A 235,244-nucleotide genomic window follows, 5' to 3' on the forward strand; every position below is an offset into this window, starting at 1 on the left:
TATAAGGCTTACCCTTTTTTGCGAAAGATATAATCTGCGAATATCCGTTTATTCATCGCGTAAATTGAGCTCTGCACGTGCATCAGCAGGGGGAGGGGAAAATGCGCCGTACAACTTTTCATGGAAGAAAAATGACTGAATTAACCTGCACCGCCAATAACAGCATATATAGGCTTACTTTTTTTTTTTTTTTTTTTGCGAAAGCTAATCTGTATGATTGTATAAGTTGGACCCCTTGCTACGGCTACAACTGCCATCTAGCCTTTCCCGCGCCGAAACAACCTTGCTGTGCCGCTTGTGGCTGGGAGTGGCGTTCACGAACGCTTACTCATATCGTATGAGAATGGCCGAGAGCCCGATGTTCGACGCCTGTATGTGCGAGGAAACCACCGAGCACCTATTGTGTACCTGTCCTCGCTACGACGCACAACGCCTCCCTCTCAGGACACCTTCAAACCGACTGGACTCGAGACTGTTCTCGGACCGTGACTACACCCGTCACTGGCACAAAAAGCGATGCCGGCACTAGTACACTACTTGAAGTGCACCTTTTTAAGAGACCGCTTATGTGTCCCTGCGCATAGTCCCACGTGTACTCAGTACTCTCTCTCTCCCTCTTTTCCACTTTCTATTCTCCCTTTCTCTTACCCAGGGTAGCAAACCGGACGCTTGTCTGGTTTAAAGCTCATCCACACGCGTTTTCGCTGACCCGTTTAAGTACCGCCAACCCCTCCTCCTCCACGCTCCTCCCTCGCTCACCCCCAACAGTTTCCGGCGTCAAGCGGAACTTACGTAGTCCCAGCTTCCGTTTTTAACGGAAGCTGGGACGAGGAACCGGAAATCCCGGAAGTAGAAAAACAGGAAACGGAAACCCCGGAAGCGGAAACTGCGGAAGCGGAACTGGTTTGAGCGGCGAATCAGGGAACAGCGGCGCACATGAAAGGTTGGCTCTACTAGGTCACTCTAGCGCTACTTAGCAAAAGCGGCGGTGGCGCGTGGATGGAGGGGTTTTAGTCTGGTTGACCTCCCTGCCTTTCCTCTCCTTGCTCTCTCTCGCTAATCTGCGCATATTCGTTCATACATCGCATGAATTGGCATCAGCGTGCATCAGAGGAGTGAAGAATGCACCGTACTAGAGCTTTTCAGAGAATTGATTGAATACGTGTGAGCCGCCATATTAATAGGCTATAGGCTTAACTTTTTTTTTTTTTTGCGAAAGCTAATCTGCGGTTATCCGCTTATACATATCGCAAAAATGCGCCGTACAAGCGCTTTTCAGAGAAGATAAATAATTAAATCCACCTGCACCGCCTTGAACAGCATATAGGCTTACTTTATTTTTTTTTTATTTTTTTTTTGCGAGAGCACTCTAAATATCCGTTCATAGCATAAATTGGGATAAGTACGTGCATCAGCAGGGGAAGTGAAGAATGCGCCGTACGCTACAGCCTTTCATAGAAGAGAATGATTGAATCCACCTGTACCGCCATTTTACCAGGCTTACCTTTTAAGTATGAAATGCTTTTAGCTGCCGTTGTCGGCGACCTTAAAGAGACCTTGAGCGAACGGCTCGGAATTTTCGCTCAAGGTCTCTTGAAGGTCCCGGCACTTAAGACGAGAATGGGCGCGACAACGAAATGGGAACCTGCAAGAACATCCGGGCATCGTTGCGAGAGCAAAGCGGATCGTCCAGGCAACCAGTCAAAATTTAAGAAAATGCGGTCTCCGGCCCCCAACCCCTTGTACAGGACCGCATTACATACGTTAGTTACTGCCAAAACAAGTTACAAAAAATATTGTTTCCGATTTCTTCCTAATGTTTGTACAATACTGCCAAAAGAAGTTACAAAAAAATATTACTTCCGATTTCTTCCTAATGTTTGTACAATATTGCTCAAGCTGTAACTTCTTATGTGCTAAACTTTAATTTGTCATTTCCAATAGCGACGTTCAAAAAGCAGATACAGAGCACCATACACTTGTCATCTTTTGGCGCTGACACAGGGCTGCCTGCAGTAGCGCACCTAAGATCTGTGCCAGGGGGGAGCAAGCAATTTGCATAATATGCAATTTCCTTCATTTAGCTAGATGAATCCAACAGCAAATGAAATGCCTAATAATTATAATAATTTAATGAAACCAAGGATGATGACGATGTTTATTTGTTCAGCATTTTACTCAAAGTAATTTAATAGTGAATGAATGAATACAAGACAGTGATAGAGTGTTTTTGTTAATCAGGGAAAATTAGACCTCAAGCCACCTCCTGAATTGTAATGACAATGTGAAAAGAGCACTGAAGGTACACGTTTAAGTGGTGGGGCTGGACGCGTCGGGGGGGTTACAACACACGAACCCCCTCGCCCGTCGGCGCGCCATTGGCTGCCTGTGCTCTTTCCAAAGCCAGCGATCCGTGAGTTCCGCAACGCGGGTTTTGTGCCGCCTCCTTCGAGAGATGGCGCCAGGCCGGCAGCGTCTGGCGCGGCGCGGATGGTTGTTAAGCCGAGACGAGACTTACAAGGTTCAGTTCAAAACAGCTTCATTTCGGCTCAGTAAGCTTTCAGGCCTGCGTCGCGGCACCAATCTGCTTTTCCGGTTGCAATTTCATGCTTACATCTACTCTCGATTACGGGAGAGCCAACATTTCTTTTTTTTCCCGGTAGCTACTCTGCGCATATCCACTTATACATCGCGTAAATTGGCCTCAGCACGTGCATCAGAAGTGGGAACGCAAGCGCCAATGGCGGGCGGATGCTGCTAACCACGACGCCGAGCTAACTCGAAATATCGAACGCATGCGACAACGGCGAGCCGAGGAGCCGGCGTTGCGGGCAGAGCAGGTACGACGCAGAGAACGACGTCACTAACGGAGCTGCCAATGACGCACGCGCTTGGGTGCGGCGTAGAGAACGACGTAACTGACGGCGCAGCCAATGGAGACGTCTAGCGATAAATGGGACGAACGGTTTTTCGTTTCGCCTAGCCAGTATACAGCTTTCGCTGTAAAACACGGCACCGAACGGCAAGAAGCTTAAATTAGTGAACGTCGAAGCAGCTAGGCCTAGCGTCGCCGCGGTAGTGGCTACGGCTGCCAGCAAATCTGCGTGCGAGAGTGCCGCGGTTCGAGGGAGGCATTGTTCGAGGCGGCGAGATAATAAAAATGGTGGCGGTGTTGGCCTTGATTAATGGCATTTCGGACCTGCGGTCACCGCAAAACGTTCGGAAAATCTGGTGGGGAAGGGTTCTTGCGTCCGAAATTTCAGGGATCGAATCGCGGCCGCGGCGGCCGCATTTCGATGGCGGCGAAATGCAAAAACGCCCGTATGCTTGCGTTGTAGTGCACGTTAAAGAACCCCAGGAGGTCAAAATTAATCCGGAGCCCAACACTACGGCGTGCCTCATATTCAGAACTGGTTTTGGCACGTAAAACCCCAGAAAGAAGAAGACAGATGTTCTTATACATTGACTCTATAGGGTACGTGGTGGTGGTGGCTCGAAGCCATCCGAATTATCGGGCATGTCCGGTAAATCGGGCTTTCGGAAAATCAGTGTTCTCCAATCTCTTTACATGACAGCTCTGTCGTGCTTTCTTCAGGCCCCTTCGACCCATAGACAAATATTGTTGCAGCTCATATTGAACGTGACTGCCCATACAAGGTGAGAAAATGTGAAAATGAACATACCTAATAAAAAAATTACATTTCTCAGCACACGAGAGCCGATGTTAGCAATAAAGGCCTCAAGACTGTTGCTGTAATCCTTGCATAACTGTTAGGTGCTCGGTTTCGTATTGGAGTCCGCTGCACATTGTAGATACAGACACCTTTGACGAGGTTAAGCCGTGCCATGCAGACTTGACCATTGCCAGTCCATTGCCAATAAAGACAAGAAATCTTGCTTTCCATCTCTTTTTATTGTTGTACTGTGTAAAACAAAATAGCATCTCACTTCCAACATTCCTGCCAGAGAAAGAACAGAACAGGAAAAAAAAAAAAAGGATGTGAAAAAAAAAAAGCAAACCTCTTTCAAAACATGGTATGTGTGCACAGTATGTGTGCACACAGCGGCATGTGCAGAGCTGGGAAGCCCTATTGTGCAGTTCAGTTGCAGTCCCTGTGTAGAATCCACAAACAAACAGAAACAGCTGGCTACGAAAACAAAACCACATGCCAAGAGGCTCAACAACCAAGTTCCAACCGACCCATCCCTCGGTTAAAAAAAAACGTCACAGAAAGGTCAAACATACAACTATTCGCACAACATCTCCCATCAACATGCTTTCCCACAGGTACTGCTTCAGTCCTGATGTCAAGGTTTAGGAGTCAGTGAAGAAAGCAGCACAGAGGGTGGCCACCTGTTTCGGTGAAGAGCAGAGATTGACTAAAACGAAGTACTGTCAGGACTTGGTTACGAACGGCAATTCATGGCACTCGGGACAGCACTAGTAGAGCAGACATGAAAAAAAAATATATATGATAAAAATAAAGCAAGATGACAGTAACTTCTCGCATTTCTGACTCACACAGCGCCTATGATCATCACTCAGTAAAACCTTGGTAACAAATACTAAGACATGCACCTGTGAAAAAAAGCAACATGTCCCTACCAGCTGCACTCAAACTTTATGAAAACAAGAATGAACTTAGCTGAGTGAAGAGGCACTGAGATTAGTTTCAAAGATTGATTTGACAATTCTGTTTCAAAGATGTGGAATCTGAGCTGGCTCAAACTGTGGAACTTGCTGATAGCGTTGCAACTGCATCATCATTTCAAGGTGTGAAATAATATGAGGTGGCATGACCCCTCATGGAGATGAGCGGGCAACAGGGTAGTCTGCGGTCACAGTTGTGTTAACTGATATCACCTCTGACACCTCTGTCCTAATGTCCCATACCTACAAAAGATGTTACAGTTTAATCCTTGCCATCACAAACCAACGCTAAATTTTAGGGTAGAAATCATATGAGGCCACCGGTGCATACTATTATGTTTACTGCTCTGCCTAATGACAGTGAATTCATTATTCAATAAAAAGTAAAGCAGACATCAAGGCGTCAAAACTTCGCATTACCGCCACTTTAAAGGCATCACTAAGTCATTTTCAACAAAGCTTTTAGCAAGGCAGAAACCTTGTCAGAAATTGAGATTCAAGTTTAAGCAGCAACCACAGTGAATGCATTTCAATGCTTTTTTTTGCGCCACATTCCAAACATCAGTGTGTCCATTTTATGCTGCGTGATAACAGTGCTGTTTTCAAGCCATAATATGTATCACGGGGCATTTATTTTCACCGGTAGCAGCATGTAACACAATTCAGCAGAAATTACACTATGTTCACTGCACAGTGTAACATGGAAGCACCAACACCGAAAAAGTGGATGTGGTGAAAACATGGCTGCCACTCAAGTGAACCAACACTGAATGCCAGTGAAACATGTGCACATTGGTGCTTATGTCCAACATGTGACTCCAAATAAGAAAGCCAATACTGAAAAGTGAGAGCAGTAGTTCTTCTCTGATGTAGCTGTGAAAAGTATGACTTAAAAGATTTGTGGCCAGTGGTGTTTTACTAAGCCTGCTCACTGTGCAGCATGCTGTGTGGATTATATCCCCACAGCAAATTTAGGATGAAACTATTCATTCAAAACTGATCACACCACTGATGTACTAAGAAGACTACCTTCGACTCAAGTCATTTAGTAGCAACACTCATTTTCAATTACATTAGCCTAAAGACAATTCAATCTTAATTAAGTACCACAATTTGAAAAATGATGAGCTTCACAGTATCTTTGCTTAAGAGTTTGGTGTAATTAGATATAAATGAGCAACGTAATGCAAAAATAGCTAAGCACTAAAGTGACAAAACTTTCAGAAAATGGTGCAACGTGGGATAGCAGCAACATTTTTTTAACTGTGTGTGGGGCGACTCTAGACTCTCTCGAACACCTTGATGTTCGTCTTCCCCACAAGCCTCTCACGTGTCCTGGTTGTTCGGCTTCCTCGCATGACACAAACGACTCGTTACTCAGCTACAATAAGATATGGTGCGAGCCTTACACCCTCTAAGGTGCAGCCTTAACGTAGTGGACCACCAGGATGGCATTTCAGCAACAAAATGAATTTGATAGCATCAAAAACACAGCTGTGCGTATTACTTTGGTATCCCAATGCCATCACTCTATTCGTAGCCTGAAGCTGAACCCTTTACCTCCTGATAATGAGCTGCACTTATCCTTGCAATTTGCACCAATAATGCCACAGATAAGGACTACTTGTCAATGCCGCAGTCACAGTGGCCTTATTTTGCTGGCTAGAAATAAACTGCACTTTTATTTTGGAGTAAGGCGAAAGTGAACTATATTTGAGACAAAATATTGAGCGCCAGCATATTCGTGAAAAAATTTGGTGCAAGATAAAAGCAGGAAATTTCATACATTTTTGGGAACTGTACGATTCAATTGGTTTTTTGGATGCATTTCACCAACTGTAAAGCCGGTATGAAACGTTTATGAAGTGTGGGTTTTCCAAAAGAAAGCTTTATCACCATGTAGTTTTCACTTGCAGCCAGTGAAAAAGCACATAACTCCATCAACCCTATGTGCTAGTCATGACTGCAAACCTAATTTCCGCATTGTTTGTTCCCACCGTACAAATATTCAGCTTCTTCCAAGCTATCATGCCCCGTCAATATCAGATGCCAAATGCATCTCCGTAAGCAATATATCTGATAAGGAACACCCCAATTTTCATTCAACAGCTAACAGTGATTCAACAACTGAGTCGAACATATATAAGTTCTACGAGACAAAATGTCCAAATGTAAAAGCTATTTGGTATATGTTTACACATCATGTTTGAATATCCTATATTGTGAGCAATTGCTGATTCAAAACGATTTCATTGTTCCCTCTCATATTGATCATGGCTGCAAAGCCCTAAAGCACAAATCAAATGTTTACTTGCTCTCAACTACTTTTCTTTGCACATGCAAAATCAAGTTACTTTTATCCCAAGCAGCCGGTGGTGTTCTCATTGAGAATATGCTGCAATTTAGAGAAATTTCAAGGGCAATTTAGAAAGGCTGCAACACCACATTTAAAAAATCCGCATACTGGCAGAGCTCAAGTACAACTTATGGCTGCCCCTCTCTGTCACACTCTTCAGCAAGCCTCCGACACAAAAAGCAGGGGGAATCAACCACCTTAAGATTAGTATACTTCTGCACGAAAAGCTAAACCAAAAACAAGCAAAATCCAGCACTGAGCATCACTCTGACCACCTTCAACACATCATTCAATCTCACAGCAGGAAAAATGTAAAATGTAAAAACAATTTTTAGGACCAACTGTCCTCAACAGGCAGGAAGTTTATGTAGGGGGGGGGGGGGGGTTGAAACAGGGAAAGTGGGTGTCCTGCGACAAAAAAAAAAAAAAAGGTTAAAAAGAATGACCGAACAAACGACGAACAGCAAACGTCAACAGCAACGCTGTCATATATAATATATATATAATATTTATAATATTTATATATTTATATGTATATATATATATTTATATAGCTTCTGTATAAAAAGATCTCCACTCTTCATAGTTTTCTCTTACTCCTTCTCTATATTCATCAACTTGTCGTTCTCTCAAAATCTCTACTGTACAGATGTGTAGCAAGCTCAACCTTTTCTCTACAAGCTACATATTGAAAGCAACGGGATGTGGGATTGGAGGGGAGAGGGAGGGGAATGAACACAGAGTCTTCAATAATGTCTTGGGGAGAACCTGGAGCTATGACTGGCTGATAATGCACCAGCTATAAAATATTTTTCTTTTTACACCAGAATTCAAATGTAGTTGAAACACAGCAGCTTGCAACAATGACTAAAATGAAACAAAAATCCAACGTTGATAAAGGGAATAAATTAAGACAATATTAAGCAGGGCTGGCACTTCATAAAGTGATGCTTATACAGTTTAAACTCACTACTAGCCCACAGCTTTCTTTAATAAAAATAAATAAATAGGAAAACATTTTTCAGTGTTTCTCATAGGCACATCACAAAAATTGAGTAAGACTTCCATGTTCAGCAAGAGCACTGAAACAATTTGTCTGACGGCCTGGTAGATGTGCTCAAAAGTCACCATAAAAAGAAGTTATGGTAGAACACTCCAACATTTTGCTGGCTGATGCATCTACATAAAAGTTTGCACAAGAAATCCCCAGTGTAGTCAACCTCGAACATCTTACAGGAGTGACACCCCTACGCACCCTTTCTTATGATTTAACTCTTGCTGGAGGCATTACTACAGTCCCCGACAGATTTTTCAGACATGCTCAAGCATTCAGACATCCCTGAGGCAGCATAACTTTTGCCACAGAACCAAAGCATAAAGGAGAGTGAAATTTTGAATGCGGCTCGGTGTGTTGCTAAATTTTTTGGTCATGATCTGTGCACATATTGTCGCAAACATGTCAAACGTGGTTGAAGTTGTTGCCATTCGGGTTGCTGCCCATACTTTCACTTTTGTTGGCAAGCTGATTTGCCAGCTTTCCCAATTCCAAACAGCTGCTGCAAAGATAGTTTCGTTGATTTGGCAGGAAACAGTAACCTTGCTCATCGACTCTTGTGACAACCGAAGTTTATTATTAATATTTGCACAAAGCAGAACACCGAGCAAAATTCTGTAAATAAATTTGCCAAACTTTGTGTTGTATAAATCAAGAAAATTATTTTACACTTGAAATCCTGCTTTTTTGGACTGCCCCATTACTCGGACATTTTCGCAGACCCCTTCATATCCAAAAAATCACTCGGTAACTGCATTTGCTTTATCACATACGCCACACAAGCAACTCAGGTGACCGACAGGGCCTCAACTCATTTTGCCATAACTTATAGTCACGATGAATGAGTGCCTGCCCCTGCTTCCTTAGCATCATGCAACACTAGACGCTCTAGGGTAGAAAATAGTTCAATCAATATATCTAGATGTTCTGATGCAATGTCATCAGCCTCGAAGCACTACAGTTCCTCTCCCAAGACATTAGTGAATACTCCTTGAGGCAGACAACAAATGCAGTTAAGCTGGTGGGGGAACAATGAATGGCTCGGAGCTAAACAGCTAAAACAAGAGGCAATTACACTTCTGGGGAACGAAGCTGCACAAGTATGTGTGTGAACCATCACACTCAGCATGAGCTTTAATGCCACGAGCACGGGCCAGAAAGCATGCTTCCTGATTGGACAGTGGCACCAAACGGCACATTGCATGCATGTGTTAAAGTGAGAAGGACAAGAGTTCCGACATTCTGATATCACTCCTCACTTTCTTTGATCTTGCTGTCTTACTTACTCTCTTTCTTGATTCTAACAGTGTATGAATTTTGACATCTTGCTCTTACCTATGCTATTGTCTCAGTATGTGCAGTTACCAAAACGTACTGCCAAGCTCCGTCACATTTTTCTTGCGGCCAGATCTTGAGGTTTTTCAAGCAGCAAGCAACACGGGGAGGTGACAGGAAAGCTTGCAGTTGCACAGCTAGCACAGATAGGTATGCATCAAGTCATGACTGTCCTTTTGATATTGATCTGTCCATAACATCGAGTTGATATCAGTCAGTTATAATGAGCATCAAATACATCAGGGGTAGAACAACCAGACCCAAGTACAAAGGTGGCTTTTAGTGCTAATAGAATAACGAAAGAATCCTTACAACTCAGCAAGAAAGCCATCTGGTGCCACTGTACAATCGCCAAGCAGGACCTAGCACATGCTAGGGCACAGCAGCTCATTTTGAGTGCAGTACATGAAAGGTGATGACAGCAGCAGTAAAAAGTGGAGGTGTGATGGTCAGGGAAGCACGGTGCCAGTCTGTCGGTCCAGTTCCATCATGGCCTCCTGAATGGCATTTTCCAGGTTGCCATTCAGCTTGCGACCCCTGGGCAAAAGGTGGCGAAAATGCTGTTTCATAATAAATCAAGAACTGTGAGGAAAAAAAAGGAAAGACCCAGCAAGTTAGTAGAGTGGGCACTACAACTACAATGCCACATTGGAATGGTCACATAGGGTTACACAGAGAGGAAAAAAAAAAAAAAAACACTAAGAAACTTCATAACTTTTTCTTGTGAGGACATACTGTCTTTGATGGTATACTTTCGAACCACTCAATTGTCTGATATTATGACTTTCGTGTTTCGTGTTCTTAAACATTTCCCGGCTAAAAAGAGCTATCACACTGTTTGCATCTTGCGCTCTCGGGCGTGCAACTACTATTCTTGTGTGCAGATCTACTGCCATTAGGAATGGCTGTGTTTTTATTTCTGTAGCCCTGTTCCCCTGCTGCTTCGTCGTATTCTTTGTGTCCGCGCCTAACTTAATCTTTAGGATGACTACATACATACTTGTTTTTTGTTTTTTTACCAATATGCATAGCTGCTATAAGTTTGGATTAATCAAACATAGTTAGGCTTTTCCACACACACGCACCTGCGGTGCTTCTTGCGTGCCCGGTGATGAGCCTCAAGCCCCTCAGACAAGGTCTTCAGCTTCTCCGGCTCCACTTGGGTGAAGGTGTGGTCACCAAACCATTGCACCCAGAGCTGTCCCCACGTACATGTTAAAGAAAGAAATATTACATGCAGATACAATATGCTTGAACGCATGATGACTGGTTCGACCAGTACAAAGTTACACAAAGATGACCGAAAATAAACAATAATATCACTTCTTTTTTTTTTCTGTTTTCTTTCTGTCATCCTTGTGTAACGTTATGCTGGCCAAACCAGTCAACATGCGCAACTGGCCCAGCAACATACCGTGTTAACATTATAAATTTAACCACTACACCATATTTCTCATTTCACAGTTTAACATACTCACAGACAGCAACTATGATTCGGACCCATTGCTAGGCATTACATTACATGGAACAGTGAAAGAAAAAGAAACAATAAGCAAGCACAGGACAGTGAAGAGTCTCAGCCAATATTGTTATGGCAAGATTCGTTTTGGGGCTTTTTCTTATCACATTGTGTGAAGAAAGTCGGCTGCAACTATACTGGTGGTTTTCGGGTGAATTGCAATACATCTGTTCCAAAGCCACTACACACGATAAAGAATTGATTACAGTGAAATTTATTCGCTGTCCAGCTGACGTTGTTAATATAAATCAACAATGGTGCAACAATAGCTGTCTTAGGCTGGAGGCTCCATGCTGAGACACCTTTTCTGTGACCACTGTTCTCAGTTCAAATCTCCTTTTCCCTTTGAACCTCCACTTCATTTGGATTTGTTGTAATAAAGGTTTACGGTACAGTGCACTGAATGAAAAAATGAAAGTGTGCTTCAGAAAAGCACAGAAGGCAACAACTTTAACTACATTGCTGCTTAAGGCCTTTCCATTACACTCAATGAAAATGACAGACACACATAGACACAGGTAAACAAAACGCAAGGTGCCAACCTTGCCATCTTCAGAGATGATGTGGTGGCCCCGCACTTGGTCTGGTCGCACCAGTTTGCCCGGCCATGAGGGAAAGCCCTTGCTCTGGCCCCACACCAGGTCCCCAATGTCAAATGTGCGTGGTTGTGGAGGCAGTGGAGGAGATTCTCGCTCATCCTCTGCTTGAAAAGTGAAACCAGGCAGAGATTCCAGCAACAGAAACACCAGGAAAGAGTGCAAGCAAGAAACATGTGAGGTTGCACGCTTTTCTTGTACGAATCAGAGCAGTTACCTTTTTCCCAGTGGCAATGTGGGCATTTGTTAAGCATCATGAAATAAGATCAGCCATAACGCAGCCGCAGTGATTAGCCCCTCGCCTCGACATAGACTGCCATAAAGGGCAGCTGAAGCACTTAAAAAAAAAAATCGAGTTTTCAACTAATTATTATGGTTTTTCACCCCCTGAATACAAAAATCATAGTTTAACAAGGCCAGAAGTCACCCCTAGTTGCTTTAATTTAGCAAAAACAGGCCGCAGCATCTGCAGGAGATGCCGCGGGTCGTTTAATGGGCTCTGATGGAAAAGATGATCGTGACGTCATCTCTGGTATCGGCGAGAAGCGTGATTCAAATAGAGCGTTCACATGACCCCTGTATTCACGTCATCCTCGTGCCTGGTCTTTCACCGCTACGCTCGGCATGCAAAGGAGGCGGAATTTACAACAAAAATTTAAACGGCGATGGCGGTGCTGCTACGCGCATGAATGGATGGTAATAACTTTATTGAGTTGTCCTGCAGTTTTGACGACCCGGGCTAAGGTCTCCCACGACGGGACGTCGAGATCTTGTCTCAGCGCCGCCTCGCGGGCCTGCTGGACAGCCCAGAGTTGGTCGCTGAGGTCGGAGCTGCGCAGAGCGGCGGCCCACCTCAGTGATAGAGTCTCGGAGTTTAATTCGTTTTTGTCTTGAGCGTTACATTCCCATAGCATGTGTTTGAGTGTAGACATTTCCTGTTTGCATATCTTGCATGTGTCTTCTTTGTGTACTGCGGGGAATATCCGTTTGAGGTGAAATGGGTTCGGGAAGGTTTTTGTTTGCAGTTGACGTAGTGCCACTGCTTGTGCCCTGTTTAGGTCTTTGTGTGGTGGTGGGATTGCTCTTCTGGCTGGTTGGTACACCTTTGTAATGCCGTTGTATATGGTCAGTCTGTCTCGTTCGGTTCGGGGGTCTTCCCGAGAGGCCGGCCGTGCGCGGTCCGTCAGCTCTCGCGCTCTGCGGTGGGCTACCTCGTTGAGGTTCGGGGGTGCCTGGTCGCCCATATTGACGTGGGCGGGGAACCATACGATGCGACTCGGGTGGTCCTTGGGGGTGCGTATTCTCTTAAGAATGTTGATGCTTTAGGGGAAATGCATAATCGAGAAAATAACTGCAGGAGTTTAATTACACTATGTCAGACTTCCAAACCTCCACAAATCTTCCAATTCTAAAACCTTTTCAGCTTCCCTTTAAGCTTCATGTTCATAGACTCACTGAGTGAGTACCATTATCGGGTCAAAACAACTGAAATACACCTCAATCACCAATTTGAGCCAGTAAGTGCAGTACACATCATTTTTGGGAATAAAGTGTCTATTCTGCACCTTATTCAGTTCTTTATGGGTAATCTTTAGGGCCACTCAAATTATAACAACCTTCTGATATAGCAAACACATTCTGTGCAACAAAGGTGCTAGTTGTATCCACTACACTCTGTATGTGGAGAAGAACTCTTGAAGATCCAGAAAATACTAAGAAAGCTAATATATTCGACTTACGTTAATTCAACCCTGACGAGATCAACAAAAGTGATTGAATTATCTGGTGGTTTGAATTAAACAAGATGGAGAAAAAACGCCACGACACACTGCCCATTCATTTGGAAGTACTTGGCTAATACTAACACGCTCCTGAATCAAACACGCACCCACTTTCTGTGTGTCCAAAGTAGCAAAGTAATGTTATAGCTCTTAAATAAAGTATAAATCTAATGTGCACCCAATTTTTCAGCAAGGAAAATGGGCAAGGGTCTAATTATGTGATGCACAATGGCAGCCGGTTTCCTAAAGTCAGCTTCGCCGCAACACGTGATAAAGCATAATACAAACGCCATTAAACCAGTTTCAGTTTTGTATCTGATTTTACCGCACTGCCCATTTTTGACCAAATTTTCTTTAAAAAAAAAGAAAGAAAGCACACATTAGAATCGCACAAGCACTGTGATCAGACATTGTGAGCCACGGTTATTGCTTGAGACATTTCTTGGGCAGGCCGAAAAAAAGGCATTTTCTGCGGGAGATGACGTGTGTTCAACACATTCACTGTCCCTGAAGCTCCACCAAGAGAGACACTGCCACTAAAGAGGTCGCTATTGGGGTCACCATAGAAGTCGGGAGCATGCATTCTGACTAGTCAAGTTCTAATTATCTGGCGAAGGGCAATTTTAGGATTGAAATAACGCAACTTTGGGCTTATATAAATGCATGGGACCTTCGGGTGGAATCAAGTAATAAAAAAAATCAACTGGAGTCGAATTGACGGAAGTCTACTGTATTACAACCGCACAATGTGAATAAACAATGTGGAATACATCCATATTCGTCGGCTTAGAAAACAGTTTGTAAGCACAGTGCGTAAATAGAACATTTACTATAATTATCTGTATCTGTGCAGGTGAACTAGTACCTACAATAGAGGCTGAAACCACAGGGCTGCTGCAACTAAAATTTCTGCACATATCAACTAATTTTTGAAATTATTATAACAGAGTTAAATATAGTTTTATGCATAAGGGAGCAAGCTGTGTCATTGAGCAGAAGCGCTAGAGCTGGAGGTTGTTGGTAATGCATTATAAATATTCCAACAGCACACACACACGCACAAAAAAAGGATGAAGATGAGAACCATGCAAACAAAGAACCATTTCTTTAAAGGGACACTAAAGCAAAACAATAAAACAATAAATCAACTTAGACTGATAAAGTATTATTCAAGAACTCTGCTGTCGTTGATTACACTGCTAGGTCAATTATTAGGAGAGAAAATGAACCTCAAAGTTAATTTTTTTTAATTTCGCGGGGTAACCCCGATGTCAGCCCTTCAGTGTGACGTCACAACTTTTAAAGTAATTTTTTTGTATTTGGGCCACATTGGCTCAGTAAAAGTTCGCGAAACTTGCTATATTCAGTTGTGGGCTCCTTTAGAATTCAATGTAGTCAATCTTTACCGCTAAAGAATTAACAGAGACCTAGAAGACACTGTCAAAATCCATGACGTCACGGTGAGCTGGTGAGGGCACTTCAAGGTGGCATCGCCACGCGCCTCCGCATTTTTTGTTTCTTTCTGGCTTACCAAGCTGCTTCTCACATTAAGAATGGTGTTTTCGGTATTGTGGAAAGGTAATCTACTGATACAGAAGAAATAATTTTTCCCTTTAGTTTCCCTTTAAACATGAAGTTAATTGAAACTACTAGTATCTTGCAATGATATAATGCCCAACTCAAGTGGGAGTCACAACAGAAACGAGAGAGAGAGAGAGAGAGAGAGAGTTCACATGGGTTCACCATGTGTTAGTAGAGCATCAGTGAGCGATGTTACTCCATGGCGAGTCAAGGTTCCTCAAAATACATGTTAGTTTTTGAATACCTTGCAATATTTTTGAACAGGTTTCTTTTTCCTTATATTTTAGTTTTCTTTTGTAAAAAGATATATAGCAGGAAAAAAAAATGGAAGGTCAGCACTTCATTTCTCCCACCTCAATTTTTTTTTTTTGCACTGTTAATAAAACCATAGCCCTTCATTCTACATGAAAATTACATTGCATGTGGAGATGGAGTGAATTTACTGCATTACTAAAAGGGAAGAGAAACCCTTTGTAATCTCCTTAAGTGATGCTTTGAAATTGGTAAAACAGAAAACTACATGTGCGGTCTAACCGCATGAAGAGGAATTTTGATCACTAGAGGCGTTACAGAAATGTACATTGTGCAGTCATCGACACCACTTGTCAACTTACCAGCCGAGTCATCTCTAAACTCATCCTGGGTAAGGAAAAGCAGTTCCCGCCTTCTACGCTTGGGGTCCTTCTTGGCCTTCTGCTTAGCAACACTACTGACATCACTCTCTAATGACTGCACACAGGTCATGTTTGTCCGCTGCAACTCATGACTGGACTCTACTCCCGAATCCCCACTACTGCTCGTCCCTCCCATGGAAGGCTGCCCTTCCCCCACCAGGGTCTCTTCACTGGAACACTCATGCTGCCTCGGCTGCAGCTGGCTCAAGTCCACTGAAGCAGCACAGCCAGGGTCGTCGCTTGTCCCTGTGCTGGACGATATGTGGCCTTCCTGTTCAGTTCCATAAGCAGCCCACTCAAAACGTGCACGACTCACTTCATGGGTCGGTCCTGCCTGGATGGGAACGGTGGATGACACCGACGGGCTGCTTTCACCTGCTTCCACGGAGAGGCTCTGTACCCCAACACTGTGCACATGTGTACAGTCATTTTCTGAAGACACTGGCACATCTGCATTTGCAAATGCTGGCACATCCATGTCCATGTGCGTTGGAAAGCCCCGACTGCCAGGCCTTGGCAGCTGTTCATCTGCCTCTTCTTCGCTGGCCGATAGGTTGGCCTCAGCTGTTGTTGCTGTTGTAAATGCCACTTCGTCGTTTAAGAACCCCGTCTTGCACTCCTCCGCTGACAGTTCTCTTTCAGCCTCGAAACACATTACTGGAGCATCAAGCTCTGCATCTGAGCTGTCTTCAGCACTTGTGCCACTATGCTGCATTACCAGTGATTCTTGCGAAGGTTCTATGGGTGTCACAGGTGTAATGAGCTTGTGCTGGTCTGATGCCATCTGTCGTGGTGATGGTAGCGGTGGAGATGGTTGTGATGTTAACTGTGAATCAACCTGTGGATGCAACTGCGGTTGCAGCGGGGGCTGGGTAATCGGCTGTGGCTGTAAATGGGGCTGTGACTGTGGCTGAGGCTGGAGTTGAAACTGTGACTGCACTTGGGGCTGTAGTTGGAACTGAGGCTGTAGCTGAGGCTGTGGCTGCAGCTGAGGTTGCGGCTGCAGTTGAGGCTGTGGCTGTAGTTGAGGTTGTGGCTGTAGTTGACGCTGCGCCTGCAGTGAAGGCTGTGGCTGCAGTTGAGGCTGTGGCTGCAGTTGAGGTTGTGGCTGCAGTTGAGGCTGTGGCTGCAGTTGAGGCTGTGGCTGCAGTTGAGGCTGCAGCTGCTGCTGGGTTTGTTGTATGGTTTGACATCGTTCTTGCAGCACAGTGATGGGCTGTGGTTGGGCTGTGACAACATTGTGCATGGGCATGCCCAGCAGACCCAGGGATGGCATCATGCCCATGACCAGCTGTGGGGGGCTCACTGAGGGCAGGGTTCCATAGTTGAGCAGGGGCGCCGACTGGACGACGGGGGCTTGCCCAGCCGGGAACACTGTCACTGTGGGTAGGCCTGCCTGTTGCAGACTCGAGACCGTCAGACTCAGCATGTTCACTGGTCCCCGGCCCACTTCTGCCACTCCACACTTGGCCTTGGAAGTGCCATCATCCTGAAGACAAGACAGACGCAATCGCTAGTGAGTGTGTGAGTTAGTCACAACTTGTAGATCATTAAAAGCAAATTAAGATGCAAGGTACAGCAGCAACCACACATTATATTGCAAGAAAACAATATATGCAGATCCCATGCACTGTTGGAATCTATGTAAGCGAGCTTTCTGCGCTATTTGTATTCATTGATGGTATTTGGCGGTGGTGTTGATGTCACACAACAGTCGTGATGCGATTTTAAATCTTCTTCTTTCTGGGGTTTTACGTGCCAAAACCAGTTCTGATTATGAGGCACGCCGTAGTGGAGGACTCCGGATTAATTTTGACCACCTGGGGTTCTTTAATGTGCACTACAACGCAAGCACACGGGCGTTTTTGCATTTCGCCTCCATCGAAATGCGGCCGCGGCGGCCGGGATTCAATCCCGCGATCTCGTGCTCAGCAGCTCGAGATTAAATGTTACCTGTCCTGCACCACTTGTGTTTGCCCACGTAGTACACAGAACACAAAGAAACGTGTCATTCATTCCCTCATTCCTTTAATAACAGAGCCCACATGAGCAATGCTTTCTGATGATGCATTTTCTTTCTCCCGTGTCATGTTAGGTGAACTGTCCCAAGCACAGAAGGGTGAGGTTAATCACCCGTCTCCTGACTGCCTCAGTATGGGACCCGATTGTACCCATTCCCTGCCTCCTCTCTCTCTACTCCCCTCTCTAACATTCTCCCTACCTCCTCTCTGGACTGTTGTCACTGCTGCACGTGAGCATGGAGACAAGCGTGGCAGCTTCTGCAATGTTTTTGCAGGGGGGTCACGCCTAATTACTGCATACAAAGGGCATGGTTTGGTCCCCCAAGGTGCGTCAGGGGACATTGTGGCCCCACTCTACGGAAACGTTGTTGACGTCACCTATCTCGTCTCCTACACCCCTCTCAACCACCCCCCAATGCGGTGTGCAAGGCAGCAGCAGTGGAAAAGTTGAAGAAGCAAAGAAATCTTCGCTTTAAGAAGGAGTTATAGATATATACAACCAGGTGACAGCCTCACAGTGCCTGGAAGTAACCTTGCATAAGATACATGTCATAAGAACACAATTGTCCATTTAATACATTATCTTCATGAACACCACGGGTACGTGCACATCAGTCTTGGTGCGCTATGTCCTTACAATGAGTAAAGTGCAGCGGAAAACAAACTGACATGTTTACCCTCCCTCAAGTGGTAAGTTGCTGTGTCAATCAAAGTGTTGACCATTAATTACAAGAGCAAAGATTGCTGCCATGAGCAAAATAACCATAAGGAAAAGGTGTCTTTACATGAATTATCACTGCTATTGAATCCATGTGACACTTAATCCCGCCACATCGGTGAGAATGTTAATTTATCTGAGTACAACTCATCGAAAGCACTGTTGAAATGTGGTATCAGTATAAATTGAAATGTAAGCAGGCCGAACACTGATCAGAACTCCAGTTATGCATAATTACATGGAAGTGCGACTTGCAGTCACTCTGTAGACAGCTTCTAAGCATGGTGTAGTCACAAATATATGTCCTGGAGCTTGAAATAAGCCACGACTACAAGTCCAGGCAAACACAAAAACACAACAGTGCACTATGGTTGTTTTCGACTTGTTCACATCTGAATTTACACTAACAGTACATGGCTGCAACAGGAAAAAATGCTTTAAAATCACACACACTATAAATTTCATGCCTACTGTCTGATCCCAGTTATAAATTCCCACATTTCCATCTAAGGCAACAAAAGTGCCATGTGTGGTACATAAAAAGTAAAACAAAATATGAAATGGCATTTCAAACCATCTGCTGAGTGTGAGAGACGGCACATGCGTGAAGAGCCAGAATAAGGACATGCAAATCAGTCTTAAAGGGGTCATGAAACACTTTTCTAATTATAGAATAACATCACTATTAAATTATGTCACTTCATGAATGTCCTGCTACAAAAATTTTTCAAATCCTTTAAGCACAAGCGAAGTTAGACATGGTTATCAGACCGTTGAGCGGCTTTCTTTCTTGTGTCATTTCCACTAGTGTACTTTAAGCTACACAGGGGCAAGGGGACGCAAGGGAGCAATGACCCACTGGCCCCTCCCAAAGGTTGGACATCTCGGCGGCAAGACGGCTCGTAGAGGCCACAGTATCTACGGTAGGCTTTTCATCTCGAAGGCCACGCAGAACTGACATAGCAACATGCAACAGTTGTGTCTACACCAACAGTGCAAAGATAAAATGGTTCTTCTGTTGTTTTGAGATTGCAGACATATATTTTTCATTTATTTACCTCAAATGAGCAATAATTGTATTACTAAGAATGTTCTCCCAATCACGACATCAGCCAATAGATGTTGTGGGTCCATCTGCTTGCAATAATGCTGCATGATGACATAGCGGAAGCAAGAGCAGGCAATTTTTCACTGCTTTTGATCCGAGATTGTAAATTCCCTGCTGCATGCAGTGCAATATTATTTGGTTCACAGGTTCGCAGAAGCATTGTTAAAAGATGGCCAATGTTTTCTTACTATTGTAATGATGTTTAACTAAAGGTGAGAAGCAGGAGATAAACAGCAGCCTAGCAGCAGCGAACAGCCTGAGCTCTCTTGCAAATCACAGCACGGGCCGTCATCATCGTTGTCTCTGAGCTGCTGTCGGAAACACGAGGTGCGTCCCGCTTCATTACATTGGCCCCGGGTGTGAAACGAAGCCATCCTGGCGACTCGGGGAGTAGACAAGATGAGGGGGTCGAAATAAGGCTTCAGCCGGCTAACATGCGCTGTCTCGCGACCTCGACAATGAAGGTCCGGCGATGGTGTGATGTGCTTAACGATATAGTTCACAGGAGAGGAGGCGTCGATGATCCGGTATGGACCATGGTACCGCACAAGTAGTTTAGAAGAACGACCGGGGATGTGAGGCGGTATCCATAGCTCAGGTATTTTCTGAGCATCAAGGAACTATGAGGGAAGTGTGCCGTTTGTGTAACATGGCCTAGCCTACATTTCAAAATACCTCAACGCTTTTACGAGGAATGATGAACATGCCATCAGATGTGAAGCCTTTTAGAAGGAAACGTTCCTCAGGATAAAGTGGAAAGATGGCAGCACAGGGCTAACTCTAAACAACAAATAAGACTGAATATCTCAACCAACAAAATTATAGTAAGCTTTCAAAATAACAATTCCTTGATTGGGAGCACTACTGCATGGTCAATTTTGCAATTACTAATTGACAGTGAATTTTTTTTACAAACTTATTTTACAAACTTATAAAAAACTTATTGGAGCCTGCTTTCCATTGCGACCCAGTGTAAAAAAAAAAAATTAATAGAGACTACTATCCATCAGTCTGAACAATCACTCTGAAACATGAACACGGAGCACTTTTCTTCAATAACAGAAGGATGTGAGGAATTCCAAAATGAGTCTTTCCCTATAATGACAGAATGGATACAACTAAAAACTGCATCAACAGATTTCCAAGCCAGCCATCTCTAGCACATGTTTTTATGTAAATTAATGTAGCAACCAAGGAGTCACAAATGCATGATTACAATTTTCCCTTTTACCAGCAGCAAATGCATGCTAAATGCCATTTTGATTAGATGCAAACAGTAAGTGCAACTCAGAAACCTAGCATTAGCACTTTAGTATATTTTTAGCGAGCGCCACATAATGTTGTGTCGTGCGCCAGCCCTGTCACAGTGCTCAAAACTGGGCCTTTCAACAGATGTGCTTGGAGCCCTGCAAGTTTCATTCTCTGCAGAAGCTCCCGTCATTAACAACCACCATCTGTTCACAGCTTCCTCAAATAACATTTCATAATTGTGTATTTTCTTGTGATCAATTTGTGCTCATTTACTTTTTTTAGTCTGGCAGCTTAGCTGAAGGAATGTTAAATAAATATTAGGCACTCACTACAATGAGGGAGCCCATCACAATAGTATATACACTATTTTGACGGGCCCCCACTACTGGGGGCCCGTTTTTATTCCATCGCATGTTATGTGCACATAGTTTGGTAGTCAGTGAATGGGGGAGAGGGGTGCTGTCTCGCTGGGGTGCACAGTAACAAAGTAACAATGTGTCATTATTCATTAGTCTGCAGCCGCTAGAGCGGCATCTACCTAAGGCCCCCACCCCCTGGGCTACGCAACGGATTGCATCACTCCCCTTGCCGGGAGCCCTCCGTGTCAGGCGTGGTGGTGAAGCATAGGACAAAAGAACAAGTACAGCAGAAGTCAAACGAGAAAAAAAAAATACAGCAACCTTAAAGAAAGTTTCCCATGAGAATTGACCTAGGACCCATCCATCACGAGCCCGACGCTTTTCCGCGGCGCCATGAAACCAGATGGAAAAGTTTGCTATTACACAAGTTCTACAAAGTAACACTAGATGGCACGAGATATCTGTGCAAGGTAGGGTGCCTCGATAGTAGGGTGCCTCGATAGTAGGGTGCCTCGATAGTACCGCTTTTCGGCATTTATGGCGGGGATATGTTTGCTACTGTGGTAAACCCAAGGTACACCCGCCGAATAGCCGAGCTGAAGCGGGAATTGGAAGCGGTTGGAATAACCTCTACTTGACCCTTGAAAGTGTGCCATGCTAGCTATACGTCGGTCATAGTTCACCTGCTTTTGCCCTATGAAATTAAATTCTAGGCTTATTGAAAAACGAGAACTTGTTGCTCCGGGGCTAAAATATATCTCCGGTAGATTAATGATATCGTGATCTCCTATAATATTTGCCAAGATGTTCAAGTTTTATCCTAAAACCAGTGACACAAAGAGACACGTTGAGCAGTATTTCGATCGCCATTGTGGTGGTACAGAGCGGTGTGGGGCTGCTGAAAGGGTGTCACCACTTTGAACGGCAGCACTGCTATCAAGCGTAAGGCAAGCAATTGTGTGAGACGACAGCAAGATTATGGCAAAAATAATGCCTTGACGACGATGGTACGATGGTGATGACAACAGCATAATGATGAGTGTGATGGCGATAACGATTGCACGATGACATGCCACCTAATTTATTATACGCTGGCATCACATCCTGGATTGATCCCAAAGGCAATGTACCGGGTAAACTGGGCCCATCCCAAATGTAGTGTCATGTCTCATTCACATACCATCTCAAAGCTCTAGCTGCCATAAAGAAAGGATAGAAGAAACTGGCGTGTTCTTTCAACAAGCAGGTTGTTGCTATGCGACATGACACATGTGCCAATCATCTGAAAGCATTAGCGGCATGAGGGAAAGAGTGGCAAGGTTCACTAGATTCATGCATCCGCTTGTGACTTAATGGATAGAGCATCAAGCTATTACACTGGAGGATTCTGGTTCAAATCCCACAATAGGACACCACACTTTTTTTTAATGAAGGCCCAAAAAAAGCAAGACAGGAACCTACTACAAGGTGCTTACATGAGGCAAAGAATGTAATAAGATGGGAATGTAGCTACACCGATGTCAGATAGCAGGATTATGATACACTAGCTAATATAAGGGCATGAAAGCCTGCTACTCTACCAGGTAAAGTGCATACCACATGACAAAAGCATCCTGGCTTTCCAATGTGTGACATGTGACTTTCAGCTAGAGGACAGAGGCTTTGCACACACAACACGAACACTTTGAGCATGCACTACACAGCCAGCAGTGCTTTTTTCCATGCCCATGCTGTAGATGGTGGCCTGGCACTCGTTGGTGTTGGGAGTTGACATCGATAAATCTATATTGGTTGTGCTGACAATCCTTCCAGTTTTAAATTGTCCGCGTGAATGAAGGAACTATGGAGGGAAATTTCTTTACTGCTTACTTCATAATTCTCTGATAGCAGGGCCTCCCTACAGCTATAACACTGCTAATTTTGTATTAGCAGTGTTGCATAACTATGCACAAAGCAGATTTGACGTCCTGAAAAGATACTGCACAAAATTGTTCAGTACCTGAATAGATGACATTCAAGTACCCCACGAAATAGCCCCCACCCTGAAGAGAACAGAATACAGTGTCTGTCAGATGTTACCGACCCACTGCACATGCGACTGAACCTACCACCAACCTGTGAATTGGGGCCCCTGAAAAGCGGGAGACAGATGATTTGTGCAGAAAGGTGGCTGCTATTAAAAAAAAAATTATGGGGCTTTATGTGCCAAAACCACAATTTGATTATGAGGCACATCATAGTGAGGGGCTCCCGAATAATTTGGACCACCTGGGGTTCTTTAACGTGCACCTAAATCTAAGTACATGGTTGTTTTCACATTTTGCCCCCATCGAAATGCAGCCGCCGTGGCCAGGAAAAGGTGGCTGGTATGCCTATTGGAACATGGAAACTAAATGAACACGCTTGCTGGTACAGCTAGTCATTTGTTGGACCACATGCATCATTGTGCAGTGTGTCCTTAACTTTTGTCACTTCGAAGCCTCAAGAGACTGAATGGAGCAGCAGCTCTTGATCATTTAAGCTCTGGAGTACAAGGCTTGCTACAGGAGCCTTGCCACAAGGCCTGACAATGGATTTCGTCAATTGGCAAAGTGGCTTAGATACTTTTGCCAAGAACTGTGCAACATGAAAACTCTGGCACATGCGTTAAATCGCAACAGACATGTACTATCGCACTCAATATGAGTTGCCCCAACGCGGGCATACACCCGCCAGTTATTTCAATCATAAAATTGACAAGCGCAAATTTTCTTGTAAGCAGGGTGCTACCACTAATCAGAACGGGATTCAGCAATATTGAGCCCAACAGCACCTCTTTAGGAATGCCGTTGTACTATGCTTTGGCATTATACACATTTTCTGGTACATGAAATGTTAACAATCCAGTTTTCAACTTTTTTCAACATTGTCTTTTAGAAAGTGCAGCGAGCTATGTCCTGTTTCTTATGGACTCAAAAAAGATAATTTGCTGCAGAATACATTAAGGAACCTTAATACAGATAAATAATGGATGTGTAACTTGAAGAGCAGCTTCTGCTGTGGTACCACTGGCTTACCCCAGTGATAGCAAAGTATTGGCAAGGTTACCTATAGCCTTGGCATTATGTAATGCAACGTTTATGAAATAAAATAAAATAAATAATGCCTTCTCAGAAGTTTCAAGAGTCAAGCAATCCCTGAAATCGGAAGCTATGGTATGTCTCACCAGGATGGAATACCCTAATAAATTCAGCCTTGTCTTCCTAGGAAGTGCATGAATTGCATATTACCGTTGCACAGTACTTTGCAACCAACACTTGGCCATACTAACACAACTAAGGCATTCACTAAATGTCTCACTTTAAATACATGGTTCCCCCAAATAGCAGTATGTAATTCTTGTCGGTATTATTCCGCTTAACAAACCTAACCAAGTAGCAAGCACACTTCTAAAAAAAATATTTGTTACTCTTGACATTTGGCACTACTGTACAAGCCTGCTTCAAAAGGCCTCTACCCGCTCATTATACAGGGTCTTCCAGCAACAACTGTATTCAATTATTTAAAATATAGGATTACAACCAATATGGTAATCAATCCTTGTTGCCCAAAATTCCTAGAAGTGAAGGAACTCAAAAGTTGCGCGATTATAGCGCAATTTTCATTGTCTACCAAAGCTATGAATCCTGACTGGAAAAAAAAAGAAAAAGCTTCATCTCGTGTCCCCTATTTTAAATCCGAGGAAGTTTCCATTGAGACACCCTCCGTTCGTTCCTAAACTATAGTAGCCAGAACATTAATTGTTGCTTATGCCACATAAACACAATGAAATAAGATGATGTGATGTGCTTTCTACATGATGAAGCATGCCAAGACATGCTACAGAGAAAAAAATGTGCACACACATAGTCCACCATGTCTTGAGCATGCATCAGGACAGAGAAAAAAAATCCAAAATGCAGTGGTGACAATTTTATTTTAGCTTGGGACAACAGAGCAGCAAAAAAGCAGCAACTTCTAAAGTTCTCTTGCAGGGGTGACATGGTTTGATTTAGGCAGCAGGACATCATGAAGGCCCTGCCCAACTTGCATGTCTGACAGCACTCCTTTCAAACACAGAGTTGCATGCTAACATTACCAGAGAGAAACCTGGTGCTGCAATAATTGTGGGAATCAAAGGCAGTACATGCATTTTTCTACACTGAAATGGCGTTGTCAGGAAAACATTGTGGCTTATTTAATTGTCCCTTGAAGCTCGAATGCACTGTGTGCTCACCCCAAACATTTAATTCGAGCAGTTAATTGCTTTGCACAAACAGGCTACTCTTTCTTTTTTTTTTTGTCATGTAATTAAAGCGAGTGAACAAATCCAGCATAAGCATAACAAAAAGGCCACAAGAATACTCCGCTAGACTCCCAAACTAGAAAATTTTGCATACTGCCCATTATTCCCACACTGGCTTTACCACCACACCGGCACTTATCAGAGGCCCAAGCACCAGATGGTGATTTCAGAGTGAAACCCTATAATATAAACTAACAGATCCAAAATACAGTGCTCACAATGAAGATCTAGGCTGTGCAAGTGTAAAATGTTCACACTTTGTAGTTTAAGAATGTTTAGCAGTTTGCGCAGGCAACATCATGCATTTGTATTGTTACAGTAACTTTAGCACACCACAGAAACATTTGTTCTTGCGAAAGACAAATTCAACCAGAGCAGGGAGCTTTGTTCAAATTGGGTCTCACAAATTTGACCTTATAGCAGCGCATTATACAATACATTGTTACAACTGAAATCACTTTATTAGAAGTATCGAGTTCAAAGTTTTTCATAGTCCCAACTGCTGTGAATGCATTTTAGAACCAAGTTAATCAAAGTGGAGCGGTGTCAGCATCCACTTAGTAAAGAGCTGCAAATCTGAGTGAGACCAACTGGTGTAGAATATACAGTAACCATTTCTTTTTGTCTATCATGTTGGGGTGGCCAAAGAATTCTGTGAAAGTCACTTTGGCACATTGTGGCAGCTCCTCAGGACAGACTATCTTCATGCAAGGATAACATATGAGGCAGCTGACCACATATATCAGCAAAGTTTTATGAATATCATGTCCCTACCACTGAGCGTGGCTTTGATTCAATATAGGTGATGCGAGCTCCTGCACCATTGGAGTGTACATCCCATGTTACCATGGCTCTTTTGGGGCCTCTCTGCGTTTAACAAAATTCTGCTTATTATTAAGTAAATTTCCTGTCCTTCACTGTGACAAATGGTTACTGTGTTACGGGCCACACTTTAAAACAAGCTTTATACCACTACATAAGATAAAACATTTTATAAACAACAGTACTCAAGCTTTAATGAACTGATGAAAGCCCCACGAATAAGAAAAATAACAACAAAGGACCACAATTACATTTCTCCCTTTTTATGCAATTCAAGATATCTTCCGAAATGCTACGTCTTTTCTGTATTTTTCCTAAATTGTCCATAAAGCTGTGCTAGTGCAGTACAAGTTACTTTGGCAGTGTACCAAGGAGTGAGATTTCTGACAAACAAATGTCTATTCGTTGTAGAGCGAGACCGAGTCTTGGGGCACTGCAATATCACAGAGATATGCCTCAAAGCATCGTGTGCGTGTACGTGTGCTCACAGATATAGAAGAGTATTATACAAACTTCTGGGATTGGAATCTACACCCTGTGTTATAGAGAAATCGTAAAGGACATGCCCAAACCTTGCTCTGGGCCACTATTTTGTAGCGATGCTTTTCCCCCATGCTAATGCCTTTCATCGCTTTTCGCAATTGTGAGTGGTCAAAATATTGCTCCACCCCGGGCGAAGCATAGCTTTGATCACTCACTAACACGAAAAGCGCCGAAAGGCATTAATATTGGGAAAAAGCACCGCTACAAAAAAGTGGCCCTGTTCTTGCCTTATCCTGATGAGCGCAAGCACCTTTTTTTTTTTTAACATGTGAAGCATTAACAATGAAAAATAGCTGACTGCTGCACTAAACTGTAGGATGCTGACAAAATAGGCCTCCAAAGTCAATCAAGGGCATGGAGTACTAGCACAATGGTGAAGCCTAAAAGCCAAACTATGCCCACGCATGCCGGCACGCGAAATCTCACGCCCCCGCACCTCACTCATGTGCAGATGGTGCAGGACAGATCGTACGCGCCGAAGTGCGGCGCAAGCACAGATATGTGCACGCTAAGAAATAGCCTCGTCCAACATGGCTGCACCCATGGCTCCCGCTTTAGCATGAATTCTCTTGATCGCTGCGTTCTCACTCACGTTGATCGCCAGTAACTATTGAAATGAGCTTTTGCTTTCTCTAAACTCACCTGAAATGTTAGTTATGAGCGCATAGCGTGTCCAATTTATGAAATGGTTTTGCGATTCCGGCGCCCATAGGCCTAACGAGACGTGTCCGCATAGCAACAGGAAGGTTGTTATTATATTGTGTAGGCTTGGGTGCATTTGGCACGAGGCACCAGACAGCGCCCTGCCTTCTAGCATCTTCCTTGCGTTTGCGTTTCCGTACTTTAAACTGAAGTCTTGAAGGGATGTACACCGAAACGTTTCGCAAAGGTGCTTGCATTTAACATACGTAAGGAGACAAAGCCTATTCTAAAGCTGTCTATCTTCTCCAGACAAATGTTGGTGCTCTGGCTGCCTCACAAAAATACGAAACGATGTCTACCAAGGCGAAAATGTGCGGCAAGAGTCTTGTAGGTTCAAACCACCATTCCTCGCAAGGCACGACAAATGCAAGGTGTGCGGGTGCGGGCGTTTGCGCGCCAGCAAGCGTACAAAACTTTGGCCTTCACACTGCATCACACTTTTCTACAAATGTCATTGTAAGCGTTCTCCAAGCAACTTCATTTCATCAATGTGTTTGACTGTCCCAGATTGCTGTATTTGACTGTTACATCAGGACACGAAGAAAATGTTTACCTAAACATACATATACAAGTTGATCTTATTTATGACCGAGTCAATGTGAAGTCTGAACAGCATAGCAGGTTGAAATGGCAAATGGTGCCGACTGAATGGTTTAACTAATAATTAAATCAATTCCTGAGGTATAAATTGTGCATGAACGATGGTTCTCTAATGCCTGCAACAATAAAAGTAAGAATTAATAAATGCAGTTTACAGTGCCATGCTAGTCTACATATTTCATGTTAAATGTTTCTTGGAAAGTGCAACAAAGTATGAAATATGGCATCAGCAGCAAACTCTAATAAGGATATGCTGATGATGCCCTGACCAGTTAGCAAAGCAATGAAATGCGTCCATCATGTCAGTACTTGAAAATTATATTAAGTCCAGTTCTAGAGCTCAGCTCTTTGGAATGCTGCAATGATAATGATAAGTCCAAATCAACCTTTGTCCAGAACCATAATATCTTTTCCATACTACAAAGCTGTGACATGCCACTTCTCTCAAGTTACCCTTTTTGGTACTGCCTTCTCAAATGCATAACGAGATAACATTCTCACTGCCTTGTGAAAGTATTTACCCATTAGCTGTGCACATCATACACGCATGATGTATGACCACTAAGCACTATTGCCAGTCTAACGATCAAAGCCCATCAGCACCCTTAGATAGCACCTTGTGCTTGCAGCATGTGCATCAAACCTCTTGCAAAAATCACTGTGTCAATGAGCAAGTTCCGAGAACCAGTTGTGATGCTGGCCAAAATGATCTTGAGATGTTCCATGAAGAGAGCATTCAATAATTTTTGTAAAGAAGTGTGACAAGATTAAAGTGCTGTTTTATGTAGAAATACACAAAATTGATGCTCACAAGTATCCTAGGTGAGCCAGAAGTAACACAATAAATAAAAGTATAATAATTCCCAAAGTAAAGACTGCATACTCGTATGGACTCCAGTATGGACTGCATACTGTTGGACTGCATACAGTATGGACTGCATACTGTTGTCATCGAGACTTGTCAACGCGATTTTTTAAAAACATTTTTGTTCATTTCTGTGAAAATTGCATCTTGCTATGGTTTGCAATCTTCAAATGTTAAATATTTACTTTCTCTGTTACCTTCTGGGTCACCCTGTACATGTGGATGCATTGTAAGGCTTCAATACTGTGACTTTTTTTTTTTTATTCCAACAAATATTCTGCACTTGAGCAGCCTTTTTCTTTGAGAATCTCCCCACTAAACAGACAACAAATTCTAGCAATCATTGCTGGAATCGAAGCACATGCCAAAATCACAGTACTACCACTAATGTGCAGCCAAAATTTCAAGCACAAAAACCAGAAAGTAAGAAAACAGCATGGGAGGCACAGGTGATGCATGCTCAAAACATGTGGGACAAACATTATAGATGGTGCACAAGATCTACACATGACATCACTCACACTTACACAACGAAAACAAATTTGTGTCAGTCAAGCATCTGTTCAGATTTGGGCATTGTAGGAAGCCTACAGAAAACAACTATGAAAATCAGGCAGTTCACAACCTTTCAGGCATTTATCCTTACATTACTTTGTGCCTCTTTCATTAGTAAAGGAAAAGAAAGTACAAATACGACTGGTGGACAATACACAACACTAACCATGACAAGCACACATGAGTAACAGTAATAAAATGTACATGACCAAAGTGAAGTGCAGTAAGTGTATACTTATTTTTGTATATATATTAATGTACACATATACGTCAGTGCTTAATTAAGCTAAATAATAAATGGCCTTGAGCTTCAAAAAACAATGCTGCATAATGCAACAGTGACAAGAAGTTCACTTGTCCAAGTGAATTATACACAGACGAACCACGGCCGCATTTTTTATGGAGAATCCTCAGCCTGGGTGTTATCAATAGTTTAATTTCCAGGTTTTCAAGCCTACCTTGCATCACAAATATTACAATAATATTAACTAACTATCGTTTTTATCTGTGTTTGTATATATTTATTGCATAATCTGCTGACATTGTACCAAACCATACTGGAACAGGCATATCATCATACTGCTATCGTAGCAACCTTTACCTCCCACCCTTACATCCTTGTTTCTATCCTGCTAGATTTCGTCATGTTCTGTGGGAACAATGTATTCTGTAGAAACAGTAAAAAGAAAATACTTATTTAATGTATGTAAACTAGGCTTTTTAACACCAGTTAACCTAGAAACATTTTCACACTGTAGCCACTTGCTGACAGGCTCAAAATGCCTACAGCTCAATACTGTCGCTCTGCACAGAGGCACTTTTTCTGTTGGAACAAACGCAGTGAAGTGACAACGTTCTCTATGAAACTATCAAAAGCTATCAAAGCATTCAGCTTGATTTAAATCCAATTTTGTATGCCCTGCATCTGCAAAACTTTCGTCACGACTGACCAGAACATACTTCCTGAGCCATTAACCTGAATGTGGCCAGCAAGAAAGAACCACCACAATCCAGTTGAAATAAAATTTGAAGGTAAATCAAACCCCCAGTGACATTCACAATGAATATCGCTGCAGGCTAACAATCTGTACCATGCGATGCTACCACGTTGTCTTGATGACAACAGTGCAAAATATGTGGAGCTTGCTATTTTCTCAGAACAAGCACTCGTGGCCTGTTTTGAGCAATCTTGACTAAATGATGAAAGAAAAGAATAAAGAACATGTAAAACACACACATCATCTGCCATTATTAGTATAAATGTTTATGGTATGTAACATTATCAGGACTGTACATGCAATTTTCAGGATTGCAAACATAGAAGGCAGCAAAACAACACCTTGTATAACTAAGAAAAAGAAAACAAAACCACTCCAATGTCGACTTTTCTGGTAAAAAGGGTACGAGTGATACTAGTAAATAAATTGACAGTGCACAGTAGTGTAATTCTGTAATTCTTGAACGAACAGTGCACACCACAAGACTCGCCCTAGCGCTTAGTATGTTTTATCCTGTAGCTAGCTGGCTCAAAACGTGGTCACCTTTGGAGTTTGTACAAATAACATAGCTAGCCTGGTTCTGGGTAGCATGCATTACTTACAGCAACCAAGGATCAATCTGGCTTACAGCTAATTTACACTGCTCACAGCAGAGCGCTATCAAATGGATTAAGAAAACTTCATTTTGTGTGAATTGAACTGAATTGAATATAATACAAACTGAATCGGATTGAATACGAGATTAGGTTAGAAAACGTTCTCTGTATTATGCCCCTCGCAATAATGCCAATGGCGCTGCGAGTTTAAAGAATAAAGAATAAAACGTTCAAGAACAACCTTGAAATATTGAATCAAGACCCAACATTTTCTCATTTCTAAACAAGGTAAATAAGGAGTTCATTTGGCAAAAATTTCTTTTTCATTACCTGATACATGTAAAGCAGTTAACAACAGGCCTGAACAGCTTGTAAATGAAGAATGACTGAGAGGTGGTCATATCTGGTGAACGATGACAATGACAGTAACAAAATGCAGGAACAGCACCACCAGGTTCAGAGTGTTGTATTCATTGAAGGAGCTAACCGTTTGCTACAACACCACACAATTGCTTAAAGGGATGCAAATGTGGGGAGAGAAAAGCTCTTTATTGGAAGGCAGTGATTTTTGTCAGCATGCATATGACTGTGGACATGCTACTCAGCATGTGGCAAGATTGACCAAATCAGATGGTTTGCTTAACTTGCTACAACAAACCTACAGGCTACCTAAAGGCAAGGCATCCTTAATCATCATCATCATCAGCCTGTATTTATGTCCACTGCAGTTAAGGCATCCTTAACAATTGAATGAAAATTACTGTGCATAGCTTCACTGCAAGTTCTTACAGTGAGTTAATAAAATTTCCAAGGACACTTGTTTTACACATAATTATGAACTAGGCAGCAAAGTCGATGCACTAAGCTCCTTTATTAACACCGAAAAGAGCAGTGATTAACACTTTCATCATCGCAGTACTACATGTGTTTGTCCTGCACTAAATACTAATCAAGTGTTTCATTATCTTATTGCTATGTTATAATATATATATTTTTTTCCTTTGCATAACTTCTGAACATGTGACTTCTGCAAGCCCCAAGAAAAAAACCTCCAACAGCAGCTTTACCTCTGAAGTTCTTGAGTTAGAAGTGAGTAAGTACCAATACAATCTGTTATAAAAATCTGGACATACATGTAGCTGAAAATCTGAACTAGCAAAAATTGGTGCTTTTGAAAGAATTTTTCTCTGCATAACTTGAGAGTTATAGGTTCCGACAACAATAAATTATGCAACCTTTTGTGTTCGTGTTCTTCATGTAATGCCACACATGGCCCGAGAATATCAATAAACAGATTAATAAAGTAAGTTGAAAATATCCCAGCCAATCCCTAGTGCACTTAGCTAACCAGATGCAGCGCCTACCAAAAGGCATGGAACTGGAGATTACCGCAAATGAGGACTGCAGTTCTTGATGAGTGCAGTAAATGCTTTAACCGCAGTACAACAGCACAAGTTACCATAGCTACATAACCATGTAAGCTCTGACAATGGCAGAAATGGTGCTTTTATCATTTATTTTTTCTGATTCACATTAGCTATCTACCATAGATTTCATATGATGATGACATTTGCAGGCATGCACCACTACGACGCTCATGCACAAGGTTGCTCCTCACATTCCACTTCAATATGCACTAAGCACTACTTCTTAGCAAAGACAAGCCCTTTGAACAAAACACAGCTTCAACAGAAACCAATGAGTTGTGCAACAACAATAAAAACATGCTCTGCATTCTTCCTCAAAGTCCAAAGTCGATATTCGCTGGAGAAAAGAGTACACTAAGGAAAGAGCACTAAACACTGGCAAAAAAAAAAAAAAGCGTGTCTATACAAGCTCTCTAAGGTGTACACTCATCCCATCCACACACACACACACACACACGTGCAACCACGCACACACACACATTACAAGCGCTCAAAATCCAATCCCCCCGGCACCACCACAACCAGAAAAAAAGTCAGCTCGTGCGGTTAGCAGCAGCAGCAACCACTCCCCGCTCTCCTTCCTCAGCAAGCAGGTCCCCAGAGGGCCATGGCACTCACCCCATTGGCCAGGCCCAGACGACAGGAGGCACTGTCGCACACAGACTCAGTCACTGGAGCCGGTCCACAGGACATGCAAGGCGCACCAGCCAGAGCAGCACCGCCGCTGTGATGGACCGCACCGGTCTGCACCATGCCACTGACTGCATCCGTTGTGTAGAAGGACTGCTGCTGCGGTGGATGAGGGGTGGCCGACAGGGCATGCATGGTACCGGGTGTGAAACTGGCTGTCACCAACGTCCGAGGCGCAGCTACCGTCGTGTCGCGTGACCGCACCTGTCCCGCCGAATCGACGTAGGAGGACGGCTGCAGTGTGGCATGACCCAGCAGGGACGAACTGGGGGATGTTTCTGAACCCACTGGCGAGCCAAGAACCGGGATCGGTGAAGATGACAGGAACGTGCTGCCGGGACTGAAGAGCCCTGCGGGCGCTCCGAACGTGGGCAGGGTGTCCAGCCGCAGGGTTGGAAGCTGCGGGATGAGCAGCGCATTCTGCACCGGGTTCAGGGGTAGAGGGTTGATGAGCTGCACCACTGTGGGCATCATCTGTGCCACAGAGGTTGTCACCGTCGTTACACTGGGAACTGACAGGGAAGGGTTTGAATGCGGTAGCACAATGCTGGAGCTCGGGTTGCCACTGAGCAGAACCTGGGGAGCAGACAGCGAGGATGTGCACAGGGTTGTGGAGGTCACCGGGCATTCCGCGCAACTGCGAGGCACTTCTGAAAACCTCTGCTGGGGTGAAAAGTGACTGGGAGTATGGTGTGTTTGCCCCAGAATCCCCTGACTAAGCTGGGAGATAAAAGGCCCGCTGGAGACAATCGTTGGTGAAGATTCCATGATCAAGGGTTGCGCAGAGAGGCCTCCAGCACCAGGAGGAAGAACTACGCTGCTCATGTGTTGAAGCACCTGGCTACCCTTGGCAGCCTCGTTTGGCGAGTAGTTGGCCATTTTCTGGCTGTAGACCTGCTGCACCATGATGGTGCTCCTTCCCTGATTCATGACACCGCCACTGGGCGCACTTGTGAAGACAAAAGGAGCAGTTGTCATGGCAGTGCTGCAAGGAATTGACGCCATGGACAGACCTCCATTCAGGACTGGCAGCCCCCCCACCTGTGGCACCTGCATAGGAATTTCTTTTGATGCGGTCCTACAGGTGGTGAGCTGGCCAGTACTACCCATGTGCACAGTGGTACACTGGCCAATCGAAGGCCCAACCATTGCATTTGGCGTGGAAGCAGGGGAAGAAGCATCGTGGGTGGAGCAGTTGTGCTGACGAGCCCCGTGACATGTGTTCGTTGTTGAGTGACCAGGAGCTGCCACCATCTGGCCAACATCCACATTTGGACACACTGCACGGCTGGATATGATGGCACTCAGCTTCGGCATTCTAGTGCGGGGCAGTTTCTTCTGTCCTCTCGAACGACCAGAGGAGGCGGAAGTGCCAGAAGGCTTTGTTGGGCAACAGGGGAAGTTTGCACACTGGTAATTTGTACCGGTACTTGTTTGCAGTGCCGAAGGGGCAGGTGAACAGATCGCCTGAGCAACTATTCTCCTCATCCCGCCGGACACTGGAGGGAAGCTGCTACTTCCCTGCACATTTGTATTGCTGCATTGGATGGTCACAGTGTCCTGGCGAGGCTGGTAGTATCCAGTAGCCTGCCAGGGCACGGCACCGGTGATAGTGTTGCTGCTTGTGTAATGCACCGGGGTGTTTGTGTTTGCAGGAACGCAACTGCTGACAACCTGCTTCCGTAGGGCATTCTGGTCACGCTGTGCCAACAACTGAGACACCAGGACGCCGTCAAAAGGGCCACGCTGTTTCGCACGAGAGCTCCGCTTGCGGACAGGTTCTGTGAAAGGCAGATACATAGACATAATGAAGGTGATCTGATCTGTGGCTCAACATGGATAGTTTTGGGCTACTTTTGTAAATTTCATGGCTGCTTTGTATTTAAAATGTATGGTGAAATCAAGCAAGCACCTCAATTTTCAAACGTTCACTTGCACTCTCATGATTCACCGGCGCCGCACTTTTGTCAGTGGTCGTCTGCGGGAGTGCCAATTTAACAGCGCCTACTCGGTGCCTGGGTTTCAAACCAAGTGAGGTGCAGAACTATGTGGGCATAAATATACAGTAGTTCAAGCGTTGTACCTGCAGACTGCCTCATTGATAGCAGTCTCTAGTGCAGTCAGTGAGGCATTGTTTTCTTTTGGTAGAATCGACCATGTTACTGAATGTAGGCTCTCAGCAGCCTTCTGAATCATCTTCCATTGACATGGAGGTTAGGAGAGTCGCTATGGAGGTTAGGAGAGTCACTGATAGATAGGCAGCAATGCAGCTGCTAGGTGCTTTCCAGCCTGTACTTTTGTTGTATGATGTCTCACTTTTGCAGCTAGGTGTCTGTGCCAGCCCAAGTGGCCTAGTGAGCAGAGCTCATGATGAGGTTCTCTTTATGAAGGGGTGGTATGATAGGTATTGTTACGAGAAATCATGGCATTACAATAATAGAGTCGGCACACGATGTGCTAAGTCGCGGGTACAAGGTGCCGATGTGCGAAATGTCTGGTCGCGGGTCCGAGGAACAGACGCTCGACGAGCTTCGTCGCGCAGTCCGAGGTGCCGAAGCGCGAAATGCCTGGTCGCGGGTGAAAAGAATAAACGCTCGAGCTGTCGACACTCGATGAGCGATGTGCCGACGCGCGAAATGCTTAGCCGCGGGCTCGAGGAGTCGACGCTCGAGGTTCCAACGCACGAAGTGCCTAGCGGCGCGTCCGAGGAGTCGACATTCGATGAGCGATGTGTCGACGTGCGAAATGCCTAGCCGCGGGCTTGAGGAGTCGACGCTCGATTAGCTTAGTCGCACATTCCAAGGTGCCGACGCGCGAAATGCCTAGCTGCGGGCTCGAGGAGTCGACGCTCGCAGTGCCGACGCGCGAAGTGCCTAGCCGCGGGTCCGAGGAGTCGACACTCGCTGAGCGATGTGCCGACGCGCGAAATGTGTAGCCGCGGGCTCGAGGAGTCGACGCTCGATGTGCTTAGTCGCGCAGTCAGAGGTGCCGATGCACGAAATGCTTAAGCAAGGATCCCAGAAGCCCGCGCGCGATGTGCTTGATCGCCGAGTCGGAGACGCCTACGCGCGAAAGGCTTAGCCGCGTGTCCGAGGATTCCGTGCCCGAAGCTTGGTCGAGAAGTCTGCGTCGCCGATGCTCGGAATGCTTAGCCGCAGGTCTGAGACGTCCACAAAAAGCGGGATCGGCCACGCTACTGCGATGTCCGCGTAGCGCCCGTTCTAATACTCGTCGAGATTACGGAAACTGTTCAGAGCCCGCGAGGAGACAGCAACAAGCGGTGCAGATGACGCCATCGTGAAGCGAGCACCGGACCAATGACGAACCGCGCTGGAGTCACGTGGCGGGTGTAGCCAATCGGTGGCTCCGGCACGACCTTCAATCATTTGCTTTTTGTGTGCTTGTTTCTGTATGGAGGAGATAGCTAAAGCGGCAAATTCGAAGACAGAGAAATGCACTTCCCAATGAGGCCAAGATGGCGGCGCTCGGCTGCGCCGTTTTGGAGATATCGTGGCTTGAAAAACACTATTCTTTCGCGATTTCCGTGAAATTTTTCGGCACCTTGGCTGATACAACAATTTTTTTGGAGCACTTCTACTTGGTTTTCAGAGATGATATTTCGGAATCAGATAGAATAAAAGTTACAGAAACTGAAAATCTGATTTTCAAAAAATCGATTTTTTAGCCATTTTTTGCGATGCAAAAGCCGCATCCCCCCTTAAAGGGAAACTGAAGAGGTTTTAGAATTTGAAGATTTACAGCGGTTTGGAAGACTGACGCAATATAATTCAACTCCTGCAGTTAATTTCTCAACTATGCGCGTAGCAGCGCCGCAATCGCACTTTAAATTTTCATTGAAGCTCTGCCTCCTTCGCATGCCAAGCGCAGCGGCGAAAGACCGGGCGCGAGGTTGACGTCAATACAGGGGTCACGTGTGCGCTCTCTTCAAATCACGCTCCTCGCGGATACCTAAGATGACGTCACGATCGTGTTCGCCATCAGAGCCCGTTAAACGACGCGCGGCGTCTCCCGCCGACGCTGCGGCTTGTTTTTGCTAAATTAAAGCAACTTGCGGTGACTTCTGGCCTCTTAAACTATCATTTTCGTATTCAGGGGTGAAAAACTAAAATAATTAATTCAAAGCTCACTTTTTTCGAAAAGTGATTCAGTTTCCCTTTAAAGGGTCTTATTTTGTCATTGTAAAGCTTGTATTGTATTGTAAATATTCTTCTGGAAGTTAAAAAAGAAGCCGCCATTTTTTCACTCAACTGAGCAGCAGTGCACTGCCAGTCAATGTGGCTGCACTGAAGCAGCAGTGTTTTACTGCCGTCGGCGCGGTGCTGCGTTTTTCCTCCAGTGTAGCTGGGGCTTAACACGCTGTTTTTGGGTCGTTGGAACATATTGTCCCAAAAAACATATATAATTCAGAATTGTACCAATGAGATTCCACTCCTAGGCTATCGTGCCCGACAGTTCTCAGGTAAATGTATGCAGCAGCCATGAAGACGCGTCATTTATGCTATGAGAATGACTTTAAGCGGAAAGTAATTCTACAAGTGGAAGAAAGCGGAAACAGCTGCAACGCATGATTTCAGCGTATTGGAGAATTGTGTTCACGACTGGCAAAAAAACTAAAGAAAGGCTGGCACAGACACATGGCTACAGAAGTGAGGCATCATATAAAAGTGCAAGCTGGAAAGCACCTAGAAGCCGCATTGCTGCTTATCTATCAGTGGCTCTTTGATCCTAAGCTCCACAGCCATTGTCATTGGCAAATAACTCAGAAGGCTGCTGAGAGCCTTCATTCAGTAGCATGGTCGATTCTATCAAAAGAAAATAATGCCTCACTGAATTGCACTGAAGACTGCCATCAATGAGACAGTCTGCGGGTACAACATTGGAACTACAGTGGAATCTCGATGATATGATCACGGCTAATACAAATTTCCGGATGATACAAATTTTTCTCTGGTCCCAGCCAAGCCCCATTACTTTGCAACGTGCTAGAGTACGGTTGTAAAGAATCGATTTTCGACCCGCGTCGGTTGATACGAATAAACGCCGCCCCACCGACGGCCGAGAAAGAGAACAGCGCGCAGTCACGCGCTTTCTCCCTTTCTCTTTTGGTGCGGAGGCGCGGACGCGGCGCCGGACAGCGCGGAGGCCGCGAAGAATTTGAAGCGGTGGCGCTTTTCTTGCTTTCGTGCTTTTCCTCCTTTTCGGCGGCCGCCCGTCGGATGGAGTGGCTGCTGTGCTTCGGGCCGCGTTCTTTGTGTTTGCGCCATTTTGCCTAGTCACAGCGAGCTATGTCTACCGAGATACGATCTCGGCTGATTCGCGCGGCCGTACGCCGAGGCGCGGGAGCCTCCGTTGGCGCGTCTTCCATCGACTGCGTTATCGGTGCCGATCGCACAGGGCGATTGTCGGTTTCGCTGCCGGAGTCACACGGTGCAAGATAGCGCGGCACGTTCAGTCGGGTGCTCCTCCGCTTCTCCCGCTAATCGCCGTATTTTTCTTGCCGTAGGAGGCTTGCGCGTCCGTATTACGAAGGTGTGCTTCGTCCAAAATTTTTTTTCTCCAACGAGCGACGATCCATCACTAACCTGGGAGCTCTCAGTAATCCGAATTCTGCGTGTCAAATGAAGACGCCGGCGTGGTTTGCGAAGCAGACAACTGCGGTTGCCACCTTGCACCTGCTACAGCAGCAACCAATGGAGAGACGCCTTTCAGCACGGCAGCCAATCGGAGGCCGCTTTCATCGGAGGGTCCGTGTGACTACCCATCGCAGACCCGCGCTTCTTTTGAGTTTGCGAGTTTGTTACAAGATCGCGACGACGGACGAATTGAGAAGCGGAACGGCAAAACTTTGAGCTTTCGAACGATACGAAGATGGCAGCGCTCGGTGGCGGGAAATACGAGATATGCCACTGTGAATTGCGGTGACTTTGCGCGATTTAAAGCTGTTTTTTCACCCTGCGCACTGATGAATAAATCTTTTTCGGCCACTTCTAGCGCGTTTTCAGCCAAACCATTTTGATACAGTGTAGATTAGGTGTTGCAGATACTGAAACGCGTGGTTTTCAAAAATAAATTTTTCTCGCGATTTTCACGATCTCATGCTCGCATCCCCCCATAATTTAGCTAGTTTTAATTGTGTTTCGATGATACGAATTTCGGCTAATACGAATATTTTTCGTGACCCCGTGAGATTCGTATCATCGAGATTCCACTGTATATTCATGCCCACACAGAGTTCTGCACCTAACTTGGTTTGAAACATAGGCACCATGCTCTTTGTAGAGCAGCAGTAAAGAATGCCATACAGAAAAAAGAAAAAAGATTAGTTCACCCCAAAAGTGTGCTTGATGCGAAGGTAACATGAAAAATGACACTCCAATAAATTTGTGTTGCGAAAAAAAACAAAGCAAGACTGCCACGACCTTCAGCACACATTTAGCTATGCAGTCAATACTCAACGAGCCTTCCATCGTGCTTTTTAAGCTCCCCAGGACGTCTAGAAAGTTCAAGAGAGAAACATTCTGCTCAATAAAATGTTCTCAAGGTATCACTCTCAACCTTTTATGGAAGTATCAGGGACACATTCTAAACATTTCTGCCAATTTTCATCGAACTCCATGAAGAAATAAGGAAGTTGATTTTCAAAACCATGTCCTCCCTTAATTCGGAAAATCGGATAATTCGGACTCGTCCTCTGGTCCCGGCTGGTGTACGCATTATTTCATGCAATCAAACACTCGTAAATTCATACGTATTTGGCCGCAAATCGGTTAATTTGGTGACCTTTCGAAACTCGGTGAGTGAGGAGCGCAGCAAATGTGCGACGCAAGAGAGCGAAAACGGCGCTAGCGTCCAACTGAAACGAAGTGGCAGGGTCCGCATCACCATAGACGTCAGCGGAAATTATACATGAATGACAGCAACGCCGCAACGCTTCTTGTCTATTTGTGCCTTTAAAGTCTTTATTCTTGTGTTTACCGCTGCGCAGAACACAGCATTGGCCGTGGGCTTTCATAATTGCATAGTCGCTATTCAAGGTCACGCCGATAGTGGCCACGTTTTCTTCCGCAGCGGTTGGGGAAAAAAGTAGTTCCATTTTTACTCGGTACACACGTCGGCCGTGGGCCTAAAAAACTGCGTAGTCGCCGTCCACAATCGCATTGGTAGCAACCACGGTTTCAACCACAGTTGTTGCAGCGAACGGTAGTTTCGTTCTGATTCGGTGCGTACGTCTGCCGCGTGCCTTCAGCACCACAATGTCGCCATTCGTAATCGCATTGATAGCACCTGTGGTTTTCTCCGCAGCGGTTGCAGCATATAGTTGCTTCGTTTTCACTAGGTGAAAAGCTGTTGAGGATTAAGAGCACTGGCTACATCTCGATAGACGGACTGTTGGCGGTCAGCACTGGCAAAAACATAATCGGGATGTGCGCGCAGTAGTGCAAAGCGCGTCGCAAATGAAGGCACGTGGCGCAGCCGTGCTATGAAGGAAGTCGCGAGGTGCTGATCACCGTTGCGAGAGCCAATGAGTCCCGAGATGACGAGAATTTCAACTTCCGCTCTGCTTTTGTGCAAAATAGCGACAGGATTTGCTCATTCATTCACTAAATAAAAGTGTGTTGGCGTAGTAAGAATTTGCTTATTGTTTTCTGGATACCCTTGATAATTCTACATTCAGTTAATTCGGACATTTTTTTTTTCGGTCCCGTGAAATTCAAATTAACGAGGTTTTACTGTACTAGCCTTTGCATAGGATTTCCAAGTGGATGTTACGACTGTTCGACAAAGACCTTAATTTGATATGTCAGGGTTTTATACATCTGAGATCGACCACATGTGTCAGTACTCCTCTTAGGTCCACAGGACCACATACTGAGAAACAATGCCCAAGCCTGTAGTTTGGGAAATCTCGAAAAGTGGACTAAAGCACCTTTTCTCGCAGGCCTGGCCAATGGAGATGCCACCGTGGCTGTTGCCGTTGGCAAAGGGGACCTGAACGTGGGCAAACTTGGGCATGTAGCACTGCTTGTGCTGGTGGTGCTGGTGGTGGTGGTGAGGGTGGCAACCGCTGACACAGCTCTGCCATGGAGAGGCACCCTGCAGCCACTGCTGCTGGCAGTGGGCGACCAGGGTCGGGACAGAGCCGCTGCATCAAAGCTGAACGTCTTCTCAAGGTTGAGAGGGCAGTCCAGGCCACACTTGCACACGCCATCCGTCTGCAGGTACCTGGCCACCTCGTCCAGGCTCCGCAGCTGGTGGTTGCTGGGGCTGCTCGGGCAAGAAGACACATGGCATGACCCAAAAGCACTGACCCTCCTCATGCTCAAGAAAAACTACACCACCTTATCTATTCTGATGAAAACAGATATATTAAACAGTTTAAAAGAGTACTGAAATGACAATTTCTTCTCACTTTTTTCAGAAGTTGAGAAGCCCAACTGCTGCCTAGCTTGTCTGCAAGATTTTCTAGCAGCCACATTGTAACTGCTATTTAGTCTCACATGGCCACTTGATAAGCAGCCTGCATACACAGAAAACCCTGGATAGCTGGAACTATAATATTTCAAAATAACGGTTACGCAGAAATTTTTTTCCTACCCCCCCGTGGTATGCCGTGGAATGCCCCTTATCTCGAAAACTTAACATGCCAGAATCCAGGTATCTTGAAATCTGGACTGTGAAAATACCACCTCAAGCCAGCACTTATCGGGCAACTAACCTGCCCACTTTCACTCAGAGTTGAGCATACCTCTGCACTTTGCACCTTGTACTTGCTTTTCGCAAGCACCAAGCAACAGCAAGTACTGGCCAAGCCACACATCACGCATGCCGCTTCCCCCTTCTTTCGGTCTACCATCGCTCGTGTGCCCTTGCTCGCCTGCTTGCTGCCACTTTGTTGCAGCCTCGTGCAAGAGCGACGAACTGGGAGTAGAGTCCTTTTTTTTTCCCCACTCTTATTTAGGACGCCGATATGCAGTTACACATCAATATAATTACAGCTTATTAATCGTGACCTTGAACAAGACGATTGGCAATCAGTACACACGTGTTGCGCTCAAACAAGGCGAGCAGGTGGGCATGCAAGCCCACAGTGTATAGTTTGAACTTACATTTTTGCATAAAAATATTTGATTAACGGTGCACTGAAAGTAAGCCGATTAGAGAGTTGAAGATGGTTCCTTTTTTTTGCAAGAACCAACTTTTATAAAATATATTTGTCAATAACTGGCACTTCTGTCAAGGTTATTGTGCAAATCCTACAACTATTAGAACTACAGTAGAATGTCGTTGATACAATTCTGCATAATACGTTTTTCCGGATAATAAGTTTCTTTTCCCGATAATATGATTTGGTTTAATAATGCGTTGGATGATAATATTGTCGGTTGATACAGTTTATTTTCTGGTTCCCGTGAAGATCAAATCAACGAGATTCCACTGTGTTCACTTTGAAATTATTTTACACCATAATTACTATTCGTTTCAACTTCGCTTTGAGTAAAGTAAAATTTATATTCGCAAAAACCTAGATATTACGTCTTTCCTGGCTTATTTGCAATACGAGTGGCTTCTTCGGTATTGCAGAAGGGTAAATTAACAATATAGCCCAACTTATTCTTTTCTCTAATGTGCCTTTAAAGTGGCACTATACTTACCTATAGTAGACAATTTTGCCTTCGACAAGACAGCGACGCCAGCCAGGGGGCACATGTACAGCAGTGGGGATATAACCGGGTTTCCCACTGCCCTGAGCGCCTGCTTCCATTGTAGCAGCACTGCCACCAAAGCTTGCACCCGTTTCATCCTTCGAGCGCTGCAGCAGCTCTGGTGCTGGATCACGTGTTGGGCCTGCAACAGCAAACAGTGACAAGCTTGCTTCAGTTGAGGCCACCGTTTTGCAAAAGCAAGAGATTGAATGCCATGCGGTACAGTTGGCGTCAAAAGGTTATGGGCCATAGTTTCCACAAGAAAGCATTGAATTTCCAAGCAATTTGTGACTGCAGCCAGTATAACCATACAAAACTATGTTGTTCGCATAAACAGTTTCAACTTCGCTTTGAGTAACACCTCTAGAACGAACGCCTCTACAACGGAATGACCAGCATAACGAAGAATACTGTTGGTCCTGGCCGAATACATATCTTTTGTATGTATGTAACACCTCTATAACAAAGACTGCTACAAGAAGTTAGCCTGTACAACGAAGGCTAATGTTAATTATGGGGTTTTACATGCCAAAACCACGATCTGATTATGAGGCATGCCGTAGTGGGGGACTCCGGAATAAATTTGACTACCTGGGGTTCCTTAACGTGCACCTAAATCTAAGTACACGGATGTTTTCGCATTTTGTCTTCATCGAAATGCAGCCGCCGTGGCCGGGATTCGATCCTGCGACCTCGTGCTCAGCAGCCCAACACCATAGCCACTGAGCAACCACGGTGGGTTGTACAACGAAGGAATTCAGGCAACTCTGACAACTGATTTGTGGTTTTACTACTAACACACAATGCGTCGGGGGTTCGTTAGTGAAGTTATACGTGACACGTGCACATGTGTCGTCTCCTGTCACAGCACGAGCATCGAGACATCTGATAACTTCAGCCATTCAGAGCTCTTTCTGATGTTGTTGTGACGATTTGTGGCCTTCTTCACTGTTACATTTTTTTCTGTGGTCCCTTGAAAAACGTGCCAACAGGGCTCTACTGTACCGGGCTGTGTGCCCAGGCTGTACAAATATTCAGGTTTTTATCAGATCCCGTAGTCTGTGAACTTTTCATGCCGACTGTACCCAAGGTAGCCGGCAGGCCACAAGCCCTTTTCAAACAGTCTAATTCATATTGAAAATGGCAGGGGAACGCAAACAGAGACAAGAAAAAACCCCGAACAGATGCTAAGCCTCAAATGTACTCTGCAATGCAAGAACATGTCAAATTACATTGAGCATGCAGCTAGGAAGACATTGCCACACTCTACTGGCGGTAGAGGACAAGGAAGAAATTCGCACAGGCCCGCTGGCAAGCTCTGCAACAGAAATGTCAGCAACAGCAAGACCAACCAAGAACATTCAAACTGCTTCAGTATTGTGGATTGTCAATGTGCCTTGCATGCTTAAAGAATTCCATGGCAATTTTTTCGAGGATGTCGAAGACTGTTGAGACCATTTCACTCCGTCAGCACCTTTAAAGACCGGGATGACCATTGCAAGCTCAAAAACGCTTATTTGTACCTCAAAGATTTTGCATTAGTTTTGGTACGGGAACCATAAAAGGTGAATGACATGAGAAAAGAAACATGAATGACAAAAATGACTTCCACTAACGACATGCCCACTGCAGAAATGCAAGTAACCTTCCTATTCCTGAATTTTTTTCTCTCCGGAATATAATCAGAATCCCGGACAGAGCATGCATACATATTGCAGAAACAAACATTATTCTGTTTCATGAGAAATAGGGGGTTCTTAAAAGAAAGAAGAATATTCTTTTTTTCAATGAACAGGATATAAGCATTGTAGAATCATCTTGACTCTGAATACACCAGTTCAATTTGGTCTTTTTCAAGCGGTATCCCATACTTACTATCGGAGCTTACCAGTGATATGTGGCAAAACTGCAACAGGCTAAAGGAAGTTTTTGCTCACAGATAAATAAACTGTAACTCGTTGATCTGCCACATAGTACACATCACAGCCAATGCTGCCCGGTGACACTAACCCTGCAGTCATTTGCTAACGTTGGAACAGCGCTTCCTAGATGTTTGTTACGCAACAAGCAGGCCAAGGGTACCGATATATATACTGAATGTTTCTTAAACCGGACCATCAGGTGTACAGGATTCTTCCAGCTATATACCACTGGCTTGTTCAGACTAATTTTGCACAGAGGCAACATTTCCTAGTGGATCTAGTGTAACATTTTCCATATGGCAGGAATTGATGAAAGTTATACCTATGCTTATAGAGAATTGTGGCGTGTTGGCAGTCATATTCCCAATTCAGGGGTTCAAGCATAAAGAGAAAAAAGCTACACATGACGACGGTCTGTGACTAACCCCTTTATAATCACAAACAAGCGCTGCCACCTAATGTAGAATACTGCAACTAGAGAGAAGCTGACAGATATAGTCATCATTGGCCCACACAGCAAGCTATTTTCCCTAATGATGACTATACTACTCAGTGGCAAAGTAAGGGGTAATGCCACATTTGCGGGCATTACTTGCCTGTTTGGTATACCTTAAGTTCAAAATGCATGTCATCTACCAACACCACCACTGAAAAAACATCAATTTCACTGTAACAAATGGTGGTGCCATCTCTCACTGCTACGGTGAATGCCGTGTTTTGTCATAGAGGTGACAAGTGACACCACCATTGCGTGACAGCTAATCAACATTTTGGGTTGCAACTGCAAAAATTGCGCACTTGGTATTCCTCGTTGATGCAACAGCCAAGCAACACCCCCAAACGTGGTACTAAACTAAACCTACTGGCAAATGCTATCTCTGTATGAACAAATCTAGCCAAAAGAGTCAAGTACACCTGGCACTCTTATTTGTGCACTTTGCAAGGGGCATGCCTGTACACACACCTGTAGTGGTGTTGCTGTGACCAGCTGCTGCTGCATGACTACGGTGCTGCTGCTGCTGTGGCCAGACGGCAGCGTCCTCCTCCGTGGCGCTGGGGGTTCCCTCCTCGAGGGGGCAGGGGGGCAGAGATGCCGCTCTCAACTGGGGGGGGCCGTCTGCCGCCATCGAGGGGGCCACTGGGCCATGCTGCCTGCTCGGGGCCTCGTTAGCCCCCACGAGCTCTCGTGCCCCACAGGGGCATTACCCCCGGCCAACTCTCCACCTGCGCATACCGGCACAAGGCAACACCATGTGAGCTTGCGCACTCAATGATGAACATGGCTTACAGTCTGCCAACTTCCTTGCTATACTATAGATTCAACTCACTATCCCCAAAAGTTTAACTTTCTTCTGCTCAATGATATCACATTTAGCTATCGAAGTCATTTGGAGAGATCAGTCCTGGACAAAGGTGAAAACGTGCTACGACTTCATTTCCTTCATTTCCAGAACAGTGTTCCGCTGCTGGCATGAACACTGTGTGCAAGCACATTAGCGCTCCTGCTGAGCAGCTGTGTGCAAACAATGGACAGTCAACATCAGGCTAAACCTAGTACTTTGTGTGCCAAGACTAACCATTGTCATGTAAGCAGACAACTGATGAGAAAAATCTTGCACAAATGCAACTGCGCAGAGCTATATGTCCTGCACAAAATTTCTAATAATAGCTCTCATGCAGACAGAATACTTGTAATTAGACTGATACTGTTACAGCCCCGTTAGCAAAATAACATTTCCGTCGTCACAGTTGGCTTGGATCATAAGTACCGAGCCAAGACAATTATGATGTCTTCCAATCATTCCTGTGCTGTTATTGTCACTGCTGCAGAAGCTTTATACATAGACAACAGCATCATATTTTCCCCCTAGGCACTGAGGACCACGCATAACTGACAGTATTAATGATGGAGGCACTTGGTGGTGAGCGGATATGATGTACACCTCCAGACCATGACTACCAAAATTTTCCGTTTGATGCGAGCACCACTCAATCTCGAACTCATACCCACTCACTGCGCTAATTCTCAACGTTTCGGGTTCTGCGTGATTTCCAGCAAGTAGTAAAGGTGACACACTGTCTCATATTTTAAATAAAAGCTTTTACATGAAGATCCCCTCCCCCCCCCCACCCCTGCTCCATATCTCCACTGTCTGAAACTAAACATTTCACATGCTCAAAAATGTTGTTCATAATTATTTTATAATCCACCATAAAGCCTGTCAATAACTTTTTGACCCATAAATTCCTTTGAAAGTTATGTTATACTTCAAGGTATTCACCCCCACAAGTTAGAATCAAATTATTTCATGAAAATGATTACTAAAATATAAGTCCGCTCACATAAGCACAAGTCCATGTGTACGTGGCTCGGCTTTACATAGCTAGCAGTGTATGGGCTCATCATGTTGGCTCTAACAAATACACACACAAAAAAAGAAACGCTTCACATTTAACAAATACAAAAATTAAAACTAACCGATCTAAACGAATACATGAAAACAAGAGTGCATATATACATTAAACATGCATGCAATAAGCACTCAAAAGGTGCAGATTTCAATAATAATCAAAGAAAAAAAAAAAGCATAGTCATGTTTATGTATGGATTAACAGTTCTTTGACTCAGGACAATGTATACATCATAATCCCATTAGAAGATAACATAGGGCCTTTTTTTTTACTTATTGAAATAAAAATGAATATGAAAGCATGCAGTACTGATGGACAGTGACTGTACACACACACATGCACGCGTGCATGCACACACACCATAAATAATCATGGAAGTAGACAGGCAGAAACTGCTGCTACAGTTCAAACTGATAAGGCCCAACATATAATTGGAGGCTATGGATTTGACCTCACGAGAGGCATGCTTGAATTTCTTGTACTTTCACTTCTTTTCGAAGCTTGGCAGAAACGAAATTGATGCCTTTGTACAACTGGGAGGATTGGAGATGTGCCTTCCTCAATTCTATAGAACAATTATATTTTCCTGGCACCATATCCACTAAAGGAAATAAGCTATACATTTACCCTTTCATCTTTCTCACACTGCTCTATTAATCTGAACTTTGACAAAAAAACGAAAATGCAACTAACCTGACAGGAGCTAGCCATTACCAACTTCATCCACACTTTGTGAAAAACGAATGAGATTACATGCCGCTTGCTTTTGCTGTACTAAAAGCAACATGGACTGTTAATACTAGTATAGCAGAAAGGAAGGGGCAGCAATTTATACAATCAACCTGGTCATTGTAGGGAATGCATGCAAAACACTTTTCAGTAGTGTGTGACATGATGCTATTGAGCTCAGCTGTTAAGATTGGTTACTGGTTAATGCGGTTCTAAAGAAACATCAAGAAAAATTATTTGAGCTTTACTAGTAAATTAGCCTTCTACAATACCAAAAAAGGCCACTTTTACCATGAAAAGAGGCTTGGTGAGCCAGAAAAGACACAAACAGAAAACACGAGTGGCGACGCTGCGTTAACTGCACTAGCTCGCCGCGACGTCATGAACTTTGAGAATATTTGCTTGGGCCTAGTTAGGTTTGTGTCAGAAAAGATACATCGAAATCACTTATAAAACAGCCAGACTTGGCAAGGTTCGGGAACCTTTATTGAGCCACAAGCACCCAAATGCGAAAAAATACTTCGATCACATCGATGTAACAGCACTGGGGTTCTGGCGTGAAATTAAGAAATGTAACTTACTTTCAATTTCTCTTTTAATAATCAATTTATTAACAGAAAACTAACCAAAATAAAGTTTTCAACGAATACTTCATCAGTCTAAAGTGGTTTCATGTTTCTCTTTGGTGTCCCTTTAACATTTAAAAGCAATAGAGAGGCTATGAGAGATGCTGTAGTGAAGGTCCTCGGACCTCACGTTCTGCGACAGATTATGGTCAGACTTCTCATGCATAAATGGGGTCCACATAAGCTAGCACTGACATTTAGCTGCAAAAATCTATCATGCTTGGTCAAGTTCACCAAAAATCAAGTTGGGCCCTGTTTTTTCAGCTAATGCAGTCTATCAGACTGAAATAGGTGCTTCACCTAATCCCTTCACGTTTCACATGCTGAAGCATTGCAGAGAACTGCGCTGGTTTCCCAATACTGATAAGTGTTTGTCTCATAGACACAAGCAACACTTGATCAAATTGGCTACATATAGACAACGAAGGCTTATTTAAATATGTGCACCATCGCATTTCACTCCATTCGCTCAGCAGCAAAGTGAGGGTTGCATTCCATTTTCTGCTGTCAGAATAAGCATTGGGCGCATGCGCACTAGTATACCTGTTGCGCATATGTGTGCAACTTGTTAGGATGCACTCAGCTGAGCCGAGTGGATTATAAATGCTGAGCTAAAACTGTCCTATGCCTTGACGCTACAAGCAAAAACAGTACAATGTCTTGATGGTAGTCAAGTGGAAGACCAGTTTCCAGAGGCATCAGTTTCTATGCTAGTTCAGGGTGAAGAATTTATGAATAACAACATTCACTGTTGCCACAAGAACATTATTACTATCACATTACGCCAGAGGACTTGTGTGTCGCAATGGATTTTGCCAGTGATACTATGCCAGATAAACAACCTAGTTCGAAGAAAATGCTTAGGAAGATCAAGACAGCACTCAATGCTCACGAGATGAGAACAGAAGGATGGTGCAATTATTGTTCAAATTATGTTAACCTGCTTAATGACCTAGACCGTGCCACAGCCAAAGTGAGCGAATATTCTTACACAAAGATCCAATGGCTAAGATGCGAGGTTCAGTTTAAAAGAAATTCTTCACAAACATTGTGTTGCACCTACTATATGTCTTTGAGCACTTAATACACCTCTGGTACTATATATCAGATTTAGCATGCTGCTGCATATGCAAAACATGTGCAGTGCAGATGAAACTTAACATGCACGCACATGTAGAGATATGACTTCAATGCAGTAAAACAATGCTATGAATGTCGACTTGCAACTGTGCATTCTTACAGCTCATGAATGTAATGCAAAACACATACATTTTAAATGCTGTGGTATACATGCACAATAACTACACGTATTTTAGGCTTACTGCAGCTGCATGTGCTAGCACCGTACGCTACTGCCATCTTGACCAGCTTTATCAGCCAGCTTGCAGGCTTTAGATAGGAAAAGGCCTAAATCATGGCTCAGGGTTTCAGAAGAATAAAAGAAAAATGTTCCCACCTTGTCTGCAATAAGATGGAAGCATCTGCAGATTGACAATAGAATGGCGCAAAATATAAGAAGCAGCAAATGCAGCTGTTTCGCTGTGTTGCTTTTGCACAGTGTACTGTAGACATTGCTACACATGTACAAGCATTTCCAAGATAACTATGATGCATCCTTAAAACCTTTCACTTTTCATCTATTGCCACAACACCATGGCTCCAATTATTTTAGTGAACCGAAAACATCCACAAAAATAAGGAATGGTGTCTTCAGTGCTCAAAAGCATTTTTTATTAGGTTTGTATTTTTGGTGCAACAAAATTGTGCTTATAGCCAGTAGCACCTTTGGGCTTTCAAGGACTAGTGTTGTCAAATGCACCTAAAATGTCCATTTATATATAACAAAATTAATTAAACACCATACTTTCAGACAAAGCATGCACAAAACTTCATATAAGTTTTCCCTACATTTATTCTGGCCAAAATAAATGGAATATGTAGCCTTTGTCAGAGCTTCTTATATTTTAAAGCTGGCTTTCCCACCAGGCTGCTAGCCAAACTACCTATTTCGTACATAGCAGTCAACACTATGAAGGATAGAGAGATTTCTATCATTGCTCGCATTCACAATTAAAAAATAGTTTGGCATATTTAAATGATGTAGGGAAGCATCATGTAATTCGATGTAACACTCAGTCTCATACTTTTGTGCCGCAAAATATGCATAATTATTACATGGATGGTACAGCAGGTCTAAACCATTACCACCAAATGGGCAGAGTGAGATGTTTCTGTGGCCTAGCAGCTGCAGTAAACTCTGCTTGCACTCGCGACCAAAACTAATATGCTGCATGCCTGAAGCACAAAGTTCAGTAAATATTATTATGTGGTCAGACGTTTCTATTCCTATGCATTTCTTTTTCAAACTTAGTCAGCGCTCCACCCAGGTTGTCACAAGAATTGCCCAGCCATGAAAGATGGGTGATAAGACAGGAATAGAACTGAGCAAAAGGAATCCATATATTATACCGTTCCTTATGCCCGCAAATTGTAGTTGTAATATGTGAAGTACATATTCTGTTCAAAGTCGCAAAGATCAATAAACAACTGCACTACAAAATGTGCAGAGTGAGACTTCTACAACTGCACTGCCTGCATAGATTCAGCAGTGTTGCCTGCTATGTATGAAATGGAATACAATGGAGGCATTAGCCAATTTTTAAATCTGAACTTCATGTTATATATGCAAGCATGGCTCCTGCATGAAAACAGCTTGTTGGAGCAAAGAATTACTTGTTTTGAATGATAACTGGTGATCACTGGTGGAGTTTAAGCTGCCAAATAGGTACAGTTGTGGAAGGTTCTGCTTGCCACTCGTCTGTGCTTGAATTTTTCTTTCTTGTTGTCACTAAGCAATCACTTATTATTGTGCCACAGTGGCCAACTTCAGTGGTGTTTTACGTGCCAAAACCAGGATATGATTACGTGGCACACAGTAGTGCGGGACTCCGGATTGAGTTTGACCACCTGGGATTCTTTAACGTGCACCCAATGTATGGTACACGGACGTTTTTGCATTTCGCCCCTATTGAAATGTCGCCGCCACCACCACCAGGATTCGAACCCATGCCCTCGGGCTTAGCAGCACAACACCAAGGCCACCACAGCACCACACCAGGTGTTAATTTCTGTTCAGGTGAGGTTGTCTCTTTTGTTGCTCAGTAAGCTTTGCTATGGTTTGTTGCACATAGACAAGTAAAGACTCAATGGCTCTCTATAGGTCCTTACTCAATCAGGTGCCATTCCTTGGGATTCAGAAATTTTCAGGCATAATCCTAGGATTATTCTTATTGCAGTACAGGGATAATGAGAGATCCCTGAAAGAGGCTTTCATCATGCAGTGAACTCAAAATAGGCTGATGATCTGTTATTGAATGTTCAAAGAGTAATAATTAAAGAAACCAACAACTTATACTTATGGTACCTACCTATCTTTCCTTTAGAGCAACTGGGAGTTTACCGTGTGGAGTGCCCAACCCTGTAACAATTGAACGAAAAAATATAGTGGAACACTCTATATGAGAATTTCTCAACCTGTCGTCACAATGGCGTTTATGTAGTTCTATGTAAAGCCTTTCCATAAACATTTTTTCTGACCAGGTTTAGTACCGCTGACCCACCCTCCTCCTCCGCCACTTTCTGCTCCCATGTATTGGTAACTCTCAGGTCCTGAAGTCACTAGGAACTTTCATCATCTTCTGGTTCTGAATGGAGGCAACGCCATAATTTCTAATATGTTCAAGATTGTTCTTTACTGCATGGTGGTGCAGACGGCAGGCAAAGAGTGCAGGCTCAGCATATGCAGGCAAAGAAAGCGTCGAAAGAAAAGCGTCGTGTTGCTAGGTTAAGGCGCTTAAAACGAAAAGGCGACCCCCTTAAAGTTGCCCAGTTTAATGTCGCCAAGGAGGAACTTCGCCTCAAAATTAATTCATTAAAAGACTTCTACTTCGGCGTTACATTGCATCATTTAATGAAGAGTAACCCTCGGAAATTTTGGGCTTCAATTCTACCCAGGTCAGCCTCCACAAATACAGTTGTTATAAATAATGTACCTTCCAGTGACCCTTTAATTATCGCCACCGCATTCAACGAATATTTTCAATCAGTATTCACAACTGATAACTTCGACATACCTGCATTCATTCATGACTCGCATCATTCAATTGGCGATATTACCGTGTCTCTCGAAGGTGTTTTGAATCTAATTCTGCACTTAGAAGATAAAAAATCTTGTGGCCCTGATGGCATTAACAACGCTTTTCTTGTTAGATATTGTGCTTGGACTAGCCGGTATTTGACTAATTTTCCAAAAGTCTTTATCTACCTTGACAGTTCCTTTGGCTTGGAAATTGGTAAAAATTCTTCCAATGCATAAATCCGGCAACAAACAGTCACCATTAAACTATCGTCCGATCTCATTAACGTCTCAATCATGTAAACTTCTTGAACATATAATCTTTAGGCATATTATGGAGTTTCTTGAAAATAATAAAATTTTGAGTGATGCCCAGCATGGTTTTCGTCGCGGACTTAGTACTATAACTCAGCTCGTAGAATTTTCGCATGACATTTCTTACGCTCTGGACAGTGGAAATCAAATTGATGCCATTTTCATAGATTTTTCCAAGGCATTCGACTCTGTTACACATTCAAAACTTCTCCATAAACTTCGCGCTATACTTAATAATTCATCCTTAGTTGACTGGATCGCTAGCTTTTTACATAACCGTTCCCAGTATGTCTCGTTTAATTCCTCAAACTCGTCTATAGTAAATGTGTCATCCGGCGTTCCCCAGGGCTCTGTCCTGGGGCCACTTTTGTTCTTATTGTATATAAATGATTTGCCAAACTGTGTATCCGCAAAAATACGCCTTTATGCTGACGACTGCGTGCTTTATAACGTAATTCATACGAATGCTGATCACATATCACTTAACGATTCATTTGCCCAATTTTGCATGTGGTGCGACAAATGGCAAATGAATATAAACTTTTTAAAAACAGTCACTTTATCTTTCAGTAAGCGCACCTCTACTTCTTTGTTTAATTATTCATTTAATGGCTCTTGCCTTGCACAGGTGTCCGAATATAAGTACCTTGGCCTCATCTTCACACCTAACATGTCGTGGTCAAGGCATACTGAATACATATGCAGTAAAGCATCAAAGAAAATAGGCTATTTAAATCGCACATTGCGAAAAGCTCCACGTGAAACAAAGCTGCTAACATATAAATCGCTCATCCGACCCATTCTCGAATATGGCTGCCCCATCTGGAACCCTTATAAGGTATCTGACATTAACACTCTCGAATCAGTTCAAAAGAAAGCAATCCGTTTCATATACCGCCGTTATGACTGGAACTTCTCACCCTCATCTCACCTTGTTGCACTAGGTCTACAACCTCTGTCCGAGCGGCGCGATTGTGAATCTCTTAAATTGTTGCATGTTCTCATTAACACCCCACGCTACTCATCAACGAACAACTATCTGTCTCCTGGTAAATTGAAACCTACAAGGAATAGCCACTCAACCTTGCACAATTTCAACCGCGCACTAACTTATTTAAGTACAGTTTCTTTCCTCGTACGATTGAAAAATGGAACTTAGTGCCAGGTGAGACTAGGTCGTTACCTTTAGAGGAATTTTTATATCAATTAGGTTGATTCATGCTGTGTTTATGTTTCATTTTGTAACAATGCTGATTTTCAAGCTGTTGAAGTTGAGTTGTGCAGACGAATGTTCTGATGTTTTATCTAATGTACACTCCCACTCCTGCGATAGCCCAATTGGGCTGCAGTATGTATAAATAAATAAATAAATAAATAAATAAATAAATAAATAAAAGAAATACGCAGATGTTCATAGATAATGCTTTGTGGGCAGCATTGCCACCTGATACTGCTGTGTAGAGGTGCAACAGTGCGAGAGGAAGCAAACAGCTAAAGCAGAAATTTGGGAAGTGGAAATCTTGAAAGCAGAACTGATAAGTAAAGAATGAAGGAACAGCAGCACAGTTGAATGACTGGTGCTACTTAGCAATAGCGGCAGCACCACTTGGATGGGGGGTTTAGCTCTATGCTGGAGACTGAAAAGCGAGCTTGATGGCAAATGTATACCAGCATGAGAGACAAATCTACAATAAGGGCGGCCCTGGTTATAATCAAAACGACCCTCATGAGACAGGTGTTCTGCTTTTGGAAGTGTTGATGATAAAGCATATGCATTTTTGCCTTTTCCTGTCAAAGTGCTTTTTATGCTCTGCTCATTGCCAAGCCAAGTTTAGCTGATAATATTCGTAGGAATATGATGCAATGGCAGCCAACGGGACATGCAGTCTTCCCTTCATTTATTTGTGAAAATGGAGAGCGGATCAGCAGCTGCGGTGACCAGCTTGGTCCAGATCGAGAGTGCATTCTAATGCTCATGTCTCGAGCTCCACGAGATGTGCAGTGCAATGATGGCTGATGACGATGCATGACGAAGAGATGCTGCGACAGATTATCCCTCTCCTCCCTACACACCTGACAGCTGCACAAATGGTTTAGCTGTTCGCTTGGCATGTCACTGCAGCCGGCTTGTGTTCTGTGTGCAGGATTTCCTGCCGCACTTTCGCAATTGCGAAGGGATCATTTTAAATGGGACTTGCAACCACCTAAAAACAGCCAGTGTTGTACGCCATAGCCATCTGTGGTGACCAAAGTGGTCGTGAAGTTGCACCGGAAAATTTCCGTATGGCCAAGTGTAAAGATGAAATGTACAGGGCAGTGTGGGGAATGCGGAAGGAGTCGGAGGGAATAAACCTACGAATTCGTAGGGGCGGCCTCTTGCCTCCTCCTCTCGTAACACATGGAACAGGTTTGAACTTCACAGTAGTACATCAGATGAGCTGAGTGCATCGGTTAGATAAGGTACGTCATGCTACATGGCCGAAATTTCCCAATGGGAAGATATGCATCCTACTTTACTGCGAAATACCTCAAAATCTCTATGCCTCGTGTAGGTGCCCCCTCCCTTTTTTTCTGTGAATCTCACATTTCCGTACACTGCCAATTAAGTGCCCTCCCTTTTCCCGCTGCCGGTTCAGAAAAATGAAGCCAAGCGTCAAAAGACACAATTCAGGAATGCAACACTGACACCGAGTACGTGATAGCTGGATGCACCAGCCTTCAAACTGCCGACATCTACTGGAACAAGCCGTTAAAAGCCAGTCTTCAGAGGCCCTGGATTGCCTTTATGCGGAACCGCAAGAAAACACCGAAAGGAAACCTAATGATGCCATCACGGCAAGACATGCTAGACTTTATGGCTGCGGCATGGGCTCTGGTCCCAGAAGAAACCACAGCATACTTGTTCAAGGATTATGGCATCAAGAACATGCTCAATGGGACGGCAAACTACACTATCGGCTTGCCGACATCGGTGCTGTGGTCCCGAAAGACCGCGATGAGCTGAGGAACAAATGCGCTGACCTCGTTTTTGGGTCGGATTTAGAGGAATTCTTCAATGGTTTTGACAGTGAAAGAAAGATTAGCAACGAAGCAGTGTTCAGAAATCAGTTCTGCTAAAACAGTGCAGACTGGATTGCAGACTTCTAGTGTCCTCCATTATATTTAGCCACCATCTTGAATATTCGTGTGTAATTGCGGAAGGGCCCCCTCATATTTTGGTTGAGTTATCTTTTGAGTAGGGGTAGGGAGCTTAGGGCATTTTACAGTAGTAGACACTGTCCCCTACTTACTGTCATGGGCATTAAAGCATCTAGGAAGTGCCATTTTTCCACAACTGATTTGCAATATCTAATCACAGCATAAACATGTACAAATTCATACCATTGTGTCGTCACACATCTCAACAAAGTTATAACATTGTGTCCTTGTAAACGCTAACATTGACATGTTCGTTGCAACATGCTTAAATACGAGAAAGATATCCAGATAGCCAACATACACAATAATGTGTTGGAGATGTTCATGCGCCTTTCACTCCCACAAATGTCTCATTACCACATATTTCATGTCACAAGCACATGACAGGCACCGAGTGCAATATTCAAGCACCCACACAAAAAGGAAAAATACAAGTTATCTACCAGCAACGCACACCTACAGTTACGCTACCACAGGCCATCTCTATGGAACTAATTAGGCATGCATCTGCAACGTTCAAAACAACATATTGCAGAGCTACTAAGGAAATGCCGACTGCTACTCTCTAGCAAAACGCTTTTTTCTAAAGATCATGCCTCACCAAAAAGGTCAACAAATTGTTGAAAAGAAAAAGCAACGTTGACGTCAGCCCAGCGCAAGGGCGGTGCGCACAGTATCCTCCCTTTGCAATTGTATTCGCGTCGCCACAGCTCACAAACCAAACTTAAAATGCGATCTGCCAACACAGCTGTACGGCAGCAAAAAACACGCTTCCACCGCTGACAGCCTTCACAACACGGTTAAAAAATGCGCACATATAAAACTTTAAACAGACAATTCAAGGGCAGAAAATACAAAATATATGAGTGGCTATTACGCACCGTCCAGTCGCCGCTGGTGCACCGAAGGTAAAAATAAAAACAAGGACGCACGCGCGCGATGGCGCGACGAAACCAAAACCGCTGAAGCGAAAATGCGTTCGGTTCGGACAGCGTCGCGAGCACCACATGTCGGCACGAGTGTGACCGTCCAAGCGGCAAACCAGCTCCAGGCTGCCCGCGAATGAGTCAGGCCACGGAGTGGTAATGTCAAAACGGTCGCAGTTGGCAGCCGCCAAACAAGCGCGCACCCCCACCACCCCCCTTCCTCTCCTCTCGATAAGGTTACTATGTGCTACCGTCGTTCGCGTCGCGCGCACTACCAACACCATCGCGCACGGTCTCTAACCCTCCGACTTTATTGCCACCACAGCAATCAATAAACGCACCGAGAACGAGCTCGGCGCCGACAGCCCAGTCCGCGCTGATACTGCGATGCACTTAAGCGATTACGCGTTCGCGCTTTTACATTACGCCAAATCACTGTTTACGTTTCAGTGGACCCCCCAAACACAACGCAGACATCCCACGCAACGCGCTCAAAACGAAGCCTAGGTGCTGTCACTGCTACTCGGCTCGACGAAATATGAGAAGCAGGTTGCGGAGGTAATCTCCATTAATACGTAATATAGGCCTACTTATAAATGCTTGGCTTAAACAGCTTAAGCCTATTCATACGTAGACGTAGAAATGAAGCAAGGTTTGACTTGAGTCTCGTACCTCGGACATCGTTGGGCTTCTGGTCTCATCGGATGCACGTCGGAGTTCAGCCCAGGCGTCCGGATGAGCAGCGAATCGCGCACTTCACATGAAGGTGAAATTAATCGGTGTCAAATTAACACACAACACCTGGGCCTAAAGTGATACTACTACGAGGTCAAAATCTGCGGATCAAAAGCAAAAGTGCGACCGCCGAGCACAGCACGTAGCAGGCCACACATGGCGTAGAAAATTCCTCTCGATGGTGTCCGGACGACTTGTTTGACACTCGTCACAGATCCCACCGAACTGTCTTCACACGGGAAAACAAATGGTTTAACCAGAATCTTGTTTGCTACTCTTTCGCGTACATCACATTCAACCGCAAAAACATGGCTCGTTTACCCACAATGCCCTGCGGTTTTACTCACGAACGAAGGGTTCTTTTTGGTCTCCCATAATGCATTGCATTGGCGGAAACCAGCGCGAAGCTGGTGACGAGAGTAGGTAACTCGTGGCACCAACGCAACAAACCGTGCAGGATCCTGTGGCAAGTTTAGCGAGCCCTTTCCAGCGCAGTACTTGGTGACGGTGCAGTTGACGTTGCTTGTCGTCCTGTGCAGATTGACTTGAGGTCCGCGGAGCGCTCACATACAAAGGTAAAAGGCTTCCAGAGTTGTTTCATGGTTTGAATTGTTGCAAAAGAGCCGAAACTTTCCTTGACGAGTAGTTTTTGTGACAATTTTGTGATTAACTCGCCTTTCAAGGGAAAGATGAAAAGGTCACCCACATTCGTTGGCCGACTGGCTTCCAAGACTGCGGTTCCTTGCGTTATACTTGTGTTTCGTCATTGGTTACCTTCTTAGTTTTCTCATCATCACTCGCTCAACACTGGTCCATTTCTCATGCAGAAAGTCATGGATCAGGTTATGGCATTCGTCGACCCGTTCAAGCAACTGTCAAAGGACTCCATCAGGCTCATCAAGCGCTGCACGAAGCCGGACCGCAAAGGTAAATCACGCTTTTTACAATCTTGGATCTACCCGGTAACTTAGAATGATGTGATGGTGTGGGGCATTGGAAATTGGAATCTTTTTATTGAACGTGTTTTGTAAAGAGGAAAATCCTGAATTCCCTGTAGCTGCAGAGAACAGTCCTTGAGATATAACGATGACCCTCATGTAGATCGTGGTAAAATTCACTACAGGTGACAGCTGGTGGCAACTATGACATAATTATCCACGTTGTCGGGGCTCTTGCTCTAGATAAGCCTCACTTGTTCGATTGAGGTCCGGTTCCAGGAAGTGCCGCGGTGGCCCAGTGGCTATGACTTTTTGTTGCTGAGCACGAAATCGCGGGTTTGTTTCCCGACCGTGGCCACCACATTATCTCAGAAATATGCATTAGATGAAGCAATTTTGCCTGTCTTATTGTTTTATGCATCAATTAACTCGCATAACTTTTCTTCTTCTCCACGACAGAGTTCCAAAAAATTGCCATGGCTACTGCCATTGGCTTTGCCATCATGGGATTTATTGGATTTTTCGTCAAGCTAATACACATCCCCATCAACAACATCATCGTGTAAGTAACACTCATTATCATATGCATAGTTAGTGTATAGGGCTGATTTCACAAAACTCTCATTGTGGCCTTTATAAGTGCATACTAAAGATCGGAAGGTTCCCATATCTGCGTACTGTGCGTACTGATCAATGGTGAGGGCATGCTATGCACATCTGTAGGGTTTCAGGCAGAAGCATTGACCACACAGCTATGGTGGCTAGATGGGGAGGTGTCAGCATCGGGGCACTGAACAGGCAACATTTGTTCAGGATGATGTTGCTGGCTCGACTCCCCCACGCGGATATCTCTCCGGCGTGAGGTGCTTTTTCACTCTGTGACTTCTTGCGGCGCCCAATATGTGTTTCCTGAAATAATTTTCAAGGCTAGGCTAATTTAGCACATGCAGATGGACTTCTGTACCACTGAATTTGGTTATTCTATCACTGTGCTGTAGCTTCGCATGCAATTCAGCTCTCATGAAACACAGAAGTGCACTGAACAGAGGGAGCTTCTGCAGTAGGCGGCCATTTGCATGGTTTCCATGCCATTTATACATGAAATGGACCCCTTGAGTAAACTAGGATTATTTCATTATGTTTAAATTTTTTATTTTTTATTTATGCGATCAAGGGATAATTGCAGGCAACCAATGGTCGAAACAGAGCATGAATTTGGAGTGCGCAGGGATATTTCGTTTTCAATATTGGATATGCAAAGCGGTTCGTGTGAGTGGCACCGTTCTGAGGCGTCCTCGAAAAATATATATATTCGTTGTCAATAAAATTACGCACAGAGGTATATACAAGGTTAATAACGCTGAAGCAAACAATACTGCACAAATACAGTGCAAGTGCGGCACTGTCTGAACAATAGTAATTTGTCAAGCGGGAAGTTCTGTGATGTAGAGCACACACCCAAGGAATACGAGACAAGAAATGCAGAAATCGGTAACATGTTGTATGCATGAAGAGATACACTATATGCAGTTGGATTAATCGTGTTTCATTCGCACTAGCAGAAATTTCTATAACATCAGTGGGAACACATTGCAATACGCTGTCACCAGTTCCCGTTTTATATATATATAAAAAAAAGAACTGTGTTGGCCGTGCCAACCTAATAGCAGTCAATGTTGTGCGCCTCAAGTTGAAGTGCTTCATGTTCTCTTTTCCCTCTGAGCACTGACATTGCCGGATAGGTTAGCGTTTCGAGGGGTAAACCCTTGCAGGTCTGTCACGTAGACGCAAAAGCCAGGTCGGCGAAGCATAGGCCGCTAACAACAGACTGGTTGCAGCAACGTGTGCTCGCAAGCTGGCGTGCAGAAACGGGTAACAATTTCCAGATTCGCACTCGAACTGCAGAATAATCATATCTGGATGAGCCTCCAGAGCCTAGCATGCAGAAGAGCAACACCCCCAGGCAAGCGAGATGCAGGTCACGGACACAACTATGCAACTATGTTTGGTGCTCGCATGTGGAGCATGACGGTGTGTCACAGCTGTCCCCGATTCGTCGTCGGCGCGAAGTCGATCGACGGGGTAGACAAGCTGGTTGGTCATTCCGTACTCAAGCGAACATAGTGAAAAGAGTCAGAGTCGGGAGTAAACAAAAAAAACAAGATATTTATCGGCTGATAAATATACGCAAATAAAAAAAGACACACTAGACAAACTGACACACCTGAACTTAATATCACACAATGATGAAGACAAATAAATACGAGCAATTAACAGTAGATATACAAATGAAACAGTGCGAGGCAGTGGCGCACCGACGGGGGGGGGGGGATTCGGGGGTTGTAATCCCCCCCTGAGGCCGACTTACCCCCCCCCCCCTTTTGTTTAACCCCTTTTCTTTCCTTACGCATTTGAGTACTGCAACCAAAATGTAAGACGCGCAATCGTCTGCACACTCGCAAAAAGCTCGTTTTTTTGACAATTTCCCGTGAAGAAATCGAAATTAGTGCTGTTTAGGTGGTATTGGTGGTATTGGCAAACTGTCAACCCCCCCTGGCAGAGATCCTGGGTGCGCTACTGGTGCGAGGATCAAATACACAAGAATACACTTAACAGCATTTCACTAAAGCAAAGTTCAAAAGAAAACAAATGGTGTCATACGCATGGCCGGGCAGCAGCAGCAAGTCCATAAACCGTGAAGTCGTGCCGCGGACGGCGTACTTCCCAGTATTCTAATACAATTGACTCATGTTAATTCTAACGTAACCAGATTCCTCGGGCATCAAAGCTGCAATGCGGGGGAGTGCAGCCCACCCGAAAGAAACAATATTCAACATTTACTCCAGGTTTCTTTACATGAATGGGAAGCTGTTTTCCAAGTTCTTCAGTCAATTTCCCTCTTGCGTTTCGGCATTATTCCATGTGCTTCCAAGAACACATGTGACAAGCAAAACGGTGTGGTCAAATTGCTTTGGCTTGACGGCGGCTGGTTAGCCAACTCATTGAGAAGTTCATTTTCCCTAAATAATGAAAACTTGGGAGTCGTATGTGGCCCTCCGTGCAATCTTATAACAATTCGGAAAGTGAGCCGTTTGCTTGACCTCGAGCGATTGGTCAGAATGACTCTTTTGCCAATGAAAGCACTATTCTTATCAATAACATGAGGTCAAGTGAACGGTTCGCTTTCCGAACTGCTATAAGATCGTACCATAGGTGCTGCTGCCTCACTTCAGGCAGTGTTTCGCTTTGCTGCCTGCCTCTCAAGTCTCCTTGCAAGTGGTGCCACCATACCCAAGAACACGTACAGACAATTTAGCACCACAGCTAAGCAGGCATTTTGGGACAGCCCAGGGACTGAAGAGGCCAAAGCGGGACATGTCTCATTCAAATTAGGACGTCTGGTCACATTAGTTTATGCGACCCTTGCGGGCCCACAAGTTTTGGTCCAGTTAACAAATGATTGCAAAAGACTATTTCCATACAATACAGTGGAATCTTGATACGAATCTCACGGGGTCACGAAAAAAATTCGTATTAGCCGAATTTCGTATCATCGAAACACAATTAAAACTAGCTAAATTAAAGAGTCGAGAGGTGAACTCACTCAGGCACACGTACGTAAAAAGCATTTACAGTATAGACCACTTATAACGTAACCGTTTATAGTGCAGAACTGGCTACAACGCGGCCTTTTCCGACTCCCGTTTACCTTCCCATAGAACTCCGTGTATACGCATACCGCTTACAATGCAGCCGCATGAGACGAAATTGCTGCTTCCGCGGGAAAATCTCACTGACAAGGGCGGTAGCGAGCACGAGGTGCGCCCACTGATGGGAGAGGAGATCAACGAGGGCGATGCGGAGGAGGAGCATGAGACGTGAAGCACGAGTCCAAGGGCGATAAAGTCGTCACCGCGCGCCGTATGTGCGAGTGAAAGTGCGCGGGAAACGCGCGCCTTCACGGACAGCGAACGCACAGCAGAGAGCAAACGCGACTTCCGTTGCGCGAAAGGCCGTGGGGGTATGGGAGAGAGGGCGACGCTGTGCTGCGGCGCCAAATGCGTATCTTGCAACCTTGACGCTGCGCCGTGCTCCCTATTGGGCAGCAGAAATCAGCGTCATTTTCTTCAATAAAATCACTACTACTATCTTGCAACCGAGCGCAAGGGTAACTGGCGACGCAATCTCCCCACGCAAAAGGAGCAAAGCGGGAAGGTAGCGCGGGAGGGTGGGGGGGGGGGGGGCAGCGCCTGTGCCAGCTGTCGGTGTTGTCGCGCGCACCGTATCTTAAAAGCTATCTCCACACAGCTTTGACATTTGTATGCGCTGTGCTTACGCCGCTCAGTTTCCGTTGAAGCGATAGACCGCACGAACCTTCGCTTGCTGCGGCGGCCGCGCGTGGGGAAGCACGGCCGCAGCGAGCGAAGAGACAAAAAGAAAAGCACAAAAGCGCCACCGCTTCAAGCTCCTCGCGCCCAGTCGCGGCTTCCGCGCTGTCCGGCGCCGCATCCACGCCTCCGCACCAAAAGAGAAAAGGAAAACGCGCGTGACTGCGCGCTGTTCTCTTTCGCGGCCGTAGGTGGGGCGGCGTTTATTCGTATCAACCGACGCGGGTCGAAAATCGATTCGTAACAACCGTTCTCTAGCACGTTGCAAAGTAATGGGGCTCGGCCGGGACCTCAGAAAAATTCGTATTAGCCGTGATCGTATCACCGAGATTCCACTGTATTATAACACTGTATTCCACTATATATGTAATTATTGGATGCCAAGGTGTTTATAGATGAGCTGTCAACTACTGGCCTGGCAATGGTGATGAAGTGGTGCCTTTTCCTTTAAAGCGGATGGTAGTGACTATGGTGCCCTGGCAATAAAAATAAGTGCAATTGACATTTATTGCAGTGCCATCTGTGATAGTTTGTATGCTGAGGTGTCCAACAGCATAGTTTTTTTTTTTTTGTCCTTGACATTGCAGATTTGTTTCAATGTAAATACGGAAACTTAGTTTCTTGTTTTGTCAACGAAGTGAATTCTGTCAAGATTAATTAGCTTGGTGTCCATTATGGCTGGATTAATTTGTAATTCAACCCAATTCATGATAGTAGCATTGCTGGACTTTCAGCATGGATTATTCACATGAAGGTCCTTATTTGACGTCTGAAACCATTTGTTTTTTTTTTTTCAGGGGTTCCTAAGAAGTTGGAAAAGCTGCAGCGTACCTCTACCCCTTGTATAAAAGTGTCCCACAGTGCTCTTCTAATAAATGAGAATGAATTTTTCGTTTTAGTTTGTTGTATGAAAGCAGTGCTTTTACTGCTGGCTATGGTGGTTGCATTCTGATGAGACCAGTATGCAGAAACTTAGCGAGGTAAGTGTTTGGGCTAGTTGGTGGGTCATCCTAAATGTGCTGACAGCACAAGACTAAATGTAGACAGAGTCTGTGTTGTTTCTTGTCACTGTCTGATTAGCCTTTCGTTTTAAGCATATTTAGGAGGCAAAAATGCTTCTGTACTACTGCCGTATTATTACCAGAAAAAATAAAGGCCACCCGCCGAAGTGGCTATGGCGTTAAGATGCTGAGCACGCTTTTGTAGGTTTGATTCCCGGCTACATTTTGATGCGAATGAAATGCAAAAATTATTGCGTGTTTAGATCCAGGTGCACCTTCAAGAACCCCCAGGCAGTCGAAATTAATACAAAGCCCTTTACTACTGCGTCTTCTGATAGCCTTTGTGTTGCTTTTGGACTTAAGACCCCGTCATGTAGATTTTGAAAGGAAGACCAAACTTGGCAGTAAAGATTTCGTGCCCCAACTGCAATGACGTTACGCAACCTACTAATCCTTATCTACTCATAAACACATAATTAGCTCTGGACACTACTAAAAGTTCATGACATAAGGAACTGGTGCGGGTATTTGAAGGCAGCATTACGACACGTCTTTCGTTTGGGTCCTATCTAGCTTGCTTATCCACTGCTCATGATATAGTTGACTTGTTTGGTATTATAGAAGTTTGCCACTCTGACATGCTCCTTTAGTATCCCCATTAGGAACCTGTCAATTATCACCAGTACATTGCAGCTTTTTGTCATTAATATTAGTCTTATTAGGCTTTCATTGCAGTGAATTTTTCCAGAATAGAAATGTGCAACAATAAGTATTTGAAGCTAGAACTGTTCATACAACAAACAACAGTTATGAAATAACACAGCTGAATGGTGCCTGACGAGACATTGAAGAGTAACACTACATAAATGTATTATGCATTAAGTGCCCTGACAACAGGTTATACGTAGGGTGGATTGTTGCACATCATATATGATGTTATCAATGACTGTCATGGAATGAGGCAGACTGAAGGCATCATGTTGGCGAGAAGGCCATTCCAGTCTTGTGATGTCTGTACAAGAAAAGACTGCCAGGGTTTTATGTAATGCAGGTGCTCAAAGTACATACCGAGGGTGGGTAGGTCACTTTAGGATGGCCGATGCGCAATGTCAAGCGTCGGTTTGACGATGGAGTAATTGTGCCGAGAACGATTTAACTGATGACAGATGCATAGTTGGCCAAATTCTAGTGGCCTGCATAGGTTAGATTGAAAAGGATTCCATTCTATGAACACACATTCTAATTTTATCCTAGCTGGTGTCATATATGCTAATTGTTTAACAGATGGAGGTGCCAGTTGCAAGTTTCATCTAAGGTAGGTGTTGATATTGTTGTCAGTAATGTTACATGTGTTAGTGGTCCAGGCAAGATCATTGCATAAAGTGGCACTGAGGGTAAGTGAAGTTACAGGGGAAATTTCAGAGCTCTCTATTGTACATTTGATGTGCACTGTTTAAGCAGTGCATCAAAGCTCTATTTTCATTTATTTCTGTTGAAAAAGGTTATTGCTGAAAAAAATTCAGCTTTCCCCGTTGTGTTGTAGAGACGGCTGTGGATATTTTAGTCTCAGTAGGCAAAACCAAGGCACCACAACACAAATGTGCCAACATACCTCTGCCAGTGAGCTATGGGTATCCACTCATCCAGTACTTCTGGCATTCGAGTTTACAAACCTTTGACGATCGGTGAATGTGAGTGGTGGTGAACCTTTTTCCCATGCTTGTGAAGTTAAGGCTGCATAGTCGTAATTTGTGCATACTACGAGGTAAAAGGTGTTTTCGTAGTTTTTTGCCTTTGCCACGGATGTGGTACGTCTCATCTGCTTGTCGGCCTGCGAGTGTCTTGGCATTGTCACATGGCAATACTTTTTTTGCCGTGGTGTTGACCGAAGTTTCGGAGACCATAACAATGCCTCTTTCTCAAGCATTTTGTTTTAGTCATCAGGTCCAGACTCGTGACACACGGCTTCGACCTCGGTAGATAGTCTGCTTTTTGCACGCATATCAGTCACAGCAGGATGCACTCCATATTATCACAATGGCTGCTGAAATGTGCCACAAGTCTCATCCTTGAAGTTTCAATAGTGTATAATTTCTGTAGCATGGGCACAAAGCAGGACTTGACTATATGAAAGAAATAGTGCCTAGTAGTTTATTGCAAATGTGAAGGGAAAAATAATGAAAATGCCATGGGCATCGTAACTGCCTCATTTTTCAGTGGACACCTGAACTATCTCACAAACAGTGAAAAGATGCAACATAACAAGAGCAATAGAAGGCATATGAAAGTTGCAACAAAGGTTGGTATAGCGCAACAAAAGGAGATCGGAAGTAACAATGTAGTGACATAACTACATATAAGAATGCATAAAAAATTAATGGGCTAAGATAATGGGAAAATAACTCATGGTGGTCAGGAATGGAGTTTTGGTCGATGTAGCAATACCATATTAAAGGTCCCTCACCAGGTCTGGCCATTTTGAGGTGACAAACGCAGTGCATACAATGCGCGCTCACGATCATGTCTGCTAAAAATTGCATCATTATGTGCCGCGGAGATAACTGAAATTTAAAACTAAATGCCGTTTGCCCTTCACGCGGGTGCCGCGCTCCAAGACGAGGGGCGACGTACATCAGCAAGTGCGCCTACGTACATGTATATGCTGTCACGTCGCTCATAGTGACACTTCGAGAATATTCAAGGCAACATCTGTTATTTGTGTAATCTGTTGCTTCAATAGACGAAATATAGTTTAGAGAAATAATAAAACACAAAAACCAAATGTCCGCGTGTTACTGTTTTACTTTGCATCGCAGCAAGAGAGATGTACTTCCGTTTCGTCTGCTTGTTCCCACAACGAAACTATTTATTTTCTCATTTTCTACCGTGTTCGAGCATGCGATCATGCTCTGTGATCCGCTTGTGTCTGCCTCAGTGTTCGTGTAGCACAATTATACCACTAGTCAGGTGTTCTCATCCACAGCGCACAAAGTCGTGCGCTGCGCGAAACCAGACAAACGCAACTAAAGTCTACTACTAAGTGGTTAGTTTTGAGAAAGCAAAGGTTGGCGCTATCTTCTACAGCCCTTGAGGAGCAACAAAAATCCCTCTCCTCCGCTGTCTCCTCTCCTAATTGTTTTTTCTTCTTTACTTTTTGCTTGCGAAAGCAAGTCGACGGTGACTCCCCTTGAAAGCCCCTGTTGAAGCTTCCAGGCCGGGCGTGCACTGCCACCGCCACCGGCGATGGAGGCGTGGTGACAAGGATCGTGATTTGTATCATAGATGGAGCCGAAGTTATCTACTTAAAAGGGTAAAATTGTAATCCACCTGGAAAGTAGCACAAAGCTTGTCTTCCCTGCTGACAAAGATGTCTTGTTGTCGAGGGTCGATGAAGACTGGTCCCCTTGTTAATAACGTTGGTTCCAGCCAAAACCTCCTCTTTGTCAACTCTTCATCACTTCATGTAGATTTGTGTAATTCTGGTTCTTTATATTCTCATAATTTATAGCAAAAAGTCGTACTATTTGGCTATTTTACAGATATTGCCAAGCTTTTCTCCATTTTTATTTTAGATCAAGATTTCTTTGTTAAAGTTAACTACTCTACCTTCACAAAGTGGAGCTAATGTGTCAGCTTGCATAGCCTTAGGTACACAGCACCAATTACAGCTATGTTGACAGCTGGGCACAGCTAGTAAAGCTGGCTTTGTTGCTTTTGTGCTAGGAAGATGACCTTTTGCACCTCCTGCGGCAGTGGTATGGGATTACAAAATGTTGACGTAATCACTTCTTTTTGGGGGTGGATTTGTAGTTGTAACATGGGGCTGCGGTCATTGCAAAGGTCTGTACAGTACGTTGTGATATACTGTTGTTGTTACGGAAAATCCTAACCCCAGTTTGTGGGCTGGAACATGCGCAGTAGCAAGAGAAGAGGAAATGAGACGAACTCAGCCACGTCTGTCCTAAATAATATGCAGTCGTTTCCTTTAATACACTAATCATGTACAGCAGGATATGTACGGATGTACGTATACACACATGTGCAACAAGTGTCGTCAAAGGTGTGCGTGATCCTTTGATTCCTTTTTTTTATTTTCTGGTTTTGTTTTTGTGCAAGGACAATGTTGAAATTACGGAAACTATACATTACAGCAACAGTCACAAAACATGGCACGGGAACCGACTAAGCACTACTCAACAACTTTGCACCACAAACCGGGACAGATGCAGAATGACACCATTAGGGTAGCTTTCTTGTTTTTCTTTTCGCTAATTAATCATGTTTGAACTGTCACGAACGACATGGCCAAAATTCATATTGGTGAAGGGGAATGACTTGAACATAGTACTCGGCCGTTCTGAATGTTTTGCCTCCGTGCATCAACACCTTGAACAACAAACACAATCAACGCATGAAAATATACGTGTCTTATTTACATACCGGAGACAGAACATTTACGCACACGACCGAGCTGTGAGAGCAAACGCATGAGTCCTGTGGGGTTGAAATAGCATTGCACGCTATAGAGTGAGCAGTCTTTCATAGAGATTTCGTGCAACATCCCAAAGCAGGAACATCTATTAAGGTTCAAGTAATGTGACCTAGTTTCTTCAATATATTGTCACGAGCAATGGCAAAGACAAAGACATTGTAGTGGGGCTGAGAAAGGACCACGGTTGCCGGCGCCGCGGGCTGCGATGACTGCGTACTGTCTTCGGCCATGGAGGCGGGAGAAACGTGGCGTCCACTCCGAAGATCCAGGGCCGGGTGGAATAGAGCCTGCAACCTCCACCAAAAAGATGTTACGGGGAGTATTTAATTAACCGTGAACGGCTAGCGCTTGCCTAGTCAAGACTGCACAGAGCGCACAGGTTCCAGCAGGTTCCCCACTACAATGTCTTTGTCTTTGCCATTGCTCGTGACAATATCTTACCACCTTTCTTTTGACGCGGTGGAAGCTACACTGGACAGTGACGAAAAGAATATCGGACCAACTAGTGAAGTCGCTCTTGAATCTCCTGCTTTCGGAGCCTATTTGCTACTTGTGGTCTGGTTGTGCTGCGTTCATCTACTATATGGGATAAAAATTGGCATTCGCCACAGTAAACTTAATTTGAAGCTCAACTGGTTGAGATGCTTTGGCGAAAGTAGATTTTTTTTTTCTGTCTTCGACATAATTTGCCACGAGGAAGGTGTCGCCTTCTGTGCTCTTGATTAGGCATATTGTTGAAATGTTGAGCATATGCGGCCATGCCTGAATGGCTAACGTGAATAAAAATCATTGTTGCTCACTGCTGTAATAACTGCAGGAGCTTGCTTCTTTGACGCAAGAAGTGCTTCGAAGGCTGGGCCGGCCAATCCTAAAAAAGTGCTATACATTGTTAATGTAGCCTTTGTGTCGTACTCTGTGAACTTGCAGGGCTTGAAAGTGAAAAATAATTATGATTGCCCTGCCCGCACCATTAACATTGGAATGTCAAACACCCTACGCTTTGATTTCACCAACCCCGCACAATTCAGCAGGTGGTTGGAGCAGATAACGGTTTTGATAAGTTATTGGCATGGCCGCATCATTATGCGTTCTCTGAAGAGCGCGATGTAGTCATACTTTCAGGAGCAGTGCAAAGAAGCAGAGACTAGAGGGGTGCACAGTGTCATTTAAAAGGTATGCCTAATCTGCTGATGAGGTGTCACCTAAAGATCCGTATGCCTCTGGTATACTTGCGACTTCAAATGCTATCTGAGCATTAACATCACTTCTGGGTATCGTTTTTATTTTTTCCCAGATCACTGTCTGCAGGGTCAGTGCCTTTTAAGAACAGCCAACTCTTGAAAGCGAAATGTGGCATATGCTCGTAAATGCGTGGGAACAGACAGGAGAAGGGAAGGACAAAGGGTCGCTCGGCAGTATAGCAAGAATATTTGAAGCACAGTGTATCCGTATACGTTCAAACTGGGTAGGAGGACAGCATTTCAACAACTTTGATATTCAACAGCATTTGTAATAACATTACAGCTCATATTGCCATACTCAGACCTAGCTGTTGCTGTCGCGAACTTCGGCAACAGCTTGTACTGAGGAGAGGATTCGAACGGTTGGGACAACAGCTGGAGGATGAGTTCCATCAAGCAGCCCACCCGACAGGGTGTATTCAGCGGGAACTGTTAGAAAACTTAGCTGGAAGGAAAGTTGTCATTGCTCGGATTTTTAGTTCCTAGGTAGCGTCACTCTTAAAGGAAACGCCATCTTTGTTGGCGATTCAATGTACGCCAGAGCATTCCAGATTATCTCAGCTATAGATCTTAAGGTGTTGCAGAAGGATCGCCAACAGAGCGACTTGTCAAGGTGTCACAGGGAAAAAGAGTGTGAACGGGACAAAGGACATAAAGCAAAGGACGAAGGAAGCATTTGTGTCGTCGTCCTTTATTTTGTCCCTGTCACATTCGTGCTCTTTTACGTTAAGACGTTAAGGTATGCTGAAGACCGGTAGATACAAGGCGTCCCTAGGCGCTCGAGGCCGGGCTTGTGATGTAAAAGGACACACGGCGAGGTCACGTGTCTTCGCGTGAACACGCACCTGATTGGCTGACGCCAGCTGTGACTTTCCCTCTATATGTCACATTTCTGTGGAACAGGGTGTAGGCAACTGAAGTGAGAGTTTTAAGGGTAAGTTAATTGAGGTAAACAGTGTGTCAAGTGGTTCTCGGCTGGGCGGGACGTGACTCACGCACTCGTATACGTCGCTATGATATGTAACTTCCTTCGAGGATATGTGGTCTTATTTGACATCGTCACATTTCTGAAGGGTCTTGTGGCTACCCACTAAACGTATTATTTGCCTAGCAGTACTTTTTCTTTCACCAATACCTTAATTCAGCACTGTGTTAATATATTGGCAGCCCAATATAAGTGGAAATCTTAACCCAACACGCGTCCTTTTTGTGTGTGTGTGTCTTGAAAAATGGCCCAAGTTTGTGCAGTAACGTCTCTCAGATCTGTTACCAAGGTGGTGTAAGCGTGCAAGCATCACTAAACAGCAGGACATGACACCTTTCTTTAGTGCATCTAGAGTCGCGTTCATAATGAGCACTTCTCAAAGAGAAATATATCTCAACACGCATTCGGCTACTGCCACTTGTATCTACGGTACGAGCAATGAGGGCATGCGCCAACACCTGCCTGTAGAATCTTGTCGTCATCGGCGGACTTGTATTATGCGAGCAAACATAGCACTAGCGGACAGCACGCCATATTCAGCGCAATCATCGTAACCTCTTATCGCGACCGCAGTTCCACCCTTGATCACTGCTATAGTCTCGCGCCTGTAAACACCTTCTCTGTCATGAACGTGAGCATGATGAGAAGACAGCAAGAATAGGCCGCCATTCGCGCGCCATAATTCACACTCTTTCCGTACGAGTCCTTCGTGCGTTATGCGTAACGAAAAAGTGCCTCACAGCGCCGAACCCGGTTCCTCTTTGAGAGTCTGAGAATTAATGTGCACAAGGCGGCCAGTGTGCACAACATTCGCGCACCCAAGAAACAGCGTCGGTGGTATACTGTTCGCACACAAAACTCAACCTCGGCCATAAAAGAAGAAAATGACCTCGGTTCCCTTGTACGCAAATCCGAGTGATTCCGTGAAGTCTGCAATTCATAAACCTTCCTATTGTCACGAAAGACACACAATTAATGCACAAATGAGCGCTACAAAATTCAGACAATTCTCTTAACCGTGCACCTAATATAAGTACTAGATGCATGCACCAGTGCCGTGCGCTACATGTGGCGTCATGCGTCCATTAGAAATCACCCTGCGATCGTCAAGTGTCATACGGCGGTGCGGTTTAGACTCGAAGAGCAGCTGCTAATATAGTCTGATGTCAGCCTAGAAGACAAAGAAGTACGTAATGGTTTGCGCTGTCGCTACCGCAACGAGATCAAAGCGGCTTCTGGTCGTGTTCCAGTAGCACTGGGACACAATCAACCCTCCACGTCCAGCTGACTAGCACTGCGATTTACATTTTGCGCTGGAGAAAAGCTATCATCTCGGTGCAAGGATGTGCCTTCCCGAGGATCACAGATTGAATCGCGCGAATCTGCGCTTCATCACAACGCACAGCCGATCGCTGCGGTCTGTACAACCACGTGGCGTTCAGCATACACACCGGACCACTTCTTCAGCCGTTCATGCTATGCACCTGGACTTCTGCCAACGGAGATTCCGGTGTGGTCGGGAAATGTTCATTTGCTATTTCCTTCTCTCGACGTCGGGTAGGTCTATAGTCCGAGAGCAAACCGGAACGACGTAGTAGGCAAGTTCACGTGCAGATAAGGTCACGGAAATAAATAATGGTACGAAAGAAAGCTAACTGAATGTGCGTTTTTTCAGTACGCTTTGTCACCGCCGGGGGCGCTGTCCTTGCGAGCACCGCGTCGCCTCAGGTTTCTCGGCTATGCCGCACGAACCTCCACTCCTGGACAGATCGTAGGCCAGGTTCATGTGTCGTTTGCAAGGTCGTTAGTGGACGTGGCTTGGCTACTGCATGACCTCGTCCTCTTGCACGAACGGGGAGGAAGGCGCTGCGGGCATTTACTTTGACTTCTCATCGTCGTGGGCGGGGGCCCGGCACGGTCTCGAAGGTGCATCAGGGCGCTCACATGAGCACGTCCCTGGTCTCGGGCAAGCGCAACGATGCCAGGCAACCGACCAGCAGCACTGCTGCGGTGGTCAGGATGGGCACTGAGCGGTTCATGCTGATGAAGTGGCCGAAGGTCAGGCTGCCCAGGAGCGCCGCCAGGCGGCTGGCCGCACTCAGGAAGCCGTACGCCGTACTTCTGCAAATGGGCAGCAGGACAGATACCAGTGAATTAGGCAGAAAGTATATCGCGAGATTTTAGCGCAAGCTCTTTAGCGACATCCGACAAACAAGTCGAGAATCATCTATGATTGAATGGAATCAAGACGTGGTAGCTTTCTGCGTTATGGCGGCCCTTGCGGTGTGCGTTTCAACGGGGCTTCGTGAGACTTGAAGAAACTTTCCAATAATTGTAAGAAGGTGAAATATGACAAGATGTTGATGGAGGGATATTCATTGCGTATAAAACAAAATTAAGCAAACATGAGGCTAGAAAAATGGCACCAAGTAATTGTCAGTGTGGTGGTACGGGTGTGGGTGAGGAACAGGTGGAGGATGGCTGCGGTGAGCTAATGTCGAAGAAAATCAGCAAACGCTTCTATCATAATCAGTTTACATTCCTCACAAACGGTGGACAAGATAGTCCCAAAGGAAATACTTTAGACGGGCAACATGTGTAAGAAGTCAAACAAAAAGCCGTATGATTCATTTCCGAAGCGGAAAGCAGCAAATGTACTCTTTTGCTATGTAGGAAAGCGGGACGTGTTCGCACGTCTAATAGTATTCAAGTGCTTCGGCCAGTCTGTATTCTTACCTGAGTGTCGCTGGATAGGATTCCGTGGTTGCAACGTCTACGGCGTTCCACGCGGAAATGGAAACGAAGTTGAAGATGGCTTGGAATGTGATCACAGAGGACCGCGCCACTGACAGCCACACGAGCAGAATGCTCACACTTGAGAGAAAGAGAGAGATTCCTACAGGAGGAGAGAGGATAACAGAGAAAGAGAGAGGGAATTAGATGACAGGGCTACAATTATTTGAAGGAAAAAGTACCTTAACAGCGAAACAAAGACGGGCAAAAACTAGCTGTTGTTCTAGCGAAAAAAAGTTTTTCTTTATTGCTTCAGAATTCAAAACTATCAGTAGAAATATCTAAGAGCTGGCACATTTTTCTGGATTCTTCTGTAATGTGTAGTCATTGGAGGCCCGTGCAGTTGCAAAAGGCATGCGACTAAACTTTAAACATGACGAAATACGTGGTTCTTCGAACCGCGAAGGCCTCATGAGATACATTTTTCACAGGCTTCTAACTAAAATATTACTGTGGCTTTCTTTACTTGCGATAGCGTAATGTCGAGCATCATTTCGCTAGAACTACAAACGATTTTTTTTAGAAATCTGTAATCTTTCGGCCCACATTTCCATGCTAGTGCGTCCGAAAACTGCACTGTAGTGTAAAACGAACCCGAACAAAAATTAACAAGAAAGGGAGGGGTGGGGGGCGGATATAGAGAGAGACATGAGGCGCCTTGCATTTCCACGTGTGCCTGTGAACTATTTTACTCCAAAAGGGTGACGGTGACGGCCGATGGTCCACGAGTGAGAGAAAAAAGAAAAGGAAAACCAAAGCCAGACTTCAATACAAGGCGCCAACGAGCATTTGCATGCCAACAAAAACGCATAATTTGGGCTTGTCAGGATGTGACCTTTTCTCTCAGTCCTTCATCTCACGCACGTGTGAGGCGTACCCCTTTCAGGACAATAGTGGCGCTTAAGTTGTTAACTCTGAATTGCTAGGTGCCACGTGTAGCACGTGGTGAAAGGGTATTCTGTCACATGGTGGGCTTCAAAACAGATGATAGTCATGCGTCACGACTTCTATGGGCTGCTGCTGTGTTGCGGTCAAGTGAATTAGTTATACGGTCCGCGGGACCTGCATCGAATACCAAATTATCCAAGAGGGGCTCAACCTATTAAACAGCAAGAGCAGAAGTCTACAGAAAACGGGTGTTTTGTAAAGCATACTTCACCGTACACACATATGCCACAGGAGAAGCCGCACAGCAACGAAGTTTGTACATCTACGATTGCACAGCCTATCACAGATAGCTCAAGGCCTGTCAACCGTTGTCGGTAATGGGCGTCTGGCCTTTACTTTTTTTGCGACATGGTTTGCAGTCAACAGCAAACGTTAACGGACCGCAAGATCTGAGAAAAAGAGCTAAATATCTCCGCAGCCTAGGAACTCAACCTGGTATTCGGATTTCCAGCCTGTACTAGTACATGCGAACGGCGTTGTGTTGCACATTTTTAATGGCTACGGTGAAAAAAAAAAAAAACTACTCGGAAAATTTGCGGTCGAGTGAGTCTACGTGTATATCCCCTTCAGGAAGAGAGCCAAGCTTTGCATCTAAAAACGTGTTTGCGATACGCGACATTTTCTTCCTCCTACAATGTACACAGTGCGACTGGTAAATGCTACGCCAAAACACAAGACGTTTTCCTTGCCGTGCCATTGAAAATTAAAAACACGAAAAGGGTGGTGTACATTGTTTCGGACGTTGGTGTGTGTGCGTGTATGTATGTATGTATGTATGTAGTATGTATGTATGTATGTATGTATGTATGTATGTATGTATGTATGTATGTATGTATGTATGTATGTATGTATGTATGTGCGTGCGTGTGTGCGTGCGTGCGTGCGTGCGTCGCGGGATCGAATCCCGGCCACGACAGTCGCATTTCGACGGGGGCGAAGTGCGAAAGCACCCGTGTATTTAGATTTAGGTGCACGTTAAAGAACCCCAGGTTGTCCAAATTTTCCGGAGTCCCCCACTACGGCGTGCCTCATTATCAGATTGTGATTTTGGCACGTAAAACACCATAATCTAATCTGCGTTGCGTGCGCGTGTGTGTTTGTGCGTGCGTGTGTGCGTGCGTGTGTGCGTGCGTGTTGCGTGCGTGTGTGCTCACGTGCTTATTTGCATGCGAATCATATTCATTTCGCGGTTTAAGTTGCACTGGCTAACTACTCTCACCACCAGGACGAACTTTCGAATTTAAAAAAAAATTCCTATTATCTTCTGTTACTGATCGAAGCAACCAATGCAGGCACAGTTTCATATAATACGACATTCACGGTCGTGGTTGGCAGGTTTTAGAGAGGGCGTGGTGTACCATACCTAAGGTTCGTACGCGACCGATCCTGTCGATGACGCAGGAGGATATGATGTTTCCCGGGATGATGGCCAGCTGCACGAACAGGTTCTCGACGAACACGTCCGACAGGCGGAAGTTGACGTCGAAGTCGATGGGGCAGCCCGTGCGCCGGTTCAGGAACGTGGTGCTGTTGTGGAAGGCGCAGTCGCGGAACCGGAAGTCGTAGAAGTCCGTGTCCACGAAGCGCACGCGCCGAAAGTCGCACTGCTCGAAGAAGCTACGGCTCGAACGCACGTCGCTAAACGTGCTGCGAGCATAAAAATAAACAAAAATGCATCTTAGAAAAAGGGCTTAATATCGTTCTATGCGATGCTGGTAATGACATTTAAATGTAATATATTGATTTGTGCGGGTAGTCTTTAGCAGAAATAAGATGACATGAACAGAGAAAGGCAGGTAATTTGACCGGAAAAGCGCCTGCTTCTCTACCATACAGAGGGAAACGGGTAGGAGTGAATATAAAGATGAGGGAGAGAGAAAGAGAGAGAGAGCAACAGGCGGGTTTAGCCTGGCGATCGAGGCCGGCAAATTCTCCGCCTGTGACTGCGGTATGTCACCGCACGTCTAGCGAACCAATCTCTCTTAGTAATGCAAGAAGAAGACGAAGCTTGATCGCAGGCTTTAAATGACCCTTTTTGATACACAAGGTGTTGCAGTCATGTATGCGTAAGGTAAAGGCAAGTGCTGCACATCTCTCAAGGCTATTACTCCATACGAGTGTGGCCTCTGAATAGGCAGCACACGTGTAGAGTATAATCTACCCTGAGAAATGCAGTCTTTGACATGTACAAAAATGTTCACGAGCGTCTTCAGCAAAATTGTTGCGAGTGGGCACCGCGTGTGTATAGTGTGGTTCTCGCTGCTCTCCTCCTCCGTTACGCACTACGGGGTCTATATTAATGACACACCAGCTGGCGCGAGCGGCAACCTTAGTCAAATGCCGAAGGCCTCTAATTTTGTAGGTTCCAAGAAGAGTGTCTCCTCGATGACGGTATCTTGGGCGCGATCGAACGCGGGAAATGTTCCATGCCTCCTGTCTCGTCGCATGAAGTACAGTTTAGAGAACTGGTACGCCCCGTCATAAATAAGAGTGCTGATGTACGGACAGATCCTGTTCCTACCGATGCAGTAGCGAAGCTTTCCCTCGACGCAACCGCTTGGTCACGCATGGTGCATCTGACGGGACATAAAGTGACCGAAAGTGAGCGTAGATGTCTGATTTCGTCACTCGTTGAGGCATTGAATTGAGAGAGTTGTGACAGCGCTGCATATGCAAGAGCATCAGCTTCTTCATTGCCAAGTAATATCGACGTCGAAGAGAATCTACTGAACTTCAGCGTCAAACCGTTGTTGTTGAGGTCTTACAGGAGCGCTAGTGATTTGTGCGGGAACTTGCAGGACCGTAGACCGTGACTTAGTTGTCGCAACGCAGGCTTGGAGTTCGTAAGAAGTCCTTAGCTTTAGGCAAAGGCAAAACTTTAGTTTGCGTATAGCACAAAGCAATGTTCTATGCCGACCATAGCTTGATCTCAGCTGAAACAAACGCACCCTGAAAGTAATGAAACATAAAATTACGACACCACACAGCAGATTATTTTACAATTGCAATTTAGAACCTGTCAGGCGTTCGTGTCTCCCATTTTAATTGCTGAGCAGGTTCATATACTCCCGAATTAAGCGACAAAATAGTTCAACACACGAGCAATGGCACCACTATGTGTATCTATGAACAATTTGGTGTGTCTGATGTGGTCATACCCTTATCTGCTTTGTAGATGTAGCCTGCAAAAAAAAAAAAAAAAAAAAAAAAACATTCGTACTTACTAACATTCCTAAACAAGAAAATAAGAAAGTGAAAGCAAACAGCCTTTCAATGAGTCACCGAGTCATTTGCAACCTGTACCAGCAGTTTTCATGTGAATATAGATTGATTAATTGAAGTGATGATTACCGAAAGAACGCGTGCTTTGCTTAATCACTATAGCGAAATGAACGAATTAATGTGCAACAGAAGTGTGTGAAATATTTTTTTTGCATTGTTTTTGGGTACGCCCACACAGGACAAGGGAAATATTTCCCAAGGAAGAGCGTCGAACAGCTTCAGAATACTTGCCAGAGATTACATAACACGTTCCTTACATGGCTGCACACGGCACATGGTAAACGGGAAAATGCTAAAGAAAGCGGCGAGATTATTGTGAAATAATTGCGGACGTTAGTCTGCGCGCAAGTAATTCCAGACGTACGTCGTTATGAAATCGACTCAGCCGTATGCTTTGCGTAACACATCTGACAAGCTATATTCTTTAGGGGAACTTCATCGCCGATGACGCGAACAATTTTCGCAATACTGCATTACGGCTTTCGTGTTGCTAATTTTACGGTAGAAGTGGGTTCCTTTGACAGTTTTTTTTTTTTTTTTTTGGTTAAAACGGCATCGCTGTTTGAAGGTTTGAATATGTTGGCCACGCGGAGCGATTCTGGTTCAAAAACCATTTCGCATGGTGGCTTTCACTTTGCGCCTTTATATTATGCAAATTAAAGTTATTTCGCAATAAAATATGAGATACACGCTTTGTAGACTGTCATGCGCTGAGGAGCTTATACGTTCGCGTTCAAGTAAAAAGAAATTATTGCGAGCAGCTTGTACATGCCTCCGATTCTTGGATACGGTTAGAGAACACTACACGATCGTAGGATAACGCGGGATGTGTTGACAAGCACAGCTTTGGCGTTTGCTAGAAGATAGAAGGGGAAGCGCAAGCTTTCGCTACGGGGTAATTCATGGTAATTCTCAATCGCCAAGTGGCTGGCGTCTATGGGCTGTCGCGCCGGCTATGACGTCAATGACGGCTGGCAAAAGAGAGTGGACCCCGAATGCAGCAAGAAAAAGCAAGGGATTTTATTATGAGATATTGTGGGCTGCCCACTGCACGCTGCGTAATTATATCTTGCTCGCATGTTCGCCAGCAGCATTCCCACTGAAGAAATTTCCGTGCTTAAGGGTGTTTTATTGCGTCTCAAACTGATCCCCTTACACCCATAAAAAAGGTGTTTTTAGTGGACTACTACCTACTACCAACACTATCTTACTAAAGGTTGTGTTGGTGTACAGCCTTTTCCCTAATGGTGCCGGAATAGCATGCTATGTTTATCTACAGTGATACGTCTTATGCTCTACAGAATAAATAATTGTTGGGCTAGTTGGTCTTGCATTGCTGACTGGGTGAATTAGCACTATACATTTTGTTACCATTTCCTGTGTGCTTTGTCTTTTTGTCACGCTTATTTTCTTCATCAGCACTCTTATGCTATCGCTCCACTAGGTCATCCGGAACTCCGTGCCTACATATGAAGCAGAAGGATGACTTCCGTAGCCTGCGACTTTACGGCGTCCTCAAGCGATGACTTGGCGCAAAGAGCTGGGAAATAGGCTCGTGCGGCTTTTCACTTGCTTCAAAAGTTGAAGTGCCAGAGCAGCCTTAAACTCCGAAAGGTTTGCCTTTCGCACATAGCTTCCTTCTTGCACCTCGAAATAATGCGTAAGTGCACTAAGGGTGCAGTAAGGGTATTTTGATAACCAACACAGCCACAAGGGTGCAATTGTTTTAGCGTGTTGTCTACAGATCGCGAGCGTTGTTACCGTGCTGAAAAAAAGTGTGCCAGTGTCCCTTTAAGGCACATTTATGAAACACTTGTTACGCTGTAAGCCACATGCTACTTAGGATTGTTTAGGTGCATTGACAATGAGCTAGGACATGCAAGCGGACACACACAAGCGCTTGTGTGTGTGTCCACTTGCTTCTCCCCGTTGTCAATACGCGTAAACATCCTAAGCATGCCTTACCAACAAGGCCGAACGTCAACGCTTATCCAGTTGGACCCCGATTTCACGAAAACCGATTTTACGAATTTCTCGATTTTACGAAGAAATCCGAGTTCCCCAAATGTTTTCGATCAGGTATAATGTATTTACCAATTCAATATTAAGAAGGAAAATTAACCATCGCGGCTCCCAATTTTACGAAGCCGGCCCAAAGAAAAGAGACGGGAAAACAGCCAAATATGCCTCAAGGAGATCTGCGCGCGTAAGGCAATAAGAAACGATAATGATGTGGCCGCAGCCTGGAGTTCGTGACACAAAGCAATATATAATCATCAACTGCTTCAGGCATACCGGTTTCTGAATGGTCTACGAGGAAGCTGGGTACCCCGACGCCAGCCCTGAGCAGCAGGTCGAACAGTCGGCTTCCAGTTCCTGGGAACAGCTCAACCTGCTAGACGCTATACCGCCAGACGTGGACTTCGTCGACTACGAAAGCATGGACGCAATAGAAAATTTGTATGACGAGGACCCTGCGAAGCTTGTTGCCGACGCACAAGAAGCGTCAGAGGATGGCGACACAGACGCAAACTTAGACCGTGTGCCGACAGCTAGCGAAGCCATGAACGCCGTCGACCACCTCAGGCGATTTTGTGGGTCTCAAGAAGGAGGGGAACAGGCTCTTATCGCTCTCGCAAGCTACGAGAGCTGCTTGAGGCCCTTAATGAAAAACCGCCGGCAAGCCAAAATAACCAACGTTTTCGCTAGAAATAAACTGGTCGTTTAATCTCGGCGTTCTCGTATTTTCCGATTTCATTAAGTTCCCGATTTTACGAAGGTTTGACCATTCCCTGTCGATTTCGGGAAATCGGTTTTCAGCTGTACAAGCTACTGTTAAAAACCTACCTAGACACCACAGCAAGCGTGTCTATACCTGTTTATGAAGGAGCAGTTCGTGAAGAGCACGTGGTTGAGCACGATGCCCGTGAAGCGGACGTTGTGAAAGACGCATCCTTCGAAGTTGGTGTTGTCGAGCGAGTAGTTGAAGATGTAGTCGCGGATGAAGTGGTTCGCCTCGATGGTCGCCTCGGAGCTGTAGCTATCCGACTGGAGCTTGCGCAGGTACTCCGGAAACCAGATGCTCACGCCGTAGAACCTGCGATCGAAAACATAAGCGCCGCCATCGATAAAGATCTATCATCCTTGACAATACGTGTTGTTTCGTAGGTTTAGATCATTATAATTGAGAAATTAAAGAGCGCGAAGAGAGAGAGAGAGAGAGAGAGAGAGAGAGAGAGAGAGAGAGAGAGAGAGAAAGAGATTGACAAGACAGGCAGCAACACTTGCGCTTAATTACGAAGTGATTTAACTAGGGAGGAAGTTGAAGAAAACAAAACATTCACATGCCTGCAGATGCGCGGAAAAGCGCCGGTTAAGAAAAAACTGAGCAGGCTCTTGATAAGATGTAACTCACTACATAAACCTTTCGAGCAGCCCATCCTCACACATCCTCAAGTTGACAGACGTGTCGTGTCACTCACGCAGCATGACAGGCGCATGAACAACGCGCCGTGGCTGTCGCCTGTCCTGTCAGTGTAATTTTTTGCCCTCCTTTAATTTTTAAGTACATTTCATCATAAGGCACATCATGATCAAATCTAAGCATGCTCTACGAGAAATGCCTTGACAGGGGTTCAGTTCGGTAAAGTCGAATTCCGGCATATTGTCAGGATCTCCACATTGTCAAGTTAACCATCTTGTCAGCTCTGAGAGGCTCTGAGGGCTGCTACACCTCTCTCTCATTGGCTAAAAAGCAGGAGTGGGCGAATAATGGAAGTTTTGAATCCAAATAGATTATTACACACTAACTATTCATATTCGTGCTCGAAAAGTAAATATCGGTATTTTCGAATATTTGAAACTAATCAAAAATTTCGCAGCAACCAACCGTTAAAGTCTTGTTACTGTTCTTCGTCTGCTAAGCAAAGTATCGCAAATTATCAGAAATAAGAGAACTACAAAAGTATTCTAAAAAATGCAGAAACTAAATGGATAACGCAAGCTTTATTTTTCGTTTTGTGGTGGAAACCTATTTGTCAACTTCTAATTTTTGCTTGTAGTCTACCATTTAGTGTTTTTGGCAGTTTAGTTGAGGGGGAGTTGATCTATTACGCTGCAGCCAGTGATTTTTTCCTTCTAACGAATTCCATTCGTCTACGGCACACAAATCCTTTAGCAGCATTTCGTTCTCCCCCCCTCCAACTTCTGTTTTGTTTTCGACAACGATTTATTTTGCCTTTTGGAAAAGGTAGTCATACAACAGGCATTAATTCTTGAAAAAAGTCACACTGACGTTTCACTTCGTGAATGCGGGCGACTCACAAGCGTATGGGTGCTATAGCGAACATGAAGCTATCGACCCTCGGGGCGCCTGGACGCCTAGACTCTGTCCGCATTGTAGATCGCTTTCAAGGTAGGGCTCGCGCGGCAGCCGCCGGAGTAGAACGCATACCCCCCCCCCGGTGGGAAGACGGCGAGCTTCCTTCCCGCTTGCCTCCCTTGCGCGCGCGATATTGAGCCGCCATAGTCGGTTAACCATCGCACGCTTTCACTAGCACATACAGCGTACGGCGCGCGGGGACGATGTTATCACGAGACGAACCCGGTACCTCCATTCCGCACAAAGCACCCATAACAATTGCCAGAGAAGGTAAACCCAGCGCGCCTCCGCCTACCCTCCTCCTCCGCAAAGCTTCGCCTCTCTTCTCCTTCCCCACTTCGCTCAACACCACCTAGACTTTCCTCTAGGTGACTTTGCTTGGCCGCGCGCTCCTTCGTACTTTCCCCGGCACGCGATTCTCTTCTTCACCTCCAGACGCCATCCTCCGCCGGCGCTCGCTCCCTTCCCGGCTTCAAACTACCGCCGGTTTCACTAGCGGGCCACTTACGCTTGCGCGTAAAAAATCGCTCGCAACTAGGCTCTAAAGACGTTGAGAGGCTATTAGTACAGTTATTTTATTAACAATTAGTTATTTTGTATTTAAAACTGGTCCTTTGTCCCTGATAGTTTGTTGTCCTCCTCGAACTAGTCTGTACAGACGTGGTACCAAATTATACCGAACCGAAGTAAATATTCCTGTTGTAAATATATGCGTCTGCATTTCACTGTTCGATATTTGATTCGGTACTTATCATTCGTATTCGATTTGTATTTAAAAAAAAGGTGACGTTCGCCCACCTCTACTAAAAAGGCAAACATAGCACGAATTCGACAGCGTTCACGATAGCACCCCAGGATATTTCTAATTACCCTTGTGCTTCGTCAAACGAACGAACCCTGCATATGCCAATGAATTCATACTCTCACCACTGCACATGAATTTCCTGTCCCTCTTGACCATGCCTCCAAGGCTACAAAAACGCGCAAGCAGGCAGATCTAATTTATTCGGGCAGCCAGAGCGTCTTAGTACAAATACGAGCCGAGGGACATCGCAGGTGGCTGAAATTAATCTGCAGCGTACCTTCTCTTTACTGTCAAGATGTAGCGTACGTACGGACTAATTTGTACCTCGAGCTTCGAAATTCGTGCTTGGTATATTCATTTGTTCTTGCGTTCAATGAGGTGTTTTTCCTTGCGGAAGTAAATGTTCTGTGCCTGTCGTCAAATATAACTCCACTACCCCCCATTCCCCTTCGGGCAATGTTCCCGGGCTTCATTAACTTGCTGTCAGAAAACGCTAATGCGTTCAATATTCGGCAGTTCTTGCATAGGTCTTTCTCTTCTTTAATCATTATTAATGTGCCGAGGTGCCTCTGCATTCGTAATTCACACGCTTTCAGTCACGCCAGGAGTGCCTTTATGTTCACCCGTAATGAACTTGCAAACAAATAGAAACCAAACCTTAGGTATACTAAAAAAAAAAAGAAAAATAAAGCGGTGTAGAAGAGAATGTGCAGAAAGAATACGATAATTTCATCTGAAATTGTCAAGGCGTATTTCCTTTTATCTCTATAACACCATCAGACTTGGTTTGTTTCGTGTGAAACAAAAAAACAAACCTATCAAACTGTCCCAGGACAGTATAGAAAGAATGATGCTGCTGATGGAACAACGATGGCATCGACGAAGTCGCCAAAGGCGCGCTCAAACTTTGTATGCGCCGCGGCTGATTCTGTTTCTTTTTAGTACACCTTGTGAATAATTATCCGTGACAATAATAAATCCGTAGCAATAGTTTCCAGCATACAGCGTTAAGAAAAGATTATCGAAGTTCTCCTTTTACCTCGTTCGTGGTCATGCCAATGTGAATGAAGCGCTCCAGCAAAAATTGCGAATGTGCACAGTTTCGTCTTGCATCCAAATGCAGTAAGTAGCAAGTAGCGGAGAACAAAAACGGGCGCGTTGATCGGCGAATCTGGATCAACCACACACTGAACAATCAGCATGTGGTTGATTGCGACGTCGTGCGGGTTATCGTGATTGGAAACAGCCGGATATCTGCGTTAAGTACTCACCCAAATGACGTTGTGAGCCAGATAACAAGAAGAACCAGAGTGACCTTGGTGAATGGGGTGCAGATCATCTGAAAAAACGAACTCCAAAACTGAAAAACAAAAGAGAATGGTAAGGGAAAACACGCATTAGTGATCTACTGATACTCAACGGAATAACATTTCATGCCGTCGTGTCGTGGTATGCTTCATTAAAAGCACAAACTTTAGCACAAGCAACAGAAACAGGCACCCGTGCATTTGCACGTGTCGGTCCAGTGCGACAATGAATATTAAAAAAAAAGAGGGAAAAGGGCTGCCTGCATGCGCTCAGTGTTTTGAAGCTGTCTGCACCAGAGTATCCAATACAAAACATACATTACCGCTTAAGCTTGCTGGAGATTTGCCGACATCAATGCATTGGCTTATGCGTATTCAATGAATGTGTCCGTGTTGTGTTTATGAAACAAAACATTCTAACTGGAATGAATGACCGAAACGGTAGGTTTCAGGGCGACCGGTTTCCTAAGTAGGTTTGGAGGATATTTTGGCAGTACAGCATAATCGATATGAGGAGGCTGGTTTTGGCTGCAGGTGACGATCGATGTATTGTCCTTCTGTGGCATTTGAATCGAGCGTAGGATAACGTTTTCTCCCGTTTTGTACGTAACAATTTATAGGCAAATTTGATACATCTGAAATTTGCTGCAGCCGAGTTATGTGGCGACATGCCGAGCTTGCAGGTTTACTGGATCTTCGCTGCCCACTTACATTCGTAAGCGAAAACACAACGTTCCCATTTAGCTCCACGTACAGAGGCTGGTTATAAGCATAGGGTATTCGCGAGAAACGAAATAGAATAAATAGTTCTCTATTAAATAAGAAATAACTACGCTTACAGCCAATGGCGCGAAAGGAGGCGGACGTAGCGTGTGTAAAATTCACTCAGTAACGAATATCAGTTCTCGCGGTTAAATCTGCATCATCAGTGCGGTATCACTCGGCAACTGTGCGGTCAACTAGGGCTGCAAGCACTTACGCTTTCCAAGGAGAAACAGAGGTCGGACAGCATGGTTCTGTTGACAGCAGGGGGGAATTCCGTGAAACGCTCGGCGTCCTGGCAATTCCAGCTCGGAGAGCTGAAATGGCGAGTACGAAATATCGAAAAGTCATTTTTTTTAAAGTTTAGACAAGCGCCACCTCGCGCTTTTCCAAGACACCCCCTTTTCCGCTCACATGAGAGCACCACTTCCACGGACTTAAACCTTTAGAGGTTTGCCTGGCGGCACGCCTATCGCACGATATTCGGAATGAATGCGATTAAGTGGAAATGATACACACAGGGCACACGACACTTGACCCACACATAACACTGCATATACATAGCTAAAGTATCTTGTAGAGACCACCCCTCAGCACTAGTTTAATGCGCTCCTTTGTGGTACGGGTTATCCCTTAGAGGGTACCGTCTAACCTCTCTGATTTTGATTAACCGTAAATGTCTCTCATCGTCCTCTAAAAATTACCGACGAACGTATCTCAGTGACGTGTTTGTTGCTCATAATTTTACGTTAATTCTTTCCGTAATACTGACTAAAGCCCATGATCTGCCTCATTAAATCGCCTCTTACATTGTTAGTTTAGAGTGTTGACCCCTTACGACCCAAATTATTGTAGGAATAATAATGATTTGCAACAAGCATTGGACACGGAGAAAGAACAAACACCAAAGCTAATCTCAGAAATCTGAGCATCAGCAGCTTTAATTACAGAATTTGCCGTACTTGGTGCCGCAGATAAAATTATTTTCCCCGGATATTTCGCAAATGGCCACGCGTCACATCACGCCGAGGATTGGTCTCTGTACGGTATGACTGCAGCTTGCTGCCTACGGCATAACACTTGTCTCGGGTGGAGCATAAGTGGTGTTCAAATAATTCGTGGCCACACTTCACATTATTATGATTGTGACTGAATAGGTCCGAAGAACTATACGCTGCCTTCAACCAGTTGAGTTACTGGCAGCACTCCAGGAAATATTTCGATATGTTGCCAGAAGCTCCACCTGGAGTTTTTTTTTCTTGTTTTATGTTTGCCTGTCTTTTGCCATTCAGCAGCACTGGAATTATAAATTTGCCACTTCCGTGACGAAATACGGGTTAAATATTAGACCTGATAACACCTTATACGCTGCCAGCGTGGTCGCCTTGACTAACTAGACCCCGTTAACCTGCCTGGGCCTTAGGCAACTTTCACCTACTTGCTCCATCTCTCTAGAAGGCGACAATTAGATTCCCAGGAACCTTTGCACGTTCTGGCACGTTGCATGAGCTGATTTTGAGATCCTTGAAAACACTACATGTATGGACATGTTCGCGCGGTGAGAAAATTATGGTTTTAATGAATTAATGAATTAATGAATGGTGATAAAAATGGTTTTAATGAATTACAGCTGTGTGTCCTCGCTGAAAATACGGGAACCAGTGAAGGCGAAGTGAGTCACAAAATTATTGGCCATTTCTACTAATGAATGAGTCACGGAAGGCTGTGCGCCACCACCGACTGCTGAAATGTTATAAAACTGATTCTACAAGTGTATTCAAACACGCGGTATATACCGTATAGTCGGCATTTGATGTCTGGATATTAGTTTTTCTAGCCTGATTCCTAGGCTATAGCTTTCCTCAGAAATGTACTTTTGATTTCCCCTCTGATCGTTTAAGTGCTGTTTCCCGCTTGCCGCAGTTGATACTTGCATTTATGTTTATCTTTCTGTCTCCCCTTATCGCTTCCCCAGTGCAGGGTAGCAAACTGAATATCTACCTTCTGGTTAACCTCCCTGCCTTTCGCATTTCATATATATATCTTTTTGTCGGGTTATATGTTTTCTTTTGTACAGTATGTGATTATTTGCTTCGCCGTATAAGACAACAATCCACACACCTTGTCTTTATAAGCTCCAACACATGGCATTCAAACGGAAGAGAATCACCAACAGAATACTAAATGCGTTTTTTGAAGCAAGCCCATGATTCACTTAGAAATATGTCGATCAATCAATCAATTTTAGCATCACTGACACTTGGTGGGTACAGAGAAAACACCATCTATCAGGCTTGGCAGGGTCTGCACCCCCCAAATATTGGCAAGCAGGGCGCGTGATAATACAATAGATGAGCAAAATAAACTGAAGAGCATGCAGAAATCAGATGTATTAATTGAAAGGAACACAAATCAAATAACAATTTCTGAAATTAGAGTAAAATAGGAAAAAAAGTCGCAGTTTCGCCCGAAAGGCGAAGCATCAATTGCGATGGCAAATTAGTAGAGAGCTATTCGGAGTAGGGATAGTAGTTTTATCGGCTGCATAAACTTGGACACATCCGCTTACTAACTGAATTAACAAGCATGGTGCCAGCGCGCACAAGCAAACATGAGTAGATCACACTGAATGACCGCAAACAACGACTGTCAAAACGCCGGCAGCAATCGCAGCCGCCGCAGCGGGCAAGGTTCGTGTGGTCTATCACTTCAAAGGAAACTGAGCGGCGGATGCACAGCGCATACAAAGGTCAGAGCCATGTGGAGATAAGAGACCGTGCGGGCGACGGCCACAGCCGGGCAAAGTACGAACGGAGTTGTTGGCAGAGTAGAAGCTGCGCCCCCCCCCCCCTCCCTGCCGCGCTGCCTTCCCGCTTTCTTGCTTTCGCGTGGGAGATTGAGTGGCAAGTTCCCCTTACGCCCGATTGCAAGACACGCCTTTGGTGCCGGAGCACAGCGTTGCCCCGCCTCCCTCCCTCCTATACCCCCACGGCCTTTCGCGCGACGGTCGCGTTTGCTTTCGGCCGTGCGTTCGCTCTCCGTGATAGCGCGCGCGTCCCCCGCGCGCTTTCACTCGCGCATACGGCGCGCGGTGACGATTTTATCGCCCTTGGAATCTATACGGAACCTCACGGCGACGGCGACGACGACGCCGACGGCAGAAATCCGGTTGAAGTGTCCATATAATTGCTATCGCAATAAAAGGGAGCATAAAATGAAACGCTTGCACATTGAAACAAGTTCATTGAGTACGTGTGTCAATATTGAATTGCACGTCATTTCGAGATGCAAACAATAATAATAATAATAATAATAATAATAATAATAATAATAATAATAATAATAATAATAATAATAATAATAATAATAATAATAATAATAATAATAATAATAATAATAATAATAATAATAATAACACAGCGTTATATTTACCGGGGAAAGATTATGAGGCTGTAACGTACCTGATATTCCACTCCGGGCTTGTTGCTGTGGTTCATTTTAAATATTTGCTGGTAAACACACATGGCCTCCACGTCACGGCCCATCTGCGAAACGGCAAGGTAACGCTTAACCCTGTAATGCCCAAACAGTTACACATCAAGGAAAATTGGAACAAATTGTTCACATTTATTTCTGCCCACGGAGAAGACGTAATTACAGCACTGATTAATTAATTAGCCAATGAATTGTTGCACTATTCACAGCTGAAAGTTCACTCCAGCATATCAAAAACGCAACTACGAGCTTTGGATTAGGTTTCGCGCACTTCAATCAGCATTTTGAGGCCTCAAACTCAGCGTAGCATATATGATACGTTGAGTTGTAATGCCACGGCCGCTGGATAAAAAAAAAAAAAGGTGCCTTTTTTTTTATCCAGCGGCTGTGGCATTACAATAATGCCACGGCCAATAATGCTACTGCAATGCCTCGTGAATCAACACTAAAGCTTCTACCCTGTCGTTTGATCTGAAGATATAAAAAAAAAGAAAAAGAAAGCAATCAGGTTGTCGGCGTGGTCGTGGGTGTACTAGATGACTCCCAGACTGATACAGAAATGGGTGGATTTACCTGCCCACGACTCGCATTACATATATAGTTTCTCCAGAATTCATATCCAGTTTGCCATTTTCGTACCGTAATATCACTTCCCCCTCCTCCCCTCAAGTAATATATTTGGCATTGATGGTAATATATACGTAGCCGAAACTAAACGATTAAAAACAAAACACGAGCTGACTTCTGCACTTCCCAGACTTTCGAGGTAGAATAAATCGACGTCGGTTTGGAGTGGGTGCTCGCGGAGAGAGTTGCTGCGGTCTGTTATTAGGGACTCGGCAAACTCAAACGCTATTCAACGTGAAGGTCTAGTCATCGTAAAGCTTTTGGAGCACTTTTCAAAATTTTGAAACTCATCGTTTGCGAAACGGGTATCGTCTTTAAATGACAGGGTTTCGTGACGCCGTCACCGGGTCATTTGCTTTTAGGATCCAGAGATTCCAGACTGCAGAGCTCGTAACTGTTCTTTTTTTTTTCGACGGCGCAGACAAATCTTTCTGGAACTCAGCAAATCGAAGCTGATGAAATTCTTGCAGTGACTATAATACACTGCACCAGCTTATATGTGGTACGCAAAAAGCACTTTCAGTGCTATGTGCCGCTAACATAGAAAAAGTTCAGTGAGAGATTAAAAATAGCATCAACGTTTTCTTATGTCTCCTAGTAGAGGTATAACATTCCTCTGTAATGCAGCATGACCCTTACACCAACGACTTTTCTGCCTCGCACCAAGAACAAGGTAAAAAACTTCTGCGCTCTTTTTCTTCGTTCGGTTAAAATTCGGATTTGGCTCACAATCCCACTATCCAATAATTTAGGAGTATTGGAGGGCAACTTAGGTTTTGTTCTTCAACTTGCGATTTTTTAAACGTGATCACCCGCATTTCACGTAGATTTCAAAGTGAGAATGCTCGCGCTAAAATACAGCCGCGTTATCAGTTTGACCAAAAGAGAGACATAACGTTTGGTCGTGGGCCCACTCGGCACGAAGTAAAGAAAAGTGTGTACGAGTGCTTAACTATTCATGATCTATGATTTAAGTGCCCTTAAGCTTACTAAGCATAAAACGAGTCTCCAATAAAAAGAAAAATGAGCATGAACTAAGGCGCGAGCAATTAACTGTACGACTTAGAGAAGTTGAACGAGGAACTGTAGCAATGAAGCAAACTGCGGAACTGAAGTTAGGCTTTAACAGCGAGAAAAATTACACAGTTCTTCGCAATTACCGAAAATCAAACATGTTATTATGTGTAACAAAGATACGAGGGCTATAAAAAATGGATAAGGCTTATACGCCTCACATATCCCATATCCAATGCCCTAGTATACTCGCATGCTTCTGCGGGATGTATATCACTCGAGTGATCGTATCGATTTATTGTTTCCGACAGGAGCATCGGCGTGTTAGTGAAGGTGACGTTCTGGGATTGTAGCTTCACTCATTTTTAACCAAGGAATACACTGCAGACTCCGTGCTTTATGTAGTACACACACGGGATCGGTCTGAACTCGTGCTACTTTTCTCGTCCCCTCTTGCCACCCCATTACCCTCTCCACATCTAGGGTAGCCAACCGAGAAAAATCTAGTCCATCTCCCCGCCTCTCCTTCACTCCTCTTTTGCATAACTGAATACGGGCGACTTTAGGTATGCTAACTTTGTTTTTCGAATTGGAGGAGGTTAAGTAACTCCCACCAATTTCTGGGGCCGAATTCCCAAAGTTTTTTTTTTCTTTCGTCAGTGCTTTTTGCTATTAGCTGGTGACCTTCGCTAATAATAACATCACGATTGGATGCCGTCTACAGTCTTACGAATGATTCGTTCTGTTCCGTTATAAATCTTGCTGCGGAAAGGTAGATGTATTCAGGTAGAAAGTAACTCAACTACTTTGTTCATCTCTATTCTATGTGCTACACCAATGCCGGTTGCACTTTGGAATATTTAACACCATTGGTGGAGGAGTCCTCCATGTACTGACATGTATGGTAGTTCCAAGCTCTCACCTCAGTTCAAGGTCAGTCCACATTACTGAACCGTTAGTTAAATTGGGCTCATTGGCGCAAAAGCGACTTAGGCTACGCTGCGCCAGCCACAAGGTGTTAGAAAATCAAATGCAGAAGCAGCAAAAGCTGCATTGCTCTACAATTTACTTAAAATGACTGTCTCATCTAAAAAGCTGAGCAAGTCAGTCAATGACACCAGTGCATAGTCTCCTAAAATTAAAGCGGGGTGCCAATGTATTTGTAGTTTACATAATTTGTGCAAACATTATCATCTCTGTGCTGTACATGTGGTTAAAATGTACATCACTGTTACCAGTTCATGGCACTTCTCGCGCATGCCAATTGTTCTTCCTAAGTAAAAAAAAAAAAAAATGTGTGTGAGGTGCGTGCGCCCAATTCGAAGTCGACATAAGATTACTTCAATGAACCTTTATTGGTGGTGACACGACTTCCACTTGTTAAGCACTGTTTTAATTAGAGGTAGCTTGTTACTCGTGCAACAGTTCCATTCGTGTTGCCATTTTGACGCCAATGATTTCCGTATCGCTCAGGTGCTATCTTTAAATGGTATTATTGTATTCGTTGTGTCTCTCTGTACTGCCATGGATGTAGTACATTTATCTGCAGTTTCAATCCCTGGTATCACTACATGGCTTGGGACCCAGCAGAAGCGGATGGATCTCCCATGTTTGTTAAAAACCAGCATGTCTAACATAATCACCTAGCAGGGGTTCACACCCGGATTTTATATTTAGAGCCTTTAGGGAACTCAACGAATCAATATATATGACTGCGTTGCTGTGCTTATCGGCAATATTTTTTTTTCACTGCCGTCCATATGGCATAAACTTCAGCTGTGAAGACAGAAGCAAAATGAGACAATCGAATACTTAACACCGATTTCGCGTCACGGCCCCTACGCCCAGGTGTTCTGCCTTCGAGCAATCCTTGTAAAGTTCTCTGTAATTTTTATATTTCTCCTGAAGAGCGCGGAAACTCCTGTATGATGTGCTCTTGTGGGGTTTCCTTTTTAAAATATGTTATTAGATATATGGTATTTTAGCAACAAAGCACAAGTGTGCCACTTCGTACATAATTACATAAAGCGCCACTTCTTTCAGTCGTGAAACAGGGAAAGCAAAAAAGCGAGCCAGCGAAGACAGAAACTGCACAAAAAGCGCGCAATATGTAGAGCACGTGTAAGACAGCGAACAAACAAAGAAACAGCAAGCAAGCAAGCCGACCAAAGACGATAGAGAAAGACAATTACGGCCGACCGACCTCTAGGAGGAAGCGCGGGCTCTCGGGCAGGAAGGCGAGTCCCAGCACGGACACGATGGCCGGGAACGAGCAGATCAACAGAAAGACCCGCCAGCTGCTGAAGTGAAGCCTGCCCAGCCCGAGCAGGTTAGCCCCTGCAATGGTGCGCGCGGATATAGACGCGTCTCCACGCAAGTCCATCGGCACGAACACGGGATACATTATGCAATGGGGCTGCGCGAGAGACACGAGCTGGGAAATCAATGAAACTCGCGTGGCCTTCGTCGGGCCAAGGGGATCGCGGCGTCCCCGTGGCATGACGTCTGGGCTGGCAAAACCATCGGAGAAGGTTTCTCGTGTGTTTCCTTTTGTAACGGGCTTATCTGATTAGGATAAGGTCGAGGAGGAGACGAGCTCTTGCGAGACAGGCGAAGGCGGCTTTCGGTGAAAGCGACAAGACTGGTGCTGGTGGGCGTCTAAAGGGTATGCTGGCAGGCTGGTTGGTTTGACATGTTATTCTCATCCTCCGTTTGTTGCGAGTGCGCGCTGACGTAATGCTGACGTAATGCTGACGATGGTGTGACTAACAAAGATGGTAGATAGACGAAATGCGTTATCGTCGCTGTATTTGTTGGGTAATCGCAGCAATCGCATTTCGTATTGCACGTGAAGGGAATGCCGAAAGATGCCGAATATTACCTTGTTCTGTACTGACCCGCTCCTGCAACATCCCAGTGTACTAGGACAGCAGTGCGAGGAAATGATACATAAAGATTTTTTATATTTAATTCCTTTTTTATGGATTTTAGAGCTTCTCTTGCATCTGCGTTTGTGCTATTCATGTAGAAAAATAAATCTGAAGAGAAAGGCTTGATGTCTGAAAGTTTGCGGGAAATTGGCTGATAGACAGACGAAACAGTCCTCAAAGCGTACTAAGTCGTCACTGGTGCACGCCTATTTTTGCACACTATATCCCCGTATCCGCTCATCATACTGCGCACATTTACAATTAGAAACCAACCCGCAGGGACAGCATCCATTTCTACTGTTAGAATAGCTGAAAACTACACAAGTGTCAGTATACGGTATGCAAAAGTGAAAAAACAAACAAACATTGCAGATCTTAGGCGCATGTTGAAATCCACGTGAAGCGCTAATGCTATAAAACATAAGTACAGCGCGTACAATATTTTAAAAATACTTTCATTCTTGCGACGTCTAACCTCACACATTTTTTTATGTTGATGCATCCCACTGGCCACAACTTTATTATCATTCAATGCTTATCTTTATGCACTGCAGCTAAAAACATTATGGAGTTTTACGTGCCAAAACCGACGCTCTGATTATGAGGCACGCCGTGGGGGACTCCGGAAATTTGAACCACCTGGGGTTTTTTAACGTGCACTTAAATTTATGCACACGGGTGTTTTCGCATTTCGCCCCCATCGAAATGCGGCCGCCGTGGCCGGGATTCGATCCCGCGACCTCGTGCTCGGCAGCCCAACACCATAGCCACTGAGCAACCACGGCGGGTTGCACAGCAGCTTTCACAAGCAGTGCCGAAATGGAAACACCAATCTAAACGAATGTACATTGTGAGACGTCGAGATAGCGATGTCATGGTTTATCGTGGCCTGATATCTGCGGAAAAGCGCTAAAGGAGTTTTCCCGGCGTTTTCTTTCGAGATAACGGGTTTATATGATTAAGATATGGTAAAGTAGGGGACGAGCTCTTTTGGACATGCACTAGCTGCTTTCAATAGAAACCAGAAGAATGATGATGGTGATGATGATCGAATGTAGCGGACGTAGCGATATACCTGTTCTGGGTATGAGTCCCCAGGCCATCACGGACGCGAAGACGCCACCGATGGCCCAGAAGAGAAGCAGCCAGCAGAGGTTGCGGCCACGATGCTTCTTCAGCAGGAACTCGGCGTAGTACGTAAATACGATGGGAATGGAACCACCCACGCTATGGTACAAAAAAAGAAGCGTAGGGTGGGGGGGTGGGGGGGTGGTAAGAAGATAGTAGGAGACAAGAACAAAGAGAGTCAGGTCGATCATGATCGATATCGCCGAAACTTAATCACATACGAATGAGCAAAGTTGTACCGCAAACTACATGTTCACGGGGAATTTGGCTTTCTTTCGTGTTATACATTATAACAAACTATCATTAAAGCAAGATATATTTCTTTTTTAGCCATTGTGCGTATGAAACAGCGCTTATCACCAAGTTTAAGCACATCTTACATTTAATAGTTTAAATTATTCTGGCCATTTATTCCGTTCAGGTTAATGCCTGTATTCGTTACATGATCCACTGTCTTATGTAATGTCTTACGAGATCAATAAATAGCAAACAAGCAAAGAAACGAACGAAGAGAGAAACTAACGAAGAAACAAATGAATAAACAAGCAAACAAGCAAGAAACGAACAATGCTCCATACTCCCAAATGGCTAAGCGCATTCTCATTTTACAGCCTGCCATTCCATACACGCAGATTGGGTAACATTGTAGAGGAGTAGCGCTGTATTAAAACAACCTACTGTTCAGAGCAGGTCTCCGTTTTGCGTTCAGTTTCTGAGTTTCGTAACAAATATAGACGGCAATTAAACGTCAGGAACATCTTGTGTATACAAACCACTTTCAAACTACTTCAATTTTAGAGAGCCAATTCTTTCAAGTTTACCGTAGAGCTTGCGCGTACCGCGAGCAATGCCAAACCACAACAACGACGCTGACACAGCGCACACAAGCGTCCTGTGTGTGTTGTGTCAGCATAGCTGTTGTGTCTAGGTATCGTTTGCGCTACGCTTAGACTTGGTAGTATGACGTACGAACAGGCCCAATGAGCAGCACTAGTCGACTTCTATGCATTGAGTCACTAAATCACATATTTTCTCTTGTGGTATAGAATTGAACAAATATTTTCCCTGGTCATAATAAGGAACTGAATGACCTCATCTGAGTTTTGCACAGCAAAGGAATCGGCAGGTTTTAAACGATTTAGTCGCGCCTGCAAATATCTGGATGCCCAGCCCTTGCAAGAGCCCTTCTCAGTAACTAGCCCTAAAGTGGATCTCGTAGTAAGCTTGCGGAAGGATGCGGGGACTCACCCGATGCCCGAGCAAAGCCTGGTGACGGTGAAGAGTCCGTAGGTGGGCATAAAGGTGGTGATGACCGAGAACAACGCGTTGGTGAGCAGCGCCGATAGCAACGTGCGCCGGCGGCCCATCTTGTCGGCCAAATTGCCCCACAGCAAGCCGCCGATCATCATGCCTATGAAGGACACGCCTCCTGCAAAGGGAAGTCGATTTAACGCATGGCTTCAGTTGACTGATTTTGAGCAACTTTTGAGTCAGCCGCCTTGCTGACGGATCGATTGATTTTATTGGTTGATCGATCGGCTGTCTCATTCTGAAAGAGAGAAATAGGAAGGTAAAGGCAGGGAGGTTAACCAGGCGCACCTGCGGTTTGCGACCCTGCACTGGGGGAAGGGGATAATGGGGTGAAAAAAGGGAGAAAGAAGGAGCATAGAGGGCGCCCCTATATAGTTAAACGCGCACGTGAAAGCGCCCACGTGAAGGGGCACACCGAGTCCATAGACGGCCACGGTGACCTGTCGACTACAGAAACTGCAGTAATATTCTTATTTCTTCCTGCGCTAGTGATGTGCACGACGATTAATTATTTAATTCATCAAACGTTAGAATTTTACGTGTCAGAACCACGATCTCATTATGGGGCACACTGTAGTGGGGGACTCCGGATTAATTTTGACCCCCTGGAGTTCTTTGAGGTGCACCCAATGCACTGCACACGGGCGTTTTCGCATTTCGCCCCCATCTAAATGCGGCCGCCGTAGCCGGGATTTGATCCAGCGACTTCGTGCTTAGCAGCGCATCGCCATAGTTGCTAAGCCAGGTGGGTGCGCACAGGCCATGGTCCAAGGCCCTTCTGAAAACGGTCTTGAGTCCAGCCGCTGTAATCCCGTCCGGATTAAGCGGCACTGGGTGTAGGGACGAGAACAATGGCACGGAAGGTAATCAATAGTCTCTTCGATACCGCCAGCGTTAAATGTAGGCGCGTCACATATTCCAATGGGGAATGATTGATCTTTTTCAAATTCCACCCCGAGCCAAAGACGATATAACAATGGCGCATCAGAGCGAGAAATGCGTGATGGCAGTTGTAGCTTCGAGAAAGGATTCAGTGTGCGCAGAAGACGCTTTGAGAAATTAGGTGAAGACCAATAAGTATATGCCATGGTTCGAGCCGGCAAATGATGTTCCCTTGCAAAGCGTTGGTTCTGGATAGAGGCATCGGAATTGTTCGGGTTCCTTCATGGGCAAACCGGGCAGCCTCTTCAGCCAAGTCATCAAGAGGAATGCCGATGTGTTGAGGTAGTCAGCGAAATATATGTCATGCCGTTTATTGAGAGCTTGACGGTAGTTTTCTCACATGACCTGTTTAATATATCCATTCTAACTTCCCCTGCCTCCCTCCCTAAAACAAAAGAAAGGAAAAAGAATTGTGAGGTGCTTCATATGGATCTTTACCTTCAAACGTTCTTCCTTAAAATGCACATTAACTAATGCACAAAGCATGCGCATAAATTGAGAATACATTACGCCCACTCGGGCCCTAACTACTCGATGCTTCAATGAAAAATAAGTTAGCTAATTAGTCGCTCTCAGTACTCGGTAACTATTGGATACGAAAAATGAAATAATAATCACTCGATTCGCGACAAGGGCAAACAATTTCGTGCCATCTCTATATAGCCTCTCTAACATATTCACGGAAGTCTTCGTTCTGGTGTCTCACTCTCAGGCAGGCAGTCAGACGAAAAAAACTTTTATAAGGGTTTCAGGCCAAAGCGCTCTGATTAAAACGCCCTCACCTCAAAAGAGGAGGCAGCATCCCTTTACACACAGTGGCTCAACTTGCTTTTCCGGCCATTCATCTTCTGCCTTTAGCGCATTCTGCAAAGTTATCAGGCCTGACATATTCGCACAGCAAATTTTTCGTCGCGTCAGTGGCTTCAATACACATAGCGGCCGTGGCTTACGAAAAAGGCAAACCAAGAATCAAGGGCATGTTAGCTCTGGCGTCGCCTTCCTTGCTCGCCTTTCATCTAGTTCAGACGTCCGCGAAATTAAAGGGGGCTACGAAACTTGTTTCCGCTTGGTTGGCACACCGACACGTTGAGAGGTTGAAAGAAAGCAAGACACGTTGAAAGAAAGCAATGGTCAAGTCTTAGCGCTGCTAGACAATTTAATTCGTTCTTTTGTTACCGTGATACGTAGAATGAAGACAAAATATATATCGTTCCCAAGCGGACCTTGTCGAAGACACTGCGCAAACAACGCTAACTTTTTGTTCTATGTGCCGGCTTGTTCACCCGTATGGAGTGCCGCTATTTTTCTGCCTAACTTGAGGTCCTCCTTTATGCTTCGTGCTCTTCTGAACATGGTCAAAGGTTTTTTTACGAGCACACTTTACCCGGAAACGAAAGTTTAATTAGGAAACGCGCCATCTTCGCGCACGGTTCCTCGATAAAGCAAAACATCGCAAAAGGCGGTGGAGTGCGCAGAACAGAGGACAAGAATGACGACGCCCGCAACAACAGTGTGTAAGAATGACTGCGCATTCACAAGGAGGAGGTGGAGGAAAAGAGGGAAGGAAAGGCAGGGAGGTTAACCAGACGCACGTCCGGTTTGCTACCCTACACGGGAGAAGGGCTTTAAAGGGATGAAAAGAAAGAAAGGAGATACATAGTTTTCGTAAAAACTACCGGGCAACGCTTTAAGAGAGAAAAGGGTTTAACTAAGGAAGACGTCATTCTTTTTCACACTGTGCGCCGCGATAAAGCAAGCTGCGTGGGGGGATGTTACAGCACATGAATCAAGGGGCTGCATCACGGTCCTCCAAGCAGGCTGATTCTGCATTATAGACCTGCTCTTGTGTTCGTGCGTGCGTGTGTGCGTGCAAGCGAGTGAGTGAGTGAGTGAGTGAGTGAGTGAGTGAGTGAGTGAGTGAGTGAGTGAGTGAGTGAGTGAGTGAGTGAGTGAGTGAGTGAGTGAGTGAGGCAACAAATTGAATAAGGTGTAACGACAAAACGACTACGCTGGTCTGTATGTATTTATATCCTTTTTGAATCACTACCTCAAAAGACCTGAAGTACAGAGTGTATTGCTAGAGAGAGAAATGAGATGTGAAGGGCGGGCAGGTCACCAGAAAGACGAACATCCCGTTTGCTACCCTGCACTCGGAAAAAGGTATATAAGAACACGGGGAATGTCAGAGTCGTTCAACTATAGGTCGCGTCAGCGGAGAAGCTTCACTAGCGCCTTCGTTGCCTTCTGGTGCGAGGACAGTAGAAGAAAATATATTATCGTATGACTCTCGTATGATTCTCCTGCGCAGTTATTTATTGAGAGTAAACAAAAGCGTTGTTATACTATCATTATAAATTCGTTTATACTAACACGTTATCTGGGACCCGAAGCATCACCGAAAGGAGTAAGTTTGCGGACGTGTCTATCTCAACTTTTAAACTTTTTTTGTTTTTTAATGAAAATACGCAGACCAAAGTGTACCAACAGTTGCTTTAGGAATTAAAGAGCATTGGTACGGTACTATTATGTGTCTGTGAGTGCCTTTTTACTCTGTTCAGTGCCTTCTTTTACTTGTGCATGTAACTTCGCAAATATTAGTGATTTTTTACTGTCTCCAGTGTTTTTCGGCGTTTATCGATGACACTTTAGCTTTGCCTGCACTCGAACAGTAGTAGCCGGCGCCCATAAAGACGCCGACCCCTCCTTTAAATTCATTAAAGAAATATTGTACGCTGATTATCGGCTCGGGACAGCAAGAACGATTATGTAAAATACACCTGAAGAATGATATACAAACGAGGACATATTTGTGGCCTGAAGCTAGTTCAGGTAAAGCAAGATTTAGCTCTATCAATGTTACGCTATAGTAACATAAGGAATTCAGGATGAAGGCTTTTGTGCTTTCTGAGAGGGTCTGGTTTGTACGAGCGCCTTTGACTCAGTAGTACGATCCGTGCCACGTCTCTATACCCCCTATCTCTTCCTTCCTTATCTTCTCCCTTCCCCCAGTGTAGCGTAGCCAACCGGACTCTTGACTGGTTAATATCCCTGCCTTCCTTATATCCCGCCCCGCTCTCTTTCTCTCTCTAGGATAAAGCCAGCTGCTAAGTTCTCAGTTGATTCGGGTACATCTGTCATTTGACCTCTGAGCGACTTTCAAATTAAGCACGCACTGCTTAAGTTTAGGCCTAGTTTAAACTTTAAATCGTTATCAAAATATGTCACATATTTCGAAAGAACATAAAACTTTATGGAAATGAAAAGTTCTCCCTCTCTCATGATAATAGATAAGAGGGGCTGCTGCATTATTGTATCGATAAATGTGTTTGAACAACATTTGTTCTTTCTGGGGTTTTACGTGCCAAAACCAGTTCTGATTATGAGGCACGCCGTAGTGAATGGCTCGGGATATATTTTGACCACCTGGGGTTCTTTAAAGGGCAACTGAATCACTTTTTAGAACAAGTGAGCTTTCAAAGAATTAATATAGTTTTCACCGCCTGAATACGAAGATCATAGTTTGACAGGCCAGAAGTCACCACTAGTTGCTTTAATTTACCAAAACCAAGCCGCAGCATCTGCTGGAGACGTCGCGGGTTGTTTCACACACTCTTATGGCGAAGACGATCGTGACGTCATCTTTGGTATCGACGAGGAGCGTGATTAGAAGGGAGCGCTCACGTGACCCCTGTATTGACGTCATCGTCACGCCCGGTCTTTCGCAGCTACGCTTGGCGCGCGAAGGGGGCGGAACTTCAACAAAAATTTAAACCGCGATTGCGGCACTGCTACGCGCATAATCGAGAAAATAACTGCAGGAGTTTAATTATACTGTATGAGCCTTCCAAACTACTGTAAATCATCCAATTCTAAATCCTCTTCAGCTTGCCCTTTACCGTACACTACAACGCAAGCACACGGGCATGTTTGCATTTCGCCTCCATCGAAATGCGGCCGCCGCGGCCGGGATTCGACCCCGCGAATGTGTTTGAAAAACAACGTTTCATCAAAGGCAGATATTGTCATCCAGCCGACTGCTGCACGAAGCTACAAAGGAAACAACAAAGGGTCTCCTTTGTAGCTACGTGCCATAGAGTCGGGGGCATGACAACGTTTCCCTTTCAAGAACCTTCCTGCACCCTGCGGGCTTCCCGGAGCAGGACCAATTTTTATTCAACTGCCAAGCTTTCTCTCTGAGCAATCCGTGTGGGTTACCTTTGTAGCTTCATGTTATAAGTCGGGCGGATGTCAGTGTTTACATTTCAAGAAGCTTTTGTAGCGAGCTCCAATTATCCCCGACCTAGCTCTCTTCCGATTACCCATTTGCCAAAGTAGGCCTCCAGCTATCACTCAAATATAACATTCTCTCTCTCTTCTCAGATGAAGGATTGGTTCCATCAGTAGAAACTTTACAATCTTCTTTTGAAGTTAGTCTTACGAGAAGAAGACCTTAAGTGCAGCCAAGCATCGTGCTAGAGGCAAAATCCCGACATTTGGCGCGTGACAATGTCGCAGCGGTAAAATTTGCTCAAAAAAGCTCCGCAAAGTAAAAAAAGAAAAGAAAAAAAAAGAATAAAAACAAATAAATAAACAAAAAATTGTCAGCCCTTCTACTGGGGTGGAGATGGAAGACCAGCGAAGCTGTACTATGGTGGGAATTATGTATTTCCAATTATGACTATTAATATGTGATGGTGCAATTGGTTATTTGAACTATTAAAGAATGAGAAATATATATGACCTGGACCTGGTGGTTTTCATTTATTTAGTGACCGCTGGGACCATGGCCTTATGATCGCTACGGTACACCGCCATAGGGTGTACGGCAAAGGTGGGCACGTTCTTCATAAACACGTCACCAACGCCGCGCGCGTTCAGTGCGAACGCGGGCAAAACGCCGCCGCCTTCGACAACAGTTGTTCGCGTTGTTTGTGTGACCGCACACAACCGCTGTCAAAACGCTGGCTACGTGACGAACGGCTAAACGCCATTGTCGACACTCTTTGTGGAGAGGCGGGCGAGAGCCCAGATAGAGTCGGCGGCAGAGGCCGGCAGGGCTAGACAGCCTACATACAACGCTGTTTTAAAACAGCGTTGCAGGTAGGCTCCCTAGACAGGGCTGCGCGCATGCGCCGCAGTGGGAGAGCGGGCACGCACACGCACAGTCTAGGGTGCCTCGATGCCCCTTCTCACCCATCACTCCCCTTCCACTGGGAAGTCTCGTTTGCTCTCCGCCGTGCGTTCGCTCCCCGTGAAAGCGCGCGTCCCTCGCCCTCGTGCGCTTTCACTCGCACAGAAGTCGCGTTTGCTCTCCGCCGTGCGTTCGCTCCCCGTGAAAGCGAGCGTCCCTCGCCCTCGCGTGCTTTCACTCGCACATAAGTCGCGTTTGCTCTCCGCCGTGCGTTCGCTCTCCGTGAAAGCGAGCGTCCCTCGCCCTCGCGCGCTTTCACTCGCACATACAGCATACGGCCAATGAGAGTTTTTTTTCTATTGCCGGACGCGACGATCGAGAGGTGAGCCCTTAACAGCTTCGCTGTAAAAGAACTAGAAGAAAAAAGAATACCGTTGCACGAAGCGCTAGTAATATAAAAGCAGTTGATCGAAACGAAAAACATACGGAAGAACAACCTATAAAAAACTTCAGGCCTGTATTCGCATATCAGACCGTACGCTAGAGAGGGTCTTAAGAACAAGTACCGGTGAATCGTGACAGCGAGAGCATTAGAGAAGGCACCCGATTTATGAAAGAAAAGCCTCCTGAATGCGGGCTCAGATTAGGGCAAACGGTGAGCGATAACTGAAGGACCACAGCGCCGCGGTGCCCTTCGTTATGCCTGAAGTGGCTTGTAAAAACAAAGACGGAAGAAATGATGCGAGATGATTTCACGCAGGTGCGGACGCAGAGAGGGGAGCAGCGCATTAGCTCAAGTGAAGCATGTCGTTAATGTTTTTTTTTTAAATTTCGAGGAATTAAGCGAGCGCGCCACGACAGGTGCGTGCGGGAGCGCATGAGCAGGTTTTTGAAAAAAGTGCAAGCACAAAAAGGAAACTATCAGTGGAAGACAAAACCGGTGGCAGTGGACAGAAAAGGGCCTTTAGCCTCGACGCACGTGTGGCTCCGAATATGGAAGAAACGAGATGGATAAGCTTGGACTCGTCGAGCTTACTTTTCAAGTCTAAGGCGCGCATCTTGGTGCGCGCGTTTTCAGGCTGTTCTGGAAGCGTGAATGAGTGATAAATATTTCTTTTCCTTTTTGGTAGTGAAGAATGTCAACATGTGCCTTCTTTTATTGCGATAGCAATTATATGGATACTCCAGGCGCATTTCTGCCGTCGTGATCGCCGTGATGTTCAGTATAAAGTCCAAGCACGATAACACCGTCGCCGCGCGCCCAGTCTGCTGTATGTGTGAGCGAAAGCTTGCGAGGGTTAGGCGACGATCGCGGCTCAATCTCGTGCGCTCAAGGGAGGAAAGCGGGAAGGAAGCGCGCCGCGCTGCGTCGTGCGCGAGGCACGGGGTAGAGGAGGGATGGTGGGGGGGGGGGGCTTCTACTTCGGCGGCTGCTTCGTACGGCGCGGCCGCGCGCTCACCCCATCTTGAAAGCGGCCTGCGATGTGGACAAAGTGCGTCGAGTGGTAGTAGCTTCGTATGCGCTGTACTTTCCGCGCTTAGTTCGTGTTGAAGCGAGTGACAGCGCGAAGGTGAATTCGCTCGCTGCTGCCGCGCTTCCTCACTCCAGCGTTTTGACAGTGAGCTTCCGTGGTCATCGAGCGAGATGTGTTCATGTTTACCTGTGCGCGCGTGACACCATGATTGATAATTTAGTTAGTAAGCGAACGTTTACAAGTTTATACGGCCGATAAATCTAGTATACTTACATCGTATAGCTTTCTACTAATTTGCTATCGCAATCGATGCTTCGCCTTTCGGGCGAAACTGCGACATAATTTAGTTCCTCTTGACCCTCGATTGGCGCTGCCTCCCCCCCTATTCAATCACCTTGCCACCTTTTTCTTCCTTGCCCACAGGAGTCACATGTTGAGTATTCGCTTTATCTTAACAAGGCAGGCGATATCCAAACATCCACGCAATATAAGATTTCGTCTTCCTTAAACAGGGTGTCCCAACTATCATGCACCAAGACCTAAAAGAGGAGCAATTGCGTTAGTCGAAGAACAAACATCTCGCGCATATTGTTTCCAGTAAAGCGGAGTAGCCGCCACTAATTTTTTAGGAGCGAAACTCCTTAGGCGCTCACGATGTCCGTTGTCGCCGTCGTCGTCGTAGCTCCCCGTCGCGCACGCAGCGTGCATACCGACCGCGAACAGGTGCTGCGCTGCGCCGGCGCCGCTCCGAAACCCCTCTTCGAGCAAGCGCACGACGTCATGCGCAGAACCGTTCGCAGAGCGCACGCAGCGCGCATACCGACGGCGCGCAGGTGTTGCGCCGGCGCCGCGCCGCTGTCGCTACACTCAGCACTGCAGTATGGAGGAGCGCGAACGTAAGCACAAAGGTCGTGACTCTGATCCTACACTTCGAGAACGAGACGCGGCAGCCCAACGGCAACGCCGCGAAGCTAACCCCGAGCTACGAGCACGAGAAGCAGCAGCACGTCGGCAACGGCAGCAAGACCCCGAAGCGAAAGCTCGAGCAGCAGCCGTAATCGTCCAAGGAACTTCGCTCCATCATCAGCATTCACTTCGTGGATCGGCTGCCAATTATTTCGTTACTGATATTTAATTAAGTAACTGTAAATAATTATCTAACTCCAGAAGTACCGTTCTAATTATGAAAGTGTCAATGAGAAAATTGTAGAGCAACATGAAAAACTCTCGAAACAGCTTTCTGTTGCTCAATGCATGCTACATAAAAGTGTTTTCCGAGCGTGAAAAAAAGCCCGCGAATACACGCAAAATTGCCGCGCGACTGGCCGCTCGAGGCACTTTGTGTGGATTCGCGGGCTTCTGTGCATGGGTAGTACATGATTAGTACAGGAAAAGAAAAGAGAAAGAGATAGAACTATGAATAACGAGCGCGTCTTCACTATACTGCTTTGACATTCTGAAAGTCGGCTGAGCGAACGCGAGCGCTCTGCCTAGCTCCATGGGAAAGCTCGAAACCTTTCCGGTGCGTCCGCCTACGACCAGGACTGCAGTGCGAGAAGACCTTAACATGTCTGCTCGGCAGGGATTAGAAGAAGGGCCAGTGCATCCGGGTCTCTCAGTTGGTGCGCGGTGCAGCGAGCAGAAACTAAGAGGGAGAACGCAGCAATACGAGTCCATGTAAAATCGCAAGCGAAGCAAAATCGGGAGAACGAGAATCATCGTCTGAAATGAAGCTGTATTGTGGAACAAGGTGGAGAACTAAGGGGAGAAATAAAAATGCGCAGGAAGGACATTCGGGTCGGATAAGTAACTCGAGAACAGAGTGATATACGAAGAAAACGAAAGAGAGGACGATATCCGATGCGCATCGAGCGGAAAATGAGACTCTTCCGAGCGTATTCTCATTGTCCATGTACCGAGCTAAAGCACGGAACTAGGAGGAGAGAGAGAGAACAGAGAAGCATGTACAAAGGCAGAGGTTGGAGAGCGAGAGAGAAAGGAGCATGTGACGCACACGTCGGAGGATCCACCAAACGGACTAGAAAACGGTCAAAGCAATCTAGACCGACAGAAGAAACAGAGCATCTCCGAAGCAGCGTTCGAGACCATGAATCCGTAGGAGCGCGCGCGACTCGAACTCGCAAAGTAAGAAAAAAAAAAAAAAAAGGGGCGGGGGGTAGCAACTCGGGCAGCGAATGCAGTCAGATCCATGGGATACAAGCAATAGCGGAGCCGCGGTTAAGTCGGGGGCAGGCGTTTCCCGGTGACTAGAAAGCCTGAGAGCGATGGCAGAGTCGGTCCTGTCCTTCGGTGATGAAGGTAAGGAAGGGTAGAAGAGCTAACTCCAGTCTGTGCTGCTGCTGCGTGCAGAGCGGCCGGCCGACCGGCGGGTGTAATTATGGCTCGCGTGACTCCCCCCCCCTCCCCCTCCCCCCTCCGACGTCCCTCCCCTTTTCCACTCTCATTTCGCCAGAACCCTCCCAGGGGCTCATATTGGCGCAGCTGTAATCAGCGGTAAGGTCAGCCTCGTCGTATCCATAGGGAAAGTGCCGGAGAACGACGGATCTCAGAAAAAGGAAAGTAACGAACAATCAAAATAAGGTACGTGCACGAAAGCCGAGGCTTGGGGCGGGGAAGTGAGGATGGTTAGCGAGGGGGGGGGGGGGGGGGGGCATTTTGTTTTGAGCGGCAAATATGAAAGGACGGTCCGCTGATCACAGATATAAAACTGGCAATCGGCGGTGCAGTCACGCGTAAATCACGCCTGCTCAGGCTGCAAAAGAAGGCGCGCGCTTACGTGTGCCTCGCATTGCACACCAATGAAGTGATGCGAAGAGTAGAAAACACAGAAAAAAAAAATCGAACGGAGGCGGATGCGCAAGTGTCTCTTCGAAGGAAAATTAGCAAAAGAAACTAAAGGTAACCGAATAAAAAGCGATGGTAGAGATATAAAAGGAGCGAAGACGGATATCTCTCGTTTCGTCCCGGGCTGTTTTCAGACCATGGCTGATCGTTTAGGAAGGCGAACGTGTGAGTAGAGGTCGTGAAAAAAAAGGGAACGAGAAGGAAAGAGGGGAGGCTTACGCCAGACGTGCTCTTAAAGCTTGTGTGTGGCTTGGAATGTTTCCTGGGTTCGGGCAGATTTATGTAACGGCAGGGCCGGGATCCGGCGAGTTCTGCTTTGAGCTGCTGCTGCTGCTGCTGCAGCTTATTTTTTTTTCTGGTGTTTACGGCACTCGAAGCACCAGTAAGGACATCAGCTCAGCGATACAATAAAACAAAAGCAGAAAAGGCAGTGAAGAAAGTTCGCGTACAAGGACCGACTCCTTCCTGATCTATACAAGAAGACAGGAACTCAGCGCGCAAATGGCTCATCGACCCGTAGGTCCAGCTGGCTGGCTTCAATCTAAGGAGAAATTGAGTAGCGAAATAGTTTACCGGACGCTTCGTCACCCGAAACTCGCAGCTGACTGGTGTGTCACAAGCTTGCGATCCAAGCCAGAAAGAGAAAGGCGCGTGATAGAAGTACTAGCGACGCGCTTACTTCTACTTACTTTCAAAATTGGCATTTCGTTTACATGACTGACATTCGCGCTGTAGCACGTGCTTTCTTATTATTTTCCTGACATCAGTGGTTGATTTGCTACGAGCGAAGAACCAAAACAAGCACGATTCAAGCGAAGTTGCAGTAGCGTTGTACCAGGCAGTTCTGACGGCAAAGAATTTTCATTGCCTTTCTGGGATTCTCAGAATTTTATGCAAGCTGTCGTAAGCAGAGTCAGTTCTCAGAGGTGCCAGGTACACCTAAATGATGCTGCCGAGAAATTGTGCAGATGTGGTCTTGCAAAGCTGCAATTACTCGTACACTGAGCGCCATTCTCGTGCAAGCCTGTGATTGCCACTAAAGTCATCACGTATAGTCATAGGGGACGTTTACCGAGCCATCCTTTACGTCCGTCGTCCATGCAGAGCTCGCGTTCGGCCGATGGGAGCACGTAGGCGATGACCATGATCTCGATGGAGTCCGCGGCCAGCGCCAGTCCGCAGACCAGGAACACCAGCCACTGGAACAGGCCTTCCCCAGCCTGTGAATGAAGCAGGTGTACAATTATTTCTCCGTAACCTTGTAAGGTTCCATTCAAATCGATGTGCCAGCTATTCCTGTTTACGTAAGCTGAACGTTAAAAAGTCTGTTCACATGGGAAGCTTACCAATCCAGAGATGTACTCAACTTATTACAGAAGACAACACGAGCAGCCCACTTTTAAAAGACCCCAAAATACAGCAAGAACCAATAGTTAAATTCGCACTAGGAGTAAACGATACTGGCCATTGCGGCCGCATTTTGATGACGGGCTTCGCTGGGAGGAAAATTAACCCTTGGCTGCTTGTGGTGTCGCTGTCTTTCTTTAGGACCACAGCTGTGTTCGGGAATCCACACTCCCCACAACTGGCGCCCAGCAGCGGGCGAGAGGCGCCCCACAGTGCTCACCTGCGCAATGGCATCCTCGTGGAACTGCGACAGGAGCGGCACGTCGGTGTCGACGTAGTCGGTCTCCCGGATGGTCGGTGTCGGCCTGGCATCCTCGGTGTACGATCCGGGGTTCTCGCGGCCGACCAGGGACGCGGACTCGGAGTCCTCGTCCCTCTTCATGGCGGCCGCAACCAGCGCGACGGTTTGACCCCCGCAGGGACGGGACGCCGCTCCGGCCCCCTTCGACAGGGGCCAAGCGGCACGCCCGCTCGCTGTCCCTTCACGAGATCCTCCGAGGAGACCTCTGCTCAACTGACGGTTGTAGAGCGGTCTGGAAGCAGGGATCTCTCATCGAACCTGTGTCACCAGGAAAATAACACTTTTAGTTATCATCATCATCATAATTATCATAATCATAATCGTCATCTCTTCTACCCCTGACTGATTTATAGAACTAGATTTGTTTGTCCTGGTTTTTTATAGTATTAGCGTTTCTTAGCTCGTTCCTCAGTTTTGCGTCATCATCGCCGGCGTCGCCATCCGCAGTGTCCATGTCATGGCCCCTTTAACCGTCAGTACTATCACAATAGTCATGACCGTGTGCATAGCACGACCAGCTAGGTAGGTAGCGGGTGCCGAAAATGGCACTCGTCACCAGTGACGTTGCGGCCCAGTTTGACCTGATGGCTCGCAAGCGAAGGTCAGGTTTGACCGTCTTGAACCATCAAAGCTCTGTCCCCTGAAACACCACTATATGGTGTTTCTCTCCGTGCAAAATGGGCGGCGGAGCCCATCGATTGCGCCCGCAGTATCGTGGAAGTTTGCCGTGGTGCGGTCACGCTTAGCATTCCCTTTCGTGAGTCGATGGTGGCGCGGGCGTTTGCCATGAAGGAAGCGGGACGTTCAGACCCCAAGCGATTCGACGAGCTTGAGATCGGGAGTGAAAATGCCTTGCCCTCACCACATCTAAAGCTTAAACATTCGCGTTATGCACTCGTAATGGTCATGTTGGTTTTTCGCCACCCTCAATAAATCGAAGTGTTGTATTATGTACTTTCTTTCAAGTTCTAGCATTACTGCTTAACAATGCTTACTCCTTCTTCTTGTAATGTGTTTCCCGTTCAATTTTTTTTGCGCGCTGAAATTGCCGGTTTGTTCTGTACCAAAGAGAGAGAGAGAGAGATAAATGAGATGCGAAAAGCAGGGAGGTTCTTCTTTCTGGGGTTTTACGTGCCAGAACCAGTTCTGATTATGAAGCACGCCATAGTGGAGGACTCTGGATTAATTTTGACCACCTGGGGTTCTTTAACGTGCACTACAACGCAAGCACACGGGCGTTTTTGCATTTCGCCTCCATCGAAATGCGGCCGCCGCAGCCGGTATTCGATCCCGCGACCTCGTGCTCAGCAGCGCAACGCCTTAGTTAACTAAGCCACCACGGTGGGTGCAGGGAGGTTAACCGGAAAGTAGATATCCAGTTTGTTCATATTACTCATAGTTTTAATTGCCATTGATTCCAGTGAGCAGAGTTGTTCTTATTTTCTTGAATCTAGTGCGTCGCCCCAGTACATAAATACAAGCTCAAGAAACAGCGTGAGAAAACTAGGTAGAAAGAAAATTCTACGCTCGAAAGCATTACAACGCCCGACGCGCAGAAATAACGATGTAAGTTATCTTGCAAGGCCTTTCCGCGGACTTGATATAGCTGTACCTTGCCGGTGACATTGCACCTTATATTTGATCTCGATCGAAAGGTGCGTTGTTGTAAGAAGCAAGATACAAGTTTATTGCTGCCTACTTAGCTGCTATTTCGAGCCGAGAGTAGTGTTTCCATTTCCGCCATTATATTTAGAAGGTCGGGCGCCGCATAATACACTGTTTGGTGACTCACTGTAGCACAAATAAACACAATAACAGAAGATCGGACATCACTGGCGCCGCGTGGTGTCCCGGTCTTCTGTTCTTTTGTGCGTGTTTGTCTTACTTAAGCTGCAATGGCTTCACCAAGTATCAATCTACTTGCCCAAGAACAAGTTATTTTGAGTTACCCTTTCTCATACAGTGAGTCATTTTACATAACACCAGTGCTGTTCAGTCTTCTGTTCTTTGCGTTTGTTTTATTTGCGCAGCAACGGAGTCACCGAGTATCAACCCAAAACCAGCTCAAGAACAGGTTATTTTCATATTAAATCTTCCCGCACTTCGATGAGTTTACCGCGAGAATCCGTATAACACTAAAATGGTGTGAAACCAGCGATAATTTTTATTCTGCAATACGGTGCTCTGCAGAGCGTAGCGACCAGAGACGACCGAAATGCGTGAATCTCAGAGATAGCGTGCTCATGTTATACAAATGCTCTACAAAAATCTCAGAGCTGCTTTAAGCTGGGCGAGTAAGTCCTGACTTCGTACCGCAGAAACAATGTTGCGCTTAGGAGTCTCCTGGCCGTCGCTGAGAAAGATATCCTTGTTCGAGTCGCACCTTCCGTTTCACGACGCCGTGTTTGCTAACCGTCCTCTAGCGCTGAACCGTTTACGTGCCGTGTTACGAGCGCGCACCAGGAGCGCAAGGGTATAGCTAGCTGCTGTTGTCAAGTTTTGTTTTCATCCCGCCTTGTCGTAGTCAATTGAAGCTTCGGCTAATAAGCGAAGCAAACAAAGAGTGTCTGACTCGTGCGGTCGACGTAGACGACTTCCGCGTCGCGGCCTCGCGTGCATACAATCGCACTTATACAGACGCGTGCGAACTCGACGACGCGTACGGAGTATACAGTCTGCGAGTAAAGTTCTATTTACGATACAATACACATACGCTTAGTTTACCGGCACACCGCTGGCCTAACGACGTAGAAAAGACACGCGCGAAGAAAGGGAAAGAGAGAGGCAGAGAGATACGGAAAGGAAAGAGGTAGGCGGATTGAAACCGGTGGCTTCTGTAAGCACGGGTTGGCGTCGAAGCCGCAGCGGCTCTAAACGGCCCGTCAAAGGAAAGTACGTGGTGGTGTCAAAGCGGTTTGGCTCGCGCAACTTAATGCACGCGCACGTCACGGGGGGCCACTCACGCGCCAGTCGTAAAAAAGGGGGCGCTGTATAGTATACCGCTGCAGACGATGACGACCGGCGCGGAGCCTTTAGGGAAAAGAGGGAGGTGACCCTTTTTTTTGCGTAAGTGCATATCCATGGCATTGTCTTCCTCTTTTCTCCTGATTTTTTATAGCACACGTATAGAAGAGTCATAAAACGTGGTCCCTCCGAGCTGCAGCAGTGGGCGGGGAAGGGAAAACAAGAGGACGGAATTGGGATGATAAGAGAATGTATTGGGAGGAAAAGAAAAAGGGGCAAGAAGAAAAAGAAGTAGGGCATGGAAAGGGAATGGAGAGATGGACGTGACAAGAAAATAGTATGCAGCCACTAATTGAAAGGTTTTAGCCAGTGCAAAAAATCTCTTAATGTGCACGACTCCGGATAAACAGGGTGTCCTGTCCCTGCCTGCCAGTGTTTGTACTTGCACTGCTATATTTTTTTTGTTCTTAAATGTGGTTGTGTCTGCTGTAGAAAAGGCGTTCTGTATTCATTGTAGCAACAGTTTTCATTCACGCTATCGCTTTGGACGTTTACATTATTTCTAAAGAGATGGTGTGCTGGAAGAGCTGGCATTCCATTCTTTTAACGCCATCCCCGTGTGGGTAACACACACGCTTCATTACAAAAGCTGCCTGTTTAATACGAAGCGTGCAAGAGTCTGCAGAAATTTCGAGTGCGCATTGCTTACATAACACGAATCAAGGAGCAGCTGGTACCGCATCATCGCGGCACCTTTTTCCTATTACGTAAATAAAAAAAAGGAATAAATAATATCCGGGGGAGGATATAGGGAAAGGGGAAGGGTTCCGAAATGAAGGAAGAGTGGAACGCTAAAGAAGAGCGAGAGGAGTGACAGTGACAGGAAATAGAGGAAACAAAGTTAGTTGGCGGGAAGAGGAAGGAAAAGGGGGAAGTTAGAACCTATGATACGGGAAGGAAATAGATAATAAGTGAAGGAAAGCAAAGGCTAGAAAGATGGTGCACAAAAAAAAAAAAAAAAACAGGCACCGACGTCGACGGGCCGCTGTTCTGTTCGCCGCTTACGCATTTCCCGCATACTTCCGTCAAAGCTTGCGGGAAGCGCAGCGTCTGGTTGCTATAGCAGGAAATATTAGGGAACACTGCTAGGAGGTTTCCACAGAGGAATATTTGTTTTAGTAATCGAGTTTCTAGACCTTCCTTGATACACCAAAAGCCTTCTCGTTTACTGCGTCGGCGAAATTTCCTGTTTGTGATTGTGAAGATGCTACGAAAACGAGCGTTCTACGCAATAGTGCTCGCCTGCATAAATATGAATGAGTCGCCGCCTAAGGTTGTAATAAAAAAGGAGAAAAAGAAGACGAAAAACAAGCAGTTTGGCAGAGTTCGATATTTTCCACGTACGAATACTGAGTATACCTCGGGAGAGAGAAACACGTAGAAAAAAGGAGGAGGGAGATAACTGAAAACAAGAGCTCGAACTATGAAATAGGAATTAAAAAAAAAGTAAAACTGAGTTCGTTCTAAAACATCTGCAAACACCACGGAAAAAAATAGTTTGAGAATCCTGCTTGAACTTTATTATCGAGAATACAGGCCTTGTGTACATTGACAAAATTGTTGGATATCAATTTGTTTGCACGAATAAAAATGCTGCTTTTCTATTAATGCTCACGACGGAGTGAGGGATATCTCTTTCCGTTTGACTGAAAATAGCGCACTGCAGCAAATGCGCCACAAATCTTCAAATTTGCCACGAACTAAAAAAAAAATTAAAACAAAATCTTTTCCTTCTTTGTGATGACTTAAAGTATGCCGAAAATAACGCAAATGTGCACGTCTTCGCTAGTGCTGTGTGTGGTGGTACATTTAGAATACATGTAAAATAAGTTAAAGAAACACTCCGTTGCATCTAAGATGGCGATCATTTACTCTCTCGCTACTGCTTATCGGCCAAAATTTAGCTCACAAGTGTAACTTAATAATTGAGTGAAACTTACCGCTACAATGTAGTTGAGATCGTACCTGAATACAGTTTATAAAATATTTCTAGGCTACTGAGTTAAAAATACGGACATTTTAAGAGTATTTTAAAGCTAGATAAGTGTAAATTGTTAACATTATATGAGTTACATGAAAGCCCGTTGCAGTATGGTTAGTTGCCCTGCGGTAGATTATAGTATACTAAGTGCGAGCAAGAGATAAATGCTTATTGTGTTACTTATTTCTGGAATAAGTACTCCATGGTGCGATCTTTTATCTTTGAAGGCTTCGTGGTGCTGATATATATATACTTATGGCCGCATTTGAAGTTATCAAAACTTGATAGCATACAGAATGCGGTCAGTGTGCAGCACAACCGGTCGTGTTACCGTGAAGCTCGAATGCGGTCAGTGTGCAGCACAACCGGTCGTGTTACCGTGAAGCTCTTACCGCTTCGATCTTGGGATAGAAGAAAGTCGTTTTTGGTTCTTTCCGAAAGAAGATTCTTGTTCACGAACGTTTTCGTTCTCTGCTTCGCAGCGTCACCATCACTCCGTTTCGAGCGACAACCTTACCCCCCTCCCCATGCATGACATACAAGTAATTTGCCTCGCTGAAAAAAAAATTATTAAGGCTTTCTGTGTCACTGCAGTAAAATCTCCCCCCTTGTGCGTCAGCCCCGGCTAGACAGCTATGCGAGCCACTCGCAGCAAGTCGGGAAAAAGATTTTGTACGGCTGCACAAAAGCTTTATCACCTAAACCTAAAGTGCTTACAGAAGACATCAAACGCGCATTTAGTTGCCACTTTTTCCTTTACATTCTTACTCGATTTATTTTTTTAGTTTGCCACTAACGTCTACAACTAAAGCGATCCCGTCGTCATAAAAATGATCTCAGCTACTCCTTTGGGCACGAAGAAAAGATGTAGTTGGTCTATGCTCCAAAAGCAAACAACTCTCAACACACATGGCATTGACAACACTGCTACGATTCAAGTGAGTTACGTCTCACAGCTTATACCAGACCGCCTATAGCGCACTTGACCCATTGTTAGCAGCGCTCGATTTCTCTTACTTTCACTTAGTTCCTCTCTCTCTCTCTCTTTTTATTTTTTCCTGGCCGTGACGCGGGGGGTTGTTGTGTCTCCACGGCACTGGACGTCCCTATAGGATCCGGGCACGGTCACCTAAATAGACGAATTACGCAAGCCTGAATTGCGTAAGCTGTCTGCTGGATGGTCGCAGAGAATCGATTGATCCACTTCTCCTCCGAGGGAAGAGGTTTCATTGCATCTCGCTTGGCCCCGCGCTGAGCGAATTGGGCGCTTAACGTGGGATTTACCGTTTCCCGTGCGCTGGTGGCACGCGAAGTGTGGTACTACCAGAACACTCGTCATCATTGTAACTAAAATAAAGGATATATATATATATATATATATATATATATATATATATATATATATATAAGAAGAAAAGGAAAGGTGGCGTTGTCTCTAAGAGCCGTAAAATGAAGTCGTGAGGATAAGGGAGAGTAAAGACGCGCTGACCATAACGTGTAGACAGACGAGTTCAGGAAAAGGAGACACGATTTCTCGATTGCCCTGGGATGTGCAACCGTGAGCATAATTATACGAAGCAGTGTTTCGGCTATAAAACCAATTTTCTTCGCTGCCTATACGGGTAGCCTGAAATTTAGGACTGCAGTCCAAACTTGGCATTGCGCACTGGAAAGAGCCCAACGCCAAGTTTTAGCTTGTGCGCTCGAGTTGCGAATAATTATTTTTTTCCGACAATTTTTTAGACGGATAAGCAAAACATAACAATTACATAGAAACGTAACGACGCGGATAGAAGCGCGAACACAAGTGTAACAGGCCCAAGCAAATAGCAATACGTAAATAAGGAACTAAGTACGGTTGGGCAACTAAGTAGGAAGAAAAAAAAATGAAAAGCGAGGGTAAAAGTGATGAACCACGTAGCTGCGACTAGCCAAGTGCCCAATGACCAAACTTTTCATACAGATGGCGAGCAAACGTGACTAGCGATGTGGTGCGGTATTATGCTTTCTGTACCGCCTGTATAGCCTCTATCACCGGGGCTGTCAATATAGCAAAAGAAAGGGTGGTGGTGCACGTCTTGGCCGTTACGGCTGCGCCTACGGCTGTGAATTAACTGCAGAGTGCACAGCGCTGGTGGAACTTTCTTGTTCTATTTTTTTCGGACATGCGTTGATGCGGGGTGTGACAGTAATGGCATCGCGAAGCGCACCTGTCCTTTGCTTTTCTCAGAGGTCGAAAATTTTACCGCTGCCCGCACAATATGAACGCAGTGGTCTGCCATGACCGACAACTCAGATGCAGCATCTCATTTGCCGCTTTTCCGTCGAAAAGGTCTTCGCAATATTTATCCGCTGGCGCTGATATTGCACTACGGGAATGACTAAAGAAGAGATGACAAAGTGCTTTCTATGAAAAGGGAAATGCATGAAACATGCGCTGCAGTACGTCGTAATACATCGAGTTTAGTCCCAATGACACTCGGCTGCTATTTGAATTGCCGTAATGAATGCGACTCCGGATCAGTTTGGCTACCTGGGGTTCTTTAACGGTTACAGAAAGCGTGGCTTACGGGAGCGCCCCCATCCGGCTCCTACAATACTATAACTCTTTCTTAATTGCAACATAGTTCGTTTTATGTAAGGTTTTATACTATTTTTTTGTTTTTTAGGCTACTGCAGTGTGCTGCGGGACACCTAATTTCGTGACAGGTTTTTTTCTTATGTGCGGTGCGCAGAACTGAATATACAGAAAGCCCTCGTTATAACTAAGACATTGGGACACGAAATGGACTTCGTTATAATTGATCTTACGATAATAGCGGAGAGGCACCAACACAGCCAAAGTATTGCGGGCTGGGCACTCCAGCGGCGCGGGAGCTCGTAAAATGCACATTGAAACAAAAGTCGTACTCAGTAGCGTCGACATGCCAGTGGCGAAATTCTGTTGACGTCAGTGAACAGCTACCTCGCGCGTTGGCTATCGTGACGTGACAACAGTTAGTCCTGAGGAGCACTTCTCATAGATACGAAAGAAGAACGCGAAGATCGAGTTATCGCTGATGCGCCACCGAGTGGTATTTTGCAGATTTGCAGTTTAGTATGAAGTGCGAAGAGACTTGCGCTGCAGCGCTTCGAAAAATACTGTCTAAAATGCGTGCCCTATACTATCTGGACCACGAGAAACTTCGAGCAATACGATATATCGAATAAAGCGATTTGGTTATAATGAGAGCGGCCATACAGCGTATGGTTATAATTAAAGAACCCAACCTCTGATGCAATACCCGTAACACAGGGGCCCTTAAGGAAATAAAACTATCCGTCCGTGCCTTTAGTTTGCTCGCTTTGTGCGTTTTTTTTTTTTGCAGTTAATGGCTGACTCCCTCGCAACATGCATATGTATGGTCATCAAAGGGCTCCAGCACGCTCCCGAATAAAGCCGTAGCCGTAACGCGAGCACGCCAAGCTCTCCAATGCCGCAGCAATTGTTCGCACAAGCCATGGAGACGCTCCCTAATTTCCCCGCGAGGAATGGGCAATGCACGCGTCGTGCGTGCGCGGAATGCCGACAGTCATCGGCATAACATCCGTTTCGTTCGAACGAGACCGCGGAGAGCGCAGGAAGAGCACGACCTCCTTTTTTATTATTATTATTTTTTTTTTGGCTGCAGCTCCCGCTGTCGTCGTCGACGGCCGAACGGTGATACGGCCTGGCAGGAGAACCCATCGGGCGCGCGATCGAAGTCGTTTCTCGCTGGGCTCGATCCTCTCTAATGGTTTCTGGCCAGAATCGGGCGCGGCGCCGTTTACGCCGACGATAACGTCCAGCCCGAAGCACTCCTGCTCAGCCAGCGGCGTTTGCAAAGGGTTGCGTAAGTATAGCTGCGCAAAGACGGGGCCGATGTCGGCGCGAGGGAACGCGCTCGTCGCCGTATCGTGGTAGATTATAGCGTAAGAGAGACCAAGAGATGATTTCAAGAAGAAACAGAGAAGCTATGGCTATTACAGTTTAGAAGTAAATTAGGCGAACCAAGAAAGACTGTGCGCTTTATGATTATGTGCACGTAACCTCGGCATAAATCGAGCGTATCGAGCTAAACGTGAACATTGATTCCAATGTGCGCTGCTGGTGACCTTGCGTTCCGTCGACAACATTTGAGTATAGGCTGCGTGGAAGACCTTGCCGTAAAGCGCTTTTGCGATAAAAATGTTTTCTTACTTTGTTGTCCCCTCCGTTTTGTCATCGTTTCAATTGAGAAACTGAGCCATTGCAGCGCCAGTCCGTGGGCCAAGTACGCGTTGTAGGTCATAGGCCTGCGCGTGACGCGCAACTAAGGCACCTTTACCCTTCCGGCGAGACACTGCGTATCATTTCATTTCTCATTATTCTCATCCGGAGTAGTATGCCAGGCGTGCCGAAACTTCTTCAGGGTTCAATAGAGGTGTCCCTGTACTTATAAATGTAGCCTTTGCTGAAATGTAAGTATTGATAATCATTGAGTCTCGCCATGTTATTTAAGTACGAAGTACCACGACGGTTCGGAGAGGTCAGAATGTTTGAGTTCGAGCAAGTCAAAGCGCCGTCCCCAAAAGTAGTGGACCCAAGAGAACTCTTGCAGCTCTTAATATTAAATACCTCTAGGTAGGTATAGGGTTAAATGGAGTTGAACTGGTGAGGTTGGAAGCAGTACGAGTACAGCTAGTCAATTTCACTTATATGCAAAGAATAAATCGGATGTAGATTAAAAAAAGAATAATCAAACATTAAAGAATACTTCAGGGCGCACCGACACTCACACTTACGAGAGCAAAAGAAAATCACAAACTAAACACGACAACGAAGGCGAGTCACTACAAATTTCAATGCAAAAGTTGCCTTCGTGTATTAGGATGCAAGCTGCTGCCGCGAAGGCAATAGCATAAACTTGTGTCACCGCCTGCCAGCAGCTGCAGAAAGCAGCCGCTCAGGGAGGATTTCCGCGCGTTCCAGAGGAGCGGGCAACACGCAGCAACCTTCCATGAATGGCTACTTTCTGCAGCTGCCGGAGTGCGGTGACACAAGTTTATACTATTGCCTTCGCGGCAGCAACTTGCATCCTAATACACGAAGGCAACTTTACATTTGTTTTTCTTTAAAACCAGGTGATTAACTGTGCCAAGCGTTGCACTGAACAACGTAGACTCAAAAAATGCGATATTTCTGCGAAATTTGAGCAAGAACAGTACAGAAGCGCAAAATCTTTCTTCGAACATTTTAAGCGATATAGGCACGTCCGTATATTACTTGAAACTTACGCGTAAACGGCAGCAAGAGCGCTAGTTCGCTTCCTGAGGTATACGGGCCTGCGAGATCGACTCTGATGGTGACGTCTGTTGCGTCAGAGTTTTGTGCGCAGAGTTATGTATCGCTATTCACCTTTATACCTTCCTATCTAAAGCGAAGATTGCTGTTCTTCCCACTTTAAGGCTTCGGACTGCTGTCTTGCCACGTATACTACTTGGGCAACTATGGGTATGTGCCACTAGGTATGTGTTGCTGGTTATATGCCCGGACAGACAACTTAGGTCACTGGCTATGTAACACTGGGTACGAGTCTGAAGAGACAACGTGGGACACTGTATGCATGGGAACACGTTTGGCCAATCACCTAGAATGGCGGCTGGCTTTTGAGCACAATTTAGAGAAGGAAAACAGCGGACTTGACAAGCACAAACGCAGAATGGGTTTGTGAACCAAGCAGACTAGCAGCACAAGAGGCAAGGAAGTGAAGTTGGCAACGGAGAAATGAAAAAAAAAAAAAATCGGCAACAAAAGCCGTTGAGTATGGAGGAAGACGGGAAGGGTACGAAACGGGACAGTAGCCGGCGCCACATATAGGCACCAACTTCTCCTTAAATACATTTAATAAAAAAAAAAAAATAGCGTGCACTGCGCGAGGGGCGTCGAGCTGCATAAAAGTGAAAATGAAGAAGAGGTGAAGACATTTCAGCAAACATCGGATATCTTCGCTTATTACCGATTCACACATATACGCGTGGGCCGATTTTTTAAAATTCCTTATCCCCCCCCCCCCCCCCCGCCCTTATGCAGGGTAGAAACCGGTGTTATTTTATTGCAATAGCAATTATAGGGACACTCGAGGTAAATTTTATCCGTCGTCATCGCCTTGAGGTTCCTTATAAAGTACACGGGCGATAACACCGTCACCGCGCGCCGTACGAGTGAAAGCATTTAAGGGAAACTGAGACTTCCACCCAAATGTAGCAATTGCTACAATGGAAACCCAACCGGGTTCCTCGAAAGAAAGCCTCGCAGTTGAAGAAAAATTCGTCCTGGTCCGGGACTCGAACCCGGGACCACCGCTTTCCGGGGCAGCCGCTCGTCCCGCACCGCGAGCGCCCACGCTCGCGGCTGTATCTCGAAAGCCATCTGCGGCGGGGACAGAGTCCGCCCTCCCTGTGTTTTCGCGGCTAAGATCGCGTTGATGCGAGCGCCGGCACGAAGCTCAATTCGCTCGCTGCTGCCGCTGCGCTTACTCACTCCAGCGTATTGAAAGCGAGTTACCGCGGTCAGTCGAGTGAGATGCGTTCATGTTTGCTTGTGCACGCGTGACACCATGCTTGTTAATTTAGTTAGTGTGCCTATGTTTACAAGTTTATACAGCCGATAAAACTACTATCCTTACTTTGTATAGCTATCTACTAATTTGCTATCGCAATCGATGCTTCGCCTTTCGGGCGAAACTGCGACTTTTTTGTGAACCTCCTACTTTCCTGTTTCCATCCCTTTAAGTAACAATTTATGTTCTTTCAACGCCAACGGGGTTTCGATGAGAGACGCTTATTTTCTTTTTTGAGATGCCCTCCACGTGAAAGTAAGGTGGTATGAAACTAGACATCCCCTGTTTAGCGACAGCAATCTGAGAGGAGCCGATGGCATGGATGGATGGATGCTAGCAGCGTCCCCTTTAGAACGGGATGGTGGGTTGCGCCACCAAGCTCGTTGTTACATGGCCTAATGTCCTACCTGTCTCAGACACTCATGTGGCTAAGACGCCCTCTATACCCAGAAATGAGCAGCCTACCGTATACGAGCCCACAGAACCTGACTGCAAACTCTACAAGGTTACGCTTCCAGTCGCGAATCAGTCATTTTGGAAAGTCAGAGATACGAAAGCGCATGGCCTTTTGCGCATCGACGAGGCTAAAAAATAAAGATATAGACAAGTTCAAGTAAAGTACCACTAGTATCCTCTCTAAACTGCGAGACTTTGAGCAGCACTATACGTGGCGCGTTTAATAACCGGCACGTCGCTTCGGGGCATGTTACCGCTAACACATAGAAAGAGCGAAAAAAGGCGTTGCCAAGTGTCAAAACTTGTTTCTCCCCGGCAGCCCGATCGCTTCGCCGTTCGTTATTACTCGCGGTACATATCACACGCCGGCTGTTCCGCGAAAGACGCAACTATCGATTGGCCGCGTCCCTGTCAGAGGAAGCGGTGCGCGCTGTATGACCAATCTTGACGACGCGCACCACATGGGAATAAAGGAATCGAGGGAGAGCGCGCGGTACAGGAAAGTCGTGTGGGAGTAGCGAAGAACGGCAGGTGGCTTCGCTGAAGTGTGGGAGGCCAATTAGAGCCCCCGCATCTTCAATTTCACGCAACGTTAGCAGAAGCTATATAGAGCTGCCGCGAAGGCGCGCCCGCTAATACGGAGGCGTTCACAGGGAAGTCAGCCCGAATATGCGCAGCTGCTCAGCGGGGCAGCGACTTATCACATGAATGATCGTTACAAACTCTCCACATTTTGAAATGGAGAAGCATTGTTGTTTCAGTCAGTCTAACCAGCTAAGTTCAGTGGAAAGCCGGCACTGAGAATTGACAGCGACCTGCGATGAGTATACAGGGTGTTTCAGCGAACACTTTCAAAAAATGTTAAAGTTTGCCTGCGGCAGATAGCACAATCCTCATGAGCTGGTCTACTCGAAGAGGCGGACATTACTTGTACGAAAAATTGAACTGCGTAATCAACTAATTAACAAAATTTTCCTAATTACGTTTTTAACTTATTACCTTATGGGCCATAATGCAATTTACACATTCTAGCCGTGGAGTTCGCGAGGCGGATCCATTTGGAACGAATTCTCAGTATGACACCAGTTTCTAGATATTAATTCCCGAACTGTGCGGAGAAATGCATTGGCGTTCCAGTTACCTTTTTTAGCAACGCGTCGCTTCATGAAGTCAAGCTCAAAACTACAAGTTGACGAGAACGAGACCAGAAATAAACGATTCACTAATACACCATGCGAATGTGATGCCGCATCGCTAGCGGCTTGGTATTAACCCTGCCGCGTGCGGCGCCGAACTTGCTGTTGCGGGGTGGCTCATTATAGAAAGCAAGCATGAGCGAGAAGTTGTTATCCGAAGTTGCAGGTAAAGTTTACACAACCGTTTAATTATCCCTTCAAGGAAGCGCGTGCTTGACGAAGCGACAGGCGGAGCAGGGGCCTGATCCTCTCCGCGAGTTCTCGAGCCGTTTCCTTACTGCGCGGTTCGGGACATTTCGACTTCGCTAACAATGAGCGTGCGTCTGAGCAGCAGCCGGAAGACAACAATGCAACCATAAGTACCGCAAAAAGCATTCAAGGCGCGCTCGGCATAGTGCGGCTAACTGAATGTTCCCCCTCAGTGCAAGAAAAGCGCAACGCAGACACAAAGGAGCTCTGGACGCACGCGCGCAAATTGGGACAGGCCCGGCGCAAAACTTCACCGTGTGAGAACCGAAAGAGAATGGGAGGGAGTTGTAAGGTGGGCAGTATAGAAGGAGGGGGGGGGGGGGGGGGGCAGGGGCGCAGTGAATATGGGGCGCTAATGATGTGAGTGCAGACAGACGGGACCACTCGCGTTTGTCAAGGACTCTAGTGCGCGCTACATGGAGGGTGTGCCGGCTTGTCCAGACACGCTGCAGTGATCAGAGTTCGCAATTCCACCTCGTGCTTGTTTGTTTATTTTTTCTCGCTAACAACGCTACTTATCGATCGCTCTTTCATCTTCTCGGAAGCGGCGAGCCGGTTCCGTCCTCTCCGCGGAGTACGCTGTTGTGCTAGTTAGTCGTGATTATTATCGTGAACAGTATGAGTAGAACACGGCATATTGCCGGTGATCGCCATGCAGGACACTGTGGCCTAATATGCCCACTGGTGCATTTAAGCAGCCCACGAAGGCGCAAGTGCCGTCCGTAGCGTAAAAGAAGTAAGAAAAGTAGGAGAAAAGCAAGAACATGCGGTGAGGCCAGTGTGATGGAAGGCAGTGTCGGTGCTTTGAATAGCGATGGTTCGCTAGATATATTTCCATAGGCGATTGATCTTTCTGTATCATACGAGCTCCATGTTTACGTAAGACAAAGAGGCCATGCGCATTGGTATTCTACATTTGTTACTGTTGCTATGGCTAAGTATAAGTGCATGAGCGCGAGTAAAAGTTCTTTGATGTGCCGCGGGCATTTATCGCTGTCCTTGCCTTTTCTCCATGTCCTGCCTGGATGATCGACAATGCATCAACAACCTAGTTCATTTCAGCGCCTCTTTAATGATGTGTTCCTATTGCATCTTACTTCGTGCGTTTTGCTGATGAGTCCATCGAATAACTACTAAAATATATCAAACAAACCATTCACTAACACACCATTAGTGAACGTTATGCCACATCGCAAGCAGCTTGGTATTCATTCATTCACCACGTCTTTTCTCCCCCCTCTCTCTCTCTCTCTCTCTTTCTAGCATTTTTTATTTCATTTTTTTTCTTCTCCCAGCGTAGGGTAGCGAACCAGACGCTTTTCCGGGTTAACATCCCTGCATTCTCGCTTCTTTCTCTCTCTCTTTGCTAATCAGTGAATGTCATCACTATACCATCTACTCCCAACAAATTTGGATTTACGGAGGCTGAGAGGAAACACTAGTTCAGATTTTTTTATTTTTTATTTTATTTTATTTTCCCACATTGCAGCCCTGTTAGGGCTATGGCAGGAGGGGAGAATTATACAGCTGTAGAGCGTACACAAATTGCAAACATAAGCAGCACGAGAGCAAAAAAGAACATAAACAACACAAAAGATAGATCGATAACAATTCCGTGTGGCCACATTGTCAATCCTTGCTGGAGATCCCTCGCAAATCACATTTTCATGGGATTGTTGAAGACACTGGAGCGAAGCATTCCGTCGTAGAGAGGTAAACAGAGTCTAGCGGAAGCTGAAAACGTCAGCTCCGCTATATGCAGGGCTTGCTACTTCAGCTGAGGCGTTTGAATTGACATGTACAGAACAAGGAAATAAAAAAAGGGGAAGAAAACATTCCGTCACGCGACGCCATGTAGCCTATGGCATCTTATTTTGGTAGCGTCGCGGAGAACGTCTGAAAGCAGCGAATATACATTTTAGCTTCTCGTGCTCTGCCTCGGCTACCTGGCGTCGGGACAGCAAGCGCACTTGCAGGGGGCATTTTGCGACTCCACTCTTGCGCTTCTTTCGACATAAGTTAGGCAGGAAGCGCGGCCCCTTATGGCTTTAGACGACAAGTTTTCTTGGCTAAGATGATGCTGAATACGACGAACCATAGCTTCATCAGGGAAAAGGATAGATGTACTGGATATAACGCACTAAACTTTCGTGACCATAAATTTGCGACCATTATAAGCTTGGTGTCTGGGTGACGTTACACGGCATGCTTAAGCGACCTTTTTGTCAATTTTAAATAAATTGCGAACAATAAGGCTCTCGTACAGGGAGCCTAAAACGTTCACACAACCAAATCTTGTGTAGTCGGTGTTTTCCCCCAATCTTTCATTATAAAATACAGATACAGATCACGTGGAAAGTATCTTTTGTTTACCGCAAAACTGACGACAGCAACACCGCTAAACCTCTGTGACGTCAGTCTACCACTTGTATTATGTACGCAGTATATATATAAAGCATGTTCTATCCAAGGTGCGTGCTTTAAAGTGGAGTGGAAAATCAGCGCTGATAGAGGGGATAAAAAAAAGCGAGAGCGGTATTGCAAAAACGATCTCGCCCCTTTTGTGTTCGTCGAGTGGGCGAGACCCGACAAAAAAAAATAATAAAAAGTAAGACAAAAAGAAAAGAAAAAGTGCAACGAAATACAAGTTAAGAATCGAAAGTGAAGAGCGAAGGAGGCCATCGTGCGCAAGCAGGCGACAGCAACTCATTGATTATTTACCAGGCCGCCGTATGCATTATTCGCATCCGGCTTTCAATTCCAACTCTTTTCAACTGCGATGCTGCTCTCGTATTTATTCCAGCGCATTTTTATGCTTTGCATCAACGCGATCCGGAGGTTTATTTCTTTCCTTATTTCTTTCTCTCTTGCTTTTTTTCCTTCTTTCTTTCTTGCAGAAGAGGGGGAGGGGAGGCGTTGTCTTGTTCCTTTCGCATATTTCTGCAGGCGAACTCGCTGCTTCGAAATCAGCAACGTTTTTCTCGTACGAAACGACGGAGCCTTTAACGCAGGTTCCCAACGGCGGTCCCCGTACGTTCCTCAACACGAACCGGGGACTGTTTATCATGATTGATGAGAGCTTCACGCGGTTTTAAGGAGGAAGAACGAGGGGAAGACGAGCGGACCACAGCGTAAGTGATTCGTGCGTAGCCTGCTGGCCGCACAGCAGGGCCGACCTCGGCAGCGCTTCTATTAAAGGACCCGTCTGCTCAGAAGTTATTCCGCACGTTGGCTGTTTCCGAAAATTTCCGGCGAGTTAGCCTTTCCCGTCTTTCGAAATTTTCTCTCAGGGAATAGAAGAAGAGACCGAGACACACCTGCCGGAGCGATCTTGAGTTACGTCCATTATCAACCCCTACCCTTCTCCAAGAAAATATTTTTTTTAAAGGAGGAATAAAAAAAAAAGCTTGGCAGTCAATACGGGAGAATAACTTAAGAGTCCATGCCTCAAATCCAAGCTTCATACAGATTATTCCCATGAGTGGCACTCTTGATTTTGCATCGAAACGTCTGTGCTCATGCGAATTTCTACAGTAAGAACAAACTAGGGCGAATGGAGCATGCGAGACTTCAGGAAATACTAGGACATTGACACCATGGCCTCGTGCTCCTTGCCTTGCATTCCCCGTTTGCGACATATTTCATAGATAACATCACACCTACAAGCCCATTAGTCCGTCCGTTCATACATGTTAGGTTCAATCACAATCGGTGTTCGTCGGCATAGAATCGAAGCTTTGAGAACCTTAACCGCTGAAGAATCTTGGCAAAAACTTTGTCAGCTCGGTCAAGAAGGCATAATTAATGGATACTCTGACCACTCCACAACTTTCCCTTTGCTAGTCTTCCTAGCTATCTTCCTAGTTATCATTGTGCATGATGTTAAAACATGATGCGGTGGACCAGTTGTTATATTGTTCTGCTGACGAGCGCGAAGGCGGGGGTTCAATTTCCGGCGGCGGCCAAGTTATTAAGGAGGCGGAATGTAAAAACGACATAAAATGCATTTTCGACGTACTTTCGGCGCGGAATCACCGCGTCTACTTTTCGACGAGCAAAGCTAATTACACGTGAGTGCAGCTTCAATAGACAACCCCGGGGCAACCTCCGCAGAGCACGCTGTGAATATGTCCCCACGTGGTCGCCATTTGAGACACTCCTGTCACATTACGTATCCTCAACATGCTCGGGGTGCAAGGTTGCTGAGCGCTGGTCTCGAGATCACGAGGGTCCAAGCTCGAGCCCCGCTGAAATATCGACATTTCTCTGTGACGACGCTGACCCGTTGTTGTCACTATGCATTCATAGGTTACACAGACACGTAAAAGCGTATCAAATGGGCAGTCGGTCGTCAGTAAACAAGTGCAATCACTAAAGTGGGCTTCTCCTCACATACACTCTTATTTCGGAGAAGCCCGTTTGCAAGGACGCTTTTGATGCAGTTAAGAGGCTCTGACACAGGCTGTCGCTCATTTTCATGCGCGGAGATCTTTACGACACCCCTCGCAGGTAATAGCTAAAAAACAATTAACAGACACTTTGGTTAGAAAGCAAGTAAATAAAAGGATAACTTTTGCGAGACATCCTCTATTTTTGCACTCTTTGGAAAATGCTACTTCTTCGGAAACATTACACATCCACGATCTTTTGAAGACAGTAGAGAGTTTTCAATTAGGGTGACGCAAGTGTAGGGGCCCGCTAGCGCTTGGGGCCGCAGTACTGCGCACGCGCAGACCAGCCTGCGCGTGCGCAGTACCGCAGCCGCAAGCGCTAGGGGGCCCCTACGCTTGCGTCCCCCTAATCTAAAACTCTCTGATATGTGATGCAAGCGGTCTCAGATATTTAATTCACGCTCACCAGTGGATATTATTTTGTGACTTTTCTTCCTTTTCTGTGAACTGACCATTCGTCAGTCATTGCAGATGCTCCTGCTTTGGACGAGTCATTTATAGTGTCTTGTGTTGTGAAGGTGGCGCTGCAAGTGTGATGTCACAAAGCGAGGACCAACCACGGTGACTCAGGAGCTAATGGGTTCGTCTGCTCTGTACCAGATTGTCGATTTAATACCGGAGGCGATATGCCAAAACGCTTGTTTAATCAGACTTGGGTGCACGCCGAAGCACAGACTGTCGCACGTGCGCCGACGCACGGACGCTCGTCGCCCCTTTAAGAACCATGGGTTGGAGTAAAAGGTAAACTCGAGTCGGTCGTCCCCCCCCCCCCCTCCCCCCCCCCTCTTTATTGAACCTGGTGTTGCTGTACGATATTCAACCCGATCAATTGAGCAGGATACGTGAATGAGTGGCACTGCTGGTTTGAGCGCGCGATTTCTGATGGCTATGGCAGTTCAGATAATGACCACACTCCGAAGGTTATTGAAAAAAAGAACGCGCATGCATCTTCGCGTCTCTTTGTGGGCGAACAAATTCATCATTAGGTGTCACATTCGTTCTGGAAGGAATTATCCTTTCTCCCTTTTTTTTATTTGACAGAAGTGTCCTTGGCTCTACCAACAGGTGCACGGCCTGCTCTCGTTGTAATTGCCAGAGGGCGAAAAACAGCATTCCATAATTTGCCAAGCGTGCACGGTCACGCTTACATAGACGCACTTAGTCATAGCGCAAACATGGCCTTTCCTGCGAAGAGCGCACCATCTAAGCAAAAAGCCAGATGATGCGCCTTGTCTTTCTTTTTAAAGCAGCTTGAATCTCCATTACAGAGAAAGGAAAGTGTTTCATGACACAGTATTTCTTCATTCACAGTGTTTACGACTTTCGTCGAAGGGTCCTTTCTTTGAGGCGTAGAAAAATGTCCGTTCCTTAAAAAAAAAAAAAAAAAAAAAAGTAGTCGACTTCATCCCTCCAAATGGTCTTGCGGTGTTTGTCGACACACTTAATCTGATTTGAGGCATTTTTTTAGAGCGCGAATTGTCTTGCCTGGCACGCTGCAGTGTTTAGGAAGAAACAGTGAAAGACAGAACGTGGGTTCCGCAGATGCTCGTCGATTTTCCGGAACAAATGGGCACCATGCTCAGTATGCTAGCGTTCCACTTTGCTCACGAAGCTGCTTGTGTACAAAATAGGCTGTTCCTACCAAATGCTAGACGGTTCAACACGCTAGCCACACGCTTTCACATCGTCTAGTCTACGTTCATAAAATAGCTGCTCGAATCGTAAATCATCATATACAAGGGACAAGCAAAAAAAAAAAAAAAAAAAAAAAAAACCTAAGTGAACAATACCACACGGCTTTCTTGTTCATCACCCAGAGAGTACTCTGGCGACGTGACCTCATCGATGCACTGAACGTCACACACGTATCTTTCAATTCAGGTCTTTAATACATTAATAACAATGCTATTACATTCGATTAAAGCAATGGATCACAAATAAATTTTAAAAATATCCCAGTTTCGACGTGGTAGCGGCCCGTGGTCCTCCCTCCATGAAAACGGCGGTTGACTACTCCAGGACCTCAATTAAGTTTACTACCTACCTACCTACAGTTTCGCCATAAAGGAAAAGCAACGAATGCGATAGCAACATGTTAGAACATTACACGAAGTGTAAAACTCGTAGCTGTAGCGGCGCTATGAACTGAAGTAAACGTAAGCTGACTAAGCAAAAACGAGCTGTTGTGCTAGGGATCCCCCCTTTTTGAATCCTGCAATCGGACAATTTCATTTATGGTTATTAATTAAAGCTAATGTCTTTCTTAGCGACTTTACCACCACTTTGCTGTATACTTTGGGTAGTGCACAGCCGCACCAATAAGATTACACCATTTTCAGGTTTGAGCTCTGTTATTGTTGCGCACTTTTAATATTTAAGTGCAATATGTGAGTGGAAGTAAGTAAGTGAAATAAAATATCGGAATAAGCGAACTCAGTGTCTTGAATGAAGTTTTGTGTACAAATACCGAGCTAAATGTGAGCCGTGATGAGTTATATTGTCGCGTGGTCGTGACGCGGAAGCACGCAGAATCCAAACTGTTAAAGATCAAACTCTTTATTGGGCGATCCTGTTCCCAGCAAAGAAAATAACTAACTTTACAACACAATCGTCGGTCGTCGACAAAAACTGATCAGCGGCGAAACGCGCCGGCTTTTATAGACGAGTCATCGAAGGCTTCAGAGTAATCCCTCGTGCCTACGTGTTTTCCATAAAGTACTGCACAATTCGCGTCGCTCATACAATCAGATTACATAAGCGTCGGTGACAACAGACAACAGATAGAAGCATCGATAATGTTCGAGAAACTTCCGATACATGCAGGCGCGTCCTGCGCCGAGCGATAACGTTTAACATTTGTTAGCCGGTGGAAAGCGGTCACCGGTGAAAGATAAACAAGTGCACGTGTCAATATTTTGAATACACGTTGCGCTGCTCTGGCAACGTTTTTTTTTTCTCGCTTGGAACCTTCATCATCATCGTCATCAGCCTATATTTATGTCCACTGCAGGACGAAGACCTCTCCCTGTGATCTCTAATTACCCTGTTCTGCAAATGAGTGAGCAAGACGGGCGGCTGTAAAGCAGTCATAGTGCGCTCGGGAGGTTTCTGCTAGTGTGGCCTCCAATAAACTTATGTGTGTGTATGCTAGGTTGTGCATCTTATTTTCCTTGTCATGTAGCTATGGCGCCAGTGCTTGAGTGAGGGTTTCAGCTTTCACGCTGCGTTCATAGAGGATGCCCGATCACCAAAGAAGCGAAGATAAACACCCAACAGTATATTAGATTTAATGACATATCGGCTCCCATGCGGGATCGTAGGTGTCAGTTAAAAAAAAAAGAGAAAAAAAAAGCAGTGCAACTAGCACAGCGTGTTCAAGTGCACTTCAGTAAACATGGCGCAAGCAGCGAGCATACATCGTCGGAAATGCTCCATCATTTCTTTTCAACATGTGAGTTACGGCCTGCGTGAGCAGAGCGTCATTCAACGTCGTTGAATTTCCATCTCCGGTTGGCGCTTCTCTTTGCGTCTTTGGACAACCTGCATTTTTGGTCAATCTGGTTGCCGTCGAACGTTAGAATTCGTCAGCATGCAGGAATGATGCATTGTTGGAGTGCACTCTTCACGTCTGTGTCGAGACCAAATAAGCGCACACTAAACGTAATCAGCAATCACTCTCCTGACAAAACAACTGCATTATCTGCTATATCAGCAACACGGAAGCCAGCAATGTGGTGGAATGTTTATGAAAGCAAAAACGCTTCATCCACCCGACTGTAGCGCTAAGGAACAAAGAAAACCCGTACGGATTTATCTGAAAGGAAGCTTCCCAGTTGAAGAAAAATTCGTCCTAGCCCGGGACGCACTGTCTGCATTACCTGCAAGCGAGCGCAATCCAGGTAAGTGTGCCAGCTTCAAATGCACCGGTCAGCAACATACGGCTGAACTGAACTGCATTTACGCAATGAAGGTCCGCGCGCATGCAGAGGTGTTTGTAGTTCAAGCGAAAACACCTCCAGCGAATGGCTTTTCGTTAGTGTGCAAGCAACTAATATGTGCATAACACGCTCGAGGACACCTATTATAATGAACAATGCCCTCAGTTTCCATGGCCACATAGCTATCAGGATCTTGTATACGGAAGCGGTGAATCAAACAGGCGAATACACTGCTTGGAGAAATAAACAAACAAAAACAATAAACGGGACAGGAAATATTCGTATGCCGACATTTGGTAGTGCACGCAAAGAGGCAATCACGGCCCTAGGTCCTACATGCTGGAAGAAGACATCGCAGTTTCACGCGTGGACGGCCTAATCGTGTTTGGCAGCGAGGCGACGAGCGTACCTTTTGCGTGACTGAAAGCAGGGCTCGTTTCGAACGATATTGCCTCGTGTCATGCTATACCTCTGCTTTGACGTCTCGTGATAGCCTTTCTCTCACCGTCGTCATAGTGTGCACTGCGAAGCGGACCTGCAAAGTGGTAGCCCGTGACTGCGAACAATGCACGTGACCAGTATTCGCAGTTATATTGGCTCTTGCTTCTTGTTTCCCAATTTCAGAAGCGTCTGTGACAGCACACAAACGAGTCCCAACTATGTGCCATGTACGTGTGCGTCAGTATTACATAGGTATTACGATTGAGGTCTTCAATGCAGAAGAGTTTCTTTGCATGGATCTTCCAGCAACCTTACGCGAACACTTGGAATGAAGCCTGCGTCACCTCTGTCTCAAATTCACTTGGTTGGAGCCTTAGATTGGCAGACAGTAGGTGCCACGAGGTGTGCTATAAGCGTCGCGTTTACTTTATTTCGTTCTGTAGTCAAAATTACGCTTGCTTGTTTCTTCGTGCGAGTGCGCATCCATGCACTAAAGTGATGTCAAACAATAAAACCTGTAAATGAGCTAGGTAAATTATGCCATTTTGTTATGGAGCAGAAAAAAAAGTGAACATTATTTATTTATTGCCCAACCTAAGGCCACCTGTAAAACTATGAAACTCAGGCTGGTTTTATCATCGAAGAAACTAGGAGTAAGGACGTGGTCAACATTGGGCTCCGTCACTTGCGGAGATTTATGTTCGTTGCTTAGCCGCCAAGAGACTGACACCTGATAATTGTTTCTAATATGTCTCCTTATTTAGCGCTGCACATGCATTCACTGTTGCCGGAAAAAAAAAGCTCCACGTGGGTTGCTCGCAGCTGGCTCTAGAACACGAAAAACGTGGTCACCTTCAGTATAATCAATGCTTATGGCAGCTCGGACAATGGAGCGGTCGCAGTATAACACCACACAGACTCGTATGACTAAGAAACAGGTAAGAGTTTGCTTTCCACCTCTCCGAAGCACGTGCACCGCTTGCGTCAGAGTTTATGTTGATTAGCCTCCTCTTCGTAAGCCCCCGCAATTTCCGAAAATGTAACTCATTCATCCATTCCGCTCGATACCGACACATACCCTGCGCAGACGTGCACCTACAATAATTTTTTTTTGCACTTGCGAAAAAAACGTTGTTTACATGGAGGCGCCAAGCAACAACGTAGTAACGCGCTTACGAAGCGTTGACTGCACGGCAGATAACGTTCTAGCCCTTCACTACTGTGTGTTTCATGGCATGTGAGCTTACATTTTGGGCGCAAGCCATGTGCTGTTGTTAATTCAATTTGATGGCCCGTTTCCTGGTTGCCACGGAAATCAGCAGTTAGCTGCAAAGGCGGCCGCCTGAGCACCGCAACGACAAATAACTTTAGTTGATCTAAACTCTGCAGGCAACGAGAGCATCTCGCAGCGTCAGCGCAAATATACTTGCCTAACCTGAACTCACGACGACGCGGCAGAAACGAGTAATTGGGTTGGCAATGCAAACGCCGCTTCTGTACTACTCACGCGCGTCGGAAGTTGTGTTGCAAAGGCTGCGGAGAGACGCAGAAAGAGGGAGGGATAAACGTGAGGACAGAGAAGTTAACCGCATGGCAGCTTCGGTTGACAACCCTGCCCGTTCTGGTGAAAGAGCCAAAGGGGGTACGAAAGAGGAGGGAAAAGAAAGAAAAACGGTGGATAGGCAGTGGTGGCACTGTTGACAAACCAGGCTGAACCAGGATTAAACCAACCGTCAAACTAGATGGTTGGACAGCGGCACGTAACCAGCGGAAATCATCGCTATTTCATAAGCGGCTATATTTCGCGTATATTTAACTGTTGCACTCTGCGTACTCTAGCTGCGCAAGACACTTGGGCATGCGTACGCAAATGCGTTCACGCTCACAGAATAACGCCACAAATGTCTAGTCAGTTTAGAGGACCATGAAGCACTGGTCACTGATTTTTCAGTCCATCTCCGAAGCACCTGCGCGCGCACGCGTTCACGTACACAGCACAGACGCACACACCAAACGTGCCTGCTCACTCAAATCACTCATGGGGTGGCATTCCCACCCAAGAGCGAACGGGGCGAAGTAAACGGCGCGCAGAGAGTCGACAGGGCAACCAAAAAGCGTAGCCTACGTCACACTGACCGGTAAAACCTATAATAGATCACAAATGAATCAGGGGTCAGCCTAAATCAGAATATCAAATTACGAACGCAATTAAAACAGCGTTCAATAACCCCGGCTTCGCTCTAGGCGCAGCTCGGGGAGATAGGCTCATTTTACGGCAGCGTGCATAGCGTCGAACGCGGACCTTAATAGCGTGGCGACGTTAATTAAAGCGCGTTCCGGTGCTTTCCTCGTTTTCAGCTTCGCATGTATAGAGGGAGAGAGGCTGGAGTTCATTTAAGATACGATGACAATATCGCAGAGCCGGTGGAACTGAGTAATTGCAATTACCTGTCGCAATATCGGGCAGACGTCCTTCAGTTTAAATCAGCGATTTCATAACCAAACCAAGCGTGCAGGTCAGTTGTGACCATAAAGCGCGATATGAGCAAAAAATTCATTACCTTGGATGAGCGCTAAGTATTAAAAACGACTGGACGTTTCTTATAATGAAATAAAAAGAGAAATAAAACTGGATGTTCTCGTATTTTTGGTGGTATTCGGGAAAATAAGGTGTAGAAAATGAAGTCAAGTGTTTTCCCGTGACAAATTCATTTGCACGGATGTCTTTACGCGACTATTTTGAGAAAAGAAGGCCGATGCTACGCTCGTGACGTACTGTTCCACAGGCGATCTACTTTGACACCTGTCCATACGGAAACATTTTTGTTAAAGCAGGGATACGAAAGAACGTCAGCGATGGTTTTTATACTCTGCTTCAGTAGTTCCGTGCAGCACTTTGGAAGGTACAGGCCTCTTCGACCAATCAGGAGCGCGAACACATCTTAAATGTGTCCTTCCCCGCCCTGTCGTCTGCTAGCGGCGAGCGCTGCAGCGCGGAAGCGGCGGGAGCATCTCCGAAGACTGTTCCCGTTACCAATCTCTCTCGACGTGGTGCAACACTACGCCAGTCGTATTTGGTGACTCATCGCGTCTAAGTGAAGTTATTAGCTTTTATTAATATTGATACATGCATATTGCGTGCTTCTCGTATTTCGTGTAACAATATTATATAAGTTACGGACGCAGTGTTCTCGCTGGGCGTGCAGAATAGCAGTGCGCATGCCTACCACACTTGCACTCCAGCGGTTCGCGCACGCCGGCTGTTGCTCCGGCGGCTCAAGCTGATTGCGACGCGAGACATGGCGTAGAAGAGCTTTCGCTCTAAAACAAAGCAAAATCACCTAAAAAATCAGCAGCCCTTCCCCTGTGGAGAAAATGGGGGTAAGCGAAGCTTGTCGTGTGTGTATCTGACCTTCCTGGTGATTTTCTTTCTCTTTCTTTCCCTCGTTCTCTATCTTTCTCTCTTTCGCTCTTTCTCTCTTCCTCTCTCTCTTTCTTTCTCTCTCTTCCTCTCTCTCTCTCTCTCTCTCTCTCCTTCTCTCTTTCTTGCTTTATCTTTCTCTCTTTTTGTCCCTGATATGTGCCATTGAGCTTGGACCCTTTCTGCACTACCACCAGGGTCGGCCCACTTTTCAGCGTGACACCACCACCACCACCGGCACTTGTGAGCCTATTAAGCTTCGCTTAAAAATCGCAGCTCTAACATGCAGAGAAGCCTCCAAGTAAACATGTTCCGACTAGACCACTTGTTAGGGTCATTAAAACAAGCAACGGGTTCCGAACACTGGCACTACATCTCGCTTCGCAGGAATCTGCGCTCGATGGTCACGTAGCCTTGGCTCTGGTGCACGGAACTACTGAAACATAGTATAGAGATTTCAAGAAGTTGAATGACGTCTGTATGTTGTATTTAGAATACAGAGGAATGATGCATCCGATGCCTGAACATCATCTTCTTTATTTTGTGTCCCCGCGCCACCATCCTCATCTTCTTTCCTATACAACATTTTCCCGGTCAAAAAAAAAAAAAAAAAAACTATCGCTTGCGTAACGCATAGTCCCTGAACTTCAATGGAGTTCTTTTAACTCGTGCGCTCTTCCGTGGGGGTTGGCCGGTCATTCTGTCCTGCAGTGTCTGCTGTGATAATCAATAAGCGTCACTGCATAACGGCATTTGATGGGAGCTTGCTCAAATGGGCCAATAATATCAATGGCAATCTTCTCCCAAGGGTTGTCAGGGAAAGCTACTGGTTGCATAGGTGCTACGGTTGGCCGTGCTGATTTGTCACATGACTGGCAAACAACACATGTTTTAACCAGTTGTTCCACGTGGTTGTCCATTCGAGGCCACCAGTACAACTCTCGCAAACGGCTTTTCGTACGACTGATCCCCGGGTGTGATTCGTGTGCGACTTCCATCAAACGACGAGTAAGGGTACCTGGAACTACGATCCTGTCACCACGGTAAAGCAAGTCGTGTACAATGGATAGTTCTGCACGTACATGAAAATATGGCATTAGCTCCGCTTCCATAGATTTTTTATCCGGCCAAGAGGACAAAACAAAGTCCATGACTTTTGCGATTGTACTGTCAGATGCACTCTCCGCTTGTAATTCTGCAATGGTTAACATCGGAGAAAGAAGGCAAACAAACTCATCTTCGGCAACCTCATTGGTTTCTCCTTGCAAAGGCAGTCGAGAGAGCGCATCAGCCACCACATTATCGCTTCCCGTACGGTACTGTACGGTGTAGTTGTAACAAATAAGTCGCGCTGACCAACGTGAAATTCGCAATGGCCGATGTCCAACACCTTTGGTTGACAGCAAGGTGACAAGAGCACTGTGGTCGGTTCGCAAGACAAAGGGGCGACCCCAAAGGTACACGTGCCAATGTTCACAGGCCCAAACACATGCTAAGGCTTCACGTTCGCCTGCAGAGTACTTCCTCTCTTGTGGGCTCAAGGTACGGGAGGCAAAGGCAACCGTCTGTAGAATTCCCTTGTTATCTTGTTGCAGCACAGCGCCCAGTCCATACCCGGAGGCATCGGTCGTGACGATGGTGGGTAGGTTCGGGTCAAAGAAATGTAGAACCTTGCAAGTTGTCAGCAGTGATTTCAAACGAACGAAACTCTCTTCGGCAGCTGGCGTCCAAGCAAATGGCTCGTTGCCTCGAAGCAATGCCCGTAAAGGTTCCACAACATCCGAAAAATGGGGAACGAACTTGGAATAAAATCCCGCCAGACCAAGCAGGGAACGAAGTTCATTGATGTTTGAAGGCGCCGGAGCTTCTTTCATCGCTTGGATAGATGACGCTAGTGGAAAGAGTCATTTGCCATTCACAACATGTCGCAGAAACGTTAGTTCCGTGACGTCGAAAACGCACTTCTGGTTGAGTTTCAGGCCCGCTTTAGAAAGTCGTTGCAAAACGATGCGAAGATTTGAAAGATGGTCTTCTCGAGAACGACCATATACGATAATGTCGTCGATGTAGAAAAGTACACCTTTGCACCCTTTCAGTATGAGATGCATCATCTATTGAAATGCTGATGGGGCTGAAGCCAAACCGAAACATACTCTCTTAAAACGAAAAAGCCCGTCGTGCGTGATGAAGGTAGTCAGATCACGACTCTCAGGATCGAGCTCTAGTTGATGGTAGGCAGACGCCAAATCCAGTTTCGAGAATCGCTTGGCGCCAGCTAAGCTGTGCAGCAGCTCGTCTGTCTGTGGTAGTGGAAAGCTGTCAACAATTATAGCTTTATTGGGCTCTCGCAGATCAACACACATTCGTATTGAACCATCCTTCTTGCGAACAACCACTATAGGAGAAACCCACTGAGAGGCGTCAACGCGCTCGATTATGTCTTGGGCTTCAAGTTTCTGCAATTCAGCCGACACTTGTTCCCGAAGGGTAAACGGCAGCCGTCGTAGCTTGCTGGCAACGGGTGGCACGGAATCACGAACCTTAACTTTGTGTTTGAATCCTTTGGCAAGTCCGAGCTGTTTGTCAAAGAGGTGTTCATACTCTGAACGTAGCTCAGCTGGTAATGTAGGAGTGCTGGAGGCTAATGCAAGGCACTGAAGCGATTTACCTTCAATATTCATCTGTAGTGCCGCAATGGCGTCTAAGCCCAGTACAGTGGTGCCTTCAGATACCACATACAGAAGAATACAAGCAGTTCTGTCTTGGAACGCAGCTGAAGCAACAAAACATCCTCGAACTCTTATCTTGGACTCGGAGTAGTCGAAAAGCTGCACTGAGGTAGGTTTCAAAGGGTAAGAGCTTGCAAAAAACTGGTGATAGAGTTCTTCAGTCAGGATAGTGACAGAAGATCCCGTATCAACTAGAAACGAGATAGGGTGACCTTCCACAGCAACGGATGTGTAAATGCCATGCTTGTTTCCATTGACAACACAAACTGTTTTTCCGCTACTCTGGGAGCTAGCGTCGTCGTCGTCATCAACTTGTCGAACTTCAGCTGAATATCCAGACGACCTACACATAAAATCTAAGTGGCCAATCTTCTCGCAGCGACGACATCGGCGCTTGCGGGCCTTACATGCAGGACTGTTTGCAAGATGATCAGTCGCTCCACAACGATAGCAAGCTCGAAGGTTCGTGGCACCTTGTACGGGATGCTCAGATGCTTTGGCTTTGCACTTATTACAAGTTGTGCGTTCATTTGGTTGTTCAGAAGACCGAGAAGAGCTTTGCGCGGTTTTAACGTGATGAACTGAAGCCTCGTCGCAAAATTCCTTAGCATGACTCACGGCTTCTTCGTACTGATTAGCAATTGTTATAGCTCGTGAGAGCGTCAGTGATGAGCCCTCAAAAAGTAACCGCTCACGTAAATGATGATTCGTCGTTTTCGAGACAAACTGATCTCGTAGCATCTCATCAGCGAGGCTTCCGAAATTACAGTCTGCAATGAGGATTTGTAAAGCAGAGACGTATTCTTCCGCTGTCTCACCTGCATGCTGAGCACGGCGACTGAAACGTTGTCGAGCCACGATGACGTTGACTGAACGCTTGAAATGATCCGAAAGCAGGGCGATTGCAGAGTCATATGCGTCATTCGTCGACCCGGTGTCACCTGTGCTCGAAGGACTAGTAGCGGGAGGAGCCAGACTGCAAGTCCGCTGGCTTCAGTGTAGAGAAGATCCGCTGCCCCTCCATACCAAGGCATGTGAGCAGGATAGCTTTTCGGCGTTCGGCTGGAAGCTCTGAAGCTCCAGAAGCCACCATGTACGTCTGAAAGGCCTGCTTCCACTGGTCCCATGGGACAGCCGGATGACCAGGCGAAGGCAGGAAAGGCGGTGGCGGTTGCAATCCCGGAATGCTCATTGTGGTGATGCAGCAGGAATCACCAGGACTGTTGCACTTGCATGGGTTGAAATCTCGTCGCCAATATGTTGTATTCAGAATACAGAGGAATGATGCATCCGATGCCTGAACATCATCTTCTTTATTTTGTGTCCCCGCGCCACCATCCTCATCTTCTTTCCTATACAACACTGTGCTTGTTGATTGTCTCACTTCAGTATATTCAGTTACCCGATATTGGCGCACCCCGTTTTCCTTGCACAGCGAACGTCTCTACCGAGGGACTAAAGTTTTCTTGGCCGACGTGTGCGACTCTCGATAAATGCCGGCATCCGAGTGGATGTGCGTCTCGACGCGACCAGGGGGTCATCGCAGTCCTTCTTACTTTCATAAAAAAAAACTTACTTCACATACCCTCTGTAGCGTACTTTTCTTTTTCGCAAGTAACGAGATATCACATGCATATTTTTTTCCACCATTCTTTTGTAACAAGTGCGTTCGACGGTGATAGACATTCAGTTCCTGCTGCAGTACTTTCTGTGATCTGTTATATTGTTATTCCTTTCCTCCTTCCTTCCCGTCTTCCCATCGTTTATATTTCTCTTTCATGTATTCCTTCTTCTGGAAGAGTAGACCTGCTTCGTGCCACATCCGGTGACACTTGCCAGCTTTCTCCATGCTTCGTTTTCCTCTGTCAATTGCATACGTTTCCACCACCACCACCACCACCGCCGCCGCCGCCGCCGCCGACGACAACGACAACGACAACGACAACGACAACGACAACAACAACAACAACAACAACAACAACAACAACAACAACAACAACAACAACAACAACAACAACAACAACAACAACAACAACGATCTCTCGTTGAACTGACTTGCACGCCACCATAAGATAAATAGTAAATACTCGAGCTATTGCAGCGACAGTGCGATAGTGAAAGCCTCAAAACGCGCGTGTTAAACTAGGCTTGTACGGAGCTTTCTATGTGAGCTTCAATCTTTATTGTATTGGGGTGGTGAGTAAAAAAATTTCTTCATGGCAATAGCTCTAAAGCATCCCAATAACAGTATCTCCCTCTTTCTGAGCATTACTTTCAGTCACTGAGGATTTGCAAGCCCCTTAATTGGCTAATTACGGGCAGTAACGCAGTCATGCTTGTCGAGATTAGCTTGAGTGATACTGTGTCAACGCCGGTCGATATCACCGTCGGCGAAAGGATCATCGTTGTTCCAAAAAAGGCTCTATACACTTTGGAAAAGCGTGCAAGAGCTCGAGTGAACACTTTAGTCGGGCCTTTGTTCGTTCTTGTGCAACGGAAAGTTAACTTCTCTCCGGGAAAAAAGCCAAAAAGAATATCAGAAAACACGATGGTGAATGAGTTTAGCAAAGCCGTGCTCGAGAACTTCAACTTTCGTTCGTAGCGCGAAAAAAAAAAAAAAGAAAGAGAGAAACAGAAAAATATTTAAGAGCGCAAGTTGTAAACTTCGTCGGCGCTTCTACACCTATAATTTTCGCATGCTCGAAGGGTTTCGTTTACCAAGTTTTCCGAAGCAGTTGACTATCACAAACACACGCACACGCCTTGTTCGTGGAGCAAAGCCACTGACGCCTATGAAACCGGCGAACCCGCAAATACGCGGTTTCGAAGCTACGGTTTTTCATACGCCTCACTGGGTTCAGGTGCATGGCGCAACTCCAGTTCACAGGACGCCAAACATCGAAGTGCCCTTTGCTATCTATCTATCTATCTATCTATCTATCTATCTAAACTCCAGTTCACAGGACGCCAAACATCGAAGTGCCCTTTGCTATCTATCTATCTATCTATCTATCTATCTATCTATCTATCTATCTATCTATCTATCTATCTATCTATCTATCTATCTATCTATCTATCTATCTATCTATCTATCTATCTATCTATCTATCTATCTATCTATCTATCTATCTATCTATCTATCTATCTATCTATCTATCTATCTATCTATCTATCTATCTATCTATCTACAATCGGTTCTCGATTTTGATAAGATAACACCCTTATCTTAAAAATTACGACAACCACGCGTTCTAGGCACAAGAGGACGAGGAGGAGGAGGAGGAGGAGGAGGAGGGTTGCTTGCTAGTGGCGAAGGTAGCCTTGCAAAAGTAGCGGGCAGTTTCTCCACCATAGCGCCACCTATCAAACGCAGTATGGTCTGAAACCCGTCAGAGTCGATCTGGTAACAACACTTGATATCACAAGGAACTTGACACGGAGTGTGACATGGAGCGTGTTATCCAAACCACGTCGACTCACACTGTTCACCATTTGCACTGCAATCCGTATTACGAAGAAACTTCAGAAGGATCCGACGCACATCTGCCCTGCAAGGACAGTTACCTTCTTATTTTTATTTTTGAAAGAGATATCTTTGTTTATTCGATATCAAATACACGCATTGGGAAGGAGATCCTAGAGCACACGGCTGAAAGGGGACCTCCTGTTAGAAATTAGGTGGAGATAAATACAAGAAATTGCAACGAAACAAAATTAAGTAGTTCGTTGTAACAATGGAAACACAGCAAATATACATGAGTTATATACACCATAAGAATATAAACACAGTCAATAATGCAAAGCTACACAAAAATTAAAAAGTAAGAACGACAACAATATAGCAATGCAGATTAGTTACACAACGTTTAATAGTGACGAATAAATGAAACAAGCTCTTTTTTCTTAATGTTCCTTAAGGTAACTATTGCTTAGTACTTAATGGTGCAGTATTCCAAAACTGAGCAACAAAAGTATATAGCAGTGTGTTTGTCATAGTGCGCACAAATGGTAACAAAAATATTGTTTGAGGTGAACCTATTCGGGTTAGAGTTGAACTAATGTGATTTTTGCAACATATCGCCTGCTGTGGTACCGTTTAGAGACTTGTAAAAAATTCCCAATTTATATTTCAACAAATCGAACACTGATAATACAACACGCTGTTGACGTAACGAAGATGCGCTGGTGAATGGTGAGCTGAGTGGTAGGATACGAATGGCTTGGCTTTGAAGGCGTTGGTGTGTTGGAGTGGAAGTATGGGTGATGGATAGGTGTTTGCCCATGACGTGATACAGTACGTAATATAACTGGCTGAGGGCGTAGTACATCTTAAATAAAGTAGGTAAACTGAAGAATGGTCGTTCTTTAATTAATATTCTTATACCGTGAGCTATCTTGTTTTATCTGTGAAATATTATGGGAATACTTGAGATGGACATCAAGAACAACTACGAGAAATGTGCACTGAGGAGTTTCTAAGAAAGCGGTGGCAGTTGATACCAATGACAGGAGTAGATGAAAGAGGTTTCTGACTCGAGTGGAAGACAGTGAACTGTAGTTTATTAGCGTTAATTATTAAACCATGAGCTGCGCAACGGTCGTGAATATTCCTGAGGTCAGTGGTTAGCTTGCTAGTTAACGTATCGATAGACCTTTCACTTGTAACTATAGTTGTATAATCTGCATACAAGAAAAGAGGTTGACTGTATGTTACGTTTGGTGTCAGGTCATTAATATAAATGAGAAATAAAAGGGGGCCGAGTATGGAACATTAAGGCACATCTTTGATAATGGATTTAAAAGTGAAAAAAAAAATGTTAGGAACACAAACGGCTTGCTGTCTGTCAGATAAATAGCTTCTAATTAGTTCATGCGCACTCCCTACCACGCCAACTGCGTTAAGTTTAGCTAAGAGTATATACTGAGCTATTGAATCAAAGGCAGTGGAGAGGTCGATGAACAGGGCACCGGCAAAACATCCAGAGTCTAGGGCATGCTTAATATAGTCCGTAAAAGAGAGTAGTGCGAAATCTGTAGAAAAACCTGCGTGAAAATATAATTGCTGAGTAGATAAGATATATGCCTTAGTTAAATATTTAGTTAGTCGCTTCTCGATAGATTTCTCTGTGATTTTGCTTTATGATGACAGAATTCCAATAGGTGGATAGTTAGAAATGGAAGTTCTATCCCCCCTTTTTAAACACTGGGATAATCTTGGCCCTTTTAAGCTGTGAAGGAAAGCTGCCAATTTTAACAAAGTTAATTGTATGAGTGAGTGGAATCGAGATGAGGTGAGAGATGCATTTGAGGTTAAGAGGTTGAATGTTATCAAGTCCAGCACTTGTCTTTTTAAGAGTTTAATAATTTCTACTACTTCATCGGGGCCTGTCGGAAGGAGCTAAGATGACCGAGTACTTTTTCTAGATGTTTGTTTGTAGATATGAGACAAAAAGGGGCTTTAGCCCAGAAAAATTCATTTAAGCGTTTACAATAGCATCTAAGTTTTCATACACGTTGTCAGCGACTGTAATTCAGTGATCGCGGGAGTAACCATTCATTTGTGTAAACATGAATCAATTATTTTCCACTGTTCCTTGCTGCTATTATCAGCATTAAGTATCCTATTAGTATAATCATTTATTTTTGGTTCGTTTAGGAGTTAAGAATATTGCAGTATTTTTTACAATGAGATTGACGGGCAGCATTGAGAGAACGCTCCGACTTTTTTTTTTTGTACAAATCGTCCTTTTTTTCTTTTTTTTTTCGCAAGCTCTTCATTAAGCCAGCTGTAAGCCATGGGTTATGTGGAGCTGAAAAGCTTTTGCGACATTTAACAATGGTAGCAGAATCATCTAAGCACTTTTTCACGACAGATGAAAAACAGTTAAACGCAGCTTCTGCGTCACTGGGAAATTTTACAAAACACCAGTCTATGGCTTCAACACGCTTGACAAAATGTCTGTTATCGAATATAGCTTTTTGAAACGAGCTCAACTGATTCGGCATGACGCCTTTGAATTGGCAAAAAAACAGGGTAATGATCAATGATGTTCGTTTCCAGGACGTCACAGTCGCTAGCTGAAATAAAGTTTAGCAAAATGTGATAGATTAAAGAATATGAGGCACCATGTACACATCTAGCAGGAACGGAGATGAAGGATTCGCAGCCCAATCCTAGAAAGCACTATGTAATCAGACTAAGCTAAGCTATTGACATCGACAAGATTGATGTTTATGTCACCAAGGATGACGATATTACTATTTTAAATGACAATTTGTTAAAAATAGAATTTAGAGTAGAACAGAAGGCGGGAACTGAGGACAAGGTGAGCGATATATGCAGCCTATGATTGTCTCATTACCCCTGGCTGGCAATAGCTGGCAAAGATGGGTTAGCGGTTTCAATTCAAACAGACTCAGTGTTTTCAACAGAAATGTTAATGTTATAGCTTCGTTGATATATGAAAGCACGATTATTTGTCCATGGAGACAACGGATATTCCAGGGGCAAATAATCGTGTTTCAAAGGTAACTTCTCGTATAGGAACCTTAAATAACGCAGTTTTAGCAAGATTTTAATCGGAAATGCATTATTAATGCTTGCGGGGTCATCACAAAACAACAACGGGGTAGAATATGCACCAGCTGCTAAGTTGGACACTTTCAAGAACTAATATCTAAAGTTGTTGCATGCATTCCAAATACAACAACAACAACAATAATAAAAACAATAACAACAATAAAAGTAGGTTATGTCTCCAGATGAGAAGGTTGCATGTTCCGGGTCGCATAAATTGAACATCTAAAAGGCACAGCGCCTTAGCAACCGCGGTTGAACGCGATTGGCTGAACCGCCGCCGCGCTACCTAAAGCCTTTTACGCTGGCCTAACCTAACCTATCGTGGGCGACACGCAAAGGCAATAATCCTCACGGCGTGATATCAGAGCGTGACCGGTGGCGTTTCAGCCAATCGCGTTCAACCGCAGTTGCTAAGGCGCTGTGCCTTTCTAGATTTTCAATATACGCGTCCGGGTCATCCCTGTAGAGCGCGAAAGAAAAGACCGACACGTAGGTTGCAGAACTAATTACTGACCACACGTGCACTGGGTATCTTTGTTTTAACGCGATAGCGTTAAGCTCCCCGCGTCGCAGAAAATCCGGCGTCGGCGTAAGCGCCGGCGTCCGTGGCGGAGAAAATCATCCCGAACCACCCCTACCACGCAGTTCAACCACGTGGCACAGAGGCGCTGGTAAACTAATCGAATGAATCAAAGCGAAGTGCGTTGGAAAAATCGTAAAGCACGACGTAACCACAACCTACAGACGTGATAGCGTCGGATTGTAATTTTGAATATACGAGAAAACACAATTGTCTGACGTGGAAACTCAAACACAAGCCCCTTTTCAAGTATTTCTACCACCCTTGCAAAAATACTATCCAGATGGCGTTCGCCCCCTCGGCAGCCGCATGCGGAGGCGAAGTTGGAGAAAAAAGAAATCTGCAATTGGGCCGGGAAGCCTGATAAGCAGCCATGGGTTCTTTGAATGCTATCGCGTTCCACTCTTAAAGGCGAAGCTTAAGCGTCCTCCATATTTTTTTTTTCCTTATTTCCAGGGTTGCAGTGAGCACCCCTGACATCCGAGCAGGTGCGGGCGATACAAGATAATTCAGCGTGAACATTGTTTAGCAAAAGTCTTGCAATGATTAGAGTTCTGAAACATTTGAAGACCAATTCTACTCCATTTACACGTTAAATGCGCCCTCTATAATACCCTGAATGCTTTGGAAATGGCAGAAAAAACCGTGCATATGTGATCGTGAGCCCAGAAATGTTCGGTAAAAACTTCAAATCGATTGTCTGACACCGGATTTCCTTCCTTATTTCTTCCGAAGCCTCCGTAACTAATCGCCTATTAAAGAATGCTCACCTCCCAAGCGCAGTCGATGCAGAAGAAAGCAGTGATGTTGAAAACTGAGTTAAACTAATTTAAATATTCAGCATGTAAAATAATTCATTTCTCCCTGCACACCCAAGGCAAGTGTTGCATTCGTTTTTTTTTTATGTCAACTGTAAGAGTTTAGGCAAATGCAAGAGGAAGCACATTTTATAAAACGAGACTGCAGCTTTCATGTAGTGTGGCGCACATGTACACACATACTGCTTCTCTGTTGCAAACACGTTCCTCAAAAAAGAAAGAAAGAAAGAAAGAAAGAAAGAAGAAAGAAAGAAAGAAAGAAAGAAAGAAAGAAAGAAAGAAAGAAAGAAAGAAAGAAAGAAAGAAAGAAAGAAAGAAAGAGCGCAGACGAATTCAGGCGGGAACGACTGTTTCACACACTTCTTTTTCAAGCCTAATTATATTCCAGGCTTAGTGATTAACTTACGCCAACTGGGAGTAAATTTATTATATAAAGGCAGAAAAACATCGAGAGAAAGAAAACCAGTGGGTCACGCAGGAAAGACCGCCTTTTTCATATTTTAAAGAAAGTATGAACCAAGGCACTCTATCCTGTGCAGTCGTTATTCCTTTGTACGTCTCGAGCCTTTTTTTTTTCTTCACAGAAAAGCACGAGCCACCTAATCCAGCAACAAGCTCTAAAATATTGCCCTTTATTACTGTTGATAGTCAAAACAATTTAGACATGTGCCAACTGTACAGCATGGATTGGCGATCAAGGATACTGAATTCTGAATATTCTTATCTTTCGTGAGCTTTCTCGATGAGGAGCGCTACAAGAAAACATCATGTACTTTACCGAAGACCTCCACAAGAGTAAGACTAAGCGAGAGTAATGCGCAAAGTGCTAGGCATCAATAATAATTAAATAAGAACTATGTGTTATAGTAACTACGTTTACAAGATTAACTCACTTCAATACCAGATTTAGCCGAAGTTTAACCCTATTATTTAACAAATATTTAACTACAACAACGATATTTAACACCATTTCGATAGTCCTCACACTTCAAGATACAGTTTACGTTCAATCTTAGTGAACACTACGCACGCTACCAGGGTGTTGCAAAACTTTTTTATTCTGGGGCGATAAGTGGCGAAGCCATTATCTGATGATGAGGAACGCCGTAGTGGGGCTCTGCGGATTAATTGAGCTCCCTGGAATTCTTTAACGTGCATCTAAATCTTAGAATGTGAGCTGGCTGGGAACTAACCCGTGACTTCGCGCTTAGCAACGCAACGCCATAACCACTGAGTTACCGCGACGATACTAAAGGGCGCACGCTTATTCATGCCAAAGTAGCTACCGAAACAACTTCGTTCTAATACTGTAATATAATTCCAGTCCTACTCCTGCACCAATCTTTACTGTCTTACGTAAATGAAGTAAGTGCAGATTTCGAGACTTATTCCCTAAATTTTATTCCACGCCACCTGTAGACTACGTTTACTTCAGGAGAGGAAGCTGTGCCTGTGAGATCGTGGATTAGAGTGAAAGAAAAAAGCTCGAAACAGGAATTATAGGCAAGCATTACTGTTAACGAAGTACGTATCGTCCCGGAAAGACGTGGACACCGCGGCACCACAGCCAGACAGGAGGAAGCACGTTAAGCGCGTTTGTTAAAGGTTAACTGACTAGTCTACTGATCGAGCTCAACGTCGCAGAGCAACGGAAAACACTGATACTGACAAGAGGAGAAAAAAGAGAGACCGATGCATATGCTGTGTGTTGTGCGTATTTTTTATGTTTTCTTCCCTGGTGCCGTGACGTGCATCCAACAAGCTCAGAAACAAACTATTCTTATGTTTTCGCCTTCAGCATTGCGTCTCCTATACGTCCGCCCTAAGGTGTTGAGCATACCTCTGAAAAAACACGTTTGTTTTAATTATATATAATGTTTGTCTTTTTACGTTATGGCCTCTTAACTGGCTTGTACAAGCATATGGAGTCGTCTTAGAGAAACCGCTATGGTATCACATAGCAATCACATCGCAGTAGATACAGGTTCTAGTCAATGTACACTGCGCGTGTACCGGACGGCCGCCACTGTTTTGTCGCTCCGGAGTTTATGAGAGTGTACGAGTGATGGGGTGTCCGGTTACACCAGTCGCTTATATATAGTTAAGGCACGCGGTCTGCGACAGATAGGCAGAGAAACCAGTAAAGGTCGATAAAGGCAGGGGGCCCACTTGCGTGAATTATAGGTCCAGTTCGTTTGTTTGCTATAGGCGTGATCCTGGAGGAGGTCACATGCGTTTCCACGAGACGCCTGTTGCACGTGGCCTATAGGAAGCACTCAATGATGGCACATAAGTGGATGTAGCTTTCCTTTGTTGGTGTTGTTTATCAGATCCTTGTAAAATAGACCACCCAAGTGCTAGCTATTCCAATATTCAAGAATAGGGTACAGCGACGAAGGAACGTAAAAATAATGATGAAAGAAGAAAGAAACGCAGGATGCGATCGCTCACTGCGTTCTACGAGCTACACACCGGAAACCATCGTTTTACTTAACTGCTTGTGCTGTTTGTAGCCTTTTGTGTGTCATATGAGCCTCCGAGATGTGTAACCACGCGAATTATTACTTGGCATATTGTATATATATATATATATATATATAGCAAGTCGTACTTTTTATTTGCACCGGCTCGTGACAGCTTATATGAAGCCTCTTGCATGTCATTTGTTTAACCCAAACAAAAGACAAGAAAAAAAGAACAACGCTGGAAGCAATGCACAGGTGAGCAGTGACATCTTGGAGGAAGCGGCCGTCTTTCACCGAGTGCGTGCTAGGTGGCGCCACAAGGTAGCGCCGCAGCAAGCGCAGAGGCCTCACCAAGGCGCGTATTATCTGCGCCTCGCTAGCGCAAGTTACCCAACGTGCTCTTGAAGCGGCCACTGATGAGCAAGAACGCGTACTAAGTCAGCGGCACAATGTACAGGAGAGACCCAAACTTGCCATTGTACGTCCAGTCAGTAGCTGTGTTGTGCGAAGAAGTTTATTGTACTGAGTTCACGCTTGGTTCAGAAGAACCTGTAACAGCGCTTCTTGTTCCGCTGTCACCTGCTAAATTCATTTTTTCGCGACGGTCCTGCTTTCTTTAATGCTAAAGGCACCTGTAGGGGAAACACCTTACAAAAGCGAGGACCGGACGTTAATTAAATTTCACTCCGGCAAAAGCCGTAACCGGCAAGAAAGCAGCACAACCAGGTGACCAAAAAGCACGAACAATAGCGGTAATTAGCCTTTACTGTCCTAAACGTATTGTCCCGAAGGAGCGATGCGTGGAGTGTCCTCGAGTGCTTTCATTCGGACGACGTCTCGTCGGCTCTCCACACAGCTCTCGTTTCACTTTTTTTCTTCTTATTTACTGCGTTTCTTCACAATTTGTCACTTTACGACATGCCAGCTATATACTGATCAGAATTTTGAGAGGATAAAGCGTCTTTGTTCACGCTGTGACCACATTTGGAAAAACTTCGTTATGAAAGCCAAAGGAAGAAAACTATCAAACATTCATGCCTCAGCATCTGTATGGCGCTGAGTCTTTTTAGCAAGGGATCCTTTGATGTCTCTTTCATCCAGACTGTTCTTTTCTTATAGGGTTTCATTGACTTTAGATTAGATAGATAGATAGATAGATAGATAGATAGATAGATAGATAGATAGATAGATAGATAGATAGATAGATAGATAGATAGATAGATAGATAGATAGATAGATAGATAGATAGATAGATAGATAGATAGATAGATAGATAGATAGATAGATAGATAGATAGATAGATAGCACAACCTCAGAAGAGTGAACCTAGATAAATGGACAAAGCCCTTTCTTGGCGTTATTATAGCGTAGATAGCGCATTGTCATCGTATCTCATTGCTGTGGTGAACTAGGCACGTTCGGAAGTGCGCAGAGCAAAATGTGCGCATTCGACCTTCATAATAACTTGCGCTTGGGTAAGTTTGCTTATACTTGAAGCCGTAGTATCGCAAAAAAAGCAAACACTAAGATTCTCGCCAGAAGCAAAGCAACTATACTGCAAGCCAACTTTTGGAGGCGTTCCATATCGGGAGAAAGGGCACAGATTGCGTCGGCGACACTTCCGTATGTCTGTTTGGAAGCGAAATTTGCTCATTGTTCTTTACGTTTTTTTTTTGTCTCCTTGGGCATGGCAATAAATCATTTGACCTCCATGCTCCTTTCATTCTTGTGTGCACTTTTTTTCCCGAAAAGACACCCATATTATTTAGCGGAAAGAGGCTGAGAAGCTGCACGAAGATTTTCGAAGAAATCTTGATAAACTTGCAAGGTCGACATAAAAGGTGAAGAGAGACAGAGAGAGTAAACATTTATTTCGAGAATCAGCGTGAAAGAGTTCTTTCTTCGCCCAGAGTGAGCAGCTCTTATGGTGCAGAGATAGTTTTCTTAATGAGGCCAAAAAAAAAAAAAAAAAAAAGAAGGCATATCCACGTGCGTCGTATTGCAGTTGAAAGAGTCAATTTCATTTAAGTTGCAGCGACTTTAGAAGTGACCAGGTTACAACAATAATAATTCTGGTGCTTTATGGGCCAGCACCACGATATGATTATGAGGCACGCACTAAATGGGGACTTCTAATTAATTTTGACCAACCTGGGGTTCTTGAACGCGCGCACAATGCGCCCGGAGCACAAGCGTTCTTGCATTCCGCCCCGATATGAATGAGGCCACTTCGGATATGTTTTTTTTAACATTTGATATCTATAGGACGGTATATTTAAAATATATTAGCTTATAAGAGCATTTATAGTTTAACTTTGCACTGCAGCAAGCTTTGGCCGCTAAAGTATTGATGCAGTCATGCAGTCCCGTTTTTTATTAATCAGAAAAGCAAGTTAAAGTCAGCGCTTTATAAGAAAAACATGCGCTTAAACCCTGTTATGCGAAAACAAGATTGGCTCAGGCCATAAACCGATGAAAACGCGATCTTGCCAGTGTTTTTTTTTTTTATTCTCATTTATATAAAACTAAAACGCATTACTTCAAGTCGCTTTCGTCTGATCTCTGGTTGTTCTCAGCTTTGCTACGTCAATATTGCCTTCCACCAAGCATTTGTATAAGATGGAGGCTTTTGTTTAACTTGACTAATATAATAAATGTATGTTCCTTTGTAATAGACTTAACTCCTACTGGATATTAAAAAGCTTTGACATAAACGAAGTGCCGCTGAACCTTTCATTCATGGAGGACGTTGACATCAGATGTCTTTTATGAGCCGTTCCATCGGCGACGCAGTACTGATTCACTTTCCGCACCACTTTACTTCTGTATTAACTGCCGACGTTACCAATACCGTTCGGAGGTCATTCCGATGATACTGCATGGCAGCCTTCAACACTAAGAGCGCACTTACTTGCGCTTCGGACGTATAATTTCATCATTTTGATGAAATTGTCAATAAAGGCCATGGTTTATAAATCGCACTGAAGCGAAATGGCAGGAATGTATTACTGCTTAGCAAAGCTACGCAACAAAAAGTTATCACTTCAAAACGTCTGCTGCCGACAGGATATACCAAGTAGAATACAACATACAAACAAAAAATTGAAATCTCACAATCAAACGAAAAAAAAACACGTTTTACTGTGCGCAGTAGCGATGTCGTTAAGGTGCGGATTATAGCGAATTCTTTCAATGGTTCTGCGAGGAACGAATGGCCGACCAGGATACCCCAAAAACGAACAAGTTTAATCAAGTCATTCGCTGTCGAATGCTCGACTCAGACTTCCCGAGTAACCGACAACCACCCCTGCCCACATCCCCGCAGGTTAGCGGCCGTGAGATGATCACAAGTCTTTCTTAGGCTAGTTAAGTCGCTATAGCAATGCTGTTTTATGATACTAGTAAACTAACCAGCCCAAAAATGAGAAGAATGGGCGTAATATGTCGTATCCTATACGTCCGTCCAAGTCCTTTTAGTCCTACTTACTTCACCAGTGTGACCGATCGACTAGACCGAGTTACTGCCTTGTTTTACGACGCGCCAGTTAAGCAACTACGGGTTCGTTTCAACCTCACGGCGTTGAGACTGGTGCAAAGTATTGCCAACATGGCTTGGCTAAACGGCTAAAACACGGCTTGGACAGCTTGGCTATAGGAACAGCCGGTTGGTCCCGCAAGAGAAGCACAGGATGAGAGCGAACATTGCATCAGTGTGTTTCACAGAACCCTCTTGCATAGTTTTCCTAAGGAATAGTGTTGAGTGCGCCATTAAATCCTACTCATCATCATCGGGTAGTGTTGAAAAATGATTCACAGATAAAAACTACCCGCATGTCGCCTGGATAAGATTTCTCTATCCCACACCGGCGTGCGAATGGCGTTGGGAATTCAGCCTCTGATTTGCTGACGCCACTTTTATCATCGCAGCGCCGCACACGTCGAGACAATGCATAGGCAGAGATACGGCATGTTGTTAATCACAGCCTACCACATAGCCTAAAAAAAAAGGAGTGCCTTTCACTGTATGTATAAACGGCTCAGAGACGACTGATAAAACAAAACAAAATATTAAAATATAAACAGCAAATTGGAGCAATATAAATCTCAACCCACGTGTATTTCCGCTTGAGCAAAAGAGAAATATGACAGTTCCGCCTGCCGGCAACCTTGAGTCCGCGCTCAATACGTCGTGCCGCGTATAATGAAGAAAGCCGTAAGCGATAAGTCATGTTTCCCTGGAGGGTGATATCTTAGCGTCCTGGTGATCGATTTCGATTTCGTGGGCAACGGCGGCGACTGGGAGAGTGCTGGCGGGAAATAAAACATCCGCGGCTAGTCATGAGAAAGCGAAGGTGACAGTCAGTGGGACAAAACACGCCGTTCAGCTTCGCTGTATATTTGTCCCCCGCCAATGTAGCCACACGTGCGAGGCACAAACTGAATGCTATAGGGCCTTCATACTGAGAATACGAAAAAATTGGACACTAGTGTTGGCGTGCAAACTCTCAATGACGCAGCGGAGCTGTGTATGAAATTTTTTGAAGACAATTACCTATGGATGCATACCGTGTAACATTGAATAGTCTCAATCAGCCTCAAGCTTATGCCATGAACTGTTTCAAAAAATAGATCTGAAACAACAAATAAACTGTTGCAAACTGCATCTTGATTGTCATCAAAGAGGCCCATTGAGTATCTTTCATGGACCATTCTAGAAAATTCCAGACGATTCTGGACCATTTTGTGGAATAATAAATCAGTCAATAAACCAACCAACAGCGAAGTCTTTTGGTTTATTCATTTGCAAAACTAATGCTATGACAAGAACTAAGTAAGAAATGAAAGCGTCTGAATTTTTAGCTGCTTGACAAGCATGGTTCCTGCCTCTACGTATGACAACGAAGATAGAAATACAGGGACACGTCGCACATTGCCGGCGTACGCTTCAGGTTGTGGATTAAACCGGCAACTAAGAGCAGGATACATTCCTGAACGGGTGGATACGTAAACAATGGTTAATTTCTTGACGTAAATATTTAAATCTAGTGCACAGATGAGTCCGTTGTGTACAAGTAGAGATATTATAGGCGATTTATAATGCCTGTATTCGTCGTTTGCTTCTTTTCTGACGTGTCGCCACATTTATTTGGAGTCCCTGTTATGGGTTAGTTTTCCCACCACCTTCTTGTTTGGCTGCCGTTTCTTCTTCGGTTCATTGAAGTTCAATATATTTTCGGTAACGTTTTCCCACGCATGTCGACAGGCTGTCTCCTTCGCTCTCTTACAACTGCAGTCTTCATTTCATTGTTGCAGATGCAGATCTCTTCGCATGACGTAGAGAGACCCTTTGTAGCCTGTCTTCTTGGAGCAATATTTCGAAATCATGCGAGCAAGCTTCTGACATAGCTGGAACGCCGCCAACAAGATTTCGATGCTATCATTCGCTCGAAGAAAAGAAGCTTCCTTACACGAATAGCGAGAGATATCGTACCGCTGTGCTTCGCCTACATTTCCGTTTCTGCGCATCGATTTTAGAATACAAAGCGCGCCACACTTCAACGTATAACTCTACTCGCACTTTTTTTTCCTGTATTTAGATCGTGTGGATGTGATGATTTGTATGCCTGCGAAGACGGTTGCTTCTGAACATTATATATCAGAGTACTGTTGTTAGAAAAATAGTGGATGGCGATGCATCAAGGCAAAAGTGACTTTACGATCACCTACGACTACGGCAACCGCAAACAAGGAAATCTTTACCATAACAACCGGTCAGATGGTACTTAACAAGAATACTGGTAACAAAGCAGCTCTCAAAGTGCGAGCACTGTAACGAGCACCGTGAGACAACGGATATATTATGTAAATGTGGACCCCAACCCTACTAAGAAGCCTTCATTTTCTATGACAACAGAAAAAAGATGAAAAAAAATAATCAGGACAATATAGTTTCAAGAACCGACGCAGACAAGCCGCGCGAATCTCACAACTTCTGGATTTTCTCTTTATACGGCCACCAGCATTCCGTCTCGTCAATTATGGAATCTAATCAGGTTCCCTCATTACAATCCCGGCGCAAAGATCAGCGTTTAAAGTTTTTGTATCCATTATTTCATCGAAATCTCGAGCTCGACTCAGCCCCGTACTTAAGCACCCCCCCCCCTCCCCCCTCCTTTCTTGCTACCCAGCACACTCGTCATACGCACCCGCTTTGCCTAACTCCTTATTTTGCCAGAACAAATGTATTGAAATTATCATTCTTTCCGTATACAATTACTGACTGAATAATCTGCCACCTGACTGCCTCTTGTCCATGTCTCATTAGAATTATTTGTCTTTGCAATCCACTTGATAATGTTACTGTTCCTGTATCCGCTTTTTCTCACAGTATTTCTTAGCACTTGGGACTATATGCTATATTAAATGTTGGCTATTTATTTCCCCATTTTTTTGTTGTTATTCATTGGTGTGCATTGCTGTTTATGAGCTTGTGTTTCGCCCCTCCTGCTTGGGCCACGTGGCCTGCAGTATTTCTGTAAATAAAAATTAAATAAAAAAATGCGGAATGCCTTTATTTCCTCAACGCAAATATAAAACACACTAGCGTTCTGCCGAATACTCCATAGCTCTGGCCGTCCGATTGCTTCCACTTTGACATCGACGCACCGGTGAATATCTCCGTACTCCCGAAATGGGGCTCTGCGATATGCCCAAACATCCGTCTCTCTCTCCCTGTCATCCCCCCTTTCTGTTGATCTATTTTTTTTACTTTTTATTTTCTTTCTTCTTATTTTTTCCCCCGCTAAGTAATTATCTCGTCCCTTCTGGTTAAGTCGCGCATACACAAACATTTGCAGCAGACCGCGACTCGTCGGCATGCGTCATTGCGATAAGCCTCCGGAATGAGAATTTATCGAACTTCCGCGCACTCTGCGCGCAGCGCTCATATTAACGTATACACCGGACACGTGGCGCTTGGTGGATGCACTGAACACGGCAACTGTTTCCGTCTCTGCCTCGTCTTTCGAACCATCGATTTCTTGCTCCCTCGTGCTCCGTCGCATAATGATGCTTGCGAACTACCCCCTTTTTTTTCTCTCTGTTGCCGTTTCCGTCTTTCCTCTTTTTATCTCCATTCCTGTTCCCGTGTTTCCCGTTCGTCCTGCAAGCTCCCTGAAAGAAACTAGCAGCTCTGCCGGGTCAAACAAATTATTTTAATGGACACCGGCCGCGCCCGGCAGGTCTGGTTGCGGCTTTGCGTAGCCAGAGGACACGTTGTTTGAATTTCAAATGAAGGGAGCTCCAAGTGTTGGCGCTCTCCTCTCTCGCCGGAGCCAAAACCCGCGGCGCAGAGGAAGCGAGAGTACGGTGATGGTGGGAAAGGGGGAAATGGGATAGAAATAAAGCCCCTGCATTCGCTATTCTGGTTCGATCCTTGAGCGCTGCGGCGCGCCTGACCAACTCGGCTTTTGGTATTGAACGCGGTCCCTTAATTGCCGCTGGTTACTCGTTAGGGAGGCGCGTTGGTTTCGGACGCTTCATTGTCTGGCAAAAGGCGTGGGACATACGTCCGGAGCAACTCATTGTGCGCGCACAAATATTCGCGTAGTCAGGGCCGACACATACCGTGCGAGCATGCTGGACGTTACCTTTAATGGAGCTCGTGAGTTTGCAGAAGTTCAGAGCGTGTACGCGGCTTGTTGGAACAACCACGTCACTAATATACAGTCGAACCCGGATATATCGAATCTGAAGTAGATCACAAAAAAGTTTGATATATAGGTACTTCGATATATCAGACATTTTCAAGGGGATTTTACAGCTTCGATATATCCGGGTTCTGCTGTATATATATATATATATATATATATATATATATATATATATATATATATATATATATCGACTGGAGTCATACTTGGATTTTGACTGGCTGCTGTTTCGGCTGTGCCACGGACCAAAATTTGACTCAAACAATGTGCACGTGACCGAAAGAGCTAATAAGTCATACCTTGAGCAAGTTTCCACGGTATGCGCACACGAGTCAGCTCTAAGCCCAGCTACGCAACAAAATGTCGCATCCTATAATAGTTGCACGCTGTAGTGACTGCCCACAAGGAATAGATGCTAGGGCAGAACACCAGAGCATTATGGTGTTCAGCTACGCCTCTTTGTCTCTGTTTTTAGCGCTTTCAGAATTAGCAATGCGTTGGCTACATTCGCTAGAAGGGCGCAAACTTCCACCTGAGCACAAGTCCACTTGGCCGCTCGGTCGTCTTTTCCTTACATCCCAGTACCGTTAACCTGGCTCGGAGCGTTCGCTGTACTGTCGTAAAGTTCGCGTTAACTTACCTGCTTGTCGCCAAACGAGCCGACCATTTACTATATACGCAGGGAAACAGCTAGGATGTCTCACACCTGGCGCTCGAGCAACGAGGAATGCATATAGTACCTCGTATACATTAACGAACATCGCCTTCCGGGACACGCCGACTACGTTTCCACTTCTTAGTTTAGAGTTCTTTATAAGTCGTGAGGACCACGTGGCCATCCACCTGTTCACGTATACCGTCAGCCTTTCTACATTTGGTGAGGCAGTGCGTAGCACCGAAGGTAAAATGAAAGACGGGTCTATGCCGGAACGTATCCCGGAGAGAGCCTGCAGACTCGCTCAAAATGAATTACCTCACCGTCTAGGCGTCCCATATAATACGGGCCCGACGCACGTCCTGACGCGCTCCAATGCGTACGCGTCCAGTACAGCTGGCGCCGGCGTCCTTGCAAGACCCCCACCCAGAATTCTCATAAGTGCGAGGCAATGCATCACCGCGTTTTGTCTCTCGCTAAGCTGCTGGCTTCTCTCGACAGAACCCGGCGTCTGCGGGCTGGCGTGTTCTATAGCTGGCCGACGGGCACCCGTCGACATTGCCTGGCGGCGCGCTCCTTCATGAAGGCGAACGCCATCGCGTCTCGTTCAGGCGCGCATAAACGATGAGGTGTCTCCGGCACGGACGGGTTATGCGAGATGCGCTGTCTACGAACGCGTGCACGTTGCAGAGAACTTCGACGTATATAGCGCGCTGTGAGTATGGTAGCGGATGTGCGGAGCGGAGGTCCTATACTTAGCGCTGTTCTGTGCACTGCAGTGCAGAGGCTCATTCACATCAGCGATTGACGGAGGTCGCGTGACCGACTGCGACTGGCGACCAAGAAGGGACTCAAGGTGACCGATGTTACACACTGGCAAATGCGACCGGCCGGTCGCCACACCAAAGTGTTTCGCGATTGATGCCGTTCACGTCTGCTCGCAATGGCACCGCCACGTAAAAGTAAGCATTAGCGTATACAGACGTCTTGTTCTTGCGCATCGGATTGGTTCAGAAGCTTTGCGACAGCGGTCGCGCGAGTGAAAAATCAAGCAGTGAGCAATTGACTCTAAACAGCCGCTTTTGGACCAAAGCGACCATTTGCGACAATTCGCGACCGGCCGCGCGACCAGCTGCGAGTCGCTGGTGTTAATGAGCGCTTAGATCTTGGGCCAGAGTAGCCTGCACAGGAAACCGTGAAACAGCTGAGAAAGAAAGCGAAGAAAGAAGTCGCACAGGGGTTTAAAAGGCACCCACCCACTTTGTTGTACCTTACGCGGGCGAAAAGCGACGAAGGAATAATAAGATAGAACGAAGGAAGACGCATTCACTATATAGAGAGGGCACATCATACTTATATTCTACTAACGGTCGCAAAGACTGCTTACGCATTCGATGAGTTTAGGCCATGTTCGCGTTGCTTCCTCAGCCAGCGGCCCACATGGCCCATGGTTCCGAAATTTTTGCCCCTTGCGAAGTGTCTTAGGTCGAGTCGGTGTCGAGCAGAGATGAGAGCACACTAAATATGGCGTTACCAGCCACAGCCTATGACAGCAGATATAGTATGTCTTCGAGGTACCGACGTATCGCCAATAGATAACTAGGCTGAAAACACGATGTCCAAAGCTGTTATGGCTATATACCGAAGAAAGCGTTCCACTAATTAGAAACGCCATCTTAGTTACTTATTCGAGTCAATTGACATTTATTTCTACTTGAGCTGCGTTAGGAGACGTTTGTATGAAAAGCAGGGACTACAGAAAAATGATTGCAAAGGCGAGGCTCAAGTCAAAAGGTAACTGCACGTTGGAGCCAGTGCACGCAACATGCTGTTGCATTTTAACACGAAAGTGTTTTATGCCGGGGTCCACCAAGACTTCACTGACGTATTTCCGTCACGGAAATACGTCATAGAACATAATACAAAGAAAGAAACCAGAAGAAAAAGTTCCACAAACATGCAAAATTTGGAAATCGAACCCACGACCTATCGGTCCGCGACGATAGATCGCCGAGCGTTTAACCCATTGCGCCACAAACGCATTTGCAGAGAGCTACACAGACGCGCCTTATATATCTAACACTCCTCCGTGTACCCGCGCTCTTGCTCGGGGCGGTGCCGCCGCCTACGAGCAGAAAAGAGAAGTACTGCATTATGACACTAACGCGCACCGACAGTGAACGCTTCGGTGGTCTCAGCACTACGACGCCTCGATGCCAGCATTCGAAGGGACGCTGGCATCAAGAAGCACTACCAACGCCACCTAGGTGGCGTTGGTAGTGGCGTTCACCGTACTCAGCACAGCGGAGCGTGGCCTCCGCAATTAGCTCTGAAAATGTTTCTGAAGTTGATCGCGGAGGCTGCAATTACGACGCGCTGTACGCGCTGATTTGACTCGGTGACGATTCAGTTACGTGCTTTGTCTTGCGCGTTGTATTAGTGTGTCAGTTACGGGCTTCGTCTTTCGCGTTGTGCTAGCGTGTGCAGCGTAGTGCAGCTTCCATATGCACGACGGTTGCTCATGGTCATCGACGTTGGTAGTCGTGATGAAGGAGACGTGCCACCAGGCGTCAGCGTGGGTGCATCAACGCCTAAGGGCGCTTTAGCCACAAAACACCAATAGACATTATATATCAATGTGCAATAAACATTACACTACTTTTGTGAAGACACGTTTCACTTTCGTGTTCTATACCGATTCCTATATAAGAGGGATCAACCACATTTTTTTGTATTTTTCACGAAAACAGCGCATGCTTATGCGATCCGTAAGGTGCACAGCATAAACGATATGATGCAGCTAATTTCCGCGCAGCTAATTTTCGCGCGTCTTACGGCGCGTGGCGACTGGATCATACGGTTATACCATGCAAGCGAAGTGCTGCTCGAATTGTTCGTGGATCCAAAGGAGCTGTACCTGCACGAGTGGTTCACTGCTGTGCTTCAGAGCGCGAAGTCGCGAGTGCATTAACTAGCCGCAGCGACCGCATTCTGGTGTGATTAAAAGGCAAAAATGCTCGTGTACTTAGTGTCAACTTGAGACATTAAATCCAGTTAAAGAAAGAAAACAAGTCAAAGTAGAAGTGATAATGTAAGAATACAAAGAAAAACAGCGTCACCGGATGCTGGGCCCAATTATTGATGGTTCACAAAACTTTTAATGTGGCCATTGTGCTCACACTAGGCCCCTTTTCGTCGATCGCTGTCGGCCAGATCACGCTGAATGCTTCGGTTTTCGTCAGGTTATGCTCGGTGACGACCTTTGGTGGGTGACCATCTGGGATAACCAAGCAATCGGGACTCAACTTCTGCCGCAGAAAAGTCAATACTTTCGCCTTGAGCGACTAAATTATGGTATCCGGTTTTTGTATCGCAGGGTGAACACGATAACCAAAGAAGGACAACAAAACGCAATCTGCAACCAAGATAATAAAACCAACACGCCCAAATTTTCCACCATTCTGAAGATTATAAAGGGTCATCATGCCCGCAGCAAGATATGTCCCTTCTATATATACCTTCTTTCTTTTAGAAACTACCTTTTTCATTTCCATTTCGCGGTTGTGCTCTGGAGGATTTCACGCAGATTTTCGTGGTTTTCCTATTATCTAGCTGAGTGACTGATTCTCGAATTATCTATACTGTTTGGGCTACTTTAGCTCTTCCAAAAGTTTGCTGTGGACCACTCATCTCAGCACCAAAGTCGACATAAATCTGGGCTAGATATTCGTAATCCTCCGCCACCCTATTATGAAAGCGCGGGTCCAGGCATTATAGAGCTGGCCAAGGTCCAGTATTAATGCATGAAAGTGGACAGGCGGAATGTAATAGCGCCACCGTAATTGCGCTCGCAGTCTTCAAAATTGCGGACGCTGGTCCCGGTCGGATGCGTTTCCCTCAGCGCACTGCACTCGCTCATCACGTCTTTTCCGGCACAGAGGCGGTGACCTTCCCGAAAAGATCACGTGCTCGCGAAGGCTAAGGTGGGATCCAACGAGCAGCGGTGCAATGGAACGACATTGTCCTGTGGAGTATTCACAGTGCTCTGCCTCCGGAGTTAGAGACAAATATACTTTGAACTGTGATGGAACGAGCTGATGAAAAAACCTATCACATATATATATATATATATATATATATATATATATATATATATATATATATATATTATATAAACTGACGAAGGAAAGGCAGGGAGGTTAATTAGGCTGAGCCCGGTTGGCTACCCTTCGCTGGGGAAAAAAGGTAGAGAGGGAAAGGAAAGACGAGAAGAAGCTGAGAAAAAGTTCACAGCACGCATGCGCAAGCACGCTGAAAGTTACAGCAGGGAACCAGATATTTTAGTGAGGTTCCATGCGGTTACTTCATTATTTTTTTTTTCATAACAGAAAGTAAAGTTAGGTGTGAGGAATTAGTAGGTGCTTTCTTCTTGTGGTCGCGACTGCGCTTTAAGAATATTAATGAATGAATGAATTATTCATTAATCACCCATCGATTATGTGTTGAAATAGTACGGCAGGGCATTAATTCGCTTCTCGTACGAGGTCCCCAGTTGGTGCGGGACCTCAGCAGTGATGGTCCGCCTATATTCAAGCTAAATACGCCTGGCGCACTAATCTAATAACGCAATCGTTGTTTATCTTGTGAGAAAATTGTTGCTTAGTCGCACCCACACTGTTCTCCATCTTCTTATGAATGTACTTAATTGTTGTCTACGTGTTTGTGTTTCTGTGGCTCTGGTGTCCCAGTACGCGAGTGCTGTGCTGGGAATGTGACACTCAAGAGAAAATTCGAAACTGCCTAAGGCGATTTATGTTTCATGAATATTAATCTTGTGTGAACATTTGCATTTCTGTACGCCAACTTTGCTTACGCAAATGTCCCTTTGTTATTTTTTCTTACTGTTTTTTGTTATAAACATTATGAACACAACTATCATGTCCGAGAAGAGGAGTAACCACATATATATGCGTCACACACAGGCACCAACACCTCTAAATAATAATAATAATAATAATAATAATAATAATAATAATAATAATAATAATAATAATAATAATAATAATAATAATAATAATAATAATAAACACAACGTCTACAGAGCCGCCACTTTTTTGGTTCTTCATTCTTGTAGACAAGCGTTTTCATTTCGTGGGTCCTTAAGCAGTGGCAGTACGAACTTCACGACGAGTGACATCAGCATGCGACGACACCCTGTGCTTTACACGCCGTGGTTGCATGCCAGCGAATGAGTCATTAAATGGTGCAACCGCTTAGTCCTCCTAAATTCCCCGTCGTTAGGAGGCATTAAATAAAAACTAACGAAAAAGAAAACGAAAGAGAGAGAGAGAGGGAAAAAGGCGAGACCTACGCAGTTTCTCTTTCGTCCGAGCACGGAACGCCCCATCTATCAAACACACACACGCACGGAGGCCCGTTTTACTCTGCAACTCCTTTTTTTCTAGCTCGCACTAAAGGGACACCCCCTTTTTTTATTTATTTACCCATGTATCGCGGCACCTTCTCCTGGATAAAGGAAACGGCGGCTAGCGTGGGACGTGCTTGCTCGACCCGCCATCTTGCGAGCATAATGCATGGAATGCCCAGGCCTTTATTAAAGACAGCCGCGCCGTATGCGAAGAATTCGGGAAGGCGTGCGAACGTTCATCAATGCCACGTGGACTGCCGCTGCTCGCCGGGGACCCGGCAAAAGGAGCCCGTGGGCCCGTCTGTCTTCATCACCATGTGGTGAGGGCATCAGCCATCGATCGCGCCTGCTTCCGTACCTCTAACGATGGTCCGTTTCAGGGCGCCCGAAGGGTGGTCCGCTGCGACCGACCGTAACTGCGTCGTCGTGCGATTAGCTCCGCGGATCGTTTGTTTTGCCGCTCGGTGCGGTGCGACTGCAGACGGCGACGAAAGTGAGCGAGACGCTCAGCAAGAGTGGTTGAGTAACGCAGTCGTAGAAAAAAAGAAAAAGAACATCGGAGGGCTCAGATTCATTACGCAGGGTCTTTAAACTGGCCCAGGGCAGTTACAGTTGCCTAGCGACGAATATTTCGGGGTGTACAAGAAGGCAATAAGAAATGGGATGGGTCACGTTACGGAAAGAGACGCATAAAATTAGCTCTGACCGTAAGTAAGGCAGAGGTAAAGATCTGCAGCATAAAAAAAAGAAGGTTACTAAATTGACGGAGAGTTGGTGAGCGGCGCCGAATTAAACGTTGTCCGTGTTCGTGATGACCTTTCTTTCTAAAACATGAGGCCAGCCGGCCTTACTGCGTCGGCTGAACTTTTAATTGGCACCACCGATCCGAAAGGCGACTCCGCTGTGCGAATTCTTTTTTTTTTCTAGCTTCGCGATTTACGAGGTTAATACATTAAGATTTACATAAGGCATGTCAGTCCTAGGAGACCAAACTCCGCGTTTAGAACCGCCATCCTATTAACGTGTGATGCGTCTGAGGAAATTAATCACGTGCATGGTTTACGACTGCAGCGACGATTCTTTTTGTAGACAGTCTGGTAAAGCAGTATGTGTGCTTGTCGAAATGTGCTTGGGCTGAAGGATGCTTTTATATTGTGTGTGTTATGTGTAACGATTGCCCCTCTGGCTCTGCATGAAGTACCAGGTCTCCGGGATACTTTGTGAATAGCCGTACGTAGTTCGTGCGTGCGTGTTCGTGAGGGAGAGAGAGATAAACAAAGACGGAGAAAAACACAGTAGTCGTGCAATAATTATCACTTTTTCGTGATACTGATGTTTCGTAATTTATGACAAAAGAGGCGAAACAAAAGACCTTCACTTTGAGAAATACTTACCTAAGAAAAAGTAAATTCTGGGGTTCTGCGGGCCAGAACCATGATATGATTATGAGGCCCACCGTAGTCGGCGACTCCGGACTCACTTTGACAACCTGGGATTCTTTAACGTGCACCCAATGCATGGTACACGGGTATTTATGTATTGCGGCTCCGTCGAAATGCAACCTCCGTGGCTGGGATTCGATCCCGCGCCTTGGCGCTTAGCAGCGCAACACCAGCACCACTGCGTCACCACGGCGAGTAAGAAAAGCCTTTAAGCTAATGCAATGTTGCATTGAGGACAGCAACGAAGTCATTTCAGGGGAAAGTCCTCTCGCTTTCCCGTTTTGTCCTTCCCTGCAAGGCGCTGGCCGCAACGACAACGTCGATACGTGTCCGCATCACGTGGATGACATCGATTATCGATTGTTTATATTTCCAGCTTCCTAAAAAATAAAAGAGAACAATACAGGAAGAGCGCTGTCACTGTGTATGGCAGAGCCAAAGAAAACAGTAGTAACCCACTGTTTCTTTTTCGCAAAAGCGCAAGTGTGCGATTTAGTCACCAACGTTGATTTCCTCCTTATTACAGCCATTGTATAAGCAGAGTTGAGTACCGAGAGCATGCTCTGACCGTGGCTATGCTGTTTTTCGTGACCTTGAAAACATTACAACAGTCCGCGTTTCAAACAGGCAGCACAAATGGCCGTTAAGTGATGACGCAGAAGTAAAGTGGTCCATCAGAAGGTGTCACGTCAGGTCACTCACTGAAAGGAGTTCACGTCACCGAGAGTGTAGGAAAGACGGCAGTGGTGCTCGAATTTTCTTTCATCAGGTAGGGTGACGCCGTCGACGAAAATTACGAAAGCACAAGAGATCTGGACCTGGTATTTTGTAGCGATGCCTTTAAAGTAATAATGCCTTTTCGCGCTTATCGCGCTTTGTCAGTGGTCGGAGCGACGGTCCGCTCGCGTTATCAACGGGATCCGCCGGACGTGAGCGGTCGATGATAAGACTAGAGTAGAATAAGTCATAATGCCTCGCTACAAAATCGCGGCCCTGTGCAACAACAACAACATCAAAAAAGAGGAATGAACTCCGTGGCCCCACCCACCAAGCAGAAATAAAGCCACGTACGCGATCGTATACCATGTTACGCGCAGACTTAGTACGCGATCGCGTATAGCGAGCTTTTAGCAAGCGCAAGAAGTGAGGAATACGAAACTCGGCTTAAAGAAGCAGAATGCACAAGAGCTATGATTGCATCCGAATGTGGGAACGATGACCGAGTGTTTAGAACATTTTATCGAACAGATCGCAGCAAGCAGCATGGGATGCAATTGTCGGCGCATATCTGAAAAGCGTAGGCCAAATCAGGGTTTTTCTCAACTTTTTTTTCTCTTTCTTCCATTTTTTATAGTTGCCTGCGATATGCTTGCGAAACGCAAGAAATCCTTCAGGCTCGGCTCGAGCTAGTAATATAGACGTCAGTGAGATTCGTCGTGCGTCCTCGTCAATGAAGCCGGTCGGCGCTTACGCCGAAAACGCATCGAAAATTTATGCCTCGTGGCACGGGCCTACGAATACAGCTTCCCGTTGTTTCCCCTGTCTCCGGTAGGTGGCACGGGAAATGGAAACGTCAAATATTTGAAGCGACAACTTTTCTTGAGTCTCTCGCGGTATTTCGTGGTCGTTCGCTGTTCGTTCGTCTTCTTATACATATCTAAACACAGGACAACACGCACACAACGAAACAAGAAACACGGGCATATCCACAGATATTCCGACTGCAACAAATGTACACCATCAAGCGCGCAATTCCTTTTTTTTTTCTTTTATAACACATTCGGCCGTAGTTTCGAAAGTTGTTAGGCAAGACAAGTCCCCGTCGGCGACGAATATAGCAGGAGACGCGCTTGCCGAAACTTTCCTCTCTCATGATCCAGCTCTCGCTCCATGGTATAGCGACGGCCAGCTCGCACGTTTGAGCGTCTGGCATGGCACACGCCCACAAGTCGGGGTCATCCTCGAGGGACATGTGCTTGTGCAATGTCTGAGGGCATTAGCACACATAGTGGTGTGTATGTTTGCAACTACACGTGGCGACGTTTTAACGCGCTACATACCGCTCACCGCCGTTCCATGTGCGTGGGAGCATTGCGCGCACGTATTTGTCATTGTGTCACACTGCAGGTGCGCGGCAATCCGCTTGTAGGAGGCTGGTGGGCGACCGCGGCGCGGAACGCATTTTACGGCGCGTGTACTTTTCGCTGCTCGGAAATACGTTCCCTTATGGTTTCCGCATGTGTTCTCGCATTAACAATGTCGCTAGGCACGTTGTTCTTTTGTGTTCCCTTGCTGCGCTTTGTCCACGTGACTTCAATATTGCAAATCAGTACTGCGGAAACCGGCAAGGTGGATGAAGTATCATGAAAGGGAACAATTGTCATCCACTGGAATGTAGCATGACGCTACAAATGAAACCCATACAAAAAGAACGCTTCGCAGTTGGAGAAAAATTCGCGCTCTTCTGGGATACTTCAATATTGTAGCCCATTCCCTCTACAATGCTTCATAGAGAAACCCTGAGGATATCCCGAATAAGTATGGTTGCCGCTTTTGTTATTCTTCCACGTTACACTGTTGCGCATGCACAGGCTGAAGTTGGCCAAGGGAATACGTGAATATTAATGATTTTGTTTCTTTTGTTTTCGGCCAATGACTTTTTGGGCGTCATAAGAGCCATAGGATGCATTTCAAGAGCTTTCGCAACACTCCTACGCAATGCCAACAGGTTTACCGAAAAGGGGGTGAAAAAGAAATATATTAATCCATTCGAGATCAACATAAAATTAGGAAGCTGGGTACATTAACCCTTTTTTTTTCCTTTCATGAAATTCCGTCTCCTTGCGGATTTACGCATCATTTGTCACAGTCAGTGCTCCTGCACTTCCAGTTGACAGTCTATCGCTCTGCTAACCTCCTGGTTAGCTCAGGCGGGGTAATACGACCACTCTGAAAAGCCTCGGTCCCACGTTCAATGCGAGCAATAGTTGCTATGCGCGCACTCCTCTCGTTGTTTTGATAACCGCCACTGGCACCGGTGGGCACCGGTGCGAGAGGCGGAATCTCAAAGCACAGATTACGTAGCGCTTTGCGGACAAGGGCGACAGCGTTACCTAATAGCTTCCAATGGTGCACCGACAGCGTCAAATAGAAACCTTAATCCTAGAGTGTTTTGCGAAATGTTTATGGAGAAAAACTGCGCAAGTGCCCCGATTCAAACTCCGCTCCCATGGAGTGGCAGTCAGACGTTTTACCTCTCAGCCACAGCGCCGATGTTCTAGCAGGGAAGAATACTCGCCGAGAAAGCTTGGTCACGCCGGTATTTGAGATTAATAACAGATGCCACCCTATGCAGCTAACTTATAAACCAGCAACGAGGTGAAAGCACTTAAATGAAGCCAGAGGCAAAATGCGAAAGGCAGTATATGAAAGCGAAAGAAGAAATAGCCAGGACTCTCCACTTCACCACCGGGGAACGTCATTTCCGCAATGATGATGATGATGCTGATGATGATGGCCATATAGTATGGCTAATACCCACCTTGAGGGATTCGCTAAGAATTGGGCACCTGAACTTGCTTGCTCCCTATATCATGGCACCTTAAGTTTTACATAATATATTGAATAAAGTCCTTCTTCTTCTCCTTCTTGGCAGGAGATTGCTCCACCTGCATAAGCGAACTCCCACCGATATCGCAAAAAAACTGTGCAAGACTTAGTGCGCATATTATTGCGCTTCTGCCGAGGCTACAACATAACAGGATAATGAAGCCGGCGAGCAGTGATTGGCTGACTCCGCGCTGTGTACTTGATCTCTAAACCAACACCGAGCTGAAATAATTTCAACGAAGCCAGTGGTAAGATGACAGAGGTAAAGTAGAATAAGAAAGAAGAAGTCGCGTCTCTCCACTTCTGAAGCACCGGGAAGCGCCACCTCCACAAACGAAGACAACATGGGATAGAGCAGACGCCGCATTGAATACGGTTTTCTTCTCGAAAGGCAGATCGCTCGCGCGCACCTGCGAATGCTTACTAATATCGATACCGGACCAAGTAGTGCAGGGCCTACAGAGTATAACGCAGAACCCACAATCACGTCATAGATCTGCATTACAAACGAAAAGGCTATTTTCTTTTTAATTTTTTTGAAACTTTGAAGATGCCTTCGGGAGAAACCGATTGGCTTTCCTTCGTAGCATTAGGCTGCGACATGGCTGATGGGAATTCTTTTCGTTTTCATGAAACTTCTTTCATCTTACGGATTTCGTCAGTAGTGATCTGCTAAACGGACTCTCTTCATATCCTATTCATCGTGTTTCTGAGCGTATACCCTGCGCCGCAATAAACTAGGATAAGGGAAGCGACGCTGCTGGCACATCGAATAATTGAATTGAGGGGTTTAACGCCCAAAAACGGTTCAGTAGGTTATGGGGTCGCCGTGATGGAGGGATCCGGATTAACCCTTTCAGTATCATTTATTTATCTCTTTATTATTATTTTTTTCTGGAGGTGACGCACCCGCAGCTTAGAGTTTTATTCTCGAAAATTATAAAACGAACACAATGGTTTATTTTTGGTTGTGAAGAAATAAAATAATGACACATATAATGGCAAATGTCTTCTTGGCGTGCTCCTCACATTCTTATCTGACAAAAGGAATGTCAAAAGGAACATGGCGGCCAGAAAGGCGGAAACCTGCCGTCAGTACGTCAGTGAAGCTGAAAGGGTTAACGTCGTTTCTTTAACGTCCACCCAAAGGATGGTACAAGGGTATTAATTTTTAACAGCGAAGCTGTTTAAGCCAGCCGTAAATAGTATGGTGTTTCACAGAAAGCCATCCGCACCGTAGCCATAGCAACCAGCGACGCCGCAGCTGCTAGAACACCTGGTGCAAACTACCGCCTGTATACTGCGCACGCACCGACAGCGAGCAACGGCTATGTAAGCCGGTGCGCGGCAGCGCTCGATCAGATGCAGCCATGGGACGTACAAAGTTAGTGTACGTAACTCCCGAAGAAGAAGCGGCGATTCGAGAAGCGAGGCTTGTCGCTGTACGAGAGCGGCAGTGGCAGCGACGAGCCAATCCAGAATACGCGGCCAGTGAAAGGGAGGACAAGATCCCGAGTATAGGGACCGTGAACGTGAGTCGAATTCTGCGCGTACACGGGCTCTACGCCAGGATCCAGCCTACCGGGAAGCCGAGTACGAGCGGCGCCGAGCTCGTGCTTCTAGCGGCGGTGCCGACGCGCAATTGTAGCGCGAGTTTCTCTCACGAAATACCCCGCACCACGATAATTTGGACACCGGGACATGAAGGCGTCAGCGGAAACCATCGTGCACACACGATAGCCCGAGGTCACTGCAACCGGGCACTGCAAGAGACGCCAAAAGACCCAAGTCCAGACACACTACAAACTTACTACGATATACTGCAGCACCTACCGCCTTTCGAGAAGAACGATGCCGCCACCCCACCCATCCCTCACCAGAGCTGAAGCCACGACCTGGAGGCAACTCCAGACCAACACGTATCCTCACCTCACGCTCCTTCACGCGATGTACCCCACCCTTTATCAGCCCCTTTGTCCTTTTTGTACAGAGCGAGCTACCCTCTACCACACCACATGGGCATGCCAAAATATCCCCAATAACTCCCCAAATCGAAACGCAACGCACGAGCAGTGGGAGATGGTGCTGACCAGCTCGGCACTGGAGGATCAGCGAAAGCTTATCGCCAGAGCCGAAAGTGCTGCCACCGCCGCTGGGGCCCTGGACTGAAGGCTCCACCCACCACGGAGATCGACGCTTCTCCGTGCCTATTCAAAATAAAGTTTTGTCTCTCTCTCTCTCTCTCACTGGAATTTGGACATTCATGCCAAGTGTGGGACCGGCTGTGGTTCAACTCGAACTTGTCTACCCTCAGGTCGGTGCGATCCTCGGAGAAGCGCGGGCAAGGCCTGTGAGTGCTGCGGGAACTCTTCCCTGATGCTGCCCAGCTCGAGGAGATACGACTATGCCGGACTTGCCGTGAGTCTATCTTGCGAGGAAGAGTGCCCCAGTATAGCGTGACGAACGGGTTCAAGTACCCGCCGAAACCGGCGCATCTGCCTCGTCAGAACGACGTCGAAGAGCGGACGGCGTCTCCAAACATTCTTCACACAAGTTCAACCGTGCTACAGCCAAGAAAACGCCATCGAATCGGCCAGCTTCGCTGTGTGGCCTTGCGCGGCTGAGTGCAAGCTTTCGCCCCCCCTTTTTTTTCTTTTTTTTTTTTTTTTTTAGCCATTGCGCCTCCTTGCAAATGTGGCCGCCGCAACCGTGAATCGAACACGCAACCTCGTGTTGAGCAGCAGAATTTCATGACCACTGAGCCATCGCATCGGGTGCTGGAATATCTGACGTTCCAGCTTAGAGGAAGCTAAACAAGCCGACTGCAATGGCACCAGGATTCGAGCGCCGAGTTCCATTTCCTTGGCGGCGTTTTCCTACGAATCAAAATATTGACTTTGCGTCAATTGCAAAAAACTGAAAAAAAAGAGAGGGAGAGTAAAAAAAACTAGATTTACGGATCATGAGCTCGTGTTTATTTTTCTACCCTAGCCGTCGTTTTATTACAACTCCTCTCTCTCTCGGCGGACAGATTCCACATCGAAAAGTGACTTGTGGGTAAGCAAAACCTGTCAGTGCTTGCCAGGTTTATTTCATCGAATGGATGTCTTCGTCTTGCTTTTATCACTCACTGTACTGCTGTATCTCTCCTTTCTTGTCTCTCTCATTAATCGCTCCAACAATCGATAGACGAAAACATTGAACATTCCCCGAATGAGTGAAAATGTTTTCATACTCGTCCTGTGGTTGCAATTTTGATGGTGGGCCCTCCCTTCTTAACTGTTGGCAGTTGTTCGTGATATATATTCCTGATACCTTTCGTATGATACAATGCGTAACCAAGCTTATTCGCTGATGACATCTCTTTAAATAGTTATGTTAACAAAAAAAAAAAAAAGCAAGAAAGAAAAGGAGAATACGAGTCCGAAAGAATGTTTGCTCTCGTGGTTCCGATATCACAATTTTAGTGCAGGGCACTCACAATCATTCGAATGTGCAGTAGAATAGCGATTCGTGATCGCGAATGGCAATATATATATATATATATATATATATATATATATATATATATATATAAGTCGTAATATCAGCTTGTACGGCGATTCATCTCATTTCAAGAACAAACAATTACCACGGTTTTCTCGCTGCGTTTTAGATAAGTTGTCTGTTTTAATGGCGCCACCACTTTCTCAAAAGTGATTTCATTTCCGTTTCCTAGATGGCGCCACACACTTTAGCGTTAGTCGTGTGTCGGCGATCTCGAATGCTCTACTGAAAGCCTAGATATAGCGTGGAGGTGCTAACGCCATGTTAAGCATGTTTCCGCAAACGGCCTGAAAGGGCTACTAAAGTTGTATATGATTATATAACACGCGCGGTAATGACGATGGAAAGTGGACCAGCGGTAACCAGTAGGATTATGCAGAGGTAGCTGTAACTCAAGGGAGAAGTGTGAAAAGTAGAGAGTCTAAGTGGTGATAACAAGTTGAGTAGATATACGAGCGTGTTTATTGCAGCGGTGGCGAAATGACATTGTAGATAACAAGAAATGGAGAAATTGTACTCGACACTGTGAACACGCCCACAGAAAGGGAAACGCGCCAAATTGATTAATTTGTGAAAACCAGTGTTCACGTACTCGTCTTGACTTGCACTTTGACTTCTTCGACATTGCATTGAATTCCAAAATACTCTCGTGTCATGCGTCGGACAACGAGAAAGTAACAGTAGATGTAACAGCCGATGTAACGGATAGGATTCACCTTTCAATACTAGCGTGACACAAATTTGTCCCCTCGTCTGTTTTTCATGCTTGCTTGTTTGGTGCTGACGTCGATGTCGTATTTCTACTCTCCTGTTTCAGAAAGGGTACGAAAGCCCATCAAAGAGACAGACGGGAGAGCACGCTATCCTTCACTTCAACAGCTCTTTTGAGTTCTCCTGAAAGATAGAAATAAACCTACACTACTTCGCCCAGTATTCACGGCTTCTATTCATTTTTGAGTATATTTGTCCTCTATCGCTTTCAAAAACTTTGTTGACACTGCAAATAGCGTATTGTGGGCCCACAGCAGGGTCTCTTTATTTGAAAACGCATTCGCGCGAAACATGTATGGAAGCAACTTCGAAATGGATTGAAGCAGCTTTTTCTCTCGACATTTCTCGAAAAACTGAGGCGTAAGTGCAGCCATTCCATGGATGCGTGTCTTTTCCCAGGAACAGTGCATTCGCGCATATTCGCTTTTTGATCTTTTGAGTAATCTGACAAAGGGATCCACAAAACTCGACTGGAGATGCATCAAGTGCAAAGACATTTCCCGGTGCCACGAATGCAATCTGAAACGAAGGGAACAAATGCGTCTAAAGATATTCCTTAGAGAAAAAGAAAAACAAAACGCGCCGCCACATATCTTTAGTATATCCGCGGCAATCTCATATGGTCTACGAGATCGCATACAAACCACGTTTAATCAAACAACTCATTAGGCGCACGGGATTCAATATTTCAGAGATTTGCAGGGACAGTGAAGCGCTTCACACTTTTCTTGGTTCGTTGTATTACTTTTCCCACTGTAGAGCACGTGGAACATCCGCTATAAGTAGACTATAATGATTGCACGCGGCTTGCTGATTTCGCCTAAAACGACGAATAACATTCGCGCAGCGAGCGACGCTGTCGTGACATTTGCCTGAGCATGAGGCAATTCGAATTCTGAACTGCTGTGCATTCCTGTTGAATGCCGGTGCGCGCGGAACAAGTTGGCCGCCATTCTCGTGTGGCAACAACTCAATCTCCTCTTCATCAGTCTGCGTATTCAAAATCGCCCCCTTCCTGTCTCACTCCGCGATTGTATGGGGAAGTTTCACTCTATTTTGGTGTCGGGAAAACTGTGCTTCCACCCCTCGCCGAACGACAGAAGAATAAAAACGAAAATCATGGAGGAATGGAAGGCGCGAATCACGGAAAAAAAAAAAAGAAAGCACTCGCAGCTGCCTCTATGCGCTATCGTGCGCGGGTGCTGCAGATGCGGCTTTGGTTTTCTTGCTGGCATACACAGCCGATTTTTGGTGAATGCTCGGAACATTGAATTCTCCCCAGACAGAGTTGGTGCCATCCTTTTCTCGGTGTTCACATAAACTAGGCTATCGTATATGATACGCGGCGTGGTGCAGCCGCTTGCGTCATTCATTTCAGCCCGCCCAACTCCCGTTTCTATACAACGGTAGCGGTTATGCAATATTTTGGCTCGCGGTACCTTTGTGCCGAAAAATAGATGTGTCGCCATCATATAGTCATATCAGTAATCGGAGGCGAGATCGATATTTTATATATGTTAACATTCTCACTTGAATCTCTGTGTACAGCTAACGCTTTAGAAGAAATTAGCATTGGTTATGCTGCCAACATAACCAGGCTGAAAAAGAAGGTGATAAAAGCAATCTTAAACACCCAACGTAAAATATGTGCCCCCAAGACAGTAATTCTGTCGTGCAGTGTGTCATTCAGTCTTCGCAAGTAAATGCGATCTGTCGTATCTACAGTCACTTCTTTCGTAAGCCTGGTGTCTTTTTTTTTTTTACGAACTGCAGGATTATTCCTTTTAATTCTGTCAATACGACAGGAATATTTATCGCCACTTACGACCTGCAAAATTATAACTTTTAGTACTGTCAATACGACAGGAATATTTATCGCCACTCCTAGGCGACAGGCTTATTACGATAAAATTTTCACGTTTTTTGACACATTATATGTCCTTTCTTTTTTTTTCAACACGTAACTTGTAAGCTTCACTGAATAAATTCAGTTTCATGTTACGTGATTCTCAGCCTGCGCCCCACAGCTCGTCTTTCACATCCCGCGTTTAGCGTCTTCGCGCATTCCACAAACTCACACGCGGCATCCGACGCTTATCTTCTCCTACGCGTTGATGACTACCATTAGCACTGCCACAGCCGGCGTGTCAGCTCCCACGCGAAACCCTGTAACTCAGTAGTCAGCGCAAGAGATATTTAGCGGGAGCGCACAGAGCTGCCAGCACATCCGACCCCTTTTTCTGCGTGCCGGATGTCTGGCGTTCTTAATTCGCTCCGTGCCTCGACTGCTAATTAAGTGGCACACAATGCGGCTCGTGTTTGCTCTCGCGTCCCTCTGATTGCCATCCCGGCTGAGCTAAGTAATCCTAATCATCTATTCTAAACAGTGCCGAACTGAAGCTACGCCAACAGGCTTCTTCTTCGTTCTGCCTTCACCACCCTCTCTCCCTACATCATCTTCCCACAGGAAGATGAAGAAAAACAGAAAATGCGTTCGCGCGCTTTTCTTATCTTTGAACACGCGAAGCTTACTAGCTCGCTCAATCGCTGAGGAGTTGAGCAACGTTATAACATTGCGTCAGCGTCGATTATAAGCAAGCGTAAATACACTCAAAGCGCTGCTTTTGTGTGCAGCGTCAACGCAATTACGTTGCAGGCGTTGTGGCGCAAGCGCTGCGCCGCGTGCTTGGATTTCTCCAAAGAAGAGGCGATACCGACGTGTCCTGTTTCTTGTTTACTTTGCTGCTTTCCGCGCTACGTGTTCGTTTTAAATTTTGCTTATCAAATCCAGGCTGTGTTGACTAACAGGCAACGAGGTAATGTGCGGCGCTTTAGTCGAGAGAAGGCGCTTCTGCAGCGTCTCTTTAGTAGCATTTTTCAGCCTCGCGTCAGGAGCTCGGCTTGCTCAAGCGGATGGGAAAACCGCTGAACACGAGCATGGTGTCGGTATACGAGAAGAATAAATTGCAAACTGGAAGATCGAGTAAAGGCAGCAGGCAGCGCTTAATTATGGAGGAACTCAGTAGCCGGCGCGTGTTTGAATATATCGTCCTTGGGGAGCTATTTTTGTGACCGAGAAAAGGCAGATGCATTAGCAAGATCCTGCTCAAAGTTACTATCAGTTGTCTCACATACACGTATACTGTCATTTTGTGAATAGTTTGGAAACGTGCTGTTTACATGAAATTGTTGTTTTTTTGTAGAGGGAGATACATTCTTTAATGAGTACTGGAGATGCTTGCCTGGCCATGTACGCCTATCATGCTACTTCAGATGAGATTGGAGATGTACAGATTATCTGTACATTGTATCTGCACTGTATAGGTTATCGTTGCGGTAAATTTTGCCGTGGTATAGGGCCGTGTGACCAGTCAATTGTCGGAGCCTGCGGACTGTCCACCAGGTCTCTGTGTAGTCACGCACTGCAGACAGATTATTCGCATGACAAGAGTGCAGCTATTCATGATTAGAGAAGCTACCTTATTGCCAGTCTGCCAATAAAGACGTTTGCTTCAATGGCACTGCACCTTATGTCCAAAACGTATGAACTAAGGAAGGTGAATGATAGCAAAATAATACGAAGACAAAACAGCAGATAATGCGTGAAGGTGTGTATGACCCCATTTCTTTTTTTCCCTTCTTCACATCTCTATTACAACAAGACACCCCGAAGATGCGCGGTTAGTGCACGTTAAAGAACCCCAGGTGGTCGAAATTAATCTGGAGCCCTCCACTACGGCGTGCCTCATAATCAAAACTAGTTTTGGCACGTGAAACCCTAGAAAGAAGAAGAAGAAGAAGAAGAAGAAGAGACGCGACCCTTTTGTGTAGCCTATGGTTGAGGATCAAGCAAGCAAGCAAGCAAGCCTATGGTTGGGCGTCGCGTTTACCAATGCCTACGTGTTCCGCATGGATGACTGACACAGCAGCATGTGGTGATTGGGGCGACGAGGAAACATTTCGTCATGTTCCATGCTAGTGCCCGCAGTACTGCGTGCAGAGACAATCGCTTTCCGTCGTGCTCAACCAGTTGGACGACCAGCCTCTGCCAGAAGAAAGAATTTTACACCATCGACGGCACCTAACATCGCATCAGAAGGCCGTGCAAGCTCTACACTGCGCTTCTTGGGCTCGACCAGCCTGTGTGAACGCTTGTGATTGGAACGCATATTCTGTTCCCTGCTCGTGTTCTCTTTCCCCTTTTTTTCTCTCTCTCTCTCTATTTGCCCTCTTTCCAATCCCTATATACCCCACCCCAGTGCAGGGTAGCAAATCGGAAACTCGCCTCTGGTTAACCTCTCTGCCTTTCCTCTCTCTCTTACCATCTCTCCGCCATTCCCCCAAAACGTGAAGTATCAAACTTGTCTTGCGCCTGGTTGGTTGGTGTCCCTGCGCTTTCTTCTGCCACATTTGTTCTCTTTTCTTGTAAGTACCAGCCAAATGCCCCAGTATCTCCCGCAGCTGTGTATATCTGGTGGCACAGCAGCGGGGTTTAAGAAAGGAGTACGCGCAGTTAATCGTAAGCCTAGCCAGAGTGCTGTCGGCAACGTTCATTTATTTCTTTAACAAGTGAGCAAAACAAGACAATGAATATGTTTCTCGTGTGCATTATAAACAGACTTTCCTAGCCTGACTCGTGTTTTTGAAGTAACAAAGCTGTATTCTATGCAACTGAACGATAAGAGGAAGAGAGAAATAAGAATATAATTCCCAAAGCGGTTTCTTGCGATATGTCAGAGCCGTCAGCCACAAATTCAGTAAGCTGCGAGGAGCTAATGGTGCTTCAAATTTGCGCGTGAGCAATAGGCAGAAATCGTTAAAAGATCGTTTTCAAGGGAATCCTAAGCCAATTTACACGGTTGAAGGTGGCATGCCTCAAAGTGGGAGCTCAGTCACTGAATCGCAGCTGCGTTAACGTGAGAACTCTTACAAAATTTTATAGAGAACCAATAATCAGCAGCAGTAAGTTCAAAAACTTTAATAATTAGAGTTGCCGGTCCTCTGATTCCGCCTTTTCTGCTATCCGGCGTTGGATGTTGCATGTAAAGCATTGCCATTCCTACAAGAATTAGTTGAGAATGAGAAGATTTTGGAATACTTTTACGAGAGCGAGACAGTCAAGAAGAAAAATGCGCTGTTCAGTAGTTGCGTTAGAGTAGAGCACTGCTCAGAACGTCACTGAAACGTTACTTTTGCGTTACTCGTGGCAGCTTTCAATTGCAGCGGAGCCTTGCGACAGACGCAGAAACTGTGGAAGTAAAATAATTTTTTTCTTACCAAATCACCTTCTCTTTCTTCATTTACGTGGTATCACATGCTACGATATTTTTTAAAAACAAAAGCAAAAACAAATGGTTGCGTTTTATTTCTTCCCTCTTTCGAAAAGCGCTGGCGCGGCGCGGGAACAACAATTTATCACACGACATTATTGAGAAAGAAATGTCATCTAGGTAAATGAAAAAAAGAAGAAAAAAAAGAAATACAATGTTCTGCTATATAGAAAGCACGCTTTTTGCACTGCTAAATAATGAAATCTTTACAAGGTCATAATATTCTGCGCAATACGCGCAAATCGGTGCGCTTAGAGGCGAGGGCGAAGCAGAGCGTGTCCAGTTTGAAACCGCCTGCTTCTTGGCCAATCCCCCGTAGTGGGTATGCGCCAAAGTTTGGGAAACAAGACAAGACAAGTTTGGTTGCTCCCACCATAAGAGTTTTCACCGAAAATTACTGGAGCAAGCTGTGGCGCTGCTATCTTTTAGCTACCGCGAGACTGGTAATTAGTACGTTGATTTCTTTAATATTCGTTCTTGGGGCTTCGCACTTTCTTTGTGCGATCACTTCTTTTTTGGTGTATCTTTCCAAATTTGCTAGCTATCACATATAGCTTTACAAACACTGCGCACATGAGTAGCCATTGTTAATAATTGCATTTATACCACGATATTTTGTTAAAAATGACCTACCTGCAAAGCTCAAAGCCGTTTGAAGAGCCAGAAGAAGGAAGTTGAAGCAAATGCCGTGTATATACTCTAACTGTTCTCATTCTGCGACTGAACCGCCACACTTACAGTCTCGTGTACACACCAGAGCACACTCTGTAACTCTTGTAAGAAACTTGATGGCTTTCCGTGAAGCTGTATAACAGCGCTTGTGGCTGCAGGAGCTATCAGCGGTCACGAACGACGCGGCGAACGCGCGAGCATTCCTACTCGGGGTGCAGGTGCTTGCTTGCTATACAACGCGAAGAGGCCATGGTGCAACGATATACAATACAGCACGCGGCCACAGCGTGTGTGTAGGGTTCTTTTCCGGACTCGGCAAGAACTTCGGCAAAATGTCCGGAAAGCGACCGAGCATCTACTCCCATCGCGGAAGGTACACGCTAGAAGCTCGGGGCATGCAGCTATAGAGTTTCTGGCACCACGCTCGGTCAGATTGTATTAGCATAATCGCTGCAGACGCACGCACGTCCGCGCGCTCCTGCGCTTCGCGATAAGCTCTTAGCGCCGAGAGATCTCGGCGTCCTCGCTCGCGCCGCCGAATTCTCTCGCTTTCATGCTCGGCCACGGTCGGTCCCGATTCCGTGAGCTTCCTGGGCGTATACTGGTGCGAGCTAAGTGCACAAACTAGTGCCTGCGGATTGCACTCCGGCGCCCGCCCGGGTGCCTAGGATAAACAAACAAACCAAACCTAACGTGACACCCCGAACGCTGACGCGGCCAAGCTGTTGGAAGCCTCTGGCGAAACAAATTACGCGGAACCGTCCCTAGCGCTGTAGTAGCAAAGAGGTTCCGAGTATGGAGTTTGGCAGAAATGATTATCTGCATAGGATGTCAGCGTGGCGATAGCGAAGAGTGTTTACAGTGCTGTAAACACTACAGTGCTGTAAAGTGCTCACTTTACGGTGACTGTAAAACGCGAGCACTCGTCCACGCCTTTATTATAAAGAGTGGGATTAGAAGGAGAGAGAGAGAGAGAGAGAATAAACATCTTTATTATTTAAATGCAGCTTTGGAGAAACGTTCTCATTGCAGAATGCCTTGAGCTCGGGCCGCAGCAGAATCGGCGCCACGGTGATCCCGATAATTTCCACATTCAATAAGATAATGAAAATCTCAATGGTCTACGTGGGAACACCGCAATTATGTTTTAGGCGGCAACAGCAGTCGAAAATAAGCACATGACTCGCTCGACAACAGAAGTAACAACAGTGGCAATGATGTCCATTGCCAGCACCCCAACGTAAAAATTACTGTAGTTAAAAGAACACTAACACCGGGAAGAGGTATATGTATTTACACATACCCCGTTTTCTTTACCCTATTATTTATTGATACTGATCAAATCTTATTTACACTTCGATGAGGCACTACATTGTCACAAGTATATATATATACCATTCGATATGTTCCGAGTGTGCTATACAGGCCCTGCTGCTGACATCTTTTTTACAGGGCGCTACTTGTTAGGGAGATTTCACCTAAATGTAACAGGTGCTAAGCTCACGTGATGCCTGCGGTTAAAATGAAGTTCCACATCCTTAGGCATGGCCGTGAGTGGCGCTGGCTAAAACTAACAGGGATGTAATCTTGTACTTTATGCTCAAATTCCTACGAAAGTGCATGGATGGAAGGATGGCCGCTACCGGTAGCGTAACTGGTAAAGCAGCGCCCGCGTAATGTGGAATACGTGGGTTCGGCTTCCACCGGCGGCAAGTTGCCTTTTACAGCGAAGGTGTTAATGGCTAGGTTCCAGGAGATCGCGTCCGCAGACCGACCGGCGTGCACAACAATTTCGGCTACATGTGCGTTGCGGTTTCACGCCGGCTGTGCCTTAGCACAGGTGTCAAAACGGTTGATGGATGGCCCATTGTTATACCCCTCGCCCCCACCGATGCCTCTTTCACAAGTGTCGCGATACTAGGCGATGGCACGGTCCACCAATCGTTGTGCCCCTTTGTCTCGTGACGTATAAAGATCACGCTGTTATCAGCAATTGCCCTTTGGACTCGCTATGAGACGGACGCTCGTTTAATCACATCTTCCAGGATCCTGACGTCAGGATCCTGATGATGCCGTACAGTGGGCCGCGGCTATGAACGCTGTGGCTCAAACGCTTGTCTATGAATGGTGCGGACTTGGCACAGCAAGCGCACTACTTGGCCATCGCGCCGGGCGAAAGCAAGACGCTGCGGTCCTTGCTGTTTGACTAGCATGCCGCAGACGCTCAATATAGTCAATAATGATACATAAATTCACTATAGCAATATTCACTATAGCAGACCCACCATAGCCACTGATTCACTGGCTTCCATCTTCACAGTAGTGGAAGGGCTCTGAATTATCTTTTTGTGCACCTTTTGTTTTATTGCGATAGCAATTATATGGACACTTCAACCGGATTTCTGCCGTCGCCGTCGCCGTGAGGTTCCCTATAGATAAAATCTTCGCCGCGCGCCGTATGCCCGAGCGGAAGCGTGCGGGGACGCGCGCTATCACGGAGAGCGAACGCACTCAATCTCCCACGCACAAGCAAGGAAGCGGGAAGCCAGCGCCGGAGGGCGCGGGGGGGGGGGGGGGGGGCACTTATACTCTGCCAACAACCGCGCTCGTCGCTCACTCGCACCGTCGCTTATCTCCACACGGCTCTGACCTTTATGCGCCGTGCATTCGCCGCTCAGTTTCTGTTGAAGCGATAGACCGCGCGTACTTTCGCCCTCTGCGGCGTATGCGCTTGCTGCCAGCGTTTTGACAGTCGTTGCCTGCAGTCATTCAGTGTGATCTATTCATGTTTGTTTGTGCGCGCTCACACCACGCTTGTTCATTCAGTCAGTAATAGTCGGGACACATTTTCCAACGCACGCTACACATGCAATGTTGCCCGGATCGGCAGTGCAGCGCTACAGGTGTGTCCCTTCGCACGCGCTGCCCACGGGAAGCGCTTCTCATCAACACCACCGTTTCACACGCGCCTTCTCGTGGTCATCGAGTCTCTCTTCATGGCGGTATACTTACGCCGCAGCACACCTGCTTACTTAATCAGCTCATGTTTACTACAATTCATATTGCTACCAAAGCCGCTCACCTTACTTCGTATGACATTGCTGTGTTGCTATCGCATTCATTGCTTCGCCCTTAGGGCGAAACTGTGACATTTTTATTATTATTATGAAATGACAGCAGATGCTGGCGGTATTATTGGCACCGACTGCTCCTTTTAGCAAAGCAAGCAAAACAAAAGATAATAAAACAGAAAAAAAGTTATTTGCACTGGCTACAGTCAAATAGTACTCACACTTGCAAAGTTCTACCCACAGAAAAAGCAAAAGAACGCTAAAAGACATACACAGTTCCGTAAAACAATGATAGTGCACAGAAGAGTCGGAAAACACGCACATAAGGTCAGTTCGTATCTACACAGCAAGACACATAAAAACACAACGCCAGACGTGAGCTACGCACATACAACGTACTATACGACCTCTGGTATTCTAAGAAAATGTAAAATCGGGGTCAACCACGATACATTTAGTAATAACCTAATATATTTGTTTAATTTCCCTTTACTTTATTCTGTCAACTTTTCAATTAAACATAGTTAATTTTCTCTATACTTTCTCTGGCTTAATCGTTTATTTGCTAACTCAACCTGTTAGATAACAGAACGCTCTCTGAAGAAAAGATTCTTGGGCCATAACTTATGCATTCTCGCATGCAAAAGGCCATAAAAGCCCTTCTGCAGTTCGTGAAGAATACTGGATTGTACGAACGCTAGTGAAAGCGGAAATTCTTCTGTGACTGTCTCTGCGAATGACGGACTATTATTTTTTTCTCTCCTTATCTATTCTTCTCCTTCTCCCCTTCCCAAGTGGTAGCCAACCGGGCACGTCCTTGGTTAACCTCCCTACCTTTCCCTCTTCGTTTTTCTCTCTCATATGTTTGTATTCCCTTGCACTTCTTCCACCCATAGCACTGCGTGTTTAAATAACAGCCAAGGGTCCACGTTGCACCTTTGATTTTGCATTGCCAGACTTTAGCGCGTCCAATACTGCAAATCAAGCTTATACATTCATGCACAGATTCTACGGAAGGCGGAGACGTCAAAAGCTGGAGCCATCATCTATATATTTTTTTTCTTTTTGTATTTTTTGTAATCTCTATACGCACACACGCACCCGCACACATAGCTCGATCCCGGCTTTCTGATTGCCGACAATGGTCCGTCTCTTTCGTTCAGTGACACAGAAGAAGAACATAAACTTTGTTTTCAAATCAATCAGATTTGAGTCCGGCGTCTTTTAAGTGGGTCTTGGCACCCGCCGCGGACGCGGTTCCGAGACCTTGTCCCGAAGCGGCTTCCTCGGCTCGCTGGACGGCCCAGAGTTTTTCTGTCAGGTTCGAGCTGAGCAGTGCGGTCTTCCAGCGCGAGCGGAGCCTGGCGGTGGAAGATATGGAGGGCTCGGTACTGCCCGAATTGTTTGTTAAATCCTGACACTACCATAACATGTGATTAAGCGTGGCAACCTCGCCACACGACGTGCATCTGTTTGTAGTGTACATGTCTGGATACATGGCGTGCATGCGCCTGGGGTTTCTGTAAGAATCCGTTTGTAATTGTCTGTAGTGTACTGCTTGCGTCCTGTCTAACCTAGCGTGAGGGAACGGGTATACGCGTCTCTGTAACTGGTAGTGTGTCGTGATGTCGTGGAACCTGGTGATACGATCCTCCCACGCCCAGACGTTTGCAGTACCCCGCGGGCACACGATCATTTACTACACTGTACAGGAGGGCTGTGAGGAGGAGTCTCTGAGAGATAACAAAAAGAAACAAAAAGATAATAGAAAGAAAGCAACAACTGGGAGCAGAAGTGAGCAGTACAAGAACTAGCGGTGAACTGAAATACGCTGCCTGACAAAAGGGAATGGTCGCGTAATAGATGAAACGCGTTTCCGAGTAAACAATAAAAGATAAACCGCGATCGCACTACACGCGACCCAACGTTATTATTTCGCTCTACTTTATTAAACTGTCCATAAGTCAAGTAATATGGGAAGCATGGTTTGTGGAAGCCTCCGGTCGCAGGTCGGAAGTCGACAACTGTGATGGCGAGCATTTCCGGATTGACAAACGCTGCGGGCAACGTGATATCGCACGAGCCTGATGCACTGGCGTTCTTGGGTGACCGGGACGAGTTTGGACATCGGAGACGCGCAGTCATTCAATCCGCAGTGGGGTGCGGAGAAAACATGGTTAAACACTTGCTCAACGGACACTGGCGGCCAGAGGTCAGAAATGAAAGCATCGATCGGGAACGGTCGTTAAGTGTATAGGTAAGAGTGCTGCTTGTGAAGAAAGAATAATCAAATGTGATAGTTACGAAAGAATACGCGCCTGCCAAGAACACATCTAGTTTTGAATACTGCACTCAGGGACAAATGAGCAGTGCGCTCAGTTTGAGTTAGTTTATAAGTTTTGGTTAAAGGGAACCCAGTCAGGCTGCTCTATACAGCGGCTACTTCTCCCACCTCTCATATTGTATACCAAACATGAAAACAAACTTGTCTCTCTCAAATATAGAGCAGTTGATGGTACCAAATATGCAGAAAGGTCACAGAGCGGAGCACTGCAACTGGACCTCTCATTTTATTCTCTCTTAAATCGTAATTATAATGACAGCTGGCAACTCGAAGCAACTAGCAGCAACTGGTAGGAGACCTGACGTTGTCGGGGTGACAAAAGATTATTAGGATTAACACCCGTGAACTGCACAGCGGGTAATGAGGGACGCCACAGTGGAGGAGGGCGCCGGGTTAATTTTGACCACCTGAGATTCTTTAACGTGCACCCAAAGCACGGTATACACGGCTCTTGCATTATGCCTCCATCGGAATGCGGCCACCGCAGCCGGGTATCGAACCCGCCAACCTCGTGCTCTGGAGCGCAACGCCACAGCCAGTGCGAGGTAAATGCACCTGGTAGTGAAGCTTCTATAGAAGCCCATAAGTTCAAAACATGGCGGCTCATCGGCGATTCACGGGGCTTAGCCAACGCTTCCTAGATAGCACAATTAACGCCTGTGCACTTCAATTATTGACGTTATGCTACCATAGAACCCCGACTGCCATATATATATAATATAATGAGGATGGTCCCGAGTAAGCAGCGGTGATTTTGACGTCACCGCTTTCGTCACGCCGGACTTGGCAATGGAAATTTAGGTCGAAGTAGTATGGCGTCATCAAGCAGAGCACACAGTCCAGCTATCAAGGAGGCGTTGGCTTAGCGCCATCTGTGTGACGAGGGAACGATTCCGGCGGGAAAAAAAATTATGTGGCACCATTTCTGTTAAAAACAGAAGTTAAGTCAATTTTGTTGTCAAAGGCGCGAAATTTGTTTCAGAGGCCTGACATTGTAGGTGCATTTTCAGTATTATTATTATTTTTATTTGGTTTGAAACCATATATACACTTCACAGGAAAGGATAGCGAGGAGTATACGATCGGCAATGCGACTCAATTGGCATTTCGAGCTTTTAGCGCAGGAAAGCTATGCAGCAAAACGTCAGCCGTACGGGTGTCTCGAAATCGCACCCTCGCACAGGACACCCTTTCTTTAGCAGGCAGAGGGAAGCTTTGGGTGTTGAGTGCTGGTCGCATCCTGAGACGCCAGGCCATCGGCCAGAACAGCCGGACGAAGGCAGCTAAAGTAAACAATTGTCTGGTGGTCGTAACTCACTACTTTTGACTGAACACGTTGAACAACGACGAAACACCTTGCAAACACCGCGCAACCAGAATTCAGACAAGCGCTGACCATCAAAACAACACAAATCAAACAGTGTTTCGTTTTACATAAAAATTGGCGGGAAACTGGTTAGAGACCCATCCCAACAGAAACAGTGCCCTAAAACTGCGTTAAGTTTCGAAAGAGTGCTAATCGCATTAAAACTACGCTTTTGTATCAACGCAGAAGCAAACGAAGATGTCACGCCTTCCTCCGAAACAAACGAGTACAGAACTTTAATTAAAGTGTTTGTCTCTATTCGGATAACTAGCCAGAAGACGTGGCCTTGAAGATAATGTCCGCCTGTCCGCCTGGATAGGAATAACAGCCAGTTGTGCAGCCTGGACCTCTTCACAAAACATTCTTTCGCGAGGTTCAGTAGGAAGAGCGGCATCATTTCGAGTAGGAGCTATACATAGACGTTCGTCGTCTCAAACCACCGTGCATGATGCAGCGCGGAGACCAAATTGTATAGAAGAATGTGAGTAGCGTAATACGTAATCATACCCACGGAAAAGCGCAAGTTCGTGCGTTCCTTAGTGCCTTTGGAATCCCTATTCGTAGAATATTTCAAACTGCACAACGTTTTTTTTTTCTTCTTGCAGATGAACCATGTGCATAGCGATTTATGCGAGACGTTTCTGTGGCAACGCTATAGCGATGTACTTCAACGGGACGTTATCAAAGACCCCGTGCTACCTTTTCCGTTTCCATGATTGCACGGTGAGCGACGAAGGGGTCGCAACGATTTGAGATTAATTCAGCGGACCGTGTCCTAAATTGCCGCAGAGAGCGGGGTTTCGTTTTGCGGCAGCAAATACAGATTCTCCCTGAAATGACGCTCAATAACGCGAATTCTCGTCATTCTTTCGGCTTATAGGTTGCAGCCACAGACTTGGAGCTATCATTCTCATTCGGTGAAGCTTTTTATCGAAGCTCTTACTGTCTGCATTGATGTTTTTTTTTTCTTCTTTCTTTTCTTTCTTTCTAGTGCTGCGCGTTGTGACTTTGATTCAAATGTTTTAGCTAAGCGCAAGCAAGGGGTCCTCTGGGCTCCTAAATTGTGCGCTACGGCACAAAAAGAAAATACGTAGAAATCGGTACTTCTTTATAGAAGCTGCACAGAATGACGCTACGGAAATGGTACGGTGCTGCCGTTCTATTGGTGCTGGCAAAAAAACAAAATAAGCCCTACTGGTGTGAACTTCCTGTAAAGGTGAACCGAGAATAGCTCTTGGGTTTAGCTTTGGAAAAACTTGATTAGTGGAGAATTTCGCTCAAAACAAGCAGTAGAATGGAGCAATGAATGCCGTGGCAATTCATTCATGCAAGTACATCCCCCCAACCCCCCTTTTCTTTCTTTTTACACTCTGCGACATCACGTTGTTGTTCGGAAACATTTTCTTTTACTCTGCTTTCATCTTGGCGCTATAACTGGTTGTGTCCAACACCGTACGTTTAGTTTTAATTAAGTTAAATTAGGGGGTTGTACGTGCCAAAACCATCTGATGATGAGGCACGCTGTAGTGGGGGATTCCGGAACAATTTGGACCGCCTGGGGTTCTTTACCGTGCACCTAAATCTAAGTTCACGGGTGTTTTCTGCATTTATAGCCCCCATCGAAATGCGGCCACCGTGGCCGGGGTTCGATCCCGCGGCCTCGTGCTTAGCAGCCTAACACCAAAACCACTAAACAACCACGGCAGATCACGTATATTTTAAGCCAGGGAAGGAACCCTAATGATTATCGCTGCAAAAGTACGTATTGACAGCACAAATATAGCTCTATGCGTTACTTACGCTGCGCATGAATAACGTCGCAGTACAGTGGCTGTCACGTTTCTGTTGAAACTTCATCGGAGCAACCAAGAACCCTGTAACCGCTGCCTTCTCGCCCATTCACCCGTAGTGGGTGAATGGACAATATTTTATTGCGATAGCTATTATATGGACACACCAAGCGCATTTCTGTCGCCACCGTCGCCGGGGTCGCCGCCGTGATGTTCCGTATAAAGCCCAAAGACGGTAACATCGTCTTCACACGCCGTACGCTGTATGTGTGAGCGAAAGCTTGCGAGGGAGAAAGACGGGGCGGGAGCGCACGTCTTCGTCACGCGAGGCACGGGGGGAGGCGAGGGAAAGAGGGGGGGGGGGGATTCTATTCCGACGGCTGCTGCTTACGGTGCGGCCTCGCACCTTGAAAGCGATCTGCGATGTGGACAAAGTTGAACTAGTGCCGGTAGCGTCGTATGCGCTGTGCTTTCGACGTTTAGCTCGCGCTGAAGCGATAAATAGCACGAAGGCCAATTCGCTGGCTGCTGCAGGCGCGCCTCTTCACTCCAGCGTTCTAACAGCGAGTTTCCGCGGTCATCGAGCGAGATGTGTTCATGTTTACCTGTGCGCGCGTGACACCGTGCTTGTTAATTTAGTTGGTATGTCTATGTTTACAAGTTTGTATGGCCGATAAAACTACTATCCTTAGTTCGTATAGCTGTCTGCTAATTTGCTATCGCAATCGATGCTTCGCCTGTCGGGCGAAACTGTGATATTTTTTAAAGAAAATGCAGGTAAGCAAAAATGAGACGGTGGTGTGCACTGTGGGCGCAGGTTGCTGTCGAAGTAAATCAGTTTAGAGCCGAAGGATTCGCTGAACTCTGCTGTGCTTTATTGATGTCTATTGAAACACTAAGAAAAACTCACCAGCCCTTCCCCTGTCGATAAAATGGGGGTAAGCGAAGCTTGTCGTGTGTGTATGTCACCTTCGTGGTGATTTTCTTTGTCTCTCTCTTTGTCTCTTTCTCTCTCTCCCTTTATCTCTCTCTTTCTTATCTCTCTCCCTTTATCTCTCTCTTTCTTTCTCTCTCTCTCTCTGTCTCTGTCTCTCTTGTCCCTGGCTATGTGCCATTGAGCTTGGACCCTTTCAGCACTATCACCAGGATCGTCCCACTTTTCAGCGTGACACCCCCACCACCACCGCCGGCACTTGTGAGCCTATAAAGCTTCGCTCAAAAACGGAAAATAAGTTAACAGTACTTCACAAAGCAGGTGCTAATGCTGCCTAGTGCGAGCTGACCGTTATACATGTCAGGGCTTTCAAGCGCAGTTATCCATTTCGACACCACGGCGTTCTCATTCGGATGCTGTAGGCACAGCGTCAGAACCTCACTCTCATTATGGCGCCCGTGAAAGGATGGCACGAGGTGGTCAAAAAATGTAATACGGACTTCTCCAACGAAACAGTGTTTTAGAACGGCCTGTTGCAACGTTAGGGCGGAAAACTGAATGAGATGTACCCTGTCCCTCCGGCAATTCTTACCGAGTCGAGCGTGTGCGATAGATGACACAAAAAAAAGAAAAACGGAAGAGACGAGATTCCCTTCACAATGCGTAATCACTTCTGCCGCATCTTCTCTTCAACCTGTGATCGCGTCTGGAACAACACTTCTGCTTGTTGCGCTTCGGAGCCGCCTTCTCGCTGCCCTTAAAGGACAATCGACCTGCTTGTTATTTAGGGCTGCGAGTTTTTCTCCTGCTCCTGAAGTGGATCGATTTTTTTTACGTCAAAGGCGAGTTCGGTCTGACGCAGAGCAAGAGAGAAACCCCAACATGGTCTTCGTACCTGAAGACTTTGGACCAAGTCGAACGGCCTGAGATAAGGGATCGAAGTGCTGCGCGCACGGTGAGAACGCAAGCGAGCGAGGAGCTCCGGTCTGTCCTTTCCTTTGTTTCCCTTTCGTCTTGCGTCACGTTTGTTTCCAGCGAAAGGAAACGTGCGCCTTTGACGCACGATCGAGACTCGACGCAGCGAACGCCGGGCCGGAAACTCGACTAAATTGGTTTCTCCCGCGCATTTTTTGCTGCTGACCGCGAAGCCGTCGCCAACCACGCACCCGCCGGCAGCTTTCGCGTCGTCTGGGCGCTTTATTTACCCTTTCTTTTTTTCGTTCTTGTGCGCCTCGTCAGAAATCCGATACTGTCTCGTTGAAATTGAATGAGTGAGATTCCGTTGCTAGACGGCAGGCGCCCAGGTTCTCTTTCTCTATGTGGTGGGTGCATGCTTTTCGCCGCCCTGAAACCTCTATGGCGCGGTTACACGGATGGGTAGAATGCGGTGCCACTTGTCACGTTGTCGCTCGCTGGAATGTTGCGCGTTCGTTTCTGGATCGCCAGCCGACGTATGGCGGTGTTGAATAACAACCCAGTAAAATTTCGGTGCTTGGGAGAAAAATTCAACGTGGTAATGATTGCTGAAATCAATCTGCTACTCGCAGAGTCATTCCTGAAGTCAGACGGTCGACGACATATACATCAAGCGTGCGTGCATGCGTGCATGTGCGCTCGCTCGCTCGCTCAATCAATCAATCAATCAATCAATCAATCAATCAATCAATCAATCAATCAATCAATCATACACGGACGCACGCACGCCCCAGATTGATGTGCAGATGTTCTGCTGTGTCTTGTCTGTTCACTGATTTGAATGATAATCTTTGGTAGGCAACTATGAACACCATCTCCAACTAGTTCACATTCGATAACATTGCTCGTCAGACCAAAGTGCCAGCTTACCTACGTCATAAGTAACCCCGTCTCCACCGCAACAAGTGCAAACAGCAGCATGTACGCATTTTCGCGCCTTCATGCTCTCCTGCTCGTGCATAAACTCGCCGAGCGCGCATTTCAGTGGGCCGTATATATACACTTTGTGTGACGGTTGCCACAACAAAAACGCATTCTCAGGCGCGTATCCTCCTTCATAACATCTATTGAATTAAGAACAAAGGCCCGACAGACAATCCTTCCCACTGACTGCACCCCAATGGCGAAGCAAACATTTCCGACGATCTGCGAGCACCCGCCCTGGAATCGAACAAAATTTCAATTAAAAAAAAAAGAGATCAATACTCGACCGCGAAGAATGGCAATTGCGAAACCAAGTGCGGTGCATGAAGACACCCTTCCCCGTAGTGCCTTCCACGCCATTTAAATACCCAGAGAGCCTCGCATTTAAAACTTTTCGCAACATCTACGTCCCGATTTTCTCGAGGGGATTTCGCGACTAAGCTTTTCGAAAAACAAAAATTAAAAAATAAACGGTTACAATTTGGAACCGCAGCTTAGACTAAATCGTGTAGAATAAACCTACAGTGCTATCTTCTACCCAAGTCTTAAGTTATATAAACAACGAAACCGAAATAGATCTAGAGTGAACGAAGCACAATTTTTTTTTTTTTTTTTTTTTTTTTTTACTTTCAACAAAGTGCGCTATCGTGCTGAACGCAGCCGCGGGTTGTAAGGACAGTGTTAGCGACGTTTGTGCACACAATTAAAACGGGTGTACTCATGCTGCTCTTACAATGTTTTTTTTTCTTCTTTTTTTTTTTTAGCGACGCTTTATATAGGCTCACAAGTTTTGGTGTTGGGGGTGTCACGCTGCAAAGTGGGTCGATCCTGGTGATAGTGCAGAAAGGGTCCAAGCTCAATGGCACATATATAGCACTGTGGGCTCGGGGACCTGTAACACGCCCTTGACCTACCCTTGTCACACGTGGGACCCAAAGACACAGAATCACCAGTCCTTCTCCTGTCGAGAAAATTGGGGCTAAGCGAAGCTTGTCGTTCGATTTTAGCGTGAGGGCTTCTGAATTCCAGGTGAAACGTCAGCGAGAGCCGCGGACACCGAGTTGAGGGAGCGCGACGTTGAGGTCGAAAGTCAACGAAAAGCCGCCGGCCCTGAGTTTAGGGCCAACGAAGCAGAGCGCCTGCGACAGTGTCGTCTTGCCACAAGCTTCGCTTACCCCCATTTTCTCGACAGGGGAAGGGCTGTGAATATTTTTATTTTGTTTTGTTTTGTTTAAGACTACGCAGGCCCATTGCCTCAAAACACAGTCCCGTAGACTGGTGTTCGTGGGCATAATCAAGAGCCATTAGTTATTTACTGCGGCTTGAGTAGAATGCAGCTGAAATTTCGCGATCGACACGCTGAATCTAAAAGAAAGAAAGAAAGAAAGAAAGAAAGAAAGAAAGAAAGAAAGAAAGAAAGAAAGAAAGAAAGAAAGAAAGAAAGAAAGAAAGAAAGAAAGAAAGAAAGAAAGAAAGAAAGAAAGAAAACTATATCGCGGATGGTGATGAAAGTTCTGGGAGCGCTAGCAACAAGGCGCTAAAGTTCCACTCCACTCAGGGGCCAATTCGGTCCCGCACGCGAGCGACCAAGTGTTTGTGGCGAGAGCACTTTCTTTACTGTGAACTGTTAAAGAAAGCACTTGTCACACAACCATGCACGGTGATGTTATCTTTATTTGATGTTATCTGAAGCACGGTGATGTTATCTTTATTGAAAAAAAAATGTCATTTAAACCAGGGAAAGTTAATTACACGGATGCTCTTGACATTTGCTAAAATTTTTCACGCCTTCAAACCTTGTAACAATGAAAGAAGTTCTTACGCTCTACATTACAGATACCGACACCTGGCTGAAGAACTCGCCGATCTAGTGGAACTAAATATTTGGGCACAGAATATTAAATTACTGTTCACACGTGGGCAAGGCGACCTCCAACACCACCACTTGCTAGTTTATTATTTCTGTCAAGTGTTTTAGGCGAAGACTTCTGTGCTCACCCTCTCGCATTTAGATTACATATACAGGGTGTTTCAGGGAACACTTTCAACAATTTTTAAAGGTTGCCTGTGGCAGATAGCACAATCCTAGTTCATGAACTGGTGTACTCGAAGAGGCGGACATCACTTGCACAAAAAATTGAAATGCATAATCGACTAATTAAAAAATTAGTAATTAAGTTTTTAACTAATTACTTATGGCCCATACTGCAATTTACGAATGGTAGCCGTGGAGTTCGCAAGGTGGATCCACTTGGAACGAATTCTCAGGATGACACCAGTTTCGAGATATTAATTCCCGAACTTCGCGGAGAAATGCATTGGCGTTTTCGAGTTACATTCTTAAACAGAACGTCGTTTTCTGCACAAAAGTGAATGAAACGGTGTTCCAACATATTTGTACATTTTATCTGGAACATTCTTCAGCGCACCGTTAACTGGAAGCATACCTAAGTATCGGTACAGGTACCATGCTTAGGTAACATAGATGCTTGGGTAATAAGTTCAGGTAGGCGGAACACTGTTTCGGAAAACAGCGGCTATTATTGCGATGGCAATTATATGAACACTTCAGGTGCATTCCTGCCGTCGCCGTCATCGTCGTCGTCGCCGTGAAGTTCCGTATAAAGACCAACGGCGATAAACTCATTGCCGCGCGCCGTATGCTGTATGTGCGAGTGAAAGCTCGCGAGGGACAGCGTGCTTTCACGGAGTCGCGGAGAGCGCACGCACGGCGGAGAGCAAACACGACGTCTCCGTTCGTGTGAAAGGCCGTGGGGGGATGGGAAGGAGCGAGGGACAGCGCGCTTTCACGGAGTCGCGGAGAGTGAACGCACGGCGGAGAGCATACAAGACGTCTCCGGTCGTGCGAAAGGCCGTGGGGGGGATGGGAGGGAGGAAGGGTAGGCAACGTTTAGCTGCGGCACTAAATGCGTATCTTGCAACCGGGCGCAAGGGGAACTGGCGACTCAATCTCCCACGTGAAAGGAGGAAAGCGGGAAGGCAGTGTGGGAGAGAGGGTGCGCGACTTCTACTCTGCCAGGAACTGCGTACTTGTACTTTACGCGGCTGAGGGCTGTCGCGCGTACCGTATCTTGAAAGCGATCTCCACACGGCTCTGACCTTTGTATGCGCTGTGCTTTCGCCGCTCAGTTTCCGTTGAAGCGATAAACCACACGAACCTTCGGTCGCTGCTCCAGCACGCTTGCTCACGCCAGCGTTTTGACAGTGCTTGTCTGCGGTCATTGAGTGCTTGAGCGCGCTGACACCATGCTTGTTAATTCAGTTAGTAAGCGAATGTGTCCAAGTTTATGAAGCCCATAAAACTACTATCCTTACTCTGCATACTCTACTAGTAGATTTGCTATCGCAATTGATGCTGTCGTCTTTCAGGCGAAACTGCGACTTAAATTTGTTGTTATCTGAATTTGAAAAGTAAATGTTTCAATTACACAAAACGCCGTTCGAAATGCTTTGTGATCTTGTGTGGAACTGCATTCAATTTAAGTGATAAGTGTTTGCAAAATATTTCCGTCTTATAGCTCAACCCTAAGTGCAATGACACTAAGAGTGTAGTTATTGTACACTTCGTGCGTACACACGTATAAACAAAAAAATGCTCGTACGGTGCAAAGCGCCTTTGTTTCCACGCGTCTCGCTGCACGGGCAAATAAGGCCGAGCAAGCAAGCATGCTTTCGCGGTTCAATAAACGTACAACGCGCTGTGTGGAAGACATAACGCACATAAGTAGTAACAAAGGATAACGCCTTCCATGAAAGGAGTTAAGCGTGATGGGAAGAGAACAATGACACAAAGAAACGCTTACACCAGCACCGCGCCGTAGGGCCTCCGTTCGGGAGCAGCCCTCTCGGCGCCAGCACTGAGCCGTGGCCCAGTCCCACTCTGCTTCCATCTCGCAGCAAGACCTTAACTAGATGTGGGCAGCAAAGTACTGGGCGTGCGGCTCTGGCAGAAACTTCGTTACAGGGGGCTTCAACACTTCTTTTTATTTTTCTGTGTGGTATAGATGCTTGGCTGGACGGTTGGAACGGCTGGCCAGCCAGCAGGCTGGCCGGTAACTCTGGGCTAACGGGCAACGCTCAGCATCCTTAGTGGGGGCTTCGTTCCTCGTCTTATACTTCTTGCTTGTTCGTTTCTAGGTTCTTGTTCCCTGCTCGAACCTTTGTTGCGCGGAAGAAAAGTTGCTCAGCCCTCAAAAGGAGGTGACCACAATTCGAAGAGGCCGGAGAGTTAGAGATTTGCTTCGTGCTCTCGGTTGTGAGCGCACGGGCAGGAGTTGTGATTGAGAACTATAGGAAACGCTGTCTTCATATTTCGCACTTACGTTTTTTTTAGGTGGGCGTCAACGTTCTGTTTGCCACCTTGTATTTATAGGGCTTACGGGACAGTAGCAATCTTCACAGGGTCGGCAAAAGGTTTAACGACGAGATGAACGCGCAAGCCATCGCCATCGGCTGCAGGTTGGGATACGTGATTGCGCCAATATATCCGATGAACTTTTGTTCGGTGACTCATTTATTTGAGCTGTTTTCGGCGTTCGTTCGACCTTGCACGCTTGTGAGTGTAATCTTAGCCCTTAGCGACACACATCTAGGGCACAAGTAAGCGCGAAAAAAAAATTCAGAACTTCATCGAATCATGCCATACACTGCACTGGGCATCGTAGACAGTACGAATGGTCACGCTGATGAAACAGTCGTTGCAAGAGCTTACGGCAGGTACGCGCGTGAAGTAAATGTAGCACTTCTAGGATCTGAAAAGAGAGAAAATAAGCAACGCATGCAAGAGAAACACTTACTGTTCGCTGATTATAAGCTGAGAGAATCACTGTGTCGCTGTGACCGTAGATTCCACAGTAACCTTGGGTAGCCGGGATTCACGGTGTGGTGCTGCATTCAGCTCAGTGGCCTACAAAACATTGAAGAATAAAGGGAACGTAAATTCGAGCCCCTGACATGGCGTTGTACATTCAATGCGCATGTCCTCACTTTGCTTAAACATGCGTGATATTTTCGTTTGTACAATGATTGTACCCCCACCCCCTTTTTTTTTCGCGCAGTGGTTTTTTTGCGTTGGATAATTTTGTGAAATGGTTCTCACATCATAGATTTAAATCCGCAGTGATATTGTCCATGTGTTTCTAACAAATGCAAGCTCACGTCTTAAGTTCCGCGGCAAAAACAACTGCTCTTTCTAAGCTCTTTCACCCGCCGTGGTTGCTCAGTGGCTATGGCGTTGGGCTGCTGAGCACGAGGTCGCGGGATCGAATCCCGACCACGGCGGCCGCATTTCGATGGGGGCGAAATGCGAAAACGCCCGTGTACTTAGATTAAGGTGCACGTTAAAGAACCCCAGGTGGTCTAAATTTCCGGAGTCCCCCACTACGGCGTGCCTCATAATAAGAACTGGCTTTTTGCACGCAAAATCGCATAATTTAAGCCGTTTCCCTATTCTACAGTACTGTAGCTGACCCAATAAAGACTTAAAAAAAAACCGGAAGGCTTTTGGGCTCTATTCGCAACATACTGCGACGTGTGTGCTTTTGAAGACCGCACGGACGTAAGCTTCGACGCACAATGTTAAAACACAACAATTTACTGCAAGACAGCGAATTTTGTAACCCTCGCGTTGCCTCGGCAGGGAAAGGGCAGTTCGCACAACAGTGCTCTGATGTCCGCTGGAGCCAGTCAAATTAAGTTGTGCGTAGCCTCGCTGCCGTGGTTAAGTATAAAGAAATAGTTCGAAGGCTCAAGCCATAGTTGTGAACTACTGGATACCCTTTATAGGTGCGCATGCACTTGACAACTCTCCCAATTTTATTGCGATAGCAATTATATGGACACTCAAAAGCAGATTTCTGCCGTCGGCGTCGCCGTCGCCGTCGCCGTGAGGTTCCGTATGACGTCATTTGGAGAAGAAATCGTCGCCGCGGTGGTAAGTGGTTCTTGAGGGAAAGGGAAAGGTTGGCGCTATCTTCTGCAGCCCTTGAGGGAGCACGGCTCAGCGCCAAACGCCGAACGCTGTATGTGCGAGTGAAAGGGCGCGAGGGGCGCGTCTCTCACGGGGAGTGAACGCACGGCGGAGAACAAACGCGATCTCTGCGCCGTGCTCGCTTAAGGGCTGCAGAAGTAGGCGTCTCTGTTCTCCTTCACAATCACCATGTATGTAGAGCAAACGCGCCTTCTTCCGACGAGCGAGAGGCCGTGGGGAGGGGGAGGGAAGGGAGGCGACGTTTAGCTGCGGCACCAAGTGCCGATTTATATCAGAGGCTCCGGCAACAGTCACCAACGCCGCACGCATTTTGAGCGAACGCGGGCAAAACGCGGATGGCGTCGCCAACAGTTCTGCGTGTTGCCGATGCTGCTGCATGTCCAAGTTTATACAGCTGATAAAGCTAATATCATTACTCCGTATAGCTCTCTACAAGTTTGCTATCGCAATTGATGCTTCACCTTTCAGGTGAAACTGCGACAACTTTTTCGTAAAGATTATGAATGTGGGCGAGTTTTACGACTTTATAAATGTTGCGTCCCGTTTTACAAATAAATAACTAAACAGTACATTTAGTTCAGGAAAAGGTTTAAAGGTGTAAAGGACGCGGAGGTGCAAATTGCAAAAAAGATGCATACAAGAAATTTTAATGCCACCCTGTTGCTGCCGCGCAAGACACCACATACGACAGGGCTATCTGCATCGAGCAAGTTTATTGCGAAAAATCGCTAAAAGGAAATGTGTGTTGTTTTTGGCTCTGCTGTTTCTAGTTTGTAGCTGCATTCGTACCGCTTCGTAAAGGTAAATCATCGCAAACAAAACGCCTATGTATTTCACAAAAAGTGTGTGCTCAAGACAAACTTTCGTACTTTCCGAAGAGTAGGCAGGCGTTGTGCCCCTTCTGGTGGCAGTTGCCAGCCTTGCTTCTCGCTTACTCTTTCCCTGTGTATATGTTTACAAATCAAATAATAATAATAATAATAATAATAATAATAATAATAATAATAATAATAATAATAATAATAATAATAATAATAATAATAATAATAATAATAATAATAAAAAGCGCGTGTTACCTCTCCACTTTTTTCTTCAGGTCCGCGGCTTTTCTTTTTTTTCTTTTTTGTTTACGAATTTTAAGGTTCGCAGAATGGCAGGTATGTAGGTATGCGACTTTCACACAACGTCCGTGAATTCCACTCACCGATTTGTTATTACGTAGGGCGTCGGGGAGGCGCAGTGATTTTACTCCAGGATTATGTGTCGAAGCAAGAGATTGGAGAAAACATGAGAAACAATGTGGGACAGAGCTTCCAGAACGTGCCAGCTGACGTCGCGCAAAAAAAAAAAAGAAAAAAGAAATGGCAAAGCGCAGGAGGAGAAGCACTCTTTCGCATTCCTCGGGCTTCTTTTACATTATTGTTGCGGGCGCGATTTGAACAACGTTGAAGAAAACAGTGAAGAAGAAAGACATTTGCTTGTCGGTATTCTTTTACTGCCCTTGCTTTCACATCGCGCACGGTGTACCTCGAAAAAAAAATACAGCAAACGTACACACCGACTTGCGCAAGAAATACTTCTTGTGTGCACGCATTTTCGATTGCTTATACTTAATCAGAGCTGAAGATAATATGAGCGCTAAGTTGCGAAATGTGAATGGAAAGGTTCTTACTATTTGAAGAAAAAGAAAAGCAGTGGCACAGCGACAGAATGTATAGAACGAATGCCGCTGGCGTCCAAACCACGTCGCTTTGTCGGAGAAGCTGTCTTTGCAAAAATGCTAAAAGCTAAGTCATGGCAAGTACAACTTATTGTAACCACCAATGCGCAAAAAATATTTCACTCACTTGGGCTAGTTGATTAGCGACAACATTTTTTTTCTCTCTAGGGAGGAAAAGAACGTTTCTCTTGTGCTTCACATAAACTTTTTTGTTTGCGCAATATCTATATTCTAATGCGGGCTGCGAATTTCAAATGAAATTCTGCTGTGGCTCATAAAGGTACATTTCGAGCTGCTTGGTTCCGCCATAGATAAGGTGTGAATCCTAGTGAGCACGGGGGTTCGTTGGCTTCCGCAACATTCACTACCCTTCAATGAAAGTCTAATATAGCTTTGTGAATTGGCAAACGTGCTTCCTAATTCTTTATTTGAGAGTATTAACTCGTAAAGCTTCACTGATCAAAACAGCGGTAGCGAAGCAGACTTCTTACGAAAATTTTATATTTTTTTAATCTAATCCGCCCCCATCTTGAAGTGCCCCCTTGAACAATCTCTCTGCTCAGTATACTCCTCAGACAACCACAGCCCCGACCACTCCTGTAAACGTACGGTGTACGAACTCTTTCGCCAGGATGAACCAAACGCACATATACTACTACTGGCAACTTCCGAAGAGACTCAAGTGACGATACTTTTTTCTTGGAGAACGCGTCGTCCTTAGAGCCACAGCTCTCAAAAGCCCCACGTCCACCAATAACGCCCCATACAGACGCACACACGCACACACACGAACGGCACGCAGCATCCTTTCAACGCAAACTTTCGCGTTGGCCACGGAGAAGTGGAACAACGACAACGGCGTCGGTGCGCGAAGCGCTCGCCCGCTAAGAAAGTCGGCCAAGTTCACGTCGTCCTTTTGTGGGCGCACACAAGACGCACTTGAGACCGAATGAAAGTATCGAAGAAACAAAGAAAACAGGGGCGGCGTTGCCGGTCGTACACCGGAGAAACCCAAGGACGACACCGGGTCACCGACGACGAAGACGGTGCGTCCACCTTCTTCTCTATTTACGCGTCCTACAGCAGCAGCGTCTGGGAGCGGGAAAAGTCATCGGGCTAAGTGAAAAGGAGCGCCCGCCGGCGTCCTCTTGCCCGGTGATTGGCTGCTTCTGAATAGGGAGCTCGAAGGGAGGAAAAGTGTCCGCTGCCGGGAAAAGAACGGTGCGCAGTTAATGGACTCTGCTTTCTCCCTCTCACTTTCTCAGGCTCTGTTATAGAGGAGCGTCATGAAGACCACACAAAGACCCATAAAGGCGACAGCGTGAACAGGGGCCAGAAAGATGGACATTGGGGCGCTTTTCGGAGAGATACGCTGCGCTCTGGAATTTTACTCTATGTACTTTTATGATCCGGCTATGATCCACGAAGCTTTAAAGTAGTCAGCGCATTCTACGCGAATAAGACCAAGCGCATCTTCTTCGTGGGCCATGATGCCACACCGCTAGTAATATTTAGCCTCGGCATACAATCAGTTAACTAAATGTAATTAGCTAATTTTAAATTGTTGCTTTCATTGTTACCGTGCTGAATTAGGGATTTGTAGAGAATAGCGAGACACGTCTAAATGAGATCTTTCCAGCAACGTATACACACACCGCGTGTTTATTTCTTCCGGTGAGGAGATGGTGCCCGTGAGATACGAAAAATAATATGCGGCTACGCTCCTGCACCCGTTAAAGCTCCTCTTAGCGCCCGGGGGATAGCAGCGACATGAAACGGTGTCAGTGGGAAAGCAAGCTGTTGCGCATAATATTCTGTCAGCTATCAAGCTGTCATGTCACTGGTTCGTGGCTGTTGCTATTGCTATAAAATCACCGTTTCGCCCATAATGTGAAGCAGTGCCGTGATACCTGGCGCGACAACGCAATAAATCTTGCAGTGTTTTGTCTGGTATCGGATGGAGTATACATTCGCTTTGTATAGTGTGTAAGCATTGTGGAGAAGTTAGTGTACTGTACTGTACTGTACTGTACTGTACTGTACTGTACTGTGCTGTGCTGTACTGTACTGTACTGTGCTGTGCTGTGCTGTGCTGTACTGTACTGTGCTGTACTGTAGTGTACTGTACTGTGCTGTGCTGTGCTGTACTGTACTGTATAGATGCACGAGGCGCAATCTCCTGCGGAAAGTAAATCTTCATTCATTGCTGATGTGACGCAGTGGAGAGACAATGCTATTACTTCTTCGGAAGGCAAAAAAAATGGCAATGATGCTACAGGCCGTATTACGCACACTCCTGCGATTGTCTTATTTCAAGCTCGGAATCTCATCGAAGCTAATACCGAACAGATCTTCGTCAAAAAAAAAAAGAAAGGCGGCACGCAATTTGGGAAATTCATTTTCTTTTTTTTTTTTGCCGACTACAAGCTTCCCGAAACCGCAGCTATACAAGCTGGCTTCGTTCAAAACAATAATAGGCTCCATCTTAAGCTTGAAATATGGCACACAGAGAAAGGCACAATCAGCGAAATAGTGTTTGCGCACCCCTGTAAAATTGGTTTGCGCAGAGAGCTAGACAAACAAGTGGAACTCTGCCTCAAGCACATTTAAGCTGACGAAGAAAACGATGAGAGAAGAGTACCTTAAACTTTATTTTACTGAAACTTATAACGTCACAGAGACAAATATAAAAATAAACCTGCGGCTGGAGACACTAAATAAGAAATAAAGAGGACAAGATTTGCTTAAGAGAGTTTTTTGAGAATCATTCTAAAGATTGGCGCCAGTAAATCTTTCCGCGTGCCTTTTATTTGAGGTGCCTCGAGGCAGTGTTTTCCGAAAGATGCTTGCCATTGTCTGAGTGCCTCGAACGAATGAACCAGCAATTGTGTGATTCCAGAACGGTTAAAAAATATTCTGGAGTTTTACGGGCCAAAACCACGACATGATTACAGGACGTGCCGTTGTGGGGGACTTTGGCCACCTGGGGTTCTTTAACGTGCGCGGTACATGGGCGTTTTTGCATTTCGCTTCCATCGAAATACGACCGCAGCGGCCAGGATTCGATCCCGGCCGCGCTGGTTGAGAATGGTTTATTTACTATTTCTTTCTTTTGACGCTATATGAGAACCAAGCAATACCTGTCAGATGCCGGTGTAGCCAAAACAGCGCTATATTTACCAGCGCTATTAACCTTCGGTCTCGTGGCATAATAACATTTTATTCTTGTAGCGGTAGCGCGTTTGTACCGTCTTCCACGTTGCTTCGCCTCCGGGACGGAGGCGGGGTTCGACTAAATAAACAATGAGAGACTTGAGAGCATTGCTATTCTAAATCCGCTGTTAGGCATAGGTTTCTAGATTTTTTTGTTGCTGTGGGTTTTACTTCTCGATGGCGGGACCTCTCGCCTAGCACGAAGAGGCAAAAAAAGACGAGAGAGCCGCAATTGATAAAAACCGCGCTGACGCAAAAGACAACCTGCGCGTGGGTGTTTTGAGCAGTCCGCTTGTTTACTCAGCGCGGAATAGAGAATGGTTTGCTTCGATTTTTTCCCTCTTTCTTTCACCGGGACGCAAACTCCAAGGAAACGCAAACATACCATAGTAATACACGCTATTTTTAAAGATGTTGAGAGGAAGTGAGGATTATACGGGTGTGCCTTTACAACACGCAATTTAAATGAGTTAGCTCTTGTCATCAAATAGGTAGCGCGTGGAAGCGGTCTTGTGTTACGTGGGTGCTCTCGTCGAAGTAAAATACAAGAACGGCTGCGTGTTAGCGGTTACGTCACGGCCGACGCTTTACAACAGCTGCTAAGTACGCAACCGGCTGCGTACACGACCGGCTGTCCCCAGGTCCTTGTCGGTATAGGCGTTCGCGCACCAACGTAGATCCAACCCTTAACTTGTAGAAAAAAAAAACATTTTAAAAAGTGGCAGTTTCGCCCGAAAGGCGAAGCATCAATTGCGATAGCAAATTAGTAGAGATCTATACGGAGTAAGGATAGTAGTTCTGGCGGCTTTATAAACTTGGTCACATTCGCCTACTAACTAAATTAACAAGCATGGTGTCAGCGTGCACAAGCAAATATGTATAGATCACACTCCATGACCGCAGACAACCGCTGTCAAAACGCTGGCGTGAGCAAGCATGGCGGCAGCAGCGAGCGAAGGTTCGTGCGGCCTATCGCTACAACGGAAACTGAGCGGCGAAAGCACAGCGCATACAAAGGTAGGAGCCGTGTGCAGATCGCTTTCAAGATACGGTGCGCGCGACCGCCCGCAGTCGCGCAAAGTACAAGTACGCAGTTGCTGGCAGAATAGAAGCCGTACCCCCTCCCTCCCGCGCTGCCTTCCGGCTTTCATCCTTTCGGGTGCGAGATAGAGTCTCCAGTTCTCCTTGCGCCCTGTAGCAAGATACACAGTTGGTGCCAGCAGCACAGCGTCGCCCCCCCCCCCCCTCTCTCCCTCCCTCCCTCCCTCCCTCCCATCCCCGGACGGCCTTTCGCGCGATGAAAGAAGTCACGCTTGCTCTCCGCCATGCGTTCGCTCTCCGTGAAAGCGCGCGTCCTTCGCACGAATTCACTCGCACATACGGCGCGTGGCGACGATATTATCGCCCTTGGACTTTATACGTAACCTCGCGATTACCTCGCGATTATACGTAATGCGTTAACCATTACGCCGCTACCGAAAATTTACACCAGCGAAATAGTATACACTTGGTTACTGCAATATTAGCTCTGTTCGTCTGGTTGAGCTCTGCGCTACGGCAATCATCATGATACGTTAACGGTTATCATGGCCCGTTCACAATCGAAGCACATGGTTCACAGCCAGGTGACGTCGAGTTTACTCGCCTCTATCGTGGACCGAATAAAGCTCACTCACTCACTCACTCACTCACTCACTCACTCACTCACTCACTCACTCACTCACTCACTCACTCACTCACTCACTCACTCACTCACTCACTCACTCACTCACTCACTCACTCACTCACTCACTCACTCACTCACTCACTCACTCACTCACTCACTCACTCACTCACTTGGTTCACATGTGTGACCTCTCTCAAACATGTTCAAATGATCGCGCAGACGAACCCGCTGCATTCTCCATTGAAGCATCGAGATTAACTGATGAACTACAATGTGGGGGATGTTATCGTTTTGATGTGGCACAAGAAATGGGGCGTGGAGGCTACGTCTAAGCGTAGACGATGGAGGAGCGCGTCGACCGTGCGGTCAGTCTATTGGTTCAGCGAAACCCTCAGGTATATAGCTTAATTCTGTGCAGGAGTGACGACTGTACCTGTTTGTTGAACCATGTGCCCTTGCAAAGTTTGTGCCACAGTGTGCGGTAACAGAGCACCTTCTCTGTAAGTGAGTGAGTGACATAACTTTATTTGAAATCCGGCGATTGGCAGGCCCGGGCCTGGGGCCGCCTAGATGACCACTGGGAGCTGTTGCTCCCGCACGGCATCCATGGTTCGCTGGACGGCCCAAAGTTGGTCTAGGAGTTCTGAGCTGAGTAGCGTGGCCGACCACCGCGCCCGTAGATTTTCCGGGGAGACTGCCATTTTTTCTTGATACACTTTACATCCCCACAACATGTGTTGAAGGGTGGCTCTAGCAGACTTGCATAGCTTGCATATATCGCTGGCGTATATCTCGGGGTAGAAAGTCTTTAACTGCACGGGATTCGCATAGGTTTCTGTTTGTAATCGCCTCCAAGCAACGGACTCAGTTCTGTTCAGTTTAGTGTGAGGCGGAGGTTCTCTGTAAGGCCTACGTTGTTAAAATGACAAGCCTGGAGTCCTTGATGATGACAAATGCGCTACTTGATGCATGCACGTTGGGCTGGTTATTGCGTAAGTGGTTATATAGACCATGGCCGGAGCCATTTTCACGCGACAACGCGAGGACAGTCTGGATGTTCTGCGCAATGCGGTGGATGTTTATTGTCTTCTTCAATCGAAACAAATGGAGCATGATTGTCTTGAAATCGCCAAGTGTGCAGTTTTAGCATGACGTATACGTCTTGTCAGTATACCTTAAAAATTAAATTATGGGGTTTTACGTGCCAAAACCAGTTCTGATTATGAGGCACGCCGTCGTGAGGGACTCCGGAAATTTGGACCACCTGGGGTTCTTTAACGTGCACCTAAATCTAAGTACACGGGTGTTTTCGCATTTCGCCCCCATCGAAATGCGGCCGCCGTGGCCGGGATTCGATCCCGCGACCTCGTGCTCAGCAGCCCAACACCATAGCCACTGAGCAACCACGGGGTGTGTCAGTATACCTTATCGCCATGTTATCGCGATAATTGACCCAGTTATCACGAACATTTAACACACGTCAGCGAATATCCTAAGCGAAGCAGCTATAAGAAAACTGAGCCTGAATTTTGGGGCCTTATGGCACGGCTAAATAGTGCTCATTGCATGCAGTGGGCAGGCATATAGCAATATGCATGGGTGTGAAAAATTACGAGATACTAAGTGATCAACTGTACAATCGCAGAAAGTGTAAAACCCCGCACGAGTGTCATATTCCGGAAACGTATACAGAAAGGTTGATGCCTACAAATCCTGTCATGGAGGTGACGTAAGAAAGTGCGCACAAAACCAGATATATTTCACCGGGCCGTTATCTTTTATTTGAGCTGGTCGTGACGGATATTGTACAATCGGCATTTTTTAAGTTTGTTACTGGGGCTCTAGGCATCGTTGTGTAAGGTATTGACAAGTAACAGCCCGTGTGGTGTTTGGTATATGTCAAACGTGGCTTCTTTCTAGAAAGCGAGAAAACTCCGCAATGAAAGTGAAAAAATTATGGCTGGAAAGAAGTTTCAAAAAAAAAAAGAAGAGAAGAAGAAGAAGAAGAAGAAGAAAAGGAACGGTGGGCAGAATGTCGATTAGGCTAAAAGCAAAATGAAATTATTTCACCGCGCCGCCGACCACTAAAGGTTAAAGAGAGGGGAAAAAAAACTGAGCATCTGAGTGATGAAGGTTATAGTGCGGTAAAGGGCGGGAAAGGTAGGGGAGAAGATGGGAAAGAAGCCAGTGCTGGCAAGACTCAGCGTTTGATAGTTTAGACGAAAGCTTTCAAAGATGAAAACAGCAAGAAATTAAGAAAAACCCGATAAACGCGAAGAATAGTGAAACAAAGAAGAAAACTGTCATAGAAAAAAAATTTCGAAAACATTTATGTTCGCCATTAAGGAACCGTAGGTGAAAAGAATATATTAAAGCGGTCGAATTCAAGGCCGAGGCAGTTTCTTGCAACCTGAAAGCGGGAGAAACGAGAGGAAAGAGCTACGACGGGGAACTATAGAGAACAAACTAAAATGAACCCAAGACGTAGTGTAGTGATGCTAACAAAGAGAGAGAGAGAGCGAAAGTTAAAAACGACGTGGGCTCTTAGCACCGTAAACGCGGTTATGGTTTATCCAGACACAGAGGGGAGCGCGATTGGCGCTGCGATGCACTCGTTCTTTTCTAAGAAGGAGGCGGGCGCAATAGCCTTTCCTTCGTCCCTGGCCCAAATTCGGGACGGGAGAGCATAAAGGGAAAAATGCCTTTCAGCAGCCGTATATACGATGGGGCAGCCGCCTTCCGTCGGAGCACGTCTCTAGCGGCTGGCGGCTCAAGGAAGCCTTGCTAGTGCTCTCCCTTGGCTTCGGCTTTTCTTTCCCCCCCCGCCCCCTACATATTTCTGGTTTTCGTTTTCTTTTCGTTAATATACGCGGGCGAGAGAAATGAGCTTGGAAAGTCATAAAGAGATGCACGTCGTCGTGACTTTTGCTCCGGCGCAAATAAAAAAGTAAAAGTAGATTGAGAGAGAGAGAGAGAGAGAGACATGAAGATAGCGAGGGATAGATTGAGGGAAAAAGAAGAATTGGGAACAGTTTGCGAGAAAGAGATTGTGAAAGAGAGATTGCGAGAAGGGCAGATAGCGAGGGATAGATTGAGGGAAAAAGAGAAATTGGGAGACAGTTTGCGAGAAAGAGATTGTGAAAGAGAGATTGAGAGAAAGGAAGATAGCGAGGGATAGATTGAGGGAAAAAGAGAAATTGGGAGACAGTTTGCGAGAAAGAGATTGTGAAAGAGAGATTGAGAGAAAGGAAGATAGCGAGGGATAGATTGAGGGAAAAAGAAAATTGGGAACAGTTTGCGAGAAAGAGATTGTGAAAGAGTAGATTGAGAGAAAGGAAGATAGCGAGTGATAGATTGAGGGAAAAAGAGAAATTGGGAGACAGTTGCGAGAAAGAGATTGTGAAAGAGAGATTGAGAGAAAGGAGATAGCGAGGGATAGATTGAGGGAAAAAGAGAAATGGGATACAGTTTGCGAGAAAAGAGATTGTGAAAGGGAGATTGAGAGAAAGGAAGATAGCGAGGGATAGATTGAGGGAAAAGAGAAATTGACAGTTTGCGAGAAAGAGATTGTGAAAGAGAGATTTCTTGGGAGACAGTTTGCGAGAAAGAGATTGTGAAAGAGAGATTTGGGAGACAGCGAGAAAGAGATTGTGAAAGAGAGATTGAGAGAAAGGAAGATAGCGAGGGAAAAAGAGAAATTGGGAGAGCGAGGGATAGATTGAGGGAAAAAGAGATTAGAAATTGAGAGGGAGAGCGAGAAAGAGATTGTGAAAGAGAGATTAGATTGAGGGAAAAAGAGAAATTGGGAGAGAGATTGTGAAAGAGAGATTGAGAGAGGAAGATAGCGAGGGATAGATTGAGGGAAAAAGAGAAATTGGGAGACAGTTTGCGAGAAAGAGATTGTGAAAGGGAGATTGAGAGAGAGAGATTGCGAGTGGAGATGGTGATGAGAGATGGTGAGAAAGATTGAGGGAAAGAAAGAGAGAGATGGCTTGAGAGAAATATACGCAACACAAACTGAGAGAGAGATTGTGAGGGAGAGAATCCGCTGACTGCGAAGCGCTGAAATGTGCCGAGAGAGAGAGAGAGAGAGAAATATATTTAATGTGTGAAAAGCATAGAGGTTGGCTGGATGAGGTTTGTCTGTAGCCTGCTAATTTATGCAGGAGAAAGCGGCAGGGAAAGAAAAAAAAACAGAGAGGCAGTGTAGATGACGATGATGTAGAGTGAACAATGTACATTAAGACGTGCAAACACGCATCTGCACGAAGTACGTCGCAATGCGCAGGCGTCTGTCATGCGCACAGTGTTTGAGCCTGCAGGTGAGCGCGCGCTCTCTGTTTGTTATCGATGCGCCGATCGAGGACTTTGCTATATTAGACGCGGCTGTGTAGTCGCAGACCAGGGGCAGACGCTGAACAGCGATAAGCGAATATACGAGCAAAAAAGAGGCATACCGTTGGCGCCCGTGAAGGCTGCAGAGCGGGGTGCAGATTACCTCTGAGAAGGCAACGAAGCTATCGTAGTCGACTGATGGAGCCGTGGCAAAAAAATCGTCAATAGCGTCGAAGCAGCGCCGAACATATATAACAGACTGCTCGAACAGATAGGCTCCTGATACAGATAGAACAGTTGGAGCGCGCCACAGTGTACATCGAATGGCTTCCGGCCCCTTTAATTCATATGATTTATTTATTTATTTATTTATTTATTTATTTATTTATTTATTTATTTATTTATTTATTTATTTATTTATTTATTTATTATGGTACTAGAAATTTTAACAGGTATTAAGTGTTGCAATTAAATTAAACCAGTGAGTTTGAACGGTTGATCGAGGTTGGTATTCGGAAACAGGTTGTGGGTTTCACGTGGTTACACAGCCTCACTGATGGCTGTCTACGAGAAATTATACAGTTTTCTTAGCATGGGTAGTATACGTGTTTCTAGATAGGGGTATGTCGTAACTGCTCCTTCGTATATATACCTTTCAGGTGCTCTACTTTGCGAAATTGTGAATGAAGTTGATATGTGACAGTCTAGCGTTATCCCGACTTTAAGTCTCCCATAATGCGTACCATTCCTGTTCCGAAATGATACACTATAAGTAAAACAGTAACTTAGATGGTATCGCATGGTTACTCTGATTCCTAAGTGCTTTCTACAAGAAATTGTAGACTTGCAGTTCTCTGAGTATTGACAGTATTCTTCAAGAAGAGGGGTAGTCGTAGCTGCGATTTCGTATACCTTTTCGGATGTGCTGCTTTTTGATGTTTTGAATTAGGTTAATAAGTAGCGGTCTGTTGTTAGCTAGATTTTACGTTTTACAAAATGCGTATAATTCTGCTAAATAAGTGCAGTTGCGCGAGCAGAAATTAGAGAATGACGAAGAGAGATAGGAAAGGTTGGGAAGTCTACGCTACGCGCGTCTGGTTTGCCTCTGATGAACTATAGGATGGCATGTTGCAGAAAAAGAAAGTAATGATCATAACAATATAGTATAGAAAAGCTACACACCCTGTTAACCGGATCACGAGGAAGAAAACAAAAACGAAAAAAAAAACGAAAAAAAGAAAGAAAACGGGCGGCGTACATTGTTATGTGTTAAAGACAGCAACAACATGCTCAGCGACGTACGAGGTTCCAGATATTGTTTTATTCTTACACAACAATTAGATAGTCTGAAAGAAAACAAAAGGGGCGAACTGCGCGTGTGTTTGTTATTACGCTGTCTCTGCAAATGCACTTGTACGTGTTTACGGAGCGCGATGACTGCGCTGCTATAGGCTCGGGTTAACGACGCAATTGCCTAATAAGCTCGTTCACAAAAATTGAGGTTAGGTAAGCTCACATTATAAGCACCGAGTGCCAGAAAGTTGAGTGGCTCTCAAGAAAATATATACCGCACAGTTCCCCGAGACGATGTGCAGTGTGTCCCGGGGGCGAACAGGCCTGAGATTGTCTCTGAAGGGTGCTCCATGTTGGTCGAAACTGAACTCATTCGCGAGCAGAAATCTCAAGCTTTAACCACAGATATGCACTAGACGCGCACGGGCCGGTTTTACCAGCAACGCAGAATCGAAAATCCACAAAAAACAGCCGAACGGATCGAACATTGCCGAGAACGGTATGTGGGGCCCTTCCTTGTTAAATCACACGGCGGACTATAGAGCCTTTCTAGACAATACACTGACTGTTTTGATTCGGTACAGATTTCTTGTTTGGTACCAACACCTCGGACAAGCACTCACGGGACAATTTGTTAATTAAGAACCCTAACTCTGTAGAACATGAAGTGACATTCGTCGAGCTTTCTCTTATCGTTCGTCACATAGCATAGGCAGAAGGGCGAGGAAAAAGCCGCAGAGACACGGCTTGAGAAACCCTCAGTCCTTACGGCCAATGTGTGCAATTAACGACCTTTTGTGCAAGTTGGCCACAATTGTTGAAGGGGCATATGATTTCTGGGTAAATCTTAACCGTCGCCCACGCCTGCACCAAGCCTCGAATTTAAAGTTTCAGACTGTAGTATTCTTGCGACCTATATATATATAATATATATATATATATTCACTGAATTAGAAGCGTCATGCCTTAACAGAGCACGAATTCATATTTGCCGTGGAACGCGTGTCTCGTACCCGCATTTCAATGGGGTGAAATGCGAAAACACCCGTGTACTTAATTTAGGTGCACGTTAAAGAACCCCAGGTAGTCCAAATATTTCCGGAGTCCCCCACTACGGCGTGCCTCATAATCAGATCGTGGTTTTGGCACGTAAAACACATAATTTAATTTTTTAATTAATCGTCCTATATCATATATGGAAACATTCGGCCTTTTATATAAGATCCCCATATTTTCGTATTGTGGGTAGAGGGGTAATGGAGCATATGTACTTTATTTATCGGTGGATGTCCCATATGATATACATATTGTTACGAGGCATTGCGTATGAGCCTGCCATTAAAGGACCGCTGTGCTACGCGAAGAGGAAGAAGACGGGACATGCCTCGTGAGATGCTGTCAGCCATTCTCTGGTAGCAGCAGCCTATAAATATTGTCTCTCCCGTGTACTTGTGAATCCCCATGACAGTATGATAATATAGATTTTCATATGGGATCTCAATATGTTCGTATGAGATTATTGAACACGGGGCATATGTTATATATACATAAGGAATGCTATCGAGACCGTGCTTAGACAATCTACAGAGCTTATAGAGCAATGTTTCAACCTTTCTGCGAAGTGCAAAAAAATTGATTTTTGTTTTCTTGTTGCTCTTACGGCTCCTTTTACTCATGCGCAGTCGTCTTTCTTTACAGATGAAATGTTTAACGTATGCTCCAAGTACCGCAGTCATGGAAGCCGGAAACTTCAGCTAAGAAGTTTCCGGCTTCAGCTAAGAGATGCCTTTATATAATCATGCACTTTACTATTACCGCTAATGCTCTTGAGGGTTAAGAAAAGGATGCCGAAGGGTACGTGGTACGAAAATAAGTGCGGCTATACTGGAAGAGCTTCGCGCTGGAATAAAAAGCTCGTGGCTCTTGGAAACCCCCTGCGTCTGCTACAAAAAATTCGTACCCTTCACCCGCCCGCCTCCACCTTATATTCCCTGAAGTTTACAGTACCCCCAACTGCCGGTGCTGTGGCACTCACCCGGCTACGCTTCCGCATATGCTGTGGGAGTGCCCTGCACAGTACACACACATTAACACCACGGCCCTCTCGTCGAGGTTGCGTGAGGCTCTGCGGAGCTCCGCCCTCGACGACCAAATCTGAGCGACCCAGCACGCCCGTGAGGCGTCGGCGAGGCAAGCCCTCGACGTCCCCTCATGGGAGGCTTAGGTCCGGCCATCATAAAATGTTGGTTCCACAATAAAAGTTTATTCCTCCTCCTCCTACTCCTCCTCCTCCTCCTCTTGGAACCGACTTCTAAAGTTCCCGAGGAAGGGTGCATTCCATACAGGCTTTTAGGCGACTATATAGTGTGATTTGGCATTTTCTTTTAACGCAGCGGAAGAGCGCGCGCTCACGTATTATTTCGTTGATGCCCCCGTTGCACTCTGTGTATTTAGTGACAACAAAGAACGCAGCACTGCCTCCAAAGTTTCGACAATGAAAAGCAGGCAAGGGAAGATGTATGACCTGTGACATATTGAGTCGAAGAAAGAGCTCTTTCGAAATATTTAAAACTCGGAGTTCCCCATAGAAAGCCTGGTGCAAGAGCCCTCTACACATACACGTCGCGGGCAAAAATAGGCCGTTATCGAAGTAAGGCGGCTTTTTCTAGAGACACTGCCAGTCTCCAGTTCTCATGGCTCGCATTTTAGAACCAAGAACCCTCACCCGCGCTTAAGGCAACAAAAAGCTTCACTACAGCTCGTCATATTCAAGGTCCTGAGTGAAAATTTGTGACAGGTAGGTGTAGCGTAGAATATTTATTCGCACAAGGCGCGCATAAGGCATTCCGTAACTTCGTATCGCCCTTTCTTGCTTCCTTTTCTTGTTTTAAGCAAAGCTTTCAAGCTCTCTGACTTCCTTCACTATTTTACACTTAGGCTAACCGGGTTACTGGGCATGCGCTCATTATTGGCAAGTCCTCCAGAGTAACGTTTGTTCCTCCTACTCTTCCTCTAGAATGTGTGCATGTCACTGTGAGAAAATTGGTATATAATCCTAAAATGCATTTAAATACGTCTCGTACTTCTGTGTGCCCATACACCATCACCAATATTCCTTCGACGAGCACGATACATCACATTCATCCTCGTGAAAGCACTGCGTCGACACCTCGCAGCGTGCTTCATCCTGGTTTGGTGTTTGCATTTCGGCACAGTTTGTGAGCGGTGCAGTGCATTGCACACAAAGAACTGCATGAGAATTAAGTTGTGGCCTTTGTGGTGTGATAAACGTTGCGTGAGCTCGCACGCTGCATAAGATGAAAGCAAACCCAGTTGCACGTATCGTCGTCATTTGAGTAGGATTTCATTCAGACAGCTTGACTAAAGCTTCGCTTCACAAAGATTCCAACATGTGCATCGGATCTCCATAATTTGTTTGCCTCTTTCATCTCTTTCTTTTGCATGGAGGGCAGCAAATCACTACCTGTATTCATAAAGTACCTCTCATTAAATGTGAAACCAAACGAAAATGCTTGAGGCTGCAGGTAAGCAGGACGCCTAGGCCTTTGCGCCGGACGAGAAGAGAGAGTTGTTCCTTGAAGTGGTTGATACTTATGACCTCACCACATTTTTTTTCTGTTCTCTCTCTCTCTCTGAGTCGAGACACTGAAACGATTCACTTCTTTACAAATTGTGTCGGCCTTTTTTTTTCTGTTAAACCTCAGGTAAGCGCGCCCCTATTATTGCTGCGATCGGCAAAACCGGGAACGAAAGGTCATAACGAAGGGCACATTCGAAGAACGAGAATCGTCCCAAAGTTAAAACCATGACTGATTTTTTTCCTTCTATAGACGCTCTGTGTTTATTCCTGCAAGCGATTAATTGCACAGAAATTCACAATGAGTATGAAACTTTTCATTTTTTTTTTGCTAGGTTGAGACAAGGCAGCATTCAAGTTTTCTATGCGTTTTCATTATCATCAATAAGATCGGTACAAGACGACTATTGGAGGTGATAATTACCGTCCTCTAGCTTGTGACGCAGGCATAGAAGAAAGTTTTCCTCATGAGAATCGAAGGAAAGGGCGCAAATCGTGACATAATGCAGTTATCGGCCGCAATGTTGTGCCCCTCCCTTCGCCTCCTGCCTCTTTGTCGCAGTGCAAATCCGACAACAAGCTTTAGTAAGGAGACAATGTGTCGAGGAAGAAAGGTCGCTAATCACGCATCTGTCCCTCTTCGTGTAATGCGGGGAAATGTGCGACACGTGGCAAAAGATAAGCGTCTCGTACCAGGGCTCTGCTTTCAAGCTCGCCATTTTCTCGAGCAGGGACGCCCAAAAGGGCAAAAGCGTTCGCAAATCCTTCGCTCTAACGGTCTATTCATAAAATAAAGCTTCGACAAAAAGTAAAAACGCGTAATAAAATGTGCGAAAGTACCCAACACAATGGAAACATAAAATAAACGTGACAGGGCTCGTATAAGCCGAAAGCGCGCCCTCTGTGCCCCGCGCGAAGGTCAAATGTCACCTGCGCCGCGCCTGCACGGGTCGTTTAGCAGTGGCGGCGAAGCGAACAGAAAGTTTAATCGCGGATCACAGTGGTGCGCCAAGAACAAACGAGGCCTCGTAAGAAACCCGGAGATGGCGAGGCGACGAGGGTTTTGCGGCGGGTGATGTGTGTGAAGGAAGCAAGGAACGAGCTCACCCTATACGCAGCACACAAACTAAAAAAAAAAAAAATAATAAACATTAAGAAAAAGCAGCGCTAAGTGTAGGAAGGTGTAGGATTGTACGTTACGACGCGCGAACGACGAGCAACGAGAAGCTGAACAACGGCCTGACAGGCTCGAGAAACTCTACCGAGCTAACGACAACAAACCGCGCGCGGCATCCTGCACACATGCCTGCCTGCAGCGAGATTGCCTAGCCTGGTTGGTAAAACCCAGTGTCTTTCTTTCTTTCTCTCTTTGTTTCCTTCCCTTCATTCTTTCCTTCTTTCTTTTATTCCTCCTTTATTTATTTCTTTCTCTCTTTTATTCCTCCTCTTTCTCTCTTTGCCTCCTTCCTTCCTTCCTTCTTTCTTTCTTTTATTCATCCTTTCTTTCTTTCTCTCTTTCTTTTATTCCTCCCTTCTTTCTCTCGTTTTTTTCCTTCGTTCCTTCCTTCCTTCCTTCGTTCCTTCGTTCATTCCTTCCTTCTTCCTTCCTTTCTTTCTTTCTTTCTTTTATTCCTCCTTTCTTTCTCTCCTTCTTTCTTTCTTTCCTTCCTTCCTTCCTTCTCTCTTCTTTGATTTCTCCGGCTGGTCATACGACCGCGCGGGCAGCCACCCCGGGCCCGTTCTCTCGAGACGGGAATAATTGCGTCCCAGCGGGAAAGCAAGGCAGGCGGCGTTGTGCTGCTCTCCTAATCTCAGCGCCGTCGGCAGCAATGAACGCTATTAGGAAGCGAGCAGGAACAAAGCAGGAACAAAACGGCGCACACGAGCAAGTATGAAGAGGCTGCTGAGTTAGCGGTGTGATGGAACACCGGAGTGGCCGCGGAGAAGTTTCGCGAGTGGCGGAAGAGAGAGGGAAAAAAAAGTAAAACATACGCAGCAATAGATATGTTTGCGAATTAGCTTTTACGCGCGGTGGTGTGGCCGGGTTGATATTACGCAGGAAGGGGGGAACCGTGCTTTGCTTTGTTCTCTCTCCTATATGTTAGCTTCGCTGTGGTTTCTGTCGAAATTCAAATAAAATCAGGACACATAGGCCACTTGAGGTTCGGACGAGTACTTGTCACTGAGCGGCGAGAGAAAAAGAAAAAGAAAGATAACGCAAATATTAATAAAAAATTAAGCCCAAGTCCTAAAGCGCGAACAATTGGACCGTCAATAAGTATAGTGCCATGAGGTGCACACATTTACTGAAGGACGCTCGGCTGAGGCTTTGCGCAGTGTCTGCACATCAGTTTCGACAGAGCGTCAATTGAATTACTCAGGACTAAATTTAATTTGGGCACAACAAACAAACAAACAAACAAACAATACTGGGGCAGGCGCACACAGACGCCCGTAAAAGCGCATTTTATCATATAGTTAGTCTGGATAAGATTAATTCACTCATTATGAATTTCCTGCTTGCTTTATATGTTGTTTTCAATTATTCCTTAATCGGCTATAGCTTAGGTCAACCTCCCTGCATTTCTGTAAATAAACGAAATTACTCACTTTTTCTGCAATTCAAGTCAACGAAGAAGACTCCCCAGGACGCAAAAAGAGACATGAAGAAGGCCGTCTTAAGTCACTTCCGTACGTTGCAGTTTCAATCGCACCAACCTTGTGTGATTAAGAAACTTCACAGAACTGATGCTGCTCTCCTAAATCGCATCCGTACAGGGTCAGTGCAAACTCCAGCTTGGCGGTGCAAGACAGCTAGAACTTGCGCCATCATTGCCGTATGAGCATTGTCAAGCTCGTGGTGACATTGAACATTACATACTAAAGTGTCCTGAATTTGAAGCAGTACGCAAGGTATTAATAGATGAGCATCAAGCGCAAGACGGCGGTGCACTCAAATGCAAGTGATTTTTTGTTCCCGTTGGATATTTAGGAGGGAGGTGCTTCGGCTCCTCCTAAAGTTTCACCGTGATAAGAGGGTTGGAAAGTGAATGGTGAGCTGTATGGGTCGTCGTGGTTCGAAAAACGCGCAACGTATTGGGTCCCGTGTCAACGTGCTTTTTGATACCTGGTGTTGTTATTTGTACTGCGAAGTATTTCAGACCATATCGCGGTTGATAGGTGGCATTCAAGCGAAGAAATTGTAAGCAACTTTTACAAAGCTAGGTCCGCCTGCAGAAAGCAACGCCCGTCCTCCTCTCTCATTTCTCTCTTTGATTTTCCCCCTCTGTTGCGCGGCGCTTGTGTCCTGTTGCAGAGCCAGATGACACTTTTTTGTACGTTTGTTACGTGTAGCTTCAAATAACGTTTAGTGCGGCTTTTACTTAGTCAATTTTTTTGTCAGCCTCCTTGCCCACGTTTTCTCGTGCTGTTTATCATCAAACTCATAAACACGTACCAACCTGCCCAACTTCCCGTGCTTTTAAAAAGATACACTGTACAAACTGGGCGAAATACAGAAAGATTGATCTTTGTTGAAAATCGGACTGTTTTGCAGGCGTGTATTTGCTTACGTATCCTTCACAATAATTTTAATCGACTACTAAACGAAAATGCAGTTATGAAACGCATTCAGTAGAGTCTCACTCAGGAGTTTTTCGTGGAAGAGAGCGGTCCAAGAAGGAGACGAGGTGGTCAATAAGTATACGTGACGGGCCACTGAGGGCTTAAAGGGCATCTAAATCACCTCCAACATTGAGAACACATTAAAAAAAACGAAGGAAAAACGCATAACACGTACATAATACTGCGGCGTTCACGTTTGGCGAATAAGGAAGCGCTATGCGCCTTGGTGAAACCATAAAGAAAAAGAAAAAAAAAAACAATTCTGTACCCCTCATTGTGCTTTTCCAGTCGCTTATTCACACGTCGTCACGCCAGCAAGGTCAAGCGCATGACGTAACCAAACTGGTACACCGCCGCCACTGTATAAAAAACTTTTAGCTGACAATGGAAACAAACAAAGACAATCAATGTCCAATGCATTGCGGTGACTAGACGATCGTCCGCTAAACAATAAGACTGCTACGAAGCAGACGATGGCGGCCTTAATAGACACCGGCTACTGAGGCGAAATGGTGCTATCCTATCACGGAAAAAAAAAAAAAAAACAAGCAGGCGTCTTCCCAACACAAGCAGGAAGACGCCTGCTTGTGTTTTTTTTTTTTCTCTTAATAAATGTTTTTCCTCCTCCTCCTCCGCTAAACAGTACAGACGCTACTGGAACAACGTGCGCACCGATCAAACCTGTATGCCGACAGAGCAGCTCGAGAATTTGCACATAACCGAGCATTCATCACGCCGACTGCAGATGACCCTGACCCAGTTGACCCCGAGTATTCAGCAATCCTGAACTACCACAGAGGGAGTCGCTTGCGATATTCCCCACCCCATCGAATACTAAAGACGGAGGATGCCGCTGCCTGGCGTAGGCTCCAGACAGGAACTTACACGAACGTACACATATTACATCGCATGCACCCCACAGCCTACAGGGACGAATGCCCGTGGTGTGGGGCCACACCAACCCTATACCACATTACGTGGGAGTGCACGCTACACAACATAGAACACCATGACACGAACACCACGAGGGAGCAATGGGAGGCACTGCTGTCCAGCTCGGCCCTCGACGACCAGCTCAACCTGATCCAGAGAGCAGAGAAGATGGCAAGCGGAGCCCTGGACTAGGGGCCCCGACCATTAGCGATGCCCCATTGGGGCAAGACAAAACTATCTTTGGATTAAACTTTATCTATCTATCTATCTATCTATCTATCTATCTATCTATCTATCTATCTATCTATCTATCTATCTATCTATCTATCTATCTATCTATCTATCTATCTATCTATCTATCTATCTATCTATCTATCTATCTATCTATCTATCTATCTATCTATCTATCTATCTATCTATCTATCTATCTATCTATCTATCTATCTATCTATCTATCTATCTATCTATCTATCTATCTATCTATCTATCTATCTATCTATCTATCTATCTATCTATCTATCTATCTATCTATCTATCTATCTATCTATCTATCTATCTATCTATCTATCTATCTATCTTATCTATCTATCTATCTATCTATCTATCTATCTATCTATCTATCTATCTATCTATCTATCGGCCCGGATGGCATTGAAAGCACTTTCGTGCTTTTTGAATAAAACTTAGTTTTGTGAGCGCCTTTGACTGCGTGGAGTTGTCCGCGCATGCGCGCAATCTAACCCCTTTCCTCTCTCTCTCTTTCTATTCCTCTTTTTCCTTCCCCCTGCGTACGGTAGCCAACCAGACGCTTTCCCCTGCTTAACATCCCTGCTTTTTCTCTTTCGTTTCCTTCTCTTTCTTTTTTATAGAACGCTTCGTTTTTTCTCGTTGATTCGCTCGACGCCGTGCGTCACTAAAGGTTTCGTCACTCGTATTCACGGGAATCCTGCTTTTCACTTCAGAGAAGAAAGAATTAAAAATAGGCTGGCCTTTGTTTTCTTCCCAAAAGGATCGCATAAAACGCCAACGTCCTTTTATTAGCTGGCGGTTACCTTTCACCTCCTGATATTGCACTACTAAAGAACGCCCGTAACGTGGCTTACACAAGCGGCCGACTTGCCGGGTATGAGAAACAACGCTTGCGATTATCCTTCAGCCAGCTTCCGCGATAGGATAGCACCATTTCGCCTCAGTAGCCGGTGTCTATTAAGGCCGCCATCGTCTCCTTCGTAGCAGTCTTATTGTAGACCGCATTGAATAGACTCGCCCTCAAGAAGTTATGTAGCACAAAATAAACTGTTATCCAAAGCCGATATAATAGGCGAAGGAAGTCTTTCTAATGTCTTTCAGTCAGAGTGACTGCTATAGCGCGACACGCCTGAAATGAGGAGATATCGGTTCCAGGGAACTTGAACAAAACAACAGCAAACTGTAAGAAACGTTACCGTGGCACTAACTGCATGAATATAATACTCGGTGGAACCTCATCGACATATTAACGTTAAGAGGGGAGGGAGAGACTTATCTGATGTGCTGCGGTGTGCCCAGTTAATAGGCGAGAAAGTATCGCGGCATCTAATTAACCATAGTCCAATTAACGTAAGCCTAATCTCTAAGGAAGCCTCCGGGAACGCATGGTTTATCACGCCTTTCGTGGCGTGGCGCATGAGTACGATTAAGAAGTTAGCGCCTTGCTCTAGATAGGATAATGAGAGTGATTAAGGCTGATCCACCCTGACGGAATCGGAACACGAAAGCACTTGCCTACAGAAAGATATAGATACGCGTGATTCAAACATTCATATCTTTTTCTTTATCGATGTTCTTCGGCATACTCAACCAAGACAGCCTGATATCCAACAAACTGAAACAACTTGCAGCTTGTTTCTGTATTTCTTACATTGGTTCCAGACACGTTCCACTGCATTACTACACAATACATAAAGCACTTCGCCTTTTTTATTCCGGCAGAACCACGAAATAAGGCGAATAAACAAAAATAAATTAACAAACCGAGGTACCAGCAGCAACGTAAAACGAACAATGCGTGGAGTAATGGTGGTTCTTGTAGATTTGCGAAGGGCATAGCTTCTTCAATGCTTACACGCTCACAAAAAAAAAATCGAAAGAAAATGAAAGAAAGCGAAATCTGCAATTCGCGGCTAGATTGTGAAGTTCAGGTCACGGGTAGCGGAGAATTACTACATCAGGACAACGAGACACTGCTTATGCTTTGAAAGGTGTGAAACCATCTCGAAGCATTGATGAAAAGCGGTGAAGAATTGTTCCGCAATCATTCTACGCACACTACCTGGCGCTAAGAAAGAACGGCAATAGCATTTCGTCTGCTCCTATTGTATCCGACGGAGGACGCGGATACAATACAGGTTTCCTTTATACGGCACGAAGTAAAGCGCTATTTGTTGGGCCATTTTTGGAATGTCTGGCACTCGCTGTACACTGCGCATATCTTTGGTTGAGGCATTTCAGCATCGACGCACTCGACACTCTTGTGAGCACGGCATGGCGCTTCCGCGAGGATAATGGACATATAGGAGAGAGGTGTTGCGACTCCTCTTGTAGTTCTTTACGTGATGTGGACTTCGCTTGTGATTAGTACATTTTAGCAGACTTAGGCGTAACGCTTACGTGGCGCAGCGTCGTGCACTGGATGGCGCACAAGCTACAGGCTTCCATTCTGTTACATTCGCTTCGCTGTGTGCGTCGTCATGTTCACCCATATCACACTGGGCTTCTAAATTGTTACGCATTGAACGACATTTCTATAGTTATTGCGTTTCTTAACGCTTTCCTGAAAAGAAAGCAGCTCAGACGGAAGTCGCGCAACTATATATATATATATATAAGAACGAGAAGAAAGGGAACCGAGGGGCCCGATTATTATTAATCATAGCATAAGAAGCCAACAAACAATGACACCAAAGACAACATAGGGGAAATTACTTGTGCTTACTAATTGAATTAAAGAAATGATAAATTAATGGAATTGAAAATGGATGAAAAAACTACTGCCCGCAGGTGGGGAACGAGTGTTTTCGCTCGCGCATACGGCGCGCGGCGTCGATTTTATCGCCCTTGAAATCTATACGGAACCTCACGGCGATGGCGACGCCGATGACAGAAATCCGGTAGAAGTGTCCATATAATTGCTATCGCAATAAAACAACTGCCCGCAGGTGGGGAGCAATCCCACGTCTTCGCACTACGCGTGCGATGCTCATTGGCTTCTTATGATATATATATATAGGCTAGATCAACTTCGGGCAGAGCAGTTGTGCGCAAGTCCGCAACTAGGCAAGTCTCGCAACCGCCTACAGCCATCCTCCTCCTCCTTTGAGGGTGTAAGCAAAATTGTCAGTTAGAATAAAAAACACAAGCGTGTCAAGAGGGAGGAGAATTTCGCCAGCGACTAAGAAAATAAAAATTAGACGAGAAAGGACAGCAAGCCCTAACCAGCCCCTAATTCGCAAAACTGACTACGCGGCATGAAATGTGGGCACATGTTTCATCGATTCTGCATTGCAAATGGTATCTACCGCACAAGAAAAGCATAACTTAAAAGCTCCAAGAAAAATGATCTCAACGAGAACAAAACGAACAGCCCTGACGTTGCACAAAATGGTCCCGCTGATAAACGGCGGGAAACATACAGATTAGCGTTGACGCATGCATCTTCATTACTGCGCCTGCGAGACTCATTTTTCATATCAGCAAAAAAGAACGTGCTTGAAGTATTTTAGACCACTGAGAACGAAGAGCAGTATTGATGATATCGCTAGGTAAAGTACAGAGAAAAAGAATAAACAAAAGATGATTGAAGCAATAAAAAAAAGTCAGTAAAGCCCCACTGACACGTTCTTCACACGAACGCAAGGAACATGCGTATTAGTTTGGGGAAGGATACTATAGTGAAGGGCCCACTGAACCTCACAGTGGATAACACCAAACCTGAGCTGTCTTTATTTATCGTTAATTTGAATAAACTTTTACCTCAGTGCCTATAGTAATTGCTGGAACAGCCGGTGGCACGGCTTACATCGCGTGGCACGATCGATGGTGATCAAATCAAATCTTTATTTGACATTGTGGGTACCCCTCTCAACACTATATGGGTGTCTCGCAAGAACCAAGCTTCCTCAACGCAATATCCATATAAAGGCAAGAGCAGGTGAGGTATTACGACGTGCCGCTGTATTAGGCTGCATATAAGCAGAGCTTTTCACGCTATACATGGTATCGCACTTATTCTCAACGTTCCAAAGGAACAAAAGCGCGCTTACAAACCACGAGATTGTATAGGCGAACGAATATATTCACTCAAGAAATCTTAAAGATAACCTAGACGTGCCGGCAAACCTACAACATATATAGTGCAGAACTCGAAGCCGTAATTTATCTTATTAAGACTTTGGAAAGTGGGAACGCCGCAGGGATAAGACAAGAAGGTCAATTAATTGAAATATTGCGCTGTAAATATTTACTTCTTTTTTGTATTCATGAAGTCTTAGCAGTTCTCATCGACATGAATCTATTCAATAGAGCCACCGGCCCATTATCCTCCAGGTAAATTGTTTCTCTTTACGCCTTTCAAAACTTTGTTTAGCTCAACGGTCAGGTTAATTTTCTTCCAGGTAGTGATTCAACTACCACCGACTAAAATTGCCAGCGTGACGCCAAAAATGTGACTAAATATCGCCTTTAGGCAGAGCACGCTACCTGGGTATTAAAAATAAAAAGAAGAAACCCTAATATCTGAGTATTGATTGTTTACTATACTGCTGTCGTGAGAAAACCATCAGTAAACGGGCTGACCGTAAATTCAATGGGGAGCTTAGCATGCAGGCCTCTCGTCGATATTCCAGATTCCGTGCTTTAGACGGAGGCATTAATATTGACGCTTTGTGCGCTTACGTTGCGAAAGAGCGTCCTTTGGTCAGAATCAATAAATTCTCATCCTGCATACGAAACGTGGGCGTGCTTTCGCGATTCCAGTCTTACATAAACCGCTCACAATGCTCGAAATCCGTTTTGCAGTGCCAGCATTAAACGCTGTATTGAGCACTTAAGTGTGCCACTGCGACGTAGATATGTGTTTCCTTCTAAAGATAAAAAGTAAAGACGAACCATTCCTAATGTACGTGTAAACACTGAGTTAACAGAAAGAAAAATGAAACCGTCTAAACGTATATACCTTCAATTCAGGCGCCATCGCATCATGAGAAATATCAACCAAAGTACTATAGACATCACTCGGATTCATTACATAGAATCTCGCACGAGCACATCTTTAACTTTAAACATAAAAAAAGGAAAGAAGGAAAAGGATAAAGACAAATCATTCTTTGCTTTCCGTATCTCGAGTGTGTTAAATATGATGGAGAAACTGGCTCTGCGCGTCCTCGTTTAGTGTGACGATGATTTTAAGCTTTCACCTTGGGCGCATCTCATTTAGGTCGTTAAGTATATAGTTACACTTGTTGCGTTTTAGGCATTTACATCATAACAGCAAGTTCACGCATTCGTGGCATATAGAGATACATAACCCCGCGCACACATACCACAAGCACGCACTCACAGGCAGGCGTCATACGCCCACCACCAACGCGCACATTCCAAAAAAAAAAAAAAAAGAAGCAGCCCTCCCGTTCTTCTCAAAGCCTGCGTGTTACTTTGACGCAGGACGACCAAAGCGCAAGGGAGACGCCGCGCAGCAATTTCATCGCGAATGTTGCGGAGGCGGAGCGGCAAAATAAGCACCTGCGTTCGGGTGTCGAAAAGATGGAAATCTCTCCGAAACGACGTCGCGAATTCGTGAAGAAGGGGGGGGGGGGGGGGGAAGGCAAAAATGGCGAAACGAAGGAGGAGGGAAGATGACGAAGCGAAGGGAACTTGGGGAGAAGCGAACGGAAAGGAAAGATTTTTCGCTGTCTAGCCACCGAGCGGCACAGTCCGCGTCGAGTATATACTCGGAGAAGCGAGACAACGAACTGGCAGTGCCGCGGCGCTTTCACCATTTGCATGCGAAAATGGAAGGGGGCGGTGCTTCTTTCTGCGTCCCACCGGTAGTACATATGTAACGCTTGCGCCCGACTTTGCGTCAGGGCTCCGGAGACGATGAGAGGAGAAATTGCTCCGGTCTCTACAAGTTTCGCAACTAAATCGAGTTCCCAACGTCCCCCCTACATCCCGCTTGCACCGATCGGCTGTTTGAGTGCGAGTACCTACATATTCGTACACACAATCTTATTGTTTCGATTTCTGCCCAGTAATACAGCAACTGCAAAGCTGTAAACGCGAGTTGTATTATTGTGAACAATATTCAAGGATGGAGCGTTAGTGCGAATTCAGTGTTGCGAGCTTGTCCGCAGACAGGACACAATATAAAGAAATAGAACTGACGAGCGCAAATGTATACCTTTGCTTGACCATTCGCTAGTTGATGTAATCTTGAAAAAATAGGCCATCAAAGGGTCGGCGGCGTATCACAATCATGTACAGCGAACCAAGAAACAGATATATAAATAAGAGATAGCAGGGGAAATAAGGAAGCAGTAGGAAACAAGCAGACTAAGCCTCAAGAATAAATGAATTTGTATGTTCTTTTTTTTTTTGATAGAAGAGTCAGTTGAAGACCTTTCCAACGAGAGCTCCCTGGTCGTTGATATAATGCCCTCGTGGTCTGTTATGAACCCACGTGGGCCCCTCTCGAAAGCACTGCAGATGTGCCAGCAGCGCACTTTGTACTTTCGTACAGCAGTTTAGAGAGGAGGTGCTCCCTCTCCCCTGAAAACAAAGGTCTTATAGCCAGCACAGCAAACCTGCACTGCGCTCAGAAAGCACGTGGTAAGCACACACAGCACTCACCACTTTCCAATGCGAAGTAGGTTTCCCTCAGTCGTCTAGCATGTAATCCCACTGCTTTAGTCCCTGTATTATTTTTTTCTCTCTCTTTCTCACTGACATTGCTCGTCTTGGCCTGTTAGCAGCAGCCTCGTCCGGCTTTCGGGTTCACTGACCCACCGCACGCGTTCAGTTTCAGAAGAACCTAACCAGCCTGGATCTGCGCCGGGATCAACTGGGAAAAGAATACCAAGTGTAAGGAATGGCCCTCGGTGTATAGCTGCTACGCAATGCGTCTGCGAGATATCTTGCGCAATGGCGCACGGCTCGCACAATCAGCCATAGATCCCAATCGGTGAGAAAGAAGCTTTGAGTCCTATCGCCATGGACGCAGACGCATAAGTGACGGCAGTGGATGTCTCGAGTGCGTTCGAGTGCGCACTCGAGACCAAAATGCTCCCTTTCGGTGGCGTATCAGTCAGTATACGGGTTGCGCCATCACTCCGCAATCACGAGCGGCCAGAAACTGACATTGTGACCAATACCGGGCTGAATGCGAAGGCAGCCATACAGGGAGGCTGAATAAAGAGCCGTCCGTGGAACAGAACACGCATATTGTCCTAATACGCTTCTGCAGACGGGCGTGTATGGGAGGGTTAATTTGACGTATAAGACACCTGGGCCATTTGTAGGTTGGTTTTTATAACCTGGGATTCCTTTAACCGCCACTTAAATGTAAGACCTTGCCAAGCCTAACGTAGAATTTTTGACACGATGAGTTTTATGGCTTGCAATGATGATTTAAACGCTGGAAACTTAACGCAAAACCCATAGCGGCATTTTTAGCAAGCTGTAGTCAAGATTCAGTTGTCGATATAGCTAACCGAACGAGTTAATAATGGCGCAATCCATTGGGCGAACAGGAGCACTCAAAAGCGTCCGCAAAGTGCTCTCTCTAGAGCAGTTGCGTTCCAATGGGTGAAAAGGAGTTGGAGTGCTGAATGGCAGAACAGGAGCAGTTCGAGCAACTCCCGCGCGAGAAGCGCAGCGCGAAGAACGCCACCTGACGCAAACGTGTCACATCCTTTTATTTTGGTTGTGTTTCCGTCGTTTTGGTTCAGTGTACGGCAGCAATGGAGGCTGGAAAACGAAGTTCGCGTGATAATCATCGCGGATTTGGCGTTACGTGATTCATAGTCGGACCCTGATCACGAGAAAGAAATTTACAGAAGAATAAAATTGGGTTGGAGTGCATGCGGCAGGCACTGCCAAATCCTGACTGGGAGCTTACCACTGTCGTAGAAAAGTGTGCAATCATTGCATTCTAACGGTGCTAACGTATGGGGCAGAAACTTGGAGGTTAACAAAGAAGCTCGAGAACAAGTTAAGGACCGCACAAAGAGCGATGGAACGAAAAGCTTAGGACTAACGTTAAGAGACAGGAAGACAGCGGTGTGGATCAGAGAACAAACGGGGATATCCGATATTCTAGTTGACATTAAGCGGAAGAAATGGAGCTGGGCAGGCCATGTAATGCGTAGGAGGGATAACCGGTGGACCATTAGGGTTACAGAATGGATACCAAGAGAAGGGAAGCGCAGTCGAGAACGGCAGAAAACCAGGTGGGACGATGAAGTTAGGAAATTTGCAGGCGCAAGTTGGAATACGCTAGCGCAAGACAGGGGTAATTGGAGATCGCAAGGAGAGGCCTTTGTGCTGCAGTGGACATAAATATAGGCGGCGGCTGCTGCTGCTGCTGCTGCTGCTGCTGCTGCCGATGATGATGATGATGATAGTGATAATGATAGTGATGATGATAGTGATGATGATAGTGATGATGATGATGATGATGATGATGATTATGATGATGCATAGTCGCCCTCGCCCCTGCTCTCGGAGCGCATGGAACGTTTTGATGCAGGAGTAGCAAGCAGTCCCACTCTCGCGGCGCTATACTGCTCTGTTCCTCCCTGCTCTTTGCCTCCGCCCCTGTTCTGTCAATGGAATGCGCCATTAATTTCACCTGTAATAACAGTTCAAGGCTTTTTTTGGCAGGGATGTACTTCGCATCTTCTAAGTTTCCTTGATGTGAAGAGAGAGATAATTTATTCGAATGGTAGAGAGGTTGGCCTGAGCTAGCATGCTGTGGCCCGCTGCTCTGCCCAGGGGAAAAAGGAAAGGGGACAAAAAAGAGTGATGAAAGATGATGATGAGGACAGGAAGAAGGAATACATATATACACTAACACAGTGGTTTCCTTAAAGTCTTGCGTCTAGTCCGGTGATATTCAGGTAGTCCAGAGCAACCCTTATAGCTATTGATGCTACTGTATGGTCTCACATTGCGGACAAAATATTACTTTCGGACAATGCTCGCCTGCCAATGCCTGCTAGCGTCGAAGCCAGCGTCTTCCGCTGTGATGCGTAGAGGGGGCAATCGCAAAACAGATGTTGGAGAGTCTCAGACACTTGGCAGCGTTCACAGTTCGGGCTATCCGTACGGCCAATCAGATTTGCATAGCGTCGACTGAAGGCGACGCCCAGGCGAATCCAGTGAAGCATGCTTGCTTGGCATTGCTTGAATTCAGCAGCTTGGAGGCCAAAAGTCCTGTCAGTCTATTTCCCACAGGCGCCTGTACCGATGGTCGCGATATGGAGAGTCCTCGACGTGGAATGGTGCTTGGAATTTACGGGGTCAAGTAAACAGGCATGGTTGCATTACATCTTAACCGGAGTGCCGCTGCAGCTCCCGGAAACTGAATACGCGATCCCGCGTGCTCAGTGGTAGAATTCCATAGACGCTGAACCAATGAGGAAGGTCTGATACATAAGAGAGCACCAAATACATATTTATGCGATCATTGCTAAAAATGACTTGAAGTAGCGCGAAGACGTCGAGGACAGGAATCGAAAACAAACACAACAGGACGAGCACTTACCCGGCGTCCTGTTGCGTTTGTTTTCCATTCCTGGCCTCGTCTTCGTCGCGCTCCTTCAAGTTATACGCAAGATGGACCAACTCGCCGAAATCAAATATGCAGAACAGATCCCTGATGTCCGTGCGCGTAATTGAAGCTTTCTCATGTATTGGAGAACGGTACACTGAAATACAACACGCAGGCTTGTGCAATTCTACTAACTTATACTTCACTAACTTATAATATGCTATCGGCGTTCTCAATATACTCTTCTTTTACAAACGTATATTCTAGCATGCATAAGCAATCGAGAATGTACGGTAACCGCTGCTCCTGCTGCTTATATGCCGAAGAAAAAAAGATTCTATAGCTGCACACCTAGAAAAGCTAGCGCTCATTCTGTACTCTTTTCACCTCGTGTTCATGTTTATTTCTTTCTACGTGCAGCTATAGCACGAAGTACGTTTTCTTTTTCCTATGAGCATGATGGCGACCATACATGCTCGATTACTTATGCATGCTAGCATACGTCCATGAAAGCAGAGTACATCAACTCCAGTAGTATAAGTTAGTAAAGCCCACAGAGCTAATGTCAAAGGGGTAAATAGCCTGGTGCACAAATAAGGGAACAAATCGGATGATAACCTTGGCGTACGCGCCATGTACTGCACACGGGTTCGCCTGTGGATGTTTTACCTTGTCTGCGCTCTAATTAAAGTGTTTGCTTTCTTCGGGTTGTGAAGCTAGAATATGAAGTCATACAAACTCGCCCAAGCTTCTGCGCTCCTTGAGTTGACGCGTTTTGACGTTAGTGCGCGCCTGCCCAGTCGACAGCCCAGATTTATTATATATACCTACAAACTGCAGTAAGAGGCTCATAAAGCTTCGCTCTAAATGCATACGCACGAAAATCAATTATTTATATCTACTACGCTGTTCTCTTGACTACGCTGTTCCTTGACAGGACGACCTTCCTGGAATCTCGGACTTCAAGAAAAAAAAAGAAAAAAATTCGCTCTTGAATATTGCTTACTTTGGTTTTTATACTGTACGTGCTGTATGGGATACAGAGAAATTGGAAATTGTTCCTATGGCTCGCTCAGTGTTTACGTGTGAGTCTCTGTCACCAACCTGAAGTAAGGTAAGACGAGATGAAGTACGCTCATTTTCGAGATAGGAAAGTAAGTTTGATGCATTTATAATGAACGTAGTTCAGCAATTTTGTTTACATCCTTCTCTGCGTTTACACGTGATGAGCTTTATCTGCTTAATCTAAACAACTTCTTTTGTTTCACGTTGCAGAGCCTATTAGCGAGCCGAAAATACACGCAATTAACAACGGACAGGTGACGGGGTAAATAGAGCGCACAAGACTTTCATCTTGCAATGTAATCTACTTCAACTAACCCGACCTAGACCCAAGGTTCTAAACTAGAAGTGGCCAACGCTCGAGGTTACGCCATCTTTCATGAGAGGAAGAGCCTCGCCTCGCATTAGTGGCAAACAAGTTTTTCGTTTCCTTAATCAAAATTAAAGGACAAAATCGGTCAACACGGCCATCCTTGCTTTCAGACTCATTGAACCCACTACGAAAATTCTACAAGAAAAGTCGAGAGAAAACGAAAGATTGAGACTGGCCAGCCTGACAAGCGCACCCAATATTTCACCTCCGCGATAGAATTTTCCCTCTCTACGCGCAATTTATTTGGACAGCCCTTTTCTTTTGGAGGGCTTCCGCGCGATCTCTCACTTTTATGTCTCGCTCGCGCCCGTTACGTATAACTCAAGTTTTCCCCTCCTCCTCTTTTCCCCACGAACTTTCCGTTTTCAGACGTCCGTCGAGAGGAGCGAGCAACAAGAGTACTGACGCTTCACCCTCCATCAGTGCCTCAACTCCATTCCTGCAGGGCACAGAGATAAGGGGGGGGGGGGGGGGAGAGAGAAGACGAAGGTAGAAGGCGACGGCGTGAACCAAGCTAGAGCGAATGCAGGGACACAGAACAAGAAGCGGGGAGGAGAGGTGGAGGAGAGGGGGGGGGGGATGTTGAGGGAGATGGAGCTGCCAGCGAGCGCCGCCACAAAAGAACACGAACAAAGATCGGTGCTAGCACACAGAGAGCAAAGCGCGTAAAGGGCCGTGTAAGTGAGTTTCCAAGCCCCCGCGCGCCTGGTGTTGGGACGTATTTATGGCGTCTCGCAGCCGGGGGTCCGGATTGATCAGGCGGCGTGCTGTGGCATGATCACACCGGCAAACGGGCAAGCGAGGAAGCGGCTGCAGACCGGCTGAAGGAACCGACCGAATCGATTCCCGAAGGGGAACCGTCGCAGGGACGCTCGAGGCAGAAGCATCAATGACGCCGAAGGCGCGGGCAGCCCCAGCTATGGCTTTCCCGAAGGGGAGCAAGTGCGACGCGGTGAACACTGGAGTGAGGGGCTGCTGGGAGAAAGGGAGTCCAAGTCTTCTTTTCCTTTCCTTTCTCTTCCCACTCCTCCCCCAAAGGCCTCTTTCCCTCGCCACTCTCTTGGTTTCCGTCGGCCAACTAACGTCTCTTCCTTTCCACCATTCCCTTTCTCTTCCCACTCCTCCCCAAAACGCCTCTTTCCTCACCACTCTCTCGGTTTCAGTCGGCCAACTGACGTCTCTCCCCCCTCACCGGTTCGTCGGGACTCGGTTCAGCTAGCACCTGCTTCCAGCTGACCCGGTTCCTGAACGCCCTTGCCTTTTGCTTCCACTTCTTCGTTGCTGGATGTGCGATAATGGAAGAAGCGCCGAAGACGTAAAGACAGAATGGCGCCCCTATAGCTCGCCGCCCTTCCTTTGCGCTTCGACACAGAGGGTGCGTTATGAACGTCTGTTTATTTATTTTGTTACTATTACTATTTTTCTGCGCGAGGGACAACAAGGAAAGGATAGTGGCGTTGCGAACGATGCCGTCGGCTTCGGCCTAAAAGGGGTCTCTCACCTCTCCCCCGACGCTCCGTGATGAGTACAGCGCTCGCGAATCACGACTGAGAAAGAAAATGTTACCAAATACATACGTCGGCCTTGTTTGTTGATTCTGGCAGCGCGATCTCGGTTGTCAAGGTTTTCGTGCAGCGTTGAAAAGAAAGAAGTCGTGCTAATCAATGTGGAAGAACGAAGCAATCAGCAAGGAAATGAGTCCATCCGACGGTGCTATCCGAGTATCTCGCAACGAATGTGTTTCCGTGCTGGGGTTATTGGGTTCAATATCGCCGTTACCATGGTCTACTGAGCAAAGGTAAGAACGTCGTTGTATTTGTAAACACAGTATTAGGCTCATGCGCGTTTTCATAACTTTCTGTTCTTTTCTTAAGGTGACCAATGTCATGCGTCAGTGTTCCGAAAGTACAGTGTAAGCAGTTATTCCACGTTGCACGAAAGTTTCTTTTCGTAGACAATCGAATAACAGTAACCGGCGGTAGGTATCAGCAGTGCCGCACTTATGTTGTGCCATTGACTAGCGTTATCCGGTCCACTGCTAAAAGCTAAGGCGTTTTGTTCACAACCATATGTGCCATACATCGTTTTATGTATAGAAGCACAAAAGTAACTGGAACGCCAATGCATTTCCACGCAAAGTTCGGGAATTAACATTTCGAAACTGGTGTCATCGTGAGAATTCGTTCCATGTTGGATCCGCCTTGCGAACTCTACGGCTAGAATTTGTGAATTGCAATATGGGCCATAAAGTAATTAGTTAGAAGCTTAATTCGTGAATTTTTGTTAATTAGTCGATTATGCATTTAATTTTTTGTGCAAGTAATGTCCGCTTCTTAAAGTAGACCAGCTCAGGAACTAGAATTGGGCAATCTGCCACAGGCAACCTAAAAATTTTTTTTGAAAGTCTTCACGCTGCAACACCCGGTATTTGTTATGAGCTTGCCACAATGGATCCAACAGTGACCCACGCACGTGAGTAGTCTTGCCTGTAGCAATTATCGGGCGTGGATAGCTTAGAAACAAGTATATTCGATCGTATAACATACATCGTACCCGCTCAGAATCATTAGCACCTCTGCGATGAACCCAAGCCCTGAAATTTTGTTTCTGTTCGTGCGGGCAGAATACTGTCACGCGTCTATTGTTTTGCTTAATTGCCGGTGACCGTTTTTCACCGGATAACACCTGCGATCAAGTTATCACCCAGAGCCAAACGCGCTTACTGTATCCAAAATTTATTCAATGTTGTCGCCGATTCTATAACGAAATACTCTTGTTTAATCACATTGCCCGACGCGAATGCTATAATACATACAAACTCGAGTGTTCGCGAACCCCCTACGCGATTACTCTGTATTGCACTGCGATTCAAGTATAAACAGCGAACGGACTTGACCCATCAGTCCAGATTCGACGACCGAAAACTGTGCTCGCCGCTTTAGTTGCAATTCGAGTGCGTCGTCTTTCTGGGCACCGGTTTGTCCAGATTCCAAGCGCACAGTTTTGTCAGTGTTTAGTTCTACACCGCCACTACAAGGCGACAGCACATCCAAGTAAGACATCCGCAAATAAATGACTGACGAGCTGCAAGAACAGCAGACTGTTGGAGTACATTAGTAGTGCGCTAGTCGAAGTTTAGCTTTATAAACGCTGAAGAAATTTTATCAAATGCTTATAGTAGCTTACGCCACGTGGATTTGTTGGCACGCCCCATGAACTCGTAACCTTCGGCTTGCCCAATTTTTCTGAGGGTGGAGAGGGTGACGAGGCAGCACCATTATCCCAGCGAATCAAAAAAAGAAGCAGGTAACGCGCAGCGTCTTTCGATGAAGTTTAAACGGGGCACTGCTCGCGGAAGCATCATGAAAAATTAAGCGCGCTCGCTGCAAAATTGAGGTCGCCATTAACGCTCGTCGCAGACTCTGCTCCTTGATGGCGTCCGGTGCACATTAAACACTGGGGCTCTGAAAGACTCCTAAACGCCTGCGAACTTTGCGGCACGGCAAGGCTGCGCACGTCCTAAGGCAACTCCTGAAACGAACACTTTGTCCACGCGTAATTACCGCTTGGGAGTCTGGCGCGAAAAGAATTTCTGCTTCCATTTGTGGCATCGGAACCGGCGGCCACGGTACCCTTACCAATCGGACGAAGTAGGGACAGTAAACATCTTTTGCATCATTAAGGGTGAGCTGATGAACACCCTTGCCCTTGAGGCTGCATAGAAAAGTTACTGTGGACGTCAGCGAACTCAAATTACACCTGCAATGAAAGAAACCACATTTGAATACTGCGCTATATTTCCGACCACCTGATGCGTACCGAAATGTCTGCCATGATGGCTTGACAGAAACAGCTATTAAAGTTTATTCTGCGCAATATTTGTCTTCTTTCGCACATGTCGCCCCGTTTACTTGTCACATTAAAAGTCTCACGAAAAGAAAACCTTAACTGTTGCCATCAACAATTAATTATATCTCACCCCTTATCTCATTCAGTCACGAATTAAAAAAATATAGAATTTTACATGCCAAAACCACGATCTGATTATGAGGCACGCCGTAGTGGGGGACTCCGGAAATTTGGACTACCTGGAGTTTTTTTAACGTGCACCTAAATCTAAGTACACGGGTGCTTTCGTATTTCGCCCCCATCGAAATGCGGCCGCCGCGGCCGGAATTCGATCCCGCGACCTCGTGCTCAGCAGCCCAACACCATAGCCACTGAGCAACCACGGCGGGTATTCAGTCACAAATTATGATGGGCTATCGATAAATGCATGAATGTTGCATATTGTTTATTGCAAGGCGCTGCAGAGTCTATTGTAAGAAATTCAAGGAGATAATGATTGTTTGGGCATGTTATAGTGAGTCTTCTAAATTACAAAGTAAATAAACCTTGACCTATTGCACTGTTCGTCATGTCGCCTTTCCTGATTATATATGAATTGAATCACTCACTGACAGCAGATGCAAATATTCGCTGCAGTCATTATGAGAAAAAAAAAGACACCATTACTCCAATTGCTGGCATACCGTCGAACATTCAGTCAAACGTGACATAGCGCTTTTACTAAAATGCACGAATGTAGCAATACTCTGCCAAAGAAATAAAGATGGAGCCACATTGGGCAAGCACAGGGCTCAAATTAGCCCCGTATTTATAGCCTTCGTTTTTTTTTATTCGTCCCCACTAGTGTATCTGCTTCTCTCCTCGTAACCTTAACCGGATGCAGGAAGTATTTCTTCAGAGGCTTCGAGATGGAGTGGCCCTTACGTCACCCGTTCTTGGGGATCGACAATAATCCACCAATGAACGTGCTCCAAGAGCTCATATGCACGACATGTGCTTTGGCTGGTGCCCTGATACAGGGGCGATGAAACCATAAGATCGTATCTTAAGAAAGGATGGACTGAAGCCACATTTGTACTACCTACAAATTACGCCCATTGGGTGACGGGCAGTAAGTCTGTGCATACATTGCTACAGTTCCTGCCCGTTTCAGAGTTAAAAAAAACAAAAACATATGTATAATCATTTTCTCTCGTTCACCGTATCACTTACGGAAAATCTTTCAAAAAAAAGAAAGAAAAAGAAAGTTGCGTACAAAAATGTTTACACCGTGACTGAATGGGTTATGGGCAAGGGTGTCCGCCCTGAGAAAAAATTAATCACCCTTAAAGTGAGTGAGTGAAACAACTTTATTCGGTCCACAATAAACGCGAGTAAGCTCAACGTCAAAAGGTGTAAATATCGTGACGGAGCACCACGCACAGCTCGGAAATCCGAGCTGTGCGTGGTATAAATTAAATGAAAACTTGGTCGAGGCAAGAACGGCTCATACGCGACTATCCGTGGTACTGTCAAATCCAGACAGCACGTGCTTGAAGTGGGGGCAAAGTGTACCACCTGGTACGCGCTAAAAAGAATAATAAGCTGGGAACAAGGAGAGAACGCCAGCAGTGGAACAGAAATGAACTAACAAGAAGCTGCTCGGAAGACAGAACAAAACAAAGGAACTCGAGCAATCTGTGCTCGGCAGGCCATGACAACCGAATCGACATGGTTTGGCAAGAGCAAACAACTCCACGCGCTGTGGGACGTCGCATCGCGAAGAGGCAAAAGGAGTGAACGAAAAGGCCCGGGAAAACGAACACTTGCTTCGATTGGGGCCCGCCCCCGGGCGAGGCGCTGCGACTGACTGCCGGGGCGAGTGCGTGCGCAGCGGCTCGGTTCGGAAACCCAAGTGTCTCGGCGCGCGGTGGTCGGTAAGAGGCTGACAGGTTTGGCGAATGCTTGCACGGCTTCTGACGCGAGCTTTGTGAAATGAAAGAATATGACAGCCAAACAATGGCGCTTCAGCGATAGTATGCTTGCCTCTTTGGGCGTCGCAAAGCGTGTTTGGATCGACCAGTTTTCCAACAGCGACAGCTGTTCAGGACACTGTGTACAGCATTTCTGGCGTTTGTCGAAGATATCACGATTATGTTTGTGATCACCAGGTTTAATCGGAAGAAAATAAATCACCGGAGTCGTCGTCGTCGCCGACGTTAATGTTATTAACGTTGTAGTCGTCGTATATGTCTTCGAGCCAGCTACTATTGTTTTTGTGGAGCCTATAAATTTTACATTTATTAGACCTTGCAGTTCTGTAGTGCTTAAAGTCGAGAAACCTCTGTGACCGATTGTAGTTTCGACGTCCATTTCTGTAATCATGTCGAAAGTATTCTTTCTTTCTTGCTTGCTTTCTTGCTTTCCTTCTTTCTTTCTTTTCTTTCTTTCTTCTTTCTTTCTTTCTCTTTCTTTCTTTCTTTCTTTCTTTCTTTCTTTCTTTCTTTCTCATCACTCAGTCACCTCCCCCTGCGTAGCAAACTGACCGTGCGTCTGCACCTCCTACCTATAGGCTTCCCATTGTCCTCTCCGTCTCTACAATTTTGTTTCTTCCTTCTTTCTGGGGTTTGACGTGCCAAAACCAGTTTTGATTATGAGACACGTCGTAGTGGACTCACAGTCATCTACCGCGGTGGCTTAGTGGTCTCCTGCTGAAAACGATGCCGTAAGTTCGATGCCCAGCCGTTAGCGGCCGTATTCCGATAGTACTACACCGAGCATTGGGGGCATCTCATAACCTCATAACCCCTTGCGGTCAGAATCAATCCTGCGCAACTGAATAGCCCTGCAGCCCTGCATAACTTCTTTTATAGCCTTAGTGTTGCTTTAGGACGCTAAATATCCGTCACTAAATCATACTTCATCACAGCCTAAAGCGCCTGGAAGCCCCTGCACAAGCGCGATACTATCTGTTTCTCTTGGTTTTAAAGCGAGAAACCTTCTTTAGGAACTTTGCCCAGTTTGCGGCCGGTCGGTTTCTAACCTTTTTCACGCCAACTTGGGGCTCTGGGTATCTCATGGTCTAATGGGGAAGACTTCGTGATGGTATGGAACCGGTTTCGAAACCAACCGTCGTCACAACTTGTGCCGCTAGTTATGTACCGCTCTTCAGTGAACCTCTTCGGCGCGAGCTTGGGTTCCGGGGTCTGTGCCAATGCGGATGGGCCACTCTTCCATGACAAAAAAAAAAAAAACCTTTAAATTTCTCCTGAGTTGTGCGGAATCGAATCCGCGTCATTTATATGCACACAATTTTATCTGAATTTTAATTAGATGATTTAGGGGAAAACTGGCTTCAGAGGTTGGCAGCACTGACGTAGTGACTCATTAGCATCATCTAGCGCCACAGCCCACCTCGCCACTTCCAGGGCCAATTTCTTGCGAAACGTAGTATACGTAGTATACCATATGCACTTCGTAAGTGTCTTCTCGACTTCTCTCGAATTTCACGTCGAGAAAGGACACCAACGCTTGGCGGCTTGTTTGGACGCGGCTATTCTCACATTATTTTAACTGAACGTGTCACTCAACTCTTTTGATGCGTTTTTCGTTTCATTTGTTGCTGACATCAAATCTCCTTAAACGCAAGCAATTTTTGCTGTTGCCCGCAGAGACCGTCATTACATCGGCAAAGCTGATTACTCGCGATTACTTGCGCTTGGTGTGCGTGCTCCTTTTCTCTCACGTCCGTGTCTTTTTGTTGCGCAATAATACTTGAGTAATGGATCACCAACTTGCCCGGAATGCTGCTCTCACTGATTACTCGGTGAAAGAACGCTGGCGAATACACCCAGAGCGTAATTCACGTCATCCATGTTATGCTGCGTAAGCTTCTTGCGGATTCGACAAAGACGCGATTCATGGAGCTAGATCGGATTTGACTTCGTGCCGAAGAGAGCCCTGGTATCTTTGCTCGCCTTTGTTATACAGCAACGAGTATCTTTGCCGTGGTGTACACGACAACGAGAAAGAATCACCAAATCGGCTTACCTCGCTACAGCTTTTTTTTTTCTTCGCTTCCTTCATTTTTATTGTTCTTTTTAGCAGCCGCGAAATCGTATTGGGCAATGTAATCCCGCTACTTCCTATATCGCAATTCGCGGAGTGCAACTGAGACGCATACTCCGCGTTAGCATCTTGACTGTCGGTGGAGAGTCGTACGGAAATCCGCCTACGTGTCCGTTGCCTCAATTCCGTGCAGCGTTCCGGCGAGCTGAAGCTACGCTCCCATCATGTCAGCGCTGACGGCAGACAATGAGAACCACGAAATGCGCACGGGGTAGCGCCAGGTATTGCACGTATCTGCTCGAATCACCCGCACCCTGTTTTTGTTTCATAGTAGTTCGCGGTATAATCAGATTTCGGAACACCATCTGTAGCACGTGCGCTTATACATGCAATGCGAGTTCGCCGCGTACAATTAGAGGAAGTGTATACACCCACGAAACACAATCCACGGCTACGGAACGCGGACGCCAGATAAGTAAAGACAGGCATAGCACTCGTATACCGACTCGCGATGCAAGGGTGGAAATGTGGCTTAGGGAAACGAATTGAGATCCGTGTCGACCGGCTTTATGGCGCCGCATAGTGACAAGATGCGTAGGGCCGTCACAGGCGGTAGGGAACGTGAGGGCGTCGCTGCAGGCTTCGTGCGTAGGGAGTGTCTGCGGTTACGATTCCAATTTCCGCCACCCGCCGTCACACTACCACGAAATGCGAGTCTGGGAATGCGAGTAAAGAAATAAAAATAAAGGAAACAAAGATGAGAGAGAGAGAGAGAGGAATAGAGAGCAGCGCACCAGCTGCGAGGGAAACGAGTGACGATAAAGGAATTCCTCGACGCTATGTCGAGACGAGAGAGGTTCGTTGCTTCCCGAACACCGTGTCTCACTTCGTGGCTATCCCTTTCAAACTCTATTTCCTCTGGTCCTCATCTCCTTCGGTGTTTCGGATAGGGTGCAGCTGATTTCCTATGCATCTTTTTCTTTCTTGCGTTTTCACTTATTTATTTATTTTACTTATTTATTTTATTTATTTATTTATTTATTTTACTTAATAATTAATTTATTTATTTATTTGTAAGAAACCTTATAAAGGGCAATAAAAAGAAATTACAGCGAACAGTATAGCATTGTGTACGGCAGTGTTGAAATGCTTGCCGATAGTTATACAGCAACGAGTATCTTTGCCATGGTGTACACGACAACGAGAAAGAATCACCAAATCGGCTTGCTTTTTCTCTTCCCTATTCTTTCCGCCTTTCATTTCACCTTCCCCTTCGCCCAGTGCAGGGTAGCAAGCCAGAATCTTTTCCGGTTAACCTCCCTGCCTTTCCCACCACGTTTCTCTCTCTCTCTTGCCGACAGTGATGACGACGACGTGTTTCGACAATGGCCCAGTCGGCCCGGCAAATGGCAATACAAAACTTCTGGCTCGTACACAATTACTTAAATCTTCATAATTACGGCTGCGCATCACCTAAAACTCCTTCCGTACCTTTGCAGCATTTTTATCACCAATCCAACTTTTAGTTTACTTGCACTGGCTTTCTTTGGCCGCGCACTTTTGGCAAACGCTTTTCATTTTCCACGTTTGTTACTGATTATAATGCTCGTGGCAGTTTCGAGGCAACTCGATCTGCGGCAATCGTTTTCCCCGTGTTTTACGACCGTAATCATTTATAAGATACCAAACGCGGCCCTCGTTCGGAATGTCAGTGTGTCATTTTGTTTGTCTTCAAAAAAAAAATGTGGTCGCAGTTTCACCTGAAAGGCGAAGCATCAATTGCGATAGCAAACTTGTAGAGAGCTATACGGAGTAATGATATTAGCTTTATCAGCTGTATAAACTTGGACATGCAGCAACATCGGCAACACGCAGAACTGTTGTCGACGCCATCGGCGTTTTGCCCGCGTTCGCTCAAAATGCGTGCGGCGTTGGTGACTGTTGCCGGAGCCTGTGATATAAAAAATGTCACAGTTTCACCCTAAGGGCGAAGCAATGAATGCGATAGCAACACAGCAATGTCATACGAAGTAAGGTGAGCGGCTTTGGTAGCAACAACACGCAGAACTGTTGTCGACGCCATCGGCGTTTTGCCCGCGTTAGCTCAAAATGCGTGCGGCGTTGGTGACTGTTGCTGGAGCCTCTGATATAAATAGGCACTTGGTGCCGCAGCTAAACGTCGCCTCCCTTCCCTCCCCCTCCCCCACGGCCTCTCGCGCGTCCGAAGAAGGCGCGTTTGCTCTACATATATGGTGATTGTAAAGGAGAAAAAAAATGTCACAGTTTCGCCCTAAGGGCGAAGCAATGCATGCGATAGCAACACAGCAATGTCATACGAAGTAAGGTGAGCGGCTTTGGTAGCAATATGAATTGTAGTAAACATGAGCTGATTAAGTAAGC

At 45.7% G+C, this 235,244-nt stretch overlaps 2 protein-coding genes and 1 long non-coding RNA gene across 5 annotated transcripts; all 3 read right to left on the minus strand.

The window, feature by feature from the left end:
- Positions 1-3,894: 3,894 nt before the first annotated feature.
- On the minus strand, positions 3,895-58,187 carry LOC119456202 (proline-rich protein 36-like). Of its 3 annotated transcripts, none has more exons than XM_049669599.1 (10): positions 57,787-58,187; positions 51,969-52,018; positions 45,738-45,997; positions 42,801-42,993; positions 41,075-41,412; positions 33,055-34,907; positions 15,488-17,036; positions 11,458-11,615; positions 10,482-10,594; positions 3,895-9,933 (listed from the first exon to the last, which is right to left on the minus strand). In XM_049669599.1, exons 3-10 carry the CDS (start codon positions 45,898-45,900, stop codon positions 9,846-9,848), a joined length of 4,455 nt encoding a protein of 1,484 aa, XP_049525556.1. In that variant the 5' UTR covers positions 45,901-45,997; positions 51,969-52,018; positions 57,787-58,187; the 3' UTR covers positions 3,895-9,845. The 3 variants fall into 3 exon arrangements, with proteins under 3 accessions (XP_049525556.1, XP_037573759.1, XP_037573758.1); XM_037717831.2 differs by having other exon boundaries at positions 11,458-11,618; XM_037717830.2 differs by lacking the exon at positions 51,969-52,018 and having other exon boundaries at positions 11,458-11,618.
- Positions 22,475-30,956, minus strand: LOC125946425 (uncharacterized). The gene is made up of 2 exons (XR_007467578.1): positions 30,249-30,956; positions 22,475-30,217 (listed from the first exon to the last, which is right to left on the minus strand). It is a non-coding gene; the product is annotated as an uncharacterized LOC125946425 (long non-coding RNA).
- Positions 58,188-68,133: 9,946 nt separating the features above from the next.
- On the minus strand, positions 68,134-192,237 carry LOC119456203 (synaptic vesicle glycoprotein 2C-like). The gene is given in 14 exon segments (XM_037717835.2): positions 68,134-73,015; positions 73,631-73,790; positions 75,999-76,282; positions 80,793-81,014; positions 84,375-84,463; positions 85,390-85,443; positions 85,445-85,489; positions 88,634-88,717; positions 92,512-92,645; positions 94,314-94,465; positions 95,615-95,795; positions 107,163-107,310; positions 107,718-108,056; positions 192,134-192,237. Coding segments are annotated over 13 exon segments (1,896 nt in total). The 5' UTR covers positions 107,880-108,056; positions 192,134-192,237; the 3' UTR covers positions 68,134-72,834.
- Positions 192,238-235,244: the final 43,007 nt, after the last annotated feature.

This window comes from Dermacentor silvarum, chromosome 6, assembly GCF_013339745.2.
Source record: "Dermacentor silvarum isolate Dsil-2018 chromosome 6, BIME_Dsil_1.4, whole genome shotgun sequence".
Classification (NCBI taxonomy): Eukaryota; Metazoa; Arthropoda; class Arachnida; order Ixodida; family Ixodidae; genus Dermacentor; species Dermacentor silvarum.

Excerpts from the sequence above, each read along its gene's own strand:
- LOC119456202 (XM_037717830.2), bottom strand. The coding sequence starts at position 45,900 with ATGGCGGCAGACGGCCCCCCCCAGTTGAGAGCGGCATCTCTGCCCCCC. Across the intron at positions 41,413-42,800 it reads GGCAAAATTGTCTACTATAG|CCCCAGCAACCACCAGCTGC; the intron begins GTAAGTATAGTG and ends TTGCCCGAGCAG. Across the intron at positions 10,595-11,457 it reads TCATCTCTGAAGATGGCAAG|CTCTGGGTGCAATGGTTTGG; the intron begins GTTGGCACCTTG and ends ACGTGGGGACAG.